Source organism: Trachurus japonicus, chromosome 5 (genome assembly GCF_045865225.1).
Source record: "Trachurus japonicus isolate A0001 chromosome 5, Traja_1.0".
NCBI classification, from domain to species: Eukaryota; Metazoa; Chordata; class Actinopteri; order Carangiformes; family Carangidae; genus Trachurus; species Trachurus japonicus.
The window spans coordinates 23,206,422-23,450,214 of NC_140911.1; the positions used below are offsets into that span (position 1 = coordinate 23,206,422).

At 41.4% G+C, this 243,793-nt stretch overlaps 6 protein-coding genes across 7 annotated transcripts; 5 read left to right on the forward strand and 1 right to left on the reverse strand.

Annotated features, from left to right (window-relative positions):
- Positions 1 to 21,715: 21,715 nt before the first annotated feature.
- LOC146987565 (E3 ubiquitin-protein ligase TRIM35-like) lies at positions 21,716 to 22,890 on the forward strand. Its single transcript, XM_085778056.1, has one exon. It carries the CDS (start codon positions 21,777 to 21,779, stop codon positions 22,824 to 22,826), a length of 1,050 nt encoding a protein of 349 aa, XP_085634182.1. The 5' UTR covers positions 21,716 to 21,776; the 3' UTR covers positions 22,827 to 22,890.
- Positions 22,891 to 83,216: 60,326 nt separating this feature from the next.
- rnf123 (ring finger protein 123) lies at positions 83,217 to 216,385 on the reverse strand. Of its 2 annotated transcripts, none has more exons than XM_085776775.1 (40): positions 216,208 to 216,385; positions 215,582 to 215,695; positions 215,329 to 215,413; positions 212,502 to 212,581; positions 211,614 to 211,711; positions 211,458 to 211,512; positions 210,184 to 210,269; positions 209,907 to 209,993; positions 209,763 to 209,830; positions 208,911 to 209,036; positions 206,803 to 206,917; positions 206,360 to 206,464; positions 205,507 to 205,632; positions 205,075 to 205,167; positions 204,043 to 204,116; positions 203,720 to 203,837; positions 202,799 to 202,898; positions 202,458 to 202,519; positions 201,654 to 201,725; positions 200,835 to 200,955; positions 199,951 to 200,052; positions 193,863 to 193,963; positions 193,555 to 193,747; positions 192,820 to 192,965; positions 187,018 to 187,101; positions 183,099 to 183,206; positions 182,803 to 182,980; positions 182,088 to 182,162; positions 181,037 to 181,124; positions 179,896 to 179,983; positions 179,339 to 179,423; positions 176,171 to 176,310; positions 174,215 to 174,271; positions 173,947 to 174,078; positions 173,692 to 173,767; positions 172,188 to 172,272; positions 127,016 to 127,239; positions 108,114 to 108,208; positions 88,869 to 88,954; positions 83,217 to 84,681 (listed from the first exon to the last, which is right to left on the reverse strand). In XM_085776775.1, the coding sequence occupies exons 2-40, from the start codon at positions 215,661 to 215,663 to the stop codon at positions 84,582 to 84,584; spliced, it is 3,996 nt and encodes a 1,331-aa protein (XP_085632901.1). In that variant the 5' UTR covers positions 215,664 to 215,695; positions 216,208 to 216,385; the 3' UTR covers positions 83,217 to 84,581. The 2 variants fall into 2 exon arrangements, with proteins under 2 accessions (XP_085632901.1, XP_085632902.1); XM_085776776.1 differs by having other exon boundaries at positions 215,582 to 215,698; positions 216,208 to 216,376.
- amigo3 (adhesion molecule with Ig-like domain 3) lies at positions 136,903 to 141,337 on the forward strand. The gene has a single exon (XM_085776773.1). The coding sequence runs from the start codon at positions 138,678 to 138,680 to the stop codon at positions 140,295 to 140,297; it is 1,620 nt and encodes a 539-aa protein (XP_085632899.1). The 5' UTR covers positions 136,903 to 138,677; the 3' UTR covers positions 140,298 to 141,337.
- A 2,156-nt stretch (positions 216,386 to 218,541) lies between the features above and the next one.
- Positions 218,542 to 228,281, forward strand: aldh4a1 (aldehyde dehydrogenase 4 family, member A1). The gene is made up of 15 exons (XM_085776779.1): positions 218,542 to 218,740; positions 221,238 to 221,331; positions 221,437 to 221,529; positions 221,745 to 221,792; positions 222,271 to 222,426; positions 222,587 to 222,736; positions 222,948 to 223,022; positions 223,164 to 223,351; positions 224,373 to 224,446; positions 224,574 to 224,770; positions 224,925 to 224,972; positions 225,056 to 225,208; positions 225,855 to 225,976; positions 226,775 to 226,893; positions 226,979 to 228,281. The coding sequence occupies exons 1-15, from the start codon at positions 218,700 to 218,702 to the stop codon at positions 227,089 to 227,091; spliced, it is 1,671 nt and encodes a 556-aa protein (XP_085632905.1). The 5' UTR covers positions 218,542 to 218,699; the 3' UTR covers positions 227,092 to 228,281.
- A 2,727-nt stretch (positions 228,282 to 231,008) lies between these two features.
- LOC146987569 (uncharacterized) lies at positions 231,009 to 232,854 on the forward strand. Its single transcript, XM_085777924.1, has one exon. It carries the CDS (start codon positions 231,139 to 231,141, stop codon positions 232,852 to 232,854), a length of 1,716 nt encoding a protein of 571 aa, XP_085634050.1. The 5' UTR covers positions 231,009 to 231,138.
- Positions 232,855 to 240,280: 7,426 nt separating this feature from the next.
- On the forward strand, positions 240,281 to 241,003 carry LOC146987570 (transcription factor HES-5-like). The gene is made up of 2 exons (XM_085778057.1): positions 240,281 to 240,418; positions 240,537 to 241,003. The coding sequence occupies exons 1-2, from the start codon at positions 240,356 to 240,358 to the stop codon at positions 240,951 to 240,953; spliced, it is 480 nt and encodes a 159-aa protein (XP_085634183.1). The 5' UTR covers positions 240,281 to 240,355; the 3' UTR covers positions 240,954 to 241,003.
- Positions 241,004 to 243,793: the final 2,790 nt, after the last annotated feature.

Consider the following 243,793-nt stretch of genomic DNA (forward strand, 5'->3'; position numbering starts at 1 on the left):
ACCTGAAATTTGCTGCAGTATTAGCTGCAATATTTTTAATCCTACATTTTTACTACGGTAGGATTATTGCCGCACTTGTGGTGGAATATTTACACTGTTGCATTTGAATTCCCCCTTAGGTGCTTAGTTATAAATGCAGCTTTATTCACTCAGAAAAACATCCCTTCTGAACATAATCCTGGCAGCGATTACATTTATTTACAACATAATTGGGAAACACATTAAAATATATAAATTTATGTTCTAGAAGACAGGGTTGTTATTTGTAAGGTGGGTTTTTCTACTGTGAGGAAGTGAAAAAAAGAAAACTGTAATCAGACGAACAAATGATTACAACTTGTGAGGAAATGTATTAATGACAGAAGTTGAGTGACAATTGTGAGTGTCCCTCCAGCTCAATGTGCTCAGTAATTAAGGCCTCAACAGCAAAATAAGTTTTCAAATCCATCAGTGTTGCAGCCTGACGGAGAACAGAAAACTTGCTTTATATGATTAAACTTTTCAACTGGCTGCCATTTTCCTTCAGCGATATGCTTCCTCTTGCACAGCAGCTGCCACATATCGTGCAAACACACAGCTCTCTCTATTAACATCCTGCCATGTCTGAGTGAAGCAGTGGCGTAAAAGTCTCCTCAGCCTGAATGACAAAAAGCGTCAGTTTAGCAGATGGTTGAAACAGCAACACAATGTGTGTCTGAGAAAGGCTTCTGAATGAAAACAGCAGATTCTGGTCAGGCAGCATCATCTTATCTCTGGGTGGAGTGGGTTACCTATAGCAACCTGTAATCAGCATCAGCGTCAGTTATCTCATCTCTGAGCAGTAAATTCCACACTGCGGCAGTGTGAGATCCTTTTGTCTTTATTAAAAACACTTCAACAGATTCAGCAATTGTTCATCCAAGACTTCAGTAAATCCTGCCACAGACAGAGATACTGTAGGTGGCTCTGAATGTTTATCACACTCTCTGCTGAGGAAACCCTGAAGACAACGGTTGCACAGTATAGTGCACACATTCAGGTAGACACTGATTATAGTATTATAGTGCCCATTTCTCTTCTCCAGCGTGAAGAGGGTTCGACTATTTGAAGGAGTTACCATGACAACACATGTCAGAGCTGTGTATGGTGCGCTCTTGTAACATATGAGAATCCTCTCTGTCTGAAGAAGAACAGCACACGGCTGTTCAAGGGCTTTGAAATAATTTGACATGCAGGTCGTGTGAGGTATAACACTCTCCAGTGTTTGACTTTACCTCATTTTGGGTTGATGTCGAATGTTGTCTCTACCCATCATAATTTTGTTCTAAACCTAATGGTCATTATAGTTAAATGAGGTGCTATACAGTATGATAACCATGACAACCACAGCCGGTTACACATGGGGGCACTTTTTCAGTAAAACACTGCTGTGGGTTATATATCAGAGTTGTTTTTTTGTTTTTTTTAAGAAAAACAAATAAAACACTGTGCGTGATTGTTTAAGTTGGAGGATTTTTGCTTTTTTCCCATGTGCACTGCATCACTTTTTGAATGTGAAAAAAATTGCTCTAGAGATGGATCAGAGGTATTTGCTTATTTAACATCTTGTTTAAAAAAAAAGTGCCTCCATTTCATAGTCAGAAATGTCATTTTTGTGTGCACGGTTACATAAGTGTGGACTGAGGTTGAGGTTGTTTCAGGTTTCTTGCCGTCTGCTGCCAAAAGGCTTAGAGACTGTGATGTTTTCCCTCATCCAGGCTCATGGGGTATTATGGGCAGTATTACTAACTGGTAAATACTTTGAATTCAGCTGATGTTAGTGCAGCGTGAGAAGTGGCACAACTCGCTGAGAGACAGAGTCGGGAGAGGATTGAAGTGTTTAGACGAAAAGTTCACATCCCTTGGGTGTCTGTCCTCACATAGCACTGAGGGACATGAGTGCTGACAGACTGTAGCTACTTTAGGTATAAACAAGTAAACACTCATTACCGATGCGCATAAGCAGCTCTTTCTAGTGTGGTACGTTGTTTCTCGCCTGATAGATACAGTAGCAAAGAAGTTGCTCCAATTAGCACTGTTGAAGACATAACTGTTTACATTAATCTTAAATCTTTAATGCCTGAGTCATTTTTATGTAAAGTAACAGCTGCAATGTCACTGTCAATCCTATAGCTTTTCTATATCACTTACAAGTAGTAAACATATGCTGCAGGCATGTCATTAAATATTCAACATTTACTACAAAACTATACATGGGACACAAGGCTAATCTGAGTTAAACATGATGTTAATGAGTCCTGCACATCCCTTCACAATCTACTAATCTACTCTACTAATTATCTCAGGTTTGTGAGATTATGGTTGCAGTTTTCAGTGTTTAGTCAAAGTCCATTCAGTCATCCTTAATCCTTTCAAACATCTCAGCAAGTACCATTCAACTTTTGAAAGTTGCTGAAACGAGAAAAGACAAAAACCTGATCTAAAAGTGCAGGTTGAGAAGACAGGCAAGTTTTAAGTGGCAGCCTTAATGATATTCACAACCTCCAGCTATACTTAACATTTTTGCTTTTTTTTATGTTGTTTACTACAATTATCTATTGCTTTTTATACAGAGTTCACAAAGTACTTGCTTACTTACTTACTGACAAATGAATCAAAAGCAATGATTGTCAAAATCACAGTAGTAGAGTTACAGAGGGTGGACAAACCGTATTTCAACAGTAACTAAAGCCTATGATTAAGGATTAATTGTGATTTTTGATGCCTGAGGGATAGTTTGTTTCAAATTTAAGAATGCTTTTCAATCAAGCCCTCTATAGAAAACAAAGGAGACTCTCAATTTAATGAATTGGTGAAGTTGGTCACACATGTTGGCATGTCCCATTTAGCTTTATTCATATTTGTCTTTCACTTACTGTTTTATTTTGTAGTGTCTAATCTTTCCTCTAATTTTGCTTTACACCTCCTCTTGTGTTGACCATTCCTGTGACCGTCGACCCCACTTTTTAATCTGCTGCTTGCACACAACAGACTTCCCTCTGCTGGATGATCGAGTGTGTCTCCAACCCCCATATTACTGTAAACTAGACTCCATGAAAGCTGGCTGATCCCAGTGCATTTCTTCTTTGTCCTGATTTCCCTTTCACACCCACTCTGTTTTGTAACTTTGTTGCCCCCACAAAAAATGGAAACTTTGGCAGAACTCACATCAAAAACATGCAGGATCTTCACTCAATTTTTCTGCCAACCTTCGCTCTGATATTTAGCGCTGATAAGGGCAAATAGGAAAAAATGCTCCAATGTTCTTTGAAGGGGAAAAGTTTCAGGGTAAAGTTATGTCAGTGAATCAGAACAACATTACTCAGGCAAGAAAAGGGCAAGTTCTACTTTCCCAGCCATCCATTGCGAAGAGAAAATCATGGATGCATTTGCATATACAGTATCAAGGGTAAAGGAGGACAGAAGTTTAACAGGCTCATCATCATGGGTTATTTCATGTGTGACTGAGCTGGAGGGAAAAACCAACCAGGTCCCCTACAAGTGGAATGATCAGATATTACACTTCTTAAAAAAATAACAATAAAATAAAACATGTGTGTGTATGTTTAGTTAATTTTAAATATATCCACACAGAACAATATGAGAACACTCACTGCACACACAGTTTATCATTGTCATTTTATGATTCGAAAAGATTGTAGCTTCCTGCATAAACTCTTGTTCTCTTTGTGTATCTACATATACATTGTGTGTTTGTGTACAAAAAATGTGTCTTTTATAATAACTGTATTTTTATATTTGTAATTATCTCTATATGAATATAATTACATGGAAAAACATTTTTTTTTAAAGAACTTGTGGGTATTTTATGAACTTGAAGGTTATTCTGGGGCTGTCTCATAAAAACAAGCCCACAGCTCATATGTAGCTTATCACAACCCATTATGTTGTCTTCTCCTTAGCAGTCATGACAAGAGCAGAGAGTTTGCTGTAGTCTAAAAAACAACAGTCTGTGGTGGATGGATTGGTTGACAAAAATCACAGAAGTGTGATTTTTTCTCTCTGTTTGAAATCTTTCCACAACCATATTAGCACTTTAACTATTGTGACCATGGCAACACGTTTGTACGGAGAAGTTTTGAACAAAACCACGGTATTTTCCCAAACCCAAACATAACAAAATCAAAACAATCCTTAGCCTTAAGAATATGTTTATAATTGTAACCATGACAGCAAAGGACCTGTTGCCATTTAGGCGGTATTTCATGAGGGCCTAATGGGGTGGATCTTGGAAAGAACGAAGAAATGGTCTTAGGGAGTTGTCGTGTTTGTGTGTGTTTTGTGTGTGTGTGTCACACATAGCTCCTGTTCTGATAGACATGCAGCAATCCCTCCAGGAGAGGCAACTCTGTTCCAGTCGATGTTAAAGTGACAGAGCGACTCCACTGACTTCAGCAAGAACTCACCGCCTGATAACGCTCGGCCCGCTGGGAAAACAGCGGTCACCACGAGCCTGTCAATCCAGCCTGGGCAAACACTGCTGATGGACCACGAAACATGACATGATGCAGCAGCACTGAAGGAGAGCAGCGCTGGTTGAGGTGTGTATCTATTAGAGTTCAATAAGACACAATAAGGGCTAAAAAAAGACTTGTACACACAGCAGGGCCCCGGGATTTCAAGGGAATCACACCTTTACACTTCTTATTTCTCTCACATGTGTCAAACACAGAGATCTGATGGAAACAACAGATATACCCCTGCTACACAGAGTTATCACTGCTTTCCATTTAGTCTCACGTACAGTACATCTTACCAAGAGTGCAACTGCATGCCACTACTCTCTGACTCTTTTATGTCCAGACTTGACTGTTCTTTAATTATTTTAGACTTCTTCTGTTGGTGTTTCCAGACTGTCCAGTAAAAACCAAGCCGTGTGTGTGGCATCAGCTTATTATGACCAATTCAGTTGCTATGGTAGTCATAACAGGAACAGAGGGATGAGTTTGGTAATGTGGCATTTGTGTTCGCATCTTGCTTCCAATTAGCATATTGACACCCTATAGGACTTTATTGTTGGACCCATTGATTCCTAGTTGGACCTGGGGATTAGCAACTGGCAGAGGTCGTAATACAATTGTGTTTGAGCCTGAAGTGGTCAATAAGAGGTAGAGGAAGTGTTTAAGTGTCTCTATTCCACTCTATTACCTGTCACTCTATTACAAGGCAGTACTTTTGTCCCTGTCAGGATCCTGTAGGAGCTTATGACTTCTATGTTTCTGTTGATCTAATTGGTTTAATTGTGATCTTCTGCAGTTAGCCTGTCCAAAGGAACTGTGAAATCACATTGTTTTCATGTTGTTTTATTGATTAAATTATACATAGAAAAGTGCCAATGCAGCGAATAGCCTCCTCCTGCTTATGTTTACTGAAAATATACTTTAACTCAGTTAAGTTTTCAAAGTTTTTAGCCTTTTTTACAACTTTCTCTAAAAATCTAAGGTAATTTATATTGATTTCATGTTGATCTTTTTGCTCTGTTTATTCAGTGTGTTTTGTTGTTCTATTATTCCTGTCTATGCCCCCTGGCTAATTATTCCTTTTGATCAAATGTACATCATCCAATAAAATATAAGTCTGCAGCACTGGTTACCATGGTGATCTGCTCCATCTCACCCACTAAGTGACCCATCATCATCTTAGCAGAATGTGTTAAACTGCATCCACTTTTATTTTGAGTGTTGACAATATCCCGATGCTCCTCTTCATGAACCTCCTGTCTGGACTCTATTTTGTTTTTTCTCTTTTATTTTGAAATTACTTTATTTATCTGTCTGTGGTGATTTTTCTCCATGCCCTTTTGTATTTCATTGGTTAAACCTGCTAAACCCCACGCACCCCCCTCTACTGCACTAATTATTAAAGAATATAGTCATATTTTACATCAAATTAAACAGCAGAAACTGGCTGACTACAACAAAAACAACTAAACATCAAACTTCATGAAGGACCTCTGTGTGGACCCAGTCGCCACATTTCTGGCTAGTATACTGTACTACTGTATATTATGCAAAACACATCAGCTACCGTTCATATGAAACAAACGACACATAGCACTCACAGCTACACAGAAGCACGGCAGAGAGAGAAGACAACAACGAGCAAAGTCGAGCAAACACAGACACTGCTTGGCCAAAACATGGTTGTAAATTTCCTCTTACCTTTGCTGTTTTGCCGTGAAAAGTTTGTTTTATGAGTAAATCCACAATATTTCCAGTTTGAACTTTGACCGGTGTTACATCTGTCCGGACGGGCATTAGGAGCCGGGGAACCTTTGCGAGCGCTGCACACAACAGCCTGCACGTCACACATTTCAGGATTCTGCTGATTCTGATTGGCTCATGGCTGCCAGTGCTGTCAATCACATCAACGTGGGTATAGCCTCATTCTATTGGCTCTAATGGTTCGAATGAGCTGTCAATCACTCAAATCAACCAATCCGCTGCAGAGATAGAGCCTGGCGTAACTGCACCCAAATAAGCTGCTCTCAGTGCAGATTTACGCAGAGGGACACAGAGGGCCTGGAAAGTAGTTGTTATTTAGTCCCGGTTGATTATTTTTCTGTTTTTGCACACACAGTTTATGGTGTGAAAATAAAGATTAAACAATGGTTTATAGTGGCAGGTGGTTTCAAGCTGTGCCAAAAATGGACATTTTGGAAAGCTCACCTGAATATCTTGTAGTAAAATCTCAATAATTTTGTACTGCTTCACTTTATCAGAGTCAACCACTGCAGAGATAGTGTTCATAAATTGTACAATTGATAGAGGTTTAGCAGCATCATTCTGAAGGACACTCATCCAAAATATGTTTTTTTTTGAGGGGGGTGAACATTAAATTTATTTAATTTTTGCTGTGTGTCATCTTCATTTACTCTTAACCAGTAACACATACTAAAACTTACACATCTCAGCAATTTCTCTTTTTTTCCCCCCTCTACTATGACACCAAAAGTATTCAAATAGACCTTGTGGTTGCAGAGATATACTCATTTTTATTATGGATATTAAATTTTCGAGAAAAGGCCTAGAAAATAGGCTTGGTTTTTAAAACGCCTGTGTATTTTCAGTCTTGGTTTAATGATAACTAAGTTACTGTGTTTTGTGTCCTGACACTCAGTACTTTTACATGCAGAGCTTAATCGAGCTTTGCTTAAAATTCGATTTTGGCGTCAAGTCGGACTTCTGTCCTTGTCTCAATTTACATGCAACTGAGAAAACCGAATAACTGATGGGGTCTGCCCCCGCATGCGGCGTCACCGGTTGTTTCAGCGGGTTAATCAGAGTTCTCAAAAAAACTGCAGTTCCCGACCAGACGCGCCAGTCTGGGCTGGATGCGCGCTGAAAATAGGATACGGGCTTCCTTTTTTCCCCTCTCTCTCTCTCTCTTTTTTTTTTTTTTAAATAAAACACTCTTGCTGGTCGCGCTGTGTGAAATGCATTGAATCAGCGCTGTTGTTGAGTTTTTTTCTTTACTTTGCCGGGTTCGGGCGGCTTCTCTGCTCCACTTGGTGCCGTCTTTACTGTTGTTGAGCATGCGCACATGAATTGTCCAGTTATACTCCGACTAAGGTGTATACATGACAGAGAAAATCAAATTCCAATCGCATTATCTGGGTGTCTTAATCGGAGTTCTCCAACTCCGATTTCAGTCGGACTAAGGTGTTTTCATGCACTTTATGTGTCCTGTTATAGTCGGATAAAGGTTTTTTCAAGTGTCATGTAAATGTACTGACTGTGTTTGGCCTGATCTCATGATGACCTTTGACCTTATAACCTGGTCTCTGGTTTTTTTTTGCCTGGTTCAGACTGACAGTTTTGGACCCCAGGCTACCCTACCATTTTGTGAGCCTTTGTTTTCTTGCTGCTTAATAAATTAATGAACTGTATTCCCTCTGATCCTTTCCCTGTTTGTTAGTTCTGGTGCTAACAGCACATCCACAACCTGAATGAGCTTCATCTTGTATCATCTTGGTATGTGCAGCAACTGATTACCAGTTGAAACAAAATCCCAAAGAGTGCATGTAGCTTCTATTAAAAGGAGCTGGATGGATTTCATTAGTGTTATGTTGCATTTTGTGTGAGGCGATTGACAAGGTGTAGGCTTTCTACATGTATTATGGCTCTTTATCAACAGTAACGGGTCTCAAAAATCATCCATATCTACTTCTGAATTTTGGTTGATGAAAAATGTTAGCCTTAATCTTATAATCCGTCACTGTGTCTATTATTATGTTATTCGTAGATTGTAATTCATTGTTTCTTCTGTTTTTGTGGAATTCCTTCTGTTTTTCTTAATTTTGTTTTGCTTTTTTTGCCTGGATTTAAGCATTAGATTTACGAGGTCATGAATGAATAGGAGACACTGATGGATAGATTGGATAGCTTGTGAAAGGAAGATTTGAATGTGACCTCTCTTACAGTACATTAATATTTAAACAACCAACTCTGTGTCGTGGTGGTGTATTGTTGGCTGAACAGTGCTGATGGCTGCATTGTTGACAGACCTCCTTTCATTGTGTGCCATTCTAAAATGCCAGCAGGTTTCTCCTTGAATAGGTGCTAAAGAGGTGCTGAGGAGATGAGCATTGTGTATTTTTGTGACAAACAAGAAACATGACATAGCTTTCTCAAGATTTCCTGCAGCCGAAGGACAGGTGCATTACTCACCAAAGGAGGGCATCACATGATTGTCACATGAGTTGTCCCTCCAAATGGAAAACACAAAGGTGCAGAAGTGGGTCACAGTGTCAGGACAGGCTTCTGCCAGGAAACACCTGCCAGAGATAAGGAAGATAGGGGAACTATGCAAATCCGGTCTTTTTCGCTGTTTGGTTGCTTTTTTTTTCTCTATGGAGCTCCTCCTACAGTTTCAGAGTGCATATTTCCACTGTCATAAAAACTCACAGCTAACCCTCCTCCCTTCCCCCCTGCATTTGTTTTCAACAAAGCCGGAGAGAAGGCAATCTGTCAAGTGATGTCTACCGAGTTGGGTAACAATCATATAGATTACGGATTATGGAGGGTGTTGTAGTATGGAGCTAGAACAGTCTCATAATGAATAAATGCACACAGAAATTCATAAATGCACAACAAAGTTTCACAAATGTATTTGGGGATTTGTATATACATGTGACTCGAAACACAAATACATTTTCAATGCACACACAAATATGTTTCATTTCATATGTAAGTAAAAAATATCCACATATAAAAAGTAAGATTCATAAACATATTTCCAATGCACACACAAATCTAAAAAATAATCACAAATACATGAATGTTAAAGTATTTGCAATCTTCATCAAATACGCATTTGGGGCTTGTTACATTCATATATGAACTGTTGGACCTGTATTTACAAAGTGCTTTTAATTTGTAAACCTCCCTGCATTTGTGTGTGAAACTTTTGAGACTCCCCTGACGTGACTCTGATCCACAAATGCGTTTTTTCTAAGAGGAGGTTGTCTGTAGCCAATCAGATGTCTCCCTCCTTTACAGCCAATCACGTGAGTGTCTCCCCCATGGATGTATTAGGTCTCCCCCCACGAGGGGTGTTTATGTCATTAAAACGCGCACCGCAGGCAGGCAGCCCGTGCTGTTTGGACGAGAGGCTAACCCTAGCTTCAGGCTCAACGATGTGCAGAGCAGCTAGGCTGCTGCTTACACCGTTAGCATCTACAACTCGAGGTAAACTTTATAAATACGTTACAGTAATCTCAGAATCTTATTATGTCCATGTTTGAACTACACGATTATCCCATAAGGAGTAATGTCATATTATTGTAGCCAATGTTAGCATTAGGCTAATAAGCTAATGTGAAGCTGTGAAACATATTTTGATAGTGTTTTAAATTGTTTTACAGAACCGGAGACTTAAGTTTCTGTCTTGTCTCAAACTGTAAAGCTGCAACACAGAAACTGTCATGGACTGAGACTGGTGGGTGACGGCTCCTGGACTCGATGTTACCTCACCTGCTGCCTGAATCACCGATGATCGGCTACTGGAGCTCCACGTTACACTGCATTCACCCAGCTATTAGCTATTATTTTACATTCCTATTATATATATATATTTGTATATGCACATATCTTTTGCAGGTTACCAAAATGATGTTGCACTGGAAATTCAGCTAATACAATACAAGCTTGTCTGTTGACAGTATGGCTCACCTTTACATCATCCACAGCTTATAAAACGTTTTCAATGCTGTGAAATGCTAAAATTACTAGTGCAGTTTAAACATGAAATTAATTTACTAAGATTTGCTTCACTGATTTTTAATGGGCCAGATCTGTACAGTAACATGAACACCACGACACACTGCTGTAATCAATAATAAATTCCAGGACTATTTCTATGTATGCTTTCACTACACACAAGAAAAATACAAATGTTTAATCTTGTTACCCTCCTTGAAATAATAAAGCATCCAGAGATGAATATCAGAGCTTGTGCTTTCCTTATGTTTCTTGTCAACTAATCTATGATACTGAAAACAATAATTCACCTAAGTGTCACATTACATTGACCATGAGGTTATGGTAAATATGTAAAAGAAATACTACAGTTTAATCACAGTAACTTTCTTTATTATTACATGTTCAATGATAACAACCATGGACTGAATAAAGCATTTGTATTAACTGGACTATGAAAATAGCTGCTTCCAAATCTTCACTGTCAATTTTAAGTTCACCCTAAAAAGTGTGAGGTCAAATGTGGACATAGAATAATAAAACAGTTGGTCTGTTCTCTCATCAGAGGTTTTCTGGTTTCATCATCATAGCAGCTCCACACATGATGTCCTCCTTCTGTTGGCACCGGTCACTCAGCTCTCACAGTGGCTCCTTAGAATCACAGAAAAACACAAGAACTTAAATTAAAACATTGTTGAGAGGTGCAGGACTGTCTGCTTCAGTTTAAGCCATTTGTGTGTGAATTCACAGCAGTAAATGACAAACCCCCACCTCTTGGTATTAGGGGTGTCAACGTTTACAATTTTTTCTACACGTGTAACCGGAGATAGAGAGGAGACGGAGGGGTGAAGCCAGTTTAGTGGGTTAGCGAGGTTGAGTCTAAAGCCAGGCTCTACAAAGGTGTCTCTCGTTTAACCCGGCTAGATCACCATGGTAAATGCTTAGCTCATAACCTGGTCCCGACCAGGTTATATTCAGAGTTTATAATAAAATCGGCTATAAAAGCGCAGCTGTTTAACTATGTAACTCATTTACAGCTGGCGTCATTTACTTTGAAAGTCTAGTGGAACTGGATGCGCTGATCCGCTGCTGTTGACTTTCTCTCTGAGCGTCTCCGCCTGCAGATGTTCAGCTGAGGGAAGACGCTGCTCAGCTGCTGAGCCGAGCGTCAGGAGCAAGTTGATAAACTTCGTAGTACCGTGTTAACTCTGGGGGGACCGCGGGCTAGAGGTTTTGTTAAGCTGGAACATGAACATGAACTAGCTATGCCTCCTTCGCAGTACAAACCGGAGGAGTCTGTGTTTTTTTCCCCTCTGCCTTTATTTTGAAAGGTCAGCTGGAGAGAGACGGGTAGGCTACGCGGAGATAAAGTGAGGGGGGATTGACACGCAGTTCCATTATTATCTGAAGCTTTCAGGCAACGTTATCACCCCTAAAAATACTATATTGGTGAGAAATGAAGGAGGAGGAGGGAAAAAAGGCGTGTAATCGATTATTGATTTTTCTAAACGGTTATGATTTGTTATCCGTGTATCCGTTTACACGTGTAGATGTTGACACCCCATAATTGGTATTTATCAGTACAGTATGACACCAGCAAGATAGTAAGTTCATGGATAAACCTGGGGGCTTGAGACCGATCCTACCGATCACTGCCAACATGACGCCGTGGTTGTTAAATGTTAAACCGTATTTATCTCGGTCGGTAAAAGTCGGAGACGAGCTACGGTTAACATGGCTAACACGGAGCTAACCGCCAGCTAACACGGAGCTAACGGCGAGCTAACGTTAGCCGTGTGTAGCAAAGTGAATCGGTTATTCACATTAACTCTAAAATTAACTTGTCTGGGACGGTGACAGTCTCATGTTCTCCAGTCAAAACACACAGGAGAACACACGGGAAAGTAATTTTATTTTACTTTCTGTCACTGAAAACATGTTTCAGACCTGATTTAACGTCACGATTCATGCTAAACAGTCATTCATATTTCTGGAATATGACTTATGTAAAAGATTCACAAGAAATTAGTACTTTTTACTTACACTTGAACTGCCAGAGGCCATCTTTCGTCTCCAAGCGGCGCCGTCCGGCTAGCTTCCAGCCTCTCGTTTAAACAGCACGGGCTGCCTGCCTGCCTGCGGTGCGCGTTTTAATGACATAAACACCCCTCGTGGGGGGAGACACTCACGTGATTGGCTGTAAAGGAGGGAGACATCTGATTGGCTACAGACAACCTCCTCTTAGAAAAAACGCATTTGTGGATCAGAGTCACGTCAGGGGAGTCTCAAAAGTTTCACACACAAATGCAGGGAGGTTTACAAATTAAAAGCACTTTGTAAATACAGGTCCAACAGTTCATATATGAATGTAACAAGCCCCAAATGCGTATTTGATGAAGATTGCAAATACTTTAACATTCATGTATTTGTGATTATTTTTTAGATTTGTGTGTGCATTGGAAATATGTTTATGAATCTTACTTTTTATATGTGGATATTTTTTACTTACATATGAAATGAAACATATTTGTGTGTGCATTGAAAATGTATTTGTGTTTCGAGTCACATGTATATACAAATCCCCAAATACATTTGTGAAACTTTGTTGTGCATTTATGAATTTCTGTGTGCATTTATTCATTATGAGACCGTTCTAGCTCCATATTGTAGTGCCGTAAAGCAGTCCATGTTTCTTGCGAGACGGGATCTGGGATCTGGCAAGGTTGGTTTTCAGCCAAGAGACTTTAGGGAGAAAGCAAAGAGCTTCCATTCTCCCCGTAACAAGTCATTCAACCATTGCAATTACTCAGAAGCTGTTTAATTAAGGTAGAAATCTTGCATAGTTCCCCTTTAATTATCCTCGCCCAGTTTTCTCTTGTTCTCCTAAGATGTGAGTGTGCTCATTAGTGTTGCTGTCTTCTTTTTGTGAACGTCTAAATATGCACTGTTTGGTGCAGACTTGGATTTGTTCAATGGTACTTCTTCCAGTGCAGATAATAGTGCCCTAACAATGCAGCATGGAGAATATCAAAGGGATACCACACAGTCAGACATCCACGGTACATGCATTGACTATAGTGGGGTTTGCTGGTTGTCATTCTTTAAGCCTAAAGAATAATGAATAACAGCCATGTAACAGGCTACACTAAGCACAGTCACTTGGCTGTTACGAAAATAGCAGGTTTATTCAGAACTTTCTGTCTCAGAGAATTTGATTTTGCAGAAGTGTTGATCCTATTTGACCAACTAAGTGTCTTGTGTTTTGTATTATCACTTTTTGGTGTTATGTCAGGTCATTAAAAGAAATGTTGCATTGTATTTGTGTGATGCAGTGGAAAAATGGCATAAATCAATCTGATCCAACAGTCATGACAGTTTTTCATAAAGCAGTTTCAGTATTTTATCATCAGCCTTATTATGACTTTATCAAAAGATAAAATCTGTTTATAACAGGCATTTTCCCCCATGTTGATATCAGTGAGAGTGGATTAAATCATTTTTGAGATAATAAAAGATACCAAAAAGAATTAAATAACAGTGGTAGATGGTTCAGACAATGTAGGTATAGTGCAACAAAGCTATGAAACTATAGTGCAACATTATAAATAATAACTACTACAGTATGTTTCAGTGTGCAGGATGTACAGTGACTGAGAGTGATGACATAGGACTGCACACACTGCTGTACAGACTCTAATTACAAGATAATAATGAATATTAGCATTCAAATTCAAGGGGTTGACTGTATTTATGGTAGAATTTGTCTGGGCCAAATAAAAAATTCAGGTGAATCTTATATCAGATATAAGAAAGAAAAGAAAAAAAGACTCAAGCTCCCGAGAGCTTGATAGAGGAGATGTAAAAAATACTTTGATGGTTTTTGGTGGTTGACACCATAAATATAGCCTATAACACCAGTGAAAATAAATCAGGGGACCTTTGAATGTCTAGAACTGAGGAAGCCTTTTGATTGAAAGGTAAATTGTCTTCAGGAACCTCAAGCAAGATTGGAGACTAGTATTTCTAATCAAAACTCTGTTGTTCTGTTAATTCTTAGTGATACATCTGAGCTAATCTTCTTCCAAAAAATTCAAAATATTAAACTGATTTGTCACTGTATCTTACATGTAAAATTAAAGACATACATATGCATCATTGTACAGTATATCCTCACATACCTTCAGACTACAACTCTTTTCACCAAAGTGTATTCCCTCTGTTCATGTCTTGTGGTTGTGATTTCCACCGTATAGTACACTGTCTATAAGTTTTGTATTGGACCACTTCTGTGAGCTGCTCCTGCTGCTGAACCTTCCTGATGCAGCTGATAACTGCTGCTGTATTTTCCTGCATAGCTCAGGCTGCAGTCCACAAGGAGGAACCCACTTTTCCCTGCTCGGCCCAGATAAGGCACCACACTGAGCCGTGGTAACGGGGAGGGGGGCAGAGGGGAGAGGGGCGAACACCAGCCGATGTGTTCAGGTCCAGGCTTTGATCTCCTCCATCCACATGTTCTGACTATGAAACAGGGTCCTAGCAAGGCGGTGGCAGTGGCCTCCTCCTCCTCCTCCCAGCTGGGTGAGTGCTGACAGGGAAACACAGGAGCGAGACAGGGTCATTTCTGACCACATTTACTATGTGTCATATATAATTATAAATATCTGAGCACATTTTCTTGAATAAACAGATGTAATAAAATAATTATATTAAATATTTCTACATGAGATTTACAGAAGTGTAACTCAAATCTGCCTTGCATTCATGATGGATGGTTCCTTTAGTGTTTTAATCAGACTACGCTATTATTTCTTGAGGTACTGTATTTTTTACCGCGAGTGTGCACATTGTTGGTTTGGATTTTGTTTTTTTTGTTTTTTTTCGTTTGATTGTTTGTTTCTCCTAAAATGTATATTATTGCTGCAAATGCATTAACATTTTCCAGTTAACTACCAGTTACTTAAAGCTATTCCTCCCACTTTGTTCAGTGTGATTCAGCAGCCACAGCAGATTGTTGCCTGAAAGGTTTCCTGCCCTGAGTCTTTAATTCAGCTCCCTCAGATACAATTTCATGCTTGAGAAAGTGTTGCATCTTTAATTCCACATGGGCTTTGTTTTGAAACTACTGTCGCCTCCAGTGAATATAACTTGTTTATATATCACAAAAGGTTTTTGGTGATACAAAAATCACAAAAAAAAAAAAAAAACATCCAAAGTGAAGAGGAGATGGAGATCATGAAGCACAAAATCAAACAGTGCATATCAAAGCAAAGATGAAACAATATGGATGAAAAAAGAACAAACAGCTCCTCATTTAACACGCTGAAATAAAGGTCAGTGCGGAGAGCTTTTTTTTTTCCTTAATTCTTCCGTCTACAGATTCTGCTAACTCGCATCTTTCACAGTTATTCTACAAAGCAAATGTATATACACGGTTCAGAGTCCCTGAACTCAGACAGAAACCATTTTCCCGCTGAAGTGCAGTTTGCTGTGAGGTTATACAGGTTCAGAGAGAGAGAGAGAGAGAGATAGGGCCAAAAAGATTTCTTTTTATTATCTATTGATAAAAGTGCTCCGTCACAAACTAGGCTACACAAAGAAAATAAAGAACTTTCTTTCTCAACTATAACCACTGCTGTGAACTCCACAAACTGCTGCTCTCCAACACCAGATGTTGTTTTTTCTATGACAATATAGAAAAGACATGGGGTGCTACATTTTTTTCTTCCCAAGCTTGTTAACTGTCTCACAGCTTCGGGAAATATTGAGGGGAGGTTAAAGGGAGATACAGACAACTGCTTCCTCAAATAAGACAAGGATATGCAGGGACAGTGTGTTTGTAACAAACATGCTGCCATTTTCAGCTGCTTGTCGTAAGAGGCAGAAAAAATATCAGAACCCTAATGGCATGAAAGAGGCAGGCGGCAAGAGAAAACAGGAATGAAGTGATTAGATTGTTTTTGGCTAAGGGTTAAAGGTCACAATACACACCATTACTCAAGACTTCACACTGCAAGTACCATTAGAATTTCATAAAATTGGTTGATATCTTATATGACTAAGAATAAACAGGGATGTAACCTGACACTGAAGTTGGAAGCAGATGACCATGACACAGTGATTCTCGTTCTCAAAATGTAATTGTTTGTGGTCATTTTGCCAGATATTTGGTTTAGTTGAATGTTTTTGCTCAGCATGAAAGTTAAAGGTTGAACTAATTATTGTGATTCAAGTTATTTATTCAAATGAAGCAGTGTAATTGGCACTAACATCAAATTTACACGAGCACGGTGTCATAGTAAAATCATTGTCTCTCAGAGAGTCTGTGATCCACACACAAGGCACAATCAGCTGGGAGGATTCAGTCAGTATGAGCTCTGGTAGAGTGTGTGTTATAGGCAGAGTTGAGGACAAGGACAGGACCTGTATCTTTGGACAGGATGTGAACGGGCAGAGGGATGACATCCAGATTGCATCATGTGTCGAAACTGTAGGGAAACTGAAACAGGATTATATCTCCTTAATTATTCATATTTCCGTCTTTACTCAGAGTGTGATTTGGACTGTCATCAATACACAATAACACACTGAATTTACAGTGGTGAGCTGGTAGTGTATGTGTACAGCAATGATGAATTGGTCCTGGTCCAACAATGTTCATTAGAGGAAGTCATTTTGTGTTTATGTCCTCATTGAATTTTTGGAGAAATCAATGACAGGCTATTGACAGAATATTGATTGAAACTTCAGAAAAAATAGTTTGGGGATTGAAACACATAATTATACACTATTCAATACATTTACAATATTCATGCCTAGAGGACTGTTTTATTTTACAAATTCAGACACCTCCTATGTGGACCAAACCATTCCTTAACCTTGGCATTACCTGAAAGTTACGTCTTTCTGCCTCACTGAGCGCACTGCCTCAAGTCTCTCTCATGCATTATGCAGACAGTAAAGCTAAATCAGCAGTACGTGGTTTATACAGTTGAACTTCTCACTCTCTCATCTCTGAGTTTTATGTGTCATGTAGCTACACATGGATGCTAATGTTTCTTAGTCTCAGTCGTGAGTGGAGTTGTTGGGGAGATATGTTTTAACATCATGAGAATGTATTGTTTCACTTAAGGAGTCTTTTGTGCGACTGCTGGGTTTTTTTTAAATCCTTGTTTTGGCTGGACCACAACAGCAGGGACAAGCTTTATGAGGGTAATTATCACAGACTGACTGACTGATCATATGTCCATCAGCTGAGTAACAAGGGCAAAGGGGAATTTACTTTAAGTTTTGGTTTTACAAAGATTTACCCTTTGAACATCAAAATTACCCATTTGATTTAAATAAACAATAACTTATATACTTAAATGTTTATTACTCACACAAGTTATAATCCCCTTAATAGTAAAGAAGAACTTAAGTTGCTGTACTTCAAGGGGCGGTGTTTAGCTCAGTTGGTAGAGCAGCCGCGCCATGTGTTGAGGCTGCTGTCCCTTTCCTGCATGTCTTGACCCCTCTCTGCCCCCCCATTTGACTTGACACTTCACTAGTGTCAGAGTCAAACTGCAAGGATCTTCATTATGACTCTGTGATAATATCTTGCTCTTCATTTTTATTTTTATTCACACATGAAAACACTAATTTGTCAGACAGTGAAACAGGGAGGTGCTCTCCTCCCTGTCGTTACCTTCATCTGCAAGAAACACCTTATCTCTGTTTCATTCGCTCCATCACTTCATCTGGCTTTTGTGTTAAACCTTTGCAATTATATGCGGAGAGCTGGGTGGTGAGTGTGTCATGTTATCTATGAAAGCCTTCGGAGTGAGGGGGGCTGTTCGATTCACACACTTCCACAGGATAAAGAACAAAGAGGTTGTCACACTCCACAGAGAGGATTATTGTAGCTGAAGGTCTGCAGGTCTGAAACTGATCTGGATTTCTCCAAGTGCTCTTTGATTCAGACTGGGAACACATGAACCTCACAGACTCTGAACAAGTGAAATATGATCAGAGGTTAAAGAGGCTTTGGAAAGCACAGAGGTGGATGCCTTGAGTTGTGCATTCAACAAGAGTTGAGCTAATTCTCTTTTGTCAGAAGAGGAACCATGGTCTATTTCACCATATCCGAGTGCAGCAGCCCATATTCACAAACAATATCTTCTCTTTAATTGTACCTTGCAGTACACATGTTGAGTATCTGTATTTGTTATATTTTTTGAGGGAGCTGGGTTCGAGCCGAGAATTAATGCTAGTGAGTCTGTCCACGTCGGGTGTGTGCTTCAACACCTGCAGGTCAGGTCATGTTGGGTTTTATTATTCAGGCCTGTTGATAAGTCTAAACCCAATAAAGTTTGACAATACATCATTTTACAACATACAGATGCCCCCAGCACAAGCATTACTACATTTTGAAAATGATCAGTGGTTCTGCTCAGAATCACAGGGGATGGGGCATGCTTCTTCAAACAGAATTCATCGCACCAAGTTGTATAGCTCACTTGGTAGAACAGGCACCCCATAAACAGGCCTGGTTCGCTCTCCCCATTTCCTGTCTCTCAGAAAGCCAAAAATTACTTGTCCTCCATTCAAACTGACAGACAGACAGACCGATCGAGCAGTGAAGCCGCTGAGAGGGATTCACTGTGCTTGAAGTCTGGTCAGCTCTGTATTTACTTCATTCCTGGTTAAGTGACAGCGAAGCTGAAGCACACTACTAAAATGTGAGAGGCACTTGTGGTTGCTTAGTAACCGCAGACGCGACCTCCCAAGCGCTTTGAAAAACGCATGCAAAACGCCACAGCTGGCCTTTTTTGGTGCCCCATGTGAATGCGCCTGTAGGCTGTCTTTACATTACAGGCCTTGATGCCCAATTTCGATTTGTTGCCTATATCCAATTTTTTCGTCTGTTTACATGTTCTATTGAAATTACCCATATCTGATATCTGCATGCTTACGCAAAAGGGCCCGTGTGCGTAGACATGGTTGGCTACCAAAGCGGAAGATGAAGTCAGCTGCAGGAAAGCAACACACACTGACATCAATATGCACTATCCACGCATTATTGATGATGTACGACTCGCATTGCCAGGGAATATCCGATCTGTCTGTTTAGACTGCAGACATATTGGCAGATATCTGATTTGTATCAGATTTTTTTTACCCATATAACGGGGGCATAAATCAGATCTGACAATTTCCAATATCATGCGTTCATGTGTATCACCCGTTTACACATTCATGTTACAGATCCAATCTGTGCCACTTGAACCTTGTAGTGTACTGTAAAGACAGCCTTAGACACAGGATAGTTGTGTTTAATACCCACATAACACCAGCAGTAAAGTTGTTTCTTTTAACCCTGAAGTCTTCAACAATGTTTACCACATATTTATTATCAATACTATACTACTACATACTTACATTTTACGTTCAAGCAGTTTTGAATACAGGATTTCTGGCAAAAGCTTGTCCCATCTGCTTACGTAAAAGCCAGTGGAGACTACTGATGATGACGTGTGTGATTGTTGAAGGGGTGTCCCATTTTGTAGGCCAATGTTTCTAAACTCAGTCTTAAATAGTTATATCTTCCGACAGCAATCACTTACATAGATTGTTTGGACCGAAACACGGGTCTGTCAGTCACTCTGCTCTGCTCTGAGCCGAGGAGAAAACATTTATCGTATCCTACAGTTTTTATCCAATGAGGAGAGAGAACGGCATGCAGGGCTGTGTGTGCAGCCAAGGGACGCCGTGAATGTGGTGACGTAGGGACGAGGACTGTTATGGTGCGTTCAAGGCAACTCGTAACTCGTGTTTTTCCGACCTGTGAAGTTGTACCAGTTCGATCTGGTACGAGTTCACGGGTCAGAAGTTACGAGTGGCCGTTATAGTGACTTTCAACGGTAAAACAGGTCGGAAAAACACGAGTGGGTTGCCTGGAACGCTACAAAGTCGTAAGTTGTGATTTGAAGCTGTAATTTACGGTATCAAAAGCCGGCCTGGAACGCAGCATTAGCCAAAACGGCCGGATCGCTTACTTCTGCTTTAACTTTCCTGTGCGGTAAGGAACTCCGTGGTCCTGGTACACTACAGCTCCGCTAAGCTCCAGAGCTCGAGCTCAAGCCCAGTCTCCTTGCTCTTCTCAGGTACACACGAGCACCCTGTGTTGGACTGCACGGTCGACCAGCCTCCCCTCCAGAGCTCGAGCTCTGGAGCTTTGCTTGCCACCACTATCGGCAACGGTGACAGTGACAGCACAGCTACTGGCAATGGCAATGGTACCGCCGGTACCGGCAACGGCAACAAATTTAAGTATAGGCTACTGTGCTTCTCTAGGAATGAGATAGCAGACAGTTGCTTTTTTCAACCAGACTAGACTGACTGACCGCGACTCCTTAGTGGGGGGTGGGAAGTAGCACAGCTTTGACCTGCAAAATTTATGCATGTAGCATTATGGGTTTTGTTTTCTTTTGTGTTGATTTGAGTTTGTAGTGTTTGTGTATATAAGATATTTTGTTTGGTTTCTTTTCTTTCTTTTTGTTTATTTTTTTATGCAGTGACCTCAGCTGATAGTTATTCTCTCATCCTGGCTTAAGTTGAGTCAGTGGTACAGATTAATATTGTGCTCTTTGGAAATAAAAAGAACTATAATTGTTTTTTACCGAAGATAAGTAACTTAAATAAATAAATGGCTTTATTGTGACTAAATAAAACTTGTTAAACTTTTTCTAACACCGTGCCTGTATTCATTTGTGTACTTACCTGTGCATGGGTGATTGTTTTTGGGAAACCCTCTGAGAAGACATGACATGGTTGACTTTGCTCAGTAATCTTGCTTATGCAATTTTTTTCATGCATAGTGTTGTTGAGATGTATGTGAGTTCAGACTATAATTGTTCTGGGCGTCCCTCGAGGGCGAGGAACTTTGTGGTGGGGGGGGGGTAGTGTAACGGCCCCAGTTAAAAGCCATGTCCGCCTGTCACCCGTAACTCTTTCTGTCAAACACTGGACTGCAGGTCATGTCAGTCAGCGTGCAGGCCGGTGGTTGGTGGAGAGAGTGGGGGGGGGCGGCAGTCCCGGAGTCTGAGAAGTGAGCACTAGAAGTTTGTGTTGTGAATGGGAGCTGAGAATGCGGCTGTTGTACTTGTTTTGGTGAAGTTAAAATAAAAACGTCGACTCAGAAGATAAACCTCGTCTCAGACACTTCTGTGAGCTATTTTCATTTTGACTGTCGAATTTTTTTCAGATAACAGGAAAATGTTTCCTCCGCAAGGTTCTGGAATACTCCCAATAAAACCTCCATCACACCATTCACAGAATTGGTTATAAAGGAGATAACACTTGTTAATCAGTTACCTCTTGATGTGTTGGAAGATGTACTTTTGAACTTTGGATAGAAAAACACCCTTGCATCACAGATAAGATGATAAGATTCACCTACAGACGAAAATAAATTTAATCTGTGTGGGTCCAGCTACAGGAGAAAGAGGTAGAAACTACAACACTACTGCTTCAACCTGCTGTGTTTTCAGCTTCTCTAAAATGGCTTCCAGATTAGAGGAGGGTCTCTGCTGTACGGTCTGCCAAGAGGTCTTCAGCGATCCAGTTGTGCTGTCCTGTAGCCACAGCTTCTGTAAAGTCTGTCTGAAGTCCTGGTGGAGAGAGAGACCAACACGAGAGTGTCCAGTTTGTAAGAGAAGATCTTCAAAGGAAGAGCCTCCTTTAAACCGAGTGTTGAAGAACCTGTGTGAGACCTTCTTACAGGAGAGAGAAGAGAGATCCTCAGAGTCTCTCTGCAGTCTGCACTCTGAGAAACTCAAACTCTTCTGTCTGGACCATCAGCAACCAGTGTGTCTTGTCTGCAGAGATTCAGAAAAACACAACAACCACAGATTCAGACCCATTGATGAAGCTGCTCAACAACAGAAGGAGAAAGTTGAGAAAACTCTGGAGCCATTAAGGAAGAAGTTAAAGGGTTTTGAACAACTTAACGTGGAGTGTAATCAAACAGCAGAACACATCAAGCTCCAGGTCCAACACACAGAGAGACAGATCAAGGAGCAGTTTAAGAAGCTTCATCAGTTTCTAGAGGAGGAAGAGGAGGCCAGGATCAAAGCTCTGAGGGAGGAAGAGCAGCAGAAGAGTCGGGTGATGAAGGAGAAGACTGAGGCTCTGAGCAGAGAGATAGCAGCTCTGTCTCACACAGTCAGAGACACAGAGGACGAGCTGAGAGCTGAAGACGTCTCGTTCCTCAACAACTACAAGGCTGCAGTGGAAAGAGTCCAGCAGCGCCCCCTGCTGGATGATCCACAGCTGGGCTCAGGAGCTCTGATAGATGTGGCCAAACATCTGGGCAACCTGGTCTTCAACATCTCGAACAAGATGAAGGACCTGGTCTCCTACAGTCCTGTGGTTCTGGATCCAAACTCTGCTCATCCAGAAGAAACCACCCATCAACATCGACATCGTAAGAGGAAATGTTCTACTTTGTTGTCACAGACAGAAGAATTTGAAAAGCAATTGCCTTCATGTAGTCTTATGGACCTGATAAATACTGACATAGTACTACGACTAGCAAGGCAAATGCCATGACCTCCCTAAAAGGGGGGTGCTCCCCCCACAAAGGATGGACACCTTTTTTTAATCCTTTACTTACTACTAAAATATATTAATTTGCCTGGTAAGTGTAAAACCTATGCCTATGTATTTTCATGGTCACCTGTTAGAAATGAGCTCTAAAAAGCATGAGGGTGATGCTGAATGTAGAGCTTCTTAAGTCATGGACCACCCGAGGTCTTGGTGAAACTGAGTGTTGTCCTCCGCAGACAGTTCAAGCCTTTGCGTCACTTGGTCACTTACTAAAGAAATAATCAAATCAAATACTTTAATGTTTTTTAGAGTTAAAATCGTGAGTTTTTTTTTGTTTGTTTTTTTACAAGCCACAGCTGAGAGGACTATTTAATATCCCTGGTCCACAGGTGTTGCCGGGGAACCCTGCTGTGGTCACAGTCAGAGTAGAACCATAGCGAAATAATATATGTTCTGAATCTCTTTTGTCATGGTTATACACTGAAAAAAAATCCTTTGGATTTACTTGATTTTAATGTGTACATCAGTCCCACATGATAAGAATGTGTAAGACTGACAAAATATCCTTATTTCTCTCAATTAATTATTTACTAGTTAAGCCAACATATTCCAGTCATGTTCAGAAATTACATTACAATACACCATTTTCTGGTGTTCAGATGATGTTAAAATTAATCTCATCAGAGCTTACTGTACCCCCCTCTATACTGCCCCCTTGTGGGTTAAGTTCAAAAAGGCAAGCATTCGCAAACTTCAGGTTGCCTAACGACTGCCTACGAATTTGATGGGAAAACCTAGGTGGTGCAGTGCAAGTGAGTTATTTTGTCAAGTGCGAGTAAATACATTTCATGCTCTGTTGTGGAAATTGATGTATAAATTCATCTGTCGACTGAATGACACACAAAATTCTGTCTTAATGCTGTTCTGGTCTCAGTGCTGTGAGATACCAGTCAGTCATGTGGAAACACTGGTATGACTGTCTCTTTTAAATGTGTATGTGTGTGTGTTTGGTTGTCTTTTTTAAATGGACATTGAGTCAATAAAAGTCTATCTATACAGTATGTATGGCACACCTGGTCATAATTTCTTGAGATCAAGTCTCCTGGGTTTCCCATTCTTTTGCAGGGTGCTGCTTTCCCTTATTCACTCTCTAAAATAGTCGAAAACTAAAATAATACACTGATATTGCATACATCACACAGTCCACTAGTAGTTATTCCTTCAGAATAAAGACAACAATGAAGCAAAACACGATGCTGTAGCTTCCTTTTACAACCCTTTCACCATGATTCTCAGTTTTTCACAATCCAATCAATTAAAATGCTGCTGCTTCAACTGTGAATGCTGATGTTGAGTAAACTTATCAAATTATTAAAGGTGAGATAAGTGAGTTGGATTTCGTCGGTGATGCTGCTGAGTCAGCGCTCCTCCCTCCTCAAATGTTCTCTCAGCACTTTGATTTGTGGAATCAAATCAGAGGGAGTTGATCCTCTGTGGTTTCCTACTAACCATCACAGTCAGTGAAGTGAGTGTTTCCTCTTCGCCTCAACCTGGACTGTGCTCAGTGTTACTGATGCTCATCATCACAGTGACCTTTGTCCAGGTTTACAACTGTTACTGCCTCATGTGGTTTTGCTGAACACTGCAAACACTGAGACTTTGTGTTTTTATTTCAAACATTTCAAAAACATTTAACGATTTCGAAGACACTGATCATCAAAAATCTTAATTTTAGATTATTATATTTATTAGATTATTACCTATTATAAAATAATAACCCCATTGACTGCCAGGAATGCAGCACCTACTCATGGGTTCCACATACAACATAATAAAAATACATTAAGTATAACAAACATGGCATAAAAATATACATAAAATACAACATTGATTACATATACACCTACATTACACAGCATTGTACAGCAAAACATATTATGCATGTAAAAAGAGTTTTTTACCCATAAATTGGTGCCAAGCAAAATAGCAACACTTACAGTAATATCAAATTATGATTACTTGCAGTTACTCAGGTTCTTCGGGTATATTGTTGAAGTGTGTTTTGTTTTGTTTTGCATTTTTCAGTAATCTTTTAAAACTGGCCTTACTGTGACCACCACAACACTGTTGATACTTTAAACCCTGTTGAACTCAGCTCTGCAGTAACACCATTTCCCCCACAACATGCAGGTGCTGGAGATGGCAGGACCTCAGCTTGGCCTCGCGGCTCAGACGGCACAAAAAATCATTAAAAAGTGATTACGAGCAAACTCGCACAATGAACAGCAACGGTTAAAAGCCACTCATGAGTGAAATAGTCTGCATCTGCTGCTCACTGCTTTGTTAGGTGGGTAAGTAAGCCTGAAAACTCAACATTTAACACAGCAACTAAAATCATTATGATGCGGCGCAGTTGCTGTTTGAATAATAGAAATACCTCCTCTGTTTGCTGATTCAAATGTATCTGTGATTGACTCACGGGTCAGATTTAAGTTGGATAAAAAAAAGTTCAGAGTTATTTCTGAAGGCAGCTCCTTCGTGGAGTGCAGGACTGGAACAGCAATGATCCTATCGGTGATTCCTCGGAGCTGCTGCTGCCTTCTGCCTGGCTCTGGTTCAGAGAGGCTGGCTCATCACGTTAAGTTTTTTTTTTTTTTTTTTTTCCGGACAAAATAAATCTTTCATGCATTTTCATGGGCCCAGTGTTTACTGGAAAATGGCCACTAAAGATAAAAGTCTGATTTAAGCAAAGATGGTTCGCTCAGATTGAGCAAAATTTTCACATCAAGTGTCTTGCAGCTGTTGGTAAACCAACAAACAATGAAATGAGGTTTGTTGTGTGCAGAGATAGAAATCAAAATGAAAAATCAAAAGAGGAAAATCTTTTTGTTGTCACCTACATTTATAAAATCTTTCTTCTACAAGACAAACTCATAGACCTGTTCTGCTATTGTTGTTCAATGGTTGGTCTGAATGAAAACGTGCAGTTATTATTATTATTATTGCCATTATTATTATAGTTATTGCAGGTCCTTGGAAACATGATTTCCAGCTTCTCAGTCATTTCGTGGATAAAGGCTATTTCTTTTCAATCACTGTCGGTCTGTAATTGTCAAAAATTTATCATCTGTATTTAAAAATCAATGTATTTTCTCATCCTGTAAAACCATTTCAAACATTTAACTCATCCTGTATTTCCTAATTTTACGTCCACTTGTCCTGTGTAGTGTGTGTGTGCGATCAATAGCCATGAAAAGTCCTTCCCTAGTTTCATGTAAGATGTAATCATATGGAAGTAAAAGTCACGCCAAGAGCTGTTTCAGGATGTCTTTAAGATGACATTACATAACGGTAGAGCTATACAATAGGCTAACCTACAGTATACTCCTTAGGCTGTCAGATGTACAGACCTCATGCCATTGCAATCATGTAACAATATTAGAATACACAGAAGAAAATAAATAATCTATACTTAATTTCTAATCTTTGTTCTTCAAATCCCTGAACAGTGAATTACTTGTTGCCAAAATAAGTCCTGTCATGTGGTGGATAAGAAGAGAAGTTCTGAGAAACAACTTAATAAAGCACTGTCTGACTTTTTATCAGAGGGTGACTCGTTTTTCTGACTGTCTGTGACGGCCTCAGTGTTTCCACCAGTCACCAGCACTCAAGGCCTGTCAGTCACTCAGCTGATGACGACTCGCTGTCACTGCAGATAAATGTCTAGAGAGAGGGAGACAGGAGAAACATTAAAGGGATTCTTTAGAAGACTGGCGGAGTTCCCCCTAGAGGCCTGGAGCACCTCTGTTGTGTTGTATGGATATGCAGCTGTTTTTCTTTCGCATTTGTTTTGAGGGTTTCTGTGATTGTGTTTTTGCATTGTTTCTGTGTTTGCAGTGTGGCTGTGTTTGTTGCTCCCTGCTGCACAATTTTGTTTTTGTAGCATGACTCCATTGTTGCATTTGTTTTGTATTTTCATAATCAATCTGCATAATTTCTAAATTTGGAGCTGGTTTTCACCCACCAAGTTTTTTGCCCTCTTCTGTCCCTCGTGTTTTTTTTTTTTGTTTTTTTTTACCTTTAACCCTTTAAAGCTCCACTCATAGTGCATTTACAAGATAAATACAACTGCAGCATCCCTTTTTTTACATGCACCAAAGCTCCTGTATAAACATATACTGTTCATTTTCCCTTATGTGATCTGTTACTTTGCTGTAAATCCTCATCCTCGACACGCTGTTGATTAAATAATGTGTGGTTGCCTTTAGCTGTTGAATTTTAAAGCAGTTATTTTTCCATTTGAATGGAGCAGCAGCTCGAACAGAGAGAGTTTCAGAGCAGTGAGGAGGATGTGAAATGAAAAAAAAAATGGTCCAAGTGGAAACTGCCAATATGTATTTTTCTGAAGTAGTGTGACACGTGTGTGTGTGTGTGTGTGCGTGTGTTGTTAGGTGAGATCTAAAAACATTTCCCATTTGAAGCATAACAGTTTATGTTGTTTCTTCTATCCATGATCGGTTGTTAAAGTTAAGGCGGTAACTATGACTTCAAGAATCATCCAATGTTATGGAAGTGCTTACCAAAATTGTGACCTTTTCCTATAGCCAAGCCATAATGGCTACAATAATGGCTCTCCAGGTACACTCCAGGTACAGTCAGTATTTATTACTGCAGTCATGACAACCACTGTTTGTTTTGCATTTTTAGGGCACAGCAAGTAATTTAAGATATTGATTTCATTTAACAACTCCATCTCATGATGGTGAGTCACAGAGCTGCAGCCTTGGTGCTGAGTGGTCAGATAATATTTTTCTGGCTCCACCATCAGCGGCTTAACTGCTCACTCGTTGCTCAGATGCACATAGTGTACAAGTCCATGAACATATTAACAAATCTAGTACTGCAGAGGACAACATGCACTCAAACAACTTAGTCTGTAATGTCTTAATGAAGTCAGCACTGGCAGCATGTGGCTTGTGTCTTTTTGTCACCTCTCGGTTTGTCTCATTCTGGACACCACACCTGCTGTCTTTTAAACCTTTTCACGCTTTTGTCAAACACCATCAATCAGCAGCTGATTTGACAAAAGGCTGCTTAACAGAGCATTGACTGTGAGCTGCTGCCACAGGGAGCCCAACGGGGTCTATCCGTCTCTCCGTCCTTCAACCAACCAGCGGGACATCCATCTCAATCATCCTCACCCTCCACTGGCTCACTGGGAACATCCCCATAGGACAGAGACAGAGAGCAACAGAGACAGGGAGGATGTCTGAACATACCGTATGTGCGAGGGCCAAAGAGTAAGAAGAAAAAAAAAAGGGAAAGAGAAATATAAAGTGTTCACATGTAGGAGTTGAATGCATGGCAGGTGATGACACATCAGTCTAGTGCTTTGCTGAATGAGCTGATTTGTCTAATGTTTGCTCTGTGTTAGCTCTGTCTGAAGCTCTATCTGTGTTTTAATAACTCACTTAACTGTATCATATTGTAGCTACCCAAAATGTGTACATGTTGCTCTTAACACATTTCTGAATTTCCCTACACTATGATTCTGCAATGTAACAACTTGCCCCGAGAAACTATGTCACCTCCTACTGTATTTCACCAGCATCACTCAGTTCTAATGCAGCATAAGAGGAGGAGGGAAAATACGTATGTACTATACCTGCTTGCACAACTTAAGGAGGAGCTGTTCATTTACCTGCAGACTTGTTTGCACACTGTGATACAGGAGGGGCTGCAAGCACAACTTTTAGGCAGGCAACTAATGCTGTAATCAGTCAGGCCTGATGAGGGTTGCCTCCTCCTATATGAAGATAGGTAATATTCTATATGAGAAAACATTTTGGCATACTTTTTAATACTTTTCCAAATAAAGAGGGAATACAAGAAATGACGATGTTATCCTGTGCCCCCACGTCCCTCCCTGACTCCTCCACACACAGAGAGAGAGAATAACAAATTAACTGCAATTTAATGCAACCAAGAAAGTATTATTATTATTATTATTATTATTATTATTATTATTATTATTATTATTATTATTATTATTATTATTATTATTATTATTTATGTACATAATGTAGGCCTACATAGTAGAAACCCTGCGAATAGCTCTCTGACACTCCCAAGACACACAAATGACTGACTGTTAAATGGGATTATGTTTCATGTGAACTGAACTTTGGTACAAACTGATTTAAAGTTGTGAATATTAGGCTTGGACGACAGCAATAAGTTTAAGACGCTGGATAATTTGGAGTGACTTTAAACTTACCATGGAGCAGAATTTCATTTCATTTAATTTATTTAGATCTCCATTAGCTTTGGCAAAGGCCATCGCTATTCTTCCTGGAGTCTATACCTTCACAGATGAACTGTCCATTGCAGTCGATAAATACAAAAACACATCACACCATAAGAATGAACCAGAATGATGTTCCAACGGTCAAGGAGAATTGTTAGAGACGTGTTTACCACTCATACATGACACGTTCCAATTGATTGTGACATTTAGCCTACCAGTAGGCCTAACTACTGTAGCAGTATGAAGGAGATGGAGCTAGACCCAGGTGAGTCCGGCCCAATGTTATGACTGGTGCTTGGTGCAGGATCTTACTGTTGAGATGCTACAAAGGAAAAAAAAAAAAAAAAAAGCAACACCAACCTTTGCAGCCCAAAAATCAAACCGGCCCGGGAATTGTCCTGGCCCTCCCTATTAGCCACTCCGGGCCAGTCTACCCCAGCATCTCAAATCACATGAGCCCAGTGAAGCATCCTAACCAGATGTCTGAACCACCTCCACTGGCTCCTTGTGATGCAGAGCAGCAGCAGCCCTGTATCGTTTTGCATTCAGAGGTTATGCAAAGATTAAAAAAAAAAAAAGATTTGTCCCTAAACTGTTGCGCTCAGACCTGTTGCTTAGTTTGTGCTTCCAGCTCATCTATGAACTGTGCTAAGGGGAAACTACACCGAGAAATACAAGGCTTGAACAAACTACTGAATGGAAAAGAAGAGATAAGGACACAGTTTTGGCAGCAGACTTGAGTTTTTTAGGTGAACCAGTTTCTGCTGAGTTCGGGTTTGAAAAGAGCTTTTTAAGAAGTGCAGCTGAGACATCTGTCCATGAAATATTAACTGCATATGGGGAAGAGCAGAGGAGGAAATACATGTCTCAATGAAAAAAAAACAAAAAGAAAAACGACTTATTAAGTCTAAGGGCCCTAGTTTGCTGGCGCAGCGCAGGTGGCGCAAGGTAGCGCAGCCGGTCTAATGCAAGTTTCGACCAGCGCAGCCTAGTGCAAAGTCAGATTGGAAGATTGGCAGATCGCGCTGCGCTGAGATAGGCGTGGCCGCGCAGCAGGGGGAGGCGTCACAGATTCAGCTTGGTGCAGTGGAAGTTTTGTGGGAAAATGTCCCGCCGAGGTTGCGCTGAAAGCTCGCCACCTCCAACCAGGTCTAGTCTCAGCGCAGGGCGAAGCGCAGCAGGTGCAGTGGAAGTTTGGCTGACTGACCTGCAGTGCACACACGTCACCAAGACCTCACAGGCAGATCTCCACAGTTCCAGACACATTTCAATGCAATAAATATCCACAATAACCACTATTTAATGCAACTAACGGAATCAACACGTGAATTTATATCTATATAGATTGTCCTGTCACATCTGACGTCAGATCAAAGCAGAGATCAAAGGCTGTGGCACGCGTAATGGAAACTCCACCTGAATTAACACAGCAGGGACGAACTGGCACTGAAAAGCAGCTGTGGATGTCCCAAGCAGGACTGAGGGTGGATGACTGCATGTCGCTGCCGTGTTGAGATACCACTCTGCCCTTGTGATGATCGCTTTATTTATTTATTTATTTATTTATTTACTTATTAATTCATTAGCGGAGAGCGACCGCATCACGCAGCCGTAATGAAAAACAAAACACAAATCATCATCTCTCTTAGTCCACCACAACAGCCTCGGTATCAGATAGTCAGTATATAGCCTACTACAGTATACTCAGCATCTCATCACAGAAAAAAAAGAGAAAAAAAGAGACGGACAGAGAGAGAGAGAGAGAGAGAGAGAGAGAGAGAGAGAGGGAGGGAGAGAGAGAGAGCGAGCGTCCTTTACGCTGATTTAATCCACATGGTCTGTGTTTATGTTGTGATTAGTGTACACCTGTCATCTTGCTTACATAGGGTTTGAATAAATGTGAGTTTCTTTATTAGTGTATTAGTTGTTTCTTAGATTGGGTAGGGGTTCTCAGTATATCAGATCAAACCTGGTTAAGTATATTAGTAAACTCATTATTGGTCACTCTGAGCTCGGACCTCCGGACCAAAACAGCTGTTTCCTCCTGGGAGAGGTTCGGCCTCTGGCGTCGCTGTTTCCTCCGTCCATGTCAAAGTATAAAATGACAAACTTGCAGCGCGCATCACCCGCCGCGCAGTTAAAGGTGAGGAGAGGAGCTCCTTTGATTGGTGAAGATCTGACTCGGCTGTGTCAAACCCACTCCACGCCTTTCTCTCCTCCTCCTGTCTCCCTCCCGCCCTCTCTCCTCCCTCTTCACCGTTTGCGCCGGTGGGAGGGACGAGGGGAGGGGTTGCGCTGGTCTAAGTCTGACTGCGCGGCCCAGCAAACTTGCGAAATGGACCTGGGCCACACCCCGTTGGCGTGGCGAAGCTGCGCTGATGCTAGACTTCACCTGGTCGACGAAACTAGGGCCCTAAGTGTCGATATAGAGAAGTGAGATGATGGAACGATCTCAGGAGGAAAAGAGATAAATATTTGCTGATAAAAACCGAGGATTTGCTGTATTTGTGATGTTGGCTGTTTGTTGCTGAGGGCGGTTTTACAGTTTGCTTCATCATACGCCAACCTGCCTGCAGAAACAACATGAAAAACAAACATCTTCACTCTCTGCCACAGCCTCTACATTTCCAGGTTGTCTTCTGTAAGTGTGTGGATCCACTCCAGGCACCACAAGTGTGGAGACAATAAGTACAATAATACATTATTTCTCACATATTAACCAGTAATTATAAAAGAAGAGAAAGGATGTCAGCATCTTACACAGATATCAGACCAGTGTATAAAACAGTTTTCTGCAGGAGAAATGATGCGGAAATCAAATGAGAGATGTAAATTTGGATAACAAATCGCTGACTTATACATCTGTAGTAGGAACTTTCAAAAACTACTCGAGATGAGCATCTTGCCAGTTTATTCACTTGCAAGTGGGCGTTCCCGAACAGCAACAGTCAAGTCACCAGTTGGAAAAAGCGCCCTGACTCTGACACAAGAACTTGCTTATATACACATCACACTACTTCAACACCTGTCAATACATATACCACCCTATCAACATGATAATATGGTTAAATTTGTTATGTCAATAAGCACTGGGACTTTATCACAGTGATTTTTTCTGTATCAAGCCGGACAAGACCTAACTCTGACCTGAAACAGGTTCTGTGAGTGTGAACAGAATCACAAAACACTAAAATTATGCTGGAGTCTCTATAAATGGATGTTGTGCTCATTTACATTTTGACATTCATATGTTAATGAATCTGGCTGCTGACTTGCATCATGTTGATCCTTCATGTTTTTTTGATCAATTGAAACTCCTCTAAGAGGCATTGCCCATTTTCTCTGTGTTAACAAACGCATGAGAGTGATTTGTATCTCAGAGTTGACTGTCACATTGTCGAGGTGGTAAAACGTGCAAATTGTTCATTCCTGTTGTACATTTTCTTCCAGTTTCAGAGCAAAGATGGAATTTGCTCCTGAACTCAAACTTCCTCTCAGACTGCTGAGGCGGCTGTTTTCCTCCATCGTCTTTTTTTATTTCTTTTTGGGGGGGGTTTCCATGCTTTTCCACTAAATTGGCTGACTTTGTAATGTTCATATGTGTGTGTGGAGGGGGGTGGGTGGGTGGAAGAGATGAGTTCTTTGTGCCATGCTCCTTTAAATCAAAGGCGAGGGGAAGGCTGTGCTTTAATCATATTTCACGCCGACCTCACTTATCTTCTTCGCCTGTTGTTTAAGGCCTGTCACTACAGATATATTGGCCTCCCTTTGACTGCTACAGTATGTGGAGTTTGGAGGCTACACACACACACAAGCATAGATATATACACACAGCCCAGAATGCGGGAATATTCTGTATTCATGTCCTCACACACATTGTGAACAAATTATGTAAAAAAAAAACAAAAAAAACATAAGTCCAGTTGCAAAATAGCTGACAGGACGACAGCCTGGTAAAATCTGCCACCACAGGACCACCGGATGTAAGGAAGACTGCATGTGTTAACATTTTCTTTGGAAATGCCAAGGACTAACATTTCTCACATTCCTGGAGTGAGCAGACAGTCGCACCTGCAGCTTAAGTGTTTCATTTGTTTCTGTGACAGTTCGCATGAATAAATATATATAAAAAGAAACAGTAGGCTAGGCTGTAGGTTACAGCAATCGGCCTGTGACCAGAAGATTGCTGATCCAAATCCCACATCCTTGACTACAACATCACCACAACTCAGAGCATCAACAGGGTTCATTTATGGAGCACTGACATTGTCCTTAATGGTATCACTTTGCTTACCTATTCTCCTCTCTGTATTACTAACTTTTCCACAAGTTTGTGGATAAAGACAAAAGGTTTTGATTTAAGTTGGACCACAGACGTAAATTTGGGAGGGGCACGGGGGACATGTCCCCTGCACTTTTTTAAAAGGCAGTTTTGGTCCCCTGCAATTTTTACCATCCAAAAACAATGTCACGTTATGTCATGTTATTATCAATGATCACTCTTGTAATCAGTCATTTCTCACAGTTGGAATTCATTTTCATGTTGGTGCTGTTAGTTACAGTAAAACAGCAGGAATTGTGTGTTTATTCATAAATAAAACTATTCAAAATATATTAGCCTAATATTTTCTTCATTGAGTGATGCAGGTCTGTTAAAGTTTGGGTTAGTCTGTGAATACTTCTTTCTTAATTCATTGATGCAGTCATATAGGCTACTTAATGGTCAGTAAGTTTTGATAACAGTAAAACAACTTCATCATTTGCGGTGCACAGGGAGGAGTGAGGACAAATCATCTGCTTGTGAATGGGCGTCAGACAGTCAGAAATGTTGGTCAGTCAGTCAGTGTCAGGATCTTGCCCAGTTGAGGCAAAACCAGGAGTTGTTTCCCAAACGTCAATCCCTTTTTTTTCACTACACCTGCGCAAAGAGTCAAACAGAATGTCTAAAAATGGCAACACAATGTAATATGGAGGCTAGGTTGGTCAAACTTGTAGCAACAGCTGCTGCCTCTTTGGTGTTCTCCTCTTATCACAATTCAAAACTGAGAATTACAACAGTATCTCTATTTTTTGAGGTTTTTCTCTCAGCACCACAAAAATGATCAAGGCAGCACACTTCTTCTGCCTTGTTGGCATTGAACAAACCTGCCTTAGAGCTTAAACAAATCTCTATTTACAAAAATGAATTGCCAACATAGTTCACACTGCATTTGCTTGTAAGCATACATAAATCTTGAGCTTTGGCTTTGCATTGTGTATGATTTACTGGTTAAGCACGAGTTTGAGTTTTCTAAATCATTCAGTGTATGCAAAGGGTTTCATCTTTGTGTGTGTATGCGTGTATGCCTGCGTGCGTGTGTGCTACCTTACTCCCTAGTAGACATCAGCTTGAGGATTGGTATCATGCAACAATACTTGTGCAAATCATTTCTCAGCAATAGCTTTGGCAACACATACCGATCTGTCCTTTTATTTCAGACTGCATTTGAGAGCTTTGCTGTGCTTCACTTTCACAGGAAAATGCAGCTTGTGTGGAGGCTGCTGTGCTACAGAATCAACCAAAATAAGCACTTCAAATGTATTCATGATGTTTCCTATGTTTTCCCTGGGTCTGTTAGTGTGTTGTTGATGGGTTCATGTTCATAGATGTATTTGTAGAGTTTATGTACAGTAAGCAACATGTGACAGTGGTGGAGACTCCCCACCCTTCCTGTAACTATAGTGACAAGTGTGGCAAAAATTACCCAAGTGAAAAATGCTGTTTGACCTGTATAGAGCAATTTCTGCTGAACATGTGGCTGTTTCCAAAGTTCAGCCATGTGTGTGTGTGTGTGTGTACCTATTTGTTCAGTCCCAGGAAGATGATCCATCACACAACAACATGTGCGGTCCTGGTCACATGACAGCAGCTGAAATGACCAGAGAAATTACCAGAGAGAGAACACACAGACACATACACACAGGAAGAAAAAAAAACATCTTACCTCAAGAATGTGAATTACTGTGAGCAGGCAGCGAGGGCACAAACACCGCCATCAATTTAACAGAAGAGGGAAATCCAACAGGAAGCTTTACGGTGCTGACATCAATAGAGCCCGTGTCCTACAAGCTGCACAGCCCTGGTTTTATTTCAGGAAACAACATGCATCACCGACAGATCATTTCAAAATGTCTCGTTCCACAGCGGAAACATGTATAATTATCTTTATTTATAACTTCCAGATTTTAGGGCGGGCTGAGCCGGATGCTGTTTTCTAGAGAGAAGAAGCTTGTATTGTAAATGTTAACTCAACTAAACAAGATCAAATCCATACCACTTTAAACAATATTGACTGATTCAGTTCAGCTGTGCCTCTGCTCTGTGAAAAGTGTTCTCTTGTTCTGAGAACAGTGTAACATGGGCTCTGAGCCTGCAGGGTTTTTTTTTTTTTGGGGGGGGGGGTTCAGATGAGATTCATCTACTCTCTTCACAGAACCAACATGGAAATGACCTGTTTTATGCCACAGATGGGATTTGTATTATGGTTTCTTAGCTACAGTCTGCAGTTGCAAATTCAAATTATTTCATCCTTTCAACCTGACATAATTTGACAGTTGTGTTTATTCAGTTTTAATGGAGTTAGTGGGTTAAAGCAGAAGTAGGCGGAATGTTTGTGTTAATATAAGTCTTAAATAGTTATATCTTCAGACGGCAATCTCTTAGAGTGTTTGGTCTGAAACACGGGTCTGTCCAATGAGGAGAGAGAACGACATAAAGGGCTGTGTGTGCAGCCAAGGGATGCGCGTGAATGTGGTGACGTAGGGACGAGGACCAATAGATCCATGACGAGGGTGGGGACTGTTAACTCCATCGGCTGACAAGAAGTTAGCCAAAACGACCGGATCGCTTACTTTAACACAGGGGTGCCCAACCAGTCGATCACGGACTAATTCTCAGTTGTTCGTGAGAAGTAGCCTTGACAACGGTAAATAAAACTGATTGTAATCAATCCACGCTTTGATAGTTTTCTCATCGCCAGCGCCACGCACCCTCTCCGTTGTGGCTGTCAGGTCAGGTCACACGCGTGCTGAGAGACGCTCACTAGTTAGCAGCTAAAACGAAAGAAGATGGCAGATGCAAAAAGATGCAAAACGATCAATTTTCACCCATAGTGGGAAGATGATTACTTTTTTGTCTACTCAAACTCAAGGCCCATCTGTCTAAAATGCAAAGCCAGCGGGGCCATACCAAAGAAGGGCAATCTAACAAAAGTTATGAGACGGATTTTCCTGCTAAAACACGGCTACGCTCTCGGAAAGTGCGGGAATTGAAGAGTGAGCAGTCTGTTTTTACCAGACCAAACACCAAGGGTAAGGCTACAACAACAGCATCTTATCAAGTTACTCATGTTCTTGCTAAACACAAGAAGTCGTTCAAGGACGGCAAAGTTGTTAAGTAAACCTTCATCGAGGCTGCTGGTGCACTTTTTGGTGAGTTTATCGTTACCGCCATCAAGGACATGCAATTATCGCAGAATACTGTCACACGACGCTGCGAGGGAATGGCAGAGGATGTTGAAGCACAGCTGAAGAAGGACATCGAAGCATGTGATTTGTTGTGTTTGTGTTTCTCCCTCCAGTTCGACGAATCAACTGATGTGGTGGATGTGGCACAAGATGTAAATTTTTAGCAAGGTTCACTGAGTTGTTACCTGAAATTAAAGATTTTTCAAAGCACACAGAATATGCACAGCTGGAGGACTCCCAGTGGCTTTTGGACTTAGCATTCCTGACAGAAATGCTCAATGATTTGAATCTAGAGCTCCAGGGTCAGGATAAACATGTGATCAACATGATCAGTTAAGTGAACACTTTCAAAAGCAGGCTGCAGCTGCTTTCAAATAGGCTGCAACGCTGTGACCTGCGAAACTTTCCTCACATGCAAGCAGAACTTAATCGTCAGGGCAAAAACCCTGCACAGCTTGATGGAGCCCCTTATGAAAAGCAAGTTCACAGCATCTTGTCAGAATTTGAGAGGCATTTTACTGACTTTGCATCCATTGAGCCTGTTGCCGGTTATCTGTGTTTTCCTTTTTTGGAGGATATTGATGTGGATTACATTGCTTCAAAAGTAGCATCACTGTTTCACCTAGAAACCTGTGCAGTTGAGAGTGAGATTCTCACACTGCAAAGTGACATTTCAAATCCAGGGCAACACCTAGAACAAAAGTAGACTTCTGGCACCTACTCCTGGAACAAAAGTATCCCAACCTCAGAAGATGTGCCTTCAACCTGACAGCACTTTTTGGATCAACCTATTTGTGTGAGGCTGCTTTCTCTCACATGAAGATCATCAAGTCAAAGTACAGGCCCACGATGACAGATGACCACATTGTGGCCTGCCTGAGACTTGCAACCAGCTCCTACTGCCTTGAAGGCTATTGGGGAAAACCCTCCATTCCGAAACCCCCCCCACTCCGAACGGACAGACAGACACAATCAGGAAGGAAACGGAGGCTGCGCATTGATCTTGTTTTCCTTTTTGGGGTCAAACGGATCATGTGCATAATTAACAGCAAAAGAAGCACTTCATATTAATGACATATATCGCTCATTATGCTTCTGGCCTGTCTAGCCTCTGCCTGGTCTTTTTACTAAACTTAACCAACTCCTTTCTTCATTGCCTAAGCCCAACCAAAGCCTCTCCCCCAGTCTGCTGTCAGCAGGAGTGGCTGCAGCAGGCTCGCGCCCATGTAGGCTCAAGCCGGGTTCAGCCGCGCTCAAGCGGAGCGGGGGAGAGAAAAAAAGTGTATTTCTTTTACTCTGTGGAGATCTCCCTCAACGGAGTCGGGGAGAAAGCAAGTGGGACAGATCTGCCCAGTCCCTGAGCAGCGCGCGTTTCACAGACAAGCCACAACGCAGAGTGTAAACAACGTCAGCCAGTTCAGCACCATGGACAGCTGCAGGGAGGGTTCGGAACAGCCGTGTTTCGGGGGGACGTTCGGAATAGCTGTGTTTCGGAGTGGGCGGTTTTCGGAACAGCAGTGTGTCGGAATGGAGGTGTTTCAGAATGGAGAGCTGTCCCCTGTCATCTTGTGTGTGGGGGAAGACGACAATCCTGACTCCGCGGAAGGTGACATGAAATTGAATGTAACCATTGAACTGACTGAAGAACACATAGCACAACAAACCAGTGTGGCTACTGTCTCCATCGTTTTCCATTCTAGTGCGTTATAATACAAATCTTTATGTGTGTGGTGTGCTCCGATATTCCAAATACAGCACACCACACAACATCGTACAGCAATACAATCAAAACTGTTAAACCTTCCTGTGGGGTCTCTCACAGGTAAAAATCCCTTTGAGTTTTAGAAAATCTTTATGTGTGTACCAGGCTCTAAGGGGCCAATTCCTCTGGAGCCAGGGTCTATGAAGGTGTGACCCTTAGTAGGGGTCATAGACCATGGAACCAAGCTGAAATGAGATGGTCCGGTCTTTGGAGGATTTGCATTGTGAGTCACCAGCTGTACCCATGGTTACCACTGCATCACAAGCGGCACCTCCTGTCGCCTAGCAACCTAGTGTTCATTTCAGTGACACACAAATTCAAGCAGATGATTTTAGTTTTGAAGCCTGAACCCTGCTCTCACATGAATTGGCTCAACTTGAGTGTCATGTGTGATATTGACAGTTCCTCTGACTCACCGGATGTAGGCTGTGGTAGTAGGGCCTGCCAATGGGCGACCTTCTACTTCCTTTCTGCTTCCCCTGCCTTTGCTATGGGAAACAACAACAACCGTCACAAAGGGGCACTGTCTCTGCACCCAGTTGGGATTGTGAAAAAAATGTCAGAGCGTTGTTATTTTTTGTTTTGTTTTGTTTTTTCATAATAGCCCTGTGTCATGTTGCCTTTTTGTTGTTTTGTTCAAGAAAACACATATATTTCAAAGTGGGTGTGTTATAGCCTAATGCATGCATATTTATGGTTGGATGTTCATAAAATATGGATATTGCAGTAATAACAACATTTACTGTATGTAGTAAGGTTGGTGGAGACAAAACTGAATGACTTAAATAAAACTATTATTAAAACATATTATTAAACTGATATTATTGCTGTTGTTGTATTCAGATGTCTAATTCATTTAGTAGCCTACTTTAATGACACGGTAACACTTTACAATAAGGCTCCCTTAATTAACGTTAGTTGGTAAATTATTAAGCATTAATTAACTGTTTACAGATATATTGACAATCATTATTATGTATTACTTAGGATTAGGAAACACATTTATTAATGTAGCCTATTAGTAAGCAGTTAATTCATGTTTACTACTCAAAGTTAGTTAATAAATTATTAAGTAACTATAAAAGTTGAATAAAGTAATTAGTTATCATTATGTATGCATTACTCAGCATTAATTAACACGTTTGTTTATATATTAATGGTGAATAATGTACTAACTAATGTTAATTAAGGGACCCTTACTGTGCGTTCACACCAAAAGCGATAAAATCACCTGTAGTCGCTCTGGTCGCTCCTATCGCGTCGCTTGCCAGCTCTAGCAGGCCCTTGCACCAAGCGACCAAAGGGACGGGACTTTCAAGCTGTGCTGCAGATGTGTCCATTCAGGCTCTCTCAATTTCTCCGGCTGTGAGAATCCCAGTCCGCAATTGGCTGTCGCCGCGGTCGCGCCGCTGCTCATTTGCATAAAGTTGAGGCTCTCACGGGAATTGAACACTGCTTTCCTGTGTCACTCATCCACCACAACCTACTCCTGATGAGGACTTCCTGCTCCTTATGCTACATCACTGCACTTTTCCTTTTGCTCTTGTCACTGTGTCATAATGACTGTTTGACTACTACTGTACAAAATGTGTGTGTGTGTGTGTGTGTGTGTGTGTGTGTGTGTGTGTGTGTGTGTGTGTGTGTGTGTGTGTGTGTGTGTGTGTGTGTGTGTGTGCTTGCGTGTGTGCCCCTCTGCACTACAAAACCCTGTCTCATCCAGCCTCTACCAGATTGTGGTGCCGACAGACGCTTCGGCCATCTTCTTTGTTTGCTGCCAGTTTCTCCTTGTGTTCATCTGGATCCTGCTGACCCTGTGTTCAGCCTGAGCCTCGGCTTCATTACTCCCACTCACCTGTGCCTCAGCCTCATCCAGCTCTGTCCTCACCTGCTGTTCCCCGCTTGGATCGCTGATTCACTATCTGCCCTGTCCCTGCCTGCCTCACTCTTGCTCAACCACCTGTTCAACTCCACCATTACCAGACCAGTCCAGCCACATCAACAGATCCATCCCCCATTCACATTCACCAAAACTTTACCATTACAATGCATGCAAGATATTTACAAGCCAGTTATTGGCAACAATGCATTTTCATTCTGAGCTGTGCAATTGTGAAATAATATACCACACACGATCAGAGGGGCCAAAAAACACAAAATTATACCTGACAAAAAAGAAACAAAAACAAAGAACCTAAAAGCAAAAAAAAAATTGAGTCCAGGAAGACAGCAGAAGACAGCATAATACATTGCAGTTTGATATCATTATCAATCTGGCTCCACATCCTTTTTCAGGCCAGATCTTTAAGCCCCGGCCTCATCATTTGAGATGCTGCAAGTAATCAAGCATTGGCTCCCAGGTCCTGTAGGATAAAAAATGTTTATCCCTTAGAAAAAGCTTCAAATGATACCTGTCACAATGTGCAGTCATTGATAAAGAGTTGGAGCTTTATCAGTGATACATGAAACCAAGATACCTTTCCAAGCAGTGCAGTAGAATGTGCAAATGTGAAAAAATCAGCACATAACTCACAGGCTAATTTAGTCCCAACAGGCAAGTCCTGGCACCAAGATTGACCTTAGATGACATCAAACTCTTATAAGAGTAAGCTCTGGCTTACAAGTGTCTTACTTGTAGTAGTAGGTTTCATCCTGTGTCTGGCTTCAGAAGTTATCTAAAGCCCATGTAAAATCTTGAATTGACTCTCTCATAGAAGAGTTAGATACCAGAACACTGGAGGCTACACACTGTGTTGTGATCTCTTCAGATGAAATATGAACTAGTTTCTTCGAAAGTGTAGTGAGGTGTGCGTGCGTGCGTGCGTGCGTGCGTGCGTGCGTGCGTGCGTGCCATCAGGTCCTGAGAAACAGATGGGTCCAGCCAGGGACAATCCCATACGTACGCACACACACACACACACACACACACTAACTAATGAGCTGGGGTACAGCAGAGTTTGCTAAACGGTGAACACAAACTGACAGGAGCAGGAGGCCCAGAGGCCTGACGTTACCTCCAGCTGTAAATTCGGTGGTATTTAGGAAAAGAAAATTCTCCTGAGTTAAAGTTGTGACAGACATGTTTTTTCCTGTGTAACACAGTGTCACAGAGTTGCAGCGTACTCAGCCAGAGACTGACATCCACCAGCTGCCTGCAGTTGTTCTGATAACAAATGCTTTAAACGCGCTTCACGGGCTGTAGAAAAAGCTGACAATGATATCTTCCAAATTTGTCAGCTCAGCCACAGAGAACCAAATTCAATACAAAGAAAGCGATTATGTCACAGTCACAGGCAGATTTCACTGTAACCTTTTAGATTCATGGAAGCAAGTGTTAGCGAAAAAGTCTAATATTTAGAATATGAAACTGAACATGAAATATGAATTTACATCATCCCAAGTGTGCTGTACAATGTCTCAAATATGCTTTTAAGGGCAGACAATGCTGAATTGACATTTCGGTAGAAAAACTACTTCAGCATGGATGACTTGTTAGAGCACTATAAAATCTATACAGTAATTAAATCCATTTTACTGCAATTTAAGTTTTTTTAATTACTCAATTTTAATTGTTGTATGATACTGCATGTGTACAACAGTAAGTTGTTTTTGTAAATACTATGAGGAATCATTGTGATAATACAGATTTTAATTATCCAGAGGAGACGTGGTTTAGAGACTTAGTTGTAATAACCACTGATTTAATAATGATCTAACTGCATAAACTAGAGATATGTGTGGAAGAGCTCATAACTGTAGAAAAATGATTACTGGTCTGGTCATGTTTTGTTGGATGATTTTGATAATTAATGAAGTCACGATGCATGAAACGATTTTCTGTAGGCCCACATCATAAAACCTGGAGCCTAGATCTGTTGCTGGAGGTTATTAGATCAACAGGAAACAACTATACACAACAAGTGTCAGTAAAAAGGGCAAATCAAAGTGACTGGCAAGAAAATTGTTAGTCAGGTGGTTCGAGCAAATGAAAACACAAGGAAACATATCCCTACAACATGAAGGCTGGTTTACTTACACGCATCACTGTTCCCTCTTTCCCTCAACACATCATGTGCCACATTGTTCAGGCCCAGAGCCTTTGCCTCTTGCTTCCCATACCAGCAGCTAGCTCTGTAAATCAATCTGAACATGTGAGAGCCACAAATCTAAAATTCATCCACTCATTTTTTCCTCACAACATAGTTTCAATGACCTCACAGCATCTCACCCACGGAGGGCTGGACCATCGTCTTTTGTATTTGGATGGGACTTACCAAACATCTTTGGTACAGTACTTATCTCCTCTGTGGAATATTTTTAATGTTTTCTTCTCTTCTACAAACACAAATGAGTCCTAATGTGTTGGCAGTCCATCACGGCCCTGCTGACGAACCACTCCACCGCCATCTTTTCTTTATGACTCATTGAACAGGCTTCTCAGCTGTATTTCCTTTGTTGCTCGTAATGGTAGTGAAAGCTATTTGTCACAACAAGTTCACCTTAGCTGGAGGAAAAATGAGAGGAAAAAAGGATGACAAGAAATAAATGATTGCCACCTTGATCCCAGCTGGCCACCAATCTTCCCCCCCACCACTTTTTGAAAAGCTGTGGCACAGACAGGCCACTAAAATCCATACATTTCAAATGAAACAGTCATTGTTCCTCAAGATTAATACGTCTCGCTGGTAGTAATACAGGAAAGCTTGATGTACCTGTCAAAAAAATAAACGACAGAGAAAAGAAACACAAGTTTGACATTATCTTTGAGTGCAGCAAGTGCACAAGCTTTGTTTAGCTGCCTGTGGGCCTGATCTGCGCAACAGTAGAGGAAAATTAATCCCCAGTCTGTGTTTACGGCTCTGCTGTTCACATACTACTGTGGAGAGCACTTACAATGGATTTTAGTCTTTTTCCACAAGAAATTCAAACAAGTGTTTTTATGATAAAAAAAGACATCAAGAAACTGACAGTGGAAACAGTATGCTCTCATTATATGCCACAGGTTGGTCTGTGTGGTGGGATGATAGAAATTGTTTACTATGAGTATTTCATATGATATAGGAACAGACATGTGTTACATTTTTTGTATTGGGTGGTATGATGCTGATGATGATAATGTTTTGAGATCATGAAGTTTCTCCTTATGTGCATGATGCAACCTGATTATAATATCAGTTTGGATTTTAAAACTAGTCTGAGCCCGGCATAGCTTGATTGAAGCGCTGACTCAGTGAGCCACCAAACAGTGAAATGTGTAGCCGGTTCAAAGAGCTCAAAGGAGCCTGTTGGGTGTGTCAACAGCTCCAAGTTTTGGCAGCTCTGCTGTGCTTCTGTGCAATTTGCCACAGGAAGACTTGTGTGCCAGCATGCTAAATTATGTGTGATCGACGTTTCACATTGTATAACAAAAAGAAACCTTTTTACCTTACTCCATGTTCGTTCTGGGGATGGTTTCATCTAGGGCTGGGCGATAAAACGATCTCGATCCAGGATCGCAATAAATTTTTGATCGATTTTGATAATCGGCTATGGTCCACCACTTCTGGTGTCTCCCTGGATGCTGGAGAAAAAAGAATGTTGAGAAGGTGGTGAATGTTGGAGAAAGAGTGTCTGTTTTTCATAAACCCAGTTTGGTCCAGTGAAATGATGCTTGGCATAATCGATTCAAGTCATAAGGCCAGTGCTTTAGCTAAAATCTTACAATCAGAATTTAAAAGAGAAATGAGACAGTAAGAACTCCAATAAGAATCTTCTTAACATGGTTTTAGTAATAAGGTTATTGACGCTTCGGTGAGAGTTTGAGGCAGGGTTCCCCAGTCCAGAGAGTCATTGAATATGTTTAAAAGGAGAGGAATTAATTTATCAGCACATCTTAAAAAAAAAAAAAAACTCTATAAGATAGCCGTCTGGGCCAGGTGACCTGCCACTTTGCATTAGTTTAATTGATCTGCAATTTCATGAATTGCTAAAGGTCGATCAATTTCACTCTTCTGAGTCGTGGATATGGATGGAAATTCCAGGTTATCCAGGAAACTCATCATGTTTGTTTTGTTGGTTAGGAATTTTGAAGTATAGTTCAGAGTAAAATGTTTTAAAGGTTTCATTTATGACAGATGGCATTACTGTAAGTGCACCTGAGGGAGTTCTGATCTGTTTAATTATCTGGGATACTGACTGGCTTTTCATTTGCAATCTATAGTGAGTACTGTGATACAATATAGCTGATTAGATCTGCCCCTAAAATAAAAGACACAAGACCAGAAAATCACAAAAAAAATACAAATCCTTTTAGATATTACAAACATCTGTGTCTTCAGTGTATCTAGTATGTTTGTATTTGTATTTTTCTTTGTGTGTGTGTAGGACTGTGAACATGCATGATTCTACGCAGCATCTTTGTGTCAACATAATCCTTTGTTGTCAATCCTCAATATGGATACTGATCTAAATAGATTTGTTGTGCATGTGTGTTGTAATTGACCATCGGATGCTGGAAAAGTCTCTGAAGACTAAAACATATGAGTCAGGAGCAACAGCTCTCCAGATCAGTCACTCCATCCTCTGCTGGAGATAAGAAGGGACAACAAATCCATTTTCAGTTGAATAGTGCTGAGTGAGCTCCTGCTGCCTGCAAAATTATGATGCTGTCTTTGAACATCTGCAATCAAAGACTAGGAAAATATATTTCATTGTCATGAGGCAACAGAGCCTGTTAGATAATTGATGTGAAGTGAGAATGCCGAATATAAAGTGTCTCACGATCTGAACAAAATCGAGCAGTGGGCATGTATTAAAGGTACAAGCTTTTGTTGCAGATACTGTAATATGTTCAACACAATCCAGGAAAAATACACTCCTTAGTGGGATGCAGGGGAGTTACAGACAAAGCTTTTGTGTAAAATGAAAGGGATGGGTGCATGCAAGTGTATGTGTGTGTATATATATATCAATCAAAATAAACTTTAATGTCCCCGGACGGAAAATTGTCATGGACAATCAATGCTGTACATCCTCATATCACATACTCACACACACAACCAACAGAGATCACTTACAGACAGTACGACCAAGTTCCTGGTTAACACAAGTAATAAATAATTATAGTAAAAAAATAATTATTGCACTTTCTCCTATAGCCTATTGCATCTTGCCTCTCAGTATTGCCACAGTCTCTGGGTCTAAATTGCACCTTTGTATGTGTGGACTCCACCATCAGCATCAATTTAATGGTGCCGAAGGATTAGTGTATATATCTATTAAAAAAAAATAAATAAATAAAAGATTTATATAACAATTAAAATGATGGATATAATACAGCAACACCCTTAACATCATTTACAGTACACAATAATGACCAAAAAAAAAAAAAAAATTAGAAGGAACACCTGAACCTCAGGTGACTGCTAGTGTTTAGCAGATTTGTTGAGCAAAGCAATAGATGAAGGCAGGAATGAATGTTTATAGCGATTAGTTCTATAACTGCTCGCTCTATAGCGTCGCCCTGAAGGTAGCATTTCATAATCCAGATAAAGGATCTGAGATGGATCTTTCAAAATCCTTTGGGCCTGGTTGACTACTGTTTTTTTCAAATATGGAATGTAAGGGCGGGTAACTATCCTTGCCCATCACCTTCATCGCTGTCTTTATCAGCTTTTCTAGTTTAGATTTGGACATGTGTGTTTGGACATTGGATATAGTGGTAGATTTAGTGTCCATCCCTCCAGAAATCAACTTGCTATAGAACCTCATTCAGAATTATCATTTTTTAACTTTCTTTCCACTAAAAACTTGTGCACACCTACTGTACAAAGGCAAATATGTGCAGTCAAACAATTAGATCAAAGATGTTGATTTTTTCAATGCCATAGAAACGCAGGGAGGAGATGTCATGTCTCATGTCGTTAAAGTGGACCACTACCGGATAATCTCTATCATTCCAGCATATCATTTTATGCTCAGTAACTGGGTTTCCATCCAAATGTATCGAATTTAAAGGGATAGTTCACCCTAGAATGATATTTCGCTCATTATCTACTCACCCTCATGTTGACTAAGGGCTGGAAGAAGTTTCAGAGTCCTCCGTCCCTTCTCTGAGTTACAGGGGGTCTTAGCGTAGCAGTGCATTTCAAGGCAACGGTTGTAAAGGGACACCAGAGCTCTTCGTAAAAAAACACACACAAAAAAACATCCAAATACCTCCATGATGCTCGTATGTAATGTCCGTCTTGTGCTGAAGCCCCAAATTGCGTAATTGTCCCGAAAAAAATTAAATAAGTCCACATTCCAAGCATGTTTGTAGCATTAGCTCTGTGTCTGTTGTCCGGTCTTCCGCTGCCAGCGCGCATGCGCAAGGTTCGCACTGAGACCGACTCGAGTCTCAGTCTGGTTGCGCATGCGCGCTGGCAGCGGAAGACCGGACAACAGACACAGAGCTAATGCTACAAACATGCTTGGAATGTGGACTTATTTAATTTTTTTCGGGACAATTACGCAATTTGGGGCTTCAGCACAAGACGGACATTACATACGAGCATCATGGAGGTATTTGGATGTTTTTTTGTGTGTGTTTTTTTACGAAGAGCTCTGGTGTCCCTTTACAACCGTTGCCTTGAAATGCACTGCTACGCTAAGACCCCCTGTAACTCAGAGAAGGGACGGAGGACTCTGAGACTTCTTCCAGCCCTTAGTCAACATGAGGGTGAGTAGATAATGAGCGAAATATCATTCTAGGGTGAACTATCCCTTTAAGAGCGGACTTTGAGAAGTGTTTAGATGGATGAGTCAGAGCTGGTTCAGACAAAGAAACACACACAGTCTGTGTGACTCACTGTGAATAATGAGATTAAGTTTAGATAAATTCAGGTTCACAGAGCAAATATTGATTGATTTCATTATTGATGAAACAGCTGATGATTCTCCTGGTTTGGTCCTGAAGCTGACGGACCAGAGCGATCTATCGCTCTGTGACAGACTATCTGGTCATGTCCAGATGACACAAACAGAAGCAACGAAGAGTCACATGAAAGCAGAAAATTAACAGAACCGTGTTGTGATTCTTGTGTTTGTTTGTTTGTGTACAGTTGTTTACAGACTCTCTTAAACTCCCTCAGTCCTAAATGACGTGTTGCTGTGGCGTCTCCATGGCTACAACAGTAATGGTGCTAAATATACACAACTATATGTCCTGTGATCTAGAAGTTGCACTTAGAGTGTGTGTGTGTGTGTGTGTGTGTGTGTGTGTGTGTGTGTGTGTGTGTGTGTGTGTGTGTGTGTGTGTGTGTGTGTGTGTGTGTGTGTGTGTGTTTCAGGCCCGACCCCATGGTTCCTCCATTTGCAGCTGGAGGAGTAGATCTGGATCAACACCCCCCGATGCACACACAATCACACAAACACACACAATCACACACAAACACACCATCTCTATCCTGTCATAGTAAAAATCATTTTCCCGATAGGTAACCTGCCACTTGGCATTAGTTTAATTGATCTGCAATTGCATGAATTTATAAAGGTCGATCCATTTCGCTCTTCTGAGTCGTGGATATGGATGGAAATTGTGAAAATGCGCAAAAAGCAAATGCGAATTTATGCCCGTTTCCATTCGTTATTGTTTTGCGATTACTGGGAGAGGAGGAGTGCGCCGTGAGATTACGTCATAAGAGAGCGTGAATGTATCCAATAGTTGACACTCAGCTGACACTCAACATCATGGACAATTTACTTATTTTCCGGACTAGACGCACCTGTATATAATCCGCACCAGCTAAATTTAAAAGAAAATACATACATAGGCCGCACTTGAATATAAGCCGCAGGTTTTCATGTTTATTTGCAATTTTTGAAAATGCGAATAAAAAAGGTGGATGGAAACGCAACTATTGATGCGCTGTTTCAGTTTCCTGGTGGTTTTGCCCACGTGCTCTTTGGAGAGTAAACTACCTCTTCTTCTCACATTGTAACATAACCTGACGAAGGTCCAAGAGACTGAAACGTTGTGCTTTCATTAAAACTACAATGCAAGTTAAGACAGTGTGTGGGAACCCAGTGACATCTACGTCAAAGTAACATATGGCTCCTCTGTCTCTCTCTCTTTCTCTCTCTCTCTCCCTCTCATTTCCTGTTTGGTTTGTTTTGATATTCTTGGTTTTCTCACCTATCACACCTCTCATACACTCAACAGTGCATTTATCATTGATTTAACAGATCATAGATTCTTGTACTATTTTGATTTAATCTTGGTTTAATTTACTTTAAAACTTGTGTGGCCTCCCTCTTTGTCTTGCTCACTGAGCCTGGGCTATGACAATATTTAAATTTAAGTTTTTTAAGTTGCTCTCTCACTAGCTTTCATTAATGACATGCAATGAGGATCCATCTGTTGGATTTTTGTGTTGCCAAGGAAAAGAAGCATTGTGTATTGTGACATAAAGTTTGGACAGAAAGTAATTTTCATCATTGTTTAATCTGTTGACTATTTTCCTGATTGTTCAAAAAAATTGTTTATTGTATAAACATCAGGAAAAAAATGTAAAATTGCAGTTGTCCATGTTTTGTGTTGTCACACCACCAGCCCAAGAATACACAAAGAGAAAATAGTAATAAAGGGAAAGTATGTGGAGAGTACAATAAATCAATTTTTCGTTGACCTGGAGGTTTTCCAAGGTAAAGATGCATCGATAAATTAAATTAAAAGGAGACATTGTACTGTCCCTTACCATGTATTGATCAAATATCCTTCACATTTAACTCCAAATTAAACCATTAAAATATCTGTGCCACACCAGATAAGTGTTATTAATAACCATCTCTGAAAACCTCTGTTCCCTGGCAACTCATCCAACAGGACTTTGGCTGCGATGACAATACATGTATATAAAAAAATTGGAATTGTTGACAAGGTCACACTTAATTGTTATCGTTTATCATAAATTTTTCAACAAACCTACATCAAAGTCAATTGAATTTAGGAAAAGAAAAAGTGATTTAGTGAGTCAAGTTGGCAGAGAAAAAGGCACAAATTTTGTGAGGCTCTGACCAGACACCAGTGTGGTTTAAAAATAGCTCAACTGTAGAGAAAACCTGGAGAGAAAGTATTGTCCCTCATTTATGTTTCAGTTCAGTGACAGAAAGAAACAACACTATAAATCACTCTAATATTGGTATAATGAAAATAAACAGCTCTGGGGACAGTTCTCCACGTTTGGCTCATTTTGCTTGTGGTGTTGGTTTGCATTTTCTCATTCTGTGAATCACTGACTAAATGTAGACAAGTATTCCTCTATGGACATAATGGATCTCAACAATTCAAAATAAATTATGACTGCACATCATAGAATACATTTTCCTTCAAGTTAAATTTAGATTTCACCACAGAGTTGTGTAAGCATCACATTCAATACTTCCAACCTGACGTTGTACAGGCAGACTTAATTAGAAAATGTAAAAACATCTTTTAACACATTCAATTAACATGCATTAAAAAAGCTGTTACAGAATAATATTTAGAACCATCAATTTACTAACTAGAGCATTTGCAAAATCTATAACCATGAACCTGACTTCTATTCATTTTTATGAATCACTGTCATGATTAAAATATTCAATTAGAAAGGCTGAATATGCCAGTCATTGTATATTATTCTCTATCTTGCTGTAACTTGAGCACTCCTGCAGGTTTTTATTAATGGAGGCATCCAATGATGTGTTTCAGTTATGTCTCTTTGCCTGCATCCTTCATTCAGTTGGCTGTGGACAGGCTACTCAGTCAGGATGTGGACATGCCAATGAGATTCCTGGGACGTGTTTCAGGAAGTGAACTGTGTGACTTGCAGCTGAGAGCATGAGGTTGATGGCACCTCATGGCACTAGTTAGTTAAAGAGTGAGGTGATGTCCTGTGCAATGTTTTTGGATTGACTTTGTAAGTTTTGACTTACAGTAGAGTGGAGGATGTGAAGTCATTGTCTCATTATCAAAGTTGACATAGATGACAGTCCCCATTAGAAGCCAGAGTATTTGAAAAGTTCACTCCCACCTACATTTTAAAAGTGGTACTGAGTTTAAATTCTCATTTATATGATGGTCACAACAAAGTGTTCAGCTCCAACTTTTCCTGTATCAACATGAACCTGTGTGCAATGATATAGCTTACATAAAGCTTTTGAAGGAATTGATTTTGTGGTGTATTGTATTAAATGAGGTTTGAAAACCACCAGCAGGAGAGAAAAATCACCCAGTGTGACTCTTGGATTCCTGTAGTGAAGATTGACTTGTAAAACCTTTCACATACAGTGTAGGTCAGTTCACGAACTTAGACATTATACTTCAAAACAATTATGTCTGAACTTAATCTCCTTCTAATTCTTCATTTAACTATTTATTTACTATTAAATTATTCATTTAACTATTTATTGTTCTCATGCTGCTGCTGTCATCGGACATTTAATCTTCTAACCTGAGACAGATTTGCTCTTCACCTGTAGACGGAGGTGAAGTGATTGATTTACATTTTGTCAGAATTATTGTTTCAGAAGTTGCCTCGCTGCATTTTCCTGCTTACAGAAATTTTGTAAGTTTGTTTCTGCATACACTGCGTTCTCCCTGTACAAAAATAACCTACATTTTGTCAAAGTCATCTTGACAAACTCAGTTGTCAGTGTTCACAAACCATCTCCTCTCACGTGGAAAAGCTGCAGGCCTCACACAGCTTTTTCACAGGCTAAAACTCCTCTGCAGCTCAAATAAACAGCATTAAGTGACAATGTACAGACTGGAGTTATGCCGGAGAGATTCTTCTCCTATATGAGATGCTTGATAAATGCAGTAGTAGGTAGTTTCCAGGCCCTGTTCCACCTTATTTGCCCTCTACTTGCCCTCTGCGTATCACCTGACCCGCTCAACTGTCTCCATAACAGGTTTATTCTGTAGCGACCTAAATTCTGTGTTAGAGTCCTCTCAGTCTGGAACCTAAACCCGCCGCCCTCCTGCTGTTTCATGTCTCTCCTCCTCTCAGCTCTTCAGATTTGTTTGCCCGCTAACCGCCCATTAACGTCCCGAGACCCCGCTGAGTCTCTGGATACTCAGAACTGCGACAGCTTCAGTCACAGGTTTTTATTAGTCTGCTGATAATTTAAACAGAGATGAGTTGCAATCACCTCCTGCAGCACACCAGCCAAATGTTGCTCAAGGTTGATTGGGTCACGGTATTTACCACGCCGCCTCCTGAGGTGTGAGAGTAGCATTTTCAGAGCGACACCAAACTGTGCTGCTGACATTCAAAAAATACAGCCTGAAGCGTTGATGACGAACTGCTCTGTCATTTCAGCTCGAAGAAGGACATCACGACCACAACATGTAGATCTAGACTCTGTTTCCAAAGTGCACTGAGCATGAATAGTTTTCAAGAAGTCTCTTCATGTCCTTTCTTTTTATTTCAGATACACCGTCTGTATTTTGGTCACCAGCGAGAGTTTTGAAGCAGCCGATTAATGAAGAACATCAGCAGCGAAAGAAAACAGCTGTATATCCTGTCAGAATGGTTCTAATCACTGAGCTGCCAGGAGTGGAGCTCAAAGACTTTTAGCAAAGTCTGACACATACTATCAGGCGCCATCCCCTCAATCCTTTATCTTGTCTTCAGACTTGAGCATATAAAGATATACTGCACTACACTGAGGTACAGGGAAGCAAAAAATACAATTCATCCAAGTCATGTTTTTGCACTTTTTTCCAGTTTTTATCGGATTTCATTATATCATTTTGCCATTTTTATTTATTTGCACAGGTATCTGATCCATCTTACTGTGCTATGCGTTCTTTTGTGTTTGTGTATTTTCCATTTATTTGTTGGTACAGTTTTTAGAGCAGCTATAAATCTCATTGTACTGCAGCGTGCAATGACAATAAAAATGTATACTGATTCTTAATACTGCATTAATTGAGATTAGTGTCTGTTGAGTGGATTGGTATTTAATTTTGGAAAAAGTATTGAGGATGGGATGAGCAGAGGTTCAATTTTTGACGGTGTATATTGAAAGAGATAGTGGATCTGTGTTGATTCTGGGCACTTACTTATCACTTCCTTATATTATTAGAACATCAGAGTGATATATTCTAATGTGATTATTCATATACTGAACAGAGTAAAGTGTTGTATTTATTATGCAACATTTCTCCCTTTTATGCCTCATATATTTTTGTCTTTTTCATGATAAATCCAGGTACTGAGCCTTTGCTGCTGAGTTTAAATACCAAAGATGGGCTCCAGGGCAGACTGCCCACTCTGTCAAAATAAAATAGCACCAATGACAAGAAGCAGATGTCGAACCCCTCCTGTGTCTTACCTCTGCAACAAGTGTATTCTACTGACACAACAGTGTCTGCTCCACTGCACCCCAACATTTTCAAATGCAAATACCAAGCCGCTCTCTGTCATCACGTCCTCCCTTTTTGTCCTAGAAAATAGAGGGTTAGCATAAACGCTCGGTTCCAGCAAGCATTCTCTGGCCGATTTTTTCATGCAAAAACTTCAGTTGTTTTTAAATGTCGCAGTTTTTTGGAGGAATTAGCACCGTCTGCTGGCAGACAGTCAAGGTGCATCGCACAACCTGAAAATAATTACTAAGATAGAATTAACCTGAATCACCCAAAAGTGTTTTTCTTAAGGTGCTGAGCACATTTGAATTTTAAAAGCTAGGTTTAAAGCTACGGTCTATGATTTGAAAGATTGATCATTATTATTAACATCATTTAGACGGTGGTTATGGTCGTATAGTACGACCTACACAATGTGAGGAGCGAAAGGAACGAAAAAAATCCATTCTCTCTAGCGGCTGCTGGTCTGCAGAGAAATTGACCAATAGGAGCCATGCGCCCCACATGGCTCCTGAAAGCCTCACTAGGATTCAGAGAAGCACAGTACAAAAGCACTGAATTTGTTGCTGCCGTTATTAACCGTACCGGTGCCGCGTCGAGTCTCCCTGATCCTCTCTCCCACACACAGCACCCTGGCCACTCGGCCAACCAGCCTCCTTCCAGCTCTGGAGCTTTGCTTAGCACCGCTAATGGTGGTGGTGCCAGTTGCCGTCGCCGCAGTCATAGTATACTGTAGCCTAACTGGTGCATGGCGGCGGCAACGGGGCCGCCGCCACCAGTAGGGTGCCGAGCAAAGGAGGGAGTCTGGTTGGCTGGGCGGACCAGCACAGAGCGCTGTGTGTGGGGGAGAGGAGCAGGGAGACTCAGCAGAGCTGCGGTGTGCAGTTTGCAGAGCAACCCTGCTCAGGCTGCAGCAGCGGCACCATTCATCCTATTAGACATTTTTCTACTACTTCAATGAGTTTAGAAACATTATTTCAAGGTAAAAACTACATAGTGGGGCTTAAAAAAACATAGAGGAAGAGGCGTTGCAACAAAACGTAAGAAGTAAACATGGGATCATTGTTTGACTGTTGGAGAGAAAGTTCCACCAAGATATGAGCCTGAGAAGCGATGCTACAGCAGAGTTTATGTTGAACAGTTAATCTTTGGTTTTTATTGTGGAAGTTGTGACTGTGAATCCATCATTGTTACTACGCATTCAAAGCCGGCGCCGTGTTTTGTTTCTGCTGGCAGGCTTGTTGCTCTGCTCTGCTGAAGGGGGTGTGTCGTTAGGAGGCTCCGAGGGGAGGGCCATACGAGCTCGGAGGGGAGGGGTGTGTGTGTCGGGGGGGTTTGAATCTTTCTCATCGTCTTTCAGATCGTAGACCATAGCTTTAAGAAGATGACATGCTTTTTTTTTTTTTTTTAAAGTCCTTACGTCCTTCAACTTTATCAGTACATCTGTCTCTCTCCTCTATAGCATCCTTTCTATACACCTCCATCCGTTTCTCAGTCTCCAGCTCTTTTTTTCCTTTTCTTTCTCTCTTTCTCAGCCCTTGTCACTCTATTCCCTCCCCCCTCCCCCCTCTGTCCTCCAACTCCTCTGTCCTCTCAGTGTGTTGCCCAGACGCAGTAATGGGACAGTCTCAGTGGATCAATGACTTGGACGAGAGAAGGAGGGGAGGCAGACAGAGACACGGGAGGTTTTCAGGAACGACTCTTAATCTCAACTACAGGCCAAGGACAGCTGCAGGAGAGAAAAGAGAGGGAGCAGCAGAGAGGTGAAGGAGAGACGGAGGGGAGGTGGAAGGTGAAGTAAAGGAAAATAGAAAGGTGTGTTCATGGTGTGCAGCTCTGTCTGTTAGAGATTATGTTTCCATGATAGATTTGTAAAAACATAATTTCTGCCTGTACCTGTTGAATGTCCGTGCAGGTTTTACTGTAAGATTCAGGCACTTTGGTCATGGTTGAGGAGGCGTGCTAACTGGGATCAGCCCAGTTAACACAGATCATTTTGCTTGAATGAAATCTAAACCTGGTAGTGATGTGTACAGCTGAAATCAAAAATCAAAAATCAAATCTGCTCTTTGTCTGCATGTGAAACTGGACTGACATATCAGATCAGTGATCGGCTGCAGAGAACAGTCATTGAAAGGGACCTACTGTGTGTCTGTCTGATATAGACTTTGTCGAAGGATGGTCAAAGGGAATTGAGAAGTCCATCATGAAGGTCGACCAGATCGATTTTAGATTCACCTGAGGAGCAAAGAGATGTGAAATAAAGTGATTAGGAGCAACCAATGAATCCAACTAAATGACTTTCAGGTTTCTAAGTTCTCATGAGTGTCCTCATAAGACCTTTTTCACAAAAGTGCAGAAACTTTAAAGCAGATATCATCGGCACGGCCGTTTCGGCTAATGCTGTGTTCAAGGCAGGCTTTTGAAACCGTAAGTTACAGCTTCAAGTCACAACTACGACTTGGTAGAGGACTTATATTAACAAAAACATTCCACTGATATCTGCTTTAACTAAAGAACAAAGACCGATGAGAAAAATATAATTGAATCCACATATACAGACAGACACAAAGCTATAGTTAATGAAAGTGGTTTGAGTTTAAAGTTGTGTGATTTAATTTTTTTTTTTTTAAAGCATGAATTAATAACCACAATTGTCATCAGATTGTTTCCTCTCAGGCTTTTGTTAATTTGATTTCTCTCTCTGCAAGTATCTGTCCAACTCACATGATCAGCAGATGGACAAGAACCTGCCGGATACTCAGGACCTCAAGATAATGGTCATAGCCGAAGATCCTGGGCTGAGTGGTCAAGTCATCTTTTGTCAATCCAATTATTTTCAGAACAAGCTAATGATGATTTCAGCAGGATGTCTGAGTCTGCAGCCTTATCGGTTTCTATCCCTCTGTTTCCTCCAGCGAGCTCCGTCTCGGACAGTTGACTCTGAAGGAAAGTTCAAATTCACATCACGTAAAACCAGGATACCAGACCTGCAAAGTGCTTCACACAGGAAAAATACAGATGAAACAATTTCGCACATTTAAATTAAACAGAATCAAGCCTCTAAAAGTGCTGAGAACAGGCAAAGTTTCCAACAACAAAATGTCTTAATTAAAGTGAAAGAACACACACACAAAAAAGGGAAAGTAATAAAACATGAATAATAGAACACATTTGAATACCAAAGTAAACTAAACAACCATTAAAAAGTATAATCATTAAAGTAATTTATCGAATTACAGATGCCACTCATAACTTTGACTATTGAATAATACATTTATGAACAGAATATTATTATCAATTTCAGATTGTGTTGTACTGATATAAAAGGAGTAAAAAAAAAACCTCCTGTGCATCCTTATTATTTGCAGTGCAAAAACAACCTCTAGATCAAGTTGGCCCAAACTAAAATCAGCTGATCCTTGGGGCATCTTCATCAGACACTGGTGTCAACTGGTTGGAGGACATCTCATTTCTCTAAAAACATGTTTCCTCTATCCCTCGATTCCATTCTCTTTGTGTCTTCACTGGGACTGGGAAAAGATACAATTAGGGGAGTTTGAGATGTTCCCTTTGACTTCTCCTTAACAACATCACCAGGCATCCTTGTCTGTTGCTAAAGGCAGTGCAGTTTTCCTCATGATGAATTCTGTTCTTCTTTTTTGTTGAGCTTTCTTCTGCCAATTAAGACAGAAAATCAAATCTTGTCAAGTAAGTAATTAAAAGAAAAAAGGCCAGAAGAAGCTGCAGAGAGAAAGTGATGAGGAGGAGAGGATACAGTGTGTGGGGAGGATGGATATCCAAAGAGAGGAGGAATACAGAGAGAGAGAGAGACTTACAATCTTCTGTTGTGCTGAGACAAAATCACTTTCATGCTCTAGATAGATGTTTGGGTCGATGAGGTCTGCAGTGCCTCACAGCGGTTCCTGAACAAGAATCCTCCATAATAGGCACCAAAGGGAGAGGCACCAGCCAACACACACGCATGTACACTCACCCATGTTGGCACCAATCACCCAGCACCCAGAGACAGTTATCAGGTCCTCCTCGTATTGATTCCTCTTACAGGGGTATTTACGGCAAGAAAAGAAATACAGTTATTGTCCACGGGGCAGCAGGCTTATTTATCTCCTTTACCTGCGGTTCTTTTTTAACAGCTTCCGCACCATGATGGCTCATCACAGATGTCAGGGGAGGTGACAGTGGAGACCTGGGAGGGCTTGGTTTCATAGTGGGAGCTAATGATCCGTCCTCTGATGGTGGGAGGCTGCACTAAGAGACCAGTCAGTGTGAAGAAAAGTGTGTCGCCCCAAGCCAGAGGTGCAGCTGAAAGCTCAACAGTTTTACCATCAGGAGTGTTTGCACTGTGAGGTAAGACGGTTGGCAAATGGAGGGTGTCGAGGTACGTCTGCAAACTGGATAAATATTCATGAATCTGAATCTGAAGCTGTCATGCATTTTTGTTTGTTTGTTTTTAACTTCTCAGGATGGATGCATGAATGGATGAGATACGTGATCTCTAATGCATAAGCTGATATTACTGTGAACAATCTTGAACCAGATCACGTATGAGATGTGTTGTTTTTTAAATAATAGTGATGGAGTTAAAAAGCATGACATTTTACAGGGTAAAAACCATCTTGTCATTGCTCTCTAGTAGACACTGTTTCTAAGTGACCTTGAGCTTAGCTTGGCATTTCCATGCTGACTTTTACCGTTAATGATCAGCCAACATACACACTGATATATGGCATATCAGCCTTTGAATTAGGCCTGGGGTTACTTTTATTGTCAACTACAAAATGAAATCCTGAATTAATTGCTGCATAAAAATCAAACATCATGATAAGAGTTATGTATGTATAAGAACATGCATGGAGATATTGACCTGAGGTAAAAACATTCATTCTGGCAAAAACTCACCTCAGTAATTACACACACACACACACACACACACACACACGAAAGAGTCCTGCAGTTTTCTCAGCCACTCCCTGCCCCTCTGTCCATCCTCTAGGAGCTGCCCATTAAAGTGGTCCAGGGACAGATAAAAGTTTCATTAGCACAAACTCACCAGAGGTCACGAGAAGGTGCTGATAAAAGAGAGCACTCCGAGCTCCGTGTGCATTTTTTCTTTCCTGAAGACAGATAATCCTACCATCCTAGTTGCCCTGTTGAATAAGTGCACTGCTGTTTTGATGGAGGAGTGATGGGAGACAGAGGTGGTAATAAAGGCATCAAGAAATCATTTTCTAAACAATCTGCGATGAAAGACAGACATAAAAGAGGACAAACAATGACTACAACTACTTTCCCGACAGATTTATGATCATTGTAGCAAAAGATAAAAACAATAGCAGCTATGACAAGATTGTAAAACCATATCTTATGAACCGCTGTGCAGTGTTTGTGTCTGCCGATAAACATTTGACTTCATTGATCATATTTTTCGTTTCACAGGTGCCTGAAACAGCGTGACTGCCTGTTGAGACAACTGATAAGAGATTACACTTTGAATTCAATTATCACATGACAGATACTAGAAATGTATGAAGCCCCCATCCATCCAGTCACAATCTTCCCAGTCTCCCTGCACTGTTTGTTTTTGCATTCATGTCCTCATTTTATTTAGTCACTTAAATAGTCCATCATCATGAATAACAACTTTACCATCTTTCCTTAGACCCTCAACTTCGACAGCTTTGGTTCGATTGGGCTGTTTTCACTGTTCTTACTTAGACTTGTTGGTAAATTGCACATCACGAAGTTACTGTAATGCAAAGATGGAGGTAAATTGTAGAGAAACAGATGGAGGTGATGAAAATGAATTGTTAATGTTCTGTCTATTGTTAAACACTGGCTGTGTCCAGTCACATGCATATTAAGCCACATACACAGAGGTATGTGTGTGAATATGCGTATGTCAACAGATTTACAAAGGTATGTGTGAGGATCAGCAGGTTTGGAGGTCTGTGCAGCAGAGCAGATGTCTACAGCACTTCACGGCAGGGCAGCTCAGAGAACGAGATTATAGAGACAGTGTGTTGTGACCAGACATCACCAGCCTCCCACCTGTCTGACACTGTGTCAAGAAACATTGCGCGGCCAGATGGCAGTGTCATAACCTACCTTTTGTTATTATTACAATCATCTGCGGAGGCTGAAGACGCGGCCCGCCTTCCTCTTTCCTCAACAGTGCATAGTAGCAAAGCACAGAGACCACCAGAATGTGAAAGCATGAGGAGTAGCCTACAAACTGCAGTATACTTTGTATTTCCTAGAGACGCTGTGTCTTTTTGTTTTAAATTTCATGTTTCTCTTAGCTTCCAAGTGCATGGATACAAAAGTACCTTTAGTCTTGACTGACCTCCTGGTCATCCATCTTCAGGTAAGGTTAGGTTCAGGTTACATTTGTGTTCATCCAGTCATATAAAATATAACTCTCTGGGCATAATTGCTGTGTTTAGTCTTGGGTATTGGCTGAAAAGTGTTTCTGAGTTCACCTTGACCTTTGACCTTTGAACACTCAAAGTTTAATCAATTTCTGAGTCCAGATGGTTGTCTGTGCCAAATTTGAAGGGAGGTGGAGGTGTTCTGGAGAAAAAACATTCACAAGTCCAAAATTATGTTTTATGGGATCACCATGACCTTTGACCCAAAAGTTAATTGGTTTGTTCTTGAGAGCAAATAAATGTTTTTAATAAATTTGAGGAAAATCCCTTAAGGAACCATGTGTCATTAAATTTAAAAACAGGTTTGAGGAGGCCATCAGGACCCTGACCTTTAAACTTTGACCCCAGGTGGTGGACCCCAGGAAGATTAGTGGCTGCTGTGCAGCTGCTAATGGGGATCCAATTAAAATAAACAATAAACAATAAGCAGTTCATACCAATTGTTCCATATTTGAAGAAGTTCATTAAGGTGTTCTTGGGTGTGCCTAAAAACAGTTTTATAAAAAAATGTGTCCATGTAGCTGCCTTATATAAAGGTGAGGAGAGCCCAACTGATGCAGCTACTTCATAATTTTTATCTTTTTATTCAGCTTCTTTTTTCTTTCATTTTTGGTCAGATGGCTTTTGAAATTCAAGATAAAAATTATATCATTAAAAATACAAATATTACCTATAAAACCTTCGTATCAAACGCCGATGTGGGTGCCAAAGTCCACATAGTGAACCTGATGAACTACAGTAAATGGGTTTGGGTTTCAGCTGAAGGAGACTGTAATGGGTTTGCAGTCTCCTCTGTGTCAGATAACGGACAGCAAAGTAAAGAAACAGAAATAAAAGGATTGGCTCTGCTGCTCTTTACCCTGCAGTGGATCAATGAGCTGCTTCAGAGGTGATCCAAGAAACAGATACCATCTACCATCACTTATCTGCACCGTCAGACCTTTTCCCTGCCTCGTGACACACACACACACACACACACACACACACACACACACACACACATCTCTTTACCTGGATCATTGGGTCTGATTCGGTTCAGACGTGGCTTTATGTGTAAGTTTACTTTTCCTCCTCTAGAGACATGTGTTTGTTTGTTGTGTGGAACTAAGACTGTTTACATAGTCACACAGAGTTTTCCTTTCCTTACTTTTCTGGGTGTTTGTATTTTCTCCCCGTGCCTGTGTGCATTCTCTCCAGGTTCTCCAGCTTCCTCCTGCAGTCCAAAGACATGCACAGTTGGTTACGTAATAGGCAAAGCTAAATTGCCAATGGGTGTGAATGTGAGTGTGTGAGGTTGTTTGTCTCTGTATGTCAGCCCAGGGATATACTGGCGAACAAAACCATCTTCTGTGGGGTGGACTGCGATGGAACATGGGTCATGTTTCCCTCAGGGAATCCACAAGTCGCCCAATCAAGCTCCTGAGAGGCAGAGAACTAGTTATGGTTTACACGAGACACACAGCGAGATGCTCACAGCTCGGCCAAATGACGGCTTCTCAGGTGTGTGTGTGTGCTGTGTGATGCGCCCCGGGCTGGAGAGTGAAGGCCTGGGATGGGCGACGTGTCAGCAGGAGAGGGGGCGAGAAGCCACACTCAATCATAACATGCTGATTTATCATGAAGTGGATGCAGTGCAGAGTGTGACTCCATCTTCTGTCACTCTTTGATACATCACGGACTGAGTGTGTTTGGAAGGCGAGCGGCTGCCAGGCACCTTCACAATCAATACACAGTCATTTGGAACTATAACCCCGTGAACAAGCGCAGGAGGTAACCAACTCCTTCTATAAAGTGTTTGACTGACAATCAATTAAATGTTCAGGCCTCAGCACTCGATAGGAATAATGTTACAGCTCTTTGCTGAGACACAAAGGGTCCTTGACAGTTTCTCTTTGTAAAAAACACAATGACACACTTTCATTTCATTATTTAGTTTTCGTTCACTTCTTTCTGAACACACTTTTACACAAGCCTGCGTCTCTAACAACAATATGATATTACCATATGTCACTATTGTTAAATATTACAAGGGCAGCACAGCACTATGCTCAGAGTGCATTTTATTCCATACACCTGCACAGTCTAATCCAAGTGACGTCACCTGACTGTTTCAGCAGAAATCACAGTCAGTCATTGTGTTTCTCAGAGGTGTCTCTATTATTCTGACAGCCCCATGCATGACACTATATCCTTTTGAATTCCATATATGAAATCTAATCGAAACTACAAAATTTGTATATGAAACCTCTTATAAATTGGTACATATGTCTTTAGTCCATGCAATATACAGTATATGTATATACATGTGCACTTATCTTGTAGACTTGTTTGTTCTTGGTTGGCAGTTTTTCGTCCTTGCTTTGGTTTTGAGCTGAAACAGTTAATTAATTACCTGAAAAATAACCTGCATTTATTTAATTACAGAATTACAGCTGATTTTAAAACATGTGAGTGTATTTGTGATTGTGACTTTGTGTTTCCACCTCCATTACTGTTTGCATGGCCTAACCTGAAAATCTGTGAACTGGTCCTGGTGACAGCTGAGCCAGATGTTTTGCAGGGCCCTGAGCTTCAGGGCTGTGTCTATGCTTCACAGAGCCTGTCACTCATTCCATCCATTGGCCGTAACTACTTATTCATGCAGTGGTTAAGCCAATCTTGCTGTTTTCAGGTCAGACCCAGATGATCCTTTTATTCAGGCAGCTGCAGTTGTCAGTGTTGGAGGAAATAAGAGTAGGAAAGTGTTTCTTAACTGAATGAAACAAGATTGTGCAATTACCATTTACCTCTACATCAAAGGTAAGGTCAGCATGAAAGATGAATTGAATTCTGCTGACAGACGTTGAACAGGACTTTTGGTATTCAGGGAACATCTGATTTTCTATCTATTCAGCCCCCCACCCCCACCTCCCACCACACTTCTCAAAGTGGCCGTCGGAATTTCCTGATGTCCCGTTTAATGTGGTCAACAGAGAGAGCAGAGTAAAGAGGTGCGACCCACATTGAAACCTTCAGGAGCTCACAGGTAAACGAGACAGACATTATGATTTCAGTGCAGTTTTAATGAGCTCAGAGACACATATTTGAAAAACCCTTTTGTAATTCTGCCGTCTGCTGTGTTAAAGGCTGCAGTCTGACCTCGGACTAGAAATAAAACCTCCACCCACCTCAGCCTCTAGCTGAATATGATTTGTGTGGCCCAGACCAACACATCTCAGCAAATATTGCACAGCTTGGATTGAAATTAGCAATAAATAATAAAAAACCACTGGATGATTGATTTTTTTCTTCCTCTAGCACCACTGTGAGGTTTGCTTTGGTGGTTTGATAGTGATCAATTAATGTGAATTTGGTTTTCACTCCAGATGTGAAAACAAATTAAAGTAGGCTAGGTGATTTTTTATCCTCACTGACAGAAGAAGGACGTTGGAGCTGCTGCGTTAATTGTATTCATGATGGTCCTGTAAACTGGGACGTGATTGGTTTATCTGTATGTGAACCTGCTGTTCACAGGACTGTACTAAGTCCAGGTATCATCTGACTTTTTAAGACTCAACACTGACCTCAGCTCCGTTTGTGTTGCCATGATGAGCTGAGTCGGCTGTTCAGTGTTTAACTTCGTTCAGTCTGTCTCTACCTGCTGGGCAGTTAAAATCGGCTGATCTGAGATCTGCCAGGAAATACAAACAGGTTGAGGTTCCTTGATCTGTAGACCTTGTTTTGTTTTGAAACTGATCACAGATATTGATGTTTATACAGTAATACCTGCAAAACTAAAGACATGTCCGCCTTTATTTGTATGAATAATATTATTTGCCTTCATGTCCGTCATCTGTATCTGTGTCCAGTATTTTGTCAGAGCATGAGACAAAGTGTTTCTGCTGAAATTCACAGCACCTCTGCGACCATCCATCACACACCCCAGCCTTGGCCATGGCAGCATCATGATTGCATCCTGTTTGTCTGTGTGTATGTGTATGTGTATGTGTGTGTTTGTGTCTGTCCATGTTTGGAGCTGTGTGTGTGTGTGTACTCTGACTGTAGCAGCAGCCACCTGCAGGCTGTGATTAACCTCTCACTCTGATGAAGGAGCACTCAACAACACAACACAACACAACACAACACAACACAACACAACACACTCACTGTGTTTGTGTGTTCTGCAGAGGAAGTGAAGAAGACTGAGAGGGCTGCAGCCTTTATATGTCTGGCAGGGAGATAAAAGACAGGGGGAAGCGAGGGAGGAAGAGGAGCATTATGGGTCACCAGTTGGTCAGGGTCAGTGCCCGGTCAGCAGAAAGAGAAAACAGCTATGTAGTGAAACAAAACTAGACTTGGAGACTTTAGTGGAGGAAGCAGAGGCAGAGCTAAGATATGAATGACTCTCTTTATTTAAAGGAGAATTCCGGTCATTTTCTAAGTAATGACGCCACACAACACTGACTGTGCACTATCTGTCAGATTAAAACAGATAAAATTGATAGAAAAGATTATTTGTGCTTAAAGTACATTTTGAAGCTTGTTACATTTTTTGTATGGGTTTTAAGTATGATTTTGTTAAAATATTGATCTGTTATTGATTACCAATGTGTCATTCAGCCTGTGTAGTAGATCATGTTAACACTCATGGTAAATAATAGTGGACTTGACGGAAGCTATACTGTGCAACAGTCACTGATCTATGGTACATAGATAAACATACAAGAGTGAAAGTTGAGTAATACTTGATTAGGAGACATGTGTAAGTCATGTCAAGAACTTCTCTGCCTCCTCAAAAATAAAGATCAAAAACAGCCAACAGGTTAAACATAAACTTGTAGTCACATTAATTTATTTGTGGTTATTGGTGGTCCAATCGACAGAGATCAAGTTCAGTGATTTGATTATTTGCTGGGATGGTGTGAGAGTCCGTTTTTGCCATTTTCTTTTATTCATCCCTCTCCTCTGTGGCTGTTGCCGCGCTTAACTTTGCCATATCCTCCTGAGTTGTGGCTACGTCACCTCAAAATAAAAGGAACAGGTCAACCTCAGCACAGCAGACAGCTTGTCCTCAGATTTTGTTCAAAAACAGCAACATGTCGACCAGCTGAGAGATTTGTCTGGTTCACAGTCTGTTGGTTCAGGGACCGATGTTCCAGGAACAGAGACAGAGCCTCACTGGAGTGGCCAGCTTTGTTTGGTTTTTTCCTTGCTTTTTTAAAGTGATATTTTTGGACATTTTTACCCTTGGTGTGAATGTGAGACAGACAGAAAAATTGTATCGAGAGAGAGGATGACATATACAGTACTGTAGCAAAGGGCCACGGGGTCAGATTTGAACCCATAGCTGCAGGTGGGACTCAGCCTTTGTGGTACGCAAGCTACCAGGTGAGCCACTGATATGAAGCCAAATAAATTATTTTTTCATTTACTAACAGTATTAACCAGTCCAAATTATTCTATTAGGATACTGTTTGCAGTGATAGATGAACACATAGCTTTCATTTGATTGTTGTGACACTAAGGAAAACTTTAAAACATGATAAGGCCGACTTTTTTCCCCCCTCTGGTCTATTTAGTGGATTTCTGGAGGTTTATATTGGATCGACATCAGAGAAGGTGACATCCACAGGAAGTGGAAGTCACACTGAATCATATCAATGTGTGTTTGATGAGTGCATTTTCTGAATTTTGTGATGCAAATTGCAGCGAATGTGGAGGAGAAACCAAGAAAAGTGTCTCAGTAAGTCGTTGGGCCACTGCTGAGCGGCTTCACTGCTTCACTGCTCCGCTGTGTTGATTCTTCCAATCTATGAATTTTACTGGAGGGATGAACACTGCTCCTCCGAAAGATATGACCTCATTTTGCCGTTTTGATGATAGTGGCGGTTGGTCCAGAGTCTCCCATTGGTGTTCAAACAGGTTTAGATGTGGTGACTGCGGCAGCCACATCGTATCATTCACACCATTTTCATACTCTTGAAACCATTCAGTGAGTGTTGACAGTGCCCTGTGGATAGTGGTGCTGTGATCCTGTTTCTCCACTCATTTATCAGCTTTTTCCTTTCATTTGTTTCGCCCACCTCCTCCACCTGAAGTCCACTTGCGTTCTGTGGGTTAAATGGAAAACTGCCGCTGGGTTTCACACGACTGCCTGGAAAGATTGTTTATGAAGTTGCAGTATTTTTCACAACCGTTTTGAGTGCATTCATGAGACGTTAGTTCTTTTGTTCAATGCATGAGAAAAAAAAGTCCCTCTAATCTTTGATGTTTGACTGATGTTTTCATGTTCAGAGGATGATATTGTTGGATGGCAGTAATGACAAATGAAACTTCCAGCTTAAAGACGATACAGCCTCACTTCCCTTTGCAACAGATCGTGTACACACAGAAACACACATTATTCACGTCAATAAGAAGTGCAGTGATTGAGCGTTCCCAGGAGGTCCACTCAATCTTCCCCGCAATCAACTTTCTCTGCACTGTTTTCAGATCAAACTGAATCTGTAATATGTTTTTCCACTATTTTTCTTATTTAAGAGATACGGGTAATTACGGGAGATTTGAAAATGCCATGCAACATAGTGTGACTCATACTTCACTGCTTTCTGAAGACAGGTTCGTTCATTATCTTCAATGATATTTGACTAGTGCCAAATCCACTTTGATGTTACAGTGATATTCTCTGTTTCAGTCGGTAAGAGAATAAAGGCTGGAACATGTTTGCTGTGTTGAGACAGGTTCCTCTTCACAGGAGATGTGAATTGTGATTTTCACGAGATAATAGCTCATTAAATGTCATCCAGGCGTATTGACCCATACAGGAGGAGATTGCATAATAACAGAGAGCTGAAGTGAAACTACATTAAAGGTGTAACTTATTAACAGAGAGGAGAAAAATAATGGAGAGGAGGGTTGTGTTAATGTTTTCAGAGGTAACTTTCATCATCATCTACTGCACACTGAAACAGCTAGAAGACAGCTGCGTTGATATCGTCAAGAGGATGAGGGGGAAAAACACTATACTAAACTAAATCTGCCTCATTGATGACCATTTGACTGTGTATTTTTATTGTCAGTAAGAAGTGGTCATGTTTAAGGTAACAAAACACAAAAAAATGACTTGAGAATCAGAAAAGTACAGATTAGAAAATGTGTATTAATCCAAGAGAGAAACATCCCGCCTGGTGTGCAGAGTGAACTCAGGTGTGATCTGACCAGAGACCCAGATTGTTAACCAGCAGTGCAGTGGATGTTGTATAAAACCTGTTGAGGAATTAAACTGTTACGGTGTGTTAATGACTGCTGATGTGTGCCAACCTATGTCTGGCTCCACAATCAATACTTGGGTGATCAGTGTATCATGTTTCAATGGTACTTGGTCACAGCTCACCTCACTAAACCTCAATTTAATTCAGATGAAGAAACACTCGTCTAAGTGCAGAACTTCATTCAGAAACTTCATGTTCTTAAGTTTTCTTCAGTATCACGATAAACTAGTGAGCATGGTTGATACACCACTGGATTCAGTGTGAACAGCTGATTCCACTTCTTTTAATGGGCCTGTTTGACTAAATGGAAACTGATACAGTCTCCATAAATTGTAGTCCACAGTGTGACCACACTAATTCTATGGCAGCCAGGACTTAATCTGGGTTGAGGGAAGGGCCATCCCTGCATTGGAGGAAAACAGAAAGTATTTTCTGCAGCAGGCATACAACATGAAACAATACATCTCATAAAACAGATGATAGATTTTTTTTTTCTCAGTAGTATATGCATTAGTTTATATGTTTTGACGCAGATCATACCTCGAGGGTAGAGGGAGCACCAGAAGCAGACACATGATTACATGCGCACATGCATACAAAACACACAAAGACATTGAGACTCAAAGGTTTCTTTAATGGGATTCCATGTACCTTCCAGGGCCGTAATCGATTTCAAATATGATCCTGTGGCTGTTATTGTGAAGCCCCCTGTTCCACCTTAAATCATAGACACCAGAGACTTAATTTTCATCTCATTTCTCAGAACAGCAGAGCCTCCCCCATATCGACTAGTAGCTGGGTGGTCAGTTTGTCAATCAACCTGATTGATTTGAACTCCAAGGTTGATTAATAATGACTCAACGTAGAGTAGTTTTACCCCGAGGTATACGCGCTATTCATGGTTCAGACCAAAGAGGCAGGAACCAACTGACACCAAGAGAAACCATATCGGTAACACTTTACTTGACGCCTATCTCTGTAATGCATTATAACCATACTTATAATGAGTTATAATGCAGTTATAGCACTGTATAACCATAGTTGTAAACACTCATAAATGATCATAATGCTTTATAACAATAAGCATAACATATCATAGAGCAATTATAACTCTATTATAATACTTGACTTAAGCCATTATAAAATGCTCTATGATAAATTAAATTACCATAATCCTTATGGTGCCAATTATAGCACATTCTAACTATTAATGCATTATTGATGTGGGCATTGTCAGCAACAATTATAACGTATTATAATACCTGACCTTAAGTCATGATAAAATGCTTTATAGTGTGCTATGATTATTGTTATAAAGCAGTATGATCATTTATGAGTGTTTATAACTATAGTTATACAGTGTTATAACTGCATTATAACTCATTATAAGTATGGTTATAATGCATTACAGAGATAGGCGTCAAGTAAAGTGTTACCACAATATCTATATGTTACTTAATTGTTTTAATTGCGTTGTGGCAACATTTTTTACAGTATCACTCCAGCAACACACTCCAACACAGTCAGGCCTATGATTGTAGTGTTTGTTTGTTTTTCTACTTCTGTGACACTGTTCATTATTCTTCACTTCAACTGATTGACGATATAACACTTACAGTTGTGAGCATTGTGATTTTTCTAATCATACTACTTGTGGGACATGGCAAATAAAAGTAAAATATAAAATGTAAACATTCAATCAGGTTATTTTTTGAGACCCAAGTTGATATATTGAAAGCTTTTTCTTTTTTCACATCCAGCAATTTAAGAGCAAAATGATGATTCTTGTGTGATGTTTGTGTAGCCTGTTGAATCACTCTCTTTTGCCTCTGTGCTTGGTCTCCTCCACCTCCTAAAGGAATACATACATCCGGCTCTTAAGCTCCTAAATGACAATGATGATCACACCCTCCAAACCACACCTCCTAACCATTAGTATTCTTGGCATTGTACCAACAGTCCAACACATCAGGTGTTTTGTTGAAATACATCATCAGTGATGTTGTCAAATACAATAATAAACTAAATTTCCCCCCAAATTATTTATTGTTTAATTATTAGTTGCCATGCTACTAGTGACTACATAGTACAAGTGACTAATGAAGTAATTCATTGACATAGAAACTATTGGTTACATTGGATCTGGCCTATCAGTTATTGACATTTTCTGTACATTTATGTTTTATGTATGTTACAGTATCTTTATAAGCTCAGACAAAAGACATTTGAGCTTTTTTCTAACATTTACAGATTAATCAGCTTTCAATCAAAAAAACTTGTCTATTGTGTCACCTGTTTCTTTCAGTGGGAGACAAGCTGAGACCTTCTGCCAAACTGTACTCATCATTAGTGTGGCCGATTGATTGTTCCACTAGGAAGCTGTGCTGATAACTGGAGAACAAGCTGAAGCAGGTGGGAAATCAATGTGGCTTTGTCTGTCTGCGCGTCCAGTCGATGACTGACATGGACGTTAGAGATTTAACTCAGAGAAACACTGGAGACACAACACACAGAGGGAAACCTGCCAAAGCTCAGTCGAACAGTTTATGATCACAGGCCAGACACTTTAGTCCAACACAAATTACATGCAAATTAGACACGTTTACTACACAAAGTCTTGTTGGTTTTCTACACGCACGATGTAAAGTGACTGACCTGAATCAGTGGTGTTTAGTATGACAAATGGTGTTAGAAAATGTATGCGTCTTTGAAAATTGCTAAATATGACACTGGTTATGGCCGGCTTGTTGCAATAATACACACTGAAATTAGCAACAACCTCAATTATGCAGAACTTCAAGACTTGAATAAAATCTAAACAAGTGAGTAATATAAAGATGTAAGAAAACTGTAAATGTGTTTATTTCTGCTTTAAAATTGGACATTTTAACATTGGAGTCTATGGGGATTTACTCACTGCCGGAGCCAGACTCTAGTCATTAGAGGAACAGCAGTTTATGGTATTGGCTTCATTTTTTGGCCTTTGAGGCTGATGCTTGGTTGGAACAAGCCCTTCAGCAATCTAGTTCTTTAATTACAGTGTTGTTGAGTTTCTTCCCTCTCAAAGGATCTTTGGTCAAGTTCAGACACATAAAAAAGGCTAATTTTAATTTGCGTTGTCATCAGCTTATAGACAGAATGAACATATTTTTTAGTGACCTGGAGCAGTTAGGGTCATTATTGTTATAACCAGTGAAAATGACAATCAGTGACAGGTAAAAATGAGAAGCTGCTACAGTAAAGAAACAGGAGAGAGCGGTAATAAAGACGACGTGTGTTTGTACAAAGACGAGATGCCATTCCTGAAAATGTTCTGTTTAATTATCTTTCCCCCTGCAGTAAGGAAAACCATCAAGTTCAAGTTATGTGTTATTGGCCATGGGCTGATAGGTCTGAATGGCAAATTTATCCATTTATGACTCAGTCAGTGACACAGAGATCAAAGTCAAAATACTTCGAAGCTTCTGCAAATCAGCCCAAGTGACGACTCTCTAACCTCTAATTCATTCAAACCACAAAAGTGAATCTTATTTAAAAACGAGGCTTTCCAGACTCTTGTTCATCACAATGTTTCGGAAATTACCAGGTAATTAAAGGTTATTCAGTGGCTGGTTGAAATGGCAGGAATAAAAAAGGACAGTGAGTCATCCCTGAGGCTCGGAGACCTTCAGCTCCGCTACAGCTTTAAATCCATGTTTTAGTTTTAATTGAATGTTTTCAGTCTTTATTTTTAAGCACTTTGTAAACCCCACGGAAATATATATATATATGTTGGACAGAAATATACACATAAGGCTGAACTCCTCAGACTTGCTCAAATTCTCCTCTAATTGTGACTCTGCTGAGGTTGGTTAAACACTGAGTCCTAATTACAGAGCATGCTCAGTGAAACGACTTGAGATCTTCAGATGATTGGACCAAAAAAAGTTTGTATAAGTAAGATTAATGAAGCTGCGGGTGTAGTTAGAGGGGAAATAGCACAAACATCACTGTAGTTTTCACCTCATCCAGTAGTGACGGCATCTGTCCCCCCTTTCGAAGACACTTGGGGGTAAAAAGGAGCTCCACACCCACCGACGCATCACTGTTATGAAACTCAATTGACCCTTGAATTTTTATTTTTTATTTTATTTAACCTTTATTTATCGAGGAAGTATCCATTGAGATTTGACAATCTCTTTTTCAAGGATGTCCTGGTCAGGAAGCATTACAAAACAATCAATCAAAACAAGCGAGAACATACATAGCAAGAGCCAAAAGCAGGGTAGCAAAGAGACAATGATAATCGATACAATAAAAGAGACCCCAAAAGTGCAATACAATTTGAAAGCTAAGAGTCACAGGTGCAACTGGTGACTAATAGTTCAGAGAGAGATTGTTTAAAGCCAGAAAGAGGGATGAGAGATCCCATGCACCGCTCAGCAAAAGAAGGCAGGATAGACAGTACTGACACTACCATGATACTGTGAGAGACGTTGTCATACAGCACACACACTGCTGACAGCTCCATCATCCTCTCAATGTTAACAAATTAAATCATCTTCAAATCTGCAGCTGCAACAAAAGAGTAGACATTGATAAGAAGAACTATGTGTAAATCACATTTCACAAAGAGCTTCAAAGCGCGTTAACAAGCTCTAAAAGCAAATAAAACAATGTCAAGTGAGTCAGTAAACTCCACTAATGAGAGAAATCTATTAAGGGAGTATGCTTCAGTATGCAGGTGATGTTCAGTTTCAGATTCCTGATGTGTGTTTGTTCTGTATAATCTGGGTGAGAACAACAGGTGGTGACAGGATTAAAATGAGAATAATCAAACACAGTATCAGTCACAGCAGCGTTTGTTTTCCTGTTCTCTACAGGGAACTTGAAGGCAACTGATCCCAGAATGCAACTGTAACGTCCCACCCCTGTTTATAGGTAGAGACAGGAGGTGTGTATGCCTGTTGGGAGTCTCAGATACACATGCACACATTGGTCGGCTTTTTGAGCTCTGATTTGCTGCAGAGTTTAACACACCAAGGTCAGGCCTGCAGCCAATTCTGTGTGTGTTTGTGTGTCTGTGTGTGTGCGTATCCGTGCGTGTTTATGTGTACCTCATTACACCGGTGGCCTTGGAGAACGTAATCAGGATTCAGAGCTGAAAATGAATCACAAACACACAGTCTGTCTCACACACACACACACACACACACACACTTAATCCTGTCACAGACTGTGTGTGTCTGTCCTCTACAAAGCAGAATGAAATGAACTGTCAATATGTCATTTTAAGGTGCTTAGCAGAGGAAGGAATGCAAAAATGAAGACATCACATAGTGACACACATAAAAAGAAATCAGACAGCACAGATATGTACATTGAGAATCTACCTGATGAGATCATTGGGTGAAAGATGTGTTGATTGGCCCACTCCCCCCTCCTCCCTCTCCCTCTCTCGTTTGACACAAACACACACACACACATGAAAACACACAACAACCCACGTGTGTTCATCTGAACACACAGTCGGAGGTGAGGAAGGTGCACACCCACGAACACAGACAGTGACGCTGATGAATCGTTGAGAATAAAGAAAAGAGGTTTTTCTTTTCTCACAGAAGCACAACAGCCCCACCTGGTGTCAGAGCTGAGAACTACAGCAGCAGAAAAAGGACAATGGGGAGTTTCTGAGCACGGAGAAGCTTCTGTTTTTTTGTTAACAGACGACTAAGGGTCTGTGTTTCCACTGTCTTGGGTTCTTTTTGATTACCTACTGAGTGTGACGTAGTATTTTGTACACTCAAGAAATGTTTAGACTCAACAAAAAAAAACAGTTTCTATTAGTCTTAGAGTTATGAGTTATAATTGTTATCCTAAAAGCAAGTTTTTAAGTTGATAATTCATAAAAAAATTGGGTTGTTCCACCTAGTTTTACCATGTTATTTTAAAGTAATTGTATAGGCCTACGTTATCTAGTTAATTGGTATAAAAATGTACAAGCTTTTTAGCTAATTTTTTTTTTTTAATTAAGTTGCTCCAAGTTTATTCTAATCCCCCCCCGCCTTTTTTTGTTGGTTTTTCTTGTTTTTGTTCATGTAGTAGCTTTTATAGTTCAAACACCATCTTTGTGCAATTGACATTTTTTATTTCAAACTGCAGTTCAGTATTTAAACACAATTAATTAAACTCATCATTGTCCTAGTAAAGCCTTAGGACAACGGATGTGAATTAGCAACTATGCTAACTCCGGCATATTTACATTGATGCTCTGGCTGACATGTTGATTAATATGCAATGTCCACTCCTAATCAAATAAATAAAAAATAAAAAAATAAATTAAAACATAGGTTAATGTGTATAGGGATATAGATCATTCAAATATAAATGGTTATTTGCTCTTAATACTGAACACAGAGCTCACAGTCGCCTCTGTAGGTTTTTGCTCTAACACCAGTTGAATTCTTAGAAAGCAGGTTCTGTCATTTTGGTGAAACTGTGCCTCCAGAGCAGCAGATCGTCATCTTTCTCAGTTGTTGTGCCTAAATGCTTCCTAGGAGATGTAGTAGGCTAAATATCTCTCCCCAAATGTTTAATGTTGATACAGCTGTAAGTCACTGTGCAGCTGGCTGCTACAGGAGAACACACAGATTAGCTGTACTCTTTTAAAGAGTTTATGTTTTTTTCATACTGTTATTTCATTCATTTTCGTTTGTACTATTTGTAGTTTTATGTATTATGAGTATAGCTATTTGTTAATGATTCATGATAATTTGAAAAATAAAATGAAATACTTTTCCAGTTTGCAGCACTGGATAAAAATGTTGCTGTAAACCATGAAAAGGGCAGCTCCCAAACTTTTAATCAGGAGTAACGGGCTGAACTGAAACTCATCAAAGCAAGTAGAAAACAGGATTTTGAAGTTGTTGTTGCAGCACAAACATGTCAGCACAGACCTCCATCCTCCCTCTGTAGCCACAGCCTCACTGCTGTGTGTTGAAGAAACCATGCCACTGTCCGTGGTGCTGAAGTCCCAGACACATTTGACAGCATTGTACTGTAGGAATTACTACTCCTATCTAGGGGTGCGGTCAATCCTTTATGCTGCATTCACATGCAATCGGGCAGACCGCAGACGGACGACAGCCGCTGCAAATAACGAGATGAACAAGCATCTGTGTAAACAAGTGGTCCGTCGGCACGAGGCGAAACGATACACACGTCTTCCAGAGCCGATCGACCGCTCCGGTGTCTCTGGTGTTTCTGTGGTTACCTACGGTATAAGATGGCGACACAACGAACGAACGAAATAATCGATTTTTGTGAATAGACAACACAAGTTACACAATGTCCCTTTAAACTACAGTGCATTGAGTTCTCAGGGCCACCACAGTTGCCATGGATACAGGTGATCCTTTATTTCCATCACTTTGGTATACAGGCTGTCGCTTCAGCCATTGCTTTTTTTAATCCTCAGTGCCCCTATACCAACTAAGAGAGCCTTTGTTCACCATGGCTTCACCAGGCTACTGTAATAAACATGTAGGCTAACTGTCCTGACAGCACCATACCTGTGCTGTTGTCGTGGTTTCTATAATAGGGACATATAACTACTAAAACATAGAATAATCATCTTCATCATCATCATGAAGCAACTCCAGAGCCTCAATGTGCAATAAAACTGTCTGTTTTAAGCAATGACTTAAGTTTACTGCTCCAACTTTTCCTGAAGTTTTGAAATTGTTCTGTATGTGTCCCAGTGCTGATACAATTAGTCCAAAGAAAAATAATGGCAGCTTTAAAGGGGATAAAATTCAAAATTTGAAACAAAAAGTCATTTATCAATGCATTTTTCTTACAGTAAACTAAATAGTAAAAAGTAAACTTGGTAACTTTTTTTTAAGTAAGAAATATATTTTATTGGGCAAATACAAAAATGTTTGAAAGCCAGACTGTAAGATTTGGCACAGAGAGTCTCAGATGCAGAGATGTTGAGGTGTTATTGACGTTTAAGGAAATTAAGTCTGCCACTCACAGTCAACAGATAACAGCGGGTTGTGTCTGTGTTTCCAGTTTCACATCAAAGCCTCACATTCAGATCTGTGCATAGAGTGTGAGGGGAGTTGCAGTAAAAAGCTGTACAGTACTCCTGCTGAGTTCACTGTTGCTGGTTGACATGAGCGCCACTCATAAAGCAGAAGGTTGGTCAGCCTGAACACGGACCCTTCAGGTGAAGGACGGCCTCTGTGTTTCCACTGTTTACTGATGCAGAAATACTGGGGAGGGAGGCTTTATCAAATGGTAGCATTCAAACGGTGTGGAAGAAAAAAATGAACAAATGCAGTTTGTCTGAAATAGCCTGGGAAACACAATTCAGTCAGAGGAAGGAAACACAACACTGGACATACGGTACAGGACGCGACAGGACGGAGCCTGCAGGAAAACAGCGGCGTGTAATGAGGTTTCAGTGGAACATGATGAATCTGACACGGCCCGCTGCAAGGGAGGTAATAAATATATACAATAAGCAGTGTATTAAACCCTGGGGCTGTTTCACCTGTGACAACAGATACTGTAATAGGGGGAGACATGATGGAGATCAGAGGTGGCGGGAGGGAAAAGCAGTGAGGGTTAATGTGTCTGAAAAGATAGAGTCTGACAGTGTCGGATAAAAGTGGAGAAACCACATCAATCTGTTATTTTCAACACAGAACAGCAACAGACAACAGTCTCTGTGTCCATCACTGTCCTAGTGTCCTCACAAGCTGTACATCAGCTGAGTCAGAAGATTTACTGTTCAAAGCCTCTTTTTATCTATTCTGTTTTTGCTTTTCTGATTCAGATTTATTATTTAAAATTAGCTGCACGTGTCTCATGTTGTACATGAAAGACAAACATGATAAGTATGCCTCTGATATAGACATTTATTGCTCTCATTTAACTAGGCTATATTATCTGGTAGTATGTAGTTTATTAATGCACCCTGAGTGGGCACAGTTACAGTGTTTTTTGACATTGTTTGTGCACAATATTTATTTCTGATATTTAGACAAAAGGATTAATGGCAATAATAATGAAAATTATCATTAGCAGCATTTTGAGGATTTACTCATTTGTGACTCCGTTTCTATAAAATTTTCTCCAAAGTCGGGTCATGTTATCAGTGGCACATTTTTGGAATTATGTTTGTTCTCTGTAATCCTCCATTGTGTGATCTGATTTTACAAACCGAGGATTACACGCTGAGCAACTCCAGCAGGATTCAGATCTGTTGAGTCCAGCTGTTGTACAAGTAGAGTCCTGCAGGAGGCAGCAGTGGTCTGTCAGACACAGGAGCGGAGATCAAACGCTTCTCTACTAAAGCTGTGAAGTGTTTTCCTCAGGTTAATAAAAATTATGCGTCCACCTGTTTCGGCCTCAGGTTGAACTATCGAGCAATAGTGATAGTTCAACCTTGCAGAGTATGAGCCTCATTACACCCCCTCACTTGGAGAGTGCTGTCAACATGACCTCAGTCACGCATATAAAACAACCTGCCTAAAAATTGTGATACACTGGTTCAGTTTCACTACAATATAACTTCATCTATCCACACAGGGGGAGAAAATCTGATCATTACAAAACAAAAAACAATCAAAGACCTTAAGCTTGACAATAATAAGTGCAATAGATTATCTATTTATTTAGATATGACCTATCATTAACATTACCTAACTTACTACTTGGTTGTGACATCACATCACAAAGTTACAGAGGTTCTGACAGCTGGTTTTATGACTCAGATTATCTGTGTGTTTCTCTGTGGACTGAGGCTTTGATACTTTCATGGTATTAATATAGAACCAAGAGCTGCTTCATAATAGGATGCTACAATGCAACAGTTAGTTTTATATAATACTGGACCTTTAAAAATAAAGTTCTAACTGGTTCCTTATGTAGGAAAACAAAACTGTTTTTCATAGAACCTCAGTGTAATTTGTTGGTTTAACAATTTACTTACAGTACACATCATATTTAGTCTAATATAATATGATCATTTAATGCATAATGATCCATATGTATTGACAAAAAAAAATTAAACTTTTACAGTAAACATTTGAGCCGTTATTATTTTATCATTTCCCGTCCAGAGAATCTTCTGAATGGACGTGTGAGATGGTTCAGGCCACCAGGTGGAGGCACACTCCTGTCAGATAAGAAACCATCATTCACTCTACAAATACAGTGTTTATGTGGAGTAGCTATTATCCCAGTGTTGTCTCTGTCGGATCTTCATTGTTTCTTTATGCAGAACCCACACAGAAGCTTGAGATTTAAGCTGTGACATAGTCTATTTCATGTTTCATAAATAATGTAATGTTTAATAAAATAGACAAAGTAAAATCTCAAGCCTGCTAGCACTAGTTTGGTAGTTTTCAGTTTGGCTTTTAAGTGTTTAATTTGTTGTATATTAAATAAATGTTATCCATGCCTATAAGTGGAGGGTGTCAATTATAAACCGACCCAAATTACACTCTGCTTGGCGTCTGTTATATTTGAACATGCGCTGAGTTTCCTCTGAGGCTCAGTGAGAAAATGATCACAAATTTTTGACAGAGTATTGTTTGTATTTTCTCCCCCTAACGCTGTAGAGGCAATTAAGATAAACATATTCCAGGAAATCCAGTCCAATCCAACACAGACACCAATCAGCTACAACAGGGGACTGGCAACTGTTGCTGGAAGAGAGAACTGTGTGTCATCTGCATAATGATGAAATTTTGTATTGGATTTTTTTAAACTAGAGTTCACACACAGAGTAGACAATAGGGGTTTACCCAAATCAGAATAACATATTCAGAAAGGTGCAGATAATGCACTGGATTTGAATATTTTTCACACCAAATATTCTTGTCAGTATTCAGAAAATATAAGCTCTAGTTTGTTTTTGTTTTTTTATATGCAATTCCTAGATGCAGTGTGTTCATCCAAGGAGATGTGACAGCCTCATCTCAGACAGAGCCACATCTAGAGTAGTAGCTACATATTGTTGAAGTTAATATCTTGATACTTTGACCTCATCTCTACCCGGCAGCACTTGGACAACTGTTTTCTGAAGCCTGTCAACAGTTTGTTTTGAATTTGGCTTGCTATCTTAGCGTAGTTCAGACCCATCTGGCAGTGTGTTTCATCTATCACAGTCTCACGCTGGTGGTGGGAGCAATAATTAATTGTCATATAAGAGCAGTGAAAGCCTTGTGTCTGGCACGAGCTGGGACGCCATAACCTGTAGTTTTTAAGAATAATTAGGGGGGAAAACAGATGAAAAGTACAGAATATATTATCTATATGGCAATGGTATATCACTTGGCTGCTTTGAAACATTACCTGAATTAACATAACTATCTTTAATCTACCTTTGTAATTTGATTAGGTCCATTCATCTAGAAACAAGAATTGTTGCAAAAAGAAACTAAAACAATGCCCACTAATGTTTATATCTAATTACAGATACTGATACTGATCATTTTTGGATTAAATACAGATCGGGTACAGATACAGATAATGGCATCCCTGCACAGCCGTAGTACACACAAAGAGCACACACTGATCCCTGTGGAAGACCCTAAAGCTAAATGCAAATACTGTAAGAGCAACTGTCTCGGCAGGTTGAGCATGATGTCCCATGATCACAGGATTGGTGGCTCCATCCTCTGCTCCACTTGTCCACGTGTCAATGTCCTTGAAGGAGAGACTGAGCCCTGAATGCTCCTGATGGTCAGACAAGCGGCTTGTATGACAGCTCTTTGCCAGGGGCGTGTGTGGAAAATGGTTTGGAACAGAGTTCTGTTAATGCAGATTGTCTTTGAAATCCCTTGATGCTTTCAGACACACACAGGGTCTGGACGTGTTAGTTTCAGGTCCAAGCTTCTGTGGACAACTGCAATTTTCTCTTTGTCCTTTCTCATTGACCCATTTATTCTTTTACTCTCTCTCTTTCTCTCTCTCTCTCTCACACACACACACATCCAGCAGGCTGCCATTAGTGGACAGGTCATGTGCTGTTCTGCTTCTCCATCGATCAGGGGAAAAAGACGGCTCCTGTTCCTCTATAAATACACTCAGTGTGATCAGTGCCCTTGTGCTGTTCTCCTCCACCTTTTCCTCCTTCTCCTCCTCCTCTTCGTCATCTTTCTGTCTCTCTCTGCTTTCTCCAGTTATTCCTGTCTCAATCTATAAACTGTCCACTCAGCCTGGTGTCAGGTTGCTGGACGGACCAACAGGTGACTCACACTCACACACAAACAACATGTTACATATCTGTGTTCATATCTGTTTGTCAGCTGCTTTCATACTTGCTGAGGTGGACATTTAAAATTAGCTTGCCTATTTAAAAGGTTCCTCTTTACTGTCAGTCCAAAATCAATGAAATGCAACTATATCTCTGTGCACAGTGTGCATTACACCCTGTGCCCCCTCCCACACCTCAGTCAGGGGTTCTCCTCTGGATGGTTCAACAGCAGCTGGACACCCATCAGGACATGGGTGCTTCTACTTTATACACAGCAGCTCAGATGTTCCTCTACACTGCCTCTTTGTGTACGCTGTCCCAAGCTCATTCGAAGTCTCTGTGCTGATTTCCACTTCTTTCATTTCATCCTCCAAATATGGATGCTCCTTGTTTGATCCTGGATCATGGCCCTGACACTCACTTATCCTCACCCTCCCTATTATTATTGCTGGAAGAGTCTCACGACAAATAAACAAAACCAAAAGACTAACTTCCTTAATTAAAATGAACAGGACAAAATGTGAAATAAATGATAGTTTACCAAAACCAACAATGTAACCTTTAACATGGGAAAAGCTTAGGATATACTGAAGGGCATGGCCACCTTGTCTCCCAGCAGCCAATCAGCGGCAGAATCTGGTGTCGTCAACCAATCATCCCCTCAACATATGCTTTAAACATCCCACTCAAGAGGATTAGTGTGAGGAGTTTTCTTGTTACCATGACACTACTAACGTTGGCTATGCGGGTCAACTTGGCCCAGGTGGCTGTGGGTGAGCTAATGACAAATTACTGCCTATTGAAATATACATTTTAAATATTTTAGCCAAAAGAAAGTGATGCCATTTGTGTTACATAACTTGGTGTATCTGCTCTGTGTTTGGAAAACAAAAAAACATCTATTTAGACCGGGGTTGTGTTGCACTTATAGTTGAGTGACCATTCAATTCCTGGAGAACAGGTCTGGTGAACATTTAATAGGCTATATGCTGTTTCAACATGAGCAACAATGTTGTGTGATAAACCTGCACGCGTGAATTTGGTGATGTAGGGACGAGGACCAATAGATCCATGACCAGGGCGGGGGCTGCTAACTAACGAAGTTAGCCAAAACGACCGGATCGCTTACTTCTGCTGGGTTGGGCCCTATAGTGTAAGTGGCATAGTCAGTGGATGGATAATTGTAATCTCGGAGGTCTGTGAATGGGGCAGTGATCTGTGATGCAACAGCTTCACAGAAACACTTTAGCGGCTGCTGGCTGCTTTACAGGATGTTGTTGTTTGCCATTAGCATGTTAGCTTAGCTTTGCTTTTAAAGTTGCAGGCTTGTCTGAACTCTAGAGAAATGGCTCTTAAAGTCTTAAAATAAAAGGTACAAGAGAAAAGAGAAATGTTCTCTTTCATAATATTTTGCACGATGTCTCACTGTGCATCCCATAGTGAGACATCTCACTCATATTACTCAGAAAACCAGGGTTATGTAAAATAATCTAAAGTTTTCTTTGTTCACAGCAGTTTTCTCTCCTACTGCTGTTTACCAACTGATAGGAACAAGTTTTCAACCATATTTTTTTCTAACAAGCAAAAAACATTGTAAATACCTTCTCAACTTGAAGAAAACCCTCAATATTTCTCTTTCAACTACTCTTAATTGGTGTGAACAATCATGTTTTCTACTGAATACAGTATGTTTTTATTACATTTTGGGGTTTTTTTGCCTTTATTGACAGTAGCAGTGGAGACGGACAGGAAACAGGGGGAGAATGAGGGACTGACAGCACTGTGTGATGACCAATTCAGTCAGTCGAACCAACAATCCCCTGCTTCAAGGCTCATTGAGCCTGTATGAGGCGTGCTCTAACCACTCAACGCAAAGTGATAAACATCTTTCTCTAATTTGATTTCACCCCTGTCCGAAATAAAAAAGCACATAAAGCAGATTTGTTGGTTTAGGATAAATAATTTAATGCAGTTACATTATCAATATATGTGCACTCTCACTCACAAAGGAGAAATGGAAAGCAATAAGTCCGTCCACCCCCGGCATCGTTTTCTTCCCTCCCACATCCCCTAAACAAGGTAAATATGTAAACAGAAACAACAAATGAACAGTGGCTGTAATATTGCTCAGTGCAGCCGGTTAAACCCCCCTTAACAACAACAACAGCAGCAGCAGCAGCAGCAGCAGCTCCTCTGTAAACCTGCACCAGAAACACTCTGTTCACTCTGATACATGCTTTAAATACTGTATGAGTACCTCTACCAGTTCACATCGTGAGAGGACCAAACACACAAACATCAGTGAAACCCAGAGACTGAAAACACACCATTGATTAGACACCCATAAACATTCGGTTCAAACAGCCCTTTAGGTTCAAACCTTCCAACAAAACCTGTGAGTTTACACCATCAACTCTTCTCTGTAGGTTTTGAGTAGCCTATTCACTGTATCATTCATTTGTCAGTGTTAAGTTGGATAAACAGAATGAGCTCATGGAGAATTCACTCTGCTGGTCTTGGCAAGGCCAAATTCATCATTGTTATTACTTTTTTTTTTCTTTTGGACAACAACAACTTTTACAGTGCTGTGAAAGAAATGTCAGTTTATTCCCAAAGATAATAACTGATATATAAACTGTGAAACATCCTACAAAAATGAAATATATACGTATATATATATATAGTCCAAATATGCATATAGCTGTAATTAAGAATTACTCCAACTGGAGATACGCAACATTTCATATACATTCACTCTAATTATATTGAGAAATAAAATCTTATTGTGATACTCAGGCCATGTTTCAATGTCAGAGAGCAAAAGGAAACTGAAAAAGGAAATTTGAACGGACAAATTTTGCTCCACTAAAATGAAAAAATTAAATAGAAGATTTATATAATAAGCGGATGAGGAGGACATTTTATGTCAATAATAGTTTTCTTGCTGACATGACTAGGTTGATCTGTCATGTTTTATTTTTTCTTTTAGATTCCACAGTTAAAATTTCCATTGAAGATTTTTTGTTTCCCATTGAAGAGTTTTTAATTTGAGTTTCTATTGAAAACCGCAAATTTGAGTAACCTTGTATTTTAATGGTAGATTTTGTTTTTTCAGTTTCCTTTGTATTTTGCACATTTGATCGGGCCTCTTACTCCCTACCATTGATCCTAACCAATAGAATTGCAAAAAATCAAAACTGGACGCCTCCGGGGGAGAAAAAAAAGAGTCATGATAAAGTCATGATTTGAACATGTTGAGTGATGTCCATTGTACATATTAGACACTCACCCTTTGGGGGATTGAATAATTTGGATTAAAGTAAAGATAGACATTCCTACAAATCACAATCATTTCAATTGGATCCTATAATACTTAGAGCTACGTCTTTTCTTTTACGTAGAGTGAATTAACTCTTTAGTTAGTAGAAAATCAGCTACTTCCACACCCATACAGTATCTGACTAAAATAATTCATGACAACAGCACCAGAGGTTGGATTGAGGTTTATCAGGACATAGAGTAACAGTACAGTTTCTGTCCTTTGTAACTTGCAGTTTCAAGATTTTATTTAAGTAAAGGAATAGTTTGGCATTTTTGAAGAATCTTCCTTGGCCTGACCAGTCCATCACTCCTGAACCACAGAAACCTATCAACGGACTGCATGGGTGACGTTCCTGTGAGTGGAAGGGGTGTGTGACTATATACGGTGTGATAGCATGAATGTGAATTCCTGTGTGTTGAGACTACATTTGTCCGACACCTTTAGAAGAACCCGAGTATTAAAAGTATGTAAAGTCTGTCTTTTTAAAGTTAGAATGGCTGTAGACCTACTCCCTGCACCAGTAATGGTAGAGATACAGTTTATTTGATCATGGTTACAGTACATTGGTGCCAAAGTGTATGCATACCTGTAGGTAGAAGTAATAATGGATGGATATGAAACTAGGCCCCAACTTTAAGGAGATGACATGGCATCTGTTTGTAGCTGTTGCACTTTAAAAAAAAAATGGGAACAGTAGGTCTCCTCACGGCTGTTTTTGTGTCTCTTGTACTGTAGTTGTCAAAGAGTTTTAAGCTGTGGCCCCTGGGCCCTCGGACCCCTACTGACGCAAAACAACCACAAAAAGAGGAAAACTAACCATCCTCAATGGGTCTGTCCAGTAATCCATCCACAGGTAGGTGAGGTATGAGTTTTCCATTGTTCCCTGCCTGTGTGTGTCTTTGTGGTGTGGTGTGCATCTCTTCCTCTGTAAGAACTTGTGTAGGTGTGTGTATGTGTGTGGTGTACCTGCTCTGACAGGTAGAGGTGAATTGTTGTGCTAATATGACAGCTAGTCTCCACACTCAAGGACGCTGCTGTCTTCCAATCGAGTGCTGTTTTTTTTATTGGGGACGTTTGTGGCCCACTCAGCTGTGTGTGTGTGTGTGTGTGTGTGTGGTACAGAGAACACCAAGTCCCCAGTATCCTGTCATCTAACTACATCATGATATATTCCTCTTTTTGTTTTTTTTTACACCATATATCTCTGTGTGTGTGCGTCCTGTATTTTCACGGCACTATAACTTTTATTTATAATAGAGTGTGTGTGCACGCTGGCCCTGACTGGACTGTATCATCACTAGATCACATACACTGCAAACTAAGACTGGAATCTAAAACTGTAAAGTAAACTTGGTTCACTGCGGGAAAAAGAGGAAGTGTCCATTTCCTGGGTACCAACACGTCCCTGCAAAAAGATTGCGGCTTGGAACACGACCTGGCAAACAGAGGTCGACACTGTGGAGTTGAGTTTGCTCTGTGTTTACATGGGTTTCCCACAGCAAAGACATGCAGGGTAACATACTATATCTACATATTTACTGTATATAAAAAAGGGGAAATGTTTCCAGCAGGTCCTTTACTTCTAACTAAAGCCCCTTTCAGATCATCATCAACTGTAGAATAAAGAGCTGAAGTTTTAAACGCTTCCTCTCACACACCAGGGGGCAACATATATAAAGGAACGTGTACACACAAAAGCCATGCATATGCTATTTCCCTCAAAGACTGGTGTTTATAAAACACACCTCACACAGACCTCAGACCAGCGTGCAGCTCTGTGCAGGGCTCCAATGAGGACGAGGTAAACTCAACTGTCAATCACAAGTGAGTTTGTAAACTTTAGTTTAAACAGTTTTTTTTTTTATTTCATTGTATTTTATTTATTTCCTCTTGTAATTAGCTGTTCATTTGATCCAGAACTGTGAAGCACTTTGTGAATTAATCACTGATCATCTGTGATGAGTGATTGAGATTTCAAGTGGTGAGTTGCAAACAGATGTTTGCAGGATGATGTCACATCTGCCTGAAGCGAGGCTTGTTCACTCAGAACCGTGCGCGCGTGAGGCGTTTAGTCGTGAATCGACAGTTTCACTCATTTTTCCTAACTTTCACAAAGGACAGGAATTGCTTCACATCTGAAAAGGGCTTTAGTCTGTTCATTCTGTTTCAGCTTTTACTCTTAAAACTCAGTAATGTTTACTACACAATATGAACCATAGCGCACACTCACACGTGAGCTGTTTCATCAGTGTTCGCTCCATTTGCACCTCTGTTTCTGTTCAGTTCATCTTTTCTTTAAGTCAGAAAGAAGAAGTTGCATTGATTACACTGAGCTGTCGACGATGAATCTACATTCCCAAACATGGCTGCCCGTACTCGCACATACACACTGCGAGAAATCTTTGGGTTCACTGATATGTGGTCTGAAGTTGGAGTATGAAGTGCTTCACATGTGTTTGAAGGATCGGTCTTTTACACAGGTTTTACTCTAATGATTTTTACAGCTAGTGTCTGTGTCAGGTGTGTGTGTGTGTGTGTATGTTAGGAGGAGGCCGGCTTGCTGTAGTCTTCGACCCCGGTGATGGTAGCTTTGCAGAAGAAACAGTCCTTGTTGTTCATCAGGTGCTGGTTGATACAGGCTCTGTAGAAAGAGTGCACAAACAGCTGCTCAATACAAAGCTTCAAAATTCAACACATCACAAATAATATCAGAACATTTTATACCAGTAGAGCCGACTGATTAATAGAGTCTGTGTCAGATATGTGCGTTGGCTGTAAAGAGCTGATGTGAAAACTTTTTTTGTGCTTTCAAACTTTGTAGGCAAACTGGCTGAGACCCTGCGTCGGTTGCTGTGTTCATTCAGTTTGTGTTTATCTCATTTATATTGGTTTGCTCCACAAAACAGTGTAAGACTGATGAGGGCCTGTGAAAAGAAAGTGTGTAATTATTCATTACAGGCTTTAGAATTTACTGCAGTGCTACACACAGGCCAGTTTGAATAATAAAAGTTTTTTTATTATTATTATTAAACAGTAAAATGTTTCACCTCCAATACATATTTGTCACAAGTGTTTGAAAGATCATTGCAGGAAATGTGTGTTTATATAAACATGAGGAACATCAGTCGATTGATCAGTTATCAGAATTTTTTACTCCCTAATATCAGCATCAGCATCAAAATCCTGTTTAGGCTTGGTCTTAATTACCGGCACCATGATGCTGGCTCTACAACATTTTGTGAATGTCTGTACATGTCATGTCTGCACAGCAGCTGCTTAGCTTATCTTAACTTAGCTTAGCATAAAACTGGAAACAGTGTGGAGACAGCCTGTGTACTATGTCCAAGGGAAACTAAATCCACCAACTGCTCGAAAAATCACTGACAATGTGTTTGATCTGGTTTGTTTGCCCTGTGGAACAGCTTTGTTGTTTTTGTATGAATTTAATTAAATAAATAAATGCTCATCAACTAAACAATACAACTCATTTTCAGAGGCAACAGATATTTCTCTGCACATTTTTCTGGTGGAAAAGACAACAGAATATCTGTTAAATTGAATTTTGTGTAGCAAATACAATATTCATCTAAGTATCAGGCCAGAAAATTGTGAAGGACCAGTGAATCAATAACACCACGAGGTAAATATTTCATCTATTGGAGGCTCCCTGACTTCATGTTACATCACCCTGACGAAGACCTCGTTGTTGGTCGAAACGCTGGTATGTAAGCTTCAATAAATAGTTTTTGCATCCGAGGCTACGGGGTGTGCCACGTTCCCCTTTTTTTTTTGCCTTTGTTCATTTTTTGTTTGTGAGCACCTCATCAACACAGGTGTGCGCTCTCCTCTTCAAAAGACATCACACTGTTGGAAGGTTGTTTTTTTTTCAAGTATATTTTTGGGGCTTTTTTGCCTTTAATTGACAGGACAGTTGAGAGAGACAGGAAATGGGAGGCGGGGGGAGGACAATTCTGGTATTCTACTGAGATTTTATTGTGTTGATGTGTTTTAACTCTGAGGATGATGAACATGAGGCCACTGGAATCACATTTACACCTACAGTGTTGAAGTAAATATCCTGAAGTGGAACATCAGCCCTAGTTTCACCACTGTAAGGTTAAAGTATGAGCTTCTGCAACTAGAAGGAAACCTCACAGGGGGAGTGAATTGTGACTGAGAAGCAGGAAGTCAGTAAATAGAGACGGCTCAACAGTACAGACGGACGGAGGGTAAAAAGGAGCCTGACTTTGGCCTTGGAGGTGATTAGACTCTGTGCTGTTTCCTCCCCGTGACACGCTCTCAATCAGCACCACAATCATCCATACACCTGCTGCACCGGTGTGCCAGCTCAGCTAAATCAAGCGCACCTCCAGGATAACATGAAATATGTATTGAGGTATGAATTGGACCAAGGTCGACTGCCCACAGAGCTGCAATCAGCAGTTGGCAAACAGCTGACTCACACGCACCTGTAGCTGTGCGTGCGTGTTTGGATATACACAGTATAAAATATTTATGATCCAAATATACAATGTGGTTGATGTGAAAGTATATTCTGAGACGTTAGGTGTGTGTGTGTGTGTGTGTGTGCGTGCGTGCGTGCGTGCGTGCGTCAGCTGTTTGGATCGATGAGGCCTTCAGGTGAATGAAACGCTGTCAACTCAAGTCTGAAGGCAGCAGCCTCAGCCACACTATGTGTGTGTGTCATTGAAACTGCACCAGACTCCCTTTTTCCTATAAAAAAAACTGTGTTTTCTAAATATTTATATTTGATAAACATGTTTTTGTACTATTTGTAGTTGAAGAACATAAACATAGTTACAGGGCATGAGAGTCAATAATTAGTCAGTTAATTACCATGAATTATACCATCAGTCATGAAAATCCGCATATCTTTATAAAAGCATTGTAATCTCAACTCAGTATATTATTGTGTAATTATCTGCATGATGTTGTATTAACTGCCCACATACATTATTTATGTGGATATAATGGTGATAATGAGCCAGTCATTTAATGACAGTTATATGGCCATGCATGCACCTCTTGTGACAAGACTTTTATGAATCAGATATTAAAAGATTATCGATTTTCAATAGGATCTGTATCGGATTAAGAAAAGTTCAGTGGCCTGTGTCTGGAGCTCAAAGATCAAACTCATGTGACGTGTGGATGCTTTCTGTTTTCCCTGCCGACTCAGCAGTGGCACACACGACGCTGTTCCTCTGTGGCGCATTTTAAATAAGGAAGACCCCAGCAGCACAACCAAACCCCAACCTCCTCCCCTGCAGGAATGACAGTGGACAAAGCACTTTCCCACCCACATCCAACACAGATGAGACATGTCTAAAGTCGCCCCTGATCTCTGACCTGCTGTGGAGGAGCTGAGGGAACGGAGAGATTTATAATGTGATGAATAATTCAGTGGCTGATGTGAAAATGTGTAAAAATGTTTAAATTATTCTAATACATGAGCATAAAAGGAAGAAGTCAAAAAGTGACTATAATTAATATGCATATAGAAGATTGTAACTAGTTTTTTTTTTTTTTTTTTTTTACATTATTATAGCTCAGTCAATCCACTGCAGAGCTGCAACTTCACACAATTATTTCAAAAATATGTGACCAAAAAACAAAACTATCCCTACATGGAGAAGAATTAATGCTTTTTTTTTTTTTTTTTTTAAGAGATCACTTTTAAGATAAATCATAGTCAATGTGCTAAATGGATTGGATTGAGATTAAGTTTGTGTCTGTGCTCTCATCAGCCTTAATTTAATGCAAGTGAATTTATAATAAAAGTTTTTTGTCATGTTTTTTTTCTTTCTTTTCAGACAAGTTTGAAACAGACTTAAATGCGGCTTGTTAAAATAACATGTTAACTTTGAAGCTGCTGATGAAATCCTGCTAAATCCTCCTAAAATGAGAGACTCCAAGAAGCAAAAGAAAAGATCTGACTCTGTCACTGACTGTGGAAAATAGCTGAGGTTTATCTACTGTAGGTTTGTCCTGCTGTTTTGTAATTTGGAAAAATACCAATAACATCTTGCTGAGTTGTGCTCAGATATTGTTCCATTGTCTCATATTTGCTCTCTGCAGGTGTTAGGGGTTAGAAGCGACAGGGTGCAGGGTGAGAGGATGACTCTAATGTGTCTCCCAATAAATGAAACCTCGTCTTATTGACCAGCACTCGTCAATATTATCCATCAATATCTGTATTGATACCTGTATTTAGTCCTCCAGCTTCTCTGTAAATACTCATCCTAACTTAAGTGATGGTTGATGAGCAGGTGGAAAATAAACTGATTTTAACCAACGTTGCTGTTGCTTCAATGAAAACATCTTCGATGCTCGTGATGATTCAGAATTGTGTATTCATATTTGAAAGTGATATTTTGGCTCAAACAGACGACATGTTACGTAAGGGATAATGTAGAGTGAGCAGACGCTTTGTGTCGGGGTTCTGTCCATCCTGTCGGGGTTTATTCCTCGATAACAACCCGCTGACTCTACATTATCCAGCTTATTACGCGGCTTACTAATGAAATAAATAATGTGGGACAAAGTTTTGGTTAAAATGCGATCTCATTGATCAATAAATTGCAAGTGTAAATCTGCACACATTGCAAAATCAGCGAACAACGGTCCTCAGAATGCAGTGATTGACCAATCAGAATTCAGCATTTCAAAAAAGCCATGTAATGACTGATGAATGCCGGTGTGACACAGAAACAGAAACAAGGAGCTGGGAAGGGTTTTGCAGTTTCCTCATGTGTGTGTGTGTGTGTGTGTGTGTGTGTGTGTGTGTGTGTGTGTGTGAGGACTCACTTGCAGGACTTGTGGGAGCAGGGCTTGAAGATGGCAGAGATGGAGTGAGCGTAGCAGATGGGGCAGAGGTCTTCTTCACTGGTCGGCTGCAGGACAGAAAACAAAGAAAAAAGGGAAAAAGATTTAAACTCCTGTGTCATCTGACCTCCACTCCAGCTCTCTGTTGAGCAGCTACAAGGTTTTCTCTTTCTCTACGGACCTCACTTTTACAAAGCTACAGCCAGCCGCTAAGCACAAAGGTACAGCATCGCACCTGAGGCCTAATAAATCACATGAATGATCTTGTCACTTTGAAACACGATGTGAGACTAAACAGAGCACTGCCACTGTGTGATTTTAAGATTTTATTGCTTTTTGTTTTGTTTTGTTTTTACTTGAGCTGTCTGGCTCCTCCCGTGTCCATGATCAGTTTACCCCCCATGAGCCTGTGCGCTGCCTGAGATCATCCAGCAGGGCCCACGTTCCTGTGCTCACTGTCCCAAAACTACCACTTGTTACTTAGGATGGCCCAGGCTGCTCACTTTATATAGTATAATAATTTTGTTTGGATTTCATTATGTGTTTTTACTGCAAATAACTCTAACTTTGTTTTAAACACTGTAATTACAGTTATTTCTATTGTCAGTTGGATTAAACAAAAAGTTTAACTTGGCTCTTTATTCAGGCCATGTGGTGATAATATGTTGAATTTGTACAGTCAAAATGTTTCCTGTTTTAAAAGTAACTGTCAGTGTGAAAGCAGGTGTTGACAAGAACTTAACCCAGACGAGTAAATGAGGCTCAGAGGCTGGAATAAGTGGGGGTTTCTCTGTAAACACTGCTTTATTAACTCAACATGTTTCTACAGTACAAACTGAACGTTGACCTCATTAATATTTTCACTAATATTTACAGACATGCTCGGACGGTATGAACATCCTGAAGCTCAAACAGAAAGAGAAGAAGATGTTGAACTGCTCCTTTACTCTTCTCCAGCTCCAACTTGGAGTGAACCCACAAACCCACCACTTTCCTCTTAGCATCTTTATCCCCCAGTGCATCATGGGAGTTGTGCGTTAACACCTCAGGTGCAGAGGGAAGCACGTCAGCCGAGGATGTCAACATCACCATCGCACCCGCTATTCACACTCGCCGTCTTTTTCCTGCTCGCCTGCACTTGTCCTCCCGTCTGTTCACTTCATATGGTTTCACAGCTGCCCCCCCGTCGCATCACCTCACCCCTCATCACTTCTTCCTCCCACTTTATCAAACTAACCGTCGCTATACTTCAAATTTTTCAACTTATTTTAGCACCAGAGGAAACACAGTCAATCAACACATGCAGTTTAGATCTTGTCCTCGCATCATAAGCGGCCAAAGATGATTCAATATACAACTCATCTGTAATTAAACACTGTTTATATGTTTGACTGACACTGATCATGTGAATCATTTAACCATCCTCAATAACACAAGGCAGGTAACACCAGCAATAGCAGCTGCTTTGAAGATGTAATGTCTGTCACAAATAAAACCATTACAGAGCAGCTTTATGCCATTTGCTGACAAACACAGGCTTTAATCTACATTCACAGTGAATCTCAGGCTTCAGAAACACAAGCAGCCGCTGGTGGTGGTAAAAATAGAGCCGGCAAGGAGAAACTGTCACAGTGAGATGTCATGGTCACGGAGTACTGGACATCAATAGACCGTCTAAACCAGCAGCAGACTGATACCAGCAGCTGTGATGGAGATGGACGGCACTTATAAAGCACTTCTCCAGTCTTAAAGATGATTTAAAGCCTTTATTCACACTCTCATTTGATGATGATGACGAAGCTGAAGGAACAATCAGGGGCAGTTTGAGGTTCATTATCTTGTCCCAAGGACACTTTGAAGACTGGAAGCAGCTATAGAGAACTTAAGGAGGGTTTAACTTGAATAATTTGACTTTATTTGACTTTATTTTACAGGATAGCCCCTTGAGATGTGCCATCTCATTTTCGAAGGGGTCCATATTATCAGTAAATTTGGAAAGGTTTCTACAAACATTTTTTCACTTTGTCATTATAAGTTATTGAGTTTAGATTTATAAGTAAAAGGAAAAGGTCAGTGTCCTAAATTGAAAATCAAAGCTGAAGGGGTCTATACACAAGTAGCTGTGTTTTTCTTCTTTTCTTATTCTTCTTCACTTCACATCCCACATCTTTACTTTTCACCTGACTCCAACTGTCTCTCTTATCCACACAGGGTGCAGCTGTTCCTCTCAACACCTGGATCTGTCTCGTCCCCGTCCAACCTCTTTGTTTTCTCCTTCAGCTCCTCCATACACAGCACCACCTCCCCTCCTTCTTCCTTCCTCCTTCTGTGTCACTTTTCACCACCCACAGCTCTCTGGCTGTCAATCCACTGCAGAGCTGCAACTTCACACAATTATTTCAAAAATATGTGACCAAAAAACAAAACTATCCCTACATGGAGAAGAATGAATGCTTTTTTTTTTTTTTTAAGAGATCACTTTTAGGATAAATCATAGTCAATGTGCTAAATTGAGGATTGAGATGAAGTTTGTGTCTGTGCTCTCATCAGCCTTAATTTAATGCAAGTGAATTTATAATAAAAGTTTTTTGTCATGTTTTTTTTCTTTATTTTCAGACAAGTTTGAAACAGACTTAAATGCGGCTTGTTAAAATAACATGTTAACTTTGAAGCTGCTGATGAAATCCTGCTAAATCCTCCTAAAATGAGAGACTCCAAGAAGCAAAAGAAAAGATCTGACTCTGTCACTGACTGTGGAAAATAGCTGAGGTGTATCTACTGTAGGTTTGTCGTGACATCTTTATAAAGGAGGGGACAAAAGTTGCTTAATCTAACCTGAATCTATAAAACTGCCAACAGTGCAGGGTCTAAACACAGTGTGACTCCATGTGATGATAAAATACAGATGTTACCCCTTTCTCCAGATGTTGCTGTGATGCTATTTTGTTGTTTAAACTTGAAGAAGCAGAGATTCACCTGCCTTCATTCAACTATAGGTGTTTGACTATGGGCAGTTTGTGCTGAAAATCTTCACATGAGAACAGCTTTAAAGTGCAAACGTCTTATTGTGGACGTTTTCTTATTCTCCTGCTTCTCTTCCCTCCATTGTCCTCCTGTCACGTCTTTAGCTGCACCCTCTGCCTTTGACCCTCGCTCCGTCCCTTCATCAATTCTCATTTCTCCTTCCTTTCCTACTCTCTCCTCACCTCCGTTAATTCCTTGCATTCAGAAAAAAACCAATCTTCTTTGCCTCGTTCTCCTCATCTTCTCCTCCCCTCTCCACTGATTGTTCAGTTAAGTCTCTGAACAGCTGAACCTTTGACTCCGTGTTCAAGTCGATCTTATTTCCCCCGCCTTTAGTTTTTCTTCGGTTCCTTCATGTCACAGAGGCGTCATGTTTTCCAGCTGTCAGCCTGAACTAGAACAGTTCGTCCTGCAGCACTGCACTATTGATGAACAAATTATCTTCTGTCGGAGTCGATACAATCTTTGTTTTACAAAATCAACTTCCTCAGCTGATGACTTTTCTCAGTTTAACAATAAAAACAGCACTATTGCAACATCTGGCGACGCTGATAACATGGTGTCGTTTGACAAAAACAATAGAAATCCAGGTTAATGGCAGCAGTTGCACTCATGAACAAACCTTCATGACTGAATATTGGAGCCAACATAGAAGTGCCAAAAACTCACATGAATGTTTTACATCAGAAATAAACACTATGTTTGGCTTGTATGAAAAACAGTTCTGGTCTCCACAGCTAATTTACTCATTCATGGCGACTGTTCAAAGTTCTGCATGATTAAAAGCATGGGTGCTTTGGATCATTTGATGGAGTCAGACGCTGTCAAGATGGTGAGCTTCAAAACCACTGAAACCTGTGGGTGACATTATGGAGGTTACAGCCATCTTTAATGGCAGCCTGCTACAGCTTCATCATATTTGAACTTTTTTAAAAATATATTCTGAAGCATCTTCTAGACAAATTAGTTGTTTTTGTTGTCTTGGCAAAGAGGCTTAAAGTGAAACCATTTCTTTGCATTACACTACAGTGGTTTGTCTTCAAGGGTCCAGCATTTGGTTTTTTTAATGGCACCAATTACTGCCACATCTGTATAAGGTCTGCACATGGTTCCACAACAACAAGCTGCTCCAAACAACATCATGTAACTGTGGACAACAAGCTTCACTTATTCACAGGAACCTAAAGTCAAAAGTTGCCAGCCAGGTTGAAAGAGAAAACCAGAGGTCTCATTTGAATTAAGTGCACTTTTGAGAACCCATATTCTTACATATTTCTTCCCATATTCATTTTCATGTCATCATATATACACTGTTTATTTTTATATTTTGTGTATTTATCTATCTTTATTTCCCTCTTTATCCTTGTTTTTTACTTCATATTCTCTATTCTTAGCTGAGGAGGCAACTGTAACTCAACCAGGTCATTTCTCCCCTGAGGATCAATATATTCTGATTCTGATTCTGTAGTTGAGGGTTTCACTTCAACCACAGTGGATTGAAAACAGGTTTGGTAACTGATGTGATGTGGTGTCCTCGTCACACTTTTCAGTCTACTGATGATTTAGATGTATTCTGTTTATAGTTTTTTCCTGTCTCCTGTTTTGTCCCTGTCCTCAATAAACAATATAATACATTAACTTCAAATGAAGCGCAGTGTTGGAGGAAATAGATGGAAATACAGTGGAAATGTCAAAATGACATATTTTATTTTAGGTTTTTCTTTTAATTCAAATATCATTTGAATCCCCCACTGTGTTACGGCCTAAATAAACCAGAACATCCATCAGTATGTAGAACACCTCACAGAAAAAAGTATGAATCAAAGTTTTACAGAACTTCACTTGCTCCAAAATCCAGCTGTCAAACACAAGCTCAGTCTCTGTAAGTCTGAACACTGGCACTGTGTTCAGACTCTCAGGCAGAGTTCAAAGAAGGAGAGTGAGTGAGAGGAAGGGAACAAAAGAAAAGAAAAGAGTGAAGCTTGAAGAGGAGACAAAACAGTGAGAGGCAGATGGCGGAAATAAGAAAAAAGAGATGACAACAAAAATCTGGTTTTATGGCCAGAGGAGATGAAAGTTTCTTGAAGTGCTGTTCACTGCTGAGAGCTATGTCATCAGTGTGCGCGCACACACACACACACAGACAGATGACGAAGTGTTTCCCTGCAGCCCAGTTGTCAGATGGACACGGTCTATGTGTGGATGGATCAGTGAATCTCAAACCAACCACAAAGAAACACAAACTCCCCACAACGAAACACTGGCCACTGGGGAAGCCATGTTGTTGTCCTTTAGTTTGAGCTCCAGTTTTCTTTTTCATTATCTAAGAATATGAAAAACAGAAACATAAGCCAATGTCTGGTTATAGTACTTTTCTCTTCTATATTTTCTTTAAAACGTGTCTGCAGATGTTTCACCCTCCTCTCAGATTAATATTACTTGGCCAATTCAAATTGAAACCCTTATTGCACACATATGAAAATGTGTGGGTAGGAGTAAGATGCAACACAAATATCCGTAGTCTTGATTTATCACCACAGTCGTCACGGTAGCAGGGAACTGAAATTTAACTGATGAGAAAAGCAAATGGAAAATCTGAGGCAGACGGTGACACAGTGATATGGTGATTATTTGGTGCAGGGTTGTGTCAGATACTGATCTTCAATCAGTGTGTGAGCTGCAGTTGACTCAAATAAGTTGGCTGTCAGTTTAGAGAAGCAGCAAGAGGACCGATGTGCAAATGTGCAACATCCAAAAACTAGTTTTAGACAAAGTGATAAAAGCTCATATCGGTTTGAAGTTACTTTTTTCCAATTAAAGCAGAAGTAAGCGATCCGGTCGTTTTGGCTAACTTCTTGTCAGCCGATGGAGTTAGCAGTCCCCGCCCTCGTCCCTACGTCACCACATTCACGCGCATCCCTTGGCTGCACACACAGAGAGGACCGCCCCTTTATGCCGTTCTCTCTCCTCATTGGATAAAGGTTGTAGGATACAAGGAAAGTTTTCTCCTCGGCTTACAGCAGAGCAGAGTGACTGACAGACCCGTGTTTCAGACCAAACACTCTATACAGTACAAGTGATTGCCGTCGGAAGATATAACTATTTAAGACTTATATTAACACAAACATTCCGCTTACTTCTGCTTTAAAGAACTGCCATATTCCTACACACAGGCACACTTACAAAAAAAATAAAAAGCTGATGTGTAGTGTACTATATGTTTACCATAGAAGCTCAATTAACCACCCGACACACAGCTGCATTACTCCTCAGACAATTATCATGTTCCCCCATGCAACACAGACCAAAATGCTGAAGGTTCCTTTATGAAATATGTATGAAATATCATGCAGCTCTCTGACAGGTGGTTTGGTCGAGCCTCCAGGCTCACAGTGTCCATATACAGTAGATAACAGGACTCAGAGCCACTGTGGAGGACGAGACGAAGTAGCAGCAAATCGACCACATCTGTGGCAGGAAACATAGAGAGAAAAGTTTCTGATGCTCCACAGAAAGTGACTGAAGGCCAGAACAAACACTATGGGTGAGACTTTTCTTTGTTGGACAGCATTAATAGAGAAGAGGAGACAGACAGCAGACAAGCAGGTGACAAGTTTGTATTTATAAATACAGTACTTGGAGTGGGGCTTTGGAGCTGTCACATTTGCTCTATTTACATAATGAAGTGTTGCTTTGGAACTGTGAAAATCCCTCTGTATTTAACAGTGTGTGTAATTACCCTCCCTGCCTGAGGGGGGAGACAAATGTTTGACACTTCAGCTTTAAATTGTTACGAGATGAAGATTTTAGAAATGTATTCTATTCTGATCTGACCTCAAGTCAAAGTGACTCTTATAGATACTTATATAGATTAGCTTCTTGTCAAAGTAGAGCAAGTTGGTTTTTTTACCTCATTTGTTTTTCACTGTACACATGTTCAATAATTGACATAATTGACACTAGTTTGCAACAGACTGAGCAAATATCACATTGGCTTTGTTACAAATTCAAACTCTCTGTCTCTGTCTGTCTGTCCTCTCCTCTTTCTGTTTGTCCTTCCTCTGTCAGTGTCGCACAGTCTTCGGGGAATTATCAGATTTCTGTCCAAATGGAGGAGATAGAAACTTCAAACTACCATGTCCCCGCCTCCTCCTTCCTTCCTTCCTTCCTCCTCCTTCCCCCTCAACCTCACATCTGTGTCTTTAAAATGATTTTAAAAAAAAATCCCCCAGTTCAGAGCTGAAATATTCAGTCTGAAGCTGTGAAGCCTCATTAACCTTTAAACTGGTTCCTTCAGAAAACACACCGAACCTGAAGACTGTCGAACTCCTCCCACTGTGTGTGCTTGTGTGTGTGTGTGTGTGTGTGTGTGTGTGTGTGTGTGTTACACTGCTGCAGGACCCCTTGTCAACTCATGATCAGTCACTTTTGTGTGAGTCTGGGGGCCTGTTGGAATTGGATTTTCCAAACATACATGTGTGTTCATATGAGTGTGCTTTATTTTACTTTGTGTGTGTGTGTGTGTGTGTGTGTGTGTGAGAGCCAGTGGCCAGTGCCCTGACACTGACAAATAATCGACACTAGTGTCGTTAGCAGAGTCTGAAGGTGACAGTGGGAAACCTCATGTCTCCTTCTTAGATTACATGACTATAGCCTACAGTCTATGTTGATCTGCATTTTATTTCATCTTATCTATTTTTAAAAATCCAGTTTTATGTCATTTTAATCAATTTCATTGTCCCCTTGAGTTTGAAATACTGTTTCAGTGTGTTTCTGTGGCTCATGTTTGTGAAGTTGATTTTATTCTGCAGATATAATAGAAACAGCTGCAAATAGAAACATGAGAGACACTTTATGTTTCAGCTCTCACTTGGAGAAGGGTCTGCTGATGAGATAAATCACGTCAGTTTGCAGAGAAGACCTTGGTGTTAGAACTAAGCACCACATCTATTAAATAAAGGGATGTCAGGTTAAAAAAAAATCCTAAGGTGCCATGAGGTGCTCTAGGAAGAAATGAATTGAACAGATCTTTATCGATAGAGTGATGTTCCTGCTCTGATAAAATCTGGCAGCTTGTTCCACCATCAGACAAGAACAGTCTGGATGGGATGGCGTTGTTTGGAGGGGTGATGATGTTTGATGTTCAATGTTCAGTCGGTGAGCAGTATGTCCCTCTCTACAGGTTTAACTTTGTCAGCAGTTGAGAGGAGAGATCAGGTAAGATTTTGATTATGTTGTATAGCACAAAGGGGCATGACCAGGAGACAAGTGCATGACACCCAGGGGGCAAGAGATGACGAGGCTAACCCTGATGAATCGAGTCCAAAACCTACATACAGGATCATGAAATGGACTAAAGAGAGGCTGTCCAGCTGAGCAATAACAACACATATCACAAGACAATCAGCCCCATGCAGGGAAAACATAGCAAGAGAGGTGAATGTGAATGTGTGTGTCTGTGTGTGTGTGTGTTCGCCCTGCAGGCTGCATGTGTGCATGAGTCCTCATGGCAGACGGTCTGAGACTAGGAGGGTCCAGAGTAGGGCAGGGGTGATTGTGATTGGAGGAAGAGCTCGGGGAGCCGACGATCATCTGAACCCTTAGACGGGAGGGAGGAGGCGAAAATGTGTCTGGTCTCGGGTGAGTTGCCGGATGCCAAAAATAAAGAAGTGTGGCGACTTGTGAAGGAGACAAGGGCAAATATAAACAGCATGGATGAAGGAGAAACTCAGGGAGGGACAGATGACAGAGTGAGAAAGAGCTGCAACTACTGTCTGCATTAGTCAATCTGCTGGTTTTTGTATTAGTTCACAAAATAGTCAAGGTGACATCTTCAAGTGTGTTGTTTTGTCACGTGACTGTGGCAGGGAAGAAACAACAGTCTGTTTTCTGCTGATGGCTGCAGTTGTTCAAGTGAATAAAAAAACAACTTTACATATTCCACATTCAGCTGTGATCGATTATTGGGGAAAAAGAATCAATTTTTGTGTTTGCCTCAGCAAATATGCCACAAACACCTGCCAAGTGGCCGAAGCAGAGAGAGACGGGGGGGGAGGGTGTAATGTGTTGATTTATCATTACATTTTTTATATAAGATGTTAAATGAAATGGCTGTTCCTGTGCACCTTGTGTTCATATTCCGAAAGGTCACAAAATGAGACTGAGAATTAAAGCTGCAGATGCTGAAGACCGGCTGTGTATTTTCTCTGGTGTGTATAAAGGGCATGTGTTGTGTGTGTGACTGTGTGTGTCCAGTGTTGTGGAGGCTGAGACACGAGTCGGAAGGTTTAAAGTGTCTGGATTTTAACAGTCTGACTGTATATTCTGTAAAACCCTGCCGAGTGTTCGGAGCTGCTGACTGAGCATAAACCAGATGAAGCTCAGAGTTATAAAAGAAAACTATTACAGACCAGAGAATGACAAGAAGCCAAATTGACCAGAAAACTGTTTTTTTTTAGTGCTGCTGCACTAAAGGCGTGACACTGGAAGTTGCTGTACTTTGACTTTTCTCACTTACACTCTTGTATATTGGAGCAATATTCTCATCAATAAATCAAAACGTCTAATTCAGTTTCATTAATTTCTTCTTCTTCAGTCTAATTACTATAGCTAGACAAACAACATTGCATTCTGACAGAACAGCTTGTGTTCTTGTTGCTGGCTCGATCGACTCTTAATTCACAATAGTCGTTTAGTCATTTTCTCTTGGAAAAACACCAAACAACTCCAGTGAGTTTACACTGCTTTGCTAAATGTTATTGTTGATTAAATATCTTTTGGGCTGTAAATCAGCAACAAACAAACATTATGAGGATGGCATCCTGATGGCTGTACGTTGGTGCTGGTTGGAGACTTTAAAGGGACATTGTGTAACTTCTCCTGTTATCTATTCACAAAAATCAATTATTTCGTTCAAAAGTATGTTTTTCATTAATCAGTAATCACCCCCATCAGTGTTCCGGTAAGCTCTGAATTTGCCGTTCATATCATTCATTCATTCAGTCAGGAGGAATGGAGCGTTACACTGATGCTGCATTCACGTGCAGTCGGGCAGACGGCCGTCGGTAACAAACCAGATGTCATTTTAGTCACAGAAGTCGAGAGAAAGCTGGTAAAACGTGGGTCAGGTAAACAATACGACATCGCCATGACAACATATTGTCACGTGTATTGTTTTGCCTCGTGCTGATGAACCACTTGTTTACATAGTGGCTTGTTTATGCCGTTACATGTAGCGGCTGTCGTCCGTCTGCCGTCTGCCCAATTTCACATGAATGCAGCATGAAAAATACGATTGAGTTGCTTGCGATATACAACCGCAACGCTAGATGGGAGTAATTCCTACACAATGTACCTTTAAATTGCCCGTAGGTGTGAATGTGAGTGTGTGTGAGTTGTTTGTCTCTGTATGTCGCCTAGTGATGGACCGCCAACCTGTTTGGGGTGAAACCCTGCCCTCGCCCTATGTCAGCTGGGATCAGCTCCAGCCAATGGAACTGACAGTGGATGGATGGCATCTGGAGCTTTTACATTATGATGATGAACATTTTCACCATTTTATAAAACAAACATTTAATCAAGAAAATCCACATGTAGCTCACTGATGGACATTCATTAGCTGCAGTCCCAAGACTATTTCTGACCTAGGTGCCCTTTTATGATTGAGATGGAAGTGACTCGTCCATCATTCTAATGCTGCAAAAACCTAATGCTGTTGGTATAATGAGGTGAGTGACCTCTTATATGATTGGAAAAACCTAGAGTCCGAGCCAGTCTTAAGTCTACAGGAGCTGCTGTCCATATTTTTTTGATCAAATGATTTATTATTACTAATTAACAACCAAAAAACCACAAGAGCAAAATGACAGAAACTGCCAACTGAACACAACCAGGTCAGACAGCTGGATACACTCCTTCAGTTTTTCTATCGCCAACTCCCTCAGAACAATACTGGACCCTTTACTCAGTGGATAAATCCAGTGAATTACATCCAAAACATGTAAGTCCAGTTGTTGGGCTGATTCCAGCCAGGCTGGCAGTACAGCCAGGCAGGGATGATATCTTTTTTGCGGCACTATGAGTCGACAGCTGAGATAAATGATTCTGAAGCAGAGCAGCGACAGATACTGGAGGAGTCAAGGAGAATATATATGACACCTGAGAGTGGGAGGAGAGACCCCGTGCCAAAAACAAGCAACAGGCAGGAACTCCCAGAGCATATGGAGGGATGGACCAAAAGGTAATAAAAGGTAACAAAAGGTAACACAGGTAACACAGGGGGCACAAGGGGAATCACCCCAGAGACCTGTCGAGTGCAGCCTTCTGGAAGAAACATGAGATCTGTCAGTGTAGTTGAGGCGGACTGGCTGCTGAATCAAAGACCAGCACAACATCAGTCCAGACTAACCTAAAGTGGCCAAGTGTAACACATAGAAACATAGTTCCTGGAAGTTCCTCTATAAGTGAAGAGTTTGTGAAAAACAGTAGGTGTAAGGAATAAGAATCAGAGAGGTCAAAACAGTCTTTCCGATTCTGGGATGATCAGACATCCCTTATTCTAAAAGAAAGGAGGTTGTTGTTGTGTATCAAGATGTTAAAACATCATGGGCATCAAGGAGTTTCAACATGTGGTAGTTACATATGAAATAGGAAGGCCGTACTGTAGCTGACATTGTCTGATATGTGGCTGTAAATGAGACCCCTGTTGTCTCCTCTAAAGCACACCAGAATACAGCAGCCTCTAATTAATTAACTAATAATAATTCGTAAAAGGCTTTAATTAGAAAGAGTAAAAGTATGATTTTTTTCCCCCAATTCCATTTAAAATTTGGGACTGGCAGCCTCTCATTCTCCTGTGGTGAGCAGTGGACGCTCTGACTCTTGGCAGCTCATTGTTCCACATAAATGTTAAGATTGCTGAGTGAAGTTTTGGCCAACGACCTTTGGGATAAAAGGAGGATTGAACTGACCAAATGAGCTCTGGGTAATTCATTTTGACTATTGAAGCATGGGCTTGCGGTGAGATAGGTTTGGTCGACCGTCTATTGAGGGTCCCGGAGGAACACTGTTGCATGTGCTTGTATAATTACGCTTTGCAGTTTGCTTGAAGGTGGGGAATATGTTGATGTCTGCAGGGAGAAGCAAGTTTGGCAGCTTCATTTAAGCCGTTGTCCATATTTTCAACACAAAGACGGAGGGAAATCGAAGGAATGATGAAAACAAAGAGTGTGCAGGACACAAATAAAGCCGTCAATGATCCTACATTCTTCATTCAGTGTTCTTTTGTCAACCCGTGTCCAATCTTAGCTTTTTTTTAAACCTACAATCAACGAACTGTGTGTGTAACAGTGTGGGACTGTGCAGAAAGGAACACGCAGTGTCTCGGGTGGAAAAGGTCACAGGTTTGGTCAAAACCACTGATGTGTGAAGAAAAGATAAGAGAAGAAGAAAAGAACAAGAAAGGGCAAAAAATTAATTCCTGTAACGCTGAACAGGAAAAGCATTAAGCAGAAGCTGACGTCCGTCCTCCCTCACATCTGCCTTTGTTACTTTCTAATAGTCGGGGGTCACTCGTCCTGTTCCCAGTGAGGCGTATGCGACGTGTCTGCTGCCGAGGGTAAACACAGACACACTGAGGAAGTCGGTGTGATGGGTGTGTCAGCGCTGACAGCAGTAGTGCTGGTGCAGAATGAGATGTCAAACCTGCATGTTAAGCTCGGTGGATTTGACACTCGATTTAATGAAACCCCCTTTTGATAGAGGATGCTGACACATTAACAGACTCTCACTTCGCTGCTTCTCATTCAAACTGACACTTACATGGCTTTAAAAAAAATCTGCTACAGCTAAATTTCTTCTTTACACTGGAGATCAAAAGTAATTTTCACTTTTATTAAAAGAAGAGTTGGAGGCTGAACATTTGTGGTACTTGGGAAGACGCATCTGGAGCCAAACCCAGCTGACAGAGGGCGGGGGCGATCACAGGCCGACACATGGAGACTAACAACCTCACACACTCACATACACACCTACAGGCAATTCAGCATCACCAGTCAACCTACAGTACTATGAATGTCTTTGGACTGTGGGAGGAAGCTGGAGAACCTGGAGAGAACCCACACAGGTGAAAGGAGAACAAGCAAACTGTACCCATGCCTCAGGCCAGGGTGAGAATCAAAATATCTTTATAGTTTAACAGGTGGATTTCTTAAAAATGAATCCATGTTTCACAAACACTACTTTGCTTTTAAAGGACACAAAGGGAAGTAATGACAATATGTGGTCAGTTTAATGACATGAATAAATCAGTGTTTTCTGTTATGAATCCATTTTCTGGCATTTTGGAAAATATAGTTTTTCTTTCTCATTGTCTTTACATCCACCTGCTTTTTGGGTTTTGCGTTTAGTCTATTCAGAATTGTACTGTCAGTCAATAGTCAATAGACTTCAGTCAATAGACAGTGAATAGTTGAGGTGTCACCATTTCTTTTTAACCACTACAGGCCGCATTGATCACAAATACTTTCAACTGAGTGAATAATAAATCATGTCAGGTAAACTGATCTGTGGAACACGGAGTCCACACTTCTCAGCTGGTTCAACACAAAGGTCAGCACATTGGTAGCAGCTCCCGTCTCACACACAAAACACACAGATCACTCTCTCTGCTCGTCGCTGCTCCACTTTATCTGCTGTTCATTGTCTCTCCTCTCGTCTTTCTCCCCCTCCTCCCTCCATTTAGAGGATAATAATTGGAGCTTCAACGCCCTGGTGCTGTGGATCTGGTTACCCTGACATCCCAGCTGTTGTCAAGGTGAACATAAGCAGACAAAAAAAAGTGGTATGTTTACATATGTGAAGCATAGCAGTGTATCTTTGCCACTGTGTGTGTGTGTGTGTGTGTGTATGTGTGTGTGTGTGTGTGTGTGTGTGTGAGTGTGAGTGTGAGAGAGAGAGACAGAGAGAGAGAGAGAGAGAGAGGTGATAACTGTGTATGGAGATGTTTAGAGAAAAGAGCCACCAACCCGACAGCTTTTCAAACAGTCTAATGATTTAAGCTTGCTATCAGCTGAATGTGGCATTTCTAGGAATCAGCCCTGTCTGATGGGACGGATAAACTGACTCAGGACCAGCTCAGACCCCCCCGCCTTCTCTGGGTTTCTGAAACCTTAAAAAAAAAGAAGCAGGCATGGATCTGGGTGGCTGCAGTAAACCAAAATGATGTTTTCATCATTCGAAATGTTTTTTAGGTCTTCATGTGCAAAACAGTTGAGGAAAAATAATAATTTTGCAGCTGAGCTCTGTGGCTTTCACATAAACTGACGGGCACTTCACAGAGAGGCACGGGCCTGAAGCCCTGTTCAGTAATTCATACATGGTTCCAAGTCCCGCTAAGTGATTCATTATATCACTATGAGTTATAGTGAGAGCTCCTGAAAAATAAAAGATATAACCATCAATAAAATGGCACTGGATTATATTCTAACACTGCAGATCCTCTAGGCTGCTGTACAGCACTTACAGAGGAGGGTCTCCAAGGAGTCTGTGGGCTAGGAGGAGTAGGGTGGCAGCTGGTGATTGAGGAAAGAGGAGAGAGATAGTAAAGGGAAAGAGTGATCTGGGAGTTAAATATCACCTAAGTGGTACTCTGGGGAGGCTTTTGCTGCTATGGTTGGATACCAGTTTCTACACTTGTGAAGACCATCACATAACTTTCAGCAGAATCTAATTGTAACCTTGACTTTAAACCTAGGCCCAAACCTTCAAGCAGTCCTTTGAAGAAGTGAAACCTACACACAGTGAAGCAGCGGTGTTATTCTCCATCTCTTCCCAAAAAAGGATCCTGAAACATCCCCCCCGCCTCCATGGTAAAAGAACGATGGATTGCTATAAAAAATACAAGAACTCTTGAAGTTCCCCTAATAAATGTTTAACAATCAGATAAAAAAGTTTGGGTTACATAAGACATAAAAGGCCCTGGAGATTGTTCTGGGTAAAGCACAGCTGTTTGGTTCAGATAAACAAACTATTAAATGTGATCGGCCATGCTCACTCTCTCTACCTCCAAACGGCACCTGCAGATTTACAGCTCAATATCACATAGGCTCGCTATTACCCCCGACCCCCACAGAGTCTCTGTCTGCTGCAGTGGGTCCCACTCAGCAGGACCCAATAACCTGCTCAGATGTCATGTAGTGGGCCAGTGCAAGGATAATCAGGTGGGTCCAGCCATTCAAAACCAACAGGGGCAGTAGTTTTGCACAAACTGGACAACTTTTGCCAACCTCATTAAAGGGATAGTTCACCCAAAATTCAAATTTCACTCATTATCTACTCACCCTCATGTTGACTAAGAGCTGTGAGAATTTTCAGAGTCCGCCGTGCCTTCTCTGAGTTACGGGGGGCTCCGTGCAGCAGTATTTGTCCATTTAATGGTTGTGAATGGATACCAACTTTCTTCGTCCAAAAAGACACACCAAAAAACATCCAAATACCTCCACACAGCTCGTCTGTAATGTCCCTCTTGTATTGAAGCCCCGACATGAGAAAATGTTCCGAAAAAAATTAAATAAGTCTATATTTTAAGCTTGTTTGTAGCGGAAGCTCCCAGTGTCTCAGTTCACTGCTCTTCCTGTGTCCAGCGGAACAATTTCTCATGTTGGGGCTTCAATACAAGAGGGACATTACAGATGAACAGTATGGAGGTATTTGGATGTTTTTTGGTGTGTCTTTTTGGATGAAGAAAGTTGGTATCCATTGACAACCATTATATGGACAAATACTGCTGCGCGGACCTCCCCCGTAACTCAGAGAAGGCACGGAGGACTCTGAAAATTCTCACAGCTCTTAGTCGAAATGAGGGTGAGTAGATAGTGAAAGTGAAATTTGAATTTTGGGTGAACTATCCCTTTAAATCAGTGGTGTTTAATTTTACAGTTAAACAGCAGCTCAGTGAGACTCACTGATCAACAGAAGCAACTGCAGCAGCATCCACATTAAACCACAGGTACAAGCCATATCAGTTAAACAGCACAACGTGACACCATTAATGACTATCCACACAGTCACAACTCTACAGATGTCAACTACAATGTAACGTGTTACATGTACATGATGTAACCTAGGAAAACTGCTTCACTACAGTTTAGGTAGGAGGTGGGAGGCAACCATCCCATTGATCTGGTTTTGGCCTTAGTGACAGATCAGATTATAGATGTCACAGCCCGACACGTCCTGGATATCCTGGCTACCCTTGATGTGAATCAGTCTCTGGAGACATTAGCTATTTTTTGGCGATAAACGCACTACACCTCCAGGCCGCGGCGATGAGGAGAAGACAAAGGCTATTCAACAATGATGACGCTGTAAGATGCCGGGCATTCTGATGTTCTTCAATGATTTTAATCAGTTAATCATTTACTGTAACTGATCAACCAACATATCTCAACATGGCGTCTCATCTGGGACTTGATTCATCAGTGATGACTGGTGGTGAAGAGGTCTCAACTCGGCTCTCCACTGTGAGAATCATGCCTGAATTTTAACTTGTTGTAGGGTCACTGTCGTAGTGAAACTGAGGGTCAAGCGAGCCAATAGGTCGATTCAACTCTAGTGAGGACGCAGGAGATTAAAACAAACAAACATAAACATACAAGAATAAAAGCAACCTGCATGATAATGTATCCAAGTTTTCTTGTCCCACACCAGGCTTAAGAGCAAACGATTGAACTTCCAGCTTTAAAGTACACACACACACACACACACACACACACAGTAGGTGGAGTGAGAAACCAAAAATAAATTCATCAGTATCTATTCAAGTCCTAAATCAGCGCAAGCTCAGAGCCACTTGCGAGTCGGAGTGACTGGACGGGAGAAGTTTCCAATCATGAGGCCAAACCGTACATTAGAGTGAGAGCAGAGAGCAGAGCCTCCCCTCTCGGCAGAGGAACATTAGTGGGTTTGTGGAAATACAGTATACCTCAGGCTCTGACTGTGTTTTATTTTCCTTCCTTGCATCTGTCTCTACACCATCTCCTCCCAGAGTCTAATAAAATGTATAGGATCTATTGTCCACTACAGAGCCTCATGTGTTACTGGTGCACAAGTCTGAAATACTGGTTCTTGGAGCATGACAAAGCAAAAATATGATTTACACATCTTTCTTCCCTCCCTCCTTCTCCTTTTCCCTCCTCCTTCTCTTTATCAATAATAAATCCTCTCTCCAGCCTGTTTAGCTCTGTGGTGGAGTCGACAGGGGAGAGAGAAGGATCAGGTTTCCACCGCGGAGAGGAAGAGGAGGACGGACAGGCAGAGGAAATGGGTTTCTCCTGATCGGCTTCACCCTCAAGGGCAACTGGATCAGTTTGTCCAAACTGCTGACCGGGTCTCATGAAAGAACTTTTTTTGTTTTCTTCTTCTAAACTTCTGACTGTACTCTGTGAGGTTTGTTTATATACGAAGGACTCCAAGTCAAATTTACCAAACTCTGTTATCATTCTCCTCCTCAGAGTCCTAACTGAGTCAGATCTGAACACACAGACATCAAACACACGTTGATATGATTCAGTGCAACTTCCACTTGCTGAGGATGTCGTCATATCTGAGGTCCATCCAGAATAAAGCTCAAGACATTCATTTAGGAACCAGAGAAAAAAGAGCCTGTTGAACTTCATTAAGTTTCCCTCAGTGTCAGAATTATCAGTACATCCATGGCTACACTGTAAACAAGAGCTGATAACAGCTGATTCAGCTGCTTTTAATGAATGTCAGGCTCCAAGAATGCTGGCCATGCTCCATCAACTGGAATCTAAACCAAGTCCAACCGAGTTAGTCAGGAAGGACGCATTATTAGTAGATGCTCTGGTGTCACCGGTCGAAGATGGACAAAAAAAAACCCTTTTTAGGTACACCTACATGTATATAGCATGATCCCATGAGTCCATCTGCACTTAACAGCTGCAACTTTCTTTTTGTTGCTCTCACTATTCTCAAAAGTTTGAACCCAAGCTTGTGAGGACAGGGTGATACTAGGTTACATAAGAATTCATTTATTATGAGCTTTTGGGGCAAATTAGTGATGAATCTCCTCCACAACTCCTCCAGCTGACCTGACAGCAGCTCCTCGGTCCACGGCCCAGCGCCACTGCTCCCATTAGGAGACATATTTACAGCTGAGTGATATTTATTAAAGATCAAATCACCTCGCTGCGGAGTCAAGAGTGTACAGCTTGCTCATTAAATTAAAAGAGCATCGGCCAAGAGCTGCATACACACTCCTGAACCTTAGCCAGTGACTTACAGGTCTTTAATAATAAAACTAAAAGGCATCAAATTGATTGTGTTACAGACTTCTCTTGTTTGTGTCTTTGCCAGATAACCTAAAACCTTTTTTTTTTAATTTAACTTCCCATGTTTTTGCTCTGCTTTCGTAGAGCAGGGCTGCCTCTCACAATATCAGTTAAACACTGAGGCCTCTCTGCCGAGCTCCTCTGAAAGCAACTCTTTGTTTTGTAGTTTATGATAATGATGGGTTGGAGATGAATGTACTTTATGAGTCATACTAACCAAGTGACTAACAGCACAATAACAGTCTGATACCTGAATTATAATAATTCCCAAATCTTTTAGGATAAACATGAAACATGCTCTGTTTTTACTGCCTCAGTTATCTGTAGAGTTTAAAACACATGTAGGAGTTAAAGGGACAACGAGGAGTTTCTATTTGGTTATAAAAAGTCTCACGTTAATGTGGATGAATCTACGCTACCCACACTTGTTAATGGCTCCATTTTCGATAAATATATCGTTTTGACTCTATCGTTATTTTGTTATTTTAATTAATGGTGGAAATGCTGGGCGAGCCGACCAGCGTTTCCTTACTTTCGGTTTCGCGGACGCTCATGAGAATAACGCCGCCGTATTGCCGTTTATGGTCGGGACTATGACGGTAACTGAACCTCTTTGAACCTATACTTTAATTCTTGATGAATGAAAACATGAGTCCGTCTTGCGCCGGTCGAAGAATTCTACGGTGCGTGCGGAGGCTCATAAATGTAGTGTGAAAACGCTTTGCTTTTCCAAAACTCCTCGTTGTCCCTTTAAGACTTGTGACACAGTGACATTTAGATAAGACGGCTACAACGAGAGCATCAGGATGACGAAGACGTGCTGAAGTTCGATCACACATGCAGTTGTACTCACAGCTGTACTGGCTGCGGCCTGTTTGGACTCCTCCGTAAGATACGCCAACATCAGCTCCACTTTCTGTTTCTCCTCCTCACTGATGTAGTCTGTGTCTGTTGGGAGGAAACACACACACACACACACGTTAATACACAGCACTGTGATAAAGCTATGCCGTAGCATTTTTACAGCTGCTTCTCTTCAGAGCGAAGAAAGAACAAATCTAGTTGATTGCACTGCAGAGGCAAATAACTGCTACTTCCTGTCATCCAACCCTGGCCACACAGAACTTTTACACGCTGCTACAACTTCAAATTACAGTTTTATAATGATGAAATATTAAATATCTCTCCTTCTGACAAAATGTCATCACTGAGGCCATTTGACAAAGAAACATGAAGTTTTATAGCTGTGTGCAGACATGCCAGCAGTTAGCTTTCAGGACATAATCTGATTGTTTTAGTATTCACACTGTATTGAGGCCTGAGTGTCAGCGTTTAACAGTTGATGCAACAAGACTAACCATGGTAATCGATCATGAAGTCCGTGATCGATTGATTTTTTTTTTCTTCCTTTTTTCCTTTTTGACACCGGTTCTCATCGGCAATTGTTACATTAAAATGAGTAGGCTACTTGGCATCCTGGAAACCTGCCTGATTTTGGAGATATGCAGTGTTTGTTTGCCATTACTTTCATTATTTCCGCTACGATCGCGGCATCATCCTTACAGGTGATACACATGCAGACGTCCGTTTATCATCTCACCTTCCTTCACAGGGACTACCCTGCATAACTGGCACATGTAGCATAGCTGAAGGCCAACCTACAACAATGTGCAAACAAAAAACACATCTGGATTGTGTCATACCATTATAATAACGCAGCATGCTGCCAACTTGAAATCAATTAATGTCAGTTTGCTAGGCCTATATGCGTTTGGAATAGTTATGCAATAAAAACTCATTATAATCCTTCTCCTCAGTCATTTTCTTGTTTTGACATGTCCAACCTCTTCCGCTATTGTTGTTGTACTGTGCGGTGCATGCTTTGTCAGAGTAAATGAAACAAATGCGACAAGTTTAGTACCACTTGAAAAAAGAGAAAGTTTCGTTCCACATTAACCTGGCCTACACATTCATAAAAAATAAGATTCAGGGTTTTTTTTATAAAATGACACGTGGAAATTTCCTATCTTAATGAAATTCAAATTGTGCTTTATAATATTTTACGGACTTTGTCTTTGTCTGACTTTAATTACCGGATAACAGAAACCCAGTGCCAGACCACCTGTCTGCAGCCATGCTAAACAGCTCTGTGTGGTCTTAAACAAACATAATATCTTTTATTGGGCTTGTATAGTTTCATCAACTTGGCCAAAAGCTCCAAAGCTCTCCAAAAACTCCAATTAAACATGAATAAAGAAGCAATAAAACAAGAATGCATGATCCGTATCTGGAAAGCTGACCCCATACAGAGTGCTGCCGTTATCACTGCTGTGCGCTCTGTAAGCTGATCTGAGGTCTGATACTGGACTCTGAATAGTGCAAGTCAGGGAGACTACAAATGACATCTGGGAAACACTGTGCTCCGTATCAGAGATCTTGTTACAACCGGAGCATCAAATATAAACCACAAAGGTGAAAGAAATAAGTACATCACTGTTATCCAAGCCCACCACAAAACAATGCAAACAATCCAACAGTCATTATTTATTTCACGTAGAGTATCTGATTCTGCTCAGAATAGCAATGCTGTCATATAACGAGATAAATATAGGACATTTCCTACAGCTGCAGTCAGACTGTATGGAACAATGGAAAACCAGTCCTTAAGACAGGTCATAAGGACTTCTCAAAGATTCAGAAACCCTGGCCTAAACACTAGAAGCCACTGACTAAGAATCAATTCCACTAGCTTCTTAGTAAACCTAAATCTAAATGGTTGGCTGTCTCTATATCTTAGCACTGTGGTACACTGTGATTGACCAGTATACCCTAACCAGCTACATCTGTAGCTGTAGAAATGTCAGCTGTGATTGACACCAGTCCCCAGGCGACCCTCTGAAACACGCGCTGGGCTGTTTTTGCTATAGCTATTGCACCTGTCAAAGTTTCTGTTTTTGTTTTGATACTTCAGGCTCGACGACCGGCTGAAAGTTGTGTGAAAAGTTTGTTGAGATCATGACGAAAGAATTGCAAAGGGTTGTAGCTGCAGTCAAAGGAGTCTCCTTGCCCTGATGCATGTAAAGCTGAGTTATACAGCAGAGCAGATACTGTATGTTGACACTCAACTGGGTGTAAGGACAGGAGGCTGAATGACCAATATAAATTACAGTAACCACTTTATGACCCCAGTGGAAGAAGTGGGAATGGAGGAGTGGCAGAGAGATGGAGAGCTCCACTTAACCTCACTGACTAATGATGGGAAGATGGAACAGTCTTCTCTCCTCCCACAGATGAAGACGGGTCAAGAGACTTTGTCCGTTCAGTTTACCGAACATGCAGCGTGTGACTCTGCTGAAAGCTCCTGACCCTGTGCCCTCAGCTGACATCACATCCTCTAACACTGGAGGTGGTGATCTCCAGCACACATCTGGTCCTTTTGTCCCCAGATGTGAAATGGTTAGACAAGGGTGAAGGTTGGGTCATGCTTTGAAAGAATTTGTTTGTACAACATGTTGCCCAACCAGGACTACAGGTGAAAGGTTTTCTATCTGCAGTCAGTGTGCACACAACAAGGTGGAAGTAACAGTCGGCAACCATTGAGAGAGTGGGGATGTATCCTTTTCTGAGCAATACCACTGGCTTTGAAATTGATGTTTGCTTGTAACATTGTTATAGATTTGATCACTGCGATCATTTAACCAGAACATGAAATCTGCTGACATCTGCCTCTTTCGTCTATTTGATTAATTATATGAAATAAAATATAGACCAAGCATATTTCAAGTTAAGTTTTTACGTATCCTGTCTTTAACCTCTCCCTCTTTATTTCCTGAAGAGGTAGTGAGGCTTTGCAAAAGAGTTTGCAAAGCATACTGATTTGCGATGAACAGATGACATCCTGCGATGGTACCACTGGTGTTAAGCACCTCCACAGAGTGCAGGCTAATGGGGCGTGAAAAGGAACATTTGAGTTCTCCTCAAATAGAAAACTAATATTAAACCACAACACCAAGTCTTTAGTCATGGTTCTGGAGATGAGTTGCTGCCCTTTCATGCTGATTGAGTCAGATGTCTCCCTGTGGAAGTTTTCTGGGCACGTCTCACAGAGAAGAGTCCCCCAAGGCTGAACAGACATATCCCAATGAGCCTGGGAACAAAGTTGGAGGGCAAGACTACGAAGGACATCAGAGCTAGTCTGTTAGATAACCAGCCAAGAAGTATTAATGGAGTCTACAGGAACTGGAACCAAGGCCGAATGTTGATTGTTTTAAAAGTTTTAAAGACAACGGAGTCCAACGTTAGCTCCTCACTGACATAAACCAGGACGCTGCTGTGATCAGGAGCAGTGTCCATCACCGATACGTTCCTGATTCAATTTACCAACCCACTGGCTTTGTCTACAGCCTTGCTCAGCCACAGTGTACTGTATATGAGAGACTATTATGCAAATGCAGGATTGGGGTGAGTCCTTATAGAGCAGGTCACCGCTCCACAGACTGCAGCTCTGTCCATTTGGAAAAGAGAGGCTGTTTTCTGACACAGTGTCTGTTGTAGAGAAAATGCAGCTCTGAGTGACAGTTCTAAGCACTTTACTTATACAGAGCCATTAGCCAAGATTTATCTAAATGTATCACCAATTATAGAGGGATTTCAAGACAATCATCAAAGTAAAAGATGAATGAAGTCTTGTTCTTCTCCACTGCTGCTGAGTGAATGTAAGTTGACTGGGTGGTGAGGCAGAAGAAACATAAAATCATTTGAAAAACATACATTAGCAAGAGGAAGGCGCAGTCTCCTCATTGTCACTCCACAGATGATTGATGTTTTCTTCTTATCTCTAGAGGTTTTTTAAACTGAGAATGTTTACGCAGAAGAATGTGCATAAAAGAGGTGGATGACTGGCATGCCATTAACATCACATTAAAAAGGTGTCAAGGAAATATTTTGTGTACAAAAAACACAATGAGAGGGTAATATAGTGAAAGAGTGTTTGCTGAAATGTATTAAATGATTGTTTTTAAATACTTAATATATTATGAATATATATTAAGTATCATATCAATTAAAAAACAGCTCTTTAAGAGATGTCAGTGGTTCAATAGATCATTTATAACGTGTAAGTGAATGATTAACAAACTATTTAGATAAACATTTAGGCTACACACATACTGTACTGCACAATGATTTAGATACGTATGTTCTAATGGTTAGTGAGTGTGTTAATACATGTTTTGCTATGGATGATTATTAATCCAGAGTTGAACATTTAGAACTTTGTTTAGAAATTATACGTACTAATTAGTATCAATGTAGGAAGAATGCTTTATAAGCTATGAATTAAATGTTTAATGTTGCTCAACTAAGGCTTAATATTGTGTAGTTATGTGTTAAAATAATTGTTTCAATTTCAATCAAACTATTTTACTTCATTTGTGTAGATACTGAAGTGAGCTGTGTTAACTAATTTTACTTTATCATTACATTATTTATTTGTTCTACTAAAGTTTGGATCAGCTAGTATACAAATAAAGTAATGAGTTGACATGGAGAGATTTGTAGGGCTTCAATCTGCATTGGTTTTTCATGTTGATTTCACATGTAATGGCCACCAGTGAAAACCAGAGAAAGATGATGAGGATGAAGATGATGAGCATCAGTATGTGAGTTAGGCTATCAGCAGGAAGACAGTCATCCAGCAAAGAGCCCAGCCGCTCATCTTCAGTGTTTTGAACTTATGAAGTAACTACAGCTCTGTTTCTTCACACCATGTCAGTTTGAACCATCAGATGCTTCCTCCACTTAACTTGATTGTGATGAACGATTGCACAACTGATGTTTTAGCTGATGGAATGGAAATGTCTAAATATATATGGTGGGAATAAGACCTCACTCTAATCCATAATAATAAATCATGATATTTTCATATAGATAAATGCCCTGTACTACCTTTAACTGCCTTTAGGCATGCACTCTCTCCTCATTTCTTGCTCTAATAACCTCACATTAGGCCTTTACAGGAAACTCTTCTGATATCTTTCACATTATGAGTCTGAGGAACGCAAACACTGATACGTGCCCTACCGTAAATGAACAGAATATTTCACAAGCTCTTTGTCGTTTCCCTCATTTCACATTTTCTTTTTCCTCCTGCTTCCATTTACTTCTCTCTCCCTTTCTGTCTCTGCACACATTGACTCTTTACACCCTCATAATCGCCGCCAGCGTTCACTTTCAGAGTCAGTCGGCCCACCACTTTGGCCCAGACTGGAATGTCTTCACTTGACACTAAAGGCTACAGGAGTTGAGCCGATGGAAAAGCAGCAAACAGACTCAGCAGCTGGATCAGAGAGGAGAAATACAACAAGGCCGAGTTCAAGTCCTTATAGCAGCACAGCAGGTTGTTAGAGCTGGCTGTCGTGGCCTGTAGCCCCTCCCTGAGGGTGGGAGGGGCAGATACATTAGTTGACTGTTATAGTGATTCAAAAGACAGGGAGGGATAGTATACTTGAACCTCAGCAGTTAAGGTTTAGATCATATTAAAAGAAAAGATCAATGCTGTGGTAGTTTAACAGATATTTTTCACAGATTGTGTTTTTCTGTAGCTTCCTGCTGAATCTGGATTCTATTTTCCAGATTTCAACACTTACTTCAGAAACGTCAGAGTCAATGAGTGTTGTAGCGGAGGATTACTGTCAATTTAAAAAAGCTTTTCCTGGCATCAAAGGATAACAGCCTCTTTCCCTATCTCTCTCTCTTCGTTTCATATTTGCTTTGTGTTTGGTTTTATCCATCTACACCTCTCTCTGTCCCTTTCTCTCTCTTTGTTTTTCTCCCCATTCCTCCCCCACCAGCGTCTTCCCCTCCATATTCCTGCAGGTATCATGTGTAGCGATTGTCATCTCTTGCTGCAGATCAACATGGCAGCCGTCCAACGAACCAATATCACAGCCCAGACTGGTGTGCTACCACTCCTCTGATGAAAGAGGATCCGTCTGATTGCTGGAGAGGAGAGGAGAGGAGAGGAGAGGGAGAGGGAGGGAGGGAGGAGGGAGTGGGGGCAAGGGGAGGGTTATATGGTAGGGAGGGTAAATGGAAAGACAAATCGAAAGCCATCAAGTGAGAGGGTGAATGTAGAGAGAGAGAGAGAGAGGAGAGATGAATAAATGGAGCTGAGAAGAGGGAGTTAAAGGAAGCAGCAGGAGGGAGGGAGGAGAGTTTCTCCACAGAACCTGTTTCAGACTAAGCAGCTTTTTCAGCACTTAGCGAGAGAACAGCTGAGCGACATGACTGATGAGGACACGCGCAGAGAGTAATGGTGAATATGTCCTCACTGGTTTTTAACCTCTGCCCTGTTCACCCCCATCATTTGTTTGTACCCGTCACTGCTCATCTCCACTCAGCAGTAATTACAGCCTGAGAGCTTCAGGGATAATGTCACAAGAGGATCAAGAGAAGAATTTATTACAAAAGGGGAAGTAGAGTTTAGAGGGAAAATTAAAGTCAAAGAGTGTCTAGTCATGATATGATGCCAGCATCGATCAACGTTGAGCGTGTCCACCATCCAACATGTCGACGACCGTCCCAGACTTCTCATTCGATCAATAGGACCGTCTCCAGAATTCGCGCCTCGACTGGCAACAGGATAAATACCAGAGATAAACTCTTGTCACTGTTGAAAGATGAACAACTAACTGTTTCATGATATGACAGTGTAGTGGTGAGGCTGCTGCCCAATTTAAGGAGAGGTCAGGGTTTGGTTTAAAGTTGGAGGAGCTTCACTGAAGTCAAGGTTTTAAGAACTTGAGCAGAAATGAACAGTCGACCGTCCATCCACCCTAACATCTTCTTATCATGTCTGCTTTCACATGACTTCCTAATTTTCTCCTATCTTAAAGCAGATAACAGCGGCACGGCCGTTTCGGCTAATGCTGTGTTCAAGACAGGCTTTTGAAACCGTAAGTTACAGCTTCAAGTCACAACTACGACTTGGTAGCGTTCCAGGTAACCCGTAGCTCGTGTTTTTACCGTCCTGTTGTCTGTGAAAGTTCCCTTTAACGGCCACTCGTAACTTCCGACCCGTGAACTCGTACCAGATCGAACTGGTATGACTTCACAGGAAGGAAAATCACAAAGTACGAGTTTCCTTGAACGCACCATGAGTTAGCAGCCCCCGCCCTTGTCAGGCATCAATTGGTCCTCGTGCTACGTCACCACATTCACGCGCATCCCTTGGCTGCACACACAGCCCTTCATGCCGTTCTCTCCCCTCATTGGATAACACTTGTATCCCACAAGGAAAATTTTCTCCTCGGGTTACAGCAGAGCAGAGTGACGGAGAGACTCGTGTTTAGGCTGAAATACTTCATGTAAGTGATTGCTGACGGAAAATAGGACTATTTAGGACTTATATTAACAAAAACATTCCACTGATATCTGCTTTAACTACTACTACTACTACTACTAGTACTACTACTATTACTAAGGTCATTAGAGAGAGCTTGTTATTTAAGGGCACTGTCTGAAAAGACTGATGCTGTCCCACACAACCAATAAAGGTCATTCAATAATCAAAGGTGACAGGGGGTTCAGAGGTAGTTAGCAGTTAGTTGGTTAGATGGTCTCTCTCCACCTTGGCACTACAGCTATCTGGTCATGAACTTGTTTGGACTAATTAAAACTAGAGCGAGTCAAAGGTTTGAGCGGTTTGATTGCTGGCTCCTATCTGCCAAGTGTCCCTGGGCAAGATGCTGCAGCCCAAATTGCTCCCAGTGAGTCATACTGTGTGAGTGTATATATTGGAGAAGAGTGCTATACCTGTATGTGTGGGGAAAAAACATTATGTATGTGGATTGTATTGTAAAGTGCTTATAGTGTACCGTACAAGTGCAGTTCATTCAGCTTTACTTGAAGCAGGTGCTGGATAGAAAGTCGGTGTTATTCCATTTCCTCAACCGCATCACGTCACAACCCATTCACTGGATGTTGAGTCTTTTTTCAGTCTGACTCTAAACTAGACTCTAAAGTGGTGGCTCTACTCTGCTGGGTTGATCAAAAAGAATGAAAAATATTGAGTTTCGTCTGTAAAAGCACTAACACTAACAGAGGCTGAGTACAGAGGACAGCAACAACAGCTGTGCAGTATAAACCGATGAAACAGCCCTGTGCAGTTGTATTGTGTAAATACAACTACAGCGGGTCGAGGAAAATTCAAGATTTTCTGTCACGTGATTCAAACATAAACTGTATCAAAGCAGAAAACCACCACCAATAAAAACAAGAACGCCAAGGTAATAAAAACTATGATTGAATTCAAGGAGGAAATGATTGAATTAGCTTGACGCACCAACATATCAGTGAAACTGACACACACACACACACACACACACACAGACACACTTTGCTGCATTCACTCGTGTCAACATAGACCTCTACAGTATATTGTAGAGTCTAAAAGGCTGTAGGATGTGCTTGGCTTAGCTCAGAAAAGTGTTGGCAGGAGGCAGCTAAGAGTGAAATAATAAATCAGCTGATATATATTTTTAAAAAATCATTAATTTTAATCATTGAACCCACAAACTGCCATCGCTCTGTCCAGCAATGTGGCCCAACCCTGAAAAACTTGCTCGCTCTGTCTCTATCTGGACGACATTTCGCGGCGTCCCGCCCCTAAACACTTATTATTGGTTGAAAAGTACACGCTGCTTCCTGTTGACAAGCTAGTTAGCAGAGAGAGGTGAATATGAGAGAAAATTAAAAAAAAAAAAAAATACTACAAGATGTGAAAATGGCAACCAGGAAACGTCAGGAATCTAAAAATAGCGCCAGAAGTTTGTTTACGTCCCTCGATAATTTGATTGGTTTGGATTCTGAACCAATAGAATATACTCACAACAAAATCGTCACGCTGCATATCAGGACAACTGCGCGTGAGATTTTGTCACCATTTCACATGCTCGCTGTATGTCAGGATGCGGTGTAATTGAATTGAACAACACAAATATATCTATTTATATATTTTTTAAATTTGGCTTTGAGCCTCTGGCATGACATCACATAATTGACAGTAAAGTATCCACTTTACAGATATATGCTGCAAAATATTCACTTTTACAAAAAACAGGTCTTGTGTTATAGGCGTATAGGTACTTGTATTTAAATATCAGTTGTTATTTACTCCTCAGTAGAAAGAAAAATAATCACATATCCATGTTTACTCCAAGTGTCATGACACCAGTAGACATGGAGATTGCACCTGCTGCAAACTATCAAACTTACCAAATAGAAAATGGATTTTGTTTATTTGCTGCCCCCTCTCATTGATCTTCATATTCACTCCATAACTTCATTGTATTCTGCAGAAAAATGTAGAGTGTTTATTGATGCTCTGACACGACTCATCGAACCGAAGTGAAAGCCTTTCTCCGCTTCGAGCTGTGGAGCGTGATCGCCTGCAGTAAATCCACTTATTCAGAGTGAAAATGAAAACGTGAAATAGTTTTTATTGCAGACTGGGAGAGGGGCATTAATATGTGGCTGAGTGAGTTCTGGTCCAATAAAACAAAGGCTTTGTTGTGTGTGAGGTTGTTACCTGTCTGCCGGCGCTGAGCACACCACTGGGAGAAACATTTTGCTGCAAACTGCTGCTCTGCGATGGTGTGTGTTACAGTGTGAACTGTAGCTGCTCTGAATCTCTGTTACTGTGTTAAATAAAATCCTGTCCCGTGACCCACTACAGGCCTCTTAGGTTTTAGTTTCTGCTCCCTCAGTCAGGAGCCTCGAGGTCTTTGCACAGTCATCACACACATGTCTCAAATGATTTTCTGGCAGCAGTCTGATATATTTATGCCTCCTGTAGGAAAAGTTGCTGCTGAAACTGTTTCCTCGCAATCTGTGACTGAGTGTGTTTAAGTATACTGTAGGTGTCATGTGGTGTTGTTCAGTATTATGAGCTGCTTCACTGGAAATAGCAGTCAAGATTCTCTGACTATGTGGCAGTGCTGGCAGTGTTCAGAGTGAGACATGAGGTAATAAAGTCAGTTGCCAGCTTCAACTATTTGTCACTAGGTTTATCAACGTTTTTCAGAAAAGCACATAGCAATAGATTTTGGTAATTAGTACTTATAACAGTAGTCTATTTACATGGTCTTCAATATCACATCTCCCTCACCATCCAGCCATGCACTAAGTTTTGACCTTGTCTTGCTTTTAGCTACACTGGCAACGTGTCTGTTGGTCCTGACTGAGACGTCTCAACGCAGATTGTGATAAAATGTGGTCAAAATGTGTTCAGACATTCACAATCCCCCTCAGGATGAACTGTAATAACCCCCTGATCCTCCAAATTTTCCTCTGATGCCATCATCAGGTCAACAGTTTAATGTGTCCAGTTCTTTGTTTTATGACCAGATATGATGTTCCAATCAGCCTCAGCGCTGCTTTATGTTTATGAACATGGTAAATATTATACCTGCTGATGTTAGCAGTTACTGTGCCACAAGAGATTTAACGTATGCTTATTTCTTTTGTTTTTCATGCCTGTGGCATGTTGTGTACATGTGTTTGATGAATTATAAATGTTGAAAACAGGCATGTGTGTGTGTTGATGCTGGGGGTTGTCATTGTGTTTTCTAGTGGTAACTGACCTTGCAGCAGACACACAGGAGCTGTGAGGGTGATATCGACTTATATGGGACTGTTGTTAGCATACACACAGAAACATACACACTTACCAACCCCCTACCTACCCATCAACAAACACACACACAGACACACACCCACCCTGCAAACAAACAGGCTTCTTCTGACAGTATCAATGTTTTTTTGCCCACCATATGGTTTGTGTGCTTATATTAACAGTTTTATTGGTGGAGGTTGCATGTGTGGATGTATATAGAGGTCTGTTTCCCACGCTACAGACATTCACACATTGACACCAACTCCTACACAGGGAGTCCTCTGGGTCAGTGTGAAGATCGACACTGCTACCAGCCAGTTCAAGCTGTTTGCTTTTTTTCCATCTTTAATTGCAAATATATAATATATAAAATACAAGTGAATCTGTTTTGACTTTGAAATTGAAACTACTGCATCAGTAACAAAGGAGGGTGTCATCACTGCAAAGATTATATATCCAAAGAGAAAGCTCAAATATTTTACATGCATAAATGTTTGTTTTTTTTCCTTGCAGTTGAACTAGGTTAAGGTTAAAAAAAACCAAAAAACAAGTAATCACCCTAATGAGTTTAAGTGATTCCTCCACAGTACAACAGATGTACACAGTGCAGTCAAGTGTCCTGTCCACCAAGAGGTACTGTAGCATGACAAACAGTCTCTCCTGTAAAACTCTTCAACTCACCATCAATTACTGTACTGTCGGTGTCTTTGGATGTAGTTTTAATGAGGCTGCAGTAAAATGTATCCAGACCAAAATGATAATTTAGAAATTCTGCAATTAAACTTATTAAGAAATCTCCACATATTTTCGCTCTCACCTGTACACCACAGACACAGACAGTGAAACTGTAGCTTGGAATAAGAGGAAGTTTGTTATATGACACGATTCATTTCTTCATAACAAATATCATAAACTTACTTTATTGGTCCAGACCACATAATCAGACTCTGTTTGTTCTCTACTGGTGAAAAGCCAAAAAGCTGAAAGCTGTAATTCACATAACTGTGACATCAGTGAAGTCAGCTGCTGTATCGTTACCGTCTCTGCAGCTTCTGTGGTTGTCACGGGTTACACAGCCACGATGTCACGCGGAGACGGCAGCGGCACAAAGCAGCAGATAAATGGTATGCTAGCTGTGTCACTGAGCCAAGCAGCTAGCATACTGACAATAACACAACGCTCTGCAACATAAGAGCCCAGCAACAACACAACAGCTCTGTGCAACCTTTGTCGAGCTTAAAAGTAACAATTTGCTGTTGACATTGTGTTGGAACGGTCTCACGCTGTTGCAGTACAAATGATTATCTATTTATATTCTGATATGGATTTCAAATTTTCTGCCATCAGTCACTCTACAACAGCAGCAGCTCAGACAAAAAGATGAACCAGAACAACCTATGTTGTTCTACTTCATTCCCCCTTTCCCGATTTGTAGTTTTTCTCTAGGTAAATAAACCATCTGCATACAGCTGGATGTTAATGAGACAGAGTGAGTGTGTGGCAGTCTCATTCACCTTCCCCATACCTTTGCTTCTCTTTCGCTTTGCTATCTAAAAAAAAAAAAAGAAAGAAAACGCTGTGCTTCTGCTACTTTGCAAGAGTCTCATCCATAATACATGCAGGGCTGGTGGATCTGAGTGCTTTCACACACACACACACCAAGTCCTAGAACATAAGCAGGATTTCTTCCCACCACGCATCATTATTCTGACATTATGTCACAGATCATACGCAGGTTTTCTTCACCGAGACAATAACAGACACGTGTCACAAACATGTGAGTCGCACCATGCTTACACCTGACACCGATGTTGCTCTGACAGCAGCTGGATTAATTGTGCTCAGCAGCAGCTGGAGGGAAACATCATAAGTGCTGAGTCTATGAAAATAAGCATAAAGCTTCAGACCGGAGGTTAATGCACCAGTCTGGATAATTACAGGCGTGGTGACGTCCTGTTTGTCTGTGAACAGTCACTTTTTAAATCCTCTCCGGAGCAGTGTCTTTACATTTTAAAGGTCCCATATTATGCTGTTTTTCAACTATTTCACATGGTTCTAAGTTGTCCAACCATATTTTATTCCTAGTGTATTGTCCCCAAATCAATCTGCAGCTCTACATCTCAGTAATCTAAAAGTGGCTCTCCAGAGCTCTCCTGCGAACGAGCCATTTCTGTGTCTGCACCTTGAAATGCAAATAAGATGTGTAAACCACGTCCACTCCACACCTGTCACGGGGAGAGGGTGTGGTTTTCACTACAGGTACATGTGCCAGTGTTGACATTGGGACAGGGGTCGGGCATTGATTTCCGAAAAAAAAAAAAAAAAAAATCTGAGATTGGCATCTTGTCTGAAAAAATGTAAATGTTGCTTCTTTCTTTTTTTTTTCTTTTTTTACAGTGGCAGAAGGAGAAACATGGAGAGACTCCTACTACCATCAGAAAGTTCTGTGTGAAACTGTCAAATAAAAAAAACAAGTGAAACTGAGGAGCGCAGCACAAACTGTGCACTGTTGTATGGACTGATGAGAATATTGAGGTGGTTTTGCGCCGGGAGAGGAGACTTCCTCGTTCAGATGTCTCTCATTCCGTGATGAGGAGTCGGACCGCTGCGCTGATGAGAAGCGGTATCATTCCAATATTCTCTGATCCGCGATTTCATTTTTAATGACAGGCGGCTGTTTTTCAGTCAATGATTCAAAAGGATCATCTGGCAGCCGCAGTACCGACTGCTCCTCCCGTAGCCTATCTACCGCTTCATGTCAAATGACGGACGGGGGGAGAGAGAGAGAGCGTGTGTGTGGATTGGGGGGGGGGTCGCTGTACCGGAAAAGTGTCAGCGGGCGCAGCTCACGTTTTTCCAGACTGGCCCAGGGGGAGGATAAGGAAGTACCGGGAGGTGGAGTCACCTGAGTTCAGCGCATCCTGACGTCAAGTCTGCCAGCACTTCCAATTCGCCCGTTTGGAGACACAATCTCAAAAAAGTGTAGAAATCAATTAAGGGAGTGAACAGACTTTTTTCACCTCCAGGCGTCATAGAAAGGCCACGGGAACACATAGGACCACTACAAAACCTGTAGAAAGTGGATTTTGCATAATATGGGCCCTTTAAAGTGGATGTTGGAGTCTGAGTTTTTTTTTTACTTCTTCATCTTTTTTTTTACTTTTGTGTGAAAATGAAGGAAAAAGTTTCTGCTGGAAATCCAGAAACATCCTCATAATAGGGCTGTTAAGTGAGAGAGAGCAAGACCCAATAACACATATACAGTAGTGTAGCTACATGTAAGTGCTCCTGTTCTTTCAGCCTGTGTTTGTTTACACAAATTGTCCCATTTAATCCCATTTAAAGGAGTCAAATCAGTTGTTATTGTCTCCAGTTTGCTGTGGATCATGAGGCACAGACTTCTCACGGAATTACTGACACTGAAGAAAATGTAATAATGTGAAGATTTTGAACTAAGTTCTACAAACTCTGTGTTTTAAGTTGAGGTTTAACTCAAACCCTCCGGATATCACAGATAATGATTTCTGCAGTGAGTGGGAATCACACTGAATCTAAAGATATGTGTTTATCAAGTCTGAGTGCTCAGATGTTACTGCGCTGTCATTTCAGAGCAGAGCTTATGTGTCCAAATGATGGGTTAAATTACAGTGGAGTCACAGTGAAGATTTCATTCCCCATCCACCTCCCTCTGTGATGTTCAGAAGAGAAGAGGTTGGAGTTGCACAAGTTGTTATTCTAGCAGAGGCATAAAAAAGTAAGAGTTTTAAGAGTGCGGGTTGAAAGGCCAAAGAAAACCACTATCTGGTCTTGGGGCAACAAAGCAAAAGGACAAAGACATTAAATGACAAACGCAAGGCGGAGGAAAGGCCGAGGACGAACAGCAGTGAAGATGTCAACTGATAAAAACCCTCGGCAGAGCATGTCACAGTGACAGAAAGCACCGACACCAGAGCACTATCCAATCACCAAAATAACCTCTCCCCCCTCGGAGACACTATGATTCTACAAAGTATCAGCTGCAGAGTTAAGGGCCAGTCCTCAAGACACAGACAGATAAACACACACACACACACACACACACACTTGAGGGAAAAGCTTGTAGATTGAGTTTGCTGAGCGTGTGCAGGGAGCAGTATCAAGCATCTGAACCTGTGTCTCCTCTTAATCACATCAGAGCTGAACATCGCTCGCTGGCAGAAATCCAGTGCTGATAATTAACCTGGAGGATGTTCACATGCAACACACACACACACACACACCTCTGAGAGCTACGATCTGACCAGGTCAGTCTAATGCTGACATTGAATGACAATGAAGATTCATTCGCACCAGAGACTCCACCTGGCTGAACCTACTCGCCGGCTGGAAACACCTTCACTACCACAAAGGTCTCACAGATAATGAGGCCTTGGAGAAAACCTCCGTACTCCGACTGAATTCATTATATCCTCCATGTGCGGGAAATATCAAAAATAAAGCCAAAGTAAGTTCTTCATTCCTTTTGATTTAACTTCAAAGGGACAACGAGGAGTTTGTATTTGGTTATTAAAAAAGTCTCATATTAATGTGAATGAATCTATGTTACCCACACTTGTTAATGGGTCCATTTTCGATAAATATATCGTTTTGTCTCTATCGTTATTTTATTATTATTATTTAGTAGTTGACTCACACAGCATTTCCTACTTTCGGTATCCCGGACGCTGGCCGGCGAGTCATGGGAATAACGCCGCCGAATCGCTGTTTATGGTCGAAACTACGATGGTATCTGATCGTCTTCGAACCTCCGTCATTCATTCTTGATGAATGAAAACATTCTTGGCAAATGTTCTGTCTTCCGCCGGTCCAAGAATTTCACCGTGTGCGTGGAGGCTCATGGGAAATGTAGTATGAAAACACTTCACTTTCCAAAACTCCTTGTTGTCCCTTTAAAGCGTCAGCCTCAGTTCTGCTGTTCTCAGTGTTTTGATGTGAGGAAGCTGCAGTGAAACACATCCACATTTTTTAGGTTTGATTAAATCCAAGGTGATCATGATGTGAAGTTATGAATTAATTGTGTGGACGGAACCTGCAGCTCCATCAAAGTGTTTCATAAACCACTTAAATCACATGTTTAAAAAAAAATCTGTTTCTGAGAAAACTGACAAAAGCGTCAAAAATCAGTCCAGTGTGACCTCCACAGATGAGACACACATCCTCCATGCAAGGTGGTCATGGAAACGGCGTGTGTTGCCATGGTAATGGAGGAGGATGCCGTGGTGGCCAGGCCATCCCCCGTGGCGCCGGCGCAACTCCAGGGCTCTTAGCCTTTTGCTGTGGCTGCATGTATCCACAGCAGCAGTGACAGACACTGCTCACTGGAAAACACACACACACACACACACACACACACACACTCGAAGGACCAACACACACTGACAAACAGCATCACTGTTGTGTGCTTTTGGCTATTTATTCAGATGATTAAATAGTAACACTGTGTTCAGAGGGAAAATCCAGTTATGTGACACTGCTGAATCAATGTGTCATCTCTTCACACACTCACACACACACACACACAACGGCATATTTCTACATAATGCACAGCTCAGCTGATAGATATCTCTGTTGTGCATGTGCCTCCATCTCCCAGCATGTTTCTGTTTCCCTTCAACCCTCTGTCTGTCTGTCAGGTTCAGACTCCAGTCATGGAGCCTTCAAGTTTCCTCTAGTTATCATGTGTGAAGCCTGAGCAGTGACTTGTGTGTGTGTTGGGGGGGTTAGGGGTAAGTGTGAGGGGGAGAGTTATTTTTAAATCTAATGAATTACTCATTGTTTTTTGTTAGAATTTGTGGTGAAAAAGTAGTTTGGCAGCTCTGACTGGGAGGGAACCTCTCTACCATGTGTGTAGGTGTAGCTGAGAGGATTTGGCTCCACACTCCTTAGGTTTATAATAATAATCAACAGTCAATCAGATGAACCTGAATGAGCTCAGAAATACTCATACAGTAGAACGTTAACTCCTAACCAATTTACATATGGCAATAATTTGCTGAAATAATTTATAGTAGTATAATAGTTTTGGTGTGAAGTCTAAATATCTCACTGAAAATGTTTTGTCACACCGTTTCCCTGCATGTAATAAAATCTGGATTATCAGTGCGACCACTGAATTCATCACAAAGCCAAAGTCATCACTCATCAGTAACGCCCTTGACATCCATTGTTCTCCAGAGTCGAGGGGCTGGACTCTTCTGGTAAATGAAAACAAATTTTTCCCACCAACAGCTGAGACTCAATTTATATTTGCTATCTATGTTCTAGTTTCATTTCAAGAGTATTCATCCTCCTACTCTATTGAGCACTGGTTTCCAACAGATGTGAACCTACATGCAAATTGCTTCTAATGACGTTATTTGATTCAAGCACACATGCGGCGGTGTGTAACATCATTAGTCTGGGTAATAAATCTGGATGTTTTATAGTGCACAGGTCTGATGTACGTATTGTAATGGATGTACAATATGTTGCTGTCAGTTTAAAAATCACTGATCTGAAACAAAAGTGCTGGTTAAACGTCTGGGCAGAGCTCTAGTAACTGACCTGCGTCAGTGATCTGCTGATTTCCTGCTATTCTACTTTATTTCCCAATGTCCCCTTTATGAAAACCATCTTAATGCAGAAGTAAGTGGTCCGGTCGTTTTCGCTAATGCTGCGTTCCAGGCAGGCTTTTGAAATCGTAAATTACAGCTTCAAGTCACAACTTACGACTTTGTAGCGTTCCAGGCAACCCACTCGTGTTTTTCCGACCTGTTTTACCGGTGAAAGTCACTATAACGGCCACTCGTAACACACACAGCCCTGCATGCCGTTCTCTCTCCTCATTGGATAAAAACTGTAGGATACGATAAATGTTTTCTCCTCGGCTCAGAGCAGAGCAGAGTGACTGACAGACCCGTGTTTCAGTCCAAACACTCTATGTAAGTGATTGCTGTCGGAAGATATAACTATTTAAGACTTATATTAACACAAATATATCATTTACTTCTGCTTTAAACAGAGGAAAACAAGAAATGACTCCACAGTGTGTGTCAGCCTGAGGCAAAAATGCACTTAAGTCCTTCAAATTCTGACAAAAACAACAAAGAAACAACACAAAACATGAGGATCATCTGTAACATATGTCAGTGTATGCGCATGCTTCCTCACTGAGCCCGATGAGGCAAAGTTCACCGTCCACTGTGTATGTGTGTGAACTCTGAGGTCCATTTCTTCAATTTCTTCCATTCCTGTCACTCTGGCCCAAAACAAAATTAAAGTGAAGTCTAAATCTCATTAGGAATGTAACGGGCCTGTTTCCAAAGCACAGACTCAGACTCAGCCAAACTTCCAGCTGATTCCCTCCGAGACCAGATCCTGAGCAGCTTTATAAGTTCTGTCACTGCTCTGATGTGAGACTCTGCAGCAGCACAATGAGGTTTCACTGCTTCCAAGTCTAATCCTAAAAGGAGTTTCTGAAAAATGTATTCTATACAGTTTATCTGGACCACATTTAGGTCTTTATCAAAGCCCTAAAACCATCTATGATCAACACAATAGCCTGTGTAAAAGAAAATAATTCAGTGTGACTTCCATTTCCTGAGGATACCATTATGTCCAATAAATTGTAATAAACTTCCAGAAATATGAGAAAATGGAGGCTGCAGAGCTTCATTCAGATTCATCCATTTTTAGATTTTCTTCATTAAAAACCCAAATCTAGTTATAGCTGAATCTGTATGGTAACACTGCAAACAGGAGCTGATTTAAAATGAAACAATCTGGTGATAATCTAGTCTAGATGAAATCAAAATAAACCAAAATAAGAAAAACAAATCAAAATAAAAACTAAACTGAGAGAGAAAGTCTCAAACCACACAACACTAATGACACTGGGGTGAAAAGTTCAGATCATTCCAGAGAATGAATTATTAATTCAAAAGGATTTGTTTGTTTGTTTTAATCTGTGTTTATGCCCATACAATACCTTACACCTTAGTAAATAACTTATTGTTTTTCTCTTCCTCTGTATCAACATCCATCCACTGTTGTGTTTTACTCACATGCGTGCAGGGAGAAGTGTTTGCGCTCTGTGGAGGCTGCATTTCCAGCGGCTGAAGGGATGGGCTGGGCCACAGACGACCCCAGAGACCCGACTACTGGACGGGCGGTGGAGGTGACAGCTGCTGAGGAGCTGGAGGTCTCGGCCCCCTCTCCTAACAAGTGCTGGATGGAGTGCAGCTGGAAACAGGGGTCAGAGAGCAGGACGGATGCAGCTCGAGATATCCTGTGAAAGGAAGGAGTAGGGAGGGAGGAATGAGAGAAAGAGGACAAACTGTTACAGGAGGGTGAAGCTCATGAAGCATCTTACATTAACTTACATCATCATGTGTTGGAGGAACATTTCACTTTCATCAGCGTCACTCTGAGGCTTCTGGATGCTCCTAAATCCTGGATTAGTAACATTCCTGTGGTTGTCTGTATATTTGCTTTTTGCTGCTTCACTTTCCTGGTAAATGCTTGTTGTTGCTGTTGTTGGTTTTGTTGTTTAATCGCATTTTTTTTTTCATGTACACAAAGCTACAAAGTAAATTCAGTTTATAATCAACAAACCCCGTTTATGGCACTGTTCATGTTTTCTGGTGCAGACCAAGGCACAGCTTCACACGGACAAAATGATGCAACAAATTAATCTGAGTCATCAGGATATGGCTATTTCACATTAGGATTTACAGTACTATCAGAAAAATCAATGGATGACAGACAAACTTTGGATCTGAGACTGCTGGAAATGTGTCAAGAGTTATGAACATGTTTAAAGAGATGAGGCCCTAAAATGACCTTTTGGGAAGCTGAGTGGTTTATGTATCATTAGTGTTTCCTCAGTTATGTTATTATAGTGATCAAAAACTTGATAAAGATCAAAGTGTGAGCATGACTGAGTGAATCCAGGAGCAAAACAGTAGAGTTGTTCCATCTAAATCAGGGGTGTCAAACTCATTTTAGTTCAGGGGCTACAAACAGCAGAATTTGATCTCAAGTGGGCCGGACCAGTAAAATAATAGCATGATGACCTATAAATAAAAAGAACCTTTAATTTTTCCCTTTGTTTAAGTACATCATAATGATATTTCTACAGTTAATGAACTATCCTTTTACAAAACATGTTATGAACAACCTGACATGTATTGATAAAAAATATGTGCAATTTCAAATTTTCACACTTTGCAAATTCATCCTGAGGGCCGGATTGGACCCTCTGCCGGGCCAGTTTTGGCCCACGGACCGCATGTTTGACACCCCTGATCTAAATGAAATATCATTCAAAACTTGACTACAGTAAGTCACGTTACTCAGTAGTTCATGATGTGTAAGAAGGTCTGAGTGAATATGTGGAAACACTGAAAACAGAAAACAAACAAACATGAGAGGGGCAGATGTGATCTACATCTGCCAGTGAACATCACAGCAGCAGTGATCACCGCTGCTGTTGCCAGGCAGCAGGTGTGAGGTTCCAAAGACTCATCATCTCCATCACTTTGTAGCTCCACAGCAGATTTCTTTTTTTTTCTTTTTTTTCTACGTACACGTCTCGGTGTCACGGCCTGACTGAGACGGCGTCTCGCACCAAACAAACACTGTGATGCAGGAGTTGCTCTCACTCCTCCTCCTCCTCTTCCTCACCTTTCCTCCCTCTCGTGTGTCTGTCTCTATCTGTCTCTTCTTGTTCTGACACATGTGAAAACCATCACTCTGTTTGTCCGTCCGATCCATCCAGTGTTCAATCACTGCTCCTCTTGCTAATGAAACTCCCCGCCTCTCCTCTCTGTTCTGCTCTCCCCTGCGGCGCCACTCATCCAACCTCTCTGCATCAATCTTTTATAGCGGGGCTTTCCACAACACCAGACTCCCACTCACTCTCTCTCTCTCTTTCCAACCGGTCTGCTCTCTCCTTTGTCTCTCTCTCGGTGTGTTCATGCTCCTCTCTCTGGGTTTCTTGTCTTCTGGCTCATTCTCTGCTCTTTCTTACTATTTCTGGCCTCTTCTCACTCACAAAAAGCACAGAGAAGAAGCTTTTCTTTATTAGGCTATGTACTGTCAAAGCCACTTTTATGTTGCAGGATCATATTAAAACAACCAAATAAATATTAAATATACTAATAAATTATTTGAATGAGTAAATTAGATTAAATAAATGAGCAGACTATCAAAATAAATGAGTAAGCAAGTGATATTTACCTCAGTGGTAGAAAAAAGCTAATTCCATTCTTGACAGAAACTCAAACCTTCCTCAATGTTTACTTGTTTATTTAAGTATGTTTAGTATATTATAGTAGTAGTAGTAGTAGTATAGTATATTCCCATATAGTAAACATCATATCGTAATCGTATTAACCAGTCTCCTAAAAAACACCTCTTGTTTTCAACAGAATAATGTATTTTATAAAATAATTATTCACAATTGCTGCACTTTGAGAAACTCAACTTCTTTCAAATTAAAAGTCCATCAGAAATGAGGAATGTGAAGTATCTGTGCAGGAAGTGCCGTATGGTTTTCATTCTCTAATACAAAAATAATCAGTGAATGAAACAGTTTGTGTGGAGGAGAAACAGGGCAACAGATAGAAGAGGAGGAAGCTTTATCGGCAGATTAAAGATGATGAATGGTGCTTCTGAGCTGAATAAAGGCGAATGTTAAAGAACCTCTCTGCTGGTATGTGAGTCAGAAGTAAAACTGTCTCAGTGTCGTGACCAGTTAAACTGCATTGGTCTGCAGAAGTTAAACTGCATGAAGAGTGAAGAGAGCTGCCTGTGATGTGATCGTAGTGGAGGCTCTAAAAATACCAACACCAAGATCATCCAGGAGATTGTAAGAGCACAGCAGTCATGTTGTGCCTGCAGGTTGAAGCCAAAGAAAGAAAAGGGGGTAGATTTTATACGTACACACACACACACGCACCTCCTACGCGACACCTCTCACACACCTGATCAGCTGTGAGAAGAAATCACAACACCTACTATACACTTCAGAGTCTGAGCTGAGTGACTTTACAGATGCTCTGCAGCACAAGAACAACATTGTTTTTTCATCTCCATCACCCAGTCCGTCAGCGTGATGTGACAGAGCCAGGAAAATCATTTTAGAGGGATCATTAAAATGTGTTTTCACCAACATGTGAAAAAAAAAATCCAGCTGCAGAGAGAAGCTGCTTTTTGTTTCCTTCCGTTTGGAAAACTGCAGCTGAACATGAGCCATGTGAAAACAGACGGACAGGTTGCAGCAGTTTGGTGGGGAGCTTTGAGTTGACAAACACTCAGTTATTACTCACTGACTAACACAACTTAAATTCTCTACTGACTTTTCAGTTGTGGTTTTGCATAAAATAGTTTTTTTTTATCATGGTTTTGTTTTGTTTTGTATAAAAAATAACAAAACACAACTACCACTGGTGGCTGTGGTTTTGATTAAGTTTCTTCAAATTAAATGTGACTCTTAATTGGAACTGGCTCCCTGGGGCCTGATATGACAGGTGCTAAAACCTGTCTTTCTCAAAAATGTCCTTCTTTTCCTTTATTCATTAAATTCTCATGACTTGTTTTTCAGTGTGAATTTCAAATTGTACATTAAAGAGGTTAACGAAACTGCATCTTTTGCCTGAAGATAATATTCAAAAATCACAACCTTGATTGAGTCCAATCCAAACATTGCAATCTACAGTATTATGGTCACTGACCAGGATCAGTATTGCACCTCCTCACATGCTAAGGTACGGGAAATGCAGGTGTGAGTCGGATGCAGGACAGACTTGGAAACTTTTTTTTAATCATTGTTATAAAAATTAAAAAAAACATTGCTTATGCCTTACGGTGTGAAATATCATGATATTTATCAAATATCAGCCCAGGCCTGGACTAACACTGAAGCTACATATCATTTTATGACATCTCAGTGTGGAGCTGATGGCGCTTTTACCTGCTCCAGCTCAGTTGAGTTCAACACTGTGATGAGTTCTCCATCTTTCCCTCTCTACTCTCTCGCTCTCTCACTCTGCAATGACATTTTTCATCTTCTCTCCGTTCCCCTCCTCCCTTCTTCACTTTGTCCTCGTCCTCCATCCCTGCAATCTGTCCACAGTTTAGAGGATGATGACAGAGATGCCCCAACTTATCCTTCAACAAGAAATGTCTGTTCCCAGTGACTGACTTTCCCCCCCCTCTCGCCCTGCAACAGTCGCCACAGCAAAACCTGCTGCTGACGCCTCATGTGTGTCCTTCACAGGGTGAATCCAAAGGGACCGACATGGAAACATGGTGACATTTTCCTGTAAAATCTCCCCTGACCTTATCATTACAGCAGCCATGACACTTCACACTGAGAGACTCTCCCCTACATCCCCTTCCCCTTCCCTCCCTCCCTTCAGTTTCCATAAAGCAGCAATAAAACGATCAGCGGCCTGATCCGCCCGCGCTGAGGGAAGAGAAGGAGAAACTGAGCATCTTGAGAGGCGGCGTGGCAGAAACAATTGTAAAGAGGGGCCGAGTGAGTCACAGCGTTCAGGCTGGAAAATGTCACCGACTGTGTCTTTGTCAAAGGAGCGAGTCAACACAAGTCCACGGTTCACCCTTCATGAACGCACAAAGGGCAGAGCTTTAAGACTGACAAGGCAAATCATACAGCGCCCAAATGAACATGATGAATAGCGATGAAGAAACGGACGCTTGTGTAATCTGCAGGCGAGCGAACAAAGACAAGACAGAAGACGATCCATAAAGGTATTGTATGTTTCCCCGCATGATGGATGAACCTGTCAGAGTGAACAAACTTTAATATTAACCACAGTCTGGCTGCTGTTTAGCGCTCAGTACACAGAGCTCCATGGTAACTGCGGCTCTACTTTTCCTGGACTCCTCTGTTGATCCAACACAATCACTGCCTCAATATCCAAAAGATCCAGGAAAATCCTTTCTAGGTTCTTACAATAACCTAGATCAGAGCAATGTCCAAACCAAACTTCGTCATATGACGTCAACTCAGGAACCTTGGGTTATTCTGCACAATGCATCAAACAAAACTGACTTGATAAACTGACAAAGCTTTGAGTTTGTGTTCCAGAAAAATGAATCTCTAGGGGTTTTTTTATATACGTATGTCTGTCAGACAAACCCTTGGACCAAAGAAAAGAGGTGAATGAATGGATAACACAGACCTGCAGAACTGAAGCAGAGACTGGATTTTAGCACATAAAAAGTAAGAGGACAAAATGTTGCAGTGTGAATAAACCAAACAGGCTCTGCAGGAACCTGCTGTGAGGATCAGCCTCTTCTCCAAAAAAAAAACTGCACACATGAAAGTTTTAATATTAAAAATGGATGAAATGACGACCGCATAAAAGAGTGTGTGTTAATGGTGAAGCCACAGAAAATTATCAGCTGACTGTGTGTGTGTGTGTGTGTGTGTGTGTGTGTGTGTGTGTGTGTGTGTGTGTGTGTGTGTGTGTGTGTGTGTGTGTTAGAGGGACAGTGTGTTTAATGTTCATATGTTAAAAACCCATTTTTTGTTGGTTATGTGTGCATCTGCATAGAGGTATTGAAGTTTCCTCTTTTAAGCGAAACTGTATGTGTATGTACTGTATATGTGTGTGTGTGTGTGTGTGTGTGTGTGTGTGTGTGTGTGTGTGTGTGTGTGTGTGTGTGTGTGTGTGTGTGTGTGTGTGTGTCCTTGGCTGTGTCTCTGATCTTAATCCCCTGTGACAGGAGATCAGCATGAAACACACATTGTCACCAAGACCCAAAGACAGCTCTGAGCACATTTACACACATATACTGTACACACACACAGACACACACATAGAGAGAGAAAGATACAAAGAGCTACATCCACTGAACACAGTCTCTGTCAGGCTGTTTTAATGTATTTACTGACACTGAGGTGATCGTCCTGCTGAAGTGAAAACGATCCCCAGCCCTACCACCCTCTGAGAACAGTGGTAATAAATTCTCCTGTTGTGTTTAACTCGTAGCTCGAGTTAATGGGTTTCTAAGATCTGGTGAAATTCACTGAACTCTGGGACACTGATGAGTCACTGAGCTGCATCACAATCCCAAGTCGGTGCCCAATACTGACGTCACATGTGAAGGTTAATAACCTGAACAACCTGACTTTGGCTTGAGCGTCACTTCACCTGTTCAGACGTCACACAGCAAGATCCATCCATACTTTCATCTCACTGAACTTAGGGGAGCATTTTTCACTATTACCTAATGTTTTGAGATAAAAAAACAACAACTTATTGACAATACATTTTAATGCAGGTTTTTATCCCCCCAAAAAAGTCCTCTACCAATAATCTTATCTTCAGTGCTTGTTGTCCCAGCTCGGCCTCCTTTTGTCTCAGGACCACTTTTCTCCTCTCTGCTACACCCAAACATGTCCGACTGTGACACCACACTGATCAAACTGTGTAGTGATGCATCATGTGACAGATGAACCACACAAACAAAAGAAAAACACACAGTTGTCCAAGTTTGTGTCTCGGAGAAGTGGATCTGATGAAGCGAAAGGTTCCCCGTGATGCTCCGTTGAGCTGTGGAGCAGTCAACACAAAAGCAAAAAACACCAGCCAGTGGTTTTCACACTTTTCCTCTGATCTACAGGTAGCCATAAAAACGACAAGATGCACGGCAAAAGAAGAGAAGAAGAAGACTGAGATGCCATAAACAGAGCTGTGCAAATGCTTCATGAGCAAAAGAACACATTAAACAAGTCTGTTACACCTCAACAGAACTATAACTCCACAGGGCAGCTTTACTGTCTTCACCACGATGTCACACTCAAACCCGCCTGCCCTAAAGTTCTCTGTCTCTCCGACTGTCCCTTCCACAATAAAGATTAAAAAAAGCACATTTCCCTTCAATTTTGCACATATTGTCATAGATGCCACTGAAACAGGTGACATGTTCGGGGCTGCAGGCTGCAACCAAATGGTCACATTTTCATAATAAGTCGACTTCACGGGTCACGTGATCTACGCTCCTGCAGCAGGAGGCAGCACCAATAGACTAGACACCAAACACCCAAAAAAATAAGAAGGAAATGAAAATGTCATCTACACTTTAATGTTTTTGTTTAGCTGTGATTATTCTGTGAAAATGTGGCCCCTAAAACAGCACACTGAAATTTGGCACAAGTAAAAAAGGTTCATCTGGAGACCAGATTTCTGTAAATCTTTTAGTAAAAGTACTTAAACAAATGAATGTGTTGTGTGTGGGGTGGAGTAAGAAGCACCAGTGCTACACATAGAAAAAGTTAACCTAGAGCTCTGATGTCTGGTTCATATACAGTGCAGAGTGACGTCATCAGCATCAATATGTTGATGTTGCCTAACCCCCAAGTAGAAAAACACAAAAGAAAAGTGAAACAATGCAACAAATAAAGAGAAATTTCTAAAGGTCAGTGTGTTTAATTTAACCCTTATACAGGGTTTAAAAAATTCAGAAATGTATTTTCTCCATGAGCATCTGCTGGAATATGAACAGGTATCTGTGCTAAATGAATTACCGGTATTTATTATACCACAATACAATACAATGTCTTCAACTACACAAGTAAAGGTTACCTAAAGGTTCTAAAGAATAATTATGCATTGCAAATGAGGCATTAATGCGCAAGTTCAGCTGGAGCTGCTGTACATACAGAGAGCAGCTTGTTAGCATGAAGATGTATGCAGTGATTGCGTGTGTGACCCAACTGTCAACACTGTTTTCTACAGTGAGTGGACTCTATTAGATTAACAGGCAAACAGCAGCGGTTTGGACAGACAGAGACATGGGTACAGGTGATGTACTCCTCCTCACTAATGAAATATTGTCTGAACAAATGCAGACACAGATTTCACGCGGCTACATGTAGATGCGAGTTCATCATAGTGACTGACATGAGAAAAAAAAGAGCGATGGGAATGAGAAAAGAGGAGGATAAAGGGAGAGGAGGTACGAATGAGACACCCACAGAGAGAGGCCAGGTGTCACAGCTGAATAAATGTTTGTTTCAGGATGAAACTACCGATGGAAAGAAGGGAAAAACAAACACCACAAAGTGCTTTCGGTAAAGGGGTGGTGTAAAATACAGCCTAATTACAACACACAGATAGTTCACATATTAGAGTGAGATTGTTTTATGATTATGGAGCAGGTCTGAGTGTTCTATAAGTTCCATGAAAGTATGACAGCACCCAGTCCAGGAAAAACACAGTTTTTATTTGGACCAAACCAACTGCTGATCAGCGGGCGCTAACCCTGAGCGGAGGGATACGTGAGTTGGTTAGGTCCAAATAAAAACTGCGTTTTTCCTGCACTTTGAAGGGCTGGAAAAAATTATATTATAGTGAACAATGGAACTGTGTATTTTTTTTCAGGTAAAACCTCTTTTAGGCCGTGAAAATAGGCCGTTTCTTTGGGTCTGTTCACAACACTGTATGTTGTAAATCTCTGGGCAGGGCTATGGGCTGGCGTTGCTAACGGGAGGAGTGCAGAGAGTCTTCTACTGCAATTAAAGTACTTAAGGGCTATTTGTAGATCATACAACCCCTCTTTAAAAAAATGATACTATCCCTTTAAGACTACACAGATATACTGTACACATCGTAACGTTGTATGTGTTATACAATGTTATCCACCGCTCCATGTATTGATTTTTCGCCGGCTTTGTTGTAAACAAATGCACATGGCCAAGAGAAGGGTTAGAAAAACAGCCGAAAAGAAAAGCGACTTGCATAGTTCCCCTTTAACATGGGAGTCTATGGGAACTGACTCACTGTTGGAGATGCACTCTAGTGGTCAGAAGAGGAACAGCAGCTTTTGACACTTAAGTGTGGGCTTCAATTTTCAGCCTCAGAGGTCGCTGCTTGGTTTTACTGAGATACAGCAGTGGGCTTCAGTCCATCACCTGTGGTCGGCCTGGTCGTGGGTCAGTCAGAAAACAGTCAGATGATCGGAAGAGAGGATCAGACACTGACACGAAACACTTGTGGTGGTGGTTAGTAGGGCCGCAGAGAGTGGCATGAGAAAGGCGATGTAAAATTACACCGAGATGGTTTTTGGTTCCTCTTCAAATAAATCTTCTTATGGACGCTTAAACCGGAAAAGTGAACCATTGACGGTTAACAAAGATTTCAAGACCGTGGTGAGTGCCTTTAAAATAACACCTCGTGCTTTACTGGTGAAAGATCTACAGGCCATTATCTCATTGTCAATTCCACTGTTGTGAACTTCATTTCCTGTCTTATACTTCCACTTATTCAGTCTCAGTGCAGGCATTAGTGATAAGTGCACAACAAAGAGGAGCAGTAGCCCATGAAGACACGTCGTATCAATACACTAAACCACGGATCAAGCTTCCCACATCAAACTGGAAACCATTCACCTGACTCTATCTGGTCTCCAGCTCTCTCCCTCTCCCAACTGAGGGGATCCACACACTTCCATACGCACTGTCATGAAGAAAATTATTTATATTCTTATATATTTGTTGCTAATGTTAGCGGAGCAGAGATAGTGCCTTCTTCATGTGCATCTCTCTCTGGCCAATCAACTTCCCTCTAGATTCGCCCTCACAAAGCTCCTCCTGTGGCAACATAAGCCATCTCAAAGAGAGAGGAGAGAGAGAGAGAGAGAGAGAGAGAGAGAGAGAGAGAGAGAGAGAGAGACATGGAGATGGAAACCACAGAGTGTGAGCGTGAGAGTCTGAAACACAAACAGAAATTGACAGAAAAGCAAGCGGAGCGGTGAAAAGAGAAGAGGGAGAACAGGAGGAGGAGGTCTGAGATGGGCGGAGGATGCTGAGAGGAGAGAGAGAGAGAGAGAGAGAGAGAGAGAGAGAGAGACAGAGAGAGAGAGAGACAGAGAGAGACAGAGAGGGAGAGAGGGAGAGAGGGGGGGGATTAAGCCAGAGTGGAGGAGAGGTGGAGCTGGGAAAGCACCAGAAGCAGCAGCTCACAACTGAGCTGAGAGTATGTGGTAAACAGACAAGAGGAAGCAGCTCGGCCTCCTCTGCTCTCACATCTGGAAATAACCTGGACTCACATGCACATCTGGAGTAGACTAACCGCAACTTTTCTCTTTGTGTTTTTTTGTTTTGTTTCCTTCTCTTCCTGAGCCGTGGAAGAGAGAACAACAGGAGAAAGAAGAGGAGACAGGAGAAAGAGCTGGAGGTTTCATGTTTGGGATTTTTGCACAGAGCTGCAGCTGAGCCAGCCCTTTGAAATATCCTCCCACTGATGGAAAATCAACAGAAAAGAGGAATTTTTCTGCACAAATTAGCCGGAGGACAAAAAGCACTGAAAGCCACGGAGGAGTGCGGATGAGAGTGTGTGTGTGTGTGTGTGTGTGTGTGAGAAAGAGTGTGAAACCTTGAAGTGGTTAGCGCTGCGTGTGAAGTGAAGTGGACAGGATGCTGACTTCTTTGAAAATCTGATCTGTGACTCGGGGCGGGCTGTGGGCGGCAGACAGCTGGGGCCGTGATTCACAAAACCCGACTTGGCGTGAAAATAGAGTTGCTACAACTAAGACGAGGCTCCTCCGTCACGATAGCAGCTGCCCAGAAAGTGAGCTCGTGGAGGGATTGAAACTTGAAGCTTTGTTTTGCAGCAGGGACCCAAAAATATAAAGACCTGGAGCCTGATTCTGTTTACCGCAGAGGATAATGAGTTTAACATCCACTTGAGAGCTTGAACTAGGAGTGACGAGGGGGGCAGAGCAAGGGTTAGATGAGCTCTGGAGCTTCAAACAAGACGCGGAGGAGATAGAGTCGTCAACTTGTTCAGGATCGTGGAGTCAGCAGAGAAGTCACAAGGGTGCAAAGGTGCAGCGATGGGATAAATGGAGGTGAGAGGAGGTCCTGCTGAGTGCTCTGCACTGCTGCTTTTACCTTCTTTTTTTTAGCTGGAATAAAAACGAATGACAGAGGAACATTTTTAAAACCTCAGCGAATCTTCACCTCCTCTTTCTCCTCCTCTATTCCAAACACCTGGATCAGTTTTATCCATCACTATCTCCCTCACCTTGTAACCTGCTCTCTACATTTTTTCAATATTATTATTCCCTTGAGGTAGATTTTGGCTTCTTACTTCCACCCTGCTACACAAATTACAGAGCACACCTGGTGTTTTTTTTATACAACCACTTTTTTTCCTGACCCCTCCAGATGGTTGCCATGTTGGCAGGTGGAAGCAGATGCAATCGCCTCATTCAACATTAACCGGCTTAGACAAAGTAAACAATCACGCCGGGGCAGAAGCGCATGAGAGAGAGAGAGAGCTTTACAGTGACATTTCGTTCCTGCCCTGTAGCTTCAACACAACAAAGCAATTAAGGGTTTTGTCTTAGATATGTCTGGGAACTAATAAAAGACTGAGAGAAAGATTAAAATATTTACACTAACAGATTTTGACAAGCAACAGAGAGATTCTACCTCCACATAAAGGGAGTGGTGTAGGATAAAAAATGAAAAGCAAGTGTATATACATACAGTCTCCTGTGTTAGTTGGTTAGGACTGATGTGAAGTACAAATTTGGTCAAAATGAGATGAATCACACAGTGCAGAGGATGTGAAAAACAAACTACAGAGAATTTAGAGTAGCCATTCTACAGGGGAAAGGTAACAGAGAAATTTGCTGGGTCACGTAGAGGAAACTGTAAACTGATGCCCACAGCCAGCTGCTGGCATCATGTTGTATGTTGGTGGTAACGCTGGCTTTCTGCAGGGTGTGGTGGCACCGGCTCTCACAGCAGCATCACCGTCATGGTGGTCTGTTGTTGTGCTGCTGGTTTATCTGCAGCTCTCCCAGCTGAGCCCCGTCCAGGCCACCATCTGCCAGTCTCAGGGTTCGTCCCAGGAAGGCAGATGCCTCTGTGCCTCTGACATCCTCAGCTGCACCGCCCTGGGTCTGGAGCAGGTCCCCAGAGAGATGCCCGTCTCTGCTGTCACGCTGGATCTCAGCCACAACCGGATCGATCAGCTGAAGGGGGGCGCCTTTGAAGGACTTTCTCGATTGGAGACGTTACGGTTAGCTCACAACCAGCTGACCACCATTCACCAGGGGGCGTTTCAAAACACCTCTGGAGCGCTGCTCCGACACCTGGACCTGTCGTCCAATCAGCTTCGCGTTCTGGAGCAGCACTATTTCCAAGAGCTGTCCGGGCTGGAGGAGCTCCTGCTGTTTAACAACCGCATCGTCCAGGTGGAGGGCATCGCTCTGGCTGGACTGGGAAACCTGCGCAAGGCCTACCTCAGTCATAACCGTCTCACCCACTTTCCCTTCTTCACCATCCAAGAGCATAGTCACCCCCACCTCGCAATGCTGGACCTGTCCTCCAACCGCCTGCTCAAACTGCCCCTGGAGGATATAACAAACTTACCGGTTCCTGTCCAGAGGGGGCTCTACCTTCACAACAACTCTCTGGAGTGCGAGTGCTCCATGTACGGACTGTTCAAGCGCTGGGAGCAGAGAGGGTACGAGTCGATCAAACACTTCAGACAGGAGCACACCTGTCGTGTCTATGGGATACCAGAAGGCACCGTGCGCTTCTTCCAGCACAGTCGCTACTTTGAGAAATGCAACCTGACTGCGTTGAATCTGCCGCTGAAAGAGCAGGAGAGCAGCGTGTCGGTGGGCGAAGGGAAGAGGATGCTGCTGCACTGCGTGACCACGCTCACCAGCCGCAGCCTGACCTTCTTCTGGATGTCACCCACCGATGGGTACGTGGTGCCGCCGGGGAACAACGGCTCGTTGAAGATGTTCGCTAACGGGAGCTTGGAGATCATGGCGGCACGCGAGGAGGACAGCGGCATCTACTTGTGCATGGCGCTGGACCAGCAGCGGCAGCGGAACGAAACCCGGCAGGTCAACGTGACGGTGGTGCCGCACCAAGACAGCGAGTCCCACGAGTCCTTCAACACCGGCTTCACCACCCTGCTGGGCTGCGTGGTGAGCCTGGTGCTGGTGCTCATGTACCTCTACCTGACGCCGTGCCGCTGCCCGCCCTGCCCCAAGGCCCCCACCCCGGCCACCCCCACCGAGGCCGGGGCAGGGAGCGCCCAGTCCTCCATCCTCACCCCGACCCCGCCGGCGACCACCGAGGGCCCCGGCCGCAAGGTCAGTACCAACAAGCATGTGGTCTTTCTGGAGCCAATCAGAGAGCAGCAGAACGGCAGACTCAGGGCGGTGCAAGGACACCTGGGGCCGGGGTTACTGCTAGGGCCGGAGCAGCCGGCGAAGCAGCAGAGGGCGGGGGAGGCGGACCCCGTCATGTCCGTGTTCTCAGACACATCCATTATGTTGCCATAGAAACGGGGGCAAACAGACACAGACTGGCACTACGATCACCTCACACTCACTTTCTTCCCCCTCTGCCTGTCGGTTACCTCCTCACCACCGCCACCTCCTCCTCCTCTTCCTCCTCCTCCTCCTCCTCCCCTCCTCCACTGCACCCAGCACTCGACCTGAGCAGCACAGTAATCCAATACTGACTGAGAGCTTCTCAAATCTTTTCTTTGCGAAGCTTGAGGCTCATTCAACTGCCTGAGAAAACAGATCAAGTGCAATTCTAAGAGATTGAATACTGTTAACCAAATGAGCATATATTAAGGTTTTGCCCAGGTCTGCCCACAGCCATGAACCAATGCACTGTGACGGGAAGGGGCGCTGACACGTAAGACACAGGAAGGAGAAAACAGAGACATAGGGAGGACGTCAGGATTAAAACAGACCAAAGATAGGAAGTTTAAGAGCTCGGAGAGGAGCTGCAGATATTTCCTCAGAGTCTGAAAGAGGAAACAGTGTTTGAGATGAAGTCAAACTTATCTAAGAGGACGTGAGGGACGGGGGAGGTGAAGACCACCATGAGCATGGACTGCTACTGGAAAAATTGGAAAAAAAAAAAAGTGCGCAGGGCTGTCCCTTTAAGCACGGCTTGTACCTTTAATAAACATTTGCTACAGATGCCTTCATACAGAGATGTAGAGAAAAAAAATCTTTTTGTAGAGCTTTTTAGCATCTCCTGTTTTTCCTTTCTTTTCTGTTTTTTTCTTTTTGTCTTTTCTGTTCCCAGAGTTGGTGTGTCAAGTTGATTAGAGCCGAAGAAAACTGCCTAGTGTAGCGCTGTCATAATGTGAAATGTTTTAGAGTAGACAAGCTAGAGAAGACGAGCTTTTAGCAAGCAAAAATAGAAACTGTTTTAACGGATAGGGTTTGATTCTGGTCTCCTGTACCCTTCATCCTCCTCCTCCTCCTCCTCCTTCCTCCTCCTCTTCTCCCTGGAACTTGATTACTGTCATCAGTCAGTTGAGCATCAGGAAAACAAAAGGGAAATAAACAAAATAAATAAATAAACCACCTCTGGTACATCATTTATAGTTATTTAGGCAGGAGAAAGAGAGTCGTTGTTTGAGTTCATTTGGAGACAGAGTAACTATTCATATTTTTAGTGGTTGATCAATTGTCTTGTTTTTTTTTATTACTCACTGTGTCTGAGATGATTCATGTGAAACTGAACCGGTGATGAAGAAAAGACTTGACGTTGTGAGGTGAACACTCAATGGGGATAATGGGACAATCAGGGCAGATGTGTGTTTTGTTTTTAATTGTCTTCACTGTACTCACTGCACCCCCTCTCTCTCCTTGCACTGCCTCTCTCTCCCCGTCTCTTGTCCTCCCTCCCTTTATCTGTGTGTTAATAAACCTCTGTATCTGGACTGTGCAGGAGAATGTCTGCCTTCTTATTGCAACTCAGAGAGGGGCACCTTCATTGGTGCATGATAATGTAAAGTAAGTGGGCAGTTTGTGTGTGTGTGTGCGTGTGTGCGTGTGCGTGTGCGTGTGCGTGTACTACGGTCTTTACATATTCAGTCTGAGCCGAGTAAATTAACTAAAATGCTTCTGATCCGATTTACTCTTTTGTCAGTAAAAAGGTCAAAGCTGCAGACTTCACGTGAAGATCAAATCTTGGGCTGGTTTCACAAACGATATAAGAAACAGTCAGATTTCAAATAGACCGAGTCTAACTTCATAATATGGTACAAGGAATTCTAGGTAAATTAAGACTGCAGATTAAAATAACTGAATCCAATTTAGTCAGACTCAAAATCAGGGATGTTTTTAACAGTTACAGGACATTTCACGTGGGGTTACTCAGCAAACAGTGAAACAATAACCAGATAAAAAAGGATTTGGTCTAAAAACTATTTTTCTTCTCATTCTCTACAAAACAATGTTAGCAAACCACAAATTATGAGCCACGTCTCCCTGGTTTTTGTCATCTGGTGCTACTGGTCAATGTAAGTGTCACTGATTACCAAGTAACTATGGTGTTGGACCTTAGTTAACCTGGGAGTTTTTGTCTGACTAACATTTGACTGATCCATGAGTAAAACTAAGACCAGAGCGGCACCACTGACCAGCCTGTGACATCTTAGATAGAGCAGAGCATAAATTGTACGTCTAGGTTTAAACAGAAGATTTTCATTCATAGAGAATGATACAAATGTGCATATAGTTCTGGTTTGACTTTATCCAGCTGTGAGACTCCATATATGTGAGGTGAATTCAATTTTGAAAACATGGACTTTGATGAAAATATTGACAAATAGCTGCAACTTCGTCCACATGCTCTCATACACAGGATCTGAGTCTCCAATTTCAGCTACTTTACGCTTCTACTCCACCACATCGCTTTTATCTGACGGCTGTTACTTTGATCTTTCAGATAAAACACATGATTGGACTCACTATAATGGATCTCAGGCTCTAACACAGCCACACAAGATTGTTCAGTTACTGCGGGATTGAGCAGATGAGTGACAGAGTAATGGACCACAATACAATACACACAAGGAAAAGAGAGAGGGACCAGCTACAGTCTGTAACAGTGCACACGGGAAGAAAGAACAACACCTGTGCAGGTGCAAGTCAATACATTTCCCAACAGTCTATAAAACTATTTAACTCAGCTCCATAACCAGCTACGTCGAAATGATGAAATGAAATGAATATTTTAGGGATAACAAGAATGCAATAGTAAATACTTCTACTGTTCATCGCAGTCAGACTGTGTGTGTGCGTGTGTGTGTTTACAGCTTATCCAATAAAACAGTGTTAATACTCAGGTGTGTTTCATTAACACCAACACCTCCCTGTTTGGTAACATTTCTGCCACTATTACCAGCATCATGATCACCTCCACCTCCAGCTCCACCTCCACCTCCACCTTGCTGTGCCTCATAAATAATAGAAATAACTTCACTTCTGGTAGTAGAAGATTTGAGTCATTGGTTTGATGTATAGGAACCACATACAAACAGAACCGTTCCTCAGGCCAACGGTGAGAGAGTCCGGCCCATTCATCAAGTAGGACGATTCTGATTCGACCGTAATATTTCCACTATGTGCCCTGTGTTCCCGTCTCTGTCAGACTGCAGTAATCAGCCCACTGCAGCTCTGTGCTCTATTTCTTATTCTTATGCATGAATGCATCATTGAACATGGTTTCAGAGCCCAGAGCCCACATTCATTTGTATTGGAAAACCCAAAGGATGTTTTTTTTTTTTTTTTTTAGGTACAATTACTGAACTCAGCACTATTATCAATACACGCCTCTGAAAACCGTGACAGAGTCGCTCCAGAGAAAATCTAATCTACATCATGTGTTCAATTTAACTTTTCAATGCAGTATAGTTTTCGATTATTCAGTTCCGGGTGTGTGTGTGCATGTTGGACCACCATGATATATTATTTATAACGAAGGGTCAATAATGTTGCCATGAAAAGGAGTGGGACATCATAACTGCTATCACTTCAGTATGCTTTTCCATTAATTAAAATGTGTGTGTGTGACTGCATGTGTGTATGCATGTGTGTATGCATGTTTTGCACAAAAGGAGCAACAATAGAGACTGATGATGTTGCTGCCGGCCATGTCTGACTGATGTAGTGTGTGTCTGTGTGTGTGTTTGTGTGAGTTGTGAGACTTTCTCAGAGCAGGACAATCAGAGGGAGAACAGCAACATAAACATTAACACCAATTTTTTCTGGGAATATGAAACGTGAATAGAAAGTATTTGCACATAAATGAGCACCAGCAGTAATTTATACACCTCCATAAATCAGTGACCAATCTCAGACGACAGGAGGGCGGTCAGTTTACAAATGAGAACCAATGGCAACCGCCTGCAGCTCTGTGGAGAAAAATTATAAATAAGAGAAAACAGCCCAAAAAAATAAAATAAAAACCTGTGATTTTCTCTCTCTTTTTTTTTTTACCTGATTCTGATTTACTAGGTATGGTTTGCAGCCCAACTTAAACTGTCTGTTTACTTGGAGCTTCAGCAAAACCATCCTCAGACTGGATGAATATTAAAGAGCAGAGCATGTTCAGGGAAAACTGACCTTTTACAAAAAACTGTGAAGTAAATCTGCGAGGGTCGGAGACGCCTGACAACTTCATCAGTGATTGATCAGATTTCTATCAGTGTTTTAAAGCCCCTGTACAGACTTTTCATTTAGTGTTGATTTTTCCCCACTGTCATGAAGACGTTTGTCTGGCCGGCGCGTGTAGATTTGTTTTGGAAACGTCGGAAAGAAGACGGGACTTGCTTTTTTTTTTTTTTTTTTTAGCAGCGTAATGTATCTATTCGTATCGTTTCGTCAGTGGTCCGACCCGACCATGCCTTCCAGAGGTATAGAATTAGACTACTCAGAAATAACGTATCTTCACACTGATGGGCTCATTTGCTGTTGTAGGTAACAGAGACACATCAGCAGAAACCAGAGACTTTCGCGTATCCAGTTAAAAGCTCTGTACCGGGGCTTTAAAATGATAATGAGCTGCACCCAGATGAGCGTTTCAGCTCTGTATCAGGAACAATCTGCGTCCATCCATACCAACACACCTAACCCTAACCCAGAGTGTCTCTGTCACCGATTTCCTAATGTTTCTGTTTTCACAGAATGGAGTCATGTGGATAGGAAACCGAAATGTAGCAAAAGATGCATTTTCTAATGAAAACATCTTCAAGCAGCTGTTCCCAATATGTGAAGAGAAGATCTGATTCGTCAGACGACGTTGTCAGAAATGAATTAATGCGCTTTTATGAACTGCAGAAATTTGGACTCGCACTGTATTTACCCCCACAACACAAAGCTTAACAGCAGTGCTAGTGTGTGTGTGTGTGTGTGTGTGTGTGTGTGTGTGTGCAGGCACTGGGGAGGGGATTGAGAATGAAATCTAACTGTGAATGTGTAATGGGCTGTGAGACTGGAGTAAATGGGTTTGGCCCAGATGGTTGTGTGCGTGTTTATAAGGCGTGTGTGTGTGTGTGTGTGCGAGCGTGCGTGCGTGTGTGCATGCGCGTTTGGTAGCACAGTTTATTGGTAGCAGAATTCTAAGATGATGGGATAAAGAAAAGAGAGAAAAAGCTTTAAAGATGTTTTACTTTAAACTGCTTCAGACTGGTTTCAAATACTGAGAGGTTGTTATCTCTCAGTGATCTCACACACACACACACACACACACACACAAAATAGATTTAAATGCCAGCCTCTGTCTTGTCCCATGCTGCGTTAAAACTACTCAAAACCAGAACAGACTCATGTGAGAGCTCACATGTCCACACAGATCTCAGTAATTCTGGGGCAAAACAAAAACACTGTCATCTACCAGCAGCACTGATGACTTACAGTCATTCACAGAGGCCGTCGCCTTCCTGGGTTTTCTATGTGGTGAATACAATGTGTATAGTCTGTGAAAGCAACCAAGACAGAAACATGTAGTCACTTTCTGTTCATCTGTATTTTAGTGGCTCTGATTTATAAATCATTGATCGCATCGTTTCACCTCCCACAGAAATATAATAACAACCTGAATCACTAGTTTGTTTCTCCAGCAGTCACACAGGCCCAAAAGCAACAGCCAGAGAAAACAAAATAGTAACACAACCTATAAAATAAGCCTTAACAACATTTTACTGTAAAGCTGCATCACCTGAGGATTAACCTCTGTAAATATTGACGTCTTTGTGTTTTTTTGCATCATGTTTGTCCAGCTTTGACAAACAACCAGCCAATCAGAAGAAAACCTACACAGACAGACCTGCAAGAATTAACCATGTGAGGATGAGGCTGTTGTAGTGCTCCTTTAAACAGTCCAATCTGCAGTGTATGTCCATACACACAGAGTATTACACACAGATACATCACCGCTCCCTCATTCAGACAGATGTTATTTCAGTCATCTAAGCCAGGCAGAGTCTGACCTGTAGCTAAACCACCGATGTGGGTTGGAGCTGCCTGAACAGGGTCTGTGGCTGCGTTCACACCCACTCCAGTCCGGGGTGAAAACACACAGCTCTTCATTCAGCTGAAGGAGCTCAGCTGTTTAACCTGTCTGACACACTCCAAGCATGAAATACTGTTTCAACTGTTTATCTCACAACCAGAGCAACAAAAGTTTTGTTTTGTTTTTTTTAACTGCTGCTGTGATCATTTAGAAAATCCTGGTGCATAAAGCTTCATTTGGCTTCAAGCATGGATTAACTAAATGATGGATAAAAAAAATGCCTTTATCCATTTGTTGATTTCTGCTCTGTGAAAAACTTCAACATATTTGCCAGCCAGGGATATGTTTTATTTTACTTCAACTAAATTCAGACACATTGACACATACGTTGACATACAGAGCTTAAAACTCTTCAACTCCAGAAGACGAGCAACACAGAAACACTGGTCAGAGAATAAAGAGCGGCTCCAGAGCAGGGAGGGGGATACACACTGGGTGCATGAGGGGAAGTTAAAAGGTGTTTCAGTCTAATTGTCAGACTGAGGATGCACAGGATGTGAGAGAGAGTGAGAAGACACAGTGACTTCATCATTACAACAAACACTTTGCTGCACTGAATCCTGCTGTTTGCATCATTACGGTCCAATACGATGTGAGAACGTGGAGGAAACACACCTCACACTGCAGCTACACGCAGCACTCACACTCGCTCACACACTGTGTTTGTGGCGAACGAAAAGCGGCATTTAAATAAAACAAACACAACCCCCCACTAGACACATATACATAACCATGGATCATTAATCTCTCCTCTATCGCGCCCGTGTTCATTTCCTGTGTTGCCCTCGTGCTATTACTCATATCAACATGATGTCAGAGAACATCACACAAAATCCTCTGCAGCCATGGATTACCATAAAACTGCTAATCATTATGCAGCCGATCCTGTAAGGTGGGTTAGACACAGAGAAAATGGCCATTATTCGAAAGCCCAACACCCACACAGAGATGATGGCCAGAGAGAGAGAGAGAGAGAGAGAGAGAGAAAGAGAGAGAGAGAAAGAGGCAGGAGAGTAGAGTCAGTTTACACACACACACACACACACACACACGCAGGAAGCTCTGCACGTCAGTCAAATTACCTACTGTCTGATAAAAGCTCCGACTCTTACAGCCGCCATCAGGCTTCAAATCCAAAATGTAACGTCTTCAAACAATTAAAAATAATAATATTGCAATATGATATTATCAGGATGTAATTATTTGTATCGAGTTTTCTTTCACGTTTCAGATTTAAGCAAAGGGCTACAACTAAAACAGCAGATCAAAGTATTTCACTGACATGAAGGTTGGATTTGGAAGAGAAAAAATTGGGGAAAACCTTTTTTTTTAACAATGTTAAAGCAGAAGTAAGCGGAATGTTTGTGTTAATATAAGTCTTAAATAGTTATATCTTCCAACAACAATCACTTCTATAGAGTGTTTGGTCCGAAACACGGGTCTGTCAGTCACTCTGCTCTGCTGTAAGCCGAGGAGAAAACTTTCCTTGTATCCTACAACCTTTATCCAATGAGGAGAGAGAACAGCATAAAGGGGCGGTCCTCTCTGTGTGTGCAGCCAAGGGATGCGCGTCAATGTGGTGATGTAGGGACGAGGGCGGGGACTGCTAACTCCATCGGCTGACAGGAAGTTAGCCAAAACGACCGGATCGCTTACTTCTGCTTTAATATAAAATACTGGGAAAAATTTGATACATCAACTATCGCCTTGAATCCACTTTAATTCAGAGAAAACAGAACTTAATTTATTATCTAGTGATCCACTGGTGAACGTCTGTACATCCATGGGTTTGCTACAAACAGGAACTGATCGCAGCTGATTCGGCTCCTTTTACTTGACTGAATAAAAAAATCAGAAACTTCTCATCTCCTGCCCTACTTCTACTAATTTCATTTTGACGGCTCGTTTGAGGCGCGATGATGATCACTGCGATCTCTTTAAAGTGAAAACTGCTAGATTTGAGAATACGCAGACACACTCCTTCTCCAGTCCAGTCAGACTGGCCAACACATAGAGAGAGAGCTTCTGTATCTCTGATGTTTTACAGTATGTGGGAAATAGGCAGCAGCTACAGTACGAGCCATCGCTGACATGTTTACATGGTTTGGAACATGGATGTGGAGGGTAACTGATGATCGTAATGAGGAAGAACAAGCTGTCAAACAGAACGTCGACCAGACTGCGTTCTGGCTGTCTGACTAAACTCTAATTGGACGGTCCTTATTCAAAGTCTTCACAGCAAATTGGTGCTATTGTTAAAAAAAATTGAGATGAGGAAGAAAGTTTCCTTTTACAGTTTTATAGCAAAGGGAAGTAATGACTTTGCGTCCTGTTGAGATGATGCATTAAATCAGACTTCATCTTTCTGAAAGGCACAAAAAGCAAATACTTTATTGCAACCTACAATTTGCCAAAGCCTTTATAACCGTGTGCAGACACATCTACTGCATTAGTGTTATCCACAAGTTTCCGAACGTCATCTACCGGAAGCCGGTTTTGCCAGTTTGGTGGAATTGTACGTTTACGTTTCCATGGTTTTCAGTCGTTGTCATAGTTGCGGTAAACGCATGGATCTATTAACGCTGGCTTTTAACACGGATGTCAATTTGTGTGATATCCACTGTTAAAAGCTGGTCTGATGATCCATGCGTTTTACAGATTTTCATTGGAGAAAAAAAAAAAAAAAATCCATGCATTTACCGCGACTACTGAAACCATGGAAACGTAAACATAAAATTCCACCGGAAGAGCAAAACCGGCAAAACAGGCTACGTTTTTGACATTCGGAGGTGGATAACAAGTAACTGAACACACAAAGCCATGACATCACGACTTCATTGTCTCCCTCCATCCCGTCAGATTAGGAAGCTGCAGGGAAGTTGGGGTTTGAAAACACTCTCGCACTCCTGCGTTCACTTCGTCTACAGCCGTTGCTTCTCCTCAGCGCCTGAGACGAAGGGGTTAATGTGAGCAGGGAAGCTGAGGGATGTTCCCGCTGTGAGGCACTTATATGAAATGGAAGGCAGAGCAAGACATTAAATATGAAGGAGGCCTTCCCTCACGCTCAGCTACCGTTCAAAACAAGTGTATTTGGAGGGAACTTGAAAAATGAGCGGACAGAGCTCAGCTGCCGTGGAACACAGAGGACACGTCTGAAAAACACTGCTCACATTGTTGAGACACCACAGCATAGATATAGTAAGATTTATGTCTGTGATATGTCAAGATCTGCTCCTCTAATTCTAGTCTGTCTTTCTATTCTGCTTCCCCATCACACCAGAGACCAGTGATGTGAACATTACAGATGATCTGAGTTTCTGTAGAAATATCCCACTGATGGTGATAACCAGATGTCACCAGATGTGGGTGTAGCTGTTCATTTTTACTTCACAATCTGGTATCAAAACGCCAAAGACACAGAAGCCAAGGAGCTGAAGCCTGGAACGTCTAAAGTTAAGCAAACACACGACAGAGCTTCTCTCCAAAGCAGCTTTACTGTTTTTAATTATGTAACATCCATCAGTTATGATTACGATCCAATATCGTTCTCATTTTTCCATCAGACACAGTAAAACTGCCAACTACTTTGAATTCATCTCATCCTTTTCCCATCATCAACAGCCTTTAGTTTGTTGTTGCTATTATTATATGTAGTGTCAAAAAAGTAGATATTGTTCTATACACAAGCTACTCTGTGGCATGAGCAGATACAGATGTCGACGGTAGCTTTGCATTAAGAGACACCACCTACACACACATGCCATGCACACATATTTAACACAAGCGGACACCCACTCAGAGAGCCTGAGATTCAAAGTGTGCACTGCAGTGAGCTGGTGTTACACAGCAGCAGCATCTGTCACTGTGACTTGAACCAGAGTCACTGCAGTGTTTACACTCCACTTCCATATCTATTGAGAGACTTGAAAGAGGCTGAGACGAGGTAAAGGAGAAAAAAAAAACACAATGTATATGCTGACCAGCCGAAGCACTGGAGATGAATAGGTTTGAGTGTCTGTGGATGGCCAGAAAAGGTGATGAGGAAGAGTCCAAGGAGGAAGGGGAGCAATAACAAAGGGATAGGAGAAGGTTTAGTGTAAAGAAGGGGGACAAGAGGATATGGAGGTACTGATGTACAAAAACACATGCACATATTACAACAGAGCTGAGTAACAGTGATGGGAAGCAAAGCAGACAAATGTCAGGACCAAGATTGACGATGACAATGATAATGTTGACAATAATAATTAAACAATCCAAACAGAAACAAACAGGAAGCCGACACTCACAGATAAACAGACTTCTGGTGTAATTACGGGCAAAGAACAAACAAGTTTGAGCTATAAGCTCTCACCAGTGTAAACAATAAGAGTGGGTGTCACTATGTCTATAGACTCTATACATAGTAAGGCTGCACAATTAATCAGGAAGTAATCGAAATCACAACAAGGCCAAGTGCAATATCCAAATCACAAGAGCTGGAAGGTAAAATGGTCAAATGTGTCACAGCCTTGTTGTGCATTGTTAGCACCCTGAGTGTTGTGTTGTGACACAGACACCCTGGCCAACAAATCTTACAAAGTCCAACATACATGACACATCCCAATATGATGTTTTTGTATATTGTGTGCACTGTGCAGCACTAATAGATAGGTCAAGTTTATGTCCTAAGAGATTAAATGTGAATAAAGGGCTCTAACCACCCAGTGGGATTGTGCCGATTGGTAATCCGATAATCTATTGGTGATTGAGAGGGCAATCAACAATGTTTTTTTTTTCTTGCCAATGATATAAAACACATATACACGCTGCTTCAGCTGTGCATTGCCGCATCTATTGTGCTCTGACTCAGCTGATCGGCAATGAATGTACTTGTGAGAAAGAGTGAGGAGAACTTAATTTTAAAGGCTTGGCCGCCACGTCTGAGAAAGAATATGAGAACCTGACATACTCTGTATAATGCAGATGCAGTGTTATCTACGGGCAACATTAAATACATGTTAAAGAAATAGTTCCATGTGGATTAGGATTAGTTTTTTTTCCCCCCCATCAGTGAGGTTACAGTAATATGACCTCACTGATGGATTTCAGGCTCCATATATTGACTGTGTATTATCTGATTTCTTATTCACCGCAGATTGGTTGATCTGCAGCATTGACATTCAAACCTCGGTCTCTTGACTGATGATGATCTTTCAGATAAATGTTTGAGGAGCTTATGAAAATATTTAAAAGCTGATCCACCAAACTGTGCACCCATCGCCTGCACAGGACGGTGACTTATTGCTCACTTCAGGAGGCTGCGGTTCAATTCAGCAATGCTGCTTTTATCTCCATCGCTTCAATACCGGTGTGAAACAACTGGATCACAAGCCCTGTGGGTTTATATATACTTTGCTTTTTATGTATTTTATGTAACAGTCCAATGGTTTTAATTGGTGTTTATCTGTTCTTTTATTTCTTCTACTTTCCTAAATGGGCTGTGTCCTCAAAGGTTTATCTAATTGAACAGTGACACTAAAACTCTGGCTTTATCTCAGAAAGCTTTCGCTTTAGAACAAATGCACAGTGATATAAATCTGGTTTGACCGGAGAGGAACAAATCCTCAGACTGTAAAGCTTGACGCACTGTACAAACCACAGGACAGAGATGTTGTTCTATCTGGCTTCAACCTTCAAACCTCCATTAAGGAGGAATCCCCATCTGATCTGCTGCTCTCTCCGTCTCTCTGCTAAAACATATCGCATCCATTATTCATGGAAATCAGAGGGTAAATAAAAAGCAACTTAGAAGAAATCCCATCTCACCGTCTCTCTCTGTGTCTCTCGTTCAACAAATAACTACTGGAAAAGCGAGAGTGTGTTGTGGATAGTTAAATCATTTATTGTTCCAAAAGACGTGAGAGCAGTTATGAGGTTTGAGGAGTGAGTTCAGACTTTATCTGTTTGTGTTTATCTCAGACAACCGGGATACTGCAGGTTTCAGGTTGAAGCAGGGCTGCACTTCAAGGACTTCACTCAATTGATTACATGAATTGTTTAAATCAACAATTAAGTTAAACTTTTAAAAAAAAGACCACACACTGATATCATATTCAAACTACTGGTGTGGACTAAAGCAGAAAATTCATATGAGTTATGACAACAAAATAGTTAATTCAAGTAGAATTTACAGTTCTACAACTGTTGTGTTTCTGTTCAATAGGCAAACACACAAATTAATAATGACATCAAACTGAATAGATTTAGGATGGAAGGTTACTTTGAGATATATACATGAAGCTGCTGTTAGAGCCAAAGGGAGGTGAACAGATTGTCTGTTCACACATCACCATTAACACCTACTAGTGTAGCTGACGATACGATACGATCTATTAATTCCCTGGGGGCAGAGCTGAATATCACCTGCGTATTACAACAGACAGAAAACAAGACAAGAGAGGAGCAAGTGAACAACATCAACACATCAGCATCAGAAAAAAAATGGCATGATCAGTGGTGGACAGTAACGGAGTAAATTTACGTGAGTACTGTACTTAAGTACATATCCATTGGATTTGTACTTTACTTGAGTATTAGATTTCTTTGGTACTTATTACTCTTACTTGAATACATTTCCAAGACAAATATTTTTACTTTTACTCGAGTTAATTTCTAGGAAGGCTGAAAAGTACTCGTTACTTTCAGGTCTGCTCTTTTTTTTTTTTCCCTAAAATACTATTGGACACAAGCTGTGTTTGTCAAAGAAGGAAACCCTAACCCCTAAAAGCAAGCAGCTTCAAAGTTTCAAAGAGTTAAATCTCAGAAACAAGAGTTAAAAGGTCCTTAAATTCATAATAATAGTAATTCATTGATGTGAAAAATAAGAAATTTACATTACATTACTTTTTACTTAAAGTAAATTTAAAAGCATGCACTTTTGGATACTTAAGTACCTTTAAAAGCACTTTTTTACTCTTACTCGAGTAACATGTCGACTGAAGAAACTTTTACTTGTAACAGAGTAAATTTTGACCAGTAGTATTTGTACTCTTACTGTACTCAAGTACTGGGGTCGAGTACTCTGTCCATCTCTGGGCATGATAATGTGACCCTATATAGTTCATTATTCAGGGAAACAATGGAGCTGTTCACTTATTGAAAGCAGAGGAAATATAAGTTCCCAATTCCGAGAAGCTTGTTGAGAAAATCAAACTGGCTCAATTCCTGTCATTTGAATCAGAATCAAATGAAATGAGGAGATTAGAGGAGATATCCAGGCCGGGAAGCAACAGGAAGCAATAAGACAGAGAGAAAGTGGAGTATGACGTGCCGTGATGGAGGCAGTGGAAGGCACCTTCATGACACCAGGCAACATGTTCATCCTGATTAAACCATAACTGATCAATCATTGACTCAACCAGTCCAAAACACCTGCTGCTGCTGTTGCTGATGATGGTGATGAAACCTGCACTCAAGTGTAACCTCATACAAATTTGTGTGTCTGTGTGTGTCTGTGTGTGTGTGTGTTTCCTGTAACAACAGTCAATCAGCTTCCCTGGAACATTTCCGATTTATGCCTCAGAGCATTTATAGAAGTTTACAGATGGTGTTGATGTTGGTTCGGCTGTTGCCGTCAGTGAGGACGTCTCCTCACGTCCAAACACCTCCTTGGTTCTCTACGACCCACACGCACACGCACACACACACACACACACACACAAAGCAGCAACACGACTACAGCAACACGAGAAGAAAAATCACAGCACTGAAGCTTTGAGAAAATTATTTCACGTTTTCAACATCAGAAGCGAAGCATTGAGACTGTATCTAGTTTTCAAAGTCTGACACCTCACCACCACCTCCCCCACCCCCTTCCTACCAGAATGTTGCCACATTCATCCTGTGTTTTTGCTCTATATTAATTTCCATTTAGATTTGGTTCTCAGCCAAGTCCTGCAGCCTTGATTTTGCTTTCCCTTGTGTTTATACGTCACCTTGGGTCGAGGGAAATTATATCAGCCACTATTTCTGTTTAATCGATTGGTGGTTTGCAGCAGATTTAGTAGTTACAATAAATACTGTAACACCAACCGTTTCAAGTGGGGAGGAGAAGTGCAAGAAATAAAAAAAAAAAGGATATTAACACAGACCTACAACTTCATTTCTATGTTTACAATTAAAACCAGGAGAAGTAATAAACCAAGGTTACTGCATGCTGCCCTCACACAGCTCAGTGAATCACTTACACGTCTAATGGGTAAATAAATGAATTAGATGAAGTAGTATTAATGAGGGTGGATGCGATCGGACCCCGGCGTTCATTTATTTAGCATGTTAGCTTAGTTTGTGGCTCCATCTGTGCGCCGACTGCAGAGCCAAGTGGCTGCTGGTGTTGTGCCAAGCCGTTCGTCAACATCTAACCGTGTCCATAGACGTCCGCCGATGACGCGTGTTACACAAACACACACACACACACACACAGGCTCTGCTTTCAGATGCTACGAGGCAACACAAGTAAGACTGAATCTATAGATGAGGCTATAGATGATGTTTGGCCGCGGAGATTCACACCGTGTGCAGCTGATGCTAAAAACAGACAATGCTCCTCATATACAGACAGACAGTGGAAGTGTTTGTTCAATCTGTTACATGTAAATGAAAGTGTCCGTATCACCACATACTCAGAGTGTCAAGAGTCAAGGTTCTCCTTCTGCAGAGTATAATGTATAATCTCGATAATTACTTTTGTATTCATGTGTAATCATCATGGAGCTGATAAAGCTGGAGCTAATTCTACAAACTGCTGCTGGAGCCTGATATGTCAAGAGTTCATTTGGTTGTGTTTAAAGTCTGTCAGACAAAACAGACTCCGTTTGACATCACCTCAGGCTCCAACTTTTATGTTTTATGGAGCAATATGAAATTCTCTCATTTTGTCGTTATTAGTACTCGTAAATACTTGTGCTTGTCATTAGCTCCGAGAGATTATGTTGAAAAAAACACAACTTCTTGAAACACTTGAAGAAATTCTGGTAAATTCAGCACTAGAAGGACGTCTGGATTCACTGCTTCCTGAAAACCCCCTGTACTGTTTTACCTCAGCTTGATAGATGGTGCATTTGTGGAGCAGAACAATTGGAGCCACTGAAGCGTCTTATCATTTACATTTTAGTCGGTTAACATTGTGCCTTTAATGTTCAATATTTTCACACAAATTAATTATTTCATTTATTCTCTTTTGCCCCTCTTTCCTCTGTCCTGTCTTCCTGTCTGTGTTTTTTCATTTCTTCTTTGTGTATTTACTCTCTCTCCATCACACCCTGTGATTTTTTACCTGTTCCTCAGATCTATTCATCCAGCCTCTACTCCCTCCTTCCACCTTAAACCTCTCATCCATCCATACGACTCTGCCTCTTTCATTTATTCCTTTGTAAATCCCTTTTTTCCTACATTTCATTCTCTGACCTCTGACCCCTCCCGTCTGTCTGTTTCCTCCTCTGTCTTTCCTCTTTTCCCTCCTCCTCCCCCCACCGGTTTTATTTTCCTCAGAACTTCCTCTTGGTTCAGACCGTCGGCGTCTCCCACCCTCCATCCAGACTCCAATTTACGCTGCTCTGTCGTTTCCACGGTAACAGAGGACCACTGGTATGATGGGAAATCTGCTCCAGAGCCAACAATGGCAAACACACACACACAGACACATGCATTTACAGACACGCACGCACATGCAGTTGTTTAAACATCCATGCAAACAGTTTGAATGTTTCAGCCAATCAGAGCATCTGCAGACAAGGACCAAACACTGACTGTGAGGGACTTCACTGTTTGAGCATCTGTGATCCTGCAGAACAGATGTAACAGATCCTGTTACATGTTGAAAAAGGGGAGAATCTCAACACAGATCAGTCTCATGACTTCTTCATACAAACAGATCTCAGATCAGAGTCTTGGGTCTTTGTATTCGTTCTGTTCCTCGCATAGATGCAACCGTGAAATTCACCTGCACCTGCCACTGCAGTCACACATATCACCATTAACACCAAGTGCATCTTCCACATTACTTTGTAAATGAGGGTCGACTTTTTATCATAATTCAATATATTTTTCAGCCCAAGATCTAATCAGTCAGTTTCCTGCACATATCACACACAGACACAAGAGCAGCCCCACTGTGTTCACACCTCGGCAACATGCAACAACGCACACGTTGAGGTTTGTGAGGAAAAAACAAGCAAATGTTCAGATGAATGAATAAATGAGCTAGAGACTTCTTCAGTTTTACAACTAATTAGATATAATTAGAACGGAAAAACTAATGAATGCTTCTGTTTAATGAAACAAACTGTTTTTTTCACAGCACAATAACACCTACTGTACTTAACAGTGGCTTTTTAAATGAAACACACGCTGAGGCTGAGTCTAAGATACTGGATTCACATCCACTCTTTCACCCAGTGATTTTAATAAAACAAGCCAGCGCTTGATTGCAGCATGCCAACAAGACATTCACCAGGTTCACTATTGTTTGCTTGTCACCAATTAAAACATTAGATCACTTGCACAGTTAGGTTCTTAGGGAAAGTAGGAAAAGCAAAGTTAGTTGGAGCGTGCACTGTAGATTCAGTATACTGTGCAGCTTGAAGAATGTAGGTGTCATATTGTTGTTTTCTTATATACATACAGTGACTGTAACCCAGTTCTTCCAGGTTATGCTGACATTTCAGCAGCTCAACCAGTGAAAGTAAATTTAATTATTGTTGCACTGCACTGTGATGTTCAATAAATGTGTTAACTCTCGACTAAATCTGCTCTTCTTCAGCTCGTTCTTCGTTTCGCTCCAGCTTCTCTCTGATGTTTGTTGTGTGTTGGTGCTTCCGTGTGTGAGAGCAGTGAGCTGTGAGCTGCTGCACTGTTGCCATCTTGGCAGCACCTGACTCTGACTCCTGACTTATCCATAAATGGCCAAAGAGGAGGGGCACGTGTGGGTCCGGTTTGTGGCACGCATACACTTACCCACCTGTCAAGTGGCAACACCCTCAATTTAACATAAATATTCACGTCTGGATCCCAGGGTACTGTACTGTACAGTAGAGACCAAATTTGATTTTGTATTCAGCTGTAAAAATTTGGAATATGGAACTGAGGAACTGCAGCTTTTGCCATTTGCTAAAGACTGTGACCTGTAAACTGTCTGTCTTTAAAAGATATACTTAACTGAGCTCATGAATGTCCTTTTCTCCTGGTTTATGTGCAGCCTGTGATCCTCTGAAGATTCTTTGGGAGATGAAAGACGCATCACTCTGTGATGTGACTCTAACATTGCGAATTAGACGTAGAAGTCATTTTGTGCTGCAATATCTGTTAAGTTCTCCAGTTAAACTCTCATTCACAACAGATCAATAATTTAGAGGGATCAAGTTAATAATGCAGAATTAGGACCAGCACCAAGTCTCTGCGGCAATTTTTTTCAATGCGTCTGATACAAATTCGACCAACATGTCCTCTCATTTGCACTCATTTATGAGTTGAGATCAGAGAGAGATTTTGGTCATTTTCACTTTATTCATAAGAGAATCAAAACTAGATGCTCAACCTCCACAGGGAGAAAAACTCCTTTTAAAAGTTATAAGCAGCGACAGTGTGATGCTCATCTCACACTGATGCTCTCAATGTCATTTTCAGGCTCCGGTTCATTTGCAGCCATGTGGCCGCTCTCAGCCGTGCTCCCTCCTAAATGCTGATGTGTATCAGGTCGTATCTATCAGGTTCATCTCTTCATCCTGAGGGGAACATGATCACATTTCATTCAGAGACAGAGAGAGATATACGACTCTGGACCACAGTGGTGGACTGTGACGGTGACTGAAAGCTCCACAAAATGACAGTAGTGACTAATCATAATCCTGACTGGTTGATGTATTTGGGCTGTGATGGAAAATACATTTTGTTCTTTCCCTTTGAGTTGTTTAAATTTATTATGATGGAAAATTCTACCAAAAGCCAAACATGAGATGACAACTCATCCCAAGTCTTTTTTCATTCAGGAAATATTGCAATAATTTGACTGACACCACTCCTTTGGAAGATGCTGAGGAAATGACCCATGTCTTTGTCAAGAGCCCTCTCATCTTTCAGACTGCATTTAATGATGATGAATGCTATAAAAATAAAGTTTTGTGTTAGTATTACAACTCACAGCCACATCATCTCTCCCACTCAGCAAGATGAGTGAACTGAGTCTGTGAACCTTTCTGTCCACGTACACCGGCAAAGCATTAAATTTTAAAAACACAAACTGGCCTGTTACACGCATTAGTCAGAGTCAACAAAACGAATGAAACTTGGACTTGAAGAAATCCATAGCTCCGCACTGGAGGCCGACTGATGGGTGTTGACGGGCGGAGTGAGGACGAATCACTGGCGGATGTGGAGTTCACTCGTCTGGAGCTCATTTATAACATGTTCAATATAAGAGAGGAGGGAAGAGGAGAGGAGATGCTGCAGGGAAGTGCATCAGTTTAACCAGCAGTGTCTGACAGACAGTGTCAGATGGAGAGAGGAAACACTGGGAGCAGAGGAGGATGGACAGATTCAGTTTGTGTCGGACTGACTGACGGAGGAAAAGAACATGTGACTGACAGAAAAACAAGACAAGACGGATGCCGCTGTCTTCAGGCAACACACAACGCTTCCTATGTAACTGTAACTGTCCATGTGTGTGACAGACACAAGGATGAACACAACACACCTGACCAAACACACACATGTCACAGATCTGGACACACAGTCAACATTGAACTGATGGTTTGACAGACAGACACACAACGACTGACTGACAACATGGCTCTGGATGAGTCTCACTCCTCGCATCTGAAGGTTTCACATGTCTGTAAAGAACTTCAGACACAATACTCATCAGTCAGTGAATCAAGGTTTTGTTTCTACCACTGAAACTCTCTGACAGAGGGTCACAGTAAAAACCCAGCAGGCAGTGCTCCGCATGTGGCAGCTGCCACAGAGCCCACTGATTACAAAGTAATTTCACGTTCAAAAAAAAAAAAAAAGAGCAGCATTTAACACAACTGACCTTGAGTGTTTTTCTCACACTGGACAGTTGATACTGAGAGATCATGTGCTGGAAAGCAGCCAATAGCAAAGACCAGTTTTTTATATGTTCCAGACATTCACCATTTATTAAGTAACAGAACATATAGTTCTTCCACAGATAGTTTATAAACCAACACTGCAATATGATTCATAATGTCTTTAACATGGTTTTTCCACATAAAAAAGTGACTAGAAGCTCATGTATTATAACTTCTTCACTGAGAATTCTGTATGAGGTCTTATGTCGCGCCCTCTACCGCTGCTTGTTCCAGGTTGGCAGGTCATAGAGCAGGAAGTATAACGATGGTTTAACATGAGACTCAGCCTCATGTTGGAGCCTCAGTCAGACCAAAACTCACATGAGGAGTCTGCTGAGACCAGAATCAGAGACTAGCGGGCGGATCAGAACAAGCAGTGCCTGACACACTGTTGGCGCAGTTGTGCTAATGTTTACTCTTACCCTCTGTACTGACAAACTTTAGAGTGTATTTAGCCCCACCCATCTCGAACCCCATAATTGTTTCCTTAGTTGTCTAACATGTCAGTTTGCATGAGACTGCAGGTCCAAGGTGAAAACAATGACTCTTGGTGTTGACTGCTTATATCACTCATGGTGCGTCTGATATCATATAAGATTGGAGATAAATTACACCAGTATTGTATCATTTACAACAACCAGCCCTGTTATCCATGCCCACCAAGACCACCCACACAGTACCACCCAGTTATCCCCTCCATTTACATTTTGCAATCGTGCACGCTGGTAAAATATGCCGACTCCTCACAGTCCAGTACAGTCTATAGTCTGTATATAGCTCAGTGTATGGCCTAGATGTTCTGTATCTGCATTTTTAATGAATGCAGTTGGCGTGCAGATTAAATACAAGGGAAATGTGGACAAAATGAGGCCCCAAGGGGGGAATAACAGGCCATGGAAATCAGTAGAGTTTGCATGTGTGAGATCGTCTTTGTCAGCAGAGCGGAGAATAATAATTCCCTGTGCAGCGCGAGAGCCTGCAGCTAATCAAGTATCAGACGTTCACATATGACCCGCAGGATCACCTCTCTCTCCTGGTTCCAGCGACAGGGGTGGTGCCTTTCACTACAACTCATTACAAGCTGCGCCGGCGCTACTGCAAGAGTCAGCACAGTCTCATGGCTGGTATGGATCTCAGACAGAAACTTTTCAATGAGCGCGATTAATTCAGATATGTAGATGATTATGAATGAGGTGATGTAAGCCAGTGGTGATGCAACACGAGTGCAAGACGAGAGCGACAGGAGTGAAGAGAGTCTGAGCACTGAGCTGTGAGGAGGGGGGTGGGGGTCAGTGATGTGTTGCTGTCAGTAAGAGTCCTAAAGGCAGAACCACGTTTCATCTCCATCCAGCCAACTGACTGACTGACTGACTGACTGACTGACTGACTGACTGACTGACTGGCATTACCATCGCTGATGTGCTCGTCCTTGTCAGCGTTATTAAGCAGCAATTAGATTGACTGAGTCACTTTTGAAGTAGTTAATTATTTAATTTGTAAAATAATCATGCCGCTGGGGGTGATTTAGATTCAACTCACACAACATTTCAAATTCATTTCTGACAGTGATTACACTACAGGACATAGACTTTTATTTTAGTGACACTGCTGATGGTGTCCTCTCTACTGAGGAACTAGAATCGTCTTTGTTTGTATTTTTTATAATTATTCTAATCCTCTGTTATTTATCTTACCACTGGAATATAAAGACGTGGTGACAAACTGCTCAAAGTGTAGAATAATTAAGTACAAATTAAAAATCTTCTGATCTCTAGCTGCTAAATATCCATTTTATCTGTGTTATTATCAGCTTATTCTCAATTATTAGCTGCGCAGGTTCAACCCTTCTGGTAATGAAAACACGGGTTTGGTTAAAACAAAGTTTTAATCAATGATACATGTTTAAAAGGGTGATGTTTTCTGTTTATTGTATGTTTTGCTTTATTGTTTCCAAGTGTTAAAATTCAACAGTTGCAGGTCAGTACCTGAGGTTGTTTAATTAACAGTAGCAAAGCTACATCTGAACGGAAGTATGATTTGGTACTTCAGGTTCGCTATGATTGGTCAATACTTTTTCAAAAATTAAAAAATGTATTCACTGCCTGCTCCTGTGGCATGCAATGCACAGCATTTATATTACATTTTTACATTTACGTATAGACAGATTTTTTTTAAACATGCTGGTGTGGATGTGAATTTTTTTTTTTTGTTAATGGAAGAGGAAAAAACTCAGTTTGCAAAAGTACCCGCGTACATGAGGATTAGGCCTCAGATTCAAAGACGTCCATGGAAACAAAAACTTCTTCCTCATCCTTCTGCCAGACTCAGTGGGACATGGCTACTGGAAAACAATCTTCCCAGCTGAGAGAGATTAGCAGAGAAAGCGATGGTCGCACAGAGCAATAAAACTCGCAGCAGGCCCAGTTCATGTGGTGGAAAAAAAAAAAAAAACAACATCCCCAGAGCCCAGGCCTCTCATGCTCCAAAGCTGCTAAGCTAATTAGCCCCGGTCCCAATCTAATCTGTGGATGGCTGTGAGCTGCTTCTCATGTCTTTCAGCCTGAGGTAATGGACAATAATTAGCACCATTGATTTCCTACAGTGTAGAGGAGGAGGAGGAGGAGGAGGGGGTGGCTGTTAATAGTCCTGATGTGAGCAGACACACGAGAGTGATGGACAGAAGAAATCTACCACAAATAACACTATTAAAATGAATGAGTGAGTCACCACGCAGGCAGAGTGTTAGACTGAGAGACTGCGATGGGGAGAAGATGGAGGGAGGCATCATCGGATGAAAAGAGAGAAGATGGAAGAAGCTGCGGTGAGATTTCTCAACAAACAAATAACAGAAAAGAAACAGCAAACACTGGTTCTCCCTTAAAATGAAGTGAGAAGAGGGAGAGACTGAGTTTGGAGGTGGAGCCGAAATAAACCTATAGCACTGCACCTTCGGAAAAATTCAGCATGTGGAAGGCAATGAAATAGAGGTTGTAATTTAACAACCCTGCAACATCAGTCATAATCCAGGTTTAAGAGACACTTGATCGACAACAAAAAACACAAAAAGTGAAGAGTTCCTTCCATAAATCCATTAAGTCCACACCACCACCCATCTGTCAGCTTCCCTGATGTTCCCGTTTCAGAGTCATGTTGTTAGTATTTATTTCTTCTGGTGACAGACAGAGGCAGAAATGACTGAAGCTGCGTTGCTGCTGTCTTGTCAGAGTCTGGCAGTCTGAATAAACAAACTGCCATGTCAGTGACATTTTCAGAAACAAAGATAAAGGGTCAGGTCAGCAGCGGTTCAGTCATATCATGATGAATATCTTCATGTTCTGTGCCGACAGTGCAGATTTGGTTTCAGCGATGGTAGGAACAGTTTGCAAACAGTAGTATTATTAAGTCTTACTGTCATGCAGATGCTGTGGTGAATCGTTTTGCTTATGCATCTTAAATAGCGGACGGCGTCTTGAATCTTCTGGAAATCTCCAGATCACTCACTTTAATACTGAACCACATGGGGTGTTTTTTGTTCATCTTGCGCTTTACATCTTCAGTGAAACCCATTGAGCTTGTAACTGAGAGTCGCAGACAGACAAGGTAAGAGTGACATGTGTACAATTTCAGCTTTCTGCTTGGATCAGTGCACATTTAATTATGGCTCCTATCATGTGTTTGATTCAAGATTCAATGAGCAGAAAAACAACATACAAACATAAAACACTGACGTAAACAATGGACAGATCACAAATGTTGACAGTCAAAGGCAATAAATAATTGATAAAACTGAACCCACTGTGCTGTTACTAGACCAAGATGGCCAAAGTGCTGTAAGATTAAAGTGTGCTGTGCAATTAACTACCTCCTCCTCTTAGAGTTGAGGAGGGAGACGGCAGTTGGGATAAAGGATTGTTTATATCTGTTGGTTTTGATTGGTGGAAGTCTGTAAAGGGAACCAGAAGGAAGAAGCTCAAATTGTTGGTATAGTGGATGGGAGCTGTCAGACAGGATGGATAATGCTTTATTGTACAACCTTTTGTTGAACATATCCTGCAGGGTTTTCCTGGCCTGTGCCAATTATTTTTCTGCAGACGTTGACCACTCTGAATTGGACCCCGAAGTTTGAACCTGCTTGTGAAGCAGTGTTACCTGCAGCAGAGGGAGGTCAGAGGAGATGACCCATAGTGACCTTTAATTCAGCTTCACCAAGCAAAACTGCATATGAACACTTTGATAATTGTTTACGTACAGTAACGCAAGCAACACCATTATCACAAGATTGATTAATGCTATCATGAATGTTCCTCATGTCGTGCAAGACGAGAACCAATGGGCTTGAAGCTGAGAGCCACAGGCAGGCACACTGACCTGCAGCAGGGAGAATACTCTATGTCCCACCTTTTGCTGTGATACCTCATTTTTTGTGTGACCCAAATCACAACATCAACAAGTGTGTACAGGTGAATGGAGGCTGCTAAGAATCCAGTTGGTTCCTGGAGTGCCACGAAACTGGAGCAGCAGCTCTGATTTATGACACGCACCAACACTCCAACACCCACGAGTGGCCAAAAGCCATTAATGAAGCTGGCTACATGTGAGCCGCACCAGGACATGAAATGAGTTCAGCACACAGCTCAAGGCTGTTTACTCTATGGCCGCTTCCCCATTCAATTCATTAGCATGAGGTACATTATGAGACAAACATGAAAGACACGTAATCAAGTCCACAACTGGAAATGTATATGCATGTCAGAGTGAGAGTGTGGCTGTGAACTGAACGCTGTCCAGTAAAATGTACTGTATATTGGTATTATTCATCACAGTCCATGTGTTCATAAAAATGCTGAAAACTACGAGTCTTTCTGCCTTTCCTTCCTGAGAGAAAGACAAAGAAAAATACAGAGGCAGTGGAATTGGTGGCATGTGCAGATGATGTTGTGGATGGATGGAAGAAGAGAGTGTGAGGAATGAATGAAATGATGAATGGACCTCATAGGGCATGGCAGAAATGCTGCGCTAACTATGCTAAGCTACTTCATGATCCCCTGTCCGATGACGCGTGAGTTAGTCGCCATTGTTGCGATTTAAGATCAGAGAATAAACGCCTAACACCTGCAAAATGTTCATTAACCCTGAGAGGCAAAAGGACAGGATAGCTCAAGTTTAACTGTTCACAGCACAGAGGTGAGGACCATCGGTCTGTGGCCCAATGCTGTCCAAATGAATCAATGTCTCAGAGGAGAAGCTGCTTCAGCAGGTTTTCAGCATCCACAGCCACTAACATCACAACAACCTGGATTTAAATGGTGGTGGATGGGGTTTTTTTTTCTACAGTTTCTGCTGAGAAGGAAACACTTGTTTTAAAGTAAGACAGCTCCCTGTGTTACTGCAACTGGCTCCAAACGTTTGTCAGACTCTGATCAATACACTGCTGATCAGTTTGACATGTGTTTACATCTTCAGCATCCGACACTTGGAAAAGACACTGCTGCTGCTGCTGCTGCTGCTGCTGCTGCTGCTGCTGCTGCTGCTGCTGCTGATGGATCATGTTGTTGTATCCAGTGTGTATCTCACTGCATTAATTTAAAAAAATGGATTTTGTAAGTCTTGGTTATATTATGACGATTTTCACTTTTCACATGATTCAATCCAATACAGAACTATAGAATCTGCAGCAACACAAAACAAACCAGCTGGAAATAATTATAAACAGCGTGAGACTGAAGCATGACGCCAGATAAAGCCAATTGAAGTTGAAACAACTCAAGTGTGAGATTCTTTGCACAGCACATGCTCTTTGCTGGTGTTCCTCTGTAATAACCGTGTCCACTGTCCTTGTGCATTTGCATATCTCCTTGCAGAGTCAGCAGGATGCTATAAAAGCACAGTTTTTAAGGATGAGCACCATTTAAATATCATCAACATAATGCTGATGGATTCTATACTCACTGGTCAATATGTACTACCATTATGTGTGGACACTAATGGGAGCAATAAGGTGCAGGAGAAACTAAAGAAGCATTCATGTTGAAACTAGATCATGGTAGAGAGGTGAGGGGTGATAAGACCACAAAACTGATGTTCACCATGCTTTTATCATTCAGATTCCACAAACGCATGCAGCTGTTTAGCTTAGCTTAGCGACAGGACTGGAAAATCGGAACAAAAAAGCGTAAAGACAACGTTTTGCAATTTAAAGAGATCGGGTATTGGTTTAACATGCACTAGCATGTTCTTCACAGAGCCAGTTATCTGTGGTGAGGTGACTAGCTGCTGGTACCAAGCTGAACACTGAGCTCTCAAAGAGAAGCAGAAGGAGAAGATGCAACTCTGAATATTTAATTATAGAGACAAGGCCTTTCTGAAGATGATAGATGACCTTAAGTGAAACTTCACTTTAAGAGAAGTACAGTGAAACAGAACAGCACAAATTTACATATGAGAAAAACACAACGTGGGCTGAAGAAGCCATTCTCTGGCAGAGGAGGACAGACACTCTTCCAGCTTCAGTGTCAGAGTTTACTGAGAAGCTGCAGGATTATCTGCTCAATATGAAGCCTCACTGATCTGCACCAGGGCCCAGGGCCCAGGGCCCAGAGCAACGTCCCCAGAAGATGTACAAGGACAGCTACATTTACCTGCTGCAGTCATCCTCACCTGTACATGTTCAATAAGCTATGAAAAAACACTTTTGCTATTAGGACTTAGTTTCCGGACTCTTTTGTTAAAGATCCAGAGTTTGCGTTTTGGAGCCCGTCCAGCCCTGCTGTGGAGGACAGTGGACACTAATGCTTTTATTCATTTCAACAATTATATTACTGATTACACTGAAGCCATTAATGGGAGGGGAGCCTTCCTGTGGTGTCCCATCGCTGGACTGACCCCTGACCCTGAACACTCCAAACGCCATCCATCCCAAACCACTTACTAAAGTTACTGCAGGACAGAGTCAGAGAGGAGCCTCGCAAAGTCTTCATCACTGACCACAACATGTATCACATTGTGCTGCTCAAATAAGTCAGTGAGTTCAACATCCAGCCTATGATACTGTAGCATAGTATATGGTTACTGATGGAAAACCCATACAAGACTTGAATCAAGACCAGCAAGTCTCAAGTCAAGTTTCAAGTCAAGATAAACAAGTCCTGAATCAAGACCAACAATTCAAGAATAACATTTCTTGCACCATTAATTGACCATTAATCAAACTTGTTAAATTTGACTAATCAGCTGATCTTCATTTAACTGTGGATGGTGGATGATTTTACAGTCATGACTCATGACTGTAAAGACTAGTGACAGGAGAGGACGTGCACCAACATGAAGCTCGCTGCAGCATATTATCACACATCTCCTGAGCCGTCTGACGAAAGACAAAGATGAGAGTCTGTTAGTGACAGAAACATGGAGATGGAGATGGAGAGAGGGGGGGGGGGGGGTGGAGGAGAGGTGAGACAAGAGGAAGGAAGGAAGCTCGGTTTAACTTTACACCTCATGTGGCTGAACACGCTGGATTAAGACCTCACAACACTCACAACACCCTCAAAATATGTTACACAGATTTGTTGTTTCATTTGTTGCTGAATTTACTTTATTGCTCTAAAAATCCAGGTACTGTCGACTGAAGGGAAATATGAACTTTGGGAGTATAGTTTTTCCGCAAACTTTTTCTGAAAGGTGGTGATATGTTTGACTGCTGGACTAACAAGTCCAAAAATGTTTCCCCTAGTGTTCATGGGAATGAGTCCATGCTGCAGGTTTTGCATCTCTATGCAGGACTTGGCTGAATCTCAGCTGTTGCAAAAATAAATTTTCCAACAATACGATATCACCCAAGATGGTTTCACTGGAATTTGTTTATGCTGAACTGGACTTTGGGACATCCCCCCATTGCCCTTTGCTATTACAGCGCTGTGCTGGCTCTGACCGCTCTACAAACAACTCTTTGTATTTGGTTGTGTGGGGATAAGGAGATGGAGACTTTGTGTGTGTAACCTCCAAGCTGTGGTGAGGAAGCCAACCAGCTTCTGGCTGTGGTTTCATATTTCCTGTAAATGTTGAACTATTGCTTAAAAAAAGATAACCATTTCTCTCCCTTTCATATCTAAGCCAGTGTTATTAGACAGACAGGCCCTCGCTACATAGCCAATCCTCTGCCCTCAGAATAATCTCTCTCAGTTTCAACCTGCGACGATACACATCAACTGAGTCCATGTGTTTGGGTGTTTTGTAGACAAAAGCATCACACGGAAATGAATCAGATGCAGAGAGAGACATGAATCAGACCGATCCTCCTCCTCTCTTTAGACCTGAGCTGTGTGTTTTGACTGCCTGATAATTTGTTGTGAACCAGCAGCTCAGCATATCGGCTGTGGAGATAACAGCTGAAGTGAACTCACTCTGTGTCACAGCAGAAAGATTTCATTGCCTCGTTGCTCACGATGGAAATGTTCACTGCAGCTGCATATTTGTGAAGTATTTTACAAGAGCAGTCAAATCACACAACGCCACGCTGCCATCACAGCGCTCCCTCACCGGGGCTTCAGCTCATTCAAACCTCTTGGGTATTGGGTACATGGTGGCATCCACATGGTAAATGGTGTCTGGTTACATCATGGGCACAAACTGCCACAACCTGCAGCATCACGACCTCTTTCCTAAGAGCCGATAGGTGACGCATCCAACCCTCCTACACAACCACAGGGAGCAGATGCATAAAAGTCTGATTTACAAAAAACGGTGAGAAACAGATGCATCATTTCCCTCAGATTTCTACAGCTGCGTGAGCATCTGCGTCTGTTGTATAGATCTTATTTCAGTCATTATGGAATACAGGAGCCTGCATATCAAATGTGCGGTACCCCAGTGGCTCAATAAGATTGAGTGAAGGTTTGATTCTGGCCCAGGCCCTTTGCTGCAGGTCGGTAGAAATGCCAAAGTTTCTTAACGTGACTGTGTTGAGCTTTTGTTCTCTGTGTAAAAGTTACCTGAAAGGCAGCTGAGCTCTGTCACCTGACAGCTTTGTATCTGAGCTGGGTGACTGAGGTATTAATGAGTTTTAAAGCTGAGTTATCATCTAATGATCCAAGTATCTGCTATCCTGAGGTCTCTTCTCCCCCTGTGTGTTTACTTATGGATTTGAACTGCTCTGTGCCAGCGAGGATGTACAGTACTCGCACACAACATCCAACCTATCCTACTATTACAACAGCACAATCCAGCAGAGTATACTCTATGTTATATAAATCCATTTCCCAGTGCTGGAAGATGCTGTTGATAAAACACAGGCTGTGACCGGTCACACTCATTAATCTGTGACTCCACTGGGACGTCCAGGATGAGCCCAACTGAAGACGCTTTCAAAGAAGATAAGGGGCAGAATCATAAAATGCTGAGCCACACACACATGAATAAACGGGAACCAGTAGAGACAATCAATCAATTTCCTGCTGCAGAACGACGGGTGAATACTAAAAGATGCGTCAGCTAATGATTCGTGATAACAGGAGCCGAGCAACTGATGGAGTCAACAAACAGGCCGACCAACAGCAGATTAACTGTAACTGTAAGCACAACAAACACTTGATAAAATGCTGCCAGTACTAGGAATCCTGTTGAGAGGGTCAAGAGGGGGAAAATATTGTGTTGTAAATATTGAATGTGCACACAGATGCACCCCCCTCCCCACTCACAGCACAGCTGCTGCCATGAACCTGGATTTATCTTCATCCTGTCAGACAATATCCTGATTATGAAATAATGATTTTATCTGCAGCTCAGCAGCAAAGAGATTGGACAGTGATAGATTTGATCCTGGTTCAATGAGAAATGCAGAGGAGCACAACTATATGCTCAATTACAGTATTTACATTGACTCATTTGGCAGATGCTTTTATCCAAGGGGAAACTACAACGTTTGGAAGCAGTAGGACACTCGGTTTGGCTTGAGTACTAAGACCTACATTTATCAATATGTGAAATCAGATTTAAAATAACACACACACATAAAGTGATGTATGAGGTCATTATGGAAGAACCAATAACTGCGGTTCTGAGTATGGCTGCCTGCAACAGAGTCCCATCTTTAAAATGTCCAGCTTTACAGCAGAAAAAACATGTTTATAGTCTGGTAGAAAAACAGATTTACTTTCTTCAGCTAATTTCCTCTTTTTTGACGACTGCACAGTTCACTCGTTTCATTAAAGCAGAAGTAAGCGGAATGTTTGTGTTAATATAGGTCTTAAATAGTTATATCTTCCGACAGCAATCACTTAGACCCGTGTTTCAGACCAAACACTCTATATCTCAGTCACTCTGCTCTGCTGTAAGCCGAGGAGAAAACTTTCCTTGTATCCTACAACCTTTATCCAATGAGGAGAGAGAACGGCATAAAGGGGCGGTCCTCTCTGTGTGTGCGGCCAAGGGATGCGCGTGCATGTGGTGACGTAGGGACGAGGGCGGGGACTGCTGACTCCATCTGCTGACAGGAAGTTAGCCAAAACGATCGCTTACTTCTGCTTTACGTTGTGACTGTTTTGAGTGACAAGTGGGTAAGCCAATGTTTGCCATGCAGACAGCATGCATTGAGATCTCGCCTCCACACACGCCCCTTCCTCAGGATGATGCAGCCAGCAGATGTTTGTTCCACAGAACGAGATGAGCCGGAGCCAAGGGAAGAGTTTCACTCTCAGCCAGTCGCTGCTTTTCTTTGGCACCAGTCGCAGCTTTTATCATCTGCTAATTGAATTTCCTCCATGCTGCAGCCCATCAACACCCCGTGATTTGCCCCACTGTGGCCTCGTGTGTGTGTGTGTGTGTGTGTGTGTGTGTGTGTTAGAGAGTGAGGAAAATTTTGACTTGAGATCTGAGGGTGTCACTTTTAGTAAGATCTGGTTTCATCAGTGATTTAAAAACCAGCACAATTAAGATACAGCCCACAGCGGGCAATACTGACGGTGATAATTACATGATTAAAAAAAAATCTCACAACTATGTGGATCCATAATTCATATGAAAAGTTTCTCATTGATGCATAAGTGCAACAAAAAAAAAGAGAATAAAAACACGAGGGAACAGTGATGGAGAAGAAATCTGGGATTAACAAGGATATAAAAACCTGATATGTGAGTGTGAGTTACACTGCAGGGTTGATGAGTTGGTTCTGTGGAAATGAACAATACTGAGTTTGCATTAACTGGGGTAAAGGGAAAACTAGAAATAAAGACCTGGCTCGAACTGTGCCTGAGGTAAATAAGGGCTCCAGTCATTGTCTGAGGATTTACTGAGTGTGTGAGTCTCCCTATAGAAACAAGGAGGGAATCCAGAACGTCTCTTCTGCCTCTGAAGCAGTGAAATGAGGGTAAAATGTTATTCTACAGAGATTAAAACTCCTCTGTGTTTGGATGAAACCCAATTATCCAGTTAACCACGGAGACAAACACCCTTCAGCCACATCAGGACACTTTAATCCACAAAATGCAGCACATACACACTGACTGTAAAGTACGGGTGGCCTGAAGGGACACTTTCCCTTAACACAGTTTAACGCAGCTGATTTCTCCCCTCCACCAATTCATGCTGATCCCAGAACCGTCCATGGATCCTCGACCGTGTCGTTTGGCTTGAGCGTTATTGAGAGGTAATGAGTTTGGATTTGCCTTCACAGCCGTGTCACTGGAGGAGCGGCTATGTTAATTAAAGCTCAATCAAATGTTGATGAAAAGCCCAGAGCAGCGGCTCCGTGACAGTCACGGATGACGCACAGGACCAGAGATGTGTTTCTCTAATTAGAACATTTTCAGAGCGACTGCTGAGTCCTCACACATCTGCACAGAGACCCTCATTTCTGCAGAGCAGAACATGCAGAGAATCTGGGTCTAGAAACCAAAACCCAATGGCATGCGCTTTGTTTTTGTTTGTTTGAATATTAAATGTGGGGTAATCATTTTACAGTGCATGTGCAGAGCTGCACACAGAGGGAAAAACTATTTGATTCACATGGAAGTCTCAATTCTAAGCTTTTGTTTCCACATATTGATTGACAAACATTACTGTTAATATTCCTGTGTTTTTTGTTTTGTTTTTCATAAGGCACATTTCCTCTGGTGCAATAATTCAATTTAAAAAGAGAGAGAAAAAAACATACTACACAGTTGTAGAGTTATGACAACCCTGACAACCTCCTGTTCCCTCATGACTGCATGTGCAACAGAAAATTTGTTTAACTCTGAAACAGTTTTACTCAGAAACAGTCTGGTCAGGACTTTTGAACTGTTGTCTGAACTCTTTGTAGGTCGCTAGAGTAAAAGTTGTTTTATTTTGAAGACTCTGTGCACAAACCAGACAGTGAACACAACACAGACTGTTCAGAGATTATCTTCAAAGAGGAAGGTGAAATATTATGTAACACACTGAACACCATTGTTCAGGGACCAGCTTCAGCAGAGTTGAGCTGAACTGAATGGCAGTGCAAACAGAACGGGCCGCCGCCGACAACACACACACACACACACGGTCTCTCAGACTCTTTCTCTGTCTGTGTTTTGTTTTCTATTCAGTAATGTTGTGATTCACAGGACTAAAGGCACAAGGAAACAGTTCTGCACACAGCAAAAAGCAGTCAGAGTGAAGCTGGTGCCATTCCATAACTAGAAAAGGTCCAGTTGACTACCAGACAGGCTCAGGTGCATTATGGGTAAGAAAAAGCCAGCTCAGACTCACCCCTGTCTCTCTCCGTCCACCAGGATTCGTACCAGGATCCCTGTAACAGCAACTAGGATGGGGTAGTGGTCGACACTTTCCAGACCTGGAACACAAACACATTAGTTTTAATATTGACTCAGAAAGATTCATCTCACTGCACTGATGACAGCAGTGGTCTCACTGCAGCTATTGCCATCTGTAAATACGCTATTAGTCAGTCCTTTCAAAGTCAGACTATCTTGAAATGCTGTAATGTGAGGAATAATATATAAACTTGTTAACTGGTTTGATTTTTGGAAGGACTGAACTCTCTCTTAAGTCTATTAGAGGGAAATCCAGGGTATCTTTACAAAATGTCAAACTTCTATTACAGTTTCCTATGTTCAGATCTTTTTACTTTAAATAGAGTTTTGCTGGCTGTTTCACAGTGTTTCATAGCTGTTTTAAAAAGTTTCAGGACTATATGTTAGGCTAAGCTTGCTGTCTCCCAACGTTTCAAGTCTATACGCTACGCTAAACTACATAGCTATTTCCACTCTTTATGCTGAGCTAAGATAGCTCTTTCCTGCTGTTTCAGCTAAACTATGCTAGTCGCTTCAGGGGGGGTTTTCTGACCTAACAAGCCGTTTCCTTCTGTTTCAAGTCAATACATTAAGCTCCACTAGTTGTTTTTTTCATGCTGCTCCAGTTAAAATGACTCAGCTAAAAACCTTCAGATGTGAGGTGTTATCCTACACATCTCTGACAAACACAGTCACAGTATAAATGATCATGTCCTTGTCAGAGACATGGAACACAAGATACTTCAGGATATTTCCACCTCTTAATCCTCACTCCATCATCTTCACCGCCAGACTACATGACAAATCGAACAGTTATTAATCTCTCCCCCTGCTCAGAGTCTCTCTCAGTTCCCTGCTGCTGACAGAAATTACTTTTTCACATGCTCCAATAAACCCCGGCCTCCCAAATAGAGCTGGAGCAGCTGAACTTCAGAGGAGTTATTACTGTCCTGTTAGCCCACCTACAGAGTAGGTTGCTGCTCCACAAATGGATTCACATGTTCCACAAATGGATTCACATGTTAAGACAATGTATTTTTTTATATCTTCACATAAATATATGCATATGTGTAGCTCTTAACTCAGATTACATTTTGTGGCAATAGATTCAGAATACCCCACTAATTATAAACATAATTAGTTAATTAGTTATTTATAAACATAATTAGTTAATTAGTTAACAATAAACATAATTAGTTAATTCCAATGAATTAGCAATTGTAGTCCGCGGTGAACTGAGCATACAAAAATGTGGGGGTAAACAACTCAAACTTAATATTTGAAATGTGTTTCCTCTAATTTGGGCCAAATTATGTTTTCTGAAAGAAACTTTCCAGGCAGAGAAATTAAGTGTTAATGGCCTTACAAAACTATAACTTCAAGTGTGTGTGTGTGTGTGTGTGTGTGTGTGTGTGTGTGTGTGTGTGTGTGTGTGTGTGTGTGTGTGTGTGTGTGTGTACCTGGTAGTCTTAAGTTGACGACACGATCAAACAGGTTCTTCTCCGCTGTGACTCTGTTTAACACCTGGTTCAACAACTGAGGAGGAAGATGCATCAAATATTAATATGTTTGTCAGCACCAAAGATAACACTCTCTCTCTCTCTTTCGCTCTCTCTCTCACACATACTTTTCCATCATGGCCTAGACTAACCCCACCAGTGAACCCTGAACCCACTCCACCCATCACATGTATGCGTCTCCTGGTTTTGGATCACCTGAGCCAGTCGTCTGAGGAGCAGCTCCGCAGAGGGCCGGGTCCAGTCCAGGAAGATCTCAGGTACCAGAGTGACCGTCATCTCCAGCACCCGCAGCAGGCTGACGGACAGGTCGAAGCAGGTCGCACACACCTTGAAGATATTCATCCAACACAATGAGTGAATCGGGGAGAAGCAGGGGGAACACGCACCGACATGTACACCTGATACACACCGATCGGCTGTAGATAGCTTTACTGTAAGAAAAGGGATTTCTGTGTTTGTTTACCTTTAGCTGACGTGTGTCTACGAAGTTTCTCTCTGGACGCTCTGCAGCCTGCTGGATCTGACAGAGAAACAGGGGGGAGGAGGGACATCATTACAGCCAGCACATGTCATCACTGAAGTAAAATGACTGTGACATGCAGTTAAAAGTTAAAACAGCCTGATCTCTGTCCATATATGACGTCATCAACACAGCTTTCCATCAAGAAAACTTTGATAGTCATGATTGGTGACCAACAACAAGTCAAGTTTTTTCCTCTAACTCCATCATCAGGTTTAACTTGCCCAATACCTTGGCTTAGCTTGTTAGCATGCTAACATTTCACATCATCCAGTGGCAGTGTCATAAGAGCTGCAGGCGTCATGTCATAAACCAAAGTATTGGACAAGTTAAACCTGATGATGGAGTTAGAGGAAAAGCCGGAGGATCAGCAGAATCATTATTACAGTTCATTTGCACCACATTTCAACAGAAGTCAAGTGACCACAGATGTTTCAGTCAGGACCAAAGTGGAGGAGTGTCACACAGACACATTAACATCCCATTAAAACATAAACAGCAAAGATGAGCTAATGCTAAACTCAGACTTCCTCTCTGAGCAGTTTACGCGTGAAGAGAAACCCATTGCGTCTGTGAGGGAACAACAATCAGGCTGCTGCGCTGTAAATAACAGATAATCTCACAGGAATATGATCAATTAGAAAACAGTGCTGAGAGGTTGGATGATTCACATGAGTCTCAGTGAGGATTTATCTGAAAGCCAAAATAATCGTATTAGAGGGAAACAAAGAGCACTTCTTACACTGCTTTCACAAATGGGCTTGATCCTGCATCTTACTCTGATACCAGCCAGTCAGGTTGACTTAAAAGGACCATCCCACTGGATTCGGCCCAGCCAGGCTCACATTCCTGCCAAACGTCTCCTTGTGTGGATGTGTTGGTGTCAGTTACTAACGCAGGTTTCATCTCATTTTAGTGTGATTTCAAAACAAACTCAATGAGAAACTTTCTAACTTTTTCAAATAAAATCTACTTTAAACCGAATCATCATCAAAATGACAGCATGGTTGTGCATATATATATGTATATATACGTATATGTCCCTCTATCAAGAGCGGTGTTGCTATATGTTACCTATCAAATATAAACATCCTCTGGATAAATTAAGATATAAGTTTACATACTTTGAGAATATCTATGTTACGATTCTTCATATGGTATAAGATGTTACGACCATATGTGAACAATATATTAAATAAAACATGCATTTACTGTATGTATGGAAGTTTGTTAAAATAGCAGACATAAAAATTATATAACGTTATATACTGACACTGTAAATTTCCATTCATTTTTACCTATTCTGGGAAACTAGTCTCACACTCACACACAGAACCAGCTATTTACACTGATCAGGCATAACATTATGACCACCTGCCTAATATTGTGTTGGTCCCTTTTGCTGCCAAATGAGCAACAAACTGCGATGCACTGTGTGTTCCGACACCTTTTTATCAGAAGCAGCATGAAGTTCTTCACCAGTTTGAGCAACAGTAGCTCGTCTGTTGAATCGGATCACACGGGCCAGCCGCCCTCACTCCCCACGTGTATCAATGAGCCTTGGCCACCGTGACCCTGTGGCCGTTCACCACTGTTCCTTCATTGGACCACTCACTGATTACTGCAGAGCGGGAACACCACACAAGAGCAGTTTTTGAGATGCTACTCTGACCCAGTCGTCTAGCCATCACACCAACTAACAGGTGCCATGCTGAACTGTTATTCAGTGTTACTCACCTCAACTGTCAGTGGTCATAAATGTTATACCTGATTTGTGTTTGTACCATGTGTCTACATTATAAACAAACATAGGCCAACAGAAACATGTATATTTTTATGGGTTAGATACATACTGTATGTGTAAACATATAACACTTCACCATGAGGTTTCTGTCTTACCTCCTGGATCATGCCAATGAACTCAGAGAAGGCCCAGTTCAGCTGGTTCAGGACACTGTTGAGGAACGAGGCGGCCATGTCTTTGTCCATACTCAGCAGCTGCGCCATGTGTCTCTGAAGCAGCAGCGAAGGACACGGCTCTAAACCAACCAGAGGAGAGGAAACGGGTCAGCACAGAGCAGAGACTTTTATTTGAACAGCATGTCCATCATTCCTCAGAGGAGCGGAAGGTCTGGTTTTACCCTCACACCAAAAGACGGACTGGGCTCTGGGTTCAAAGTCTAATCAGAGGTGAGGACGCAGGAGGGGACGAAGCAGGTGAATACAGACAGAGGAGCAGACTTAAAGTGGACTTATAACTGAGGAGAGAATCGCTCCTGGCCGGCTGCTAAAAACAAGGTGAATGGGAAGTCAGAAGAAAACTAGAGAGATGAGACGGTTCAGAGGAGAGATGAGATGGGAGCAGGCAGGAAGGACAGGGTAGATGGAAACAGAAGAAGTGATCACAGAGGATGAGGACAAACAGAAGATGGAGGAGGAAACACCCTCCTCATCCTCCTCCTCAAATCAACACATCAGCTCTGAAGCATCAAAGACCTGAAAGACACACAGAGGTCAGACTGCTGTAGGCAGGAGGACATGGCCAAGCACTACAGTCTCTACCCTGCTCTGCACTTTTTTTTATCTATCCACTGGTTTCTAACACTTCTATTAAACAGTGTTGATTCTTCTGACGCACTGCACCTGTTCCACTGTTACACAGGAGACTCGTTTCAATTTAATGTATCAATTATTCAGGAAGAGGAACATGAAAGTAACTGCAACTGTTAAAAGAAGTGAGAGGTGTTTCATTAAGTTGGTCTTTATTAAGGTTCCTCGACTAAGAGGAAACCGAGATTAACAAAATGATAGTTTGTAAAAGTAGTCAAATATTTAAATCGCTCCGACATGCGTCAAGTGTCTCCTGTGACTGACTAGATCGTGTCTGACGTCAGCAGATCCTGAGTCACTGATGCTGCTGCTGTTAACTGCTGTTTAACCACGTCATATGCAGGTAGATAGTAAGTTTGTCCCATTCCCAACTCAGAAGTCGTGACCTTCTACAATGTAAAAAACACCATATTCTGACTGTGTTACATCGTTCATGTGACCGTCACCAACTCCACCTCCACTTTACAGAGTAGATGTGTCACAGCTCTTGTCAATCAGATTTATTTGTCTTTTTAATATTGTTCATAAAGTACAAATTATGTGTTTTTCACTTGTGCACATGACTGAGATTTAGCAGGTAAAATCAGAGATAAAGAGATGACACAGTCACCGCTGTCTGTCATCATGTCTTCTTCTTTAAACAGACTCTGCCCTGCTCCTAATAAGAAGCCCCCTCATTATGTCACCTTGGCTTGTTTACACTGAACCAAACAGGCAGAACAATAAACCCCCCCTCCATCTATGTTTGTACCATTAACACAGAGCATCAGTGTGGAATAAAGGCAGAGCATTCCTGCCCCGACCAGGCTGTGTAGAAGGGGATGGGTGTTGTTAAAGTGCATGTCTGTATGCGTCATTCCACCACCTCACCATAATAACTCATTACTCTTTACTCATTACTGACTGGAACCAGAGGGAGGGGGATATGGATGAGAGCTACGCGGCCACGGCACACAAAACAAAACAATCACAATGTCTGCTGATAATGGGAAGTCACATAATCACATCCACCGCACTGAATTTCTCCTGGGAAAAAAGTTCGGGTTTCACTGCAGCGTCTACTTCATCAGACCGAGCAGCTTCAGGTGGGAGCGTGCACTCAAACAACAATCACAAAAAAGGTCACGGCAGAAATGAATATAACTGAATCGACAGTGGGAGTGGTGGAATAAAGAACTTACTTTGGAAACTAGCAATGGACAGATCTCCTGAAAGGCATGCAGATGAGAAGGCACATAGATCAAAGTCAATTATCATGCAGGAGAGAAGAAGAAGAAGAAGATGATGATGATGCAGGGAAAAAAAGAAACAGGAGGATAATGACAAAGCAAAAACATGGTTAACACCACATTCAATTATTAAAGGAACATGACAACAAGCTGAGTGGAAGAGGTGAGTGGGGGGGATTGTCCATATTACCACTGGGGTTACAACACACACTGTATTAATAATGTATTCATGTATCTGTGAAGAAAAAGGTCAAACTGAAGACAACATTCATTCGTATTTGTATGTTCAGACTGTGATGATGCAGCTGTGCAGCGTGATGTTCGATGCAGGATCATGTTGTTGGTTTCATGTTTCCATGTGTCAACTCAATAACTAATGAGCTGTAGTCACTGAATGAACCTGACGTACATACACAGTCATACCTGCTGTGATTAGAAAACACCTGGCAGTGATGGAAGTTAGTGTTGTGTGTGTGTGTGTGTGCGTGAGCATGCGTGTGTGTCTCCATCTCCCTCCTGCTTCCTAAAATAAACTGCTGGTCTCCGTCAGTACAAAAAGCGTCCATGACACCTTCACTGATTCACATCTTGAGAAGAAACGTTGTTTGCCTTCATGTCATTTGAAACCATTTCATGTTAGCTGACACACATGCACGCACACACACACACACACACACACACATTGATGATTAAAGCCGTAAATCAAACAGTGATGTAGTAAAAATAAAGCTGCTGTCGACTTGCAGTCATGGCCTCAATTTATTTATGGAAATTCATGAGGGAAAATCAGGACATTGATCTGAACCAGGAACACTCTAAAAAAAATTAACACTGTTTTTTTTTTTTCCAAAGACAAACAACAAGAGAGATGCGGATGAACAGAAAGAAAAAAACATGAGGGGCAAAACAAAGAAACAAAGAGCATGAGAGAGTGAGAGGGAGAGAACACACTGAAGATTATTGATTCAATCGTTTCATCTTAATTCTACAGAACGAGTGGAAAAGCTCCAGAATCACAAGAGGCACAGGCCAGAGACACTGAGACAAAGGCTGAGAAAGACCGACTGAGAGACAGCCGAGCCTCCCTGCTGTCCACAAAGAGAACAACAGAGAGAGAGACAGAGAGAGACAGAGAGAGAGAGAGAGAGAGAGAGAGAGAGAGAGAGGAGGGAGAGAAATAGAAAGACAGTGACAGACTGAGAGAGAAGAGACAGAAACAAACACCTACTCTGAAGACTGGGCAGGTTGGCGTCCTCAGGTTTCGTCTTGAGGAGGTGAGGCAGGCGAGTGTATCTGTAGCCAAAGCCACAGCCCTGAAACACAGAGTACACTGCTCAGGCATCTGTAACAGTGATACACATCAACACTGGTAGATGGTGTCACTGTGTGTGTCGTTTTATTTCACATAGACAGGTTTGAACAGTTGAACAGTGTCAAAGCAGGGGTACAGTTCACCAGTTAACCCCGTATGTTGCCTCAAAGCAATGATGTTCTAGGTTCAATCCATGGCCCTTGAGTCTGCCTGTTCTCCCTGTATTCACATGGGACAACGCGCACATTTGCGACTCTTTAAGTGCACGTATGTGTGGAAAACCTGTGATAGACTGGTGGCCTGTCCTGGTGAACCCCGCCCTCGCCCTGTGTCAGCTGGGATTGTCTGTAGCTAATGGATGAGTAAATGGAAAACTGTCTGTTGTGGGATTTGACAGCTGTCTGTGCTACTGGTTGGTGCATTCAGTGTGTGTGTGTGTGTGTGTGTGTGTGTGTGTGTGTGTGTGTGCTCACCCTCCAGAGTCTGACCAGGATCCAGTTGGTCTGAGCCCAGGGTCTCTGCTCATAGGGAGCCAGGAGATTCCTCATCATGGCAACGCGTCTGAAATCACAGCAGAGAGCAGAGCTCAGGGAACATGAACACGGGAACATGTGACACATGGTTTGTTGGCTTCAAGACGGCTTGGAAACTGACCAAAAGGAAAATAACAAGTTTTTCCTCTTTATATCAGTTTCACCACCAATGACGACTTTTCCGAACCATTTTGTTTTATTAGCTTTTTACTTATTTCTTAATTTTCTTTTCTTTCACACACACTGGAGATCATACCCCAATGGGACAGAAAACACTTTGAGTGGAGAAAAAGCAAGAGTAAAAACTTTGGACTAAATCTAATGACAAAGTGTAAGAATATTGGGCAAAGAAGCGAACGGTGTGAGTTAAGCACATGAGATTGGTGATGTTATGAGAGGGACTGGCAGCCTTAAAAGGAAACATCTGTTTATTTCTGAAACATCTGGTCTCACATGTCTCATCAACACAGATTCTAATTACATTAACTGTGTTTGCGATGTGAGCTTGAGACAACCAGGAGGCCGATAAAGCCGAACCATCTGTCTGACTGCCTGGGCGTGTTTCAGGTGGATGTGATACAGGTGGACTCATTAGTTTTAGTGGAGATCCTGATTGTTTTCATTCATGAGAAAACACTTAGCTTAAGAAAAGGCCAAAAGGTTTCATTATTAAAAACTTGTTGGTTTTGTTGAGAGAGCCAGTTTTTCTTTAATAAACTTCACTTTTCTCACATGGGCCTCGATCTGAGGTTGATGATGATGCAGATGTTGTGGAGGCAGCATCATTATAACACCATTGATTCTCTGAAATCCCAGCACTGAACTGTGCCGGCTGAGCTCTCCATCACTCTCAGAGTAATGAGCTGCTGTCATAGTAAATCAGGAGTTAAACACATGCAGAAAGAGGCTGTAAATTCATTGAGAAGCCTTGGTGCACATTTGCGTTTTCTGACTAAATCTGTTCATTCGTGATTCCAAGTTCTTGAACCAGCAGCTGATCTAAAACCTTTGACACTGACCTGAAATAACTAGCATCAGTGGTTTTCATTTGGAAAGAAGAAAAGCAAATAAAAGCACTCACTGTTCCTCGGGGATCCTCTCCACTGCCCTGAGGGATTGTGGGTAGCAGACGTAGCTGGCCAGGGCCTGCATCAGAGAGTCTTTGATATCTGAGAGGAAGAGAAATACACAACACTCAGAGTCAGACCCATTCAACACTTTTTGACTGTAAGACTGAAACCATCACATACAGGACAGATCCCAGTGATGCATTCAAATATGCTTGGATAGATAAATAATGATAATAGAAATACACCATTGGTAGCAGTAATGCTTCTGGTCACGATCACACTAAAACCAATACCTGTGGTTCATACTCGTCTACAGCTCAAAGTGCTGGTCTGTAACAGGCACCAACTAATCTACATGCAGGCCATGTGAAACTTTTAGCTTTTAGTTTATTAAGTGTGAGACTGATATCGCAAAGTCATCAACAATGTGTAACAAAGATGACTGATATCGACAGATGACTGGCTGATCTCACTTACAGATGATCAGTATAAATATCAGTGGCTTAAAAACCCAAACAATAAAAATGACAATGAAAAGTTTTGAGGGTTTTTTGGTAGCAGACTTTTCAAAAGACCCTAAACCTAGGTGGCACAAGAGAAAACACAGTTCTAACTGGAGGAGGGGGACAGATCCTGCTTGAAAACACTGAAAAATGACCAGCAGCTTGTTTCCATCTGTGGTTTTAGTGAACGCAGCACTAATGCTGACGAGGTAGATGCAATATTAGATTTATATCACACTATAAACATGTGTACTACTACTCTCTTTCAATTTAATAATGCATTCTTTCTCTCTCTCTCTCTCTCATATATATATATATATATATATATATATATATATATATATATACATATATATATATATTATACTATCTACTGTAATACATATCTTATTTCATCATAGCTTAGAAAAAGATTTAACTGAGGGGAGAGAGAGGAGTGAGGTGATTTAATGTGATCGTTATCTGCATGTGCATATACTGTATACGTATATACAGTGTGTGTGTGTGTGTGTGTGTGTGTGTGTGTGTGTGTGTGTGTGTGTGTGTGTGTGTTTGTCACCTGTTCCAACTATGCGTGGATCTGCAAAGTGCTTAGCAAGGATAGCAGCTAGTTGAGTCAATGTTTCTTCGTAGCCTGAAGGGATGAAAGAAAAAAGTGTTGACACATGTGGAAGAAGTTCTGCTTACGGAGAGAAAACACGTTCATCACTCTGATCTTCAGCTGACAGCGAACATCAGCTTCAACCTGGACCCCACTTGAGCGCACACTGAAGAGCTGACACAACACACTGTCTGTGACACACGGGCGATGATGAAGTGGACTCGTCGGTGTGTATGTGCATGTGCATGTGTGTGTGTGTGTGTGTGTTCATGAATCTGTGACAGCTGCTGTAAAGTGCTGCTCTGCTGCTGTTGTTGTTGTTTTCATTTCCTGGTTCAGACGCTGCCGTGAGTTTTGTCTCTGATGTGTAACTGACGTTAGCCCTGTGTCTAATTAGTGCCAACATGGAGCCTCAGTTATCAGTTAATTATGAACCCCAGTTAGTCAGTCTGTAAATGTTCTAACTGTACTAAATATGCATTGATTTAATCACAGGATGTAGTTTATGACCAGGAATGTATGTTTCCATAGCAATCTACAATATGCCAGATGGATTAATTGTTCCAGTGGTTCCTATGATGATTCTATTTACATTAACTTCCTGTTTTCCTTCATACAGATGTGTTTCCTTTTGCTTATGACAGACACAAACAACATGACCTGTGTTCTTTACCTGGCAGTTCCTCCATGCTGTTTGCGGGGCTGAAGTAGTTCTTGAGGGCGCTGTACGCATTCATGGCGACATTGAGGTAGAACTCGGGAGCGAAGGCGAACAAGGAGCCGGTGTTGTCGGCGTGTTCGATGGTGCGAATGCAAACGCACAGCAGCCAGTACACATCCAACATCTTCTCCTGCATGGACGGACCACACACAGATGGAGGGGAGTGAGACAAATCGCTGGACACATTACAGACGACAAGGACCAACGAGCCAAACACCAAAAGAATTGCACAGGCAGAGCCGGATCACCTTGGAGTAGATGGTGGCGTTGATCCAGGCCAGTCTCCTGCTGAGGTGGTTCAGCTTCTCTGCAAACACCTTCTGGCTTTTCTGGAGCTCGTCCAGGATGTCGTCTCTCTGCAGGAAGGAAACAACAAGCAGGAAGACGTTTACTCAGCCTGTCACAGATTACTGTCAGGGTGCAATTTCCCAGTTTAACAGGGTTTATATTAGGGCTGGGACGATATGCTTTTCTCCCGATTCGATTCTTCTATGATTTTTTGGATGCCGATTCGTTTTAAATTGCAATTCTACGATATTGCAGATTTTCTCGATTTTTAGTCTACATTTTTAACACCAGTGAAACAGTTGAATGATTATGATTGTCTACAGACTATTCCAGGAACCATATTTCCCCAAAAAATACACATCACATGTAAGTCAGTTTTTAAGATTTATTCAGCAGTAATATATTTCTCTCTTTTCAAAAGCCTGGACTGCATAAAAGAGGCAAAAATAAAAGAGTATAGAAAAAACAGGCTTCTGAAACCTTTCTGACAAAATGAGATATAGACTGAGATAAACTGCTACATTTTAACATTTATCTGCACACAAATACTGTAGGAGCCTAGAAATTAACATACTCCATTATAAAGTGAACTTAAACCCTTTTCAAAACCTAAACTCTCTGTATGTAAAAAAAAAAAAGGTGAACAAATGCACATTGCAAAATATATATTTTAAAAAAAACCCTCCCACCCCTAGTTTATAGTAAGAGAACACCTGTGCCCGAATCCCACCAGGGCAGAGACACTAATAGAGAGATGATGTTAAGCCGCGTACTTGTGTGTGTGTTTGTGTTACTGCAGCTGCTGTGAAGAAAAGCAGGAGTTTACCCAGAGAAACAGATGAAGCCATGTGGAAAATATTGTGTTTGGGAAGAAACTTTCATCTTTTTGATGCTGAACTGTTAGTGTGGGGGTACAAAATAATCTCTGACCTCATGTTGTTAGACAGCGGCTCAACGTTTAGCTTCTATTATGTTGCAGTGTTCAGATGGAGCCACTACTATCCTCCGTAACTAGGGAAACCAAGGTCTTATAGATAGGGAGGATGGGAAAAATAACAGGTGACAACAAGGGATCAACAGGGTCTTGACACATGCAGGTTAAGACTATACAGTAGCTTGTCCTCATGCTGGCTCTGTCCTGATCATCATCTTCTCCTTGGCCTCCTTCACCTTAGCTTACAATACAAGCATCTACCTGAGACACCACAACTCCCGCTGTGCACCTCAGGTCCCGTTCAGACCCGTTATTAACCACCGTCCTCAACAATCAGCTCTGAGTTTGTCTGTTCACACATGATTGACGATGTGTCCCCACATGCGTCTCCTGCGATGGCTTTCGATCAGATCTCACTTCCTGCTATGTATGCAAATAAACGGGTTTGTGTTTGTTGTTTTAAGCCAATCGACAGACGGGTGTGTTGTCACTGCGCTTGTTTGGGAAGAGAGACAGAGGCAAAGAGAGTGAGGGAGAGTGGGAGGGGTGGAGTGAATCGATGCATTGTGCAAAGCTCTAACAATGAAATCAAGTTTTATCCATTGGAAACAGTCAAATATTTTCAGTTCATAGTGAAATAATGAGGCTCAGACTACCTCTATATAGCCTACGTATCTGTTTGCTACTCTCACACACATTAGGCTACTTTGAAAAGGAAAGTAATGAGTAATTTTAAAAAATACATAAGAATTTGAGAGAGAAATTGAGAGGAAATCTTGGTTTTAGCTGCTGTTTTAGACAGCAGCTGGTCTCGCAAATCAAGGTGTATGACAGTTGTTTTACTCTGAAAGGGTCAGATAACCCCGCCCCCTCATTTGAATATTGCAGATTGAAATAAATAGAGCAGTGAAATAAATGTGACGTTAGGAAATAAAATCAGGAAATAAATAAATGAGGCATTAGGATATCAAAGTCTCATGAAAAAATAAAAATATATATTAATGTATATATATTTCATTTAATTTACTTTCAATATTTATTTTATACATATTTCTATTATCCGATTTATTTATTTCGGGACTCATTTCATGGCTATATTTATTTATTTATTTATGCATTTATTAATTAATTTGATTATGACTAAAACGGCTTTCCATACTCCATGACTGCCAGAGGACAGAGCAGACAGAAAAGTACGTGGAGGCTGATATGACTGTCAGCACAGAGCTCAGCGTGTTTCCCCGCCGCCTCACGTCACTGCGAGAATATTAATATTCGCTGCTGTGAAAATGATATTCGCTTTGATGCTGATTTAAATTCATTCTCTGCAGGGTTTCATATTCCACCTGCTTCCTCACCGAGCTCCTCCACAGGTGAGTCTGTGGTCGTCCTCTTCCCACCACAGTGTCAGACGTACAGTATTAATGCCATAAATCTAGTGGAAGCTCAGACACGTGGGGAACAACCTGCATATGCAATCTGTAACTTTCCTAAAACTTCTCACTGAACTTTATCCTAAAGAAAGAGAATAAGAAAATACTTCTTCTCCTCTGACGTGTTGCTCTGAATTAAACATAGTGCAGAGGTAATAACAATTATTACAACTTGCATAATCATAGAAGTGGCTGGCTCTGTTGTAAACTCACTGCATTATCAGCCTGTGAATATTCTCATTAATCCAGGACATAGTTATCTCTAGGAAAATTAAATCGAACGCAACCGGACTTGGTTATTTGTCTTGGAAGACGTTTCAGCTCTCATCCAAGAGGCTTCATCAGTTCCTGCTCGTATCTGACCAGGCTGGGACTGGTCCCACTGCATTATCCTGACAAGACATTGAGATATATGTTGTTTACCCGACCTCTTGTTTCTGAGCTGCATCACAAGTTTATGGACTGTTGGCTACTTTCCTATTGTTGTTATTATTGATAGCATTTTTACTTGTGTTTGGTTTTGCTGTTATTTTATTGTTACCTTTTGTTATGGGTTGCAAATGTGTATCATTGTTTCAAATTACGATGTAATGTTTAATTACATGGACCCCAGGTTGAGTAGTTGCTACCTTGGCAGGGATACAAACAAACAGATTTAAAAACATACACCTGTTTCAAAACTAACAAGTGGACCTCGCCTGCTTTACTTCCCTGGAGCGCTGCAGATATACACCACTCACTAAAAGTTAGGGATTATCGACTTTTGCTTGAAACTTATGGAAAACGTAAAAAGTTCATGATGCTACAGTAATTTTATATCATGAAAGTACAGTAGGGCATTCAGGTGGAAGTATAGAATGGTAATTTCTTCATTTAAACAATGCGTCTCTTCCAGTCTCTGTTCAACCTGCTGATGACACGCTGTGACACTCCAAGCTCAGTGGACACTGACAACATCCGTTTAAAGCCTGGCAATGACCAGGTACTTTTTTTTTTTTTTTTAAGTATATTTTTGGGGGCATTTTCGCCAGGAAATGGGAGGCAGAGAGGGGGGGAATTATACGCAGGATAGGGCCAATCGACGCGGGATTCGAACCGGACATGTGCATTCAAATTAAGTTCACCTGTGAAGGTTATAGTGCATTATAGATGCATTCTTAATTTTCATCTGGAGGCCAAATATCTCTAACATTTTGTGAGGAGTGTATTTACTGGTTTACTCTGCACTTATAGAAGGTACAGCAGAACTACAGTAGCTCGAATCACACGACAGATCAGCTGCTGGTGACACTTGTGCCCTCGGTGACACTAATGAGAGAAGCTGCTGGAACTGTCTGACAGCGGTGTTGACTGGAGCCCAGCCAATTATCTTCAACTGAGCAGCAACAAAACAAAAGATGTGATTCTAACTATCAGTTTATGTGGGGGCTGGGCAGGGGGTGATACTGAGGAGAAACACACTTAACCTCCTGTGGAATAAAGGAAGGAATGTAAAGACTGAGCCTGACTCACCCGTCCAGGGCATCGAGCGATCTTCTCCTCCGTGTCCTTCAGAGCCACAGCGTATTCATGCACGTCGTCTGAAACCACCACCATCTGGAGGGAAACGAGACAAAACAAACTCATGAAGAACTGTTGTTGCGTTTCCACAGGTCTGATTCTCCATGTTTGGACTTTTTTAACCTTCATTTCCTTATGCAACAGTGTTACAGTTCTTTTTTCTTCTTTACCTGTCAAGAAGTAGGTTTACAACTAGAAGATAAAGTTAAGCACTCACTGGTTAGTTCTTGAACCCTCTGAGGGAAAAAATTGAATTTATCAAACCCATTAAAAAGGAAAATTTCATGTAAACCTCATTGTTTGTTTTACTTTACAAAGTTATTAACTTTTGAAAAATGAAAGGTTAATTTATTTTCAAAGTAATTAATTTCCAATCAACAGCGTTTGATCACAACCTTGCCAAGATTCACACACTACGCTTCTGAGTACAGTGTGTATTTAGAGTACTACACATTATTCCACAACATGTACCATCTACTGTATTGTTCACTTTGTGGGCCTGTGGATGTGCTGATGATCCACCAGTAAACTCATCTAATCAGTACAAATGGAGAGGGACAATACAGGGGCTGAGTTAATCAGACAATCAGGATGTCCATCTATCTGAAGTTCCTTTTTTTAAACTTGTCCCAACTCTTTGAGAGAGATTTCAATGAACAGGCTTTTTAAATCTGATGAAGTGAAGCTGAAAGAGTTTTTCATACAGTATCTGTGTAAACACAAAGAGAAGCAGCAGAATAAATCAAACTGCCGCACTGATCCGACATCAGCCCTGCTTGGTCTTTACCCATGCTCATTATAAGATGCAATGTTTGAAATGGCTCCTCCTGACAGTCTGTAGATGTGATGGCCGATAAAAAAGCAGACAGTGTAAATTACCTATATCAAAAAATCCACTCACAACACCAAGCAGCACATTTCCAAACAGCGTAATCATTGTGTGGCCTTATTGAGCTTTAAAGCCTGCGACCACCAGCAGCACTTGTGGGTTATGTTTTCAAATCAGAAACAGGGCGACACAATAAAAGAGAGGTCGAGAGGTCGAGCTGTCAGGGAGGACAATCCCTGCTCCAGCAATAGATGGGAATCTGGGAGGATTACCGGGAAATGAGAAGGAATATAAAAAAAGATAAAGCGGTCATAGAAGAATATAAACAGGGAGAAGAAAGCAGGAAAAGGCAGAGGGATTAGAGGGAAATCATGGTAATTCAAATCCTAAAAAATACTGGTTTATATTTAACTAGGGAAATGATCGTGCACACCAAAAAGAAATTCACATAAAACAGCATGTGTGTCTGATGCGTACAAACACACACACACACAGTTTTTTTAATGAATTTTTAAGGTAGTCTAGTGAAAGAAAGCAGCAACTGAGGTTGAATTGTGAATCCAAAACTGAAGATCAAACACCTGTCTACAACAGCGAGTCAGTCTCCATAGATTCTAATGTTACAATGTCCAGCTTTACAGCAGAAATAAAAATGTTTGCATCCTGGTACAAAAACTGTTTTGGTCCCTACGACAAATTCCCTCCTTATGTACAGGGTGGATTTTTATACAACTCAGACATTTAAATTTTATCAAGAACTCAAGGTGTGGACAGTTGAGGGTAACGGACTGAAGGCTTCACACACGTCCTTCCTCTCTGCCTATTTCTGGATTAGCCAAGAGTTTAGGGGGCAGAGTCTGATACTGCCAAGATGGTGCCAGCAGAGCAGCTTCAAATTCACTCTTCAGAAATGTGTGGGTGACAACACCTTTATTTATAGTCTATAGCTGAGAGGGGCTCGTGTAGTTAAAGTGATTCCACAAGGATGGAGGAGTTAGTTAGTTTGGTTTAACAATAAGTAACAGCTACTCAGTTTATGTGCAGTGGATGTGCTGCTAGTCTACAGTGGTTTTCTTTCCCTGCTTGGTAAAATATTTCTGCCGCAGAGCTGCATAATGAACCACAACTTAAACCCCATATGTGATTACACCTGTTCTTATTTTATCTGAGGGTGGAGGCAGGACGCATCCCACTGAGCTTCAACACCACAGTCCACACAGGCTTCACACCTCCAGGCACTTTTAAACTCCTGTCCCCGCCTCTTAGATCTGCTGGTTCAGGTCTTACATCTTTTTCTGAGCCCAGATTCAAGTCAGGCTTCAGACCAATGTCAGCAAATTAGCATCTTTCTGACATGAGACAACCACTGAAGACCGTTGACAAGAGTGGGGCAGTTAGACAACTGAGTCTGAATCCACAGTCCCAGAGGAGGAGGATTACACTGTGTGGCACTGAAGGTCGCATTAGGATGTTTTCAAAAATAAAACCTTGAGGAGTTTTTATTTCACAGTGAACTTTTTCAATAGTGCAGCACAGAGAAAAAAAAGTGATTCAGCTTTGATTCAGCTTCCCCGCGGCACACCTGCTCAGTTTTTCAGATATCATTATTTTTGGCCTGTGGTCGTCCATCAACTCCAGCTGCACACTCACAAATTTTCACTTTGAGCAGATACTCTTCAAAAACACTGTAGCTCACTCATCAAACAGCAGTACTTTCATTTTAATACTTCATTCAACAAACAGTCGCCCAGTCTTTTCTCCACAAATGTGCTCTCAATTCTCATTTTCAGGTCAGCCACACTGCTTCAAAAGATTTTAGGGTTTATATAAGAAAAGTGGAGAGGAGGAGACAGATGCAGCTTCCTCCTGCACTTTAATAATCCCAGAGACAGTTTGTGATAAAGGTGACAGCGCTGAAGAATCTAAAGCAGCGACTGTGGGTCAGAGCGGCAGAGAGTGAGCAGTTTAACAAGGTGGAGAGATGACACACAGTGAAATTAGCTCCCTGACTAAAAAACCTACTCTGTTTCCTTCTTTTCACACTTGAGGTTTAATCAAACTAAACACTGAACATCTCTGAGAAGTAAAGCTGTGTATGATATCAATACCAGCATTGGAAATGGGGCAGAGATACCAGACGGGGCACATGTCCAAGACCACGTCTTAAAAGTCTGTATTTTCCCTGCATCCAGCTGGAGGAGGAGTGTGGGTTTGTTTATTCCTGGATTTATTTATGTTCTTTTTCAATTGTGATGACTGTCAAAATAGATAACAAAACAAGATCCATTCATTCTCCGCATTTGTTTTTCAGAGGGTTTAACTTGAACCAGGCCATGCAACAATAATACGTTATATAAGATTTGGGAAAAATTGTATCAAAACATCTACAAAGTTAAAGTACAAGATCTTGTTATGCAAAATACCAAAATTCAAAGAGCTACAGCACAGTTATCATGCGTGTGCATCAGTGTGCACATGTCAGCAGGATGTTGATGTCATCTATTCTAGGTCAAGCTAATGTCAACAAAAACTATGAAGTAATTTACTCTTTAATCACTATCGTTAATTGGTTTTAAAAAAAGAAAGATATGTTTTAATAGGCCTATGTCAGAGGTCAGGAGTCCAGCTCTGTTCCTTGACAATCATTGTGACTTGACTAAGTCCCATAGTTATGAGGCCAAATTATTGTTTTCACATATCAGAAATTTAGGACCTCTGCTCTAACTGGACATCTATGAATTTAAATTGATTAAACCTGGTCCATACAATTATCTATAACCCAACCTGTCATGGCAGCTGACAGATTAGTCCAAAGTTAATTCAGTAACACCTTTCAGAATATGTAGTGTTCAAAATGTTTACATAACACATGCAGTAGTTCATCCAGGTATCAGAAGGTGGCTCTAAGAAGTTGTATCTTCACTCTTCTACTGTAATATAAACGCTTTTCACTTCAGGCTCAAGTTCCAGCTCATCACTTATTCAGTAGTTGCAGCAGCTGTGAGAAGGAGGGGGTTTATTTGCAAAGCTTCAGCATGATTATGAGTGAATGTATTCAGATCAGTTAGCACGCAGCAGATGACGCAATGACTTCGCAGTCACATTTCAGAGTTCATCCAACCACAGATACAGGCTCCACGTGAAGGTCACATTCTTACATGTGAATAAAATATGCAGCATTAACCTTTTGAGTTCATATCCTGACAGATGCTCACTTCACATAAATACGCTGCTCCGGTCTGGCTTTAAATGCAGCGCTGTCAAGGAACGAGCAAAGAGACTCGTCTTCAGAAGCACAATCTCTAATTTATGTGAAGCCCAGTGATACACAATCAAAACACCGGGCCTCACATCCCCGTCATATCTGCTCGGGCTAAACTGCACTGGCTGACCTCATGCACTTCCTAGGCGGTTTCATCTGAATGTCACAGCGTGCTCAGTAGTGCAGCCACAACCGCTGGCAAACAGCTGGTGAATTACCTGGTTTTCTGCCTCAACTCGTCATAAAACGTGATCTCAGTGGACAAACACAGTGTGTCCGACTCATACCACACAACTATTATGATCCTCTGTGTCTTTGTTGGGGAGGTTAGCATGTTCTCCCTGTGCCTGTGTGGGCTCTCTCTGGATTCTCCTGCTTTCTCTCCCACAATCCATAAACATGCGCACTAGGTTGGCTGGTGACTCTAAATTGCCTGTAAATGTGAATGTGTGAGGTTGTTTGTCTCTATATGTCGCTCCCCAGCAACCCTGCACAGATAAGCAGTATAGCCAATGGATGGATGTGTCTTCATTAAACATTGGCTATTTAACATTCACAGTTCCAGTGGAAAAAGGAAGGAAACGCTTGGATTTAATAACCTCAAACCTCCTTTGGCACCAATAACCAGCTCCTACAGTAACTGTTGATCAAACCTGCTCAATTTTCCGGAGGAACATCGGACCATTTTTCCTGATCAAGCTGCTGCAGCTCAGGTGTATTAGGAACGAACAGAAATTGCATAGATTTAATGTTGGACTGTTGCAGCCGCAGCCTCACTGAGCCGTGTGTTGATGAAACCATGACGCTGTCCATGGTGCTGAAGTCACAGGAAATATCAAGTTCTGTCAGGGCATTTTCAGAGACAGATTGTAACAATGTTCAGAGCGATCTTTGTTTCCTACAGAAGGGAAGCAGCCGTTGTCAGAGTTAAATATTACATGCACCCCGTTTACACCTGGCATTAACGTGTTTTCAGTGATTAGACTGCAATCCTTGACCACATGAAAGTACAGGTGTAAACGCACCCAAGACACATTGAAGAAAAAAAAGTAGACACATTTCTTTTTTAATTTGCCCATGTAAATATGTGATCAGATCTCAATCGGATCTCATTGTGGACACATGGAGACACACATTAATGCCAGGTGTAAATGATATCTGCTCAAATTGTATTCAGGTACAATCTGGATACGAGACATGTTAATGCCAGGTGTAAACAGGGTGTTAGTGATTTTTCTACAGCAAAGTATTGCTGTCACTTCAACTGTTTCTGTTCAACTGTTTTTGCACTATTTAGGTCATTCATCAGCATCTATACTGGGTTAAAGTGATAGTTTAGGTAATTTAATGTTTAAAGTTTGGAAGATATACAGTAAGTTTGGAAAATTGAGCAATTGTACTGTTGTGTTAACGGCTGTTTGACGAAAAAGTAAAGCAGTAAAAACGTTAAATAAAGAGTACACTTAAATTTATAGTGTTCTTTATCTGTGGGGATTTTTCCTAAAGTAGCAAAAACATGGTTTTGAGAATGGCCCCGTCAACAGCAGCACATCACTCAGTTGATGGGATGATGAAATCAGGTGGTGTTTACTGAAACCATTTTTGTGAAGCTAAACTGCTTCACATTAGAGATTTTAAAAAAAAACACACAAGTCAAACTCACCTTGCCCAGCTGCTGATGAACACTCAGGTTGTACATCATCACAATCCCATCAACTATCTCCAGCAGGGACTTGTCTGCGATTGGCTGATCGGGCTCCTCCAGCGGTCTTCCCAGCAACAGGCCATCGTTGCCATGGCTTCCCTCGACTTCAGGTTGAACAGAAGAGAAACAGACAATAAAAAGTTGACAAAAACAAGAAACTATACTGTATGTAGTGGAGTCAGACCCATATCGACCATGCTACAGCTGGTGGGAGGTTTGTATCCATTGGGGTGGGAGCAATTTTATATATATCTACCTAGCAGGAAAGTGAAACTCTTCCCTGGACTCAGAGGTTAATAAAAATGTACATACATATGATATAATAACTTGAAACCAATAAGAAATCTAAAACACTGACTGCTGTGACACTAACAACACTGCATACAACCCGCAATAAGAAAAGGATCCACTCCACTAGCAGTCAAGAGATTCACGGCAAAGTCCTTAGATATTTGTATCTCGCTAGCAGTTACCATGGATACCAAACAGAGACCACCAGATGTGGTTTAATACATTTACATGATTCGTACCATCAGTCCCTTGATTATATAATGGTTCTGAAATCACACATTTTGGGGGTTGAAAATCGAAATAAAAAGAAATTAAATGAACTTGACAACATCAAATTCTCTTCTTCTGGAAATCAAAAATTCCCATCATCTTCCCCAGTCAGTGTAACGTTCGGGTACTCACTGTCCTCCTCCGTCCTCTGCTCCACGGTGAGGGTGCGAACCTTCACCTTCTCAGGCTGAGTGAGGGGTCGTCTGGGGGTCATCAGACTTACGGCGGCCGTGCTCAGGAAGCGGTTTGCCCGACCCAGAGTGGGAGAGCTCAACCAGCTGGGCCTCGCCAGAGCTCCACCCATCGCTGCTGCACCAAACGGCCTCTGAAGTCAAAATAAATGAAGGAGATAAATAGCCTATTTCATTTCATTTTTGTTGTATTTTTTTTGTTTAAATTAGATTAGGTAGGTTATGTAATAATACAGAATAGACACAGACCTGTGCTGCTCCGCTCTCCTCGTCCTCGTCCAGGTCGTCCATAGACGCGGCCTGGATCTCTGCGGGGTCGATGATGATGTTGGCTTTACTGGCCAAGTCATCTGGGAGATTAAAGAAAGGTATTCATCATTTTAAAGCAACACTTCAGAGTTTGATTTTTTTTTCTTTGCAAGATAAGGGGGAAAAAAATGGACTTATTTTCCACCACAATTGCATCACTCTGTCAGAAAAAACACAAGAACACAAAGTGAACATGAAAGAAAAAACATCAAAAGAAGAACAAAAAGGAGAAAAACTGTTATCACTTTGATTAGTTCACTGTTCATCTCTTACATCCCAAACGCATCCCTGTTTCCTGTCAGACGCCATGTTCAGCGCTGACACGACGCACTCACACAGAGTAAAAACAGTACACGATGTCTTCATTTAATGCCGTTCTGCTAACCTGCTCAGAAAAGATATTCAGCCTAAGAATTGCAACTACCAGGACTCTCTCTAGAGCTGGTTGACCAACTCGATGTCAGAATAGAGAGTAACGAGTCTGTGGAAACCAGAAGCATCATGTCTGGAGGAAACCAGGCGCTGCTCATCACCTGCTCAATACAACACCATCCCAAAACAGTGTTTCCCATACATTCATTTATTCGTGGCGGACCACCACAAATAAATTATGTCCACCACAAATAGATTTTTCTGCTTTTGGCTCGACCAATGCAATATCGTTCCATTCATTCATCTCCGCATAGCGCTCTTTTTCCGTTATTGTCATTCACACACACCGACAAGCGCGCATGCATGACAGTAGTGCGTTGTTAAAGCGAAACTTGCACGTTCCGGTCGCACCAGAGTGCCCAGACAACCCAGGAGTGGTTTAGTGACTTTGAGAGTCTCGGCAGATTTGAAAAAGGCTGACCACCGATGTTCCCCATCACACCTGACAGAGCCTGAGAGGAGTGCAACATAACAAAACAGTCTGAAACTTTCTGAACGCTCAGTAAATGTTGCTTTTGTGTAACCTGAGAAAATGAGTCTGTATAAAAGGTAACAACTCTCTCTCATCAGAGAAACCCACCAACAAGAAAAACAGTTCATGCAACAAAAGATACTGAATATGACTATCACTATGTGAAGATAACAAGAGGGGATCAATGTTTTCTCTTGACAAAAACCCTCTTCAAATAGTACATAATTGTACAATCCATACCCTCGTCTGAAAGATAAACCTGTCTAGAAATGAATCTATTGTTATTTTTCTTCCGCATTAAAATATCTTTGAGTAGTAAACACAAATGTCAAGCATGTTCCATCCCAGAAAAGCAGTTGTGGAAAAGTACCCAAATACTGTATATATGTTATATATTTTTTCACCAAAATCACCAAAAGTGTTGCTTATATCTGTACTGTAATCTATATCTATCAATAAGGAAACACCAACGTAAACACCACTGAGATCCACAACTCTAACCACATCCAATCAAAACGCCAGCGACCTCTTGGCTGATAAAACCCACCATGTTCATTTCCCCCCTCTCACGTGTGCTTTATGCAAATGGAAAAATCAGCCTGGCGTTCAATCAAAGTGATCAGTGAGCCGATCGATAAATGGGGTCAGCCTTAGTTAACAACAGATGACACAACGTCATAAGAGCAGCGGGCGGGTGATGAATGGCCCAGTGATTTACAGAGCTAAATGATGGGGGTGTTAATCAAGGCTTGATTAAATGCAGGTGGAGAAGTGCAGGCTGGACACGAATACTGATGAGAGAGGGAGGGGGAGAAAGGAGGGAGGGAGAGGGAGAGGGAGAGAGAGGAGGAGGGAGAGTGGAGAGAGGGGAGCGGAGGTGGAGAACGAGGATGATACATCACAGAAAGGCAAAGTAGAGAAGGCGAGAGTGAATGAGGGGAAAGAGGAGACGCGATGGATTCAAATGACAGCAGACACACAAACCACATGACACACACCACCTACCGCTGACAATCAACAATACACACACTACCCAAAACTGACATACAAAGACACACAGTGATGAGGAGCTCACAGCTCCGATCCAGCAGACCACTGACACAGCAGCAAGCGCACGGGTCAGTGTGTATTACTGTGTCGCCTCTGCTCCGTCATTAGATGATATGAAAGAAAGTCACACCTCCCCAGAGAGCAGCAGTGGTGTCGTATGTCTCTAAAAGCTTCTATTTCTGGACCAGGACAATAATCTTGAGCTGGCAACTCAGAGTCACATGCACCTGCAGGACTCGCAACCTACCCAGTCTGTGTCTGACGCCGGACAGTAACTCTGAGTCAGACATGAGGGACACTGGGTTGTTCTGCATGAAACACTGTATTTAACAACCCCCTAAACTCATTCATTCATTCGTTCATTGTGTTGCTGTCACAACACAATCGTAACGTGTGTGATGAGCTGCTCACAGCTTCACAGCCTCGCTTTACAAGGAGAAGACCCCCTCAACACATCTCAGTGCCAACCACTAATGTTGTACGTATGCAGTTAAATTCACGCTTCTTTTCTTACATGTGAATTATGTATCATGTACATGTATACCTGTGAATTATTTCTGTTTATTTAAAGCATCTAATTAACAAGTGTAGTAAAACTGTGAAGACATGTTTTTCCTATGTGTGGAAAAAATAAAAAGTTTCAGTTTCAGTCCATGATACGTCTTCTCTATGTATCGACAACATGAAAATATATTTATGGAGCCTTCACTGTGAAGTTGGTTAAATAAAACATGAGAACTCAACCACCTTTAAGACTGAAACACAACCAGAAATTGATGACAGCAGCTACTCCTGCATGATCAGCCCTGGGAAAGAAGAGACGATGAACTCCGTGCCCTGATCCCTCAGGATCTATTAGAGGAAGGTACTGCAGCACACACACTCACACACAAACAATGTTCAACACTCGTAAACTAGGAACATAAACTGCACAGGCCGTTTAAGATTCAGTACATCATAGCTGCATCGCTGCCAGTGCTCAGAGGTTATCAGCACAAGTCTAAACCCTGAGCCTCCAAACATCAGACTCAGCTTATCTGAACCTTCAGGGAATTTGTCCTCAGCTCTGTGGAAAACAAGAGACATACTGTCAACAAAGTAAATCTACACCTGTAAATATGTCTCAGGATCCTATCTGTAGAACAGTTACACAACTACCAAAAAGAGATACACGTACAAAACAGACAAACCACCACAAAAATGTGTTAAACCACCACCAAGAGATTCAAAATCACCACAGAAGATGTAAAAACAACACAAAGAGACTCAAAACATCCATACACAACACAACTGCTTTAAATCTCTGGTCTTACAGGAGGTCTGGGGGGCAACTTCTGCTTGTCTAAGCCCAGGGGAACATTAACAACAACATTAACATTAACAAAGTGACCACCTAGTTAAACAGCAGAAATCTTAGAGATGATTAGAGTTACCAATTAAAAATATAAACTTTTCTCAGCAAATATATCTTTTTGTAAAACTTTTGGTAAGGTAAAGCTCATTGAGTCTCCTGGCAGGTTCAAGCCTATAGTTAACTTCACTGTCAGCAGGAAGCGAGAAGAATATATTATGTCAGACTTACTGGTACCTTCTAGGGACTTCTGAAGGAGTGTGTTGGTATGACTTGCGGATACCCACACACACACACACACACACACAGACTGACAACTGCATCTCTAAAAATATATTAATGACAGCTTAAATAAACCTGATGCTGAACAGTCTTTGTTGTCTTTAGCTGTTAGGCTTTTCCTCCATTAAGATGAGTGACATTTGAAGGACATGTGAAACGTCAGTCTCCTGCCTGCATCGCACCCCCCACCCCCATCCACCCCCACAACTCACTAATCTAAATAAAAACTGAGGAGCAGCTCTACTCTTGGATTAAAAAAAAAAATCGAAATGAATGAGCCGCAGCAGCAGCAGATAATTGATTCCAGCCGTGCCACTCAGTCTTCCCTGGCAGTGAATGAACAGCAGATTGCTCGTACAGTGAGTCTGCACAGGGAATATCAATCCACATTACACACCTGTCTCCCGCCTCTGCTGACGACAACAAGAAAACACAGCGCTCACCTCGACAAACACAGCGCAGCCTCTGTATGGAAACATCCATCCAGGGAGATTTAATGTTTGCATTTTCCCCAGTTTCATATTTACACGGCTGCCAGTCTCCGGAGGAAACCCGACTGCCTCCAGATATGTGTTTTTTTTTTCACGCTGTTGTTGTGACACCGGGTGGTTCAGTCAATCAGAAGAAAAGGCTGGTGTTGGGATAGCTCACAGGTGATTTAGCTCCACAGTCAGAGTGTGATTCACCATAGCCATTTTTAAAAACAGATTAAAAACATATCTTTTTTCAACAGCATTCTGCTGTGTGTGTGCATGTGTGAGTTTAAGTGTGTGTGTGGTGAAGATGCCATATTGTTTACTTGCACTTGCTGATTGATTTCTAATTGATTTTTTATGATTGTTTTTATTGTAACTATAAACCTGTTGTGAAGCACATCCAGTCTCCCTTGGGTGCGCTTTATAAATGAAGTTGAATTGAATTAAAAAAGCCTTGGCCTTTTGGTTTATTGTGCGCATTTAAGAACATGACTTCATCAGACAATGTAAACTGATGCTGGTGTTGACATTTCAGTGTGACACTTATTATTTGTGTTTCAAGGAAGTGAGTCAAAATATGTAAAAATGAAAACCAAATACAAAACACAACACATTCAAAAACAAGACTTTTTTTTTACCAATGTATTAAATCGTTCTGGTAGTACATGTCTGATACACACAAAGCAATTCCTCCCTCTAGTGGAGCTCAGCGAGCAGGAAACTAGTCTGCAGGTATCAGTCCAATCAGTTCTGCTCATGTGAGGCTGTCACTCGATGTCAGCAATCAAGAAGTTCAACTGTGGGTAAGAGAGGGTGTAAACCAGCCAACCAACCAGAGTACAACTACAGAACAACCAACCAATGAATCGTAACACAAATACGAATCAACCACCCTAATCAGAATATGACCACAGACAAAACCAACTGACAACTCATAATATAATTAATAATCAACCAATCAGAACTGACTGAACTGGCAAACCAGAATACAACCTCAAATCAACTAACCAGTGACTCATAATGCAACAAATAATGAACCAATCAGAATACACCTATGATTCAACCAACCAGAAGAGAGCTATAAACAAACCAACCAACTGACTGCTGTCCAACTGTTGGTGAGAAAAATAATTTTATGTCTTTCTGTTTTCTCTACTGTTTAAAAGTGTACAGAAAAGAAAATGGAATTTGAGCCCACTGTGGGTCTTAACATTAGTGTAATAACTCATCTATCAGACAATGTAGACCAAACTTTGTGCAAAATTCTATTTTCGAGTAGCCTGACAAGCCAGACTATATCACTAACATGTATAGTCTGGAAACGACCGGTAGACCTCAGCTCAATCCAGGGGGCGGGATGAAGGCTGTCTTTCAAACTGCCTCTGCACGCAATAGGGTAGCGCTATGACTAATCAGAGCAAAGAGCAGGATGACGTTAGCCTGACAAGCCAATTAAAATGTATGTCATCGCGTTAAACCCGCCCAATGACTCTCGTAACAGATAGAGCGCTGTGATTGATTGGTGAACAGAAACGGTGTTCGAGACTCAAAAAGTTCCTATGGCTCGTTTCTAGACCCACCTACGGAGCAAATATTTTTCCTGCTGCGAGGGTGCATCTAGATTTCTAGGCTAATTTTTGAGTAAATCCGGGATGAAAGTGTGGTTTTTTTTTTTTTCGCATTGGATAATGCAGGCGCACGGATTATACGTCACGTTGCTCACGATTCATCAGCCACTGATATTGGATCCGTCATCCGTCAATCAAATGTCTGAGACAACACACACACCCCAAGCTTGGTCTCGCCCCAAGCTTTGGATATCCCGCCGGCTCGATAACGACCAATCAAATTTGTTTTCCTTACTCGGGTAAACTCGTGTGGCAACTCGTGACAACTCGGCGCGACAAACAGGACAAACGGCCATTTGTGTACACCTTTAACATGTGAAATCCTTTTCACACCAACCTTTGAGTGTTTTCTTCAGGTGGGAGAGGAGCCCCCCCAGTCTCTGGAGGTCAAAGTAGTCCACCTTCCCGTTGTAAAAGAGCTGGGGAGGAACATAGGCCTCTGGAAAAAAAAAAAAGAAAAAATTAGTTGGTGGATGGAAAGGCGAGAGAGCGAGGAGAAAGATCAGAGGGGCCACATGAGGGGGAAGGAGGGAAATTCAAAGTGCAGATATTAACAGAAAAAGGCAGAAGGGCAATGAGCAGAACAGAAAACAGAGGCCAAGAGGTGGAGATAATGGGCGTCAGGGGAGCGAGGGCAGAGCGGAGAGAGCAAGCACATTAACAACCTTTATTATCATCTGAGAGCAGAAAATGTACAAAGAGCTTCATCGACCTCGTCCTTATTTTTAGTGATTATAAGACGGTCCCCAGAGGTGACGACCACACACACACACACACATACACACACTTTATCTGTATACAGACAGTTATGGATTTAATGGCAATATCCCCCATTAAAACGCTCTGGTCTTCACAGAGCGGATGAAGGACTTATGTGTGTCGCTGGAAGAAGCTTTGAAGACTAGAAGAAGAGGCTGTTACTGATTAGATGCTTGACATTAACACAGACACACAGTCTGTTTATTTGTTTAAACCACAGTCTGGCTGCAAATTATATAATACATGACTTTCTTGTCATGTACATTCATTTCATTCTACATTATAGGTTTTCACCAACCTACTCAGGAAGGTTTCATTTTTTTACTAAATCAAAATAGATTTGACCAGAGACAGAAAAAACAACCTTAAAAAAACGATATATAAGTTATAATAGAGTATAATAAAACTATAGAAATGAAATTGTGCACTACGTAAGTGGTAAAGCTGAGCTGTGGACTGTACCTTCACTGCTGACGGTGCCCGGACTCTTCCTGTTCCCTTCGTCCCAGCAGGACCTCACGGCCGTGATGAGGCGGTGGAGGAAACACACCATGTACTCTGGAGGACACAGAGCTGTTGGGTGCTGGGGACACACACACAAAACACACAACTTTAACACAAACGACAAGGTCTTGCATTAGAACAAACAGTTTATCTTCTTGGCCTAAAAGAAAAACTGAAGTTGAAATAATAATCAAGAAAATAAAAATCTCATCTCTTTACATTTTCCGGAGCTGCAAGTGTTCATTACCCTTCAGTTAGTGTGAACAAGAACAAGACAAGAGCTAAAACACAATGGGTTTGTTTCTGTCTGGTTTGGACCAACTGAAGTGAAGTACAGACACTCAGGGACAGACCAGCTGGATTACGACAAGCATCGGCGCCGAAATTATTTTTGAATTTTTTAAGATTATTTAAAATAATTAATCTTTTTTTCATCACTCCTTTATCTATTGATTGTTTCTGAAATGTTTTGTTCTCTCCAAAACCTGAACAGCTTCTATTTTGTCCTTGAATTGTCCCTGAAGAATTCATTGTTTTAGCTCTAAAGATATTTGATGCAAACAAATCAGACACAAAGCATGAAAGAAAGTCAACAACATCAATATAATTTTGATGTTATCCAATGTAGCTTACACAACCTCCCACTTTGATTGAAATATATAAAATACACTGTGGTGTTTGAAATAAAAGTCAGAATAAACTTCAAAAAATTGATGCACAAATACAGGTGGAGCAGTCGGGAGAAGTTTCCCCTCTCACTGCTGAACTTGTGCTCACCCCTCTGTTGCTGGCGTTTTCCTGGAGGAACTTTCTGAACTTGTTGAGGAAAATGTAGCGAGAGGCTTCTCCCTGAAAGAGACGCAGAGAAAACTGATCAGATAAGAGAGATGATATCGTCCGAGTACGTCCCCATAGGCCGTACACAGACAGAACTAACACACACAGAGTCCAGGCTGTGTGACCACTGAGCTGGGGCAGAGCTTGTCATAGACTGAGAGACTATTTCCAGAGTTCGTCTGATCTTAAAAGTGAACTAAACAAGTCATGACGGGGTGAAAATGATCAAAGCTGGATAAAAAAGAAACAACATCAGGTGTGGAGTTTCAGTTTAACATGCAATGATCAAGGCAGTGAAAGGTAAATTATAAAAACCATCAATAAATGTAACATGTTTAGTCTTTGACTAAAGAGGCAGGACTGGTCCTTAATGAAAAGAGGCATTTCACCGCACTGCACTTAAATAAACTGTAATGACATTTAAATTGTAATGATTTAAACCAAGAGTTTTTAATCTGAAACCTGTGGATTTATCTGAACTGGGGGTAAGATTGGTTTACCAAAGCAACATGACATGACCCATAATATTTTCCTCACCAATATGTTTTTTTTTATATAATGTCAGAGAATATCCATGTTTTTTCTCCTAAAACAATTCAGAGTTTTAAATTTGAACATTTCCCCCCACTCTTCTTTTCTAACCCACAGTGGCAACTAACACATCATCATACAGTACAGCTGTAGGGCAGAGCGACAACATTATTACAGTAGCACAACAACACACAACATGAGTTGCATACATACCGTTGTTTTGTCTTTGTTATTGAGCAGCAGCCTCAGGATCTGAACCTGCAGCTCCTCCACCACTACAACAAAGCAGAGGAGATTAGAAACACACATTAATTCAGTTACTGCTCAGACAGACATATGAATGGTGTACAGCTTTTGCTATCACAACGTGAAATGAGAGCACTAAATGATTCATACAATTTGCAGAAAATATTGTATAGAAGATGTATGATAATGGTGGTTGTTCTATACCGTTCTAACCCTATGGACAGGAACCCTGTTTTCTATGGTAAAGCTGAATGTGTTTAAAATGACCTGACACAGGTGAATGTCAGAGAGATGTACAGACATCTGACCTTCAATCCTCTTTTTGAGTCTCTGACAGCCTCGTTCATAAGCTCGACGCCTCAGACGTTCATCTGCACTCTCGTCTTTGGGCTCACGCTCATCTTTACCCTGTGTGGAAGAAAGAAGTCAACAAATCCTCGGGTCGCTAAAACTAGTCAAAAACACAAATAATGAGTTTTTGTCCTTCCTTTAGGACGAGGAGTAAAATTATCACCAGACTGAAGGCGATTTAACCTGTTATAGCTGCAAGACACTGAGATACAGTACACGATGATGATATTAAAAGATCATTTTGACAGAACCCAAATGTTCAGGGCTACAGGTTATGATAGGAGAGAGGAGGATCATTTCCCGGCACACAAGTTGGCAATAAAAGAAGATATTAGTATGTATTGTAATTAAAGAAGATATTAAAAGTCATTAGAGTGCTGTCTCTTGTAATACATGTTGAGGATATTGCACCCACACATATGACTGAGGGTGAGCACATTTTTAAAAGACTGTCCAGGGCATAAGTTGGTAACAGGCTGCGTATTTGAAAGGGGAAATGGACAGTGGAAGAGAGTGGCGGGTCATTGACGGTTGGCAAATTGTGTCTGTGCAAAAAGTAAAATTATTTTGCTTTGTTTAAGAGATTTTAGTTTTTTTCTCTTTTCTTAGACTTTTATATTGTAAATATCAATTTAAAACAAAGTTTGGCAAGGTTGTTTGCCTGTTCACTTAAAACCTACAGATAAAAACATCTGTTCTTCAAATTTTACCACTGTCTCATATGTTACCACATCTGTCTGCAGCTACAACAAGTTCTCAGAAAGTTTCCTGTTCCTCAGTACCACGCTGTGAAGACACTGATAAATCCGAGCTCAGGTCACCAAAGGAGTGAGGAGACTAAAAGGGCAAACATGAAACACTCAGTCAGATGGTTTTACCTCTTTGTCAAAGTGAGTGGGCCACCAGGTGGTTGGGATGAGTTCCTCGAGCCCCGCCTCCTTAACTCTCAGAGGAGTCTTGATGTAAAAAAACACGACTGAACGAAGAACATCAAACGTGAACCCGTGTTAAGGAGAAAACTGTCCACAACAATGCATTTGAGTTCACTCACTGGATGTGTAAAACATTTATCAACAGTTGTAACATCTGTGCAGTCAGAGCAACTCATCAAACTGTGGATTAACTGATTGAAAAAATCACAAACTATTTCCACCTTAACTGTGAACTGAAGAGGCAACAGTACTGAGCTACACAAGGATATAAGACATTGTTGAGCAGGTATTTCCTGGACTTTTCATGATGCAGGATGGCCGTGGTCAGACGCAGGTAGTGGATCTGAAACACAGGAACAAAACCACACAGTGGTGTTATAAACCAGACAGAAAGATGTTTAAAGGGATAGTTCAACATTTTGGCAAATTGGCCCATTGCCATAATCGCTATAGTCATAGCAGTAGGTTCGTTACCTTTAATTGTAGGTGTAAGCTATTTTTAGTACAGCGGAGCGCAGCAGCTGGCTGCTCAGAGCTACGCTATGGAGGCTAACGGAATTTCTTGGTTTCCCTCATTAAACTCATCAAATTCAACATCCCAAAACTCCACAGCGCTTTTGTAGACAAGTTGTGACCTGCACAACCACCACGCTATGAGATAATGACGGAACGATACGAAACGGAGCCGTTTTCGAGGTAAATTCATACAAAACCGCTGATGTGCGTTGCGTTCAGGGACAGTTTTTCAGCAAGCAGTCTCCGTATTTACCCTGTATTTACCTCGAAAACGGCTCCGTTTCGTATCGTTCCGTCATTATCTCATAGCGTGGTGGTTGTGCAGGTCACAACTTGTCTACAAAAGCGCTGTGGAGTTTTGGGATGTTGAATTTGATGAGTTTAATGAGGGAAACCAAGAAATTCCGTTAGCCTCCATAGCGTAGCTCTGAGCAGCCAGCTGCTGCGCTCCGCCGTACTGAAAATAGCTTACACCTACAATTAAAGGTAATGAACCTACTGCTATGACTATAGCGATTATGGCAATGGGCCAATTTGCCAAAATGTTGAACTATCCCTTTAAGAGCAGTATCCCCTTTGTTTAAACAAAACACTATGATGATTGGCTTTTGTATACCTGATATTATGTCTAATTAATCATTCTAAATGGCAGTGCATTAAACTGATCTCCATGTAAAACCTTGGGGTCCAAACCCAAAGTGTGGTTTGGACACAGGTCCCAGACCAGGTCAAACCAGAGCTCTGGTCCCACACTGCTCCTCTGGCTCATCTACTGTATGTCCTACCTGGAAACCCAGGTCAGGTATGATGGGAGAGAAGCGATAGGCTCTCAGCAAGGACATCATCAGCTGCTTCAGGCACTCGTTCACTTCATAGTCCTGCAGAGAGAGACAGGCAGAGTCAGACAGACAACAGCTCACCTCCAGTTAATACTTCACATGACATCAGTCGACTGGAGACAGTTAAGTGTAACCTGGTTACAGAAGTGTATGTAAACACGCTGATGTGAAACTGTTCATTAAATCTGACAACTGCTGCTAAATTCTACTATAAATAATAATAATTAATATTATTACTGTTATTAGGTTTCATCGGTACTAATATCAGTGGGAGAAATACAGTTCTATTTCATTTCTGACCACCGTCATTGTTAAATTAATATTGCTGTTGTGTGTGCTTACTGTATGTGTGTGTGTGCGTGTGCGTGTGTCGAGTACCTCCATCAGCAGCCAGAACAGATCCAGAAGCTGCTGTATGAGCGGATGTTCATCAACTGAACCTCCTCCCTCCAAAATCCCCAAGAGGAAGTTCATCAGCACGTCCTCCACCAGGTACACTTTACACTGCAGTGCAGAGGAAGTAAATAAAACATCATCACTCCTCAAAATACAAATGATTACACTGTGGTTGTAGCACATTTCAGTGTCCCTGATCAACATCTGACTCAGGTTGCGATCTCTTGACAGTGTCAGGCTTCATACAACCAACAGATGGCGCAAGAGGAAGGGAGTGCACAGCATAAGAGTAAGTCCTCTCATGTTTGCTGTGAAACATGGCTGAAGGCACGAGTGGAAGTGTGTTGACAAGCTCCCATGAGTTGATTGACATAAAAAAAAAAATCAAATCAGAATCCAAGTTCTTGTTATCAGTTAACAGTTTGTGTCAAACAAATATTATTTAGCTCCTTAAAATAATTTGGCTTTGTTGAGCATCTGTGTCTGCAATAGTGACTGTGGCAGAGTTGGCTAATAAAATAGGACTCTTTTATGTCAATGGGTGTAGTGGCAGAAGCTTGCACAATGACCTGGCCTTAGCAATGTCCATACTGAGTCAGAACAAACTAACTACACTGTAAGAGACAAAATGTGTATTATATTTACTGTATTAGGCTGCAATGTGTCGTTTTGTAACATTTTTGGTTAGTGGTGTGCCACGGGATTTTTTGAATGAACAAAATGTGCCGTGGCTCAAAAAAGGTTGAAAAACACTGCTGTAGAGTATTCTCTCTGGGCCGAAAATTAAAAGAAACTTAAAAAGGAAAAAAGTGCCAAAGATATTCAATTGTTTCACCATGAGTGGAGCAAAGTAGTTGAAGATGTGAGCCAGGGTGACGAGGACTGTGGGCTCTCCGTGAAGTCTCCAGTGTGCACAGTCCCTCTCCACCAGCCTCTCCTCCTGCAGCGTGGACACAAAGACAACAACAAATCTCAAAAACAACAAAAAAAGAGACGGAGAGACAAGAGACTGTTGATTAAAAACAATCCAGGAGAAGTTGGCTGTCTGTTGTTCCCCATAAACCAAAGACCAAACTGAAATGACAGTTTGATTAATGTGAAAGAGTAATTATTTGTCTCAGGGAGCTAATACAGATTAGTAAATCAATTACACACAGACCAAACAAGCAGAAAGGTAAAGTCAGTCAGACAGTCATCAAATAAAAACCACAAACCAGAACATTTATCTGGCGGAAAAGAAAAAAAAGAAAAGAGGAACATTTCCACTCCTGTTCCCACCTGTGCGTCGATGGAGGTGGAGAGGACGTTCTTGATGTAGCCCAGCAGTTTCTGAGCCTTCAACAGGTCTGCAGCGGGGGGGTTCTGCAGGGGCAGGTAGCCGTCCACAGGGTACGTGATCCACACTCAGGTTAAAGACAAATACTGCACTTGGACACGAGTGTGAAGAGACAGCTGTGGTGGGAAATATCCTCTGGTTCTGGTCACATCTGTCAGAGCCTCTCTGTACAGTAGATTGTGTGAATGGGTCACAGTTTTGTAAATGTGCAGTAATTAAATCAATCAGTCCACGTGTTGTATAAGTATATGTATGTATACATCCTCTTATTTCTGTTACTTTTTCTATCATTATTATGACTGTTTTTTTATTTTATTATTAACTTCATTCCATTTCAGTTTTTATCATTAATATTTCTATTATTATTTTTTTCTGACATGTGTCCTCTTGTTCTATGTTTTAAAAGCCAATAAACATATGTTATCAGGCTTAGTTTGAAGAGTGTCAGTGTCCATTTTGGTCAGAAAATAAATTAATTACATTAAAAAACAGGGTCACCAAAAGAAAATCAGTCCACATGTTCTGTGTGTGTTTGGGGATTTTGATCAGTAGGTTCAGTTTGTTTTCGCTTCGCTATTTTCAAACAACTCTCGTACAAACCAGAACATTTCTTTACTTGTGTAGAGCTGGTTATATTACAGGTGGCCCCCACTGCGTTCCTATTCAACAGGTAAGATTTGTGATATTTATTCATACTACATACTAAAGGTATTCCTGAAGAACTGCAAGTTTGTATTTTACGTGACCTTAAGGGCTGCTGAGGATTAATTTAATTGGTTTGTTGAACAGCAATTTGCAAAACCTACTGTTCGAGGAGACTCAGTGCGAGAACCCAGATTTGTTTTGGTTTTTGTTGGTGACATGTTGAGTTGACACGAGGGGGAGATTTTTGTTTTAGTTATATTTGTAGAAAATCATGGCACACAACATTATGTCTAATTTGTAATGGAAATTGAATCTTTGAAACGTTCTGTTGAATTTTTTGTTTGGTTGTTAAATTATAGGTTGCCTTCTGATTATTGTTGCTGAATGACCATTAGGTACAGGACACTTAAATGAAGCATTCAATCAATCAGTATTTCAACAGCTGTAGATCATCCAGCAAAGGTTCAGAGGGACAGGAAGATGCTTTTGTTCTTTATGTTTTATGATTTGGCGCCACCCGCTGCCCTTTCCTTTCATCCTGATCTTTTTTGATTTGGATCATGAGAGTTTATCGTTTGGCTCCTTAATTCATCTGAACAACAAACATCTTTGTTCACCAGATCACGTCAGGCATTTGTTGCCTCCCCTGACATCTGCTTGACTGTAACAATCACTAACACTGAATCTCTTCTCATAACCACACAGTGAAGTTCTTCCCTTCAATGTGCGCTCATCTCTTTTGTCAAATGGATGTATATGCAGACGATAAATATTACACTGGTGAACTGTGAATAAACTGAATAGAAATATGTAATTGAACCAAACATCACCATTTCAACTTTCAATATTATTGGAGTTCATTTTAGTAAGACATTTAGCTCCAAAAGGCCTTCTGTCTCACTGAAAAGAAATACTGCATAATAACTGAGCTAAGTTTTACTCTATTTATTGGTTAATTTCTTTACTTTATTTATTCATCTCATTTTTTAAATCCCATTGTGTCTTTATTTAATACTAAACACTCTTGGGTGTCTTACTGAAGATGTGTTATTTTTGTAAAGCTACAATTCATGCACTACAGTTCTGAAATTTCCAGATTGATCGTCTATGTAAAGCAATTTTCAGTAGATGCAGGCTTATCATTGATGGACAGACTTAATAAAATGAGATATAAAACTCTGATTTAGTTTAGGTAGTTTATTCTTCTTTATGCTGTACTCTTTCCTGTTATCTTGTCTAAACGCCATTTATGCCTGTGTTCAGAATTTAAATATACCTCACTGTTAAAGATGCTGTACAAATAAACTTGTCCTGTGTGGTCCACAAAAGAAAAACCTTACCTTAACCTTAACAGAAAGCCTTAAAGATTAAATTCTGTTTGTCACCTGGAGCCTGAAAAGGATATCTGAGAGGCCTGCTGCCAAAGTTGAAAGCCACTGACTCTTTAAAGGAGAGGCTGATAGCAGGAAAGTAGGCGACACCAGGACCCGTCTTAATGTTGGTGAAGGCTGTGCCAAGAGACTGGCCATTCCTGAGAACATCAAAACACAGCATGACGACACACAGGGAATAACAAGCACAATGTGAAATCTGTTTTAATCTCTCAATACGAGGTCCAATTTTCTGGCCTGACAGCAGCCAAGAAAGTTTTTATTTCAGGATGGAAACACACATATATTTTTTATATTAAATACTGGTCATCCATCTCTCATTGTTTCTTTGGTTGTGTTTGTTTAACTGATTAATTTCCATGAGTTGCAGGAGCAATGGAGGGGCTTTATGTTGGGGTTTTCCTGCTTTTTCTTTCTTCTTTCTTGCGTTTTATCATTTGAGATTTTTAAACTTCCCATTTAACCTGCACATGTGTCAGTCAGTAGCACTAATGTGTTTGTGCTGCTCTGTTTGATACTTTGATACTCTCCTTTACTTTCCTCCTGAGAGTCAAATGTTTAAACTGATCCAACTGTAACATCTGTGCAGTAAACATGAAGCCCCGGGCCAGGCAGCAGCTGATTGGCTTAGTATAAAGACTGGTGGAAACAGCTATATTAGTTTAGCCTATAGCCTGGAAACAGGGAGAAACAGCTATTTTAGCTTAACATTAAGGTCAAAAACAGGGGGACAGAGGGAAACAGCTATAGCTTTGACAAGCTCATCCAGGACCTACTGTTGCACATCTAAGTTTCTGTCAGAAAGCAAAATCTCAAACAATTTTCACTTATTTTTAAAAAGAAATATAAGTGAGCCAACTACTCACAGACAGAAGGTGATGGTTCCCTCATCCAGGTCTATCAGACAGCTGACTATGTCCCCTGCCGCCCACGACTGAGGGGAAATAAACAGCTGTCAGTCTCACTGTTGACGTGTCAAAGTTATAACTCTCCAATGAATGACTTCTTACTTTTCCGTAGTTGGTGGTCGTCACATTCCACTTTCTCACTCTGTTTCCATCGTACGCGTACGAGTCAGGCGTATCCCCCACACCCTCCTGAAAAGTTACACACACAATGTGGAGTTCATATCAAAAACAACTTGCTGATTGGTAATCCTGAGAAATATTAAAGTGTTTATGCTCCAAAACCTGAAGAGCCAGTTGATGATGAGATGTTGTAGTTGCAGTCGTGTGCTCACTCAGTGTATGTCTGTGTGTGTGAGAGTGTGTGTGTGTATGTGTGTACCTCCTGGTTGAAGCGGCAGTTGAGAGTACACCACCCAATCTGCATCAGACCCTGGGAGGAGATCAGCACCTCGTACGCCCACTTTCCTGCAGAGAGAAACAGAAAAGAAGACAGTAAGAAAAAACACTTCTGTTGAGAAACATTAACATCATCAACCTGTGCCGTTTAAATCTCTAATAATGAATTAACAACAACTTATATCAGTGGCATTTGTGTGGTTGCCTGCAGCCTAGTCACTCTGGGCCTGTACAGATCATAACCCTGATATAAAGTTCAGATTGCATAATATGCCACTGTTGTCTTAAAAAAAAAAACTGAGCTCCATTTTCTCAGACATAAAGACCATTATATGAGACCAGGCGCTGAGCTATCTACAGTTCAGCATGAGGCCATCATATGCTGTTATTATTAAAGGACCATTCCAGGCAAATTCAACCTGGAGCTATAGTTTCCTGATATTTTAGGTCTAAAAGAAAGAATATGAACATTTTCTTTGTAATTGCTCCTGTTTTGCAGTAGTTCTGTCTGTCCCTGCATCGCCACAGCAGCGATGAATGGGAGCCGACCGATCTTACGCTGTCTAGCCTGTGTACATCCCTCAAAACCGCATTTTTTTTCCCCACAGACAGCGTCAGATAGCTATTCAAACATACACCAAGGGGTTTCTTTACTTCAAGCAAGAGGACATGTCTGTAAACAAAGCTGTAATACAAAGTCTTGCAACGTCTCACGTGAGAGTCAAGTTGACGGCTAACTGTGTTTACAGGTTTAAAGCTCTCCCGTTTGTTTTATCAACAAAGGAAAAACATCTTCGTAGCAGTAAGAGTAAGTCTGGATATTGGTTACCCTGCCTGGAATCATACTGAGCGTGTCAACTTGACTCTTGTGCAAGACTTTGTATTACAGCTCCGTTTACAATGATGTTGAAGTAAATAAACTCCTCTGTGTATGTTGAGGGATGTACACAGCCTAAACAGTGTAAGATCGGTCCGCTCCCATTCATCGCTGCCGTGGCGATGCAGGGACAGACACAACTACTGCAAAACAGGAGCAATTAAAAAGAAAATCTTCAGATTCCTTCCTTTAGACCTAAAATATTAGGAAACTATAGCTCCAGGTTGAATTTGCCTGGAATTGTCCTTTAATAGCATGAGGCCGTCACATGCTCTCATCTATTACGTTTAAGTGATTACATGAAAACTCATCTGCTCAAATAGAATTAAATCAAATAAATTAAATAAAGGAGGACAGTAAACCCATTCTCCAGGTTTTACCTTTATAGACACATGTGGTGGCTCTGATGGAGCTGAAGTTGCTGTGGCCGATAACCTGAAATCAAAAATCAATTAAAAAGCAGTGGTTACATCAAAAGCGGTCGAGTGTTGCATTACTTTTCTGGATGACGTCATGAAGGTATGACATTGTCTTACCCCTAACAAGTCATCATCTACAAACAGAAGTCCCTCAAAGCCGCTGGTGTGATCCAGGACTACGGGCTGGGGACCAAGACGACCTTCAGTCGCTTGGTCTGCAGACACAGAGAGATCCAAATAAAGAAAGAATAAGAATTAGTACAATTCAAGGGCTTCAGAGTACATCCATGACTCGACGCAGCTTCATGTTTCAGCTTTTGGGTAAATAATCAGCTGCCCAGTGAAGGTAGGACCTGAGGATACGGCTGCATTACAGCTGCATTACGGTTCCTGTGAGCGTCTGTCTTATTCTAGTTTGTAAAGTCGCCAGCTTAGTGAGATGATGCTTGGTGGCTGTACATGAACTTTCTCTGTTGTCCCTCATCCTAAATATCAGTGCTGTCATTCACCACAGATTTATCGTGATTCTGATTCTGTGTACCGTGAGATAATGATTGTTATCTGCCGTTCAGCAGCTTGGTTCAGTGACTCACAACAGAAACAGAAAAGTGTGTAAATGATGACAACAACTGTGTGTTTTAATTCAGCTGATTAAAACACAGTGAGGCGTTGACAGTTTCCCTGGCACAGTCTGCTCTAAGAAATGTATGTCGTCTCAAACTTCACTGTGTTCAATCACTGGAAATATCAGCACACACCATCAAACTGTCATGAATCTGTATTTATGTCAGACAGCACTGTCATCATTAAATACAGATGTCATTGGCTGCCTGTCTCACACTTAACCAGATGTTGCTATGATGCAGTTTTGCAGCGATGCAGAGTCATAAGAGGAAGAGATTCACCTGGAGAATATGTCAGGTTCTTGTTTTCAAAGGAACCGTACTATTGACACGAACTCTAAGCACTATGTGGACTACTGTACATCTGTGGGTGAACGTTTACCTCTGCTCTCCTCAGTGGGTTCTCCCTCTGACAGAAGTTTCTCCAGGTGAGCACCAAGGTCCTGGAAACCAAGAGGCTTCCTGTAAAAGAGGAGGGAGAGGGGTTTTTATCATGTTCTCTTTATTGTTCAGTGTAAAGAATTAACATGAGAAATCATTTGACTTACAGCTACTGCGACAACAGGTCTGTATTTTACAATATCTTGAGTATTGCAGTAATATATTGTTATTTATTTCAGAATTTCCAAATCACGGCCAGAAACGAAACGAGAAACATTTTATGTAATAATATCTGTTCATTGCTTGATAATCCCATTTTGCAATCATAAAAAGTTCAGATGGACAGACCAACACAGGCAGAAAAAGAGCTGTAATATTCTTAAACATAACACTTTAATTCATATTATCAATTTATGTGATAGGAGATCGATACTTGACTATGTCTCGCTGCACAAAATACTGCTGTATCAATTTTCCCCCCACCCCTTGACCAGTTACTGATGTTTTACATTTAAATGGAAATTAACACATACCGTATCTCTTTGGCATGAACCTGAACTTATTAAAGTGCTAAAAGTAAGGTATTAAATTAAAATAAAAAGATAATAAATATCTGAGAATAAAAAGTCTGCAAAGTTCGTTAAAAGTAAATACTGGAAACTGGCAACATAGATATATCTTGGATTGAGAGTACTACAAAATATCACTGGTTATGATTAATGAATTAGATGATACAGTCCGTAGAATTAAGAACATCTGATTGACATTAAAATTACAAAAATAACGTTCATGTAGATTTTATTTGCTCCATACTCTCCTCATGAGAATTCTCCTGAAATTAAAAACCTCTGCACAAAGAAATTCAATTGACTTCACAAAATCTCATTGTCATTAAATCGTAATGTTTCAGACTCTGAGCCAAAATAGAGCTGACCAGGGTCCACTAAAGACGGAGCAGTCTGCCAAAACAGGCCCGATGGCAAGCCCCAACTCCATTGATCTCAGCTTCTCTGCCATTTTTCAGGTTTAATCTGTTTTTCTTTCTTTCTTTTTTTTTTTACAAACGTAGAAATGGTGTCAGACAACACCCCCTGATGCTGCACCTTCACATTAGGCAATAGTGTCTGAACCCCAGATAAATATGGGTCTAGAATAAGTGTCGCTCACCTTATTTTTACTCATGAGCTACAGTGTGTGGCCTGCAAGAGCTTTTCAAACGTCATCACCATGTGAAATTCATCCTGCGGCTAATCTTCACAACAAGCCAAACCAGTCCTCACTGTTAGGGTTAAATGAAGAGGAGTTGTGTAGAGGTGTGTGTATATGTATGTGTGTGTATGTATGTGTGTGTGTGTGTGTGTGTGTGTGTGTGTCTATGTATAGAGCTGCTGAGGGTAACATGAATCTATCTGGCTTAAGGGAAGAGGCCGGTGACTGCAGGCCACTGAAACACTAGTCCAGGTCACGGTAAAACACACACACATACACACACACAGTCTGAATTTTAGCAGCTGTGACCGAGTTTTTATCTGTTGCACAAGAGCTCAACACGTCATAGAAAGACATGTGAAACACAACAGCTCCGGCCAGAAAACAACCAAGCAACAAGTAAAATCAAATATGAAAGAATGTATCTGTCCTCACACCCCAACAGAAATCATGAAAGATATATCAAACTTTTGTCTTCTGCAAGAAAAATAATAATAGCAGCGAGCCAAGTGACAATGCAGACCTTCTTAGATAAGTGCAATCTTCCAACCCTCAGTGAAACTGAAAACAAACAGTCATACTCAGGACTCGATATCTCAGAGATTCAGTTAATAAAATGTGGAAAAACTCCTGGGACAGGTGGTCTGGACCAAGCAATTACATTTACAAAAACTCTAGAAATATAATTTTACAATGTGAATGCGTGTATGCCCAGGCGACAGTGAGCAGCCCTCACTACAGGCTCTACAGGAGTCAATTAACCCCGGGTTTATGGCTAAATATCATTCAGTCTTTCCTTCAAGGTCCTCATTTACTCACACAGAAAACGAAACAAAGCCCTTACAATCATCACACTGGACCAAGCTAATGAAGTTTTAATTACACTGAGTGGTCTTATACTGTACCTTCACAGTGACATTTCTACCAAATGTCACACAAAAAAGTATGTTTGAACCAAAACAGTCTTGGCTCTTTGTGTCATGGATTCCTCACGACACTGCACCACCTCATTTCTGCAGATTCATCAGCTGCACGTTCACGCTGCCAATCTCCTCTGACTCTGATCTGGGGAGAAAGTTTGAGGTGACTTCTGCGTTGGGGTCAGAAGATGATGAACTGAGGCCTTAAGGGTCTCAACAACATTACTCAGGTACACTGTAGCATATACTGTAAACCGCAACTAATTGGTGTTAAGGCCATAATGCCAAGAAAACACTCCCTTCACCACTGCACCAGCTCAGGCTGTTGACACAAGGCAGGTTGGCTCCATGGATTCAAGCTGATGATGCCAAATCCTGAACTGACCATCAGCTGCCTCAGCAAAAATCCAGACTCATGAGACCAGGCTGAGCTTTTCCAGTTTTAAAGGGCCTCATCTGCAGTCCTCCATGAGGAAATAGCAAGATAACAGCCAGAGGGGGAATTAACGTGAACACCAAATTTCATGACAATCCATCTGCTACTCGTCAAAGCAAAGTCACAAGGCATCTTCACTGTCAACGTACTGTGGATAAAATTAACCAATAAGTCATTGCAGCAGGGCCCGTGAATGAGACTCTGCTTCGGCTTGGCTGCAAACTGACTACAGCAGAGAAAGGATGAGCAGCCTGGGCCGTTACCTGAGGGACGCCACCGCAGGTCCTTGTTTGGTCGAAGGGAACACATGATGCAGGTAGTCACTCAGCAGCTTCTCATTGACGATACCTGAGAGAGGGACAAGGACGATGCAATGATCAGTTATAATGCGGTGCGTCCAGAATGACAGTCACCCTGGGTTTATATGTATGTATGTGTGTGTGTGTGTGTGTGTGTGTGTGTGTGTGTGTGTGAGAGAGAGAGGGGTACATGCAGTCCTCCATCAGCAGGTCGTACCTGTAGCTTTGGGTTTGTCTGTGTCTGAAGACAGTCTGTAGTTGCGGCGGGTCAGAGCGGTGCCTCCTCCTTTAGAGCTCATGGTGTCTGCCTGGAGTCAGCTGCACCCACACACTGCTGAGACACAGGACACACACTCAGGGATTCATGTACTCATACTGCAAGAAGCTGACACTACTGCTGTACTTTTACTGCACATACTGCTATTTAGAGATACTTCTACTTCTTGCATTTTTACAGCAGGTGCATTAACAGGGAGTACTTTTACTGCTGATACTTTTGCCTCAGATACATTAAATGACTGCAGATACTTGTGCTGCAGGTTGTATGTGAACCACTCCTCGGTAACACCATGAGTGAACCAGTGAAACCTCAGCTTAGCGTTAGCTTACTCCTACCAGTAACACCCTGTCCTGTGTATATACATACATGAAACCTCTCCTAGTGAACCGGTGCCCTCCCCCTGAACCCGCTGTAGGTTGAGCCGGGCTGAGGTGGACCCCCTCCGCCCGGACAGCCTCTGTCCTCGCCCGGCTGCTCTGCCCTGCTCTCCCCCAGACAGGTCAGCGTTAGCCGCGGCTAACAGCAGCAGCTAGCCGCTAAGGGAGCTCGACGGTGTCACCTACCGCCGCCGTCGGGAGCAACGAGCCGGTCGTCCAGCGGTGGCCCGGCAGTGAGGCTAACGGTCGGGCTGACAGTGAAGATATGTCCCGTTGCTGTCCCGGGGAAACGGCTAATTTCTACCACAACAGTCCTCTCTGTCAACACCTCTCACTCTACGGGCCGGCAGTTGGTCCAAAATACGGCTCTTGGCAAAACGCGAAGCAAAAATGACGCTGAGGTTTGGGTTGGGAGGTCCAGATGATGACACATGCACTATAACATTTTATGATTTGTGAAAGATTTATTTTAATATCATTTTTTTATATACATTTTATTATAGTGAATTTATATGGTGGAAAAATTAAGAAAACTCAGGACCCTCTTTTGTAGTAGCATGAAACGGGGGGGGGGACTCATTCATTAATTCATTTACTCAACCTTTATTTTATCTCGGGAATACATGGCAGAGTTAGAGACTTTATTTACTATGTAGACAAGCAAAACTAAGTTGAAAATGTCCTAGATACAAATAATATAAAATCAAAAAAAGTGCCAAGAAAAAAATAACAAAGGTCTCATTAAAAATAAATAAAAACCTTAACAACACTGAAAGTATTAAGAGAGGGTGTGCACTTTAGATAAAATAGGAATCTGGCAGTAAAATGTAGCTAATGCAATTAAATATTTAAATTGCCCTAAGGATAAAAATTATAACATTTTAATTAGGGATCATGATTTTATAGAAAGTGAACAGCTGCACAATCAATCCCAAAGTAATTGAAATCATAATAGGCCCAAGTGTAATATCCTCATTGCAGGAACTGCCGCTTTGTTCTCGATAATGCTAAAATGTGTCATAACATTGTTATGCATTGTCAGCAGCACCATTAGTGTTGTGTTGCTAGAGGTGAAAATGAAGAGGAAGCTATAAATGTAATTTTAGAGAGGCTGTCACAGGATAGGCAGGTATATGAGCAACATTTTGAAGTTTAACTCCATCCTGTGGTCGTTCTGTGTCACTGCAGACGATGATCTGTTCAGAGGGTGAATTCATGCAGGCTGGACATATCCAATGTATTATTCTAATGGACATTTATTTTACTTCTTTACATAAACACAGTGTCACCACTTCATCAGCTTCTATACCAGCTGATTTCAGAGAAGCTCAAGAACCTCTTGGTACAGTCACATAAGGAAGCTTTTCCTCCACACCCCATTTCCTGTTCACCTGACTTCAGATAATGTCACAGGGATGAGACGTTTCTGTGGCTGCCGTTTCTTGTTCCCCATTTTACTTTTCTCATGCTGCTCTAAGTTATCTTGATCCATGCAGCCAATTACATGACTGTTCTTTTATTAAAGCAAAATTTATCACATTTCTCATGGACACAGAGTAAAACAGCAAACATGAAACAGGGTCAAAATTCACACACTTCTGGTGTAAATTAATGAATGTTCAAAGTTCATATACTGCAGCAGTAAATGAAAGATCAGCAGCTACACTTGACTTTCAAGTAATCATACAATACAGAGTTGATTCATTTGAAAGCAAGTCATGTTGACTTGTCATCAACACATTCAATCTGTGTAATCTACTAGTGTAACAAGATTGGTAATACTGTTTACGCCAAAGTAATTCCCCCACCTGTCTCATGAATTCACATTACTGTCAGACATTTTAAAAACCTATTTATGAGGCAGTAGTTAAAATTATTCATTGAGAAAATTTGTTATAGTGGTTCCAGAATGAATAGGTCAGAGAACAAATAGATTCAAAATAAGAACAAATAGATTCAAAAAGGTTGCAGGCTCTGAGTGCCGATGTTGTCGTTTTCTTTTCTTTTTCCTTAGCAAAGTTCTGTCATGTTTTCCCAAATTTTAAAACTGATTTAGTTCATAGTATGTCGAGGAGGGGAGGAAAGCTGAATCTTAGCAACTAATATTCACACTGTAGAATCAATTCGTTTTATTTCAAACCAATATAAAATGTCTTCCCGCTTGTAATAAATAAAAGTGACCTGATGAAAACCATGTGGAGGTGACCGAAAGGTCAAGAAGTTGGTCAAATATAGAGCTCAGTGCTGTGGCCTGCGATTGGCCGAGGATGTGTTGCTGTTCGCTGATTGGCTAATCACAGACCCTCCTGTGGAATGATCCATTCTACAGAAACGAGGGGTGGCGACGCTGGAGAGATGTTAAAGTTTTAACAAATAAAACGATGCGTTGCCATACAACTATTCGACCATTTAAAAAACAATACTCAGTATTACCATATTCAAGTTCAATGACTCCCTCTTTTTTTAAAACGAAACAAAATATGGTGTTCAAATAAAAACGTGTCCCCTCCGGGAAGTGTTAGTAGAATCGGGTTGTAGTCCTTGGATCTGGTTTCGCTCTTGTCTCTGTCTATCTGGTCAGGTATTGATCCGGCAGTCGGCCGCTCTCCCCGCAGGTGTGTGTCGGTCTGTCCGCTGTGTTTCTCCGTCAGCTCGTGGTAACAGCCCGTGGTGGAAACATGCTCCGTGTGAGGGCGGCGGTGGCTCTGTCTCGACGGGGGTAGGTACCAGCTGACGGTTCACATGAGCGTACACGAGACTCACGGTTACAACATGCCTGCTAATGTTAGCTTCTCCTCAACAACCTCACTCACCTGTCCTGCTCTGCTCTCGGACCCTGCGTACGTGTGTAACCAGCCCAGGGGGAGGTTGTCTTATTCACTGAACTCACTGCAGTTGTTATTCTGTCAGCTTCAGCTTCAGCTTCAGCAGCAGCACACAACTAATAATCGATTAATCATCATCAGAAATACTGGGGGGGGATGACTCTGAGAGTTGGTTCGTCACTTTCAGTTCATTTTGAGAGCCTCAGGTCAAAACAGTGTGTTTGTATATGAAGGAAATGTGGTTTAAAGTCAATAGTGAAGGATCAGGCGCCTCCGCTGTTTCCTGCCTCATGGCCCTGCTGTACTGCTGCTGATTTGACTAGTTGACACTGGCAGATACCGCTCATTAGTGGGATGTCTGGCCTTGTTGGACTCTCCAATGTGCCACTGCTGACCATGCCAACCCCCAGTTTCCTCCTTTTGAATGAATAAGTATTGCATTGGAGTAATGGTGGTGACCGTCTGTTTATCTAAAAGCTGCATAATCTTAACAACAGTCACTGACTGTTTTTCTGCAGGTTTTTGATGTGTCAGGGTGAAGTAAGTAGTCCCTGCAGAGCTGTGCTGATCTCTTCAGTTGTTGTTGGGTTTTTTAACCTTTCATGAAGTCTGATGCTCAGTTCAGAGCCACTGTCTTGGACCAGATGTGGACATAATGGTAATGGTCTGGACTGCAGCATATCAGTAAACAACCCATCAAGTCCATGGGGAGGTGTTATGTGTTGAAGACAGGGCAACACAGCTCAGTCACATTAAGTTTTGTCGAAGGTTGATGAGACGGTTTTCAGGGGCTCTGCACTTTCTCTTCTGTACTTCTAGAAATAAGTGACTGGTTCTTAGAAATAGCAAATGTTTATTTTCCTGTGACACCTGAAAAAACCCAAGTAACTAAATTCCTCTCATATCCAGATGTTTCTTTTCTTTTCTCTCTCGGGGTCCGGGCTGCAAAAGCACAGGGCCTCAGTAGGCAGCTGGTTGAGAAGCACTTACTAAGGATAAATTAAAAAGCTCTCAAGAGAGTTTTGGGGCGTGTTATCATGTCTGTAATGCCTTCAACGCCACCAGCCAGTCTGGCAGCCTTCTGCTCTTCCTCCTCCTCCAGAGTTGGTCGTCTGTGACCTTCAGTTCACCAAGTTTGAACTGGTGTAGTTAATCATACATGAAAGACACCACAAACCTGCTGTGATGTAACTTTTAGGGGAACTGGATCAAACTACACTGTTGTGCATTAAAAAGAAGTTCAAGAGAGGCAGTAAAATCCTCAGCAAGAGAACCTAAAACATTTCTAGTTGAGCAGCGACACAGAGTAATGTGTTAGAGCAGCCAAAGTATGAGGACAGTTGTCGTTTATTTTTTTCCTTCTTCTGTTTTGTCTAAATAAGAAGAGCTCTCCCTATCTAAATCTAAAATTTATCTGGGGACAAATGATTAAGTACATATCAGTCGTGGCAGTTATTTTCTTCAGTAACCGACTTGTCATTGAAAACCCACAAGCAGACACCAAATATATTCACTCATGAGAAACCAATAATGCCTTAACCAAGTCTCCTGGAACAGGGTTTGTGAAATGCTGTACTTAATTTTCACTTAAATTCAGTTTAGGCTTTTATACACCATAACATGAATCATCAGTTATAATGCAAAATCATGCTCATGATTTCTGATCATATTTTGAGAATGGGATGATCGTTGAAGCTGAAAGAGTTACAGCTTTCACATTGGAGGACATCAGTCTTTTCTGGACCATGCATGAGGAGTCCACAGATTCACATGTTTGTTGTTTAAAGTTTAACTTTAATATTTCACCTCAGTCTTTATTGTCCCACAAAAGGAAACCCAGTGTGCTGCAGAAAGTGATTACAGCAGGTAAAACCATAAAGACCAAGTTAAGAATGAGACGAGTCAACAGGAAAAACGGGTAACTACAGACTCTTAATGATACCTCTGCCCTGCAGGGTGAGTCTGTTTGCATTGTACCACCTCTGTCAGCTGCTCCAGTTAGTTTTTAGCATTTTATTTGCACAACGGAAACCAATGAGAAACTTCTCTTAGAAAGAAATCCCTTTTATGTGAGAGGAGGGAGAGCGAAAGTGTTGTTTCTTCTGTATTATTTCTAGATAAATTCATATGCTGTAGTGATAGACAGCCGTGAGGTGCATGGTCATCATTGCTGAAATCCTGACTTTAACCAGCTGTGGGCCTGAGTCCAACATCCTCCCAACCAACATAGACCTTCACTTCAGAGCCAGTTGAAGCTGGTTCAGAAAGGCCTCTGCTGATCGGTGCTGTTTTCCTGCTGAGTGGTTTTGCCGGCCCAGTCTGACAGGAGACTGGTTTAAAATGAAGAGAGGAGGGACTTTTAACAACCTGTGTGTGTTTGTGTGTTTAAAGGTTTAAAACCTTCCCCTGTGCAGCTGTGGAGGTGAAAAATGAGCCGATCCTGGGCTTCAAAGAGGGCAGCCCAGAGAGGAAAGAGCTGCTGAAGGTGAGAAGAACCTGCATGTGTTTATTCACCACTCATTTTGCTCTGCAGAACATGAGCTACAGGTCGATCTCTGTGTCTCTTTGTCTTGACTTCATGCCGTTTTAGGCCTTGGAGGGTCTGAAGGGGAAGACGGAGGAGATCCCATGTGTGGTTGGAGACGAACATGTGTGGACCAAAGACATCAGATATCAGTTATCCGTAAGTCAACAGCACCTTCTGTAATCTGAGTAAACTATTGCTCCATGGAAACTCGGGCACTGAACATATCACTGTTCAAACATGCAGCTGAATAAACTTACTCTGCTAAATGAAAGAAAACTCAGCTGAACCGCCACACCCCCTGTAATCAATCGAATCAAAAATATATAGTTTGTTCGACTATTAATTTTAAGTTCCTGTGTTTCTTTTCAAAGCCGTTCAATCACTCACACAAGTTGGCAAAGTTCTGCTACGCTGACAAGGTAAGACGTGTGTCAGAGTAACACCACATACACACTAACTAATGTGTCTTGTTTTGTAGAAACTTAGTGGGTGGGGAAATATAAGTAAATATGATATTTAGTGCATATAATCACTATAGACAATGTTTTATTATTTTCTAATCCATGTATTTGCTATAACCACACTGATGTGATGAAGTTGCCACATGATGCTGATGATTTTTCACTATGTCAAACAACAAGAGTGATGCAGCCACAGTTATCAGAGATTAGATTTAAAGCCTCTGGAAACATGACTTTAAATAGTAAAAATGCTTATGTTATATTATATCAAAGTCAAGTGTCTCATTAAGCAAGGAAAAATTAGATTCCCACTGTGTTTGACTGTGTCCAGCAGGGGGAGCTGTGAGCTCACACGTTTCTATGTTTTATCGTTCCCTGAGTTCCTCGTTGTGTTTCATGCTGCTGTGTTTTCTGTACTTGACTGTGACTAATGCAGGAGCTGATAAACAAAGCCATCCTGGCGTCTGTGGCGGCGAGGAGGGAATGGGACCTGAAGCCCATCCAGGACAGAGCCCAGGTCCTCTTCAAGGCAGCCGACGTCATCGGTGGACCCAAGAGAGCAGAGATCCTCGCCAAGACCATGATCGGACAGGTACGGGCAAACACACACACACACAGAATAAAAAATCCAAGTGAAGAAACCAGAAAAAGTAACATAAAAAATCCAATGATCAACACTTCACAACTTATAATGTAACTACACACAGACAGATGTGTTCAACAAATCCAGTGCTGTGCTGCATGTGCTTCAGGGTAAGACGGTGGTCCAGGCAGAGATCGACGCCGCCGCAGAGCTGATCGACTTCTTCAGATTTAACGCCAAACATGCGATCGAGCTGGAGAAGCAGCAGCCTTTAGATGCAGATGGAAGCACCAACACTATGCTGTACCGCGGGCTGGAGGTGAGAGCAGCTCACACTCTTCGCACTGCGCTGTGTTGGGATTAATCGGCTCAAGTGAATACTGGATTACCATGCAGGAAAAACAATGAGCCACAATCTGTTTTAATTATTTGAGTGAATGACATCACAGAGAGGAAATGGGCTTTTAGCTTTTAGTCTTGTATCGAAGTTCACTCTGACATCTGTATCTTTTTGCTCTCTCTCCTCTCAGGGCTTCGTAGCAGCTGTGGCTCCTTTTAACTTCACTGCTATCGGTGGAAACCTGGCAGGTACCCCAGCTCTGATGGTGAGTGTCGCCATGTTTGGCTCCGACTGCTCTGCGGCTAAATCAGTTTCTGGGTCCCGACCTGAAGGTCATCATTCTGCACAGCTGTCCTCGGGTCCCGCGGATTCTGTCTGGGTTTAATGCTAACCTCCTGTTTGCCAGGGTAACGTGGTGCTGTGGAAGCCCAGTGACACCGCCATGTCCGCGAGCTACGCCGTCTACAAAGTCCTGAGGGAGTGCGGTCTGCCACCCAACATCATCCAGTTCCTGCCTGCGGATGGTCCAGTGTTTGGAGACACCGTCACCTCCTCTAAGCACCTGGCGGGCATCAACTTCACCGGCAGCGTCCCGTAAGAAACAATTCTAATGTCAGAAAGTAAAGCCTGGAATAACCCGGTGGGTTTAGGTGGGCGGTGCTTGGGATGACTGCCTTGTTGTGATGTCACAAAGTCCTTACAGATGGTTTTAAGGCTCAGTTTCTGAACCTGCCTGTCCCATTTCTCCACACTTGACTGAGTGTGTTTGGTTACGCACACACTTTGGGGATGTTTTGCCGCGTGGAACGTGCATCTGCCATTAGTATGCAAGCACGTATTAAGTGGCCAAGCACTTATGGATATTTAAAAGCATTCGGGACATACTTAACAAGTGCAGCCTTGTGTCTGAGTGCCATTGCGCACCATGGGGTGCATCTCTGACATCTTTTCTCCAAATGAGAAAATAAAATGTTCTTAGATTGCAAAATCTATTGAATGTTGGAGTGTTAGCGTGGAGATTTGTGAAATTATATGGTCTGGTCAAAGGAATTCAGTTCAACAATATGAAATGAGAAGAATATAAAATTGAGATTAAATGATTAATGAGATTAAAAAATCATGATTATGGGATTGAAAGTCAAATTTATATATTTATTCAATGGCATTTTCCAAACATGGCTCGTGGCTCCCGATGACAGCAGACTTCACCAGCTGGTGCATTGTGGGATTTCTGTCTGATTACTGTGTAAGTCAAGCTCACTGCACTTTTGGTTGTTGGAGAAATGGGACACACTTGCGCACTTACAGTGTGATCAAGTGCACATAATGGGACAGGGCCTGTGTGAGTTTCTGAGTGGACTGCAGCTTTGATATTTTCACAGAACTTAGACCATAGTCAAAAGAAGATATGGGAAGTTCACGTAACACAATATAGGACCTTTTTTAAAAAAGTGAAATCACAGTGAAAACCGTTTCTTTTCACCATGTTAACCAGGTATTATAGAGACATTGGTTCATATCACATGAATGTGTTGCACTCACCAATTCTGTTCTGATTTGCTGTAGCTGTTATGGATAGCACCTCACCAGTGCTCTGACTGAATTTGTTCTTTAGGACATTCAAGCGTCTGTGGAAACAAGTCGCCCAGAACCTGGACACCTACAAGACTTTCCCTCGGATAGCAGGAGGTGAGCAGAACCTCTGATGCACCCTGACATCTGCAGTCAGGATATTATCTCCCACATTCACACAGCAAGATTTGAAATAGTGTTTTGTTGTGTTTCTGTCACTGAGTGTAGCTCTTGATATTTTCAGAGTGCGGTGGGAAGAACTTCCACTTCGTCCACAGCTCCGCAGACATCAAAAGCGTGGTGATGGGTACGATACGCTCAGCCTTCGAGTACGGAGGTCAGAAGTGTTCGGCCTGCTCCAGGATGTACGTACCAGACAGCAAGTGGCCAGAGATCAAACAGGGACTTCTGGACATTCACAAAATGATCAAAGTGGGAGACGTGAGTTCACAAAGAGGAATATTTAAATAACTCTGATGCCACTGAATCTATAAAGCAGAAGGGAGTCACATTTAAGAAGCTGAAGCCAGAGAATATTTGAGTCGTAATAACACAGCGGTCGTGTCTAATGATCTTCTTCTCTTCTCTCCTTCAGCCTGTGGAAGACTTCAGCACGTTCTTCTCCGCTGTGATTGATGATAAGGTAATTCTCTCTTCCTCTTTCTCACATTTTCATCAGAGTATCTGTGTGTGTAGACTTTTTACTATTTCTTGTTTCTCCTGCAGTCTTTTAGTCGGATAAAGAAGTGGCTTGATCACGCCAAGTCTTCTCCCAACCTGAGCATCATCGCCGGCGGAAAGTGCGACGATAAGAAGGGCTACTTTGTGGAGCCGACAATCATCGAGACCAAAGATCCACAGGAGGCCATCATGAACGAGGTTTGATACGAGCTTCGTGTCACGTTCATGTTGTAAATCAAGTGTGCTCCCAGTTCCTTTGCTGCATGTCATTCCCCCCCTCTTTGTTTCCCCGTTTCCTGTCTCTCAACTGTCTATCGATAAAAGGCAAAAACGCCCCAAAAAATAGTTTAAAAAAAAAAAGGAAAAGTGGTAAAGTCACAGGTACAGACATGTTTTTGTCTCCGTCCCTTTTGTTTCCCCATTCACAAATAAGTTTGATTATGATTAGTGGAATATCATAGAGTCTTTTTAGTTGTAGTTTGTGTAGTGTTGACATTGTGAGCACGTGGACTAAGCTCAGGAAGAACCGGTGGATCATCTACACAAACATGTGAAACGTGTCTCACAGAAACGTCCTCAGCTGTTTGATTAACTCATCCCTCTCAAACTCTGTTTCACGGTCTGATTCACACCCTGAAAACACACCACAACCGCATTGTGTGTGTGTGTGTGTGCCCATCACTAAAACTCCACTGCTCCTTTTATTCTCTCAATTAGTAGAAATATAACATTAAAGACATATACACGTTTAAAAAATATAAAAAGGTAAACCACAATGTATTTTTCTGTTTGTTTATTTGTTACAGACATTTATTAAAATGTTGTGTTGTGGTGTTTTGTGCAGGAGATCTTTGGGCCGGTTCTGACCGTTTATGTTTATCCTGATAATAACTACAAAGAGGTGCTGCAGCTGGTCGACAACACATCTCCGTACGCTCTGACAGGAGCCGTGTTTGCACATGACAAGTAAGTGTTTTTTATTGTGTTTTATTAAAACATGGGAGTCAACAGGACTGGGTCTATAAAGCAACCCGGACTCACATTTTTCAGTCAGCTGTGTGGTGTCCCTGCAAGGACACGCACTCGTGTTTGATTTTACATTCAGGTTGAGTGGTCGAGAGGATGAATTTAGATATTTTTTTTAAAAATTCCAACATTTTCACTCACTGATTACTTTCACTGATTATTTTATGCACAAATTGAATGTGTATAAACTAAACAGAAAATACAAGAGCGATGCCTCTTATCTCTATCTGACCCCAAGCTCCTGCAGCAGAAATGGCTCAGGACTCTAAGAAAAGATAAGATAAGATAATCCTTTATTGGTCCCACAGTAGGGAAATTTACAAGGTTGCAGCAGCAGACAACAGCAAAGAAATGTATAGCGCAGATGATAAAAAGCAAATAGCAATATCAGCAAAAAGAAAGCAGTATGGTTAACAACAAACCAGGAATCTGTCACTTAGAATTTCTCCATAGTTCAGAGCAACTTCCTGTTTGAGACGCTTTCCACAGGTGCTTGAAATCCTTGAAAATACTAAAATTTTATTGTTATGTTGTCAAGGTTTGAAAAATACTTGAAATTGCAACAGTATTTATTTCACAAAAAACTGTCTGACTGAATAGTTCAGTTATTACTGGTTAATTAGATGGAGACCTGGTGATACGTTTTGAAACATAAAAGGTACTTGGTTTCCTTTTAATTTTTTATTCCTCTATTACGAAACACAATCCAGTAAGTGACCGCCTATTTTTCTGTTACAGGACTGTGGTCGACCAGGCAGCTAAGATCCTGAGAAACGCCGCGGGGAACTACTACGTCAACGATAAGTCCACCGGCTCCATTGTTGCTCAGCAGCCATTCGGTGGCGCCAGAGCGTCAGGTGAGAGTCGTTACCTGTTCTCCAGTCACTCCCGGTGACCACGGCAGGGTCTGATTCAGCTGTGAACTCTCTCCTCCTCTCTCAGGCACCAATGACAAACCTGGAGGTCCACACTACGTCCTGAGGTGGACGTCTCCGCAGGTGGTGAAGGAGACCCACGTCCCCCTAAATGAGTGGAAGTACCCGTATATGGGCTGAGGGGGAATCCAGGGCTGAAGCCTGCTGATCCAATCAGAGCCCTTCCTCTCTCCCCTTCCCACCTCCCTCCCTACCTCCCTCCATCGCCTTCAAGTGATGGTCCAATCACCAACAACAACCAACCAACACACACTTAGAGACTCTGCTGAATGAAACGAAGAGAGATCGCCTCCTTGCCTGATTCGTAGTCCGTCCACTGAAGCTCTGCACTGAACCAGGACGTGAATGTATCTGGAGCAGAATCGGCAGCAGAGCAGCGACAACGTCTTCCATCCACGACTCCATGATCATGTTGTTGTTGTTGTGTCAAACGGAGGACTTCCTGTACACCGCTTTGGCTGCTCGTACGCTTATCACAAAAAATAATATCAACAGTTTCCTCGTCCTAAAATCTGTCTCTTTAGGTTCAACAATTAATATATTACATTTTTTTAATCCGTCTAATAATACAGTAGCTGAAACTGTTTTTAAGCAAAACTTCACTGGTTCCAGCCTGTTAGCTCTGAACGTTCTCAGTTATCTTTAGTCTCTATGAGAGTAAAACTGAACCTGTTTTGGTTTTGAGCTGTTTGTCGACACAGTTTTTACCTTAACAATTGATCGACTGATCAAAAGGATACCTGGCAGGTTAATCGATAACAGAAACAAATCGTTAGTCACGGTCCTAACTGTGAAATGATGAAGATTAGGTCAATACGTGTTGAATGTCAAACAACACCTAAGATTTTATTGGTCAGTAATGTTTAATATTTGTTTTAGTCATGAAAGAAATATTATTTGAGATTTTGTAGAGATCTCTGTGAGGAAGAGGTAGTTTTCTATTGTGTCCAGATTTTTGTTTGATTTTTATTTTTGCATCAGAAGCAAAATCCCCTTCTCTGCTCCGCTCACAGGTTGTGTTCACTGCTAAACCAACAAGCTAGGGTCAAAAGTTTTGTGCAACTCAGTCTGAGCTCTGTTCTGACAGATTCTCACCTGACAGAGGTTATTTAGATTAATTTATCCATTTGAAGATGAAACACAGATCAAGTGCTGAAAATGTCCAGAAAGTCTTTTATCATTGTGTGCAGATTATATGAATCTTAAGCATCCTCAAATACATAATTACTGTAGTTATATTTTCAGAACGTGACTGCCTTAACTGTATATTCAGATTAATTTTTGACAATAAATATTTAATTATTACTATAGCATGCATGGATTTGTTTGTTTTTTTCCTCTGCTTCTTGGTTTATTATCTTTTTATCATATGGTTCCCTTATAGACCACAGGTTTTCAAACTGAGCTTCTGCTACTTGAAGGTAATTGGATACTGATCTCCCTCCTTCTCATAAGAGGCCCAACACGTGTGTGGTGTGATTCAGTGGGATTTCCTTATGCTGTAGATTTCATTATCTCTAATGACCATCCAAAATAAACGTCCATAGGTCCACTTGGAAACCAGGAAAAAAAGAAGCTGCAGAACTTCTATTCAATTTCAGTTTTTTTCAGCATCACATGGAATTAGTGAGAGTCATCTCTAAATCCATGCTGATCACAGCTGAATCAGCTTTCTTTCTTTCTTTCTTTTTAATTGGACAGTTTGACTAAATGTGGACAAATAGGCTATGGCTAAAGTTGTAGCTCACAGAAACACTCACGGACGGGACTGTTGTTTCAATAAAGCACCAATGTCCCCTGAGGTTTGACAAACAATAATGGGAGATATAAAATTCACAAATATGAACTCTTCTGATGTTGCAGCCTCAAAACACGAGTTGTCCAGATTCTGTGTGAAGGGCACCCAATTGGCCTCCCATGGTCGGCCTGTCACACCTTCAAGTTCTCGAGGCACAGACAAGTTTTATGACCAGTGTTCAGGATGTTTGTCTCACACACTTCACGTGACACTGTTGTCAATTTAAAGATGACTCACTAACTTAACAACAGGCTGCACAGTAAACCAGCACATGTAGGCACATGAAGAGTTCATTTTATTTTGTTTAAAAGCTTGATCTCTCATCACTAATTGTTACTGAGTAATAAAGTGTTGTTAATAATATTAGTAGTGTTCTTATTTAATGGTACTTGAATGCTACTATATGTTCAGCTCTGTTACATAGATGTAATGAATAAAAAATCAAGTTGCAGATTTGGTACTATTTTTATGATAGGGTTCTATTCAATCCTTTATACAGCAGAAATCACAAGTTGGTAGAGGAACAACAGGAGAGACAGGACTCGAACCACCGACCTTGCGCTGTATCCACATTATAATTCAAAGCAAAGAAAGGCTATCATCTGCTCATGAAAAATGCATGATGAAATTCAAACATTTCCTTGAAACATTTTATTTTAAAAAGATTATATCTGGTCTGGATTAATATAACAGAACTCTACAATTTAAAATACCAGATCAAGTACAAAAAATAATAGTATTGTTTACATAAAAAATAATAATAATAATACCAACATCAAGTTTTAATTAGTGACTGATATCATAATAAGGTGATCTGTTGCTTATAATAGACAAATCTGGGTCGTCTTTCCCTGCTTCCATACATTTGCTGTTACCTCTGTACTGCTGTGGTATGAGTGCTACTGTGCTTTTAGCTGGTAATAGGCCTACTTTATAGTGTTACATGAACAGATTCATCTAGTAAAGTGTTATTGATCACAGATCCAGAATCAGCCTGTGATGCTCATTAGCATTTGCACAAAGATTTGGATTTATTATTTAAGTCAGTAAACAGATCAACAGTGATTCAGATACCCAGCAGGTTCTGGTGTCATAATGTAAACCAAGTTTTACTCCAACCTTATATTTTGAATGGTACTGCGATGAGAGCGTTTGGGAATTTGGCTGAATGTGTCTGAATGTTTGTTCTTAGTTCTGTCTTACAGATTGCTTTTTGTTGTTAAATTATTTGAGTGTTCATCTTATTTTAACTCACTGTATTTTAGATCTCAACTTCTTGTATTTCTTTCTCTCTCTTTTTCCAATGCTGATGAGAAATAATTCATTTCTGAGTATGCAAAAACGACAAATTACATGAATTAATGTTTTATGGCATTATAAAAAATAATATGATGAATGCTTTCACAACTGGCATTTTTATGTGGTATTCCAGCCTTGGATGGTTTTTGTAGCCTGCATGAACTGGTGAAAGCTTAAACATTTCTCCTGCAGCCGCTCAAGTTTGCTGTCTTTTGATGATTAGTGTTTGAAATAAAACAGACTAATTCACTTAGGCCTAGCTGGAAACTCGTCTTTGTGAACTGAACAAAAACATTCAAATCAATAAATCTTAAGACACATGCAGTCTAACATGCGTAATAAAATACATGTTATGCTAAGTAATCAAATAATTTTCACAAAGAGAACATCATAATATTGATAACGTCGTTAGGCCTAGCTTAATATTTGTGTTATCTTGTTGCAGGCAGTCTTTGTTTGTTTAGTGTTGATAACAGGTCACGTCACGTCTATAAATGAATTAGTTTAGTAGAAGGAAACCACGACTAATGAGTTTTATACAGTCTATGGTTTCAATTCACATATTAAATATATTCGTATTGATACAGTTTGTTGACACGTCTTTCCTGGTGTAGCCTACCACAAAGCGTGGTATGCGTGCCGTGCGTGCGTAACAAGGTAGGCTACATTCGCCTTTTACGTCACAGCCCAGTGGAATGCCTAATACGAATGCCGCAGTAAATGACGTCATCTAATAGTTATCTTCATTCCTTTATCTTCTATCAGATGCTACGTAATTACTTTGATGTGTGAATGACGCAATTAATGACGTCATGTAGATTCTATATACAGGCCTTTATATCAGTTGTTACCCATTATTGGACGCACCAACGAACTTATTTGCTTTGTGAGTAACGTCGTGATTGATATCTAGCCTATTAGTAGGACATACTGTACACGTTCATATTCAGTCTTCATTTCCGTAAGTGTTACACATACAGACCTGTGTGTGAAAACTCAATCAAAGAGTTTGAAAACTAAAATAAGTTTGAAAACTCAATCAGGGAGTTTGTAAAACACAAACGGTCGATATGAATAAAAGAGCGATGCCACTGATCTCAGCAGACACTCTTCGTCCACAGGTCGAATCCTTTTTTAGAAGGATGACACCAGAACAGTGGGCGTTATTACAATCTGGTAAACCTGACGAGGCCACTAAAGTCATGGTGGCAGAACTGCTGGTGGAGCTGGCAGCAATAATATCAGCAGCTGTGTTGAAGGCTCTTCAGGAAAATCTTCTACGCGAGGCAGACATTCAGTCAAGTATTGGTCATGCAATCCGTTCCAGTTTTGTTGAGGTTCTTGATGTTAAAGACGTCGTCAAATGCCCCAGCTCAGAGCAACTGACAGAGCTGCTGGTGGAGGAAGTGGCTGAAAGTCTGGGCTCCGCCCGTTCTGGAGGCTCCAAGTCTCCTTCACCAGTTTGCTGCATTGCCCCCGAAAAACTCAACAAGATGGTCAATCATGCCTGTGAAATGTTAAAGAACTTCTTGGCGAAGATGCACCTACCACGACCACAAAAGATCAAGACACCCTCACCAATGCCCAAAGAAGAAGACCAGGGCCAGGATCAAGACCAAGACCAGGACCAACAAGAGAAGGTGGAATCAGTTCAGGAGATAATTTGCAAAGAGTTGAACGCACTCATTGAACCTCTTCTGGATGACGTTTCTGACTCTGAGCTGGAGGAACTGGGCTCTGAATCTTCTCTGGAGATACGAATCGTTGCCGATGAAATTGATCAGTTGAGAACAGCGAGCAGGACGGGGCCAGAAAGTCCTAGAAGTCCAAGCCCTGAACCCCAGAAAGTGAAGGAGAAGATTGGACACATTGTTACCAAGGCGTTTCTCCACGCTTCCATTTGTCGGATTATGGCAAAGATTAGGTCAAAATTCCACCTGAGCTCCAAAGCTGAGAGCAGACAGTCCGTCCAGTCCCTCATGGCCAGTGTGGACGCTCTGCTTTTCACTGAAGACATGGGACAGCCTGAACAGGAACCAACTGAAGACCAGGCTGTTCCTTGTCAGGAAATTGAACGCCCTCAAGCACCTCAGATAGTCAAACAACTGACTGATCTGCTGTACAGCCACTTGACAGACACCAGGTTACCAGAGTATATGCTGCCACTGTTAGAGGAGGCGGCTCCTCAGACACAAGATGAAATGTACCACGAGCTCCAGAGGAGAGTAACTTTCTTCCTGGATGTGATCAACTGGTGGCTGAACACTCAGGCTATTGACCACAACCACAGGGTGATGCGCACTCTGATGCCACACCCATTGTCTGCAATGTCATTCTGTGAGGAGCCAACATCATCATCATCAAAAGAACGCAAAATGTACATCAAGATCATTGTGGACAACTTCGTCAATCAGACATTCATTCAGTCAAAAGTGATCTTTCCAGGCAACTCAGCTTTCTTAGCTCGACGCCTGTTGACGAAGGTGTGGGCTGAAGTCAAAGACACTGAGTTTCAAACCAACCCAGAAGCTCTAGCAAACCTTGACAAGGTCATTTTCAAGGACCTTTGTAAGACCTTTGGCTGTGCAGAGGCGCTGCTGTTTTCCATGGAGCTTCATGATCCAGAACTAGAAAAGTTCCTCATCTCTGCCATCAAAACACATTTGCCACAACAACAACTACAATTCTTCTCTAGGGCCTGTAGGTTCCTCTCCTCTGTGAGAAAAGGCATCGCTCACTTCCTCGGGGTCAACACACCTGGACCAAGACCATTTAGACACCGATAAGCACACACACACACACACACCCTCCTTGCGGGTTTTCCCCGGGTGCTCCGGTTCTCCCACTTGTTTCATTTAGAAACCCCTAACCACAAAAAACACAAACAAACACACACACACACACACACACACACGCACACACACACAAAAACAAACACACACCCTCCTTATTCCTTACGGGTTTTCCCCGGGTGCTCCGGTTCTCCCACTTGTTTCATTTAGAAACTCTAACCACAAAAAAAACACACACTCTCTCTCTCTCAATTCAATTCACTTCTCTCTCTCTCTCTCTCTCTCTCTCTCTCTCTCTCTCTCTCTCTCTCTCTCTCTCTCTCTCTCTCTCTCTCTCTCCCTTGCCGGTGATCTCTCTCTTGTAATAAATTAGGTAACCAATTCAACTTAGACTTCTGTTTCACACTGTTTGTCAGGTCTGTGTCACATGATCTAAGGACAGACCTCTAACCTCAAATAATATCCTCAACCAAAGGAAAGACAAAAGACTTGAATAAGACACTTGTAATGTACAACTGTGAAACTCATCACTTTCCTTATTTTGGCTTTTGGAAATCTTTAGTACGTAAATGAGAATAATCCATACTATGCTGCCATATACTGTATCAGTCAACAACATAAAGTCTATATTACTACAAAAAAGTTTCAGGATAAAGCACATATTTCTGACAGACTGAGCACTGATCAGTCAGAGAGGAAGGAGGAGTGTGGCAGATTATCAGAGCACACTCCAGTGTCAGGTCTGTCTGTAATAATGGTCTGATTGGGGAAGGTGACCATGAGAGTAGTAATGATATGTGGCCAGTAGGGGGAGCTGGTGCACATGAGGAAACTGATGATGATCTAGTCTGTGTATCAGTGGAATAAAATGAATTTGGCTCTCCCAGTCATTATATCTTATTATGTCACAAATATACAATGAAAACATTTCCAACATACAGATTAACAGCTCTGACAAAATATCCTTTATTTTACTCTGGAGATACCCATTCTTTTGCTTTGCTTTGTTTTTTCCCCTGTTCTTGTTATTTACTGTAGATTGTTTGTGCATTGTATAACATCTGCTGTGGCACCCTCTCCAGCTGGTCAATGTGCCTATTACCAACACAACAAATAATGCAGACTAATGTTTGTGTTTTAGTAACAGAATCAGTCACTACTCTTGCTTTGATTGTAAATAACTCCATGTTAGAAAAGCAGCTACATACTGAAGCTTCGCTCTCTGCTGCCATATTCACATGGAAATGTTAAGCTGCTTATTACCATATGGCTGCACTTGTGGGCAGTAAACTGTAGGGGCTGCTGGAAAATGGGACGCACACTTCCCAGTTGTCAGCTCTGAATGGTGCAAGTGTGAGAAAGCTCAGATCCTGTCTTTGTCCTGTGGGCAGCAGCTGGACCATTCACTCCCTGAGAGTGTGTTTACTCGGTGGACACCAAACTCCCGCCAAAAAACTTGACAAAGACTCTCTGAAGTTTGGCTCTTTGGAGCATCGAAATGGGACTCCAGTTTTTCTGTTGACATCTTTGGGAAACCAAAGTCCTCACAGATAATCATTTTGATGATCTTTTATCCTTAGATAATGTAGGAGTTTTGGCACAATTTGTCATATTTGTCACATTTTTTGTGTCATATTCACTTTGCAGGAGTGGCTCTTCATTTAAATATCTTTGGTTAACTTGTGTGTCAGCAGAGGTGACAAATTAAATCTTCATCGAAACAGTTTGTAAATGACATTTCATAAATGATCTTGTGAACTATTGATACCTCCTAAGGTTTGTAATTGATATACTTGATTTATAAATGCTTAATCCTTCATTTATTAAGTATGAAAACACAAACATGATAGATGTGCGTATTCACTCAGAATTAATCATTCAAATAAATGTTCCCATTTATCATCTTCATAAAGTAATTAATAAACTGATAAACTGCAGGTTTTTCATACAATCTAAATCAGAGTCATCTTTAACAGCTAAAGTCGATGAAAGATGAATGCAGAGTGGGTGAGGACTCCAGGTCTGAGTCTGACAGCAGGTTCCCACACTCTGCGGCTCTTTTAATCACAAAGAAAGTTCCAATGACTTCATGCTAAATTGACTCTGCATTGCTGTTAGGACAAAGAGAGCGTCCCTGGGGAACAGGTGGAGTAAAAAAAAAGTGCAGTAAAGAGGCCAAAAAACAGGGGCGCCGAGTGGTGCGGTAGGTTTAGCAGGCACCCCATGTGTTGAGGCTATAGTGGCCCCGGTTCGAATCCCACATCGGATGGCCCTTTCCCCCTCTCTCTGCCTCCCCATTTCCTGTCTCTCTCGACTGTACTATCAAATGAAGGCATGAAAAGCCTAAAAAATACACTTTAAAAAAAAGAGAGACAAAAAAACAAACAAATGAAAAGGCGGGAAAAATAAGATTTAGTTGACAGTGTCCCACCTTGACGTTGCCCCATTTGTTTGTCCAACAGCAGAGATACAGATTAACTGGAGATTAAAGCTTTTTATTTTGACTGTTCAGGCTGTGTGGTCGTGTGCAGGTTTATGTGAATAAATAATAATGACATGTCATAAACAAACGGTCCTTAAACTGGACATATGGTGAGCTACAGTCATTAACGGTGCTTTTAAACTACACAGACTGACCAGGGATGTGTTGAAAATGTCACATCTCTGCTTCTCTGTCATTATAACACAGGTTTCCCGCCTTTTCCAGTCCCAGCTGCCGCTCCATCTTCAAAGGTTTTAATCCTGTCCCAGCTTTCCCACAGTGGCTCTGAGTGGTACAACAAAGGGCGTGTGCTGCAGACAACAGCTCGAGTCCACCAGGAGTCCACAAGGATTTATATGTTTGAAATGCATTGGAGACTGGAAAGCTTTCACATATGTACACAGGTCTAGGCTGTACACACTATATGCATGTTTATATGTCACATTAATAGATAATATAGCCTCTAAATGTATGTTGATACTATAAACTTGAAAGTCACTTTCCCAGAGTGTTAAAACGGAATTAAAAATGACAAAATATTTAAAAAAAAATACAAAGATTTCCATGTAGTTATAGGTAAAATGAATTAAATATATTTTGTAATATATGTGGTGCAACACATTACAATTTATCTTATAGATCATTTAATTGTATGGAAATTTACTGTGGGTGTATGGGTATATCATAAGATGGATCAGTACTTGTGCAAAGTAAACAGTGACATCAACAGCAGGTCATGATGGCCAGCACAGACCCCATCGAGCTGGTTCGGGATGAACTGGACAGAAGAGTGAAAGCAAAGTTGTAACAATTTCCCTTATAGTAAGGATAAGGGGAAAGGTAAAACAAAGTGGATCACTACAAAGTAACCTACTGTACAAGTGCCACACATTTATGGGATCTTCTGCAACAGAGTTGGGAAGAATTTCCCGAAGAATATTTTATTTCCATTGTAGAAAGATGCCATGAGTGTGTTCAGCTGTTTTATCTGCCAACAGTGGCTACTCATGAGTCAAATATTCAGAATACATTTTGGTTTATATACTGATTCCATGTTTCCTTAAAAAAAAAAAAAACTTCAATTGTTTATTTGTTTTATGCATTCATTTCATTCAGAGGACAATGAGACATTAAACTTCATAATTTTTAATAGGAGACTGGAAAAATCAAGGTGATAATATAGAGTACCAGCATGTATAATTTTTTGTTTAAATTATTTTGGTTAACTTATATAATATCTAAATCAAATATATAATTACCATAATTGTTGTGTCATCTTATACGAAAATCTTCACATAGATATTCTTTAATATACACATTGAAATGTTTCTGTGGGTATTTTATGTATGTCATAAATCCATATTTTGTCTATATAAACCCTTTGAGGTGACATACATGGCAATGTCACTCTTGATATGGACACACACACACACACATATATATATACATATCTTCATTGTTCTCCATGGGTCGTCTTTCTTGTTCGCTCCTCACCGTCCACTTCTCAGGTCACTTCTGTTCTCTATGCGGACTGGGCACAAAGGGGGCATAAAGCATTCCTGAGTCTGTTGTGGTGAACCAGGCTTTGACTGAGGGCCCAAGCAGCAAAGCTGGAGGGAGGGAGGGGGCAGGTGGTCTGAGTGACTCCCCCCTCCACTCCAAAGTATCAACAAGTGTCCCTGTGACAGAGGAGCTGGGAAAAGTCTGACCCCTGAGTAAAAAGCATTCCTGGGACATGTGATGTGACTTAACACAGAAAAGCCTGTCCTGGCGGGAAAACAGCACCATTGTCAAGTGTCTTCTTTTGACACCATGGCGACTCTTCTGATGTGATTTATCCTCTGCTTTGGTCAGATAAGAAATTAATTTCCTCCAGTGTTTTCCTTGTTTACAAGAAAGGTTGACCACAGTCGATAAACAGAGAACTTCGTTATTTTAAAGGAACTCTTCTGGTATGCAGCACAGCTTCATTAACGATCAGTACTTTAGCTCTGCAAAGGGCGTAACACGAATTAACTTGATTAATACTCCAGCATCAAAAAACGTTAGTCAAATTTCAGTAACCCTGAGCCCAATCCAAGATGGCTGCTCCATGCAGCAGCAGTGATGAACATTATAGGTCTACTGTTTATCATTTATTGTTATTTTTATGTCTTTAAATTTGTCATACCAACAGTATTGTGCAACTTCTACCTGTGGATATGTTGTCTCAAATTACCCAGAATTCATTGTACCATAGTCTGGATCAAGATTTTCAAGAACTAAACATCTTCAGCTGCAAAAGATGAATTTAGACTCAGGTCCATTGAAGTCTATAAAACAAGCTCCGAATATGAATGGACCTTTGACCTGAAGTTGCTTAGAACTTCAATGATAAAAAGTTAAACTTAAAACTCACAAAACAAAACAAAAAGATTGAGACCTAAGTGGATGTGATGCTGATATTCCATATCAGATATGGATACTCCAGCACTCTCCTCAGAACCACTCCTGTTTCTGCTCACAGTACCATCTGGGCTCTGTTTGAGAGGAGAACATCAGGGGACACAGCGATGGTTCTCTGGTGGATGGTCCAGATGTTTGTGGACTCTAAATCAATCCTGAACATCATAATAGCACCTAATCAGATCAGAAAGAAGACTAATAATAAAACCAGCTTTTTAAGGTGGAACAGTTCAATCAGCTGATGACCAGCAGATGTTATTGCAGCATCATGTCTTATTATAGATTAGTTCTGAAATGGTGATAATAATAATAATAATAATAATAATAATAATAATAATAATAATAATAATAATAATAATAATAATAATAATAATAATAATAATAAAATACTTTCATTTTCACTCTCATTTCATGTGATGAAAAGATGTTTTCTGTAACAATTTTTGTTGATGAAGAGTGGGGCACCTTCACGCTCCCCTGGTATCTACCTGCTCCCTCTGAGGTGTGCTGTCAGAGTGTGAGTGTGTGTGTGTGTGTGCATGTGCGTGCTGTCAGTGTGTGTGCAGCAGTTGTCCAGATGGTCTATTGAGGTCGGGGTATAATGAGGGTCTGCAGGATCAGTGGCGGCTGCCGCAGGGTGGGGTGCTGCCCTGAATGGGGACTGAAGTGTGGGAACGAGGAGCTGGACACAGCTCTCACACATTCCTGAGCGCAGAGAGGTCCACACACACACACACACACACACACACACACACAGGCGCATCTGGGCTCAAAGCCATGGAGACATGTTGTTTGGCGTGTGCATGTGGGAGTGTGTGTCGGGTGGTGGTGGGAGGGGGGGGGGCATTCTGAGGCTTTTCTCTCTGAACTGGGTGAGGAGGGGTCCACGCTGGAATGTGTTTATGGGCCAAATGATGTGTTTTCATTTGCATATTGTGTCATGACTCACTTCTGAGAAATGCATCCTGAGGAACGGAGAAGAAAAGGGACGTTAAGATTTGCCTCCAAGTGGAGGCTGCACCATCTGCCTCTCTCCACTCACACTTTCATGGCCATTAACACATGTGAACGATCCAAATTTCATCCTTCGCTCGGGGCAACCATCCCACGTTCTCCTCTAGAAAAAAAAATTGATTGATTACTTGTTGTTTGTTGTCCATTACTCTCATCAGACAGGTCAGCTGCCAATACGTAGCCTATAGATATGTCTTACAGATATTTTTGACATGTGATGCCAGGGGTCAAACTTGAATTTTCTCCATATGAAGCAGCTGACTACAGTTTAACCTCTATGTAAGTGTATTTACATTGGTGCTTTTATTGAGTAAATGATGTGAGTACTTCCTCCACCGCTGGCAGCAGGTGTTGGGCCAAATGTGAGGTTTATGGGAGAGGGATGCAGAAGGAGGAGGAGGAGGAGGAGGAGGAGGAGGAGGAGGAGGAGGTGTAATCAGTAGGTGAGTATAGACACACAAGGAACATCCCACACGCGTCCCCCCGGCTCAGCGGAGCCTCTCATCTGATCATGCAGGTTGAAAGGCTCTGTGTTGAGGGTGGAGGGGGGTAAGGTGGGGGGGGGGGTCTATTGACCGGAGGATGTGTGTGAGCAGGATCCCAACCTCCTTTCCCACACTCTCTTTCCCATTTATTACATATTCTCTTAAAAGGGGTGAGTGAAAGAGGAGGAGGAGGAGGAGAGTAGTGGTGGCTGGAGAGAGGGGGGGTGGCTCTTTGAGGAGGAGGTGTCACACAATAGAAGTGTGCCTTCCCAGAGGACAATGGGTAATTGTGTTTAATTGACAGTTACTTTCTGAGGACGTTTTCCCTCCAAATTTCTAATGTGTTTTCCCCTCCTCTGTTTCGGTTGTGTCATTTGTGCAATAAAGTGAAAATAAAAAATAGAAACACTTAACTATTGATGAACAATCCACAACAATTGACTTTAATACACATATAAGTACACACACACTGATAAAATAACACTACAAATGTCACATAGTACAGCTTCTTTCTCCATTGTCATATTTGAACTTACTTGTTGTCATCAGTTTATTCCATTTTATTATTATCTACTGCAACAAATAGTGTATTTTATTAATACAGTCATATTTATATTACTATTATTGTGTTAGAACACAAGTCTTCTCAGTGTTTCCCTCTCTTCCAGGTGAGCCTGTAAACTGACCCGGAGTCAGCGTCTGAGAACGCAGCATGTGTCTTATCTTTATGTGTTTAGTGGCCCTTATCAGGCGGCCGTCCCAGCCGCTGCACATCTGCAGCAGCCTGATCAGATGAGAGAGCGGGAAGGTTCCCAGGTAATAAAAGTGCAGGGAGCTGCTGTAGCTCCACAGCTCTGCAGCAGCCTCCCTCCGCTGAGGCCACCAGGCCAGTTAACCATGAGATAATTGATGCCTCTCTCCTATTGTTGTGCGGGCCTCGCCCACTGGCCTCAGAGTGTGGGAAAGCTAATCCTGCCTGGGACTCATGGCTTTGTAATGCTAATGTGGGCCTATAAATAGAGGAGAGGGCTCCTCAGTCCCAGCACAGCTCACTCTGCTCTCCACCAGGATGGCTCCAACCAACACCAGAGACTCTCCCATCTCAGAGCTCTCCACCAAAGACAGACACAAAGTAAGTCCTGCCGCTCGGCTGCTCACTTTTCCACTATTTTCCACCTCTGCGCTGTGTCTCTCCACGAGCTCTGTCCGCTGAACGTCTCTCTGACCGAGCCTCCTCTTCTCTTCTACAGCTGAGGAAACCGGCCGTGGAGAAGATGCGCAGAGATCGCATCAACAGCTGCATCGAGCAGCTCAAGGTCCTGCTGGAGAAGGAGTTTCACAAACAGGATCCCAACGCCAAGCTGGAGAAGGCCGACGTGCTGGAGATGACCGTGGTGTTCCTGAAGCAGCAGCTTCAGCGCCGCGGCTCCAACGCTCACACGGCTCATGGAGACGGATACTCCCACTGCTGGAAGGAGACGCTGCACTTCCTGTCCCAGAACTCCCTGAAGGAGGTGACGCTGCCTCACCTCCAGCACCTCCACGCCGCCCACAGAGCCGGCCAGGACAGAGCCTGCCCCACACCAGCCCTCTCCTCCCACAGCCACATCCAGGCTGCAGGGAAGCAGCTGCCCAGCGCTCACAGAGCCGTGTGGAGGCCCTGGTAGACGCTGCTGTGGACGTCAGAGGGTGGACCTTCTCCCTTTAGGAGGACGACACTGACCTCCAGAAGACTTACCTGAAGATGGATGTTTCTTTTTCACATGTTCAAAGAAAAGCTGTGGAAATGACATTTGTGTTTCTTCAGATTGAAGAGTATTTTGCCTGTTGTTAAGGCAGACATTCAAGTTGTGCTCCGTTGATGCACTTTTACTTTAATTCCTCCTTCGAGTGTGTGTGTAGAGGCGTTGTCTTCATGTGGACGCTAAGCCTTGAAGTTCATTATCATTCTGAGTCTGTTTAAACCGTGTTTGAGTATGTTGAATGCCTTTTGTAAAGGCCGTGTTGGAGCTGCAGATGCTCCACAGGAGGCATCGCTGTAGCTACTGTGAAATGATGCGTTGACACTGTGTGTTTGTGAACAAAAACCCTTTTCCTGTGGAAAAGTAAAAAATCTTTTAGAAATGAGTAGGCTACTTGTCTCAGAAGAGAAAGCTCAAAATAAAAATCTTTTTACAAATGATCTACAGTTTTTTCTGTGTTTTCTTCCTTTTGGTTTCCATGACAACAGCTTTAGCAGTCCCAGAGGTGTAGGTGATGAGTGTGGATGAGGGTGAACAGTCATCACTGTTATCTCCCAAACACATGAGCACAGTCAGTGCGATCAGACAGATATTGATCTGGCGTCTCTCATCAATCAGATAACAGGGGGCAGCTGTGTGTAAACCATCCAAACCTCCTGGATTTATAGCTGCCTCCACTTTCCCACACACACATCAGTCGTGTGTGTGTGTGTGTGCTTAGAAGGGAGGAGGGCCTGTGTTTGCATAATTTATTCTCAGGAGGGGTTTCAGTTATACCAGAAGCCAATTTAACTTTTATGATCCAAAGTCTCTTTCCAGTCTCTTTCTTTTAACTTTATCTTGAAGGTTTTTTCTTTAGTATTACTTTATTATTATATATAGTGGTAGAAAGAATATGACTGGACTGAAATTAGTTGGGACTTTTTATTTCATGTTAAAGACATGTTTTCCCTGTCACTTGAAGAAAGAACTAAATACATTTATTAGTATAGGCCTACATCTTCCTTTTTCTATTATTGAATGTCTTAGACAATGTTGCTCTTTCACTGCACTATGATTATTAAGCAGCGGTAACACTTTATTTTAAGGGGTCCTTGTTCCTGTGTAGTTACCTAATTAATTACAGTGTAATTACCTATGTAACTGCATGTAATAGCATGTACTTACATTGTAATTACATAGTGTATTTTGGTGTACTTACAGGTCCTTGTTACACTTGTAATAAGAAATGCTTGTTACAATACCTGGTCAAAGTGGCCTCTCTCTTTGGGGAAGGGGTACATCTGCAAGAAAAATGGGTGAAACCACAACCCATGTTGCCTGGGCAACCTTTTCCATCAATCTTCCTCCTGCCTCTTGAGTCTTGGAACATTTATGCTGTTTCACAACTTAGTCTATGTAACAGTTGTGTTAATACACCGTTGTTACTCTTTGATACAGTGTAATAAGAACATTAAAGTGTACCTGCTGGGATACCTCAGTTCTTAACCATTAACTGCAATAACCAGTGTCTTCGATAGTGTACCACGTGTGCTGTTACACAACTTAGTATATGTAACAGTTGTGTTAGTACACCGTTGTTACTCTTTGATACAGTGGAATGAGCACATTAAAATAAAGTGTACCTGGGTCGGGATACCTCAACTCTTACAAATTAACTGCAATAACCAGTGTCTTTGTACTGTCTTTGAGGGTTAAAAAAGTGTGTGCTTTTGTTCAAAGAAACCGCGTCCGAGTGAGTGGTCTTCTCTTTGGTTCAGAGAAACCGCGTCGAAGTGAGCGCTCGGCTCGTCAAGTCCAGCTATGTTGTGTTTTTTCTGTTGCATGCTCACTTCTCATGCTCGGGTGTAAAAGTGAGCACAGACGGCTAAACAGACTGCTAAATAATATTGTTGGATGCTTTTGCCTTGGGGAATGTCTATCTGTGAGTAGAATATGTCAATAGTGTTACATGATTGTGTATTTTTGTAATTAAGACATGATTAGTTATGTTTTCGGTAAATATACCTTGCTAGCTTTCAGTCTATGCTAACTCTTTTCATTTTGTTAATCTGGATGCTAATTGAAGTGTACCTATTCATGCAATGCTACTGTAAGTACTGTAAGTAAATTGTGTTTCTGTGATCATTTCAGTTTTATGGAGGAGAAATAGAGGACTCCATTAAAGGACAGGAAAAGATCAAGCCTTGTGGTTTTTTGGGGATAATAAAAATAAAGGACGATAAAGGAACACTGAAATGCATTTTTTTGAGTGTGTGGTTTTATGCATACAGATTGCTGATGATGTTTTCAGTTCCATATGAATTGAGTTATCCAGCATTGTCTCATTTTCTGAAAAAATGCTATTCTAGTTATTGGTTTATGTAAAAATACTTGAGTACCAAGTTTCTGCATGATGTTACATGTAAGTATGTAGCAGGTACACTTTATTTTAATGTGCTTATTCCACTGTATCAAAGAGTAACAACGGTGTACTAACACAACTGTTACATATACTAAGTTGTGTAACAGCACACGTGGTACACTATCAAAGACACTGGTTATTGCAGTTAATGGTTAAGAACTGAGGTATCCCAGCAGGTACACTTTAATGTTCTTATTACACTGTATCAAAGAGTAACAACGGTGTAGTAACACAACTGTTACATATACTAAATCGTGTAACAGCACACGTGGTACACTTTATTTTAATGTGCTTATTACACTGTATCAAAGAGTAACAACGGTGTAGTAACACAACTGTTACATATACTAAGTTGTGTAAC

Excerpts from the sequence above, each read along its gene's own strand:
- LOC146987565 (XM_085778056.1), top strand. The coding sequence starts at position 21,777 with ATGGCTTCCAGATTAGAGGAGGGTCTCTGCTGTACGGTCTGCCAAGAG.
- amigo3 (XM_085776773.1), top strand. The coding sequence starts at position 138,678 with ATGTTGTATGTTGGTGGTAACGCTGGCTTTCTGCAGGGTGTGGTGGCA.
- rnf123 (XM_085776775.1), bottom strand. The coding sequence starts at position 215,663 with ATGAGCTCTAAAGGAGGAGGCACCGCTCTGACCCGCCGCAACTACAGA. Across the intron at positions 182,163-182,802 it reads CAGCATGGAGGAACTGCCAG|GCTACGAAGAAACATTGACT; the intron begins GTAAAGAACACA and ends TCATCCCTTCAG. Across the intron at positions 173,768-173,946 it reads TCCTCAGACGACTGGCTCAG|TTGTTGAACCAGGTGTTAAA; the intron begins GTGATCCAAAAC and ends CTTCCTCCTCAG.
- aldh4a1 (XM_085776779.1), top strand. The coding sequence starts at position 218,700 with ATGCTCCGTGTGAGGGCGGCGGTGGCTCTGTCTCGACGGGG. Across the intron at positions 224,447-224,573 it reads TTTCCCTCGGATAGCAGGAG|AGTGCGGTGGGAAGAACTTC; the intron begins GTGAGCAGAACC and ends TGATATTTTCAG. Across the intron at positions 225,209-225,854 it reads AGGAGGCCATCATGAACGAG|GAGATCTTTGGGCCGGTTCT; the intron begins GTTTGATACGAG and ends TGTTTTGTGCAG.
- LOC146987569 (XM_085777924.1), top strand. The coding sequence starts at position 231,139 with ATGAATAAAAGAGCGATGCCACTGATCTCAGCAGACACTCTTCGTCCA.
- LOC146987570 (XM_085778057.1), top strand. The coding sequence starts at position 240,356 with ATGGCTCCAACCAACACCAGAGACTCTCCCATCTCAGAGCTCTCCACC. Across the intron at positions 240,419-240,536 it reads CCACCAAAGACAGACACAAA|CTGAGGAAACCGGCCGTGGA; the intron begins GTAAGTCCTGCC and ends TCTCTTCTACAG.